Source organism: Schistocerca cancellata, chromosome 11, assembly GCF_023864275.1.
Source record: "Schistocerca cancellata isolate TAMUIC-IGC-003103 chromosome 11, iqSchCanc2.1, whole genome shotgun sequence".
NCBI classification, from domain to species: Eukaryota; Metazoa; Arthropoda; class Insecta; order Orthoptera; family Acrididae; genus Schistocerca; species Schistocerca cancellata.
The window spans coordinates 95,243,752-95,532,109 of NC_064636.1; the positions used below are offsets into that span (position 1 = coordinate 95,243,752).

The 288,358-nt window shown below is 42.4% G+C and overlaps 1 protein-coding gene across 3 annotated transcripts; it reads right to left on the minus strand.

The window, feature by feature from the left end:
- Window positions 1-5,851: 5,851 nt before the first annotated feature.
- LOC126108676 (poly [ADP-ribose] polymerase tankyrase-1-like) lies at window positions 5,852-238,512 on the minus strand. Of its 3 annotated transcripts, XM_049913985.1 has the most exons (8): window positions 238,392-238,512; window positions 224,042-224,176; window positions 223,872-223,919; window positions 206,057-206,618; window positions 201,571-201,720; window positions 21,498-21,647; window positions 19,590-19,739; window positions 5,873-6,693 (listed from the first exon to the last, which is right to left on the minus strand). In XM_049913985.1, the coding sequence occupies exons 2-8, from the start codon at window positions 224,127-224,129 to the stop codon at window positions 6,207-6,209; spliced, it is 1,635 nt and encodes a 544-aa protein (XP_049769942.1). In that variant the 5' UTR covers window positions 224,130-224,176; window positions 238,392-238,512; the 3' UTR covers window positions 5,873-6,206. The 3 variants fall into 3 exon arrangements, with proteins under 3 accessions (XP_049769943.1, XP_049769942.1, XP_049769944.1); XM_049913987.1 differs by lacking the exons at window positions 5,873-6,693; window positions 19,590-19,739; window positions 21,498-21,647; window positions 238,392-238,512 and adding exons at window positions 185,426-186,088; window positions 236,530-236,603; XM_049913986.1 differs by lacking the exons at window positions 201,571-201,720; window positions 206,057-206,618; window positions 223,872-223,919; window positions 224,042-224,176; window positions 238,392-238,512 and adding exons at window positions 40,854-41,430; window positions 102,816-102,919 and having other exon boundaries at window positions 5,852-6,693.
- Window positions 238,513-288,358: the final 49,846 nt, after the last annotated feature.

Genomic DNA, 288,358 nt, shown 5'->3' on the forward strand with positions numbered 1-288,358 from the left:
GTAAGCACATTTAAATTCTTCTTGCTAAGGAGCGTACCATTTTCGGTGTAATTTATGTTACCAATGTCAGAAACCAGATTGTCAAGGTTCCCCAGAAGTAACCATAAACCAAAGCGTTCGTCAGTTGGTGTCGTCCTCCTCCCTAATAGTTGAGGCATGTTAAGCACTTTGGAGGAATCCATGTTGACACTTTCAACTACCACAGAAGACTGATTAGATGCGGATGTCATGCATGCTTTTATACCCTACAAATCGGAGATGATAGCACTTTCGGTCACACGATTTCCGGTCTTACACTCTGCTTAGACTCTAGCCCAATTGCGCTATTTTATCGCAAGGTGACCGTAGGACGGAAGGCGACTACTCCATGTTGGAATTTCAACTTCCCGCCATTTTTCTGGGGGAGGAGGGCTTGGCACTTTCACGCCAAAATTCAAACTTCCCGCCAAAATCCGCCATCTTGGATGACGTCATCGCCGCCATCTTGGATTATGTAATCACCTCCATCTTGCATAACTGTACTTGCGAGGAAACTGTTAGTTGGAATTTGTATGATCAATGTTTTCAAGGGTTGTACAGATTAGCATGGATGAGGCCAGATGTTTGGAGATACTCAGGCGATTAGTACGTTAAACCAAAATAAATCTGTATTAGCAGTCCTAGTGACATTCCAACAGCACATAATATATACAAAACCTGAATTATCTGCAGATAACTCTGAAATATGTTTGCAATGAAATCTCTGAAATCTCCTTATTCACTGTTGAACGTGGGACAGGTGATTATATGAAAGACATAAGTTATACACGATCTAGATACTGAAGTATGAGGCACTCATTGTCTGCAGCTGATTTTGCTTGGAGCTGCATTCGGCACCATACTTTACACCAAAAATGAGAATAAATATTCTGCTTTAGCAGGGCAAGTCTATAACTGTGATTAATAAATGTATTGACCTTTCAATTAATTAATGAAACAATAAATTCCTTTGAATTATGTACTTGATTTATGGACCACAGTAGAGAACTTTATTTCAATTACTTTAATTACAAATGTAATTGCACCCTTCTGGTTGATGTGTGTGTCCAGCATCATGGACTATGTGTTGCTGTTTTGTGTTCATAGTTGGCAGTCTGCCTTCTGTCTGAAGTGCAACTTCAGTTCTTTTGACGGTTGTACTTTGATGTCGCAAAATTGACAGGATAATATCAAGAAAACACTCATTTTATTTTCCGCATACGCCGTCATTCATTCATGACTGTATTAGTGCATCTGGGCACTCCTTCATCTTTCCTTACTCTAAATCAAATTGATCTGTTGTTCATATTTTATTGAATATAACATGGTTTCCGATAGTCTCAAAGAGTATTATATTACATTGCCATTGTATCGAAGCTTGTTAGATATTACCTAGCAGTCACTGGCAGTCCTCTGTTCGAGAACAGAGTCTGTTGACTGTAATCTTCTACTGTCTGTTATGGCTGAAGGTAAACAAATACCTCTCTATGTTTGTACCCATTTTTTAAATATTATGAGTGGTTTCAGGTTTTACCTTTTGAGTGGAGTGGCTTTCACGTACTACCTGTCGTGTTAAATTTTCTGACAGAATTCCCTATACCATTTCCTAATTCAGTTGTACACTTCCCACAAGCAGTAGTTGGGCAGACTGATGCCTGAGGCAATGAAGATGCTTCCGGCAGGGGCGGCTGTCTGGCCAGGGCTGCTGTGCAGCTGGTAGCAGGGCGACCCCTGCAGAAGCGTTGTAGACGTAATGCCTGACAGAGGAGAATGCACTGAAGATGGGCAGAAGGAAAATGTGGGAAAAAGGGAAAAATTTCTGTAACTTTCTGTAATGTGATAGTGGAGATCAATGTTACATGATACGTGCCTATATGTCATTCTACAGTTCTTTCTTCATTAAAATAAACTGCTACACTTTTCAAATGATTAGCACATAACTCCGTTTAATTATTGCTAAAGATGGCACACTGCAGTTATACAGATTAATCACTGAGCTATCTGTTATGCACATACATGAGTCAATTAGTTCCAGTGTAAAGTCAAGTGTCGGCTCGCCAGTCGGGAACGTGAGAGCAGAGAGGGCTGTGAAGAAGACGTCTGCAAATAGTGCGCTGACTGACACCTCTCTAAGACGACAACGCGACAGCAGCGGCATCTGGGCGAAGAGAACATAAGGGTAGGTCCTGACTGGTCGCGGCCACCGCATCAAGATTAGGCACTTCAAGACCAGCGACTTAGGAATTGTATATACTGAAGAGATTTTTTGTTTGTGTGTCGCCCTATTCTTGCAATACTTCTGTGTTCTTGTCAAAGTTAAGTGTTGCCATTCGTTCATTTTGTAATAAAACACTTTAATACTATTTGCTTGAACTGCTGTCCAGCGATCCGAGAAGCAGGTACCCTAGGCACAATATATTGGGCATCTAGGCATGATACAACATTGGCGATGAGTATTAAGAAGAACTCAGTCCCTGACGGCCACGGATTTCGTTTTCTATTTTACTGGCGCCTTAACTCTGCGTTGGCTTTTCTTTGCAATGGTGTGTTTACTTGCTTTAACCCTGTGGTGCATAGTGTCCTCTACAGTGGACAGCTGTTAATGGTCGCTTCTTCGGCATTTTCAATCAGTCCTGATGCTGCTAATGCATCCAGTTCACTGCAGTCGGCAGTCCCTACTGGTGTTGTGCGCTGCATGCATTTGCAGCCGCATGATTGATTGAAAATCCCAGAAAATTGACCATTATAAGTTGTCCACTGCAGTGAAATTCACGCACCGCAGGGTTAATAGTATCTCTCATATTGTTTTCGCTAATCAGAGTTTCCAGGTGGGCGTTGCGCAGATTTTCTTTGCTTCTGTACTTATTTTTAATGCCTATCTTGTCTGTTTATTGCAGTTCTCTCTTCTAAATCGAACAACCCACTTCTCCCACCCCTTGGTCCAGCGGCACAGCTGCTAGCGAAATATGAAACGCAGCTGACACAGATGTTTCAGTCAGCAAATCGCAATTCTACTGAGTACAGTACAGCAGTTACTCACGGCTCAAGCCACTAATGAAACGCAAAATACCACACCTCTAGCTGTGAGTGCCATACTGCCTTTTTGCCAGTTTAATTAATTAACAACAAGACAAATGACAAGATTTTTGTGAGGTAAGTGATTTGTGAAAGGTATAGGTTAATGTTAGTCAGGGCCATTGTTTTGTAGGGATTATTGAAAGTCAGATTGCGTTGCGCTAAAAAAATATTGTGTGTCCGTTTAAGCACAGTCATGTATAATTTTTCAAAGGGGACGTTTCAAAATATTTGCGTTTGCCTAATGGCAGTGCTTCCACACATGATGTTTTCCAATGTTATTAGGAACAGCTGACTGCTCAAGTGCCAAACTGTTCAAACTATTTAGACGATATTGTTGTAGCAGGTCGTACACCTGAAGAACGCACTGCAAATTTGCGTGCTTTGTGTGTTACCTGATGCAGGACTAAAGTGTAGACTGGATAAGTGTGATTCTTTTTTAAACATGAGTTACAGTATGTTGGTCATGTCATAAACAGTCAAGGTTTACATCCTATTCAGTAGCATTTGTTAGTGATACGAGACCTGCCAGTTCCTCGCAATGTCACAGAATTGCAGTCAGTTTTAGGGAAAATGAACTATTATTCTCGGTTAACACGAAATGCTGCAGAAATTGGAGCTCTATTCGACCGCTTGCGTCGCAAGAATGTCCCCTTTGTTTGAACAGATAAGTGCCAAGTAGCTTTTCGAGAACTTTAAGATGCATTGTTCTGTTCTGTTGACTTTGATCCTGACAAATCAACTGTATTGCCAGTTGACGCTTCCTCTTATGGACTCGGTGCAGTTCTTTCACATAGATTTGGTGATAAAGACAGGCCTGTTGCATTCGCATTCGCATCGAAAGTGTTTTCCAAGGCTCAGTGTAATTTTTCACAAATAGGGAGAGGGGCACTGGCTATTGTGCATGGTGTCACCAAATTCCACCACTATTTGTATGGCATGAAATTCTTCTTAGTAACGTATCACAAGCCTTTGCAGTCATTGTACCTACTGGCCAACAAATGCAATGATGGGCTTTGTTGTTGTCTCAATATCAGTACGAGACTGTAAATCTTATGACAGATCAACATGGTAATGCGGACGTACTTTCACATCTTACGATTGACCCTGATACAGACTTTGACGCTTCTGCAGCATTTTGTTGTCACATCGATGGTCAGGATTCTGATTTGCTTCAACCTTTGCCTCTGAACAACAGGAACATTGCACAGGCCACGGAAGCTGATTCAGATTTGGAGATTCTGCTAAACTACATTTTGCCTCGCTCATAGTATAGCATTAAGAACTCCGTAGCGCGCCAATACTTTGCACGTCGGCATAGCCTCGCTATAAAGCGAGGGGTAATTCTTGTTCAAAGTGGAATGACACTGGGGGATAATTGCGAAACAGCGTGTCGAGACTGTACTTGGGAGGGTATGGATAGCCAAATAGAACAGCGTCACGCATTTGGGGAAATTCGGTCCGCTCCACCATAAAAATTCTCTACTTGGCCTAAGTCGCAATCACCTAGGAACGTGTGCACATAGATTTTGTGGGATATTTTTGGTTGCTTGTGGTATACGCTTATAGCAACGGTTTCTCACCTCCTATCGTTCGCATCCACAAGATGGACCATCGCAGGTGGACACTGCTCCACCATCCTCGATATCCGGCATCGAAGTATGGACGCAGACTGTGGGTGCGAGGCGAGATCGTTCTTCGACTTGGTACTTGCGTGTATCTCATTTCAGGCCCACACGGATTGCAGCTCTGGCATCAGGATAAAATTCGCCACTGTAATGTGCACAGTGATACTTGTGTACCTCTTCGCCCAGATTCACAGATCCCAAGGACGGTGTGGCCACAACAGCTGTCAAAGGGTGTCGTCACGACACCACCAGACGACCCCGTGGAGACGGAGGCGTCGCCTCCTCCTCTCGTCCTACCCATGGAGCTGGACCCGCCAAAGCTGCAGCAGCTTGCGGCTTCTCCATCTGGTTATGGGTCTCAGGAGTTGGATGCGTGCCCTTCTGTCCGTTTTCCGGGGGACGTTTGCACCTGAGCGCAGGCCAGATGGCGGGCTACAACTGGAAGCCTGACGTCCGCTGCAGCCACAGTTTCCAGTCCATCGCTGCATCCACGCTCCTGCCTTCGCTGCCGTTGTCGCGCTCCTTATACGACGACGGTCCGTCGTTTTGGGGGGAGGAATGTTAATGGCGTAAAGTCGAGCGCCGGCACGCCGGTCGGGAACGATAGGGCAGACAGGACTGTGGAGAAGACGTCATCCAATAGCACGCTGACCGACCTCCGTCTAAGACGACAACGTGACAACTGCGGAGAGAACATGAGCGCCACTCACAACTTGTCGCGGCCATTTCTACAGCAGAGATTAGTCACATCAAGACCAGTGACTTAGGAATTGTGTATACTGAAGAGATTTCTTTCTTGCATGTCGCCCTTTGTTTGCAACACTTCTGTGTTATTGTCAGAGTTAAGTATTGTCATTGATTCATTTCATGATAAAAGTCCTTAATACGATTTGCTTGAACTGTTGTCTAGCGATCCGAGAAGGAGATTTCCTAGGCACCCCATACTCAACAACTAGACAGGATGCAACAAAATTCAGTCTGGAATCGGAACAAATGTGTTGTAAGTACTGGTAATAATACCACTTTTTAACTGCAGACACAAATTGCTGGACTGTTAGCTCAATAGGTACAGAAGTAAATTCAGTAAAAGATCTGAAATGAAGATGTATTTTAAATACAGAGCTTATGTGTCAGCAATCTGGATACAAGGAAATACATAAAAGTTTTATAAAAGTTCCACATAGCACCAAACATGCACCTAAAAAGTATTTTTCATTAAAAAAATATTGTAGAAAACGTGTTCGTTAGTAATCGAGAATTATTCAGTTTGTTTTGAATTTTCAGCAAAAGGAGAGTCCCTCTTTGAACTTATAGTAGTCTATAAGAACTCTTGGTGTAATGGTACTTGAGTCGTTGTATGTACTATGTAAATATGGGTGCAAACCAAGGCTGCAGGATAAAATTTTCTGTATTATTTATTTTATAAGTAACAAAGGTCACATAGAAGGCCTTTTTTATTTTACTCCAGAGTCGTTTGCACTATATTTAGCTTGATCCTAGGATGTCTACGAGGCGCTGGTGGTTGTTCCGCTTGGCTAGGTCCAGCGGCGTGTCCCCATTGTCATTCCTGACTTCTCTGTCGGCCCCTGCCTCAAGTAGTGCAGTCGCCGCGTCTGGGTGGCCACGCCGTGCCGCATCGTGCAGTGGCGTGTTCCCTCTGTGATCCCTGGCGTTGCGGTCGGCAGAGGATGCTGCCAGCAGCCGCACCACGGGTGCGTGGCCTTTCCATGCAGCCTGATGCAGAGGTGTGTTCTGCCAGCGGTCCCTGGCGTTGACATTAGCTCCATCCTCCAGTAGACGCCTCGCCACCTCCACGTGTCCCTTGGCTGCTGCCCAGTGCAGTGAGTTCTGCTGGTTCTCGTCCATCGCCTCCACGTCCGCCCCCACTACCAGCAACGTTCGCACCTTGCTCACTGACCCCTCCTTAGCTGCTGCAATCAGCATCTTGCCCTTCTCTTCTCCAGAAAAATCCCTGCAACAAAAGGAGAATACTTACAAATTGCTCCAAACACACACGGCCGAGTACGAAACACTACGGCAGAAACAGAACTGTGATGAGTCCCTAAAGGTCAAGAAAGTTACCGCAATGCACTAGGGAACAAAATTAAAGCTTCTAACTGCGATTTCCCGTCCTGTGTCCAATTCACGATGTAATCATGCAAACTGTCAACAGATGTCTGCACAACCGTGTTCTACACGGAAGTTAGCATTCCAGTCAATGGACAACCACGCCCACGACGAAGTCAGTGCAGCTAGCGTTGGGGTAGTGGTTGCTGGGTACTTCCACATCTGCAATCGCTGTAGACACAGATGGTGCCGTATGGTACAGAGAAGACGCATTCCAGACTCTCCGCAGTGGAGGGCCATAGGAAGAATGGGAGGAGGACAGTCACAACTTGATGTGGCCCGATGGCTTAATGTGAATCGCACTGTTGTTTCTCAGATGTGGCGACTGTTCGTAGAGACAGAAACTGTATCTCGAAGATGAGGGCAGACCCATGTGATACGAGAAAGGGAGGACCGTTATTTCGTTGAAAGGGCATCACGGTACTGCCTTACTACTGCACGGCAACTGGCACCTCACCTCGCAGGATGCTGTGGATGTGTTGTATCTAGGCAAACGTTATACAGAAGATCTCACCAGGGTGTCACTTATTGTCAGGGGCCCGTGGTTTATGTACCTCTGACACTTCACAGAAAGAAATGTGTAGAGTGAAGTCGTCAATATCCCACCGAATGGCCCAACAGTGGGCCAATGTTATCTTCACACGTAAGTCCCAAAATGGTCTGGAGAGTGATTGTCAGCGGATTTTCATATGGAGGGAACGTGTAACAGGATTTCGTGACCCAAATGTCGTGCAAAAGAGACTGATATCATGGAGGTTCTTTAATGGTATCCTCAGCGATTACGTGGACTACCTGAACACCTCTTCATGACATTGTATGGGTGAATAGGCAAGGCTTAACTCCGGTCAGGTATCGTGACGAGATCCTGGAACCTCATATGCCGTCGTTGCGAGGTGCTGTGGCCTACCACTTCGTATTGATGGACGATAGAGGTATGCCCCATAGAGATCAGCTGATTGACGTTTTCTTGGAAATGGAAGATATTGCACACCTGGGATGCTAAGCTCGATCTCCCAATTTGAATCCCATAGAGCATATCGCGGACACACACGTCTACCAGAAAACTTCAGTGAGTTTGTTAAAGCTTTAAAATACTGTGCACAGCAGAGAACACGAGAGGATGTAGAAAATCGTACATGCAAGGCTACAGCGAAGAGACAAAAGAGAAATACGAAACGTATTGTGGTCTTTATGACGCCAGCCCATTCTCCCCATAAACAATGGAGGCAGGCGTAGAAGTCATAACAACAATGATTGAAAATAGAAGACAGAAGTGGTAACACACTGTAGAAAGCATTAACATGACTCACAGTAGTAGGAAAGCGTAGAGACTGCTCAAAACTTAGATGGTATACTTGCAGGTACACCAGGGTTTGCTGGCGGTACAGCAAACCAAATAGCCTCCCAACTGCAGAAAAACGGTAAAGCGAAACACAGACTGAAGAAAGGGCATACGAGTGGACTAAATGCTTTCCAAGAAGAAAATAATGATACACTCGATCATACATTTACAATATCAGAACTGAAAGAAGCAATCAAAAGTTTAAAGACTGGTAAGGCCGCAGGCCTAGACGATATTGAAAATGAACAGATGATACGTCTTGGTGTTCGCTCTACCCTGTTGGGGTTTATGAACTGCTATCGGGCAACTGAACGAATTCCTGAAATATAGAGACAGGCAAAAATAACTGCAATTCTTAAGCCTGGTAAGGACGCAGAAGATCCTAAGAGTTATCGGTCAATCTCTCTGTTGTCCACAACACACAAACTGTTTGATACTAAGCAGATTCAAAGAGTTTACTGAGGGCACCCTAATAAAAGAGCAAGCAGGATTTCGGCCTGGCAAATCTTGTACCAGTCAAGCTCTCAGCCTAACCCACTAAATTGGAGATGGGTTTGAGAAAAGACTTACTACGGGGATGGTGTTTATAGATTTTATGGAAGCATATGATATCATCAACCTCAGAAATCTCATTGCAAAAGTGCAAAAAACAAGAAAAAGCCCTCAATTGACTGCTGTACTCAAATCTCCCCCAGTGCAGTGTTCTTGCCCCCATGTTATTCAATATTTATACAAATGAGCAGCCTATTAGTCCCTGGTCAAGATCATTCATTTATGCTGATGATAGGGCAATAGCAGCTCAGGCATAAAACTACAAGGATATTGAGGAAATACTAACTGAGAACCTGGAAAATCTCACCAACTATTACAATGAAAATCAGTTGAAATCCAATCCAAGTAGCACCCAGACTTGCCTATTCCATCTTAACAACAGAGAGGCGAAACAAGGACTGAATGTTTGATGGAATGGCACAAGATTAACACACTGCCCTCTCCTAGTGTACTTGGGAGTTACTCTTGATAGGACACTGTCATTCAACTGGCACATTGAGAAGAGCAGGGCAGAAATCCAATCACGGAATAACTTACTTGGCAAGCTAACAACATCAAAATGTCGACCTAATCCAAAAGTTTTCTGCACCACCCCCATGACGCTCTGTTACTCTGCTGCTGAGTTTGCAAGCTGGACACTGTCCTGAACCAGATGTGTAGACATATTACTGAATGTCTTAAGCCAACAAGAGTAAAACACCTATACTGCTTGTCAGGAATTGCTCCGCCAAATGTCCGACGTACAATACAGAGCAGAATTGAACGAACAGAACAGGTTCAAAATCAAAGTCATCTCCTCCATGGGTACCAAATGGTACCAAAACGCCTTACGTCAAGAAGTAGTTTTCTCCACTGACCTGAACCGCTCACAGGTTCACCAATAACTTCTAGAAAAAGACTGTGGCAGGAACAACAAGAATATGCACACGATTCTGAACAAGTGCTGCCATCAGGTGCGGAACTTGTGTGGGAGAGATGGAAAACCCTGAACAGGCTATGTTCAGGAATGAACAGATGTAACAGAATTCTGCACAAGTGGGGAATTAGTGAAAGTGCTTTGTGTCCGTGTGGGAACATCCAGACGATGAACCACCTGCTTCAGTGTCCGTTACTAAACCATCCAAGAGCGTGCACGGCCCAAGACCTGATGGCGTGCAGCAAATTAGCGAGGGCATATGTGGACTTCTGGAAGAATGACATGTGAAACAAAGACTGTATAAAATTTTATTATACTGTATATAGTTTTCCATGAATTTTATTTTATAAATTAGTGTTGTCATACTGTAAATTGTTTGTAGTACACATACGAAATATATGTAGTAGTGAGATGGGTTGCATCACACAAGCATCCACCAACAATTCCATAAGACTTGAGAGTAGCTCTGCAGGAGGAATAGAGTTATTGCCTCCACGTGAGATTGATGACATCATTCACAGCTTGCCCTGTCGATGTCAGGGTTGTATGAGCCAGAGGTGGTCACAGCCTATGCTGAGCACATTATCCAGTTGTTGGATTGTGTCTGCAAATCTGTTAAGTTGGAAAAAACGAAGAACATTTTTTTCTACCTTTTTGAATATTGTAGTTGTTTATGTTCTTTGCTCTTAACATTTTTTCCTACTTCACTATCATCTGTTTGTACTTTTTATGGCAAAATAAACGCAACCTCGCAAAATTTCAGTTTGTTGCTTTAATTTTGGACACCAGTGTACATCGAACTTCATGCGCTTTTCACTAGGCAATCTGGATCTTGTCTGCGTGAACACACTAAAGACCTGACAGCATTTACATAAACTTTTGAGGTTCTTGCGGTCTTCAGTCCAGAGACAGCTTTGATGCAACTCTCCATGCTACTCTACCAGGTGCAAGCTTGTTGATCTCCAAGTAACAACTGCAACCTACATCCTTCTGAATCTGTTTTGTGTATTCATTTCTTGGACTCTGATTAAGATTTTTAGCCTCCACACTGCCTTCCAGTACTAAATTTGTTATCCCTTGATGCCTCAGAACATGTCCTAGCAACCAATCCCTGCTTCAATTTGTGTCACAAATTCCTCTTCTCCCCAATTCTGTTCAGTACCTTCTCATCAGTTATATTATATACCCACCTAATCCACTGCATTCTTCTGTAGCACCACATTTCGAAAGCTTCTATTCCCTTCTTGTGTAGACTGTTTATCGTCCAAGTTTCACTTCCATTCATAGCTACACGTCATACAAATACTTTCAGAAACGACTTCCTGACATTTAAATCTATACTTGCCATTACCAGATTTCTCTTCTTCAGAAACTCTTTCCTTGCGATTGCCAGTCTACAGTTTATATCATATCTGTTTCGACCATCATCAGTTATTTTGCTCCCCATATAGCAAAACTCATTTACTACTTTAATCGTTTCATTTCGTAATCTAATTCCCTCAGCATCACTTAATTTACCTTGGCTATATTCCATTATCCTCGTTTTGCTTTTGTTGATGTTCATCTTATATCCTCTTTTCAAGACACTGTCCATTCTGTTCAACTGCTCTTGTAGGTCATTTTCCATCCCTGACAGAATTACAATGTCATCAGCAAATGTCAATCTTTTTATTTCTTTTAATTCCTACTCCAAATATTTCTTTTGTTTCCTGTACCACTTGCTCAATATACAGGTTGAATAACATTGGGGACAAGCTACAAAATAGGATCAAAACTATCTAAACACCTCTATCTAATGTGTGACTGACCAAAAAATGTGATTAAAGGACGATCCGCCAGTATAAAAGGTGGCAGAGACACATGTGTTGTCAGCAGAGAACCAGAATTAGCAGAATGGGTCCATCAGGGAGGTTCAGTAATTTCGAATGTGGGCCTGAGTAACAAATGTACCAGTAATATTTTGACCCTTACACAGTAGCCCTTGTGAAGTTGAAATGCAAACGAACAACTATAGCAAAAGGTAGAAGAGGCGGATCCATGTACCGACCAATAGGTACCATGGAGCTTCATGGAGGGTCGTTGTAAAAAATCGCATGAAGCACTGCAGCCAGAACAACGACTGTGCACAGGGAGGTAAAAAGAAGGGGGTAAAATGGTCGAGTAGTCCCCACCCCCAATGAGCCACACATATCTGCAGTCAGTGCTAAGCAACACTTACGTTGGTGTAAAGCGTGACGCCTCTGGACGATGGATGAGTGGAAACGAATGGTCCAGACAGATGAACCACCTGTGGCAGTCCAATGGAAGGTTCTGTCTTTGGTTGATGACTATTACCTGCCATTTTGTGTAATGCCAAAAGTGAAGGAGAGAGGAGATGGCGTTACATTATGGGGTATATCCATGGCTATGTCATTATTTCCCTATTGAGCTTAAGAGAACACTAAATTCGACAGTATATGAATCACGTTTTCCAGCTTAATGTACTGCGTACAATACAGTATCATTGTGTGTATTAGCAAGACAGTGCTCCTTGTAATAAATCATTATCTGTCACGTGAGAGTTTGTGGACAACAACATTCCATGAATGTACTATTCTGCCATGAATTCCGAGCTGAATCCAATGTAACTGCTTTGGGATGAGTAGAAGCTGACTTCGCTGCAGATTGAAGAGTCCAACGTTGAGGAAGGATGGGTTCTAATTTTTCCACTGAAGTTCAGACCCATTACTGAAAGTTTCCTCTGCAGAGTCAAAGCCTTCATAGAGATGAACTTTGACACATCCCTTATTAATGTTCACTAATGAGTGTCCAGAAACTCACAACGTAACTGAATGTCTACTGAGTAATGGGCCATGTTATTTGCAAGTGACAGCAACACGTACATTTTGATGTTACAAACTGTGTGTTGTAGCCTCAGGAATAACATGTAAAACTTTCTTTGAGAACTAAAGACAATTAAGTACAAATAAATTCTATTAATCTGTCAAATGAAATTGTTTTAGCCAGAAGTTATCTAATTGGTTTGATGTGGCCTGCCATGAATTCCTCTCTTGCACCAACCTTCATCTCAAAATAGCAGTTACACACTACATGCTCAATTAACTGCTGGATGTAGGCCAATCTGTCTTTCTCTTCAGTTTTTACATCCCCTTCGTCTTGTCAGTCTTTTCCCATGTCACTAATTCTGCAAAGTATCCCCTCATTCCATATCCAACATGTACACCTAAATTTCAACACTTTTCTCTAGCACCACATCTCAGACGCTCGTAGTCTCCTCAGTAGCGGTGTTCAGCCACTGTCTACGATTCAGTATCATACAAAGTAGTTCTCTAAACATAGATTCTCATAAATTTCGTCCTCAAATTATGACCTCTGTTTCATAGTAGTAGATTTATGTTGGCTAGTTGTACCAATTTTGCCTTTGCTAGTATGCTTTTTATGTCCTTCTTGTTTTGTATACCATGGGTTATTTTGCTTCTAGAATTCCTTGATATCGTCTACATCATGACCACCAATTTAAATGTAAAAAATTCCAATATCTGCTACTTCTCATTAGATATTTATTTCAGTGGTTCATTCTCAATTAATATTCCTTACTCATCAGACTCTCCATTCAATTCAACAGATCCCGTAATTCTTCACTTTCTCTGATAACAGCAATGCCATCAACAAATTTTTTCTTTGGCATCCTTTCACTGTTAATCTGAATCCCACACTTGAACCTTTATTATATTTCCATCATAGCTTCTTCGATGAATAGATTGAATAGTAGGGGAAACGACTGAATCCTGTCTTACACCCTTTTAATCTGAGCACTTTGTTCTTTATTTTCCCGTAGTCTTCCCTCTTCGTTCTTGTACATATTGTAACCTACCTGTATTTCCCTGTAACTTACTTATATTTATGTAAGACTTTCGAAGATCCTGCAGAATTTTATATTATCTAATGCTTTTTCTAGGGAAAAATACTTTTGACTGTATTTTGACTTTTCGTCAGACTTGCTTCCATTATCAAGTACAACTTTCGAACTGCCTCTCTGGCGCCTTTACCTCTCCTAAAGCCAAACTGATCGTCATCTGACAGTTTCTCAATTTTCTGTTCCATTCTTATTTATATCATTCTCATCAGCAGCTCGGATGTATGAGTTCCAAAGACGATTGTGCTGTTGTTTTCACAATTATCTGCCCTTGTTACCTTTGGAAATACGTGGATGATTTTTTCTGAAAGTGTGATGGTACATTGCCAGTCTCATAGATTCTACACTCGAACTTGGATAGTCGTTGGGGTGCCACTTTCCCCTATGAACTCAGTAGTCATGATTAAATTTTATGTATCCTTTTAGCTTTATTTGTTATCAAATCGACCAGAGTTCTTTTAAATATTGCCTCTAACAGTACATCCTCTATATCTTCCACGCCAACACAGATTGCTTCCTCTTCCATGTCATCAGAAAAGTTCCTCCTTCATAGAGGCTGTCAATGTAATCTTTCCATTTATCTGCTCTCTCTTCTGACGTTGGGAATGGAATTCCCATGGTAATTATTGTTTTGACTTTTCTATATTGTGTGTCAGTCCTTACTACGACTGTTTGTTTAAAGTTTTGTCTTACTTTTTCTGCAGTTATTTAGCCTTGGATACCTAGAACATGGTACTTATGTTATTCCTAAATGACTTACATCGAGGTGACAAGTTGTGCAAAAGTGATGTGCACATACGAAGATAGCGGTAGTATCGTGTACACAAGATATTAAAGGGCAGTGCATTGGCGGAGCTATCGTATGTAATCAGGTGATTCATGTGAAAAGTTTCCGACGTGATTGTGGCCATGTGCCCACACAGCGAGAATTAACAGATTTTTCACACCGAAAGGTAGTTGAAGCTAGACGCATGAGACCGTACATTTCGGAAATCGTTAGGGAATCCAGTATTCCAAGATCCACAGTGTCAAGAGTGTGCCTAGAATACAAAATTTCAGGCATTACCTGTCACCACGGTCAATGCTGTGGCTGACAGCCTTCAGATAACGATCTAAAGCAGCGGCTTGTACATAGGTTGGTCAGTGCAAGTGACAAGCAACACTGCGTCAAATAACCGCAGAAATCAATGTAGAATGTACTACCAGCGTATCTGTTCGGAAGTGCGGCTAATTTGGCGTCAGTGGGCTGCGGCAAAAGATGACCAATGCAAGTGCATTTACTAACAGTATGTTGTCACCTGCAGCTCCTGGTCTCATGACCATATTGGTTGAATCCTACACGAGTGAAAAAGCGTGGCTTGGTGAGGTAAGTCTCGGATTGAGTTGGTGAGAGCTGACGGTAGTGTTAGAGTGTGACGTTGACCGCACGAAGCTACAGACCCAAGTTGCCAACAAGGCACTGTGCAAAATGGTGTTGGCTCCATAACGGCGTGGGCTTTGTTAACATGGAATGGGCAGGGTCCTCTGGTACACCTGAGCCTATCATTGAATGCAGACGGTTTTGTTTAGCTACTTGGAGACCATTTTCAGCCATTTGTGGACTTCATGCTCTCAAATAACGACATCATGTAAGTGGGCCAAAACTGTTCACCACCCGCCTGGGGAAGATTGTAGACCACTCGAGTAAATGATTTGGCCACCTGGATCGTTCAATATGAATTTCATCGATCATTTGTGGGATATAATCGACAGGTCAGTTCCTGTACAAAATCCTGGACCAGCAACACTTTAGCAGTTGTGGGTGGCTATAGGGGCAACATGGCATATTATTTGTACAGGGGACTTCCAACAACTTCTTGGTTCGCCGCCATGTCGAGTTGTTGTAGTAGGCTGGGCACAAGGAGGTCTGACATGATATCAGCAGGTATCCCACGACTGTTGCCACCTTAGTGAATGTAGCTGTCTTCCTGTCTTTCTCTGAATATTTTTATACTTTCTTCTTTCATCGATCAGTTGTATTTTATTTTCTTACTGAATATTTCTTCGAAGTTAGCTTCCCTATCTGTGTTCGTCTGTACACCGTCTGGGATTTTACTTTCTAGAGATGTCCTCTCCTCTTCAACTGAACAGCCCACTGTGACATTCCTTACCGCAATATCCATATCGTTGGTAAACTTTAAGTTTCATTTCTCAGTACTGCAGTATGCTACATCCTTCTACACTGATTCTTCTGATCGGCTCTCTTAAACCTCACTCTGCTCTTCATAATTATTAAATCTATGTTTACATCTGGGAACGCCTTACATTCCAATATCTGATTTCGGAATCTCTGTCTGACTATGATGTAATCCAGCTGGAATCTTCCAGTGTCTCTGGGTCAATTCCAAGTTTCTTTTTTCCTCACATGATTACTGAACAGAGTATTCGTTATTACCATCTGAATTTGATTGCAAATATCAATTAGACTTTCACCTGTCTCATCCCTATGCCAAGCCCGTATACCCCATGACCCTTTCTTCTTTTCTTTCCCCTGCAACTGCATTTCAGTTCCATATTTCCTCTCATTTCTCCTTTTCCTTGTGTCGTTGCCATGTGTATCTGACTATCGTTGTCGGCGTTCGTTTGATTTCGAATCTGGTGAGAAAAACTCTGGCATAGAGCTGTTCCCAGTAGCCCACTCTCTCTCTCCTACTTCTTATACATAACGATTCCTACACCCATGACACAATGTTCTGTTGCTGTTAATATTACCCCAATGTGTCTTATGACAAATCCTTAGCCTTCTTCTGTTTCACATCAATGACCCCCACCGTATCTAGACTGGGGCCTTTGCACCTCCGTATTTAGACCCCCTAGCTTTCCAATTACGATCAAACCTTTGAATTCAAAGCTCCAAGTCGTAGAAGGTTATCCCATTGTAAATTATTCCGTCTCGTTTTCATGGTCACTTCGACATTGGTAGTCCACTCCCAGAGATCCAAAAGGGTAACTTGTCCGGAATCTTTTCTCAATGCAGATTGCTTCAAGACAGTTTCTCTGTTAACGACGTATGTCCTATGGATACACGTTATATGGTTTTAATTTATTCGATTGCATTATCTTCTGCATCCTCGCGTCATTGATCATTACTGACTCTTCTCCCTTTTAAGGTCAGTTTCAGACCCCAAGGGCAAGGGAATGCCCTGAAGCTCTGTCATTCCTCCACCCTATTTGACAAAGCCTTTGTCAGGAAAATGGCGACTTCTTATGCTGGACGTCTTCTGCTGACACTGCTGTTAATTTTTGTTCAGAGGTTAAGCAGTGCCTGTGTTGAAAACTAGGACACTAAAAATTTTGATCACTAGTCAATGACGCACTCCTAAGCCATTGGTATATAAAAGCAAACACTGTCCCAACGTTTATTAGAGTATCGTATAAAAATGTGAAGTAAGTCGTTCAAGAACTTTTTGAGATTTTGGTATCATTGTTAACAACGTCTTTTACTTTCGAAATAGTACATACTATGAAGGATTGCAGCACCAAGAAGAAGCAGTGCGACATAAACGAAAGTTGGTAGGCGTGTTTCTGCATCTGAATGATGATGACTTTTCGCGGCAGTCACGTCGCTTAAGAGTGGCGCTAGTAGCACCACAGTGAGGGAGCAAATGAATCCTGCTTTAATTATACACTGTAACGGGCTCGAGCGTTACTTACATTTTGAGATTGGACGCAGTTAGTTGATGTAGGACAAAAATGTCTTTGAGAGGGCAAAGACGCATTTATCAACATCTCATAAGGATTAAACGAAGTCTGTAATGGGGCTACGAGATGCTGGTTGTTCCTTCCGTGATGCAGAAATATTTCACAGTAGAGCAGCCACTATACATGCCTGCTGGGAGAGGTGAATACAAGAATATTCGGTTGCAAGAAGACTGGGTTCCATACGGCTACGTGGAACTACTGAGAGGGAATACCATCGTGTTCTGCGTATTACTCTGGCGCATTGCAATACATCTCCAGCAGCAGTTTGAGCAGCAGGTGTCACCAAGTAACACAATGAAGTATTACAAATCGGTTACTTTAAAGACAGCTCCGAACCAGGTGCCCTGTAGCATGCGTTTCACTGATCCCAAACCACCAGCCTCGCTGCCGGTATTGGTCATGTTTTGATTAGGCCAGTTGGGGGCCTACAACCAGCCTTTCTGTGTGTTAACACACTGTACCTGCACCTTGAGTTATGGTCTGTGGTGCGATTTCGTATGACAACAGGAACATTCTCATGGTTATCCCACACACCGTGTCTGTTTCAATCTGGTGATTCAACCCGTTCTGCTGCCATTAACGAACAGCATTCCAGGGGGAGTTTTTCAACAGGATAACGCTCGATCACTTACCGCTCTTGTAACCCAACATGCTCTATAGAGTGTTGATAAGTCTCTTGGCATTCTCAATCATCAGGTCTGTTTCCAGTCGAGCAGATATGGGACATCATCATACAGTAACTCCAGCATCATTCATCAACAGCATTAACCGTCCCTGTACTGACCAACCAACTGCATCAGGCATCGAACTCCATTTCAAATACCAATATCTGATACTTGAGCAACACAATCCATACATGTTTGCATGCCTGCATTCGACCTTTTGGCAGTGCACCAGCATTTCACGTTTCCAGTGGCTTATCTCGCACAAATATTAACTTGCGATCCTGAAATGTTAATCAGTTAAATATGTTACCCTGGCAAATGTATTCCTTACGTGTCACTGTTCTATATTAACAAGTTTTTGGTTTTGTTATTCTTTTAAATCCGTATATTTATGACTGTAAACTATTTTTGTTTAAAGCTGTTCTCGCCTTTAGTCTTCCAAAGCCTATATTTATGTAGGACCTCTTACTAGTCACCACAGCCGTCTGATGCCGAGGAAAAAACGAAGCCTTTGCTCTCTTCGCCCCGTACATTGTTATTCACATGACTACCATGTTACAAACGATCTGCTCTCCAGGCTGGTTTTCTTAACTCACTCTCAACAAACTTTTCACTCCATTATCGAGTATTGACTTAATATGTTTCATTTCCTGCTCTTAATAGTTTATTTTCTCATGCTGATGTTTCTCTGTCGCTTTTTAGCCAGCTGTCTCCTCTTTTTATATTAGTCTTTTTATGCAGAAATATTTTTCAATTTCCATGTCTTGTCTCTTATTCAACAACAATAATTTATCTTGGGTTGTCGGGTGTAATTCAGCAGATTACTCGTATTTCCCTTTTTGTGTATTGGTGTGAAAAGAACAATTTTCCAGTCTTTAGGTGCGGATCTTTCTGTGAGCGAGCTGATGTATGTAATTGCTAAATATGGAACTTTTGTGACAGCATATTCTGATAGGAACCTGACAGTCATACAATCTGGATCGTAGGCCCTGCCTTCATTAAGTGATTTAAGCCTTCTTCGCTACACCGAGGATATCTGCTTCCATGTTTCTCACTATGAAGTTATTCTTGATAGGAATTCAGGAATATTTATTTCCTCTTATTTGGTCAAGGCGTTTCGGAAAACTATGTATAATAACTCTGCTTCAGTGGCACTGTCACCAGTGACTTCACCATCGTTATGACACAGTGAAGGTTATTGACTGCTTCTTTCCACTAGTGTGCTTAATGTATTACCAGAATATCGTAGGGCTTTCTGAGAGATTACTAGACAGAGTTTTCGCTGAAAACTGAAATTGCTCCCAACACACCAGCACAGTCGTTATTTTTGGGGAAATATTTAGTGTTATCTTACACAAGTCAGCTGTGTTAGGAGCTGAAAACGAGTCATGCAACAAACCTGTAGAATGGTGTATAGATCCCCTTATATCCTTGCCTCGTCGAACGTCACAATTAATGAAAGAAAAAACTTTATACGAGACCTACAACTTCTGCTTTGTCAAAAACGTAAAATAGCGACATTCGATTTCTTGACTTTATCACTTGGCTAACTGACCAGCATGTCGCTCTGTGATTGTGGACAGGCTACACGTAAAGTGACTGAACTCACCGCAGGAGAGAGATGGCGACGTCATCAGGCTGGGGAGTCGTCTGCGGAGAGGTGGGGGGCACAGCTGTGGCTGGCCTCTGGCCGTCGTCGCTGGGGCCACTGTGTGGCTGCGAGGAGGGGACGGTCCTGCTCTCTCCAGCGCTTGGCGTGCTGCACAGGAGGAACACTGCCTCAAAAAGGGTTTTCTCATCGAATCCAGTGGTCAGATTACCACAGACTGTACAGCTGAGGTACTGTCCACACACAGATAATAGAACACACACTGCCAACGGCAGTAGTGGCCCACGTAAGATGAATGACAGCATTCAGGTAATCATACATCTTCCTTCTCCTCATTTTTTTTTACCTGTAGCCTAGAATATTACACGATATTTGGTACAAAATAAAGTATAAATATAAGATTTGTACAAAGCTCAACAATTGTGCTTACAACAACCATTGGTCAACATAGTTTCAATAGACAACATAACGAAAAAAAATTTTTTACATGTGAAATTTCATAATTATTTCACTTACTATTGCCTGCATTTTTTGCTATAGGTACACTTTTCTTCATAAGTAAGAGAGATTCCTCGTTAAATTTTGCATAGCATACAATACATACTTAAAGGTGTATGAAATATCATCGATTAAACGTGTACTGGGAATAGCAGCGTCACTTCATGAGGAATGACCACTAGTTAGATACATGTAGTGTCGATGTAGAATCAGTGAAAGTGCTGTCCATTTATATACGGGGAAGCTAAGCTATATGTCTGACGTTGAATTAGGGAAGTCTGTGATGACCTGGACGCACATTATGAGCATTTCGGAATGCATGACTTCCTGAGTGTTCTAGGAACGCTGTGGTGAGTGCCTTCGACATGTGGCGAAACCAAGGTGAAACTATGTCCAGACGTCATGGGGTTGGGTGGCTGTCCCTCATTACATATCTCGAATGTTGTAGGCTGAGCAGATTGGTAGAACACGACAGACGGTGCAGGCTACAAGTGTGTCTGAACACACAGTGCCCTCAAGACTCCTAACAGTGTTCCCCTGCAGCTGACAACCCATACATTTGCCAATGTTAACACCATGACATCAGCAACTATGACTGAAATGGGCACTTGACCATTAGCAGCTGCTGGGCACCTATGCTGTGGGACAGAGACAAACTGGCGCTTATTCCATTGTGCTCTAGGGAAATTCACCTTGACATTCATAGGTCCAGTAGAGATTGTGCAAGGCACCATGATGGCCAACAAGTATTATACACTAGTTCCAGACCACATACTCCCCTTCATGAGGATCATGTTTCAAGATGGCAGTGACATTTTTCAACAAGGAAATGCGCCATATCTCAAGGAATGAAAATGATGGAGTATTTCGAGGAACAGAGTGGCGAGTTTCATTTAATGTGCTCGCCCCACAACTCACCAGATGGGAATGCGATCAAACAATTCTGGGATGTGCCTCGACTTGTCTTAAGAACTCATTCCCCAGCCAGGAATTATTGGGAATTAGATGCCTTGTGTGGGCAGTGTGGTGCCAATTTCCTTCCAGACTATGACATGTCACTGCTGCTATCCATTCCAAAGGTATCAGCTGTTACATAGGTGGTTATAATGTTCTGGCTGATGAGAGTTTATGTTTTAGTCTTCAGTGTTATCTTACACAAGTGAGCTGTGTCAGGAACTGAAAACAAGTCATGCTAAAAACTTGTAGAATGGTGTAGGGATCCCCTTATATCTTTGCCTCATCGAACGTAACAATTCATGAAAAGAAAAACTTTATACGAGAACTACAACTTCTGCTTCGTCAAAAACGTAAAATAGCGACATTCGATTTCTTGACTTTATCACTTGGCTAACTGCCCAACATGTCGCCCTGTGATTGTGGACAGGCTACACGTAAAGTGACTGAACTCACCGCAGGAGAGAGATGGCGACGTCATCAGGCTGGGGAGTCGTCTGCGAAGAGGTGGGAGGCACAGCTGTGGCTGGCCTCTGGCCGTTGTCACTGTGGCCACTGTGCTGCTGCGAGGAGGGGCCGGTCCTGCTCTCTCCAGCGCCTGGCGTGCTGCGCAGAAGGAACACTGCCTCAAAAACGGTTGTCACATCGAGTCCAGTGGGCAGATTACCACAGACTGTATGGCTGAGTGTCCACACACAGATAATAGAACACACACTGCCAACGGCAGTAGTGGCCCACGTAAGATGAATGACAGCATTTAGATAATCATACATCTTCCTTCTCCTCATTTTCTCATACCTGTAGCCTAGAATATTACACAATATTTGGTACAAAATGAATATAAGATGTGTACAAAGCTCAACAACTGTGGTTACAACGCCCATTGGTCAACATAATTTCAATAGACAACAGCGTAAATCACAAAGTAATTTGAATGACAGTAACCCTTAAATGCACTTAATGTGGTACTACCGTCATGAGATGGAGTTTGTAGCTCGTATATTAAGGGGGTTGGACGTCAAACGGACCGACTTGGAGCAGAAGAGGCACCACGAGATACTAAATTCTACTGTCTATATTTTTACAAATAAATTCATAGAATTTTTGTCAGCATGACCAGGAGTCACAATCATAGCAGTGGAAGTTCAAAAACATAACGAAATAATTTTTTTTACATGTGAAATTTTATAATTTTTTCACTTACTATTGGCTGCATTTTTTGCTGTAGGTACACTTTTCTTCATAAGTAAGAGAGATTCTTCGATGAATTTTGCACAGCATACAATCCATACATAAAGGTGTATGAAATTCTAGAATTTATTTAATTTTCAAGAAAATGAATGACCTGTTACATTTTAAACTTCATGTTTAGAAAAAACTCAAATTTTGTAGTTAATTTTCTCAAACTTTACCACAGTTTTTAATAGAGATGGAAAATTCTAGAGTTTTGCATTAAGGAGTTTGTGTTTAATGATACCACGTTGGAAAAGGAATGGGATATTTATTTTGGATGTTACATGTACCTGAGAACAGAAATTTGTGTTTTGCAGAAAATGGCCATTAAAGTTTCTGGCTGCATTTGGCATCTTTTAGAACTGTCCAGCACCATAAAGAGTTTTTTTTCCATTTTGTAAATCAGTTTTCGTCTTTTCCACATTCTTATCATTCACTCTTTCCGAATTTATCACTTCCAAAAACGATTTACGTGCTTTCACTACACGCTCTCTGTTTATCGCATACAAAGCTTTGATGCAGTTCACTTTGCCCTTGATTCCCATTTTCTTTAAAATATATATCCGGCTTTGCACACCATCATTAAATATGTAACTGCATCATAAACACCAACAGCAAGTGCATCTCTTCCACACAAAAATTGGTTTTTGGCAATATTTTCCATGCACATTCATTAAAGCTTTCATTGGGGTTTGAGTGCCGCCATCAAGACATATCTTCTGTGTCAATAGTCCTTTGCTAGACGTATGACCATCTCTGGCGCAAATATAAACATTCGAATTCTACACAGCGACATACACGTATGTATGACAGCAGACGTCTGTGGTCTAGCGCTTCATCTTGGTACACGTAGGACCAAATAGCGTGCCTTAAAATCACTGAAATATATACACTCCTGGAAATTGAAATAAGAACACCGTGAATTCATTGTCCCAGGAAGGGGAAACTTTATTGACACATTCCTGGGGTCAGATACATCACATGATCACACTGACAGAACCACAGGCACATAGACACAGGCAACAGAGCATGCACAATGTCGGCACTAGTACAGTGTATATCCACCTTTCGCAGCAATGCAGGCTGCTATTCTCCCATGGAGACGATCGTAGAGATGCTGGATGTAGTCCTGTGGAACGGCTTGCCATGCCATTTCCACCTGGCGCCTCAGTTGGACCACCGTTCGTGCTGGACGTGCAGACCGCGTGAGACGACGCTTCATCCAGTCCCAAACATGCTCAATGGGGGACAGATCCGGAGATCTTGCTGGCCAGGGTAGGTGACTTACACCTTCTAGAGCACGTTGGGTGGCACGGGATACATGCGGACGTGCATTGTCCTGTTGGAACAGCAAGTTCCCTTGCCGGTCTAGGAATGGTAGAACGATGGGTTCGATGACGGTTTGGATGTACCATGCACTATTCAGTGTCCCCTCGACGATCACCAGTGGTGTACGGCCAGTGTAGGAGATCGCTCCCCACACCATGATGCCGGGTGGTGGCCCTGTGTGCCTCGGTCATATGCAGTCCTGATTGTGGCGCTCACCTGCACGGCGCCAAACACGCATACGACCATCATTGGCACCAAGGCAGAAGCGACTCTCATCGCTGAAGACGACACGTCTTCATTCGTCCCTCCATTCACGCCTGTCGCGACACCACTGGAGGCGGGCTGCACGATGTTGCGGCGTGAGCGGAAGACGGCCTAACGGTGTGCGGGACCGTAGCCCAGCTTCATGGAGACGGTTGCGAATGGTCCTCGCCGATACCCCAGGAGCAACAGTGTCTCTAATTTGCTGGGAAGTGGCGGTGCGGTCCCCTACGGCACTGCGTAGGATCCTACGGTCTTGGCGTGCATCCGTGCGTCGCTGCGGTCCGGTCCCAGGTCGACGGGCACGTGCACCTTCCGCCGACCACTGGCGACAACATCGATGTACTGTGGAGACCCCACGCCCCACGTGTTGAGCAATTCGGCGGTACGTCCACCCGGCCTCCCGCATGCCCACTATACGCCCTCGCTCAATGTCCGTCAACTGCACATACGGTTCACGTCCACGCTGTCGCGGCATGCTACCAGTGTTAAAGACTGCGATGGAGCTCCGTATGCCACGGCAAACTGGCTGACACTGACGGCGGCGGTGCACAAATGCTGCGCAGCTAGCGCCATTCGACGGGCAACACCGCGGTTCCTGGTGTGTCCGCTGTGCCGTGCATGTGATCATTGCTTGTACAGCCCTCTCGCAGTGTCCGGAGCAAGTATGGTGGGTCTGACACACCGGTGTCAATGTGTTCTTTTTTCCATTTCCAGGAGTGTATGTTTTATACATCAAACTATTCAGAAAGATGTACCCTACAAAACAGATATATTTTCGAAAAGTCGATTTTTTTTAAATTTTTGACATCCTGCCGCTTAGGAGACAGGAATCGGACTATAGGGGGAAGAAATTGGAGACAGGTATCTAAAAATCTCTTTGGGCTCTTTCGTCGCTGTTGTCTGTCAGAATGATGCGAAAATAAACACAGAACACGAAGAAATGGGATATAAATCAAGAAGGGGATCAATTATGCCAGTGATATGATGTTGTGCAAGGTTGTTGGTTTGTGGGATGTCGCTTCCGAACATTATTGATGGCCCAAAACAACACAGGGACCGCAACGCTCTCGTGACGTGATAGCACATGGGGAATGGCTCCTGTTACGCCCTGGGGCCACGATTACGACAGTCTAAGTCGTCTACCGCCCCAGGCAACGCGTCGCCCCCTGGGTGAACGGCAGACAGCCTGGCGGCTGCACCGGGGGTCACCACTGGGTGAGGCGAATGCCGCGCCGAAAACTGGGGTCGACCTGCATGTCTGTGTACTGCGAGAGAAACTCGACAGCGTCGAACTGCTCCTTTGCCAAGCAGACTACCCTCACAAGGGGCGTCATTTCGGTCTCGCCGCTCACTACTCGCTATCAAAGACAACTGAGGCGTAAGGTATTTATGGTATAATGTAAAAGTTGATCTATGAATACTAGATGTAGACATGTAACATATAGGGATTAATTCTTATCACTTTACTGTTCCATCAAGTCGTTAGACTTCCACGAGTCTTAGACAGAGTGCTCGTACGCCGTTGCCGAGTAATAGCTGCTCTGCGAGTTTTTTCTGTATGTTGGTATTTTAATGTCTCACAAGGAGGTGACAAAATAGCCAAATACAGTATGTCTACAAGGCACAATGTCGTTGATAAATATTGCACAATATGAAACGAATGAGGTACGATAGAAGACAGTTACCGAATTTTCAGATGTTTATGTGAATTTCGCCCACTCATGGTGAATAGAAAGAAACGCTTGTTGCTTACTTTCATGTTCCTTGCATCAAATTGCACGATAGATCATCATGTGGACGAATCAGTCATTTTAGATGCAAATTGCCAGTTCATTTATACGTCTATTTGTACTCTAAACATCACCATACAATTACTATTCTTTTTCCCCAAAATGGTAACAAGAAATACAAATTGAGTTATCAGTTCCCACCCATAACTTTTTACACATTACTAACATAGAAAGTCTTCTACAGAGTAGAAGGAGTTCTCAAGCAGAAACTTTCTCAATTTATTTCCAAATTTTACCATACTGTCAGTTACACATTTTATATCACAGGGTAAGTGGTCAAAATTTTTTGTTCAGACCTTAATGGCAACCTAAAGAAAAACTTAATGTTCAGTAATGAATGTAATTTTTTCTTCTATTATTGTATTCATGTACCTCATGATTCCTTTTGAACTATAGTAGATTGTTTACAACAAGCTTCATGAGGGAATAAATATACTGTGAAGTGGTAGTCAGTAGGCCCAACTCCTTAATCAGATGGCTACAAGACGATCGCGCGTTAGCGCCACATATTATTGTTACAACTCGTTTTTGGGAAATGAAGACCTTCTTTCTTAAAGATGAATTACCCCAGAACATTATACCATATGACATTGCTGAATAAAAAGAAGCAAAATATGTCAACTTACTGATTTATCTCTTTTCAAAATTTGCTATGATACTGAGTGCAAATGTAGCGAAGCTAAGTTTTTTTTAGGAGTTCCCAAATTTATGTTTTTCCAATTAAAATTCTCATCAATATGGACACCGAAGAATTTGAAAATTTTCCACCTTATGTATTACTTCACCACCATGTGTTACACTTATCACTGATGCAGTACCCCCAGAGGTGCAGAACTGTATATAATGTGTCTTTGTGAAATTCAGGGTGAGACAATTTGCAGAAACCAAAAAATGATACTTTTGAGAACTTTGTTTACCATATCTTCCAGTTCAGTATTAATACTGAGAGTGATAACAATACTGTTGTCATCTGCAAAAAGAACTAATTCTGCTTGCTGTACATTAGATGGTAGATCATTAACATATATGAAAAACAGTAGTAGACCTAAGATCGAGCCTTGGGGAACCCCATATGTGATTTCCACCCAGTCAGAATTATGTCCCTGAATTCTGTTGGTTGAATTACTACTAAATACAGCTTTTTGAAACCTTTTGGTTAGATGTGATAAGATGCATTGCTTGACAACACCATCAACCCTACAAAATTTATCTAGCAGTATATTATTATTTACACCATCAAATGCCTCGGATAGGTCAGAGAAAATACCCACCGGTGCTGTTTTGTTATTTAATGCTTGTACTATCTGGTGTGTGAACATTTAAATGGCATTCTCAGTAGAGCACCCCTTCTGAAAGGCCAACTGTGATTTGGTGACAATATTATTGTTGCCAAGGTGTGATAATCTTCTACAATACATCACCTTCTCAAAAATGTCGGTAAATGATATAAACAGTGAAACAGGTCGGTAGTTGCTGATGTCTCTCTTATCTGTGAAATAAAAGGTGTCACATTCAAATTCAAAACTGAACGCTATTCAGTCTGTGAATCCAAAGAAGAGTGAAGATACCGATTGAAACAAGTTTACTGTTACAAGTCACTGGTGTAGAATTAATAATGCGATGTGTGACAGATAAAATTGAAGCATACCGAAAAAGTGGTGAGATGTCATTCTGGCTTCTTACACAAACACACCATCAGCTGCAGTGTAACTGATCAGGGTTTCAAATCTCCATAACAGGCAGACCGGACACCACAGCACGTTTATATAACGCCCGTGAACAGTGTCAGATGTTGTGTGATACTTGTGAAGGATACAGAGACACTTTCTACGCATGTGTTATCTGCAACTGACATAATTTGGAAGCTGCTCCACTTTTGATCTCCAGTTGCGTGGCTGGTCTAATTGTGCAGCAATAAGATTTTGGGGCATTTAGATGTTACAATGTAGCAGTGTTGAGTTGCACATGACCACGAGGGCAGGCATTATCGTTGTCAAGGTTACAGTCTAACACGTCTGGTCAGGACAAGGGAAGAATGCCATATTGCATACCAGGCTCACAGTGACCCCTTTGCAACTGTACCTACCATCTGAGACCAAATAACGGTCTTTTATCACCAATGTGTTATCCTGCACCATGGTTCAGGGATTCATTTATTGCTTCATTTATTTATTTATGTCATTTTCGCTATACCCTCTTGGGTGGAACAGCGATCATTGCAATTTATAAATAACAGACTCATTAGCCAGAACATTATGATCACCTGCCTATCATCGATTAAACGTGTACGGGCAATAGCAGCGTCACTTTATGAGGAATGACTGCTAGTCAGACGCATGCACAGTCGATGTAGGATCAGCAAATGTGCTGTCCATCTGTAGATGGGGAAGGTATGCTATATGTCTCAGTTTGAAGGAGGGAATTTTATGATGACCTGAACGCTCATCACGATCATTTCGGAATGCACGATTTGTTGAGTGTTCGAGGACCACTGTAGTGAGTGCCTTCGACATGTGGCGAAACCAAGGTGAAACTATGTCCAGACGTCATGGGGTTGGGTGGCCATTCCTCATTACATTCTCGAATGTTGTAGGCTGGGCACACTGGTAGAACGCGACAGACAGTGCAGGCTACAAGTGTGTCTGAACACACAGTACCCTCAAGACTCCTAACAGTGTTCCGCTGCAGCTGACAACCCATACATTTGTCAATGTTAACACCATGACATCAGCAACTATGACTGAAATGGGCACATTAGCAGCTCCTGGGAACCTATGCTGTGGGACAGAGAGAAATTGGCGCTGGTTCCTTTGTGCTCTAGGGAAATTCACCTTGACATTCATAGGTCCAGTAGAGATTGTTCAAGGCACCATGATGGCCAACAAATAATATACTCTTGTTTCAGAACACATACTCCTCTTCATGAGGATCATGTTTCACAATGGCAGTGGCGTTTTTCAACAAGGTAATGCACCATACCACAAGGAATGGAAGTGATGAAGTATTTCGAGGAACAGAGTGGCGAGTTTCAATTAATGTGCTCGCCCTACAACTCACCAGATGGGAATCTGATTGAACACATCTGGAATGTGCCTCGACGTGGCATAAGAGCTCATTCCCCCCGTGAGGAATTATTGGGAATTAGGTGCCTTGTGTGGGCAGTGTGGTGCCAGTTCCCTTCCAGACCATGATGCGTCACTACTGCTATCCATTGCAAAGGTGGACATATCAAGTATTACGTAGGTGATTATAATGTTCTGGCTGATGAGTGTTTATGTTTTAGTCCTTAGTAACTGTTTTCATTTAGCCTACTGGTTACTGGTTTTGGTACACAATACCACCTCAGGACATCCTCTGCCATGCTCTCGGGAAACTACTAAGTACCTCAAATATGTCAAGCTTGTTTTTCTTCTATTTCTTTCTTATTTTGAACATTATAATATGGTATGTCTGAAATAAAAGATTTTCTCTGTCCTTTTTCTGTCTACCAGTATGCTCCAACATTTATATGGATATCGATGTGGTGCTCTACATAGAGGCATTCGTTATTTCAAATCATCTTGCCTAATTTTACTATTTCATTTTACATATTGCTATTAACACTACAATGAGAACTGATACTGTAATTGTAGTAATAAACAATATAACTCTTACAACTATTGAAAGCCCCTATTAATACTACATCACCATGAATTTTCTCTAGAAGCTACAACTACTACTGTTACTACTATGTTACTACTGACAGTTGTTACTAATATTAACACTAATAGAAATGCTTATACTGCAGTCACAAAAGATAACGTTATATCTTACTGCCTTGAATAGCTTTGCTCTTTCCATATACAGTAGTCTAAGGTGGACGCACACACACACGCAATTTATTAGAAGGTGGGGTCAAATAAAAGCAGCCAGAGATTAGAGTTCTATAGTACAAAGCAATACAACAGAGGAAAGTAAATACAGCACTAAGATGACTATAGTAGCTGTTGAAAATGACCACCATTCATCTCTTGATGCTTTTGGGCCCTGGTCGGTAGGTTGCTGAAGACGGATCGAAGGTTGGATGCTTGAACTGCTGCAGTCTCATCTGGAGTGTTCTGCTGCAGTTCTGATAACTGTGAGGGTTGTTGTGATTGACTCTGCTCTTGAGGGCTCTCGTGCAGTGTAATAACACACTGACAGATCAGGTGACAAAGATGGCCAGGTAGGGCCCCAACTAGGCTGCCCTCTGTTAACAACTGTGAATCATGAAATTGTGTATCTGTCTCAAAGGTTCGGCTTGCTGTATGACCAGTTGCTCCATCTTCTTGGAAGTAAATGAACGCGTTTCCCTCCTCCATTAATGCTGCCACAAATAGCTCCAAAATGTTGGCAATGTGATGGGCCAAAGTCAGCAGCTGATTGAAGAATGTGAAACCAGTAATGCTGTGTACAGACATTGCACACCAAAATCCAACCTTATGATCGTGCAAAGGTGTTTCGCGGAAGTTCTGCTGACTCTCTGCTACCCAGGACCTGTGATTGTGTTAGTTGATGTAACAACTCAGCTGAAATTAGTCTCCATCAGACATAAAGAAAAGATACATGTCCAAGCCATTCATCGTTATCCCAGTGAATGGACATTCACAAATGTGGAGGTGCTTAGGAACATCTGCTGGTTTTAATGCATGACCAACAGACATGCGGTAGGGATATACAGGGTGGTCCATTGATAGTGACCAGGCCAAATATCTCACGAAATAAGCATCAAACGAAAACACTACAGAGAGAGATACTCGTCTAACTTGAACTGGGGAATCCAGATGGCGCTATGGTTGGCCCGTTAGATGGCACTGCCATAGGTCAAACGGATATCAACTGCGTATTTTTAAATAGTAACCCACATTTTTTATGACATATTAGTGTAGTACGTAAAGAAATATCAATGTTTTAGGTGGACCACTTTTTTCGTTTTGTGATAGATGGCGCTGTAATAGTCACAAACGTACAAGTACGTGGTATCACGTAACATTCCGCCAGTGCGGACGGTATTTGCTTCGTCATGCACTACCCATGTTAAAATGGACCGTTTACGAATTGCGGAAATGGTCGATATCTTGTTGACATATGGCTATTGTGATCAAAATGCCAAACGGCGTGTGCTATGAATGCTGCTCGGTGTCCTGGACGAAATTATCCAAGTGTCCGGACCGTTCGCCGGATAGTTAGCATACGTTATTTAAGGAAAGTGTTCAGCCACATGTGAAACGTCAACCACGACCTGCAAGAAATGATGATGCCCAAGTAGATGTTTTAGCTGCTGTCGCGGCTTATCGGCAAATCAGTAGCAGGCCAATTGCGCGGGAATCGGGAATCTCAAAAACGTCGGTGTTGAGAATGCTACATCAACATCGATTGCACCCGTTCCATATTTCTGTCCACCAGGAATTGCATGGCGACAACTTTGAACGTCGTGTATAGTTCTGACATTGGGCACAAGAGAAATTACGGGATGATACTACAAGATGTTTCACTGCATGACAGACTGGCGATGTACTTCCAACATTATGAATGTCCGGCACATAGCTCGCGTACGGTTGAAGCGGTATTGAATAGCATATTTCATGACAGGTGGATTGTTCGTCGAAGCACCATACCATGGCCCGCACGTTCACCGGATCTGACGTCCCCGGATTTCCTTGTGGGGAAAGTTGACGGATGTTTGCCATCTTGATCCACCGACAACGCCTGACAACATGCATCAGCGCATTGTCAATGCATATGCAAACATTAAGGAAGGCGAACTACTCGCTGTTGAGAGGAATGTCGTTACACGTATTGTCAAATGCATTGAGGTTGACGGAAATCATTTTGAGTATTTATTGCATTAATGTGGTATTTACAGGTAATCATGCTGTAACAGCATATGTTTTCAGAAATGATAAGTTCACAAACGTATATGTATCGCATTGGAGCAACCGCAATAAAATGTTTAAACGTACTTACTTTCTGTATTTTAATTTAAAATACTACCTGTTGTGAACTGTTCGTCTAAAATTGTGAGCCATATGTCTGTGACCATTACAGCGCCATCTATTACAAAGCGAGAAAAGAGGCCTAACTAAAACCTTCATATTGCTTTACGTACTACACGAATATGTAATAAAAAATGGGGGTTCCTATTTTAAAAACCGCAGTTGATATCCGTTTGACCTATGGCAGAGCCATCTAGCGGACCAACCATTGCGCCATCTGGTTTCCCCCTTCAAGCTAGACAAGTTTTTTCATTTGACGCTTATTTTGTGAGATATTTGGCCCAGTCAGTCAATGGACCACCCTGAATATGCAGGTCTGCATAATCAGTGTGATATCATGGTCTCTTGTGACAGGTGTTGGATTGATTTGGTAGGTCTCTGAAACATTTTCTGGCGCACTGCAGCCATGTTTTGTGGTGTGCAGGGGAGTTTAGGCATCTTTTTTTACTGATTCAAAACAGATCCTGTTTGACAGCACTTTCAGATTAAGTTTTGCATGGGACTCGTTGCTCACACTTTAACACCACCAAATTTTGCAGAAAACAACTGACCACACCGTTTCCATTACTTCGTTCTCACATAACTTTTCACAACGAACGCCTGCTGCTCCAATGAGAGTACCATCGCCCCCTTTGCTCTGCTCCACTCACACTGGCACAGCCCGCACTACAATCTGAACTGATGTGGATCACGTGGTGGATCACATGGCGTGCATGTCACAGGGTGTAGCTACATGCATATATTCAAGTGCAAACCTATCCAACCTCCCAAGCCACTTTAATTTGCTCCACCCTGTACTAACAGAAGTATCTAAGGTCTCTCTAGGTTTGCAGCCAGATTGGCCACGCTATCATGTCCGGCAATATTTTACTGCCTCGAGACAGCATTGCAACCGATCAAAGTGTATCACTTATATTTCACTCATTTTTCTAATCTTCTTAGATACACTCGTGGTCACCTCCCTTAACACTTTTGTTATTGGACCAGCCAATCGCAGTAATGTATTGTTTTGTTCACAGTCCCTAAGGCCATGAGCATGTCTTCCTCTTCGCTGCATTGGTGTCAGAGACTACTAGCAGATGGACTATGGAATTATTGAGTCATCATGTGTAGCTGTCATTACTAGCAACACAGAATATAATGCATAGACTACTGGCATTACAGCAATGAATCACATTTTTTACTGGCCCAGTTGAGCATCTTTAGGCACTATGGCGGCGACCTTGGTAGAGGTCGCATTCTTCCTGTTTTCTGGAGACGTGCAGCAGTGTTACTTCTGGTGTCATGGTGTGTGGAACCACTGGGTATGACGTCAGCTCAAGACTCATACTGACTGAGGACACTGTCAGCACAATGGTACGCCACTGACATCCCGTGTCCCTATTTGCTGCCTCTCTTGCAACAGTGTTGTGACATCAACAATCAACAGGAAAATGCTGACCCACACATGGGATGTATCTGCATGAATTGTCTGCATGACGTTGAAATACCCCCATGTCCCGAAAGACATCCAGATCTAACAAGTAGGATCATGTCAGGTGTCAATCCATTGCAGTCGTAGTAACCGTGATATCAAGGACTAATTGCAATGGTTATGGGCCACTTTGCCTCAAGAGAGGGTATAATGACTTTAGGATGTTCTTCCCAACAGAACCAGTGCACGTGTCCAGGTAAGTGTGGTTGCAATGCCAAATTATAAATCGGTTCATGCCACTAAGTTCTGTGTAAATTTCATTGGATTTTTCAATGACTGATATAATGTCACATACTGTCTCAACCTGTGAATTATCATTTAGTTTCGTTTGCCCTTCCAGATACTTCAGTTCTTGTTGATGTAATGTATATTCAAACATCAATTCCACATGAAGTGATGTTCATAGTCTTATGTGGAGGTTATCTTTCCAGTCTTACATGCTTCACTTTCTGCAGACTCTACCTTTCACTTTTACAGCTGGTGAAGTCCATAAATTTATGTTCATCTCATATAGCAATGCACCAGCAACCTACTTCCACATCCATTCCCTTCAAGATTAATTTGGGAGATATATAACCAACAATGAAACTAGAAACTCCATCCACTACATTAATAAATACAGACACTTTGGAAAAGAATTTTAGCTTAGGAAACAATCCCCATACTACCACACTGAATGTACATAATGCAAAGAAAGATGTTGACATCGATTAAAACAATAAGTTTACTGTTAACCATTGCCATCTCTGCTTTTTAGAAACTAAAATTCGATTTTTTCACCATAACACTTCGCTAACGCCACTCTCCTCTAATTTGTTTAAAGATATGCTTATGTAGTGACAGAACTCACGACATGCCACAGACGGGGGCTGAGTGGGGACCTGTGGTCTGCACAGCTGTGTTGAGGGTCTGGCCACAGCCGCTGTGCTCACTGTGTGGCTGTATATTGGGGGTTGGTCCTGCTGTGTCCAGTGGCTGCCCCACATTGCAGAGGTAGACTGTTTCGATACATGTATTCACACAGGGACCACAGGGCAGCTATCCATCCACAGATAATGGGACCATACAGCCAAAGGCAACAGTGGGTCGACTAATCCACTAAGATAGATGACTTACCTAGTGAGACAATCAGTTTACACATTGCCTCTCATGAGTTCCTCATACTAGCAGTTTAACATACCAAGTTACAATCACTCAGAAATTAGATTGGCATAACGTTTAAATTTACTTAATTTGCTACTATGTCCATCAGATGGTGTTTTTAGGTCATATGCTACAGACTGGGCGGTAGGGGCAACATAGAGTAAATATGGTGACAGATACTTCTGAAATGACTGGGGAAGGAAATTCAGAGAAAAATGGAGCACATTATTTATCATATTACGAAGCTACTGCAGTAAAAATTTCACTTCCATTAAAACCTTTATCACAGAATTGAAACTTCGGCCAATAGATTTATTTGATTCACACTGGCCAATGAGCACTCACACGAAACAGGTGAACATTGAATAGTACCTGACTGGGAGGCTGAACGAGTCTATGAGTATGATCAGCAAAATAAGAAGACACAGTAATTTTATATATATATATATATATATATATATGCCTAAGGGCTGATTACAGGTTGACTCCCACTGAAATCAAGAATTTGGTTTGGTTAATGGGTTCAGTGTAATGATACTGTATTAGTATATGTCATGGATACAAGAATGATTGAGTATGATTGAAAACCATGAGAAATAGGTTACATAAGGCAATGCACCAAATATATCTCAGTAAAGATTCATGAAATCATGCTTACACATAGAAAGTAGAGAAAGTCCATTGTGCCTTCTTCAAGTTAGAAGAAGATACAGGCAAATATCTGGAGACTGCAAGATAGTCACTGAAGTGTTTGAGTGTGTATGTGTGTGTGTGTTTTTTATATTAGTGCATATAATTTAAATATAAGTGAAATGCACAGACAAAGGAACTATGCTACATATGCCAGTTGATGGAAATTTGTATATAGTGTGATAACGAGTGAAAAAGTTGTGGCTGGTGTCTGGACGACGTGCAATTTACAAGTGGTGCTTATGAAGCAAGTGTTGTCATGGAAAAATACAAGCATTTCCAGAGCTCTGCAAACAATGCTACATGTAGGAGCGGTGTTCAATGGCAGTAACTGTTTGGAGATACGTGTATCAAATGAGAACTATGTTACTGAAGATGTGGCTGCTTCTACTTTTGTCACTTGTAGTTGTGAATGTGTGTGTGTTGGTTAACGTTTGTGATTTCTCACGAAGAAACAGGGCGATGGATTTACGAATGACGTAAGAAGAGAGGCTTCATGTATATGCACGTAATGTGGATGGATACTTGTGTGTGAACTGGTTGTCATGGTAAGCAGATGAATAGCTACAATGCAGTAGTGTACATAGCATGAGTCAATGAAGAAGATACTGGTTGGGTCTTGTGACATGCACGCTATTTGAGTTAAGAAGTGGATTTCCCAACGTTACTTCTAAATAATTCAGATAGAATTATATATTTAAAGTTAATGTATAAATAATAGGCATCTTGAAAACATGGCTGTGTCGATAAGCATTTTCATTCAAACATTGAATTTCGTTTAAAATTATGGAATACACTTCTGTAACAATAAAAATAAATGAGAAATGAATCATTGAGTGTAAGGATTATTATGTGAAGGATATGAATTCCAGTTTTTGAAGCAGCTCAGTAAGTGGTGCATAAATATTCAGATACATCTAAAAATAAAAGTAATTTATGATAATTACCAGCACTAGCATTGTAGTGAGTATTTATAATGTGATATGTTCATAAAAAAGAACAGAAGTACCTAAAGATCTCTTTCATTTTGACGTGGTTGGGGATGGACCAATAACTGGAACAGGTCAGAAAAGGAAAACACTAAGTTCTACCAGAAGAAAACACTGCAGGACTAATATTTACAAAAACCACAGGGAAAATTAAGCAAAGACTGGTCAGTAGATATTTGACAGACCCTCCTCTAAGAGCCAAGTACGGAGTTTTCACACAAAAAAGCGCCTTCCTTTGTGTGTTGCACAAGGGAGTGCACTGAAGTATGGCAATGTCATGGGAAAGAACAGACTAGAATCAGGAAGGAAATGTGAAGGAAGACAGAGCATTATGTGGAGCTGCCTGAAGCGGCAGAGCTATGGTGAAACCCGGTCGCCTTTCTTGTGAGGTGGTCATGTGGTGTTTAAGAATTATGTTTTTATATCATCTTCTTCAAGGGAGATGTTCCAAATATGCTACGATTGAGAATGACAACATATTCCTTAGAGATTAGTAAACTTCCAAAAAGTTTTTTCTAATTCCCCTCGAATAGTTCTTTAGAGTTAATGAATTCTGTTACAGAAATTGTCAGCGAATCCCACATATATACCTAGAAAGTAAAAGGGAGATACACAACACACAAAACTGTTGTACTGATATGGGTGTAGCGACTAATGTGACTGACCACTACAACGAAGATTTCAGGTTTTACAGAATGGAAACATCACGAATGGGGAATTTAAAATACCTTGAACTGTGCTGCAGCATTCTAAGATACACTATGTGATCAAAAGTATCCAAACACCTGGCTGATATTGAATTACAAGTTTGTGGCGCCCTCTATAGGTAATGCTAGAATACAATATGGTGTCGGCCGACCATTAGCCTTGATGACAGCTCCTACTCTCACAGGCATACGTTGAATCAGGTGCTGGAAGGTTTCTTGGGGAATGCCAGCCCATACTTCATGGAGTGGAGCACTGAGGAGAGGTATCTTTGTCAGTCGGCAAGGCCTGGCACGATGTTGGTGTTCCAAGACATCACGAGAAGTTCTTTAGGATTCAGGTCAGCACTCTGTGCAGGCCAGTCCATTACAGGAATATTACTGAGGTGTAACCACTCCGCCCCAAGCCATGCATTCAGAACAGGTGTTTGATCGGGTTGAAAGATGCAATCACCACCCACGAATTGCTCTTCATCATAACTGCCTCCGAAGTTCACTGTTGGCACTAAACACACTGGCAGATGACGTTCACTAAGCATTCGTCACACCCACTCCCTGCCATCGGATGGCAACATTGTGTACCGTGATTCGTCACTCCACACAACGTTTTTCCACGGTTCTGTCGTACAATGCGAGACATTGTTTGCATTTACTGGTATGATGTGTGGCCTATTAGCAGCCACACGACCATGAAATCCGAGTTCTGTCACCTCCCGCCTAACTGCCATACTACTTGCAGTGGATCGTGATGCAGTTTGGAATTCCTATGTGATCATATGGATAGATGTCTGCCTATCACACATTAAGACCCTCTTCAACTGTCTGCGGTCTCTGTCGGTCAACAGATGAGGTCGGCCTATATGCTTCGGTGCTGTACGTGTCCCGTCACGTTCCCACTTCACTATCACATCGGAGACAGTGACCTAGGGATGTGCAGGAGTATGGAAATCTCGCGTACACATGTATGACACAAGTGACACCCAATCACCTGACCACGTTCGAAGTCCATGAGTTCCGCGAAGCGCCCCATTGTGCTCTCTCACGATGTCTAATGACTACTGAGGTCACTGATATGGAGTACCTGGCAGAGGGTGGTAGCGCAGTGCACCTCATATGAAAAGCGTATGTTTTATGGGGAGTCCGGATACTTTTCACCACATAGTGTAGATGTTTCCCTGGTACTGGTAAGGAGCGACAGACTTGCTCCGCTTCTTCACCTTCACTTTACACAGTATAACGCCATTTATAGGTATCTCATTCCCAGAAGCAGGGGAGATAACAAACGAGAACCGAGGGTACTTTGAAGGAAGAGGTTTAAGGTAGCATGTACAGCACAGAGAACAGAGCGGGCTTTCCCTAGCTGCCAACAGCACATGTCACTGTGGTGTCTGTCTGTGATCTGAGCAGTCCATCATTGTATCCATCACTAGAACGGAACCTGCAGTGGTCACACCTAATTTTCCTTTTTCTTCAAACATTTCAGGAGCTAACGTAAATAACAGCTTGTTGTACACATGCAATTCAATAGAAATGTTGACTGCAAATAAGACCTAAATAATCCATGTAGCTATGGAAATCTTGGCTATTGCATGATTCTCTTCCTGCTAACTTATCTGCCAACAAAAGATTTGATGAAAATGTTATTAGAATTCAACGAAAGCATTGTGAGCCATCAGAAAGTGCTATTTCTATTTCCAGTGTCTGTGTTTATGGCTCTACTGTAAAATGGCCTTCAGACATCATTGCATGTTTGAAGAAACAAGTACTGCTTGAGCTACAGCTGCGTGAAGAACAAGAAACGTATTCACAATCGTGAATACGATGAGACTCCAACTGTACAGTTTACTGGTGATTAAAAAGCTTGATGTCAGACCTGGACTGGAATCTGAATTTCCCAATGTGCAAGTATGATCGCCGAACAACTTCGTCTATGCGAGGATGCTTCAATGACCGACCTAAAACTCCACATATCAACGTGAGTTTCCATGTCTTGCTGTAGAACAATCACTGTAACTCACACAGGAAGAAACTCACTTATTGTTGTCACGACCTTTGCCTGGGCATATGAATACTACTTACAGTGCCTGTGTTTAAAAACCTCCTATGGAATGTCCTTCAGACAAGGATGCATGTCTGAAGGAACAGACCCTGCTGCAGATCACACCTGTATTTAACATAAGAAATGTGTTTGCAGTTTAAAATACGATGAGATTCTCACTATACAATTTACTCATGACATTAGAAGATTTGTGCCAGACTGGGACCCGAACCTGGATTTCCCATTTTTTGCGAGCAGTGGCCTTAACAACTTCCTGGATCCAGGTTAGAGTGTCAGTATGGTAGAAATTTTACTATTTTGCCAACATATAGGGTAAATCACCTAATGCTTCCTCCAGAAATATTGCGGGTATTGAAAGTGCTATTCATCTGCTGTTTTCATACAGTGGATTGGTAGTCTGGAGCTCGTATTGTTAGTCAATCCATAGATTGTACTAATACCTAGGAGGTGTATTTGTTGTGACAAGATACACTTTTCTAAATAGACCTACTCCTATTGACATTAACAAACGAAGAGTAGCGTAGTTCAGAATGTCAGTGGTGTTTGTTGCAGGATCCAAGTACGAGTCGTTTACGAGATACCGTATTTGAAATGTTCGACATCGGCACTTGTTTGTGGCATTCAACCTGCTTAGTTGCGAAGTACAATGTCTTTATGTTTGCTTACTTCGAGCATGCATGTTCCTTGAGAGCATTTAGACAAGCTATTCAGTAGTGTGTGACAATCCAATGCAGACAACGCCGGTATTTGTATGACATACATTATGTGACCAAAGGTATCTGGACACCCCCAGAAACATTCATTTTTCATATTAGTTACATTGTGCTGATACCTACTGCGAGGTAGTCCATATTGGCGCCCTCAGTGGACATTACACACCGTGATACAGCAGAATGGGGCACTCCACGGAACTGACGGACTTCGAATGTGGTCAGGTGATTGATGTCTCACTTGTCATACGTCTGTATGCGAGATTTCTACACTCCTAAACATGCGTAGGTCCGATGTGATAGCGAAGTGGAAACGTGAAGGGACACATACAGCACAAAAGCGTACAGGCCGACCTCGTCTGTTGACTGACAGAGACTGCCGACAGTTGAAGAGGGTCGTAATCTGTAATAGGCACACATCTATCCAGAACATCACGCGGGAAATCGAAACTGCGTCGGTATCCACTACAAGTGCAATGACAGTTAGACGGGAGGTGACAATACTAGGATTTCATGGTCGAGCGGGTGTTCTTAAGCCACACATCACGATGGTAAATGTCAAATGACGCCTCGCCTGGTGTAAGAAGCGTAAGCATTGGACGATTGAACAGTGGAAAAACGTTGTGTGGAGTGACTAATCATGGTACACAATGTGCCAATCGGATGGAAAGGTGTGGGTATGGCGAATGCCCTGTGAATGCTCTCTGCCAGCATGTGTAGTGGCAACAGTAAAATTCGGAGGCGGTGGTTTTATGATATGGCCGTATTTGTCATGGAAGGTGCTTGCACCCCTTGTTGTTTTGCGTGGCACTATCACAGCACAGACCTACATTCATGTTTTAAGCGCCTTCTTGTTTCCAACTGTTCAAGAGCAGTTCGGGGATGGCGATTACATCTTTCAACATGAAAGAGCATCTTTTCATAATGCATGGGCTGTGGCCGAGTGGTTGCATGACAGTAACGTCTTTGTGAAGGGCTGGCCCGCACAGAGTCCTGACCTGAACGCTATAGAACACATCTGGGATATATTGAAACGCCAGCTTCGTGCCAGGTCTCACCGACCAACATCGATACCTCTCTTCAGTGCAGCACTCCGTGTAGAATGAGCTGCGATTCTCCAACAAACTATCCAGCACCTGATTGAACGTATGGCTGCGAGAGTGGAAGCTGAGATCAAGGCTAAGGGTGGACCAACACCAGACTGAAGTCCAACATTACTGATGGAGGGCCTCATATTCAGCCAGGTGTCTGGATACATTTGATCACATAGTGTATACAAGAAAATGGATATCAGTAGTAGTGTATTTTACTGCGCATGCACATCTAATTAAACTTTGTGGTGGACATTGTAGGCCTGGCAGTACACACACTTATCGCTGTGTAACGTGGAATTGTGACTTGTCTCACGCTTACCTGGTGTCTGTCGGTGTCTCTGCAATCAGATGAGTCAACTCCACAACAGTTTGTGGATCGTTAACTACAGCCTCAGTCCAACCCTGCGTCGCCATCACACGGAGCATGTGGGCCTTTATGAAGGCGACAGCGGCCTGCTTCAGCCTGTTGGCGGAATGCCTAATCGCGATAACACCTGCAGCTGCCGCAGTCTCGACAGACAGCTGGGCGACCACCTGTTGCTCACAGTGCGCTTTCAGTACCGACAGGCCGTATACGTCGGCGGCGACCAGCAGCTGTGGGGCCATGCTGGGCAGCTGGGGCACCTGCAGGGTGTAGAGGTATGCCAGCACCTGGCGCAGCACAGGACCCTCTGTGTCCGAGAGTACGAGCTGGCTGCTGCTGCCCTCTACAGTGACGCGACGGACCATGTCCGCAAACACGGGACTCCTGGCGGCTAAGACAGCCCTGTGAGCCACGAGCCGCGTGTCCCCAGCCAGCAGAGTAACCACAGCGCCGTCCCCAGCGTCCAGCAGAGCACCCAGATCCACGGCCGTGGCCTCCTCAGTCTCCTGAACTCGTCCCACTGTGAGGGATTCTGGAACACAGTTTCCCAAGGGACAGGTGGGAGTGGCTGCCAGTGCAGAGTTAATCATTTTATCAATTTAAAGGCATTTATAAAGCTGCCATCAGGATAAAATTCACACACAACATAGATTAAAGTGTGTAGATGAAGGAAATAATACTTTTAAAAATCTATTACATCTCCTCTTAAAACTTCCCTATTTGCTTGTAATAAATGCCATGGAAGGAATACAGGCCTCCTATCATTTGTCTCTTTGTACAATTACTTGCTCAAAGTATCAAAATGGAGATCTAGCACAAAACTAAGAGCATATTTTATTCAACACACAGTCCCAATTTCTGCACTTATTTAAGGAAACAATGATATTTTATGTCTGAAATCTGTACCCCTCTGCCCTTAACCGCTAGCCCAGCATGTTTCTCTCCAGGAACTGATACAGGGGATCAACTAACTGCTGTCACAGTCTGGAATGGCTTTCTAGAAACATGATATAGAAGTGGCGGGCTTCTCACATATTCCAATATGACAACACCCAATATTTTGTAGGGTAGTGGCATAACGGCCCCCTCCCCCCCTCCCCAGTGGATAAAATTAAATTTTATGTGGGGTACAAACAACTGTGTCCAACTGTGTTTCGCTCACAATACTAAATTATTTCTAAAAGATCATGTTTATCATTACTATTTCACAACAATGTAATAGTTATTACATAAGTTAACATTAATTAATTTTTATTTTCAAATAATAGAAGTAATGAATGACACAATGTGGTGCATGCTACAGCTTGTCAAACGAATGTATGAACTTCATCTTCCACACATAATCGTCCTGCTGCACACAATAGTTTTCACTTTGTACCATGATGGAGAAATCGAGACATATAGATCACATATGCTTCAATATCTCATAAAAATTTCTAGCAAATGACCAGAAATTTCGTCATCACTCAGTTCATAATAGTAAATGAAAAAATATTAAACTTCAACTCAACACTTACTATGTAGTGGCTACTATTGTAGTGTAAGATGTGTACAGTACTTTATTTTTATTATTGTTTGTGGCACCTAGTCAGACACAATGCGTTGACAAGTTAAAATCTTTCGATTTCTGACACTGCAGTAGTAAGGAGTCCAGCAATCAAGTGATTCAGAAACAGTAAGTAGAGTGCACGAATTTTCACTTGATTGATTTTAAGTAAAGGTGCAGGGTGAGGGTGACACAAGTTTCAATAGAGAGAGAAGTGGTGTAGAGGAAACAAGTTTTGTAGTAAGTGCATAACTTTACTGCAGACAGTTAACTTCCATTTTTGAGTAGTCTTAGACGCAATGAGAAAGGCTACATCATTACAAATCAGAAGTACCAATTGTATAATTGACACATTAGTCTGAGGTTTAATAAAACGTCTACAAAAGCTAAGTATCATTTATCTTTCATCACTTTCAAAATAAAAATGTTCGAAGGAAATATTCTTCTTAGTGGAGTTTAGTTAATTGCTAAAGATGATGACTTAGTGTGCGTGTTTGGGTGGGTAGGGGGGTGGGGTGGGGGAGGTGGAGCTCTAGCTAGTGTCTGTTTGCACTCTGGGATAATGGTCTCAGAAAGGTTGGGAGCCATTACTGTAGGGGGATATGTCAGGGCCAGTCATAGAGAATATGCCATATTTTCAACACACATTTTTTCCATCATTTGATAATTGATGACACCCTACCAAATTGTTGCAGATGGTACTGATAACTGACCTTAGTTCTAGCTGACTATGTCGAACATAGAAGAATTGGAATTAGAAATCTGTTAAATATTCCCTAGCGTAACATATAGACAAAGGGGAATTTGCCCTCAGATCCTAGAAAAACATTATACGATATTTGTCCTTAAAGGAGGAATGTCTTAAAATACGAAAATTACCGAAGTCTTAGCTTAGTTGAGAATTCCTTATCAAATAAAAGCTTCCACTGTCTTCGAACAATTGACACAGGATTATCAGAAAGTCAGTTTGGATTCGGGAAGAAGCGAAGAATCCAAGAAGGAGTAATATCATTAAACTTAATTTGAAATTGTAAATACATAGCTTTGGTACGTATACAGGAAACGTCTCATGATGTAAAATGGCCAAATAAAGTTTGAGGTACAGGAGAGAGTAGGAATATGCATAGAGAGATGTTATGTGGAAGCTGTATTATAAAAGAGAAGACTTCCATTGGAGTGCACTCTACACAGGTTCTACGCATGTTCACAAATGAGTCTGGCAGGGTGGTGTACTATAAACAATTACCTTTAATCTATTCAACGAACAGGTACTTGGGAGGGGGAGAAGTGTTACATGTAGTAATGGAGAATAGAGCAGGTATGCATGGCATAGCTGTTTTATCTGAAAGTGAATACAATCTAGTCCCATGCTAGTGGCCTCTGTCTGCATCATAACCAGAATTGTCCAAAAAGTGCACCTCCAGGGTGAATTTGGATAATCCATGAGTGGACATTGCACACCACACAGTCTCCCATTGAGGGTAAAGTGAGATCTCGATCGCCAAATAGTGACTCTCAGCCACCAACCGGGCCAATTTCACTTACTAACGAATACATACAAATAAATGTGGCAGACAACAACATGAGGTGTTCGATGGGCATTCTGATTCCCATCGTGTCCCGCGGCTGGGGCATTGGACTGGATGAAGAAGACCCATTGAGTTCCCTCCACGGTCGCCAGATCTAACACCTACGGACTTTTACTTGTGGGGAACTGGAGGAACTTCGCACACTGGAGGAAATTCGCCAGGAGATAACAGCGACATGTGCAGCGATCTACACTGTAACAGTGACTGACATAGTTGCGACGAGCCGGAAGCTGTGGCCGAGCGGTTCTAGGCCCTTCAGTCCGGAATCGCGCTCATGCTACAGTCGCAGGTTCGAATCCTGCCTCCGGTATGGATGTGTGGGATGTCCTTAGGTTAGTTAGGTTTAAGTAGTTGTAAGTCCAAGGGAGTAATGCCATCAGATGTTACGTACCATAGTGCTTAGAGAATTTTAACGACCGCTCGTCATTCTGCTATGTGTATAGCCGCCGACTGTAAACATTTTAACACTTAAAGTAACCCTATGCTGAGCTGAAAGTTGTACAACATATGTGATGAATTATTAGTTGTAAAATAAACACATAAGTAATAGTTTTCGTTCCTTATGGTGTGCATACATTTTTCTGGCTGACTGTATACAAAGAAGAAAAAAAATGTTAATTAGTTACAAAGTTCGGCGAGTTACAATTTATTCAAAATGTAAACGTCACTACATATATTCGGATTAAGGTTATGACATCTTCGATGTGCCTGCCGTCATAGGCGATGAGGTGGCGCAGATGAATAACGAAATTCTGCGTGACCCGCTGAAGTGTCGGAAAATCGATGCTGACGATGACCTCCTGAATGTCTGTTTTCAGCTCAGCAACAGTCTCTGGGCTATTGCTGTACACCTTGACCTTAATATAGCCCCACCGAAAGAAGTCGATGTATTCAGATCCAGAGAACATGGAGGCCAATCGAGGCCCATGCCTGTGCCTCCTGGGTAACTTTGGATAATCGTGATGATATCATCTTCCAAAACTTTTATGTACCATTCGGTAGTCACCAAAAGAATATTGCACTGATTATTCTGTGACTGGAGACTGCACACCACACAGTCACCCGTTAAGGGTGCAGAGACTTCTCGATCACCGAATGCGCAGTCTTAGTCCACCACAGGTGCCAATTTCGCTTAGGGGCGAAACGAAACCATATTCACTACAAAGTCCTGTTCGTCAATTCTGGAGACAAGAGTGTAGGCGAAACAAAACTGCTGTTCCATGGCCCTCGGGCTTAATGGCTGAGGAGTTTGAATTTTGTATGGGAAAAGATGCAGGTCTTCAACAACTATACGTCGCAGTGCCTCCCAGTTGATTCCCAGCTGCTGTGCAGCTCGTCTGATAGATTTCCTGCGGCTGGTTTGAAACACAGCGCTTGTCATCTTCATGTTTTCAGGCGTTTCCATCCGTTTTGGTCCACCGACATTACGAACACTGTCAGCACGAAAGCTACCCGTTCTCTCAAACTTGCGAATCATATTCTTGATTATTAGCACACACGGACCGGTTGTCTTCACCTTGATCTCGGTCGCACCACTTCCTTTGAGCCGCATTTGGGCTGTTATTGCTCGTGTAGTAGGCCTTCACAAGTGGTATATGTTCAGGTACGCTGTACCGTGACGTTTTCTCGTGCACATAGCCGACAACAACAAGGCGCACGTGCATACGCAAACTAATTCCCATCATCCCCCGCAGCCAACGGTGCAATTTGAACGTCATAAAGCAAACCGTTCAGAAGCTATGACGATTTCATTTCATGTAGGTCAATAATTGTCACCCTCAAACTTCCTGGCAGAATAAAACTGTGTGCCGGATCGAGACTCGAACTCAGGACCTTTGCCTTTTGCGGGCAACTGCTCTGTCGACTGGGCTACCCAACCACGACTCACGTCCCGTCCTCTGGGCTTCAGTTCTGCCAGTACCTCGTCTCCTACCTTCCAAACTTCACTAGCACTCCTGCTAGGAAGTTTCATATCAGCGTACACTCCGCTGCAGAGTGAAAATTTCAGTCTGCAAACATTCCCCCAGTCTGTGCCTAAGCTATGTCACCGCAATATCCTTTCTTTTTTGGAGTGCTAGCCTTGCAAGATTCGCAGAAGAGCTTATGTTAAGTTTGGAAGGTAGGAGACGAGGTACTGGTAGAGCTGAAGCCCAGAGGAGGGGACGTGAGTCCTGCTTGGGTAGCTCAGATGGTAGAGCACTTGCCCTCAAAAGGCAAAGGTCTTCAGTTCTTGTCTCGGTCCGGTACACCCTTTTAATATGCCAGGAAGTTTGATATCAGCGCACACACTGCTGCAGTGTGAAAATTTCAATCTCGAATTGTCACCCTGTATGAATAACTTTCCTTCCTGATTTCTATCGTAAACATGTTGTTGTTGTTGTTGTTGATGTGGTCTTCAGTTCAGAGACTGGTTTGATGCTGCTTTATCCTATGTAAGTTCCTTCATCTCAAAGTACCTACGGCGCTCTACTTGATGTATTCATATCTTGGTCTCCCTCCACGCTGCTCTCTAATACTGCACTGGTGATACCTTGATGCCTCAAAAAAAAAAGGCAGATCAACAGATCCCTTCTTCTAATCAATTTGTGCCACAAATTTCTCTTCTCCCCAATTCTATTCAGTACCTCCAGATTAGTTACGAGGTATACCCATTTAATCTTCAGCATCCTCCTGTCGGGTGATGCTGAGGGAATTAGATTAGGAAATGAGGCACTTAAAGTAGTAAAGGAGTTTTGCTATTTGGGGAGCAAAATAACTGATGATGGTCGAAGTAGAGAGGATATAAAATGTAGGCTGGCAATGGCAAGGAAAGCGTCTCTGAAGAAGAGAAATTTGTTAACATCCAGTATTGATTTAAGTGTCAGGAAGTCATTTCTGAAAGTATTCGTATGGAGTGTAGCCATGTATGGAAGTGAAACATGGACGATAAATAGTTTGGACAAGAAGAGAATAGAAGCTTTCGAAATGTGGTGCTATAGAAGAATGCTGAAGATTAGATGGGTAGATCACATAACTAATGAGGAAGTATTGAATAGGATTGGGGAGAAGAGAAGTTTGTGGCACAACTTGACCAGAAGAAGGGATCGGTTGGTAGGACATGCATGTCCTGAGGCATCAAGGGATCACCAATTTAGTATTGGAGGGCAGCGTGGAGGGTAAAAATCGTAGAGGGAGACCAAGAGATGAATACACTAAGCAGATTCAGAAGGATGTAGGTTGCAGTAGGTACTGGGAGATGAAAAAGCTTGCACAGGATAGAGTAGCATGGAGAGCTGCATCAAACCAGTTCAGGACTGAAGACCACAACAACAACAATCCTCCTGTAGCACCACATTTCGAAAGATTCTATTATCTTCTTGTATAAACTATTTATCGTCCATGTTTCACATCCATGCATAGCTACACTCCATGAAAATACTTTCAGAAACGACTTCCTGAGATTTAAAATTATACTTGATGTTAACAAATTTCTCTTCTTTTGAAACGCTTTGGCAGTCTACATTTCACATCCTCTCTACTTCCACCATCATCAGTTAATTTGCTCCCCAAAAATCAAAAGTCATCTACTACTTTAAGTGCCTCGTTTGCTAATCTAATCCCATCAGCCTCACCTGATTTAATTCGACTACTTCCCATTATCATCGTTTCGCTTTTGTTTAAGTTCATCTTTTATCCTCCTTTGAAGACACTGTCCGTTCCATTCGACTGCTCTTCCAGGTCCTTTGCTCTCTCTGAGGGAATTCCAATGTCATTGGCAAACCTCAGAGCTTTTATTTCTTCTTCGGATTTAAATTCCTACTCTGAACTTTTCTTTTGTTTTCTTTACTGCTTGCTCAGTACATAGACTGAATGACGTTGGGCATGGGCTACAACCATGTCTCACTCCATTATCAACCACTGTTTTCCTTTCATGCCCCTCGGCTGTTATAACTGCCATCTGGTTTCCGTACAAATTGTAAATAGCCATTCACTAGTTGTATTTGACTCCTGTCGCCTTCAGAATTTGAAAGAGAGTATTCCAGTCAACATTGTCAGAAGCTTTCTCTAAGTCTACAAATGCTAGAAACGTAGGCTTGCCTTTCCTTAATAAACCAAATAATCGTAAACATACGCCAGTGTATTGCTCTTACGTCTTTCACCTTGGGCAAATACATTTTTTTCGGCTTTGGAAGACAAGAGTCAATTATGAATGAAAAACGAGCGCAGTACTGTTATGTCGTCCATCAGTCCCTCCCGATGGGGATCGCACACCGCACAGCAATACTCCAGAATAGGACGGACAAGCCTGGTGTAAGCAGTCTCTTTAGTAAAGCTGTTGCAGCTTTTAAGCGATCTGCCAATGAACTGCAGTCTTTGGTTTGCTCTAAGCAAAAAATTATCTATGTGATCGTTCCAATTTAGGTTATTTGTAATTGTAATCCCCAAGTATTTAGTTGGATTTACAGCCTTAATATTAAGTGTGACTTATCGCGTAATCAAAATTTCTTTGGATTTCTTTTAGCACTCATGTGAATAACTTCACTCTTTTCTTTATTCAGCTTCAATTGCCACTTTTCGCACCATACAGATATCTTATCTAAATCATTTTGCTGTTCGTTTTGGTCATCTGATGACTTAACAAGACGGTAAATAACAGCATCATTTGCAAACAATCTGAGAGGGCCACTCAGGTTGTCTCCTATGTCGTTAATATTGTTCAGGAACAACGGAGGGAAAAATTAGGAAATTTGTGATAAGGTCTTATGGGACCAAACTGCTGAGGTCATCCGTCCCTAAGCTTACACGCTGTTTAATCTAACATAAAGTAACTTACACTAAGGACGACACACGGACCCATGCCCGATGGAGGACTCGAACCTCCGACGGGGGGAGTCACACGGAGCGTGACAAGACGCCCAAGATCGCGCGCCTACCCCGCTCGGACACAACAGGTGGCCCATGACACTTCCTTGGGGAACGCAGGATATTGCTTCTGTTTCACTCGATGACCTTCCGTATATTACTACGGACTGTGATCTTACTGAGAGGAAATCGCGAAGCCAGTCGCACAACTGAGGCGATTTTCCATATTCATGCAGTTTGGTTAGAAGACGCATGTCAGGAACGGTGTCGAAAGTCTTCTGGAAATCTAAAAATATGGAATCAGTTTCACATCCCCGGTCGAGAGCACTCATTACTTCATGAGTATAAAGAGCTAGTTGTGTTTCACAACAACGATGTGCTCTGCATCCGTGGTGTCTATGTGTCAATAAATCGTTTTCTTCGAGGTAATTCATAATGTTCGAACACAGTATATGTTCCAAAACCCTACTGCAAATCGACGTTAGTGGTGTGGGCCTGTAATTCAGTGGATTACTCCTACTTTCCTTCTTGAGTATTGGTAAGACTTGAGCAACTTTCCAGTATTTAGGTACGGAACTTTCTGTGAGCAGGCGGTTGTATATAATTCCTAAATATGGAGCTATAGGATCAGCATAATCGGAAGGGAACTTGAGTGGGGTACAATCTGGACCGGAAGCCTTGCCTTTATTAAGTGATTTAACCTGCTTTCCTACACCGTGGATGTCTCTACTTCTATGTTTCTCATCTAGTCAGTTGTTCTTTATCGGAATTCAGAAATATTTACTTCGTCTTCTTTGGTGAATTAGTTTCGGAAAACGTGTTTAATAATTCTGCTTTAGTGGCACTGTCATCAATGACTTCACCGTTGTTAATCGTGCAGTGGAGGTGTTGATAGCGTCTCGCCCCTGGCGTGCTTTATGTATGACCTGTCGCTGTCCTTGATCACTGTCAACTGTCTTCAGTGCGTGATTGGCCACAGACACGCACTGCCGCAGGAGGAACACCTGTTTCTGGAGCTGAGCCGTGCGCCAGGTCTAACATCATGGAAAGGGATAGCTTGGACGTCTACCTGTCGCTAAAGGGTTAATAGAGGTGGCGTTGGAACATTTAAGCTCCTGATTCAGAACAGCTTACACCATGGAATTCCCTTTCACATATAGGCAATATTGAAGCAGGTATACAGAATCACTGCATACTCACATACACATCTTTTGTGCATTGGCTGTTGGCTTTTCCTTTCACACACTTGTAACCACAAGGAAAACGTTTATATTTTGTGTTGTGTCAAACATTTCGTTGGTTATGTCCCTTTGTACATATATCCATACACAACTTACAGTGCTTACGCATTAAATGTTGTTGTCGTTGAGGCTGCTCCCTGCTGAGGACAGAGAGCTGTACCTCACCGTGGTCGTCGTATTCCGCGCCAAGACAACTTGGTGGCCAAGGAATCAGGGTTGGAAAGATGTTTTGCTCTAAATGCAAGTCCGTCTGGAGACAACACGCACTGTTCCTCGATGCTCAAAAACTCCGTGATGCTTTCACAATTCTTCTCCTACTTTCGTTTCTGCCCCTGTGTGGTCAACAGAGAACAGGCGATTGCTTCATTGTCTTTCTTTCGTCAGTGAACATTACACTGCTGTGTGCATTTTGTTAATACTCTACGGTTTATCTATAATATCTGGTCTCATTCCTGAATAACGAAAGACGTCTCTCCTGTATGCATATTACATCTGTTTGTTATCAGATTTCTGGCGCTGCAGTCCGGAACCGCGGGACTGCTACAGTCGCAGGTTCGAATCCTGCCTCGGGCATGGGTGTGTGTGATGTCCTTAGGTTAGTTAGGTTTAAGTAGTTCTAAATTCTATGGGACTTATGACCTAAGATGTTGAGTCCCATAGTGCTCAGAACCATTTGAACCATTTTTTTGTTATCAGATTTATCTGACACAAAAATTAAAGATTTTTGAGACACAAAATAAAGTTTAATAAGATTAACTTAAATTGTATAGGCACTTAAGGTTTTAGCAACCATATATACTTTTTTCAGTTTTTTTATATATCTTGTGTACTTCACCGTCGTAATTGTACGTAAAAATGGACTATGCCTGTCACTATAGACTTTCATTTTGCCTCTACGCATCCACCCTTCAGTACCTGATCTGCTGCCCATAGAAAAGTACACATTCAATGTGTTGCTTGTGCCATTTGTACTAGCAAATAATAACCCACCTAAAACGTATGAGCACTAATACCCATAATTATTAGTCTGCAAATGGCGCAAGTACTGATATAATATTGTTTAGTACACTGTTCTCAGTCACCAGTACAAATATCTACAGTTATACCCATTACACAATGTATGTCTACATGTAGGAAGGTGAACGATCTGTACGTATAACTAACTACAACACTAAGCATTTGAATGTTATATACACGGAAGAACCAAAGAAATTTCGTGTGGGGCCCCGCGAGCACGCAGAAGTGCCGCAATACGACTTGGCATGGACTCGACTAATGTCTGAAGTAGTGCTGGAGGTAACTGACACTATGAATCCTGCAGGGCTGTACATAAATCCGCAGGAGTACGAAGGGGTGGAGACTTCTTCTGAGCAGCATGTTGCAAGGAATCTCACTTATGCTCAATAATATTCGTGTCTGGGGAGTGTGGTGACCAGTGGAAGTGTTTAAACTCAGAAGAGTGTTCCTGGAGCCACTCTGTAGCAATTCTGGACACATGGGGAGTCGTATTGTCCTTCTGGAATTGCCCAAGTCCGTTGGAATGTACAATGGACATGAATGGATGCAGGTGATCAGACAGGAAGCTTATGTACGTGTCACCTGTCGAGAGTCGTGTCCAAATGTATCAGGGCAGTAGAGAACCAAGGCTGCTGTGGCCACACTTTCCATTGTGCCAGATGTATTGAGGATGGCGGCCATGACGTCATCCAAGATGGCGGCCTGAAGACTTGGCAACAGCGCATGACATCATCCAAGATGGCGGTTTTTGCGGGAAGTTTGAAGTTTGGCAGGAAGATAGGTCAATTTGGCTACCTCCACTAACCTAACCCTCCAGAAAAAAAAATTGGCACGAAATTCAAATACCAGCAGGATAATGCGTCTACCAGGAAAAATGGCGGGAAAAAGGAACTTCTCTTTATTATTTAACCACTTTCAAGCATGTGTGTTGTGCCACGAGCTCTAGAGCACAACTGGTATAGATGATATCGTTGCCACCTGAGAGCGCCATGATGACATTATCCAAGATGGCGGATTTTGGCGGGAAGAAGTTCAATTGGGCTACCTCCACTAACCCAACCACCCCTCCGCCATGAAATGGCGGGAAGTTCAAATTCCAACATGATAATGCGTCACATCTATTAAAATGGTGGGAAAAATGTACTTGTCTTTATTATTTAACCAGTTTCAAACAAGTGCGTGTGCCACTGAGTCTGGACTCCAACTGACTTAGTTCATATCGTCGCCACCAGAGATCGCCACCGTGACGTCATCCAAGATGGCGACCGTGATGTCAATCAAGATGGCTGGACCCAGAATACCCACCATATGGTGTAGGATTGTACACTTGGCCTGCCTCCACTAACCTAAACCCCTCCTCAATGGAGATTGAAACACCCACGATTAAAATTCCTTATTGGATTTTGTGTAATTTACCGAAGCCGCCAAACAGTTAATTATTACGATTATATGGCAGTGTGCTTAATGGAAGAAAGGCTATCGGTTTTCTGTTGGTTTCGGGGTATTTCAACCGAGTGCAGCTCTTCTGAGATTGAATAGTGGAAATGATAGAAAGTTTGTCTATTATTAAGGACCACATAGGTTGTGATGTACAAACTGATATACACTCCTGGAAATTGAAATAAGAACACCGTGAATTCATTGTCCCAGGAAGGGGAAACTTTATTGACACATTCCTGGGGTCAGATACATCACATGATCACACTGACAGAACCACAGGCACATAGACACAGACAACAGAGCATGCACAATGTCGGCACTAGTACAGTGTATATCCACCTTTCGCAGCAATGCAGGCTGCTATTCTCCCATGGAGACGATCGTAGAGATGCTGGATGTAGTCCTGTGGAACGGCTTGCCATGCCATTTCCACCTGGCGCCTCAGTTGGACCAGCATTCGTGCTGGACGTGCAGACCGCGTGAGACGACGCTTCATCCAGTCCCAAACATGCTCAATGGGGGACAGATCCGGAGATCTTGCTGGCCAGGGTAGTTGACTTACACCTTCTAGAGCACGTTGGGTGGCACGGGATACATGCGGACGTGCATTGTCCTGTTGGAAAGCAAGTTCCCTTGCCGGTCTAGGAATGGTAGAACGATGGGTTCGATGACGGTTTGGATGTACCGTGCACTATTCAGTGTCCCCTCGACGATCACCAGTGGTGTACGGCCAGTGTAGGAGATCGCTCCCCACACCATGATGCCGGGTGTTGGCCCTGTGTGCCTCGGTCGTATGCAGTCCTGATTGTGGTGCTCACCTGCACGGCGCCAAACACGCATACGACCATCATTGGCACCAAGGCAGAAGCGACTCTCATCGCTGAAGATGACACGTCTCCATTCGTCCCTCCATTCACGCCTGTCGCGACACCACTGGAGGCGGGCTGCACGATGTTGGGGCGTGAGCGGAAGACGGCCTAACGGTGTGCGGGACCGTAGCCCACCTTCATGGAGACGGTTGCGAATGGTCCTCGCCGATACCCCAGGAGCAACAGTGTCCCTAATTTGCTGGGAAGTGGCGGTGCGGTCCCCTACGGCACTGCGTAGGATCCTACGGTCTTGGCGTGCATCCGTGCGTCGCTGCGGTCCGGTCCCAGGTCGACGGGCACGTGCACCTTCCGCCGACCACTGGCGACAACATCGATCTACTGTGGAGACCTCACGCCCCACGTGTTGAGCAATTCGGCGGTACGTCCACCCGGCCTCCCGCATGCCCACTATACGCCCTCGCTCAAAGTCCGTCAACTGCACATACGGTTCACGCCCACTCTGTCGCGGCATGCTACCAGTGTTAAAGACTGCGATGGAGCTCCGTATGCCACGGAAAACTGGCTGACACTGACGGCGGCGGTGCACAAATGCTGCGCAGCTAGCGCCATTCGACGGCCAACACCGCGGTTCCTGGTGTGTCCGCTGTGCCGTGCGTGTGATCATTGCTTGTACAGCCCTCTCGCAGTGTCCGGAGCAAGTATGGTGGGTCTGACACACCGGTGTCAATGTGTTCTTTTTTCCATTTCCAGGAGTGTATATATTTCGTACTAACACACAAATGCTGAGGCAGTTGCTACCTTCGCCTTACACGTCTAATCACAGTTACATCTTTTTATTGGTTGTTGATTTTCAGTACTTCGTCACACGCAATGCTGATGGTCAACATTCACAACAATCCTCACTGCAATCCATGGTTGTTGCTGGCGGACGCGGTTGACGCGAAACAAGTAATTCGGCACTTGTCACTTTCTGTTTCACATCCCTCGCGAATCGGTATTAGTGAGGGTCAACCCCACGACGATCAGGGGGACGTGCTCACTCGTAATACTCTGGTGAATTTTACTCGACCACCATTCTTGTCCGTCTTTCCAGCACCACTTCTCACTCGATATTCTCCAGTACTACTCCGCACTCGACACTAGTCTCACTGCCTACTGCAGCGCTTGACAATCGACTCCTGTCTACTATCAACCTGGGCGTCGGATAATAGCATCAATGTTCGTGGGATCACAGATCCCTTACAAGATATCACAGTGACTGAACAGTCGACAGTAGTTTTGTTGCTGAATGTGATGTTTGGCCACTATCGAAAGGAGTTGCTGCAGTTCCAGATGATGCAGCTGCAAGGGTACGACTTTATTCAGACCATATGTTTTTCAAAATAAATGAAATGGCAACGTTCTGATTTGGCCTCTGCGGGCATGTAGGATATGCTATCAACGACATTGACTTCTAATTGTATGCATGGTTGTGTCATAGCCTATACGTTGTTCTGGAACCAATCCCTGAATATTCGTTTCAACAAATGTGCCAATTAGTCAACGTCATATTACTGTGAACGAAACCATTGTTTGAGGCTCGATTCGCGGCAGCCATTCCCAATAGTTTGTTAGGGACTGATAAGCATATGTCGTCCATCGAAACCATTACCTCGTTATAGAGGTTTGGCGTGAATCGAATGTTCGGATTTTGATTATTATAATGCATGGAAGTTAACCCTTGGAAGCGATATTTTATCGGACATAACTATAATCGCGGGTCCAAATGGACCCTTAAACAAAAATTCAACATAATCCCCATAAAATATACAATTCATATGAAAATACATAATGATTGTATTAAAATAAATTTTATTTCAAATATAAAGTTTTATTGAGTAAAAATTTTACATTGTATTATTTGTCTAGCTTTAAGACCTATGTTTCATGTTTTATGAGATTTTTAGTATGTTACTTTGTAATGCTATATGATTACAAAAAAGGCTTACATCAAAAAACCTGGATACAGTATGGGGTTTCTCATAACATCCCCTTAACATAAATAACGACGCTACATGCCATCAGTCAGAAACAAAAATAATGAAAACGAAACATGGAACTGTCCAAATGTTATCTATATCAGTACATGAACGAAGAATGACACTTGGTACACAACACTTCTTTTCCTGCATGCCATTTACAGATGAATTTAAAACATGTGTCACATTTTTATGGTTGTTTGCTGTCATTTTTATGACCACATAAATAATATTTTCCTCTTTTTCATGATCCACATAGATAAAAGCATTGTATAAACAATGTGTTTTAGCATCGCAAAGGCACTTAATCTTGATGCCATATTTAGCTTGATGCCATATTTAGCAGACTTCGAGTTCATATAAACTCTGAAATAACATTTCCCTCTAAAAGAGCAAAGCAGTTCATCAACTGTCAAATATTCTGAGCAACTTTTTTTTTTTTTTTTTTTTGACAGTTCAGAATGAAATTTCTACATATTTCGGAGTGAGAGTAACGCTTTCATTAGTTCTTCTTTCTTCCCTAGAATTCATATATTGATAGCTCAAAGCAGATAACAGGAACATAAATCGCTTCACTGACATCGTTATTCTGAATATATCTCGGCTTGTTCCAGCAGTTGCCCATAAACCCTGTATGTCTTCATGGCCAGATTTCAATACACCTGATAACAGTAACAACCCAAAGAACGCTTTCATTTCCATAACACTCACATGGTTAGTGGAAGTAGCATTAGTTTAATACTTTTCTGAATATTCTGTTATTTTCTGATTAGTGTGAGTGCAAATATGTGCGCTCATTTCATCTGATATCAGCAACTGCTGTGATTGAATTGGTGACATGATGCGTTTTTAAGGAACTGTGTCGACGAGACCAGGCAGGTGAGTGATGATGATGTGGCCTCTGCTCTGGACCTAGCTGGTGGATGAGTAGACCACTTTAATCGATTTTTACCTCAAAAATATGAACTACTTGAGAGCCGGCTAACTCTCTCTACTGAATCAGCAGACTATGAATTACTTGAATGAGAAGCAATTTCTTGCTGTGTATTTTCATCGCCACTTATGTCATCGTCACTTATGTTCTCTTAATCTCAAGGTTCAAAATCGCTTAAAGATTCTGTATCTGAATATTTTTCGTCTAATAACAGTTCACAGATTTCTTTTTCAGTGAGACTCTGCTGCATTCTGGGAACAAAGTGCCTCAAACCCACAAAATAATCCAATATACACTGACTAAAAGAAGCCTTTATCTGCAATCGTGGGTCACATTGGACTTTCAGTAAATTTCAAGTAGCGAGCTCCCTGTTCCTGGTGCACCTCACAATGTACTGAGACAGGAACGTACCTACAGCTTTTGCATGGATGGGGAGGGGGGGGGGGCGTAACAGTATCATTTTGGAAGGTAAACCTGTCTTCGCCCCACCACATAAAAAGATTTTACTATTAACGCCAATAGTCAATCAAGCAGAAATTTAAAAACCCATAAATATGTTAGCATCCATATTACATGTGGGTATAACTGTAGAGAAACATTAATTGATGCAAGCGTCTTTAAATAAAACATATATATTGTAGCTGTTGAGGTATTTATTTATGAAAAAGCAACTAATTCTAAGCTAACATTGGAGCTAATTATATATTTTTGAATATCATTATTAATCATTTATATTAAGCAATAATATTATTATATTAGTCTTTGTATTTAAATTGTGACACTTTGGCATTTTGCTGCAACTTCAAGTAGTAAGTTACTTTAAAAATAAACATTAATTACTTTAATTTAAAGTATTATATTCAGCCTTTTACGTCTTGCTACTAACTTACTAATAATTTCTTCACAATCTAGTTGCACCACCAGGGGTGCAAAATTTTTTTATCCGCCACTGTTTGTCACATTTACTTTTCAGCCAATGAACAGTCCACCATTTTTGCTGGCAAAGAAACTACTTCAACATGGACAAAGTTGCAACTATTATTCATTATTAAACTTCATAAATTTATATCACACTGTACAGTCTCAGTGATTGTAGTTTCAAGATTAGGTACCACAAAAAGAGAGCTCCAAAACAATCACACGCTTTCTATGTTTATATTGTCCATGGAAAACTTATTTTAGAAAAATTATAATAAACTTTCAATAAGTGATTGAAAATTCCTTAAGTTGAGAGTTACTCTGCCAATACATGTGCCTGTAACCACATGAAATTTCATTCGGATGAGTCTAACACGTTTCAAGAGTTTTGAAGTGAGTAGTTCCTAGGGAAAACGCCCATAATCCAGGCAATTGTTACTATAAATATAAGTAGAAACTAGTTATTAAACATTATAACCAAATTCTCTCATATAATAGCCTAACGCAGAATTAAACTAGAAAAAATTGGTATAACATATTTTGCGATAGGCCCATTTGTTCATTTGTAATTAAATGTTAAACTAGGAGATTCTTCTTAATTTTCGCAAAACTGCGCCTCAAAATCATATAACCCTTTTTATAATGGTAAATAGGAGACTCACCCTTCTTTGGTTGATCCTCAGTTTTCCTGGATGGTCCCGCTTCTTCATGCTGAGATTCCGCATCATGCAGTGACATGCTACTCTCTATCGAAACAAGTGCATCAGAATACTGTGTCTCTTTTTTAGAAAAAAAAAACCAGAAGGGATTTCTGTCTTGTCCGTTTCATAGTATTTTTTTTTCAAACGCGACTCTTTTAACAACTAAACACACGCACGCACAGTTTAAGCTGGCTGAACACAGTACGCCCGAAACTTCGTCACTCTAATTCTGACTGCCGAAGGGGAAGCTACAGAACACATTGGATTGATTCCGTTCAATGTTGCCAGCCAAAAATTAGTTAATTCCGCAATGAGCACATCCAAATTCCACTACAGTTTCAAATGTAATTTATGATATAGTCTACATAATTCCTGACGATATACAGGCTAAATAAGTAATTTAAGCTATAAACAAATATACTCCATATCTTTCCAGCTGGGGCATTTAACGATCAGCGACAGCTAGGACGACAGTGTCCAGTGGTGGACCTGAATATCGTGCCTCATTCAAATACTTGCTGTTAATGTAGTAATTGTAGTTTGATCCGACAGGTAATTTTCCTATTTATATGGAATCTGAACTGACTAAGGCGTAAGGAGTTAATTTATAAGGTTTTTTTTAGCATTGTGTGTGTGAAACGTTTCAATGTTTATTAAAATCACAGTGAAATGTATGAATTTGTTGATGCAGCAATATTTTGATCACCTTCATTTCTCAGATAATAATTGATACGTTTTTCAAACTTATGGGAATATCCCTCCGTAAATGTGTACGAAATATAATGATGATCAATAATGGTTCTTGGTTTGGATGTCTAGTCATACTTTCAACAAGTCACTTAAAGTTTCTGCGAGTAGGTTAGTAAGTCTTTCACTTTTAATGTCTGTCATCATGGAGAAAGTACCTGCATTCCCGTGCATATATTACATGTTTTGTTCTTGGCAGTGAAAATTTACGAGGATTTTACATTTCGCCAAAGAAAGTTGAATTCCGCTACATTTTTAACAATTTCAGAATTTCACCGCTACGCCACGAAGGCCAAAAAACTCCAATACGCGTAGCGGAATTCCGCAACAGTTGGCAAGTTTGCACTCACTTCCGTTGCACACATAGTGAGGGTGGGGGTAGACACCCCGCCGCAGGGCACAGCTATTTTGTGCAGCCTCATTTCTCCATAGCGTTCATTACGTCAACGAAGCGCAGTGCGCAACTATTTTGTGGCACAGGGTTTCAAAAGAGGGTATTCTTCTAATATTGGCGTTTTTTTGAGTAAACTAAGGAAGGGGGGGGTGGCGCATGAAGCAAACTCCATGCCTTTCCGTTGTTAGACGGTTTTATTGTTGCCGACGTGTCCAAAATGACCCACGATTCCGGTTAAGCATGACGTGAACTTTGCTGCAGATAAGGTGTGTTTTTGCTATGGTTGAGCAATATTCGCTGCATCACAGAGTGAAGTGTCCCTATGTGGCTCGTTTTAAAGGCGATTATATTCCTTAAGGGCTCCAAAATAAGTGAAACATAGCCTACCTCATCGTTTTCTCTGCTTAGTTGTAGGAAGGATATCGGTCTACGTACGCTGATTAACAGTAACCGTAAACAGAAGCATTGTGCATTGTTTAGGCGACCAGTATACAAGCGGCCTAAACCGTTGGACGACTACAAACTAGGATGGCTGCAACTGCTGTACGTTGTTGGCAATGTTGCAACTTGTTCACTGATGTTTTCTGTTACAGTCAAGCGCTGGTATACCAGTCGTGAACGATAGAGAGGAGACGACTGTGAAAGACGTCGGCCAATCGCACGCTGGCCGACGCTTTTCCAGGATGACAACGCGAGAGCGGCGGCCCCTACGCGAAGACGACATTAGCGCCGCGCCCGACTGGTCGCAGCCCAGTTAAGTGGTACCTTCAAGATCAGCGAGTTCTGTAACAGCTTCGAGGTTAGGCACTTGTATATCAGCAACTTAGGATTGTTTATACTGAAAAAAAAAATGGTTCACATGGCTCTGAGAACTATGGGACTTACATCTCAGGTAAGTCCCTTGACTTAGAACTACTTAAACCTAACTAACCTAAGGACATCGCACATATCCATCCACGAGGCAGGATTCGAACCTACGACCGTAGCAGTAGCGCGGTTCCGGACTGAAGCGCCTAGAACCATTCGTCCACAGCAGTCGGCGTTTATACTGAAGATCGTTGCTTATTTTGCATGTCGGCCTTTGCTTGCGACGCATCTGTGTAATTGACAAAGTTTTGTTATCATTTCCTATTGTAATAAAACTCACGAATATGATTTGTCTGAGTGTTGCCTAGCGATCTGAGAAAGCAGGTTTTCTACACACCCCGTATTTGACGACTAGGCTGGATTTAACATTTTCCATGTGTAGTATGTTGACACGTGAGAGTTAAACTGCGGCTTATCAAAAGTAACGGCCATGCATAGTGAGAAAAATGCAGGTAACACAGTTCGAGGTGGTGACAATGCCCCTGCGCTGCATTTTCTGTATGTAAAAGACACTCTCTGTCCATTTTGAATGTGAACTGTCAAAGGAAGAACTATGTCAATCGTGGCTTGGAGGAGAAAACAAAATGCACCATACAGCTTCACTGCTACAGGGTACCAGTTAACATTGGTCGATTTTATTGATATATGCTTTCCACTGCCCTATCACTCCTTTTGCAGCCTGGTTCGCAAATGTAAATGATCCATTTTGACAAATTCCACTACTCGCTGTTGGTGTGAGACTTGCACGTTTTCGAGGACGACGCTGGATGTGGTATATCCTAATGATTAACTACTTCACTATTATAGTTTCATAGTTTTAAAGTGATCGATTTTCTGGTATATTTAGTCAATGGTCGACGACAAAATTGGTATCCGTCATTGCCAGGTGTGGTCTCGCCGACAGTCACCTTTCGTTACTTTTCCTGCATTTCTCGACGGGCATGTAAGGAGAACCGGTGTTGCAGAAGTCATATGGACTATGAACCATTTTTTGTTGAAGACTTCCGTTAGATATGGGTCAATGTCGATTTCTGGTATTTGTGCTTCTGCTGATGAGTTTGAAGTGGTCTGGATTTTGTGATCAATAAAATCAAAATGTATTCGTATGATACTCCTATACTTTGCCGCTCAACAGGATACATCCAGCAGCGTGTCTCTCGAAAACCATGACGATCGGCAAAGAAAATTATTCCGAATTTCAATGCTTGTATTAAGTCAGGCGCAGAAAATAATATGGATTCAGTTGATGACCCTCCAGTGAACCTAAGTTGTTTTGCTTCATCCCATGAATCGTTGCATGTGAATACGTTAAAATAACCTAAGTGGCCATTGTGCAAACAAATGTCATTGTAACTTGCGTGTATCATTCATGTGCTGTGGAAAGCCTTGTCACTAATATAACTGTTTTTCCCAGCTCATTGGCATTCCGTTGACATCATTAACAACTGAGTGACGTAAATAAGGAAACTATAGTCTGTAAACTCAAGAGCGAGCAGCGCTTTTGGTGGGGGAAGTGGCCTTTCCCGGAAGAACGATGACACCGGCCTACAGGGGCCCCCAAAATCTGTTGCCCGTTACCTGTCTAGCGGTGTAGATCGGCGTGCAGTGATGTACGTCGTTTCTGTTCGTGGGATCTTAGTTGTTAGCATCAGTGTTTAGTTGACTTTGTATACTTACTGATGTACTTCGATATCCGGAAGTAATGGATAATAGTCTAGCATTGCGAGAAAATGTGCAGAATACGAAGAAGTGGAGGTATTTGTGGAGTAACGAGCGTTCGATCGTCTCTAATGTTATTACAGCGTGTATTAAAGAGGCGGCCCAAAAAGAACTGTCGGCTAACATTACCAGTCTCAATTAAAGGGCTGCAATCTATGCAAACGTCAGCCTCACCCAGTAGGACACATTAGTTAGGAACGGAAAAATAAGCTGCTTCGTTTACTGGAATCGCCACGAAGGAAAACTAATAATTTTGGGAGGAAAGCCATCGTTATAGACAGTTTCAAAATCACACAAAACCTTTGATGCTTATGGAACACTAAATCTGTATCTCGGTCACTATTCGCCTGATTCTAAGACATACTACTTAAAACACGTGAGCAATAGCTATTCTAAACCCTGCTGAAATTTCATTCGAAACATGTACACTGATTCTGGACTTCTGGGCAAAAATCTTGACATTCGAGGTGCGTTCACATATTCATTTTTATTTTTTGGTAAGAACTTCATTTGTTAATCTACAGCAATGTTATCCTCTTCAAAATATTCACCAATACATGCTATACAGTTATGCCAGTGCTTCTTCCAATTTCCAAAACACTTCAGGAGCTCTTTCTTCAGGACAGTTTATACGTCTCTTAACTGTGCATTTTTATTCTCATCCATGCTTGTAAGACCGCTGTCCTTTAAGGCCTGCTTTGAAACATTTATACCACTTGTCTGCCCTTGGTTTACTCATAACAGTCTCACCAACAGCAATATTTACCATTTCCAAAAGTTTCATACACTTTATTCCATTCTTATAACCAAATTTAATACAGATTCTCTAATTTATTTTTATACAAAACAAATAATGGTTGATGCTACCGAAACACGTGTAACCTTTCTGACAGCTGAAAATACAGTAAATACCCATTATGCTTAACATTGTACACATACTTTTGAGGCATGTTTACACAGAGAGTGACAAAAAAGTAGTGCAAGTCGGACTAATACAACATACAAAATTATAAATTTCTGCTTGCTTTTTAAACACTCTTGGTGTTGCAAGAGTTGTTAAGTTTCAATGCAGCGCTTCAAAGAAAACTTCTACCTTTTAGTAGAAACACAAAATAAGAACAAGCCTTAAATTCTACAGATTGATTGCACTATATGGGGTTCGCTTTACGAATAGCAATAGCGGAACATACATTCACATGAACTACCATTCGGTTCTATGTTTGTAGTCTAATAGTGACTTCCGTTATTATGTTAATAATATTTACACTATAATGTTGTGTTTCGGAAGAAGCTATCGTTTTTTGTATTCCTTATGGTCTTAATGCATTTGTATAAAAATGAACGCAGCCGGGACGTAATTCTGTACACGGCGTCGCCACAGATTTAAAGCGCGCGCCACGGCACGGCCGGTACTACGTTGTGGAACAGCCTGTAGAAGCGCCTCGTGACGTAGCTGGGTTGGCAGAGTGGGGACTCGCTCGCTCGCTCTTCAGTTCACCGACAGACTATATCTGGAACGCCGTTTGGTTAAATTCAATCGAATGTAGTATTGGAACAATTGTCGACATTTCAAGATCTGATATTCAGCTTTTTCACGAATCATCAATCGATGTCAATAATAATTCGTAGGTCTAATTTCCTTATTTGTTTCTTTAGCACTCTCTGAATTTCTTAGTTTAATGTTGTGAAGACATCCATGTTCTCTTCGTCAAAATACCGTCCGATACTGCGGTCCTTCGTATGAGAGATGAGATTTGGATACTCGATGAACATCGCCATATCTGCGAAGAAGAATTACGTCACGTTTGTTAAATCCTTTGCGAACACGCGATTTTAACTCTGCGCTAACGGTAACTGTCATCATTTCATTAATTGTGGGAGTTTTGTCTTCTGTTTCGCGTCGGCTGACAGGTGTACCGCCAGCTTTTGCTACAACTTTGTACGCATCGGCAGGCATTTATTCAAGGCCAGATGTGAACTATAGTTTTCATTCGTTTGTAGATCGAATAAAATTTGTAATGCAGTGACAATCTCTCCTTTAGCACCTATACTCTATACTGAACTGAACGTTAACCAACATACTCATGAGTGTTTGCCATGAAGTAAATTCGAAATTTGTATCTTTAATTGTCTACGCTAGTAGAGATGCTGTAAGATGACATATTTTCCCTTTTACTGTGAATATTGTGATAGAATTTTCACACATGATAGATGCTGCACCGGGTAATGTCATTTGGAAACTTGAGTTGTACTAATGTTTCTATAAAGTCAGGCGTAGAAAATATTATGGCATTCAGTTCATGACCCTCCAGTGCACCTAAGTTGTTTTACTTCATCCCATGAATGGCTGCATATGGGTATGTTAAAATAACCCGAGTGGCCATTTCTGCAAACAAATATTCGATAGGTTTAAGTCACCTGGTACTAACGTTGATAATGTTGAGGGTGATGAATGTAATTTCGTCTACTTCTCTTATCCAACTGCTCAGTGCATTGCTGGTGTTTCATTTTAGAGGGCACTACAAGTTTAATTATCAGTTTTTAAGATAACCCCTCCTGTGTGATGCCTCAAATCATAATTAGCGCCACAGTGTAACCCACCAAGATATACATCGGTATGCAGTGCTCGTCTGAATCGAAAAACGCGTAGTGGATCGCTTTCCAGTCTTACTTCAAGTTGCTTCTTTGTTTCTGCGGTTTCGTGACGCCTTTTTCTTCCGTGCTGGAGGTCTACAGTGACCAACAGCTCGTTGTGAAGATGGCGTAACTGATTTAAAGGAGGAAGGGAGCAAATTGAGGCTCAAACCCGTCGAGATCTAGGTCATTAGAGACGGAGCACACGGACTAAATGTTTCAATGACGGGGAACGAATCCGGCAGTTCCCTTTCAAAAGAACCTCTCCAGTATTTTCCAGGAGTGACAAGGTAATCACGAAAACTTAAATCTGGATGCACAGATTCAAACTCTTCCCGAATAAGAAACCAATTTCGTAATGACTGCATCATCTGGTTCAAAAATGGCTCTGAGCACTATGTTACTTAACTTCTTAGGTCATCAGTCCCCTAGAACTTAGAACTAATTAACTCTAACTAACCTAAGGACATGACACACATCCATGCCCGAGGCAGGATTCGAACCTGCGCCCATAGCGGTCGCGCGGTTCCAGACTGTACCGCCTATAACCGCATGGCCCCTCCAGCCGGCGCATCATCTGGTTCGCTTGATAGTGAAAGTATTGCTTCGCGGAAACAATTACAATTAGTTTGTAAAAAGCAGAGAAAATTGTGTCAGTTGTGTTATGCCGAGTTGCAGTTTGAAGTTTATAATTAACACCACCTGTTACATCTTACACGGACAGAAATGTCTATATCTATGTTTAACTCACTTCACATACTTCATACATACGGAACCGCAAAACGGCAGCTGAAGAATGTGACACACACAAATATGTTAAAAGGCCACGCGCACCACCTATTTGACAGTTAAATTTCAGTACATTTCTATGGTAATGCCTCGATGACCGAGCGAGGTGGCGCAGTGGTTAGACACTGGACTCGCATTCGGGAGGACGACGGTTCAATCCCGCGTCCGGCCATCCTGATTTAGGTTTTCCGTGATTTCCCTAAATCGCTCCAGGTAAATGCCGGGATGGTTCCTTTGAAAGGGCACGGCCGACTTCCTTCCCCGTCTTTCCCCAATCCGATGAGACCGATGACCTCGCTGTCTGGTCTCCTTCCCCAAAAACAACAACAACAACAACAACGCCTCAATGTTGACGCACCTGCACAGACGGATAGCGTTTTCGCCTTCGGCCACTAGCATTCAGTTGAAATTTGGCAACTTCCGAGATGGCTCTCAGTTACATTTCCATTGTGTGTTAACGGCTGCTAAAATATGTGTTTAATTTTTTTCATTAATTGCTCTTGTTTATTCTTGGGGTGTTTTATTCTCGACACTTCCACTTTCTAGATTTTCCTTCGACAACTTTAATGCAATTGAGAAATCTCCGTTTGTTGATACACAACAAATCAGCAAAGTTTAATAGCAAAAGATCGAGTAGTATAGAATAGAAGGAGGGACAAATAAAGAAACATTCATATATTTGTTTCCGTTCTTGTGTGGCGTTTGTTTTTGTAAGATGTGGCACCGAATCAGATGACGAATATGCGCATGAATCAGGTTTCATAAAGCTGAACTGCCGTTTTCCGGTATGGAAAGCTACTTGGGTGATTAGCCACATATGTGCACCACCTCTCCTATAATCTCGTCCCTCCAATTGCTTATTACGAAAGTGCTTTGCCATTGCCATTCTGTCAGATTTATGAATGTATCTTCTGCTCATTTTTAAGGTGTTTTGGCATGATGGAACACATAAGCCACTAATATGTCGAAGGTTGCACAACTCGAGCCACATTAAGCTACCGCATGCGAGAATAGCAAAAGAGTTCTACGTAGTGGCAGAAATTACTGGTTCTCGACGGACTTGTAGGTATCTTCCCCATTCTTCCGCCTTTGTCAGAGTGGTAACCACAGTCCACATTCTCTCTTACAGACGTTTAGCAATCCCACAAGGTTCTGCAAATTGCTGCAGATTTCAATGCTCGGCCATCAACAAGTGTCAGCATGCGAACTATTCATTGAAACATCATCGATAGGGGGTTGAGAGTAGAACGCCCACTCGTGTACCCTTGATGGCTGCCGGACACAAAGCCTTACGCATCTCTTGGACCTGTCAACACTGACATTGGTCTGTTGATGACTGGAAACATGTTGCCGTGTTTGACGAGTCTCTTTTCAAATTGTATTGAGTGGACAGACGTGTACGGGTACAGAGACAACCAGATGAGTCCATAGACCCTGCATGTGGGTGGGGGACAGTACAAGCTGGCGGATGCTCTGTAATGGTGTGTGCCATGTGCTGCTGGAGTGATATGGGACCTGCGATACGTCTAGATACGACTTTGACAGGTGACACGTACGTAAGCATCCTGTCTGATCACCTGCGTCCATTCACAACCTTTGTGCGATCCGACGGACTGGAGCAGTTCCAGCAGGACAATTCGACACCCCACACGTCCATAATTGCTACAGAGTGCCTCCAGGAACACTCTTCTAAGTTGAAACACTTCCGCTGGCCACCAAACTCCCCAGTAATGAACATTATTGAGCATATGTGAGATTCCTTGCAACATGCTGTTCAGAAGAAATCCCCACCCTCTCGTATGGACAGCCCTGCAGGTTTCATGGTGTCTGTTCCCTCCAACACTAGTTCAGACATCAGTCGAATGCCTACTCTGTCGTGTTGCGGCACTTATGCTTGCTCATGGGGGCCCTACACGATAATTGGCACGTGTACCAGTCTGTTTGGTTCTTCAGTGTCCGTCCAGAATGGGAGGGACATTCGTCGTGTTTGTACCACACTGATTGCCTGGTTTTCGGTGGAATGTGTTCCAGTATTTGCGGGCAACAGAGTGTACTTAGACGCAAATCAGTAAAACGTAGGTCTTGAGAAACACGCATCAAACGATAATGTAGCAAGAAGGCAGTTTTACTTGTTTTTTTTTTTTTTTGTTTTGTGTGTGGGTTCTTTTTTTTTTTTTTTTTTTTTGAGTTAGCGTGGAAGTTCAACTGACGATTTGTACATATTGCAAAGATTGGCTTGCCCATGGTTTAAAACGATGTTTATCTTTGAACACAATTTAGCGTAGGTACATCAGATCACTTTGCACTTTCCGTAGATGATGTTCAGAGAACTGTAACCAATCTGTTGCCATGAAGTTGATGAAGAGGATGAAAAGCGATTGAATGTAGAATTCGCTGAACACTTGTTCTTGTTAGTGACATGGTGAATGGGTGTAGATACAAATATTATCCATGTACTGAAGAACTTTGGCGTTGTGGATAAGTAGTCTTCAGGTCGGCGACAAAAAGGGTGTATAGTAGGGGACTCGGTATCGCATCCTGTGGAATGCCACAAGACATCACGCGAGGCCCATATGACACTTCCTTCTGGTCACTGATGTAAACGGTACGACAGGCTAGTAAATCATAGATAATTCGTAAAAGTGCGAGGTGCAGCAGTAGTACAGTCATAAGCTCCTGAAAAATCAAGAGATTAAGTCATATGGTACCCTCAAGTGAGTAAGATTTTCTCAGTGTCCATTGCACCGTATGTGAAGTTGTCAAAAATACTTCCACCCTTAGAAAATCCGTATTGCGTCTGGGGGAGCTTTTCCTGGTTTTTTAACCACCGTTCTAATCTGATAATATACCTTACATGCGGTGACTTCTCGCTGGGGAACGAGGGAAATGGTGCATCGATTACTGCACAGTACAATGACCAATCCGCCTTCAGGACGAGACATTTCAGAAGTGACCTGTTGACCGATACAGGGATCTGTGTGAACACTGATACAAGAACAGTGTCGTGACTCGATCCCACAGGATGAGAATAGCAATCCATGCAAGAAACGAGGGAATAGAAAACAAGGTATGCGACTGACGGTCGCTGACCCAGTAACAGGAGTAATGTGGTCGAATCGTCACTGAGAACGACAAGATTGAACTCCTCAAGAATCTTCATAATCTCGGCACCCAGTTTATCATGCAACACGCCGGTCCACAATGTGTTGCGCTCGTTAAAATCGTCACAGAGTAGGAAAGGAGGTTCCAGCTGCTGTGCAATGCATGTGACTCGTCGGTGGAAATATAACACAGCAGACAGCCACAATGGTGATTCGACCAACTGGAGACGAGAACCTGACCACTACCGCTTGAAAGCTGCGATAGCGTCGTGGTACGTCAGTACTGGTGTGTGGCACAGCACACCACTGATGAAGAGCGCAACTCCTCCTTGGTCTCCCTCTCTGTCTTTTCAGTATACCTGATATCCCCAAAGGGGGCTGCAGTGTCAGGTTGAGAACTTGTATCGGAGATGGTTGCCAGTGCTGTTTTCCACGTCCAAGGGCCTTGTGGGAGTACATCCTCGTTGGTGATCGCGGATAGTGCATTCCATTTTTGTACTCTAAATCCTGCCATAGCCACTAGGAGTTCGGAGGGGCGTTAATCATTGTCATAGAGTCAATTATTCAGAATGACAGTCACAATCGCATTATTTATTTTGCCTCCAACCGATTTCAACCCGGTTGGTGGCAGGCGACCAAATGGAGTAAACTGCCCCGAAGATGACCCCAATGCGAGTTGGCGGCAAAATAAATAATGCGATTGTAACTGTCATTTTGAATAATTGATTATATGTAAATTAATCGCTGTTTGTCTCCATACGCAGATGTTGTCTAAGAATTGTCCTATAGGCCGTATTTGTAAAGTGGCAGGTGGCTGTCTCTTTCCAACTGGGATGCCATTGGCGGTGGTGACGGTGTTGTGGAATAGTTTTGTTTAGCGATGGGCCGTTATGGAGCGAACCTTAGAGTAAGTGGTAGAATATCCGGGCATATTAGTGGAATGGTTTACCCGTGGTCTAGGGGTAGCGTCTTTGATTCATAATCGAAACATCTTCGGTCCCGGGTTCAATCCCCGCCGCTGCCTAAATTTTGATAAATAATCAGCATTGGCGGCCGAAGACTTCCGGCATAAGAAGTCAGCCTCATTCTGCCAACGGCCTTGTCAAAGAGGGCGGAGGAGCGGATAGAGGTTCAGGGCATCCTCCTGTCCTAGGGGTGGGAAATTACCCCTAAAGGTGGAAGAATCAACAATGATCAACGACATGAGGATGCAGAAGGCAATGGAAACCACTGCATTAAAGACACGTAACGTGTATCCACAGGAAATGTGGCCTGTAATTGAAGATGTGTCATGATGATCTCTCCATTGGCAAATGATTCCGGAATAGTCTCCCATTCGGATCTCCAGGAGGGGACTGCCAAGGGGGAAGTTACCATGAGAAAAAGATTGAATAATCAACGAAAGGATAACGTTCTATGAGTCGGGGCGTGGAATGTCAGAAGCTTGAACGTGGTAGGGAAACTAGAAAATCTGAAAAGGGAAATGCAAAGGCTCAATCTAGATATAGTAGGGGTCAGTGAAGTGAAGTGGAAGGAAGACAAGGATTTCTGGTCAGATGAGTATCGGGTAATATCAACAGCAGCAGAAAATGGCATAACAGGTGTAGGGTTCGTTATGAATAGGAAGGTAGGGCAGAGGGTGTGGTACTGTGAACAGTTCAGTGACTGGGTTGTCCTAATCAGAATCGACAGCAGACCAACACCGACAACGATAGTTCAGGTACACATGCCGACGTCGCAAGCTGAAGATGAACAGATAGAGAAAGTGTATGAGGATATTGAAAGGGTAATGCAGTATGTAAAGAGGGACGAAAATCTAATAGTCATGTGCGACTGGAATGCAGTTGTAGGGGAAGGAGTACAGGAGAATATGGGCTTGGGACGAGGAATGAAAGAGGAGAAAGACTAATTGAGTTCTGTAACAAGTTTCAGCTAGTAATAGCGAATACCCTGTTCAAGAATCACAAGAGGAGGAGGTATACTTGGAAAAGGCCGGGAGATATGGGAAGATTTCAATTAGAATACACCATGGTCAGACAGAGATTCCGAAATCAGATACTGGATTGTAAGGCGTACCCAGGAGCAGATATAGACTCAGATCACAATATAGTAGTGATGAAGAGTAGGCTGAAGTTCAAGACATTAGTCAGGAAGAATCAATACGCAAAGAAATGGGATACGGAAGTACTAAGGAATGACGAGATACGTTTGAAGTTCTCTAACGCTATAGATACAGCAATAAGGAATAGCCCAGTAGGCAGTACAGTTGAAGAGGAATGGACATCTTTAAAAAGGGCCATCACAGAAGTTGGGAAGGAAAACATAGTTACAAAGAAGGTAGCTGCGAAGAAACCATGGATAACTGAAGAAATACTTCAGTTGATTGATGAAAGGAAGAAGTACAGACATGTTCCTTGAAAATCAGAAATACAGAAATACAAGTTGCTGAGGAATAAAATAAATAGGAAGTGCAGGGAAGCTAAGACGAAATGGCTGCAGGAAAAATGTGAAGACATCGAAAAAGATATGATTGTCGGAAGGACAGACTCAGCATACAGGAAAGTCAAAACAACCTTTGGTGATATTAAAAGCAACGGTGGTAACATTAAGAGTGCAACGGGAATTCCACTGTTAAATGCAGAGGAGAGAGCAGATAGGTGGAAAGAATACATTGAAAGCCTCTATGAGGGTGAAAATTTGTCTGATGTGATAGAAGAAGAAACAGGAGTCGATTTAGAAGAGATAGGGGATCCAGTATTAGAATCTGAATTTAAAAGAGCTTTGGAGGACTTACGGTCAAATAAGGCAGAAGGGATAGATAACATTCCGTCAGAATTTCTAAAATCATTGGCAACAAAACGACTATTCGCGTTGGTGTGTAGAATATATGAGTCTGGCGACATACCATCTGACTTTCGGAAAAGCATCATCCACACAATTCCGAAGACAGCAAGAGCTGACAAGTGCGAGAATTATCGCACAATCAGCTTAACAGCTCATGCATCGAAGCTGCTTACAAGAATAATATACAGAAGAATGGAAAACAAAATTGAGAATGCACTACGTGACGTTCAGTTTGGCTTTAGGAAAAGTAAAGGGACGAGAGAGGCAATTCTGACGTTACGGCTAAGAATGGAAGCAAGGCTAAAGAAAAGTCAAGACACTTTCATAGGATTTGTCGACGTGGAAAAAGTGTTCGACAATATAAAATGGTGCAAGCTGTTCGAGATTCTGAAAAAAGTAGGGGTAGGCCATAGGGAGAGACGGGTCATATACAATATGTACAACAACCTAGAGGGAATAATAAGAGTGGACGATCAAGAGCGAAGTGCTCGTATTAAGAAGGATGTAAGACAAGGCTGTAGCCTTTCGCCCCTACTCTTCAATCTGTACATCGAGGAAGCAGTGATGGAAATAAAAGAAAGGCTCAGGACTGGAATTAAAATACAAGGTGAAAGGATATCAATGATACGATTCGCTGATGACATTGCTATCCTGAGTGAAAGTGAAGAAGAATTAAATGATCTGCTGAACGGAATGAACAGTCTAATGAGTACACAATATGGTTAGAGAGTAAATCGGAGAAAGACGAAGGTAATGAGAAGTAGTAGAAATGAGAACAGCGAGAAACTTAACATCAGGATTGATGGTCACGAAGTCAATGAAGTTAAGGAACTCTGCTACCTAGGCAGTAAAATAACCAATGACGCACGGAGCAAGGAGGACATCAAAAGTAGACTCGCTATGGCAAAAAAGGCATTTCTGGCCAAGAGAAGTCTACTAACATCAAATACCGACCTTAATTTGAGGAAGAAATTTCTGAGGATGTACGTCTGGAGTACAGCATTGTATGGTAGTGAAACATGGACTGTGGGAAAAACGGAACAGAATCGAAGCATTTGAGATGTGGTGCTATAGACGAATGTTGAAAATTAGGTGGACTGATAAGGTAAGGAATGAGGAGGTTCTACGCAGAATCGGAGAGGAAAGGAATATGTGGAAAACACTGATAAGGAGAAGGGACAGGATGATAGGACATCCGCTAAGACATGAGGGAATGACTTCCATGGTGCTAGAGGGAGCTGTAGTGGGCAAAATGGGAAGGGAATGGGAGGCTGTCGTACACGATCTGAGTGCGTGTACTGTGAGTTACCAGTTACCCTTCCCGACGTGGCGTAGGCGCTTGTATGTTGTAGCTCTTATTGTTGTAGAAATACCACACATCGCCTATCTGAAACTGAGCGCTGAGCAGAGCATTTTAAGCAGGGTGGAACCGTCGCCTTGCACGAATCGCCACACCTGCTTACGCACTGGCTCGCCCAGTGACGAAAACGTCAGAAATTCCTACACGCGATTATAGAGGCAACCTAAGGTTCATAACACTACCGGTTCTTTCTCAATTAGTAATATACCCTAATGTTCCTCCTGAGAAAGGATTTTAATTTCACTGTGACTGTGTCTAATGGTCAAGGTATTTCGATTCTCTAAGCATTCCTATTGAAAGGAGGCAATAACAGAATAAACGAGACTGGGATCCTGGTTCTATTAATAATAAAGTAAACTGCGATTACACGCAAGGAAACGGTCGCCAGCCTAATTAGGAAAAGTGGTACCAAGAGCGAGCACCGTTTGTAATGGGAGTTAACTATTGGGATTGACTTTGTTTGGTACTGAAATTATGTTTTGGAAATAAGACACCAAGCAGTAGCACAATTTATCAAGCAATGTTTTGCTTGAACAACACAGAAGGATACTAACCATTTTTGCAACAAGTGGCTCACAACAACACATATATATTAAGGCAGACACCGAATGATTATCACAAGTGAACAATTATTAACTGTGGAGCAATACTAACTTCTACAAGAGGTTCTTCTATCAGCTTACTTGTTGGAAAATATTGTCCTTGAAACATTTTCTATCCTTGCTCAAAAGTGAATCAGGGATTGAGAAGGGAGGGAGACAAGTTTGTAGCCTATACCCGATTTTATTCAATCTCTATTTTTGAGCAATCAATAAATGAAAAGAAAGAAAAATTTCTGTGAGCAAAGAAAGTCAAGAAAGGATATATAAAAATTTTGAGGTTTACCTATGACGCTGTAATTCTGTCAGACAAAGCAAAGGAGTAGGAAGAGCAATAGAACAGAGTGGACTGTGTCTCGAAAGAATGACATGAGATGAAAGTCACAAAAGCGAAACGAGGGTAATGGAATTTAGGCGAATTAAATCAGGTGGTACTGAGGGAATTATATTCCGAAATGAGCCACTTAAAGTAGTCGATGCGTTTTGCTATTTGCGCGGCAAAACAACTGATGATAGTCGAAACGGAGATGATGTAATATGTAGACTGGAAATGGCGAGAAGAGCATTTCTGAAGAAGAGAAATTTGTTAACAACTAGTATAGATTTAAGTGTAAGGAAGTCTTTTCTGAAAGTATTTGTATGGAGTGTAGCGATGTATGGAAGTGAAACGTGGGCGATAAAGAGTTTAAACATGAAGAGCATAGAAGCTTGTGGTGTGAGATGTGTTTCCACACCACCACATCTCATCACACAAAACACTGATTTGAGTAATGAAAGAGGCCAAGAGTCATTTATTTGCCAATGTATAATATTTACCTATGCATTGTAATGATGTATTTTTGACGATTTACAAGGAGAAATGAAGCCAGCACAACTGACGCTCCTAAGAAACCATAGAGTAACTCATCGAGCATGTAAAACATCGATATTAAAGACATACTCCGAAGACTTTTGAATATTAAAGAAAAAGAAACGCGCACGCAACCCATCGTCCACTGCCGGATGATATTAGTGTCTTTTTATCTCCTGTATAATACGGACGCACCATTACATGGGCTTCTTTATTAGACTTGTCATTTGTTAAACCCTACAGATAAATACTGTCATTTTGTTGGATGTGGGACTAGCATGTGTGAAAAACGCAGAGTGGTTAATGAATGGACATTTCTACGTGATTTGTAAACTTTTCAAACTACGCAAGTTCTGTCATTGCTATTAACGTAAGTGTTACCATGTTATGTGTACGTAAGTCCAAGTTCGTAAATATAGTGTAAATTACTCTAAATCTGTGTTTGCTTAATTATTTACTTTCTATGTGTCAAATTTATTTACAGAGCCAACCGTGTCCGACGTGTCATTGTGCAGACAGAACAGTCGAGGCCGACGTTAACATACTACTTATATTCCCCCCTTGTAATATTCCTCATACTCAGTTTTAAAGTGGCCCTTAGGTACTTTTTTAGTGCGAGTGACGTCTGGGAATTTCTTAGCAAACTTTGCTTCTCCAACCGCACAAAGCCTCACTGTTCCACAATGGTACGCGGCACTTTCTAAACGGAAACGGGAACCACACAATTATATGCTGCTTCCCCTCCTCAATCTGATGCTCAATAATAATAATAATAATAGACTCCGTGGAGGCCCGGGAAACGAATAGGCCTCTGGTATGTTCTGCCAGTCGTAAAAGGCGACGAAAAGAACAAACCACTAATAGGGCTAACCCCCCTTTTAGTGTGATTAATCGGTTCAGGACAGAACTAATGAAGCCTCGGACAAGCGCTGTCATGGTCGGGGACGACGCTTGAACCCTATGCCCATCCACAATGGTAAAGACACTGCTAGCCACACGGCAAATGATTTAAATCCAAATAGAGGTGTTTTGCGGGATACGCTTCCAGCAACCACTCTAGAAGGAAAATAAAGACAGAGGATGAGATGGTCAGATGAAGTTAGCCGACACCTCATGTTCTGTTATTACCAAGCAACAAACTTACAAACCAACACAACTGGATACAGACCACAAGTATACACAACATTTATTACCAGATACCCAGAAATAAAATTTTTAACATAACAACGACTAGCTGATCAGATCCGTGTAATAATCAAAAATAACAGGATACCACAGTCAGAATTAGAAAACATCAAACAACAAGTACAACAAATACTGGAACAAAATAATGTGCAATCATAAGAAGAAGAAAATACAGTAATGGACTCAAACATCCCAGAGCAAACAAACAAAGAAGAACACACATCAATTAAACAATAAGAGGAAAACGAAATCTTAAGACTCATGTTAGATATAGAAGAAAAATTTCAGCTGACACTTACAGAATACAAAGACACAAACACAGACATTAGACCATTCTTGCATAGACCACCAAATAACCCACAAGCCGAAACAACAATAACAACTATCAACACAATCATTCACAACAAAATGAACGAAAATACAACTATGGAAGAGTTAAAACTACTGGTTTATATGGGAGCACTCACTACACTAAATATACACACTAGGCAGAGGTCACAAACAACCAATACACAGAAGCAACCCTCAAAACCAGCATGGCAACACAGGCTTCAGATCAGAATAGAAAAACTGAGAAAAGACATTGGACAGCTAACACAATTTATAAGAAATTAAATATCAGACAAAAAACGAAAAAGGTTAGGTAAAATCTCACAACAAGAAGTGACAGAGCAATTAGATGAAAAGAAGCAGAAATTACAAGCATTGGCCAAACGACTTAGATGACACAAAAAAAGTGTAAATAGAAGGAAACAAAACAAAAAGTTCAACAGAAACCAAAAGAAATTTTACCAGACAATAGATAACACACACATTAAAATAGACAATCCACCAAACATAACAGACATGGAACACTTCTGGAGCAACTCATGGTGAAATCCGGTGCACATAACAGGCAGGCACGTTGGATACAAGCAGAAACAGACACATACAAGATGATACCACAAATGCCTGAAGTGATAATTTTGCAACATGGAGACACCCGAGCAATTAATTCTATGCACAATTGGAAAGCCCGTGGAAAAGACAAAATAGCAAATTTCTGCCTGAAGAAGTTCATCTCAACACAGTCACATCTAACTAAATTATTTAACAGTTACATTGCAGACCCATACATATTCCCTGATACACTTACACATGGAATAACTTATCTTAAACCTAAAGATCAAGCAGACACAGCAAACCCAGCTAAATATCGCCCCATAACATGCCTACCCACAATATATAAAATATTAACTTCATTCATTACACTGAAATTAATGACACATACAACACAGAACAAAATTATGAGTGAAGAACAAAAAGGGTGTTGGAAAGGGGCATGAGGATGTAAAGAGCAACTGATAATAGATCCAGAAGTGACATATCAAGCTAAAACTAAACAAAGGTTGCTACACTACGCATACATTGATTACCAAAAAGCTTTTGATAGTGTACCCCACTCATGGTTACAACAAATACTGGAAATATACAAAGTAGATCCTAAATTGATGCAGTTCCTAAACATAGTAATGAAAAATTGGAAAACCACACTTAATATGCAAACAAATTCAAATAATATCACATCACAGCCAATACAGATTAAGTGTGGAATATACCAAGGAGACTCATTAAGTCCTTTCTGGTTTCGCCTTGCTCCGAACTCACTGTCCAACATGCTAAATAATACAAATTATGGATACAATATTACTGGAACATACCAACACAAAATCACACATTTGCTATACATGGATAATCTAAAATTACTGGCAGCAACAAATCAACAACTCAACCAATTACTAAAGATAACAGACATATTCAGCAGTGATATAAATATGGCTTTTGGAACAGACAAATGTAAGAAAAATAGCATAGTCAAGGGAAAACACACTAAACAAGAAGATTAAATATTGGATAACCACAGCGACTGCATAGAAGTGATGGAAAAAAGATGCCTATAAATATCTAGGATACAGACAAAAAATAGGAATAGACAATACAAATATTAAACAACTAAAAGAAAAATATAGACAAAGACTAACAAAATTACTGAAAACGGAATTGACTGCAAGAAACAAGACAAAAGCTATAAATACTTATGCTATACAAATATTGACCTACTGATCTGGAGTAGTGAAATGGAGTAACACAGACCTAGAAGCACTCAATACACTTACACGATCACAATGCCACAAATATAGAATACATCACATACATTCAGCAACAGAAAGATTCACATCAAGCAGAAAGGAGGGAGGAAGGGGATTTATTGACATAAAAAACCTACATTATAGACAGGTAGACAGTTTAAGAAAATTCTTTATAGAATGAGCAGAAACTAGCAAAATATACACAGCAATCACTGATATAAATTCATCGGCTACACCACTGCAATTTCATAACCGCTTCTACAACTCTTTAGATCACATAACGTCAACAGATACGAAGAAACAGCCACACATCGATCAAGACGCATCCAACACATGGCTTAGAAAAGGCAATATACACAGTGAGACGGAAGGATTCATGTTTGCAATACAGGATCAAACAACAAACACCAGATATTACAGCAAGCATATTATTATAGATCCCAATACCACAACAGATAATTGTAGACTTTGCAAACAACAAATAGAAACAGTAGATTACATCACAAGCGGATGTACAATACTAGCAAATACAGAATACCCCAGAAGACATGACACTGTAGCAAAAATAATACATCAGCAACTTGCCATACAACATAAACTAATAAAACAACACGTTCCCACATACAAGTATGCACCACAAAATGTACTGGAGAATGATGAATACAAATTATACTGGAACAGAACCATTATAACAGATGAAACAACACCACATAACAAACCTGACATCATACTCAGCAATAAAAAGAAGAAATTAACGCAACTAATCGAAATATCCATACGCAATACAACAAATATACAGAAGAAAACTGGAGAAAAAATTGAAACATACATCCAACTGGCTGAGGAAGTCAAGGACATGTGGCATCAGGATAAAGTTGACATTATACCAATTATACTATCAACTACAGGAGTCATACCATACAATATCCGCCAGTACATCAACGCAATACAGCTACATCCAAATGCATATATACAACTACAGAAATCTGTAATTATTGATACATGTTCAATTACCCGGAAGTTCCTAAATGCAATGTAACATATACCGTACAGTTAAAAGGAAGTCACGCTTGATCAAGGTCCGTGTCACTTTCCATTTTTAACCAGACATAACGTCTGAGAAAGGAAAGAAATAATAATATTTCCTTACATCAGATTTGGCGCCCGAACAGGGACATGAATCAAAATCTTAGCTAGTCCTCTTGTGATATCATGTGGGACCGGAGATGGAACTTTTCTGGAAAGGACGGATGTGGATCATAATCTGGTCACTACCAACAGAACCGTAAAATACAATTGGAGCCCGTAATTGCTGTTGCAAGTCGCTGTTTCAAGACAATACAAAGTGAGAAGAATCCTTTGGGTTTGTGAAAACCCTGCTTCTGTAGTGCATTTTCTGACATTCAAGTGCTGCGCTCATTTAAAATCCAGCTTTCCCGCCAAACCCCGCTTCATTTCGAAAATTTATTCAGATTAGTTATCTTAAAAACCTTTCTTTGAAATTTTTAAAGTCAATTTTGTTGAAGTGCAAAATTTTTATTGTTTGACTGTAGTTGTCTGTATATGTTCCCTTGTTGTCATTCTTGTCATTCAAATCCAAGATGTGGAAATAGAGCGTTGGTGGGGGACACCAGCGTTGTCTTCAGTTGTTTAAATTTAGATGAATCCAAATCGTCTCTTTTGTGTCGTGCTATTCAGTTTTCATTGCCGCCAGTGACAATTGACTCAGAGATAAACACCCCGTGTGAGTAGTACAGTAGTGTATCTAAAAATATTACCAGTTGGTCTATCGCGAAATCTTTGGTTGCAAACACGGCAGAAGACAAGCGAGTGGATAATTCCACAGATGAACTTCCCGAAACAAACGCGGGTACATACCACATCCTCTCGCGTGTAATTTCTAATCGCCCGGAGTCTCGGCAAGGCGTGTTAAACATTGAGGACGAGGAGCGTCAGCTAAGATTCGGACAAACATCACAGATGAGTCAATCGGATAAATTTGACATGTGTACTGAAATGTGCCAGAGAGAAAAACGGGAACGTGATGAGAAGGAAAGGCAACGAGAAGAGAAGGAGTGGGACAAGGAACCAGCCTTGTTGTTCTCCAACTTAAAATCGGACGTGGAAACTGAATTTGATCCTATGGGAAGTAACTTAAAGGCTAATGTACGAACTAAACTTGACTCAATGAATAGTAATTTGAAGGCCCAATTAAAATCGGTTACTGGTAAACTCGGATCACAAATGGATACAGTAAGGGCAGAAATTGACTCAGTAAAGGGTATTATGAGAACCAAATTTGGTAGAGTGGAAAACAAAGTAGATTCGGTAAACGACGAACTAAAAGAAGGTCTCAAACGTGAAGTAGATGCAATTAAAACCCACTAACGTGCAAAAATAGATAGTAACATTTCCACGGTGGCAGATCAAATTGTGAAGTTGGAAAATGGCATGAAATCAATCGCCAACCAACTTCAGCTTCAAGTAACCACTTGCCAGTCTGAGGCGGCGAAGACGCTGAAAAACTACGAGGAAGTGTCAGGAAAGGTCAACAAGCTTGAAGATAATATCAAGAATGTAGGTGATAAAATGACAGAACTGTCAGATGACATGTCTAAGTTGAATAATTGAAAGTAAAATAAAGCATGGCTTAGAAACGTACACCACGGAACTGAATAAGAGATACGAAGATTGGATGGAGACCAAAGACAGAGAAATTTCCGACAAGGTAACGAACGAGCTCAAAGACACCGTAAAATCAGCCACGTTAGAAGTCTTAGTGTTCGCTGAAGTTCAGGAGACACAGTCTGTAGCGAGTTAAGACACATTCGACGTGTCTTCATGAGAGATTTACAAGAGTGGAAATGCAAACGTGAGGGTCAAATTGAGACAATGCTACACCGCTTAAATGACCACCAAAACAGTGACGCGCATGGGGCAACCGAAAGCGAATTACCAACCGTAAACAACTCGACGGAATATTTCGACTGCCAGCAACAAACTTCCGCACGATCAGTACCGCAGCAGGACTACCAGCCTTTACAGCCGGAACAAATACCTCAAGTATTGCTTCGGGAATCTATTGAAAGAAGAGAGCGTATTGAGGCATAGAGTCTTTCAAATATTCATACCAGAGAAAAGAAACATTCACCATCTCGTATTTTTAAAAGGATTTTCTGGCATATTTCCAGAAAGTTGGTCACACAGCCGAAGCACACAGTTTGTTATCGGATTCATTCAAGGAGAAAATGCGTTATGGGGAACAGAGATGGTCGATAGATGTCATACCTATGCCGTATTCGAACACCAATTTCTGGATTAGTTTTGGAGCTCAGGAATACGGCAGAGACTTCGGAAAGAAGTGAGTAATGCTGAAGCTTTTCATGCCAAATTTGTGAGTCTAAGGAGGTATTTTGAGAAGTATTTGAGGAAGATTCGCTCTTGGGATACACCAATCACCACTAAAGATGTAATGATGATTCTCAAGTAGGAATTGCCTGTATCGATAAGGGAAAGTTAGTAAACGTTCCGGATGACGACCAGGAGATGTTCTTATCCGTGTTGGACAGTTCAGACCTCATCTATAAAGACGGGCGTGTTCAGGACAACCAAAATTACGGATATCAAACGCCAAGCGCACCGGCCGCCGAAAAACACGGCAGCCAACAGGTAAACGCTAACAGGCAGGCAAGCGACGAAAAGAATAACGGCGACTACAGGAAAGGGAACCAGCGGAACAGACGTAACAACAATTACAGACACGATCCCATTTATAATGACAATCCGAAAAACCATGGCAATGGCTACAAACGAAGTTGATACGGCAACGGTTACCAACGTAACAATTACAGGGAAACAAAACAATGGAGGCTACTACAATGGGTCGCGTAATAATAACAATTTTCAACAGCAGAACCAAGTCATGAAATAGCAACAAAATGCGCCACCACAGCAAGCGACGGACGCAAAATGTCAGCAGCAGTTTAAAATCATAAGCCGCGTGAAACACACAGTCCGCCCATATTTTACACCGAAGTCAGTCCGCCGCTGAACTACAATTTTTCCAACCAACCGTAATTCGTACCAACGGAAACACGGTATTCAAGCTCTACCGTGACGATAACTGAAGACAATAGCACGAGCGCTACGTCAAACGGTAGCAGCTCAGCCCAAAGGAAAGCGGAGAACTTGAAGCAGCTGGTCCAGGCCTCCGTGGGTTGGCTGCGGAGTGCGCAGGGGCGACTTCATGTTGGAGTCAATAAATCTTGTGCGCTATGCTCAGAACTCAGATATACGTGAAGAATTAATGGGAGAAAAGGTGTCTAAACCAACAGAAGACTTATGGGAAGACCGAGTACAAGCTTTTGCGCATATATATATATATATATATATATATATATATATATATATATATATATATATATATATATATATATATATATACTCCTGGAAATTGAAATAAGAACACCGTGAATTCATTGTCCCAGGAAGGGGAAACTTTATTGACACATTCCTGGGGTCAGATACATCACATGATCACACTGACAGAACCACAGGCACATAGACACAGGCAACAGAGCATGCACAATGTCGGCACTAGTACAGTGTATATCCACCTTTCGCAGCAATGCAGGCTGCTATTCTCCCATGGAGACGATCGTAGAGATGCTGGATGTAGTCCTGTGGAACGGCTTGCCATGCCATTTCCACCTGGCGCCTCAGTTGGACCAGCGTTCGTGCTGGACGTGCAGACCGCGTGAGACGACGCTTCATCCAGTCCCAAACATGCTCAATGGGGGACAGATCCGGAGATCTTGCTGGTCAGGGTAGTTGACTTACACCTTCTAGAGCACGTTGGGTGGCACGGGATACATGCGGACGTGCATTGTCCTGTTGGAACAGCAAGTTCCCTTGCCGGTCTAGGAATGGTAGAACGATGGGTTCGATGACGGTTTGGATGTACCGTCCACTATTCAGTGTCCCCTCGACGATCACCAGTGGTGTACGGCCAGTGTAGGAGATCGCTCCCCACACCGTGATGCCGGGTGTTGGCCCTGTGTGCCTCGGTCGTATGCAGTCCTGATTGTGGCGCTCACCTGCACGGCGCCAAACACGCATACGACCATCATTGGCACCAAGGCAGAAGCGACTCTCATCGCTGAAGACGACACGTCTCCATTCGTCCCTCCATTCACGCCTGTCGCGACACCACTGGAGGCGGGCTGCACGATGTTGGGGCGTGAGCGGAAGACGGCCTAAAGGTGTGCGGGACCGTAGCCCAGCTTCATGGAGACGGTTGTGAATGGTCCTCGCCGATACCCCAGGAGCAACAGTGTCCCTAATTTGCTGGGAAGTGGCGGTGCGGTCCCCTACGGCACTGTGTAGGATCCTACAGTCTTGGCGTGCATCCGTGCGTCGCTGCGGTCCGGTCCCAGGTCGACGGGCACGTGCACCTTCCACCGACCACTGGTGACAACATCGATGTACTGTGGAGACCTCACGCCCCACGTGTTGAGCAATTCGGCGGTACGTCCACCCGGCCTCCCGCATGCCCACTATACGCCCTCGCTCAAAGTCCGTCAACTGCACATACGGTTCACATCCACGCTGTCGCGGCATGCTACCAGTGTTAAAGACTGCGATGGAGCTCCGTATGCCACGGCAAACTGGCTGACACTGACGGCGGCGGTGCACAAATGCTGCGCAGCTAGCGCCATTCGACGGCCAACACCGCGGTTCCTGGTGTGTCCGCTGTGCCGTGCGTGTGATCATTGCTTGTACAGCCCTCTCGCAGTGTCCGGAGCAAGTATGGTGGGTCTGACACACCGGTGTCAATGTGTTCTTTTTTCCATTTCCAGGAGTGTATATATACAGGGTGTTACAAAAAGGTACGGCCAAACTTTCAGGAAACATTCCTCACACAACAAATAAAGAAAAGAATATATGTGGACATGTGTCCGGAAACGCTTAATTTCCATGTTAGAGCTCATTTTAGTTTCGTTCTTCCACCTACGCTCAATGCAGCACGTTATCATGATATCATACGGGATAGTCTACCTGTGCTGCTAGAACATGTGCCTTTCCAAGTACCACACAACATGTGGTTTATGCACGATGGAGCTCCTGCACATTTCAGTCGAAGTGTTCGTAAGCTTCTCAACAACAGATTCGGTGACCGATGGATTGGTAGAGGCGGACCAATTCCATGGCCTCCACGCTCTCCTGACCTCAACCCTCTTGACTTTCATTTATGGGGCATTTGAAAACTCTTGTCTACACAACCCCGGTACCAAATGTAGAGACTCTTCGTGCTCGTATTGTGGACGGCTGTGATACAATACGCCATTCTCCAGGGCTGCATCAGCGCATCAGGGATTCCACGCGACAGAAGGTGGATGAGTGTATTCTCGCTAACGGAGGATATTTTGAACATTTCCTGTAACAAAGTATTTGAAGTCACGCTGGTATGTTCTGTTGCTGTGTGTTTCCATTCCATGATTAATGTGATTTGAAGAGAAGTAATAAAATGAGCTTTAACATGGAAAGTAAGCGTTTCCGGACACATGTCCACATAACATATTTTCTTTCTTGGTGTGTGAGGAATGTTTCCTGAAAGTTTGGCCGTACCTTTTTGTAACACCCTGTATATCGCTGATGTACCCATCATAATAATTATTGATACAGGCGCGAACGTGAATGCAATGTCAATATGTGTTTTCAGAAAAGTACCTGCCATAATCAAAGTACCCATTTTACCAGTTCAAGGCTGTACAGTCACCGGTGCTGTGGGTTCCATGACTCAAAGAGTAATCCAGTTCGAACAGAATCATCGACAATTGCATGTGTGTGCTTAATCGTGAAAAATCTATCCATTCCTTGCATATTCGGTGTGGAGTTTCTCCGCAAGACAAGAGCAGTAACTGATATTTATAACGGAACATGCAAGCTGACTGTCAACGACAAAGCAATTACGGTTCAACATTTGCGTGACAAGATAGGAGTAGCGGATCGACAATGCATGTTTTAATGCGCCGACCGTACCGAAAGGGTAAAGTACGCAGCGATCAGCTGTTGTATTTCAGCCAACACATTGCTGATTGTGAAGAATACGAGCAAATACCGGCTCAAGAAGAAAAATTCGCAAAACCATGGAATCACGTGAACTAACAGACGCCCAGCAGCAGGATTTATTCCATCTTTTAATTATTCACCCGTATTTTGTACCAAGCCAGGGATAATAAGAGGCTTAGAGTTCGACATGATCATTCCCCAAGGCACGTAATGCAAGACCACCTACGCCCCGGCCAGTGTGGCCCAGCGGTTCTAGGCGCTTCAGTCTGGAACCGCGCGACCGCTACGGTCGCAGGTTCGTATCCTGCCTCGGGCATGGATGTGTGTGATGTCCTTAGGTTAGTTAGGTTTAAGTAGTTCTAAGTTCTAGGGGACTGATGAACTCAGATGTTAAGTCCCATAGTGCTCAGAGCCATTTGAACGATCTGAACCACCTATGCAGTTTGGCAATCGAAAACTCTGATTCACCCTACTGCAACCCCTTAGTTCCTGTTATGAAGGAAGATGTCAGCGTAAGGTTGGTACTGGATGCTAGCAACATTAATAAAATAATATCACCGGTTTGTAGGAGGCCTGAACAGCTCGAAGAGCAATTCCAGAAATGTAGAGGTGTAAGGTGTCTGTCTAGTTTTGACCCAAGACGTAGCCACTGTCAGGTCTGGCTGTCACAACAATCGAGGAAGTATACATCATTTATATTCGCCGGCCGGTCGTATCAGTTCAAAGTAGTTCCGTTTGGTTTGAATGTCAGTTCTGGAATATTTATTGCGACTTTAGATTACGTTCTGGGACCAGAAATTTTAGACGAAGTGCGGTGTACGTCGATGACTTGCTAATTGCCACCACTTCATGAGAAAACTACATGCAGCTCATCGAGAAAGTGTTCAGGAGGTTCACGGACAACGGAGTTACTGCCAACCTCAGGAAGTCAAAATTCGGGAAACAAGAGATCAAATTCTTAGGCCACGTGTTAACTTCAGAAGGAATTCGACCGGATCCCAAGAAACTTTCACCTATAGAAAACTTTCCTACGCCCACCACGAAACGTCAGCTTAAAGGGTTCATTGGAATGGTGTCATTCTTTCGGCGTTTTCTATCCGGACAATGCCTTAACCACCGGTCACTACACAACCTGTTGAAAAAGAACGTTCCGTGGAATTGGACGGAAGAGTGTGAACGAGCTTTCAAGGAGATAAAAGAAGCATTACTCTCTAGTGATATCTTGAACCATCCAAAATTAGATGAAGACTTCTGTATATATTGCGACGCTTCCTTTCAGGGTCTAGGCGCTTGTCTCTTCCAAGAAGAACAAGAAAACGGAGAGAAGAAAATCAGAATTACCAGTTTCGCGAGTCGCGTATTGACGGAGTGTGAGCGAAACTACTGAGTAACGGAATTGGAGGGTTTAACCGACGTATGGGCACTTCAGAGATTTAGTTATTATATTTATGGTCGAAAAATAAAAGTTTATTCCGACAACGTCATAGCCGATGTCCTATCACGCATCCTGGAGGGAATGCCCGAAAACTATGAATTTGAGGGAAAATTACGGAACGGACAGATATCGTTAATGGAAGACCCGATTCACTGAGACTACTACCTACAGCTGTGCAGACAAATGAAGACCTTGCATGACGCCGATAGAAAATGGAATAAAGGGAATACTTAAGATAAATCCTCAACACCGGTTAGCCGGCCGTAGTGGCCGAGCGGTTCTAGGCGCTTCAGACTTGAATCGCGCGACCTTTACGGTGGCAGGTTCGAATCCTACCTCAGGCATGGATGTGTGTGATGTCCTTAGGATAGTTAGGTTTAAGTAGTTCTAGTTCTAGTGGACTTATGACCTCAGATGTTAAGTCCCATAGTGCTCAGTGCCATTTGAACCATTTGAAACTCAACACCAGTTAGCGAAATGTTACAAATTACTTGAAAGAGTATGAGTTCATCGGACAACAGAAACCGGAAGAAGGTGCGTGTGCATACCCCATGCCTACGTGGAACATTTGTTATGGTATACCCACCTGTCTTGGGGACACTTCGAACCTATAAAATGCAAGGAGGAAATATCGATGTATTGCTACGTTCCTAATATGCATGGAAAAAGGGTACACAAACTCCTAAAAAGTTGTCTAGAATGCCAGAAAGCCAAGCCATTTAATCTGTCTAATGCTTTGCCATTAAACCCCACATTAACCAAGAAACCAGGGCACGTAGTAAGTATAGACCTCGAAGAACCACTCCCGACAGTAAGAATAGGTGCGAAATACACTCCTGGAAATTGAAATAAGAACACCGTGAATTCATTGTCCCAGGAAGGGGAAACTTTATTGACACATTCCTGGGGTCAGATACATCACATGATCACACTGACAGAACCACAGGCACATAGACACAGGCAACAGAGCATGCACAATGTCGGCACTAGTACAGTGTATATCCACCTTTCGCAGCAATGCAGGCTGCTATTCTCCCATGGGGACGATCGTAGAGATGCTGGATGTAGTCCTGTGGAACGGCTTGCCATGCCATTTCCACCTGGCGCCTCAGTTGGACCAGCGTTCGTGCTGGACGTGCAGACCGCGTGAGACGACGCTTCATCCAGTCCCAAACATGCTCAATGGAGGACAGATCCGGAGATCTTGCTGGCCAGGGTAGTTGACTTACACCTTCTAGAGCACGTTGGGTGGCACGGGATACACGCGGACGTGCATTGTCCTGTTGGAACAGCAAGCTCCCTTACCGGGCTAGGAACGGTAGAACGATGGGTTCGATGACGGTTTGGATGTACCGTGCACTATTCAGTGTCCCCTCGGCGATCACCAGTGGTGTACGGCCAGTGTAGGAGATCGCTCCCCACACCATGATGACGGGTGTTGGCCCTGTGTGCCTCGGTCGTATGCAGTCCTGATTGTGGCGCTCACCTGCACGGCGCCAAACACGCATACGACCATCATTGGCACCAAGGCAGAAGCGACTCTCATCGCTGAAGACAACACGTCTCCATTCGTCCCTCCATTCACGCCTGTCGCGACACCACTGGAGGCGGGCTGCACGATGTTGGGGCGTGAGCGGAAGACGGGCTACCGGTGTGCGGGACCGTAGCCCAGCTTCATGGAGACGGTTGCGAATGGTCCTCGCCGATACCCCAGGAGCAACAGTGTCCCTAATTTGCTGGGAAGTGGCGGTGCGGTCCCCTACGGCACTGCGTAGGATCCTACGGTCTTGGCGTGCATCCGTGCGTCGCTGCGGTCCGGTCCCAGGTCGACGGGCACGTGCACCTTTCGCCGACCACTGGCGACAACATCGATGTACTGTGGAGACCTCACGCCCCACGTGTTGACCAATTCGGCGGTACGTCCACCCGGCCTCCCGCATGCCCACTATACGCCCTCGCTCAAAGTCCGTCAACTGCGCATACGGTTCACGTCCACGCTATCGCGGCATGCTACCAGTGTTAAAGACTGCGATGGAGCTCCGTATGCCACGGCAAACTGGCTGACACTGACGGCGGCGGTGCACAAATGCTGCGCAGCTAGCGCCATTCAACGGCCAACACCGCGGTTCCTGGTGTGTCCGCTGTGCCGTGCGTGTGATCATTGCTTGTACAGCCCTCTCGCAGTGTCCGGAGCAAGTATGGTGGGTCTGACACAACGGTGTCAATGTGTTCTTTTTTCCACTTCCAGGAGTGTAGCTTGTGGCACTTCTAGATCTGTTTACAAAACATATACGTACGCGACGAATTCGTCAGACACGCAGTTGACTATAAGAAGAATACAGCAGGATTACTTCCCACGTTTCGGCAAACCGGAGGCCATACTTCCAGAAAATGCCTCGAACTTTAGCGGCAAACAATGGAGAGGTTTACTCGCAAAGAACAACATCAAGAAAATTTTGATTTCGAAATTCAGACCACAGTCAAACTTGACAGAACGCGTATTTAAGGAATTCAACCGATTCATCCGCACATAAATTTCGACACGCCAAACAAAATGGGTGGAATTTGTAACCCCGTTGGAGCAGATAGTCAACAACCGGCCCCACATGTCAACCGGTTACACGCCACCAGAAATAATGTCGAATCAAAGGGAACGCAACGAGTGAATCGATCCTATACCTGAACTTCAGAGTGTTGAAGAAGAACTCGATGTAAAACTCAGACAGGCCATGATATCACATACTGTTCATGCGTTATATCAGAAAGAGAGCACACGATAAGAAGAACGGGAAGTGGTAGACTACAAACTTACATAAAAAGTACTAGTGCGGACGCATTGCCAACCTTCATTACTGTACCGTCTAAATAAAAAGTGGAGGTACTTGTACGAGGGTACGTACATAATTTTGCCCAAACGACACCATGGTTGCTATCTCATATTCGATCCCCTGTCTGGAAGAATAAAGGGTCTTTACCACCATCAGTACATTAAGAAGTAAGCTTCGAGCCAAGAAAATAATAATGACCATGGAGGAAGATTTTGCCGATTACATCTACAAAAAGACTGCTGAATGACAAGAAGAAGAATGAATCCAAGAGTCAAGACACTGCCGCACAGAAAACAAGAAAGAAGAAAAGAAAATTACTAAGGAAAGTCGCCGACCACATTTACAGGAGAAATTATGGAATTCGTTTTGAGTTTGTTATTAAGAAGATGAAGGCCTACGCGACTGCTGGCCGTGGATGACGATTTATATTGAGGTTTTATTTGAGTACAAAGAAAGGACGTAGCCGTTGAGCCGACTTCAGACATTCTACATGATGAATTTTGTAGGATGCAAGACGAAGGAACAGACGGCGCGACACGATGGAGAGGGAACAATTATTCCTAACCACCGAATGTAAAGACAGATATAGGCGTGCGGACGATAAAAGAAACTCCAGCGGCAAGTGAGATAATGAACCACGTGGACTGAGCGGTAAGAAGAAATACAAGGCGATGTATGACGTGACCCTGACGGAGACATTCACAGAATTTATCACTCATTTGCCCCTTGACACGCCCAGCTTAAATATTTGCGGATCACCGCGCGAAGCGATTACTACAGAGCGCAGGAAGACGGGATAATGCGACCACGCCTATTCAAAATGAAAGTTTCCACAGTTAAAGGTATACCTCTCTGAGAATGCTAGTTCATTGACTTTAACAGTGGCAATTCAAAATATATACACTGACATTTCCCCGAATATAGAGACCTATATAACAATAAATGCATCACAACTAAAGACTTATGTCAAGTACCAAGTGTACACTAAACACGAACAGTGGTATATGGTTCTTCAATTTCTCCACTCGTATTTTATGACGAAATAAATCTCTGGTGAACAGCCTCGTATGAACGTGCATAGGACACAATATTTCGGCAATCGACCACGTTGCCATCATTAGGTGCGCTGATGCACCCGAGATTTATTTCGTAACAGTGGTACAGTCAAAAAAATGGCTCTGAGTATTATGGGACTTAACATCTGAGGTCATCAGTCCCCTAGACTTAGAACCATTTAAACCTAACTAACCTCATCCATGCCGGAGGCAGAATTCGGGCTGCTCCGCTCTGAAGCGCCCAGAACCGCTCGGCCACAACGGTCGGCTGGTATAGTGATTTCGGAGCGGAAATAAGATATTACTGAACAATGTGTAAATGAAGTGAGCGAGTACTGACGCTACGTTTGTAAATCTGATGTTCACATCCTTATCCCTTGCCCTATTAGTGGTGTAAACTTAGTGTTAAGCATTACCTAAACCACAACTTTTTATTGTTTCATGATAGAAAATAGGCACCAAAGGGAACAGAAGTCACGGACATTTATCCACATGGATGAACATTTCACATAACGAGACTCCAGCTTCTTAATGTCCTTGTCTTGCCCACGTAACTGTAGCGGGACTTTGAATTTCGCCGCGCTACACTCGTTCCCTCAGACATAAATTATACCGTCGCAGCGGTATGAGCGCTCGCCGGCAGAGAAAATACTAAAATTGTAACTCTTTTTTTGTTTTCTATCCGTCTATTGTCTCTCGAGCGCAGAAGCTTAATGCAGACATAAAAAACTTATTAGCTAGTCTTTATCTGATTTTAATGTGTAGACATATTGAGGCAGTTATGAAATTCGGAGGATGGAAGTAGCAAAGTAAATTAAACTGCATTCAGTATCAAGATGATTTTAATTGGCATAAATTAGTGATTCCTGGCCGATTGCAAGATTTCGGAGCAGACTTTTCACGCACAAATAAAGTAGGAGATTTTTGAAGCTCTGGAAGCCGCACGAAAGAAGACATGTTAACATGGTAAAAGATGAACTCTTATCTATGCCATTTCCCCCTTTCAGTTACATTTTGTTATTCTCTGTTCTTTTGCAATAATTTTTGTAGCGGAAATTGGTTGAACGTTTGCTCAAAAACGCCACATGGACCAACCCAACAATAGCTTTTCCGAATCACGAAGTCCGATCGCTTTTTCTCAAATACGAAGTCCGATTTGCATTTCATTCTTTCCCTTTTTCACGGTCATTTACGATTTTAAAAACCCCTTTTTAATCACCATTTCTTCTTACATTTTCAACCTTTTCCTTTCTTTTCTTCTCTTCTTTTTCTTCTTTTGTATTAACCACTACATAACCATGTCAAGATGCGGTGAGACAAGACCACAAACTACCATCGTCAACCCACGGCGTTGAACGTCAAAGTGTTTTGTGTTCGTGTGCAACATGCAAATTTATTAGTGTAAATTTAAGCGATAAGTAAATACGGCGCAATTCACACAAAAAAAACCTACAAAAGAGACAAAACCCCTGAACTAACGAAAACATCGTACAAATGTACAGGCAATGATTAGTGTATAAGCAATCTACCTTTGATTTTAATGTTAGGTTATAAGTTTCTCTCTTTTCAGCAGGACTGAATTTATTAAATAATATGGAAGCTAGATCAAAGTGTTGTACAGTTACTTTTCAAGAGTGAAGGTCACCGCATGTGCATAGACAGAGGCACACAAATGACCGTGGCACCGACCACAATGAACTGAAGCATAATAGTGCGAAAACAATGGACTTTAAGTTCAAAGCCTAGACACTTCTATGCACTTATTTGATAAATATTGTGGATATTATGATATACATGTTATGTTAATTAATTTAAGAGTGTGATTTTGACAATTTAGATGAATGCATGTACTGTGTGCAACTACAACATCACTGGAATTACGTACATTCTCCACACGGGAGGCGATGAGATGTATTTTCACACTGCCACATCTCGTCACACAAAACACTGATTTGAGTAATTAGAGAGGCCTAGAGCCATTTATTTGCCAATGTATAATATATAATTACGCATTGTAATGTTGGATTTTGACGATATACAAGGAGTAATGAATCCAGCACCACTGACGCGCCTAAGAAACTATAGACAAATTCAGCGCGCATCTAAAAACATCGATATTAAAGACAAACTCTGAAGACAGTCGAATACTAAAAAACAAAACAAGCGCGCACTCATCGTCCACTGCCGGACGATATCAGTCTCTTTTTATCTCCTGTATAATACGGACGCACCATTACATAGGGGTCGTTATTAGAATTGTCACTTGTTAAACCCTACAGATAAATACTGTCATTTTGTTGCATGTGGGACTAGCAAGTGTGAAAAACGCAGATTGGTTAATGAATGGACATTTCTACGTGATTTGTAAACTTTTCAAACCACTCAACTTCTGTCATTGTTATTGACGTAAGTGTTAACATGTTATATGTACGTTAAGTCCAAGTTCGTAATTATAGTGTCAATTACCCTAAATTTGTGTTTGCTTAATCATTTACTTTCTATGTGCCAAATTTCTTTTTCACAGAACCAACCGTGTCCGACGTGTCATTGCGCGGACAGAACAGTTGAGGCCGACGTTAACATACTACTTATATTCCCCCATTGTAATATTCCTCAAACTCAGTTTTAGACTGGCCCCTAGGTACATTTTCAGTGCGAGTGACGTCCGGGACTTTCTTAGCAAACTTTACTTCTCCTACTGAACATCGCTCACACGAAGCCTCACTGTTCCACAACACATAACCAATGAGGAAGTACGAATAGAACTGGAGAGAAAATAAACTGGTGGCACAACGTAGTTAGAAGAAGGGATCTGTTAATAGGACACACACTGAGACATCAGGAGATCACGAATTTAGTACTGGAGGGAAGCGCGATGAGGGGGCGGGTGGGGGAGGGGGTTAGAGTCACACAGGGAGACCAAGTAATGAACACAGTAAACAGGTTGAGAGGGATGTAGGTTGCAGCAGTTACTTGGACACAAAGAGGCCCGCACAGCCTAGAGTATCGTGGAGAGCTGCGTGAAATCAGTCTTTGTACTTAAGACCATAATAACAACAACCTTACTATTATTTCAGTTTTCAAATAGCATTTGCTTCTTTATACTATTTATCACAAATGGGATATGTGAACCTGGATGTAATATAATTTCAATAGTTGGAGACAGTTGCTTATTATAGCACACAAATATTAGAAAACTTGCATGTGCACATACCTAATGCTGTAATTGTTACATGAAACTAAAATTTGCTTCAGCTGTTAGCATGAGGACCCTGAAACTAGTCCATCAGTAGACTCAGATGAAGGCTGTACATTTTAGTCATAACAAGATATGAGATACACTATTAACTATGTATACATGACATCATAAACACTTTAACTTCAGACCTGCACAATCATCATTAAGCTTGCCCTTCAAGCCTAACCAGTCACTGTTATGAATTTAGATTTTACACTGTACTGTACTGTGCTGTACTAAGATTTTAAGACGAACAATCTTTAAGTTCGATACTTGAAATATATCCTTGGCAATTACACTTTAATAAAAAATCTACTATCCTTGTACAAAAAAAACGTGGAGTACGTCAAAACTTGGCCTGACTGAATACTTATAGTGTCAACTACTCCACACAAGTTATTGGTTTTTTTTATGGGAGGTAATTAGTTTTCAGTTCAATGCTGGGATTATTACAGCACTTGGAATAGGACCTTGTTTAAGTAAATGATTGCGCATAAAATAAGAGTGCCCAACCCATTGTTTAGGGAACAAAAACTTATTATTCATTAATAGAACAGATAAGTGGTCTATGCAATTAGTCAGTACTCAAATGATTCTGTGAGATGCAGGTGGTTGCAGTGTCGATCTCATGTGGCTATTCAAAAAATGTGCCAAAAATATCCATGGCTCTTGCTGTATATTCTCTTCTTGGTACGGTATTTCAGTGCTAACCAGTAAATACCTTGAAAAATGAGACTACGTTATTCGACATGTGAGGCTACATAAAATAATTTTGCCGCTCTTCTTGCGTCGTTCAGTTCACAAGGTGTGAACACTTTGCGTGCTAGCCACCAATTTACTGTACGTGCAAAGGAACCTTTCTTTCAAGTTTCAGACGATTACACACCTACTTCACGCTTGCATGAACCAGTGTTTCAACTGAAGTTCTAACGTTTCAGTTCTTTCACAGACTATTAATGTTAGAATTACATCAAATTCGAGTAGCAATACACTTACATTGTACACACTAATTTCTCTCCATTAAAGCAACACGCAGAGTCCTCCCTAACAAATAAATCCTCAGTTAAGTCACAAATTTCGCACCATACCCCATATAATCTAACTTTTGGTAATAAGTGTGGTTATGGCAGTGAACCAAATGATTTTATCGAAAATCGAAATTACTGCATTTACCTTACTGCCTTCATTATAGCTTTAAGGATGTCATGAAGGAAATGTGACATGTGAGAGTTTTCGAAATCCATACTGATTGGCAATGAGGTACATCTATTCAAGGAACCTCATTACGTCTGAGCTGAGAATATGTTGAAGAATCCTATAAGAAATGGATGGCAAGGATATTGCACGGTAGTTTTGTGAATGACTCCTGCTGCTCTTCTACTAGATGGGTGCCTCCTCGAACTTCTTCCAACTACGGGGCACTGTTATTTCTACGGGAGATTTGCAATAGATTTTGGTTAAGAGAGGGGCTAAATCAGACGCAAATTTGGTGTAGGGTCTGATAGAGATTCCATCGGACTGGGAGCCTTGTTAAATCTCAGCTGTTTCTCGACACTAATGACACTAATGGTATATCTATATCTGTCATCGTCACAAATTAGAGCAATATCCCACAATACCACCTCTAAAGAAACATTTCGGGATACTAATTCAGAGTTTCTGATTTTGCTTTGCTATTCTTAATTTCTGGTCTGCGAGTGTCTGAAGACTAAATTTGGTACCAGCTTTACATAATACCGGCATTTCCTTAGTTTTGTGAGAGATCTTTCCTATTCTGTTACAGTAGTCTTAGTAGGAGTGAAATCATGAAAAATCCAGGATGGAATGTGACAATATTATGAAAAGGAAAGTTGCAACTCACCACTGACAAGAAATTCTGAGTTGCAGATAGGCACAACAAAAAAGTCTCAGAGTTAAAGCTTTTGGCCAATGACGCCTTCGTCAATAGTAGACATGCACACGCACACACACACACACGCACACGCACACACACACACAAGCACACACACACACACATGACTGAAGTCTCAGGCAACTGAAACCACATTGTGAGCAGCAGCACAAGTGCATGATGGGAGTGGCGACTGGGTGTGGGGAGAGGAGGAGACTGTGGCAGGGAGGGGAGCGACAGTATGGTGGGGTGGTGGACAGTGAAGTGCTACAGGTTAGACAGAGGGCAGCGGAGAGGTGGGGGAGGGAGGGGAAGTAGCAGAAACGCAGAGTAATAAAAGGACTGGGGGTGGTGGTGGAATGACGTCTGTGTAGCGCTGGGGTGGGAACAGGGCACCTTGCTGGATGCGTGAGGACAGTGACTAACAAAGGAGGACGCCAGGCTCCTACCCTATTCCCATTCCATCACAACATAACCGTCATTCCACCACCAAAGACAGTCTTTCTATTTCCTTTTCTGCTACTTTCCTCCCCCTCCCCACCATTCCCATTTCCAATATCTAACATGCAGCACTTCACTGTCCGCCGCCCACACATACTACCCCTACCCCTCCCCACCCCAACCTGCTCTTCACCACCAACCTATCGCCACTCCCATCATGCAGTGGTGCTGCTGCTCGCAGTGATGTTTCAATTGCCTAAGAGTGCAGTTGTGTGTGTGAGTTTCGTTTGCGTGAGTAGGTGTGTGCGTGTGTGTGTGTGTGTGTGTGCTTGTTGTCTATTGTTGACTTCGGCCTTAATGACCGAAAGGTTTAATTATGAGTCCATTTGTTGAGCCTATCTGGGACTCGGTAATCTTAGTAGGTTAGACGAAATTCTCTTTCATCAGCCAAATACATCTCATTTAGCATCTTTATACATGTAGCCCCACGTTTTGCCTAGCATTCATTGACCAGTTGTCTCTTTTTTTTTAGATGTTTCTTTAAAATGACTGCAGACTGTGGAGTGTTCCTCTTATCATGAACTGCTCTACATATGTACAAAGTGCACAGCTGACTGTTCTTATAAACCTGATTCACAATTTTTCTGCATGTTTTTCTCCAGAGCTAAATATTTCGGGTATTCAAATAGGTCACAACTGCTTCTCTATCTGTTTTTCTGAACATATATGTATTCTGCTACTTGTTTTAGTTGCCATTTGTACGTTGTAAATCATTGTTGCTTCATGGTCATTGATACTAGTTTCTGTGTGAGCTTCCTCAAAGAGTTATGGTCATTTTGAAACTATCAGATGCAATATCACAAGTGGGCTCCCAAACAGTCTGTTTTAGGTAATTCTCAGACAACTCATTTAGAGGTGTTTCACCAGACGTCTTGTCAGCCCCACCTCTTACTAAACTGTCATTTTCTCAGTCGATTGTTGCACTATTAACATCTACTTCAACAATGAGAGTGTGACTTGGAAACTTACGTAACAGTGCTTCGGCTTTCTCTATAATATTTTGTTGCATCTGGAGTAGATATAGAAGTGAACAGAGGGACCTGATTCCAAATCAATGCCCTCCGATCATACTGAGTCTTTCCCAGACAGCCTCACACGCAGTTTATGTTTCTGTTTTGGTTGGTACACTTTGTTTGTGACCTGGGACAAATGGCCTACTATCTCCATGTATATTTTCGATACACGCTGAAATTTTTATCAGTATCTCACTGCTGTCAGTTCCGCGTTTCCACCGGCCTTCTGTACCAGGTATTATGTGATCTCTACTGGGCCTGCTTCAAACCCTGGCACGTTGTTATCGGTGATTCAGAAGTTGATCACTTGAATTGTAATACTCTCGTCAGTATGTGACTCTTCTTTGGAACTATTACTGACACTTTCAGGTCCCTATCGTTATCTGGACTGGATGAAGAGTAGTCTAATCTGAAAACCGTTGTGTCCACTGCGCACCCAAACAGCTACCTGAGCAGCAGCCTCTGATGTGTACCAAAACCAAACACCTGACCCATTTAGGGTGTCCATAGAGTACTCAACCCCTTGACGCAAGTCCAAGACATTTCAGGCTGCTTTGTCACAGAACCTTCGAACTCTGTGTCAGTAGTTACATTCGATTCAGAACGTGGAGGGCACGACCAGTTTGGCACTGCAGCAAATTGTCTCACTGAAATTAGATGAGTGAGACCACCATTATCAACCTTCTCTGACAGTTGAATGATCCAAGTGTGGCCGAAGAGCGCGGCCAGATGCCGGTTGCACCACGTTCCCTCAGCAGTCGAGGGAATGTCCTCTTCAGCAGGCTGAATAAGGCTTCCAGCCATAGACAGTGAGTACACTTAGTCTTCCCTCACATCGTTTCTTGCATTTCCCTAACGGATACATTTGTGGTACCCAGCAATGTTGAAGAGGTACACACAGCAACAAGTCACATTTCTCAGTAGAAGCAGTTCATCAATGGCACCCAGCAATGTTGAGTAGGTGCAAACAGCAACAGGTGGCATCATCTCAGTAGAATCAGTCCATCAGTGGCACCCAGCAATGTTGAGTAGGTGCAGACTCCAACAGGTGATATCATTTCAGTAGAAGCAGTTCATCAGTGGCACCCAGCAATGTTGAGTAGGTGCAGACACCGACAAATGACATTAAACAACTATCACTGATCACACTGTTCCTCAGCACAAATTAAACATGTCCTAGTGGCACCAATCATGTAGAAAAAGTACAAGTAACAGTCCATAATTTCACCATCACTAATCAGACAGTTCAAGCATGAACAATAGTTTGAATGCACATACAAATACTTTTACAATGCTCTTACGCTAAACATACAAATCATAACAAACACACAAATGATATCAGATAATTGTCATATTACTATTACAAATACACAAACATCAGTAAACCTATAATATTTATGGGTGTCAGTCCAAGCCACTACAAACAAATAAAATAATATTTAGGAGATAGGTGGGTAGGATTAGGAAAGGAAAGCACACAAAACACACTCACTCATCTTTCATCCATATTAAGTACTACTGTGTAATTGAATAGTGTTAACTGTGTGAATCCACTTCTGTCAAAATTTCATGTTCATCATGTGTATCAAGTAGTAGTGACAGCAATGTATAACAGTCAATAATAGTTAAGTCAACGTCATAGTCATCATGTCAAGACCAATGTTTGCCAAGCCAGATCAAAATGTACGGTTGCTGAACAACTGTCAGTGTGCCAAGATATGCAACTTCCTCTCTCCAAAAAAAAAGTACATACTGCTTAGTGATTTAACAAAGTGTGTGTAGACAATCTTCCTTCCATTTTAGTGTTCTAGTCTGCTATCTTCATCCTCCTTGTTCCATATAGACCAACAAAAAAAAAAAAAAATGCACCTCACTTACTTTACCTCTTATCCACCAAAACTCCAATAATCATCAGCATCACATAATCTCAATACTTCAATAATACCTCTTACGTCGATACATATAAACCTTACCATTAATATCATTTACCTTACCTCTTATCCACAAAAACTCCAATAATCATCAACTTCACATAATCTCAATAATACCTCAATAATACCTCTTCAATACGCCGATACATATAAACCTTAGCACCAATATCATTTCACTTCCATAACAACTCTTTCCTCTAGTCAGTCTCCTCGAACAAGTACAGATAAAATCCTAATGCAAACCTCCACATCCCATACAATCCGAAGACACACTGTCAACACACAACCTCTGTGTAATCCATCTGACCAAAATCTTCTACTCATTATGAATTATAAACAAAGAATGCATACATGACCTATAACAGACTTAGTTCGAATATCTCTCAGTAATTAAGTACGATTACGGAGTGTGAATGATCCTAATATTTCACAGTGTGTACACCACTTCAAGAATTATGGCAAACAGAAGCAAACATGTGGAGTATTTCTTGTGTCAACTGTCACTTCCTATTTCAATTGCTCACGAAAAATGCAGTGTAATAACTGTGTTGGTATGTCATGTCGTTAGCTTCCTTCCTATTGGCATACATTTATACAGCTTTCATAAAACCTCCAGCTCATGTGAATCTATGATGTTTCTTGTACTAAAGTCGCTCGTCGAATTACTGCAGTTCATTTTCTTATGTTAAAATATAAAGCACTGAGCGTAAGCAAAACAAGCAACAGCGAGTAAATATACCAGTAGTGAACAGAATGTCAACAAGTGGATGCAGCACAATTTCTATAACGAGGCTTCGCCAAGCGAACAATCCGTAACTAATACCATAGTGTAACCTAAACTCTATGTTCATACACAGTATAACAGCATTTCTATATACAAAATTAAAGAGTCGTTGTGACAACAAACAGAAATGTATAAATATGCAATCCATACGCATAGCAGCAAACATATCTTACGTAATAAACAGGTCATCAGCATCGTATAACCGTAAGCAAATAAATGTTCATATGTAATCTTAATAAATAAACATGAAGGCGCAAGCAAATAAGTAAACATGAAGGCGCAAGCAGATAAATCACAAAGTATAACTTACATACCTAACCACATCAGCACAATTTATCAGGTGACAATTATAATTTAAATAAATAAGCACAGCAGGCACATAATAAAAAAAAATGTAACATCAGTGAAAAAGCAGTGCAGCCAAGCGATGCATAGTACACACAAGTTACAATCCAGTACATTAATAATCATTGTCAAAATCAGTTAACGTACGCAAGCACGTCGCTTCACAAGTAATTTCATTGAACATGTAATTAGCACAAAGTATGAATCACGTAATCGCGAGCAGCAAATTACGTCTAAAGTACGTACCTAAGTGGAAATATGTTACCTGAAAAATAAACTCAATTAATAATTACCTTTTTAGTTTATTACTTTCTTCTTCGAAATGACATTTTTCCTGAAATTTTCTCGATAGCAAGTCGTCTTAACGTCGGACACGCACAGAATTTACCTGAGGTTCTTAAATATTTTATAGAACCGTATCCTTAATTTATATTGACGAAAAGCACTCAGATCATTACAATATCTCCATTAGAACAACATCTGCTATCTCTCCCATCAAATAACTGCATAAACATGGAACAACACTCTCACTACCGCATCTCACTCTGACTTCAGCTACAAGCAGTGTCCACCACAACTTCTCGGCAAGAACTGCCTGCCGCTACCTCTCAATAAGCACTGCCAGTGGAGGCGGCGGAACAATACTCACTGGCGCGATTTCTGGCGCTGTGGCTCAGTGTAGCCACCTTTCACAGTAAACAAGTACCATTGTAGTAAGCCTGCAGATCCTTTCTTATGTTCTGGGCCAGTTAAGCTCCAAGTACAGCTAGTTACCGTTAAGATCTGAAGCAGTCCGTTCGCAAATCGATGTTTCCTTTATAGTGCAGTAGCATCTTCTATAAACGCTACTAATCTCGTGAAATTTTTAGAGGTTGTAGTCGAAAACCAAATGAAAATTATCGTTAGTTTACAGTAAATGCAGACAATGGGATAAATGTTACTTACAACAAGCGCTACAGAAACACTGATTTTATGCGACACCCATACTACACATCACTGGTAACTTATGAAAATTTTAAAAAATTTACGTCTCTTCACTTTGATACACAATTAAACATTGGATAAATGTTTCTTTGCATGAAGCTGCTACTCCGATAATTTTTATGGAGGATAAATGTTGATCGCAGCTGATGTTACAGCACAAAATACGTATCTGATGGTATATAGCGTACGAAAACGGAGTATATTACAACTCAAGCAGGAATTAAATACAGTTAACAGGAAAAATGTTTAAAATTGATGTGAAGTTTTAGGACGTGACTCTTAGAGGAGAATTTATCTGTCATATCTCATTTTACTTAGACACGGAGGAAATAGAGGAGGAAGTCAGTTGTTACATTTTGAACTTGCGTGTCCAAGATGAACTCTGTAACATCAGTATGTATCTAAAAAAAAAAAAGTTACGGTGTGGAACATAATACAGCTAAGTAAACCTTTGCGAAAATTCTACCGATACGTTACACAGACAGATTACTTTTATCACTGTAAGGGTCTATGGAATATACAAGATGAGTTTTTCAACCATGTACAAACTCTAGTGATTGATCAATGAGAGGATAAGGAACAAAAAATGTCTGATGGTGCCCAGAAACGCATGATCCGTATGCCAGAGATCATTTATTCAATCATACTTTGTTACAAAAGCTGCAGTGTAATACGATGCAGCTACAGTTACAGTATGCATGATATCCTCATAGAGGGTGGTACTGTTTATCGCACATCATGACCTAGGATGCAGGAAGTCGTGTAGGACGTACCCGAAACGATCAGACACTACAGTTGGAAGAAAATGTAATGATCAGTGTGGAAGGCGACCGCCATCTCAGTAGCAGCCAGTGGACGGGCCTGTACAGGGTAAGCCAGACGACCGTGTGGGACATTCTCCATGACGACTGTTACTACCCTTATCAGTTAGAGCGTGTGCAGGGCTTACTAGCGACAGACTTTCCACATATGTACCAGGTTTGTCACTGGTTTGTTCACCAGGTAACCACGATTCCGGGATATGTGTCATCCATCCTATTCACAGATCGCGCCATCCTTACGTGGAGTGGTATCTTCAACTCTCATAACAGGCATCTGTGAGATGGTACGAAGAACGCCCATGGTATGGTGACAGTGAATCATCAGCATCGGTGCAGCCGGTATGTGTGGGCCGCGATAATTGGTGGCCGTATTTTGGGACCAGTGTTCCTTCCATATCGCCTAATAGGCCTGAACTATTGGCACTTCTTGCGGGCATCTTTCTGGAAGAAGTGCTATTGATGATTCTAATGGTTATGTGGCTGCTACACTTTGCCGTTAACATCCAGACGCATCTCAATGGTGTCTTCCCTGGTTGATGGATTGGAGAAGGTGGTCCAGTTGCATGGCCTGCCCGTTCACCGCATCTCAACCCGTGCGATTTCTGGTTATGGGGCGAGCTCAAGAAGTATCGTGCACGCGTAGCCAATTCCAGATGTGGAGACACTGGAGCAGCATATTCAGCGTGCCTATGACGCTGTTCGTATGCAGCCTGGCCGGTGTGAGCGTGTGAGACAGAGCACGCTACGGCGCGTATACACGCATGGATTGAGGCACATGGAAAGCATTTCCAGTACATACTGTAACTGTAGCTGCGTGGTACAGCGACTATTAGACTGCAGTCTTCGTAACAGTGTATGATTGAATAAATGGTCTCTAGCGTGGAAATCATTCATTTCCCGACGTAAGTTCATTAGACCTTTCTTGATCCGCATGCTGTCATCGATCAATCCCTAGAGTTTGTACACGGTGGTAAAAAACACCCTGTATACGCAACATGATGACCAAATGGCATTCCAACTGGAGCTTTCTACAATACCAAAGGCAATGATACACTGATACCCAACGATGTTGCGCAGTTCCCTCGCAGTATTCCTATGACTGCCCTGTGACCCAAAGCAGTTACCCCAACACGTTCACGCTTGTGTGTACCACGGGTGGGTCACGCCCATCTCTGCCAGTTATGTTACTTGCATAGCAATAACGTCTGACGTGCGTATTGCCTATCATGCAGAGGCAACGAACTGTACTGAATACAAGTTTGTGTGACCCTTGGACAAGAGAGATTTCTGAACAATTGATGTATATTTATTTTATATCTTCTCTCGCTGTTCTAGAAATAGAACCTCGATATATTCAAGTAGGCTACTAGTCTAGTGTGTTTGAATAAGACAAGCAGGGAACAGGTGGCGCAGGCAGCTGGAGGGAAGCTCGCACACGCTCCCCTCCCGACGGCGCCGGCGAGGACGTCTCAAACCAGAAATAAGGCTACCGTGATTAAATAAACTAGCACGAAAAGGACCACTTGGACCATGAGTAACGGATGAAACGCTTACCTGAGTTGTCGGCTGTTACACTATGTCCGCTGACTTCTGTATACGATTCCGGAAAATAAATTCGTAAATATCTCAGTGCAAAACTTAAACATTTACTTCATTACTTCACAAAAAATTGCTGTCCATTATCATACCCAGCCTCATAGGAATCGAAAAAAGAAATAATTTTTACCTGTAACGGAAACTGGGTGACTGTAGCCACTACATATGACCACCGCCACAAAAATGCGGATGAACCAACAAGCGTTTCTGCGGAACATCACGGAAGGTCGCAGGTGTCGGGCCAAGTAAAAAACTTTTCCCGCAAAACAACTTCAACGAACTTGCAGTCTGCTGAACAACCTGAAATGTTACGAAAAAGTGTAATTACAAAACGCACTTTTTTTTGCAGCTACCTGTATAGTAAATAAAGAAACGTAAAATAATCTGAATTACACCATTTCACAAGATGGATGCCACTCCGTTGTTCCGAATATACAGGGTGATTCACGAAGCTATGCAAATGTTTTAATTTGTTGTTCTACAAGTAAAACTAAAGAAATAAGTTTGTGTGAACGCAGGTCCGCAAATGTTCCTCTACGGAGTTACGGCTAGTGGGAGATTTTGCCTGAAATTTACCAACTTCGGTAATATGAAGCCATCGCAAAACTGTACGAGCTTACAGTAAAGCACGATTTCCATTTATTTTGTTGTTATTCATCTGGTGAAACTAATAAGAGATGCTCCAGGCGCGTATCTGCAGTAGTTTTTCAGAACATCCAGTGAAGCAAAGAAGTAATTTCGTAAAAATTTTAATTTATTACTTGGCCCAATTTGTTTTTTTAAATTCGAGGCGACTGCACGAAGTTTTCAGCAGAAGTTGTGGAGAATTTTATTTTGAAATAATGATGCTAATAACATTAACTGAAACTGTATGAATTTGTCAGATGATCTGCTTTTATTAATACCACATCACACGTGAATTCATGTTACAGCGGATATAACAAAGCTCAGTGTTAAGGAAGTTGTACAGGGGGCACACAGTTTCACAATACACTCACAATAAATGTTCAAAAACGTGTCCACTGAGTTCAATGAATTTAGCTACACATGTATGAACTGATTTTGTTGCTCGTTTCAGTTCCACAGAGTTGTTCTTAATTTTGCCTATTGCATTCACAACGCGAACGAGTAATGCCTCACGTGTATTGACTTTGTCCTCATAAACTATGTCTTTCAGCCATCTGCATACAAAAAAATGCATTGGTGTTAAATCGGGCGATATGAGTGGCCGCAGACGTGTAGCACCTCGACCAATCCATTTATGGCGAAAATGTTCATTTAAATGTGTAGTGACGGGCTGGCGAAATGTGGAGGCGCGCCGTCCTGTTGAAAGCACATTTGCAATCGCGTAGCAAGTGGAACATCTTCGAGCAAGCGGGGTTTTGTTCTTGAAGGAATTGTAAGCATGTCTCGTCAGTCAGACGTGCTGGGAAAATATTTTATTAGATTCATCATATCAATGACGACGAAGTGAATGGAAATCATGCTTTACCTTAACCTCGTACAGTTTTGCGATGGCTTCGTACTAGTGAAGTTTCTAAATTTCAGGCAAAATCCTTTATTAGCCGTAACTTCGTAACTAAAAATTTGCGGACCGATGTTTATATGAACTTTTTCTTTAGTTTTACTTGTAGGATAACATATTAAAATATTTGAGTATGTTCAGGTACCACCATGTATACTGGCTCATCAGCTGCACTGTTTAAGGCAAATACTGTCGAAACAATTTAAGAGATCGTTATAATGTTTGCACCCTATTAATTGCGAGAAACTGCTGTATGAGCGACGTATAGTCCGTTCTAATACTCATATTAATTGCAGGAGACAGGGATCAACTTCGCTTTTTCAAATGAAACTGTGTTGTTGTTGTTGTTGTGGTCTTCAGTCCTGAGACTGGTTTGATGCAGCTTTCCATGCTACTCTATCCTGTGCAAGCTTCTTCATCTCCCAGTACCTACTGCATCCTACTTCCTTCTGAATCTGCTTAGTGTATTCATCTCTTGGTCTCCCCCTACGATTTTTACCCTCCACGCTGCCCTCCAATACTAAATTGGTGATCCCTTGATGCCTCAGAACACGTCCTACCAACCGATCCCTTCTTCTGGTCAAGTTGTGCCACAAACTTCTCTTCTCCCCAATCCTATTCAATACATCCTCATTAGTTACGTGATCTACCCATCTAATCTTCAGCATTCTTCTGTAGCACCACATTTCGAAAGCTTCTATTCTCTTCTTGTCCAAACTATTTATCGTCCATGTTTCGCTTCCATACATGGCTACACTCCATACAAATACTTTCAGAAATGACTTCCTGACACTTAAATCTATACTCGATGTTAACAAATTTCTCATCTTCAGAAACGCTTTCCTTGTCATTGCCAGTCTACATTTTATATCCTCTCTACTTCGACCATCATCAGTTATTTTGCTCCCCAAATAACAAAACTCCTTTACTACTTTAAGTGTCTCATTTCCTAATCTAATACCCTCTACATCACCTGACTTAATTCCATTATCCTCCTTTTGCTTTTGTTGATGTACATCTTATATCCTCCTTTCAAGACACTGTCCATTCCGTTCAACTGCTCTTCCAAGTCCTTTGCTGTCTCTGACAGAATTACAATGTCATCGGCGAACCTCAAAGTTTTTATTTCTTCTCCATGGATTTTAATACCTACTCCGAATTTTTCTTTTGTTTCCTTTACTGCTTGCTCAATATACAGATTGAATAACATCGGGGAGAGGCTACAACCCTGTCTTACTCCCTTCCCAATCACTGCTTCCCTTTCATGTCCCTCGACTCTTATAACTGCCATCTGGTTTCTGTACAAATTGTAAATAGCCTTTCGCTCCCTGTATTTTACCCCTGCCATCTTAAGAATTTGAAAGAGAGTATTCTAGTCAACATTGTCAAAATCTTTCTCTAAGTCTACAAATGCTAGAAACGTAGGTTTGCCTTTCCTTAATCTTTCTTCTAAGATAAGTCGTAAGGTCAGTATTGCCTCACGTGTTCCAGTATTTCTACGGAATCCAAACTGATCTTCCCCGATGTCGGCTTCTACTAGTTTTTCCATTCGTCTGTAAAGAATTCGTGTTAGTATTTTGCAGCTGTGGCTTATTAAACTGATTGTTCGGTAATTTTCACATCTGTCAACACCGGCTTTCTTTGCGATTGGAATTATTATATTCTTCGTGAAGTCTGAGGGTATTTCGCCTGTTTCATACATCTTGCTCACCAGATGGTAGAGTTTTGTCAGGACTGGCTCTCCCAAGGCCGTCAGTAGTTCCAATGGAATGTTGTCTACTCCGGGGGCCTTGTTTCGACTCAGGTCTTTCAGTGCTCTGTCAAACTCATCACGCAGTATCGTACCTCCCATTTCATCTTCATCTACATCCTCTTCCATTTCCATAATATTGTCCTCGAGTACATCGCCCTTGTATAGACCCTCTATATACTCCTTCCACCTTTCTGCCTTCCCTTCTTTGCTTAGAACTGGGTTTCCATCTGAGCTCTTGATGTTCATACAAGTGGTTCTCTTATCTCCAAAGGTCTCTTTAATTTTCCTGTAGGCAGTATCTATCTTACCCCTATGGAGATAAGCCTCTACATCCTTGCATTTGTCCTCTAGCCAACTCTGCTTAGCCATTTTGCACTTCATGTCGATCTCATTCTTGAGACGTTTGTAATCCTTTTTGCTTGCTTCATTTACTGCATTTTTATATTTTCTCCTTTCATCAATTAAATTCAATATTTCTTCTGTTACTCAAGGATTTCTACTAGCCCTCGTCTTTTTACCTACTTGATCCTCTGCTGCGTTCACTACTTCATCCCTCAAAGCTACCCATTCTTCTTCTACTGTATTTCTTTCCCCCATTCCTGTCAATTGCTCCCTTATGCTCTTCCTGAAACTGTGTACAACCTCTGGTTCTTTCAGTTTATCCAGGTCCCATCTCCTTAAATTCCCACCTTTTTGCAGTTTCTTCAGTTTCAATCTGCAGTTCATAACCAATAGATTGTGGTCAGAATCCACATCTGCCCCTGGAAATGTCTTACAATTTAAAACCTGGTTCCTAAATCTCTGTTTTACCATTATATAATCTATCTGATACCTTTTAGTATCTCCAGGGTTCTTCCATGTATACAACCTTCTATCATGATTCTTAAACCAAGTGTTAGCTATGATTAAGTTGTGCTCTGTGCTAAATTCTACCAGGTGGTTTCCTCTTTCATTTCTTAGCCCCAATCCATATTCACCTACTACGTTTCCTTCTCTCCCTTTCCTACACTCGAATTCCAGTCACCCATGACTATTAATTTTCGTTTCCCTTCACTATCTGAATAATTCCTTTTATTTCATCATTCATTTCTTCAATTTCTTCGTCATCTGCAGGGCTAGTTGGCATATAAACTTGTACTACTGTAGTAGGTGTGGGCTGCGTATCTATCTTGGCCACAATAGTGCGTTCACTATGCTGTTTGTAGTAGCTTACCCACATTCCTATTTTCCTATTCATTATTAAACCTACTCCTGCATTACCTCTATTTGACTTTGTGTTTATAACCCTGTAGTCACCTGATCAGAAGTCTTGTTCCTCCTGCCACCGAACTTCACTAATTCCCACTATATCTAACTTTAACCTATCCATTTCCCTTTTTAAATTTTCTAACCTGCCTGCCCGATTAAGTGTTCTGACATTCCATGCTCCGTTCCGTAGAACGCCAGTTCTCTTTCTTCTGATAACGATGTCCTCTTGAGTAGTCCCCGCCCGGAGATCCGAATGGGGGACTATTTTACCTTCGGAATATTTTACCCAAGAGGACGCCATCATCATTTAATCATACAGTAAAGCTGCATGCCCTCGGGAAAAATTACGGCCGTAGTTTCCCCTTGCTTTCAGCCGTTCGCAGTACCAGCACAGCAAGGCCGTTTTGGTTATTTTTACAAGGCCAGAGCAGTCAATCATCCAGACTGTTGCCCTTGCAACTACTGAAAAGGCTGCTGCCCCTCTTCAGGAACCACACGTTTGTCTGGCCTCTCAACAGATACCCCTCCGTTGTGGTTGTACCTACGGTACGGCTATCTGTATCGCTGAGGCACGCAAGCCTCCCCACCAACGGCAAGGTCCATGGTTCATGGGGGGGAAATGAAACCATAGTATATGTCAATACGTGGTGATCTGGTGTGCAGAGGGAGAGAAGGACGGGGCTGTGTCTCGCCTACAGCAGTGGCCTTAGCCAGCTAGACGAGCCTCAGGCGGCTAGGGACACGCCAGCGGGTGCTTCCGAGTGTGGTGCTGGCGGGAACTGTGCTCCAAGAAACGTAGGGTGAATCAGAATGCGTCATCCGATTTCAAAACTATCGTGACTGTTATGTTATTTGACATATGTGGAAAGAGCAGGCCCGAGTTTTACACCATTTCAGCCAGTCAGCAGCAGTGTGCGCCCGTTTCAGTTCCAGTAAAAATGGTGTCGGGACAACAGAAAGCGCTTTGTGTTCAAAGTTTTGCGCACTGCGGGTCAGTAATAACCGTTCAGCGCGATTTTCGTGTGGAATATCCTGTAGCACAGATCGTTAGACAGTGGGATGAACAATTCCAAGAAACAGGTTGTGTGTGTAAGGGCAAATCGCCGGGCCGTCCCCGAGTGTCTGACGAGGACGTCGAGCGCGTCCGCCACAGTTCCACGAGGAGTCCGCAGCGATCCGTTGGCCGCACAGCACGACAGCTCAACGTGTCCCCGATGTCCGTCCTGGCGTTTGTTGCGTAGACGTTTACACACGAAACCGTACAAAATTCTGCTACGGCAAGCTTTTCGTGAAGGTAACAAACGACAACGTGTGGAGTTCTGTAATTTCGTTCCTGGAAAGATGGAGGATGACAGTTCTCTTCCACACTTAGAGCTTAGTGCCGAGGCAAAATTCCATTTAAATTGACAATTTGGATATGATCTATGAGGACGTGCGTACGAGTGCGCGGAATAATTACAATAATGGACCACACGCTTCGCAACAGCACGTAGCAAACTGTGTCAACGGAATGTCGTACCAGCATAACAGGGGACAACCAAACGCTCAGCGTTACAGCAGTCATAATAATTTCAACCGCCGCAATGGAAAACTGTGTAGCAAATATCCAAACCAGAATAGATACAACCTGATTTATCAAAACACACAGCGACAATACGGTAACTCACCAATAAATCACAACTGTAATTACAAGCATCCGAACTACTGGAAATGTAATGGAAAGCGTCACAAGGGAAAGAAATGGAACAATAATATCGGACCACAACAGTATTGTCAGCCAAGTCACTTCACTCTCTCACTTCAAAAGAATCCTTGCAGCCTCAAAATGCGACACTTTCTCACCAACTCAACCAACAGTTCAGGAGCAATAATCAGGACAATCCGTCGCATGCTTTTCTTAACACCGCCAGTCACAATAGCCGAGGAAACCTGACAATTTTTTACATGCGGGCGAACCAAGCATCAAACGCAATGCCAAATGACACGCAATTAAGTGATGCACATTTCGTATGGTATACGAACGCAAGTTTTGAGCCTACTACTCAAGTAAAATTAACTGACATTTCAACTCCACCTAAGTCGGAAAAGTAGTAGCAGCTTCTTTATGCCTTCACAGGGAAGCTGCGGAACAAAATTACAACACCCTGAAGTAACATTAGACGACAAGTTAAGACAAGCTCTCATATCTTTAATCACTCATACCAACCTAAGAAAAAGGGCGCATGACAAACACATTACGAAAGTCTTATCGTATCATGTAAATGAACGAGTGCTTTTAAAGACCGACTTCAAACCATTTTTGACTTATCATAAGAATTGCAAGTGGCAGTACTTGTATGAAGGACCATTTATTATACTAAGAAACCCGCACATTGGTTGCTATCTGTTAGCTGACCCTGTGTCTGGATGAATAAAAGGGGAATATTGCACAGGACTAACACCCTGTCCACCTGCCTCCACAAGAGAAGTTATTTATGTGTGTGCCTGAAATAAAATAGATTTATTGTAGGAGAGCAAGATTTGCCTTAGATGTAAGTGTTAAGTTAATTGAGCCATGAACAGCCACAGCCAAAGAGCTGAAAAACAAATAATATAGGAGGGACGTGCCAAGTGCCACCTGATACCACTAGTTTTAAGTATAACAAAGCTCTCTCCTCTTGAGTGAAATAAATTAAAATGATCATTCGGACCAGAATGATATCTCGTAAATAAAAGTCGATTAAGGTCGCTTACTCTTAGGAGGGAAATGTTTTGTTATGTATAAGGAGTGTTTGATAACAATTTTTATGAGACCACCTGTGAAAAGCAGTTGATACAGACCGCAGCTTAGCATATATGTGTCAAATAAATCAATAACTATCCAGGTAGCAGGAAAGAAGTGTGCAACTCAATTACTCTTATTACAGTGCCGAGAAAACCGTATGCGCTCATAGGAATTTTACGGCAGAGTGCAGCTGAAATACTTGCAAAGATCAATTATAAGTAAAATAAATTAGTACCAGAAGTATTTTTTTATATTTTAAAAAAGATTTTGTTTTGGGAACACAATTTTACGATACCCAGAACAGTAGATAGCTAACAGACACTGTTCACTGCTAATGCATGGTATAAGTAATTTTAGATATGTATAGAGAAATGCTTGGAGAGCTGGATCGGACGATACTGAGACTACTGTATCGATTTAATTACGCTAACTACTTATCATGGAAAACTAGCGTGATGAGGCACAATTTATGTGACGCTCATCATTTCACACATCATTAAAAGTTTGTCTTAAGATCTCTTCACCCCATAAAAGTCTATTGTGTTTTCCTCTAATCAGTATCCTTATCTTCCTACCTTATCTAGTAGATAAGTGAATTTTACGGACTGACAGCAAGCTTGATACGTTCAGACTGTACATATGGATGGTCGTGACACTTTAGTTGTTGACAGAATATGCATATTCTCCGCGAACCGCGAATTCAATTGAAGTTTGTTATGTGCAACAGCACGACAGAGAACACGAAGCTTCCCAATTTCCCTAGTGGAAACTTGAACATGAGCTATTCATCCCATAAGCGAAGCCATAATGACTATGTCTTCAAACAAACGACGTAATTAACAGAGAAAAAATAAGAGCTGAACTTGAGAAAAGAGTAATTATTGTAAAAAGAGAAGAGTAAAAGTTTTCGAACAAGGTGTATGCCCTAAACCTAAAGTACTTTGGAAGCACAAACTATGAATAAGAGACACTTTTTTTCGTCAGGCCTTATAGTCATAGAGATTATTTTTCCTTTGTAAATAATATTTAGACATAATATGTATACCGTATGTTAATTCGGTAGTAGGTGACTATGGATTGGGGGTAAGAAATGAAAGAGGAAGCCGCCTGGTAGAATTTTGCACAGAGCACAACTTAATCATAGCTAACACTTGGTTCAAGAATCATAAAAGAAGGTTGTATACATGGAAGAAGCCTCGAGATACTGATCGGTTTCAGATAGATTATATAATGGTAAGACAGAGATTTAGGAACCAGGTTTCAAATTGTAAGACATTTCCAGGGCCAGATGTGGACTCTGACCACAATCTATTAGCCACGAACTGTAGATTAAAACTGAGGAAACTGCAAAAAGGTGGGACTTTAAGGAGATGGGACCTGGATAAACTGAAAGAACCAGAGGTTGTACTGAGTTACAGGGAGAGCATAAGGGAACAATTGACAGGAATGGGGGAAAGAAATACAGCAGAAGAAGAATGGGTAGCTTTGAGGGATGAAGTAATGAAGGTAGCAGAGGATCAAGTAGGTAAAAAGACGAGGGCTAGAAAAAATCCTTGGCTAACAGAAGAAATATTGAATTTAATTGATGAAAGGAGAAAATATAAAAATGCAATAAATGAAGCAGCCAAAAAGGAATACAAACGTCTAAAAAATGAGATTGACAGGAAGTACAAAATGGCTAAGCAGACATGGCTAGAGGACAACTGTAAGGATGTAGAGGCTGATCTCGCGGGGGGGGGGGGGGGGGGAGGGGTAAGATAGATACTACCTACAGGAAAAGTAAAGAGACCTTTGGAGGAAAGAGAACCCCTTGTATGAATATCAAGAGCTCAGATGGAAACCCAGTTCTAAGGATAGAAGGGAAAGCAGGAAGGTGGAAGGAGTATATAGACGGTCTATACAAGGGCGATGTACTTGAGGACAATATTATGGAAATGGAACAGGATGTAGATGAAGACGCAATGGGAGATATGATTCTACGTGAAGAGTTTGCCAGAGCACCGAAAGACCTGAGTCGAAACAAGTCCCCGGGAGTAGACAACATTCCCTTAGAACTACTGACAGCCTTGGGAGAGCCAGTCCTGACAAAACTCTACCATCTGGTGTGCAAGATATATGATGAAATACCCTCAGACTTCAAGAAGAATGTAATAATTCCAATCCCAGAGAAAGCAGGTGTTGACAGATGTGAAAATTACCGAACTATCAGATTAATAAGTCACTGCTGCAAAATACTAACGCGAGTTCTTTACAGACGAATGGAAAAACTAGTAGAAGCCGACCTCGGGGAAGATCCGTAAAAACATTGGAACACGTGAGGCAATACTGACCCTACGACTTATAAGCCAGATTAAGGAAAGGCAAACCTACGCTTCTAGGATTTGTAGACTTAGAGAAAGCTTTTGACAATGGTGACTGGAATACTCTCTTTCAAATTCTGAAGGTGGCAGGGGTAAAATACAGGGAGCGAAAGGTTATTTACAATTTGTACAGAAACCAAAAGGCAGTTATAAGAGTCGCGGGACATGAAAGGGAGGCAGTGGTTGGGAAGGAAGTGAGAAAGGTTTGTAGCATCTCCCCGATGTTATTCAATCTGTATATTGAGCAAGCAGTAAAGGAAACAAAAGAAAAATTCGGAGTAGGAATTAAAATCCATGGAGATGAAATAAAAACTTTGAGGTTCGCCGATGACATTGTAATTCTGTCAGAGACAGCAAAGGACTAGGAAGAGCAGTTGAACGGAATGGATAGTGTCTTGAAGGGAGGATATAAGATGAACATCAACAAAAGCAAAACGAGGATAATGGAATGTGGTCAAATTAAGTCGGGGGATGCTGAGGGAAATAGATTAGGAAATGAGACACTTAAAGTAGTAAAGAAGTTTTGCTATTTCGGGAGCAAAATACCTGATGATGGCCGAAGTAGAGAGGATATAAAATGTAGACTGGCAATGGCAAGGAACGCCTTTCTGAAGAAGAGAAATTTGTTAACACCGAGTGTAGATTTAAGTGTCAGGAAGTCGTTTCTGAAAGTATTTGTATGGAGTGTAGCCATGTATGGAAGTGAAATATGTACGATAAATATTTTGGACATGGAGAGAATAGAAGCTTTTGAAACATGGTGCTGCAGAAGAATGCTGAAGATTAGATGATGATGATGTTTGGTTTGTGGGGCGCTCAACTGCGTGGTTATCAGCGCCCGTACAATTACCCAATTTTTGCTCAGTCCAATTTCGCCACTTTCCTGGATGATGATGAAGTGATGGGGACAACACAAACACCCAGTCATCTCGAGGCAGGTGAAAATCCCTGACCCCGCCGGGAATCGAACCCGGGACCCCGTGCTCGGGAAGCGAGAACGCTACCGCGAGACCACGAGCGGCGGACAGAAGATTAGATAGGTAGATCACATAACTAATGAGGAGGTACTGAATTGGATTGGGGAGAAGACAAGTTTGTGGCACCATCAAGGGATCACCAATTTAGTATTGGAGGGCAGCGTGGAGGGTAAAAATCGTAGAGGGAGACCAAGAGATGAATACACCAAGCAGATTGAGAAGGATGTAGGTTGCAGTAGGTACTGGGAGATGAAGAAGCTTGCACAGGACAGAGTAGAATGGAGAACTGCATCAAACCAGCCTCAGGACTAAAGACCACAACAACAACCACTACAACTCCACTTTGTAGTAATAATGCAGTCATCAGTTAATGGACACGTATATGCTGCTGCGTGTGAAGCGACTATAGACAAGCAATAAACGGACACGTATAAAACTTATGCGTGTGGACTTTCACATGACGACCAAATACATGTGCACACGGAATAATAATAACGTCTGAACTGAAAAGGTGATAACTCCACGGACACGTGTAGAATTCCATGCGTGAAGTAATGTTATAAGTACTTGCACCACGAAACCACTATGTAGAAAACCGAACTGTGCAAGTGAACAAGTGTTGTACTTATCGCAACCGGTATTGTACGCCTTTCCACAGACACATTCTTCGACACAGCTACGGGAGTTGCCGCATCTGACTGCTTCCGTAATTCCGAGTCGATGAAAAACTGTAAAAACTCTCGACACGGCTAGTAGGCACCAAACGTTCTGCCTCTCTCGGAACACTGCTGCTAGCGTTGTGAAGCCTTCAAGTTACTATCACGTGACTATGACAAACGGACGTGACACAGAGCACGCTGCGCTCAACAATCCAGTTTCCTTTGCACAACGATCGCGGACTCCAAATGTGTTTGAAATACTTTCAATATAAAATCTGATAAAACCATGAGTTAAGCACTTATATACCTTATAAAATCACCAAGACACTAATCTGAAATGTCTCAAACTCGACTTTTACAATTGCTACCGGACTTATAGGCCAGGCCAAGTAATGACGAAAACTTGTCGACCCAAATAAAACCAGAAAAATAAATAAATACGATAAGCCCTCCTAAGAGACTGAGACCTTATGTACTCAAACATTATTGTTATCCTTACCTAATCAACTTTTCTTTTAGACTAACTTATTAGTAAATAAGGACATTCTAATACAGATTTTCTCTGTATTTTTCATGTACGAGAACATGATTGGAAGCTCGAACATGCATCAAGTGAAATAGAGACCGCCACCAAACGGCTCAACACGTTGCAGAACCAGTCTTCCAGTTCCTGATCCACGACAAATTTCCAACGCACCATCATATCCAGACAAACACTTGAACCTCCACAGTGAAACTGATGCCTTACGTTTCCTCCACTATGAAAGTGCAATCAATTTCCCTCACTCAAGTGTAGTGCTGCCATTTATACCTGAAGTTCTACCACTCCCAGTGCAAGTCATACTTACCCAAAGCGCAGTGAAACTTTTTTTTTTTTTTTTTGCATGTCATGAAAGCCATAAATCAGTAAAGTGCTAAGAGCTTAGCGCTAGAAATTTACTTCCAGACCACGACAAAAATATTCCTATAAATGGTTCAAATGGCTCTGAGCACTATGGGACTTAACTTCTGAGGTCATCAGTCCCCTAGAACTGAGAACTACTTAAACCTAACTAACCTAAAACATCACACACATCCATGCCCGAGGCAGGTTTCGAACCTGCCACTGTAGCGGTCGCGCGGTTCCAGACTGTTGCGCCTAGAACCGCTCCGCCACCCCGTCTGGCCCTGTAAATGTCACTGTATAACAAGAATGTCAGTTCTTTGTAATATATTTTTCCAAGAGTGCACACTGCTCCCAGACTTCCTGCGAAGTCAAATTATTTATTTCTTTGTAATTTTTTAATATTTATTATGCCATGTATAATGTATCTATGTATGTGTATCTTTAGCCTAATTTCATTGTCTCTTACCGAGAAATGAACACCTGTTATCCTTGTATAATACATTAGAACGAGTCCGGCTCAGCAGTCATGTAATTACTCCATGAACAATTTACCATCAATTTCAGTCGTACGAATATATTTACCTGTTATTCTTTATGTCAACCACTCTGCCTAATGTCATATATGAAATCTATTGTAAAGAATTCTAGCAAGTAATACTAATTTGATTGATGAAAGCAATAATATTACAACTACGCGTGAGTCGCGATGATCCTGACGGAGTCATCGCGCCGCCCCGAGGTGGCCGAGCGGTTCTAGGCGCTACAGTGTGGAACCGCGCAACCACTACGGTTGCAGGTTCGAATCCTGCCTCGGGCATGGATGTGTGTGATGTCGTTAGGTTAGTTAGGTTTAAGTAGTTCTAAGTTCTAGAAGACTGGTGACCTCAGAAGTTAAGTTCCATAGTGCTCAGAGGCATTTGAGCTACATTTCACATTTTTTTTTTTTTTTTTGGGAGTCATCGCTCCTCTCTCGGAAACCAATGTAATATTAATGGATTTCAGATACTTTGCAAATGATGTATTTGTCATAAAGATGCTGAGCATCACAGCGCGAGAGTCAAGAAACGAAATATTTTTGTAACGTGCGCCTATACTAAGACGCGCGTTCAGCGTTTAAATACTCTAAATAAACACTATGACCCCCTGGGCGCAGATATTTAAAATTACTGCCGCAGCGCTTGATACAAGAAGCAGCGAAACAGAAGAAAGAACAATCTACCTATTGTTAAGAAATATTCTAGAGACTTCATTACTCTGGTACTTTTGGTCGCTGACATGTTAAGACGTACTACATAGCATTGCTACCAGTTGTATTTTTATCTTATGTAGAAATTATGTGAAACAACGAAGAAACGTCTCGGTAACTCGGGTGAAGAAGGAACGGACTTATAAAGTAGCAATTATTGGACTTCGCCATGTACAAAATAAATATCAGCTGTAACCCATATACTTATTCTGTACTTGTCAGTGTCTAGAAGTTTAAAGCCAATTTGTTCAAGATATATTAATATTTTACGATGGAGTAATTTTCTTCTTATTTTTTTCTTTCACTAACCAGAAATGATGTTCAAATTGTATATTTGCTTTGTACAGGTTCGCTCTTTATCGCAGTGTCTCGATTGTATTTGGGAGACCAGTAATGTGTTCAACTTCCGATCTGTTAATCTTTCTCTTACGAAATTCGACTAATTTGCTTTCATTTCTATTTTTATATTCACATAGGTTCCTTAGGTATTTTCATCGAAGATTCTGATAGCGTGAAGGCAATCCAGGTCAAAAGGTCAATTAAGAAAACCCCTTGGCGTAATCAATCAGTACGTCTCCTGAACACAATCGAGAACCGACGCATCGGTGATCAATTAATAATCCTTCTCTCTTTCTAAGTCGTACTGAAAAACGGCCACACAGGATAGCTGTAAGTACGCAATCTAGTGTTAGGTTTTATTTTGCCAGTAAATGTTACCAATTAACAGTGACAGAATCACTATTATTATTTACTACTATTTCTTATACAGAATAAGCAAGTTACTAACGCCAGAACAGGAAGTGAAAAATGGCTAAGCAGTGATGGCTACAGGACAAATGTGAGGATTTAGAGGTATACATTACTAGGGGTAAGATAGATACCGCCTACAGGAAAATTAAAGAGACCTTTGGAGAAAAGGTGAATCTGAATGAATATCAAGAGCTCAAATCGACATAAATTCTAAGCAAAGAAGGCAAGGTCGAGAGGTGGCGAGACTATGTAGAGGGTCTCCACAAGGGCGATGTACTTGAGGGCATTATTACGGATATGGAAGAGGACGTAAATGGATATGAAATGGGAGATATGATACTGCATGAAGAACTTGACAGAGCACTGAAAAACCTACGTCGAATCAAGGCCCCTGGAGTAGACAACATGCCATTAGAACTACTGACAGCCTTGGGTGAGCCAGCCCTGACAAAACTCTACCATCTGGTGAGCAAGATGTATGAGACACGTCAAGAACCCTCAGACTTCAAAAGGAATTTAATAATTCCATTACAATCCCAAAGAAAGCAGGTGTTGACACGTGTCAAAATAACGGAACTATCAGTTTAATATTTCACGGCTGCAAAATACTGACACGAACTCTTTACAGACGAACGGAAAAACTGGTTAAGTCGACCTCGGGGAAAATCAGTTAGGATTCCGTAGAAATGCTGGAACACGTGAGGCAATTCTGACCCAACGATTTATCTTAGACTAAGGAAAGGCAAACCTACGTTCCTAGCATTTGTAGACTTAGAGAAAGCTTTTGACAATGTTGACTGGAAGTCTCTTTCAAATTCTGATGGTAGCAGTTGTCAAATACTGGGAGCGAAAGGCTATTTACAATTTTTGCCGAAACCAGTTAGCAGTTATAAGAGTTGAGGGGCATGAAAGGCAAGGAGTGGTTGGGAATGAAGTGAGACAGGGTTGTCGCCTATCCCCAATGTTCCATTGAGCAAACAGTAAAGAAAACGAAAGATAAATTTGGAGTAGGAATTAAAAACCATGGAGAAGAAATAAAAACTTTGACGTTTGCTGATGACATTGTAATTCTGTGTGAGTCAGCAGAGGTCCTGCAAGAGCAGTTGGACTGAATGGACAGTGTCCTCAAAGGATGATATAGGATGAACATCAAGAAAAGCAAAACGAGGATAATGGAATGTAGTTGAATTAAATGACGTGATGCTGAGGGAATTATAGTAGGAAATGAGACACTTAAAGTAGTAAAGGAGTTTTGCTATTTCGGGAGCAAAATAACTGATGATGGCTGAAGTAGAGAGGATATAAAATGTAGACAGGCAATGGCACGGAAAGCCTTTGTGAAGAAGAGAAATCTGTTAACATCAAGTATAAATTTAAGTGTCAGGAAGACTTTTCTGAAAGTATTTGTATGAAATGTAGCGATGTATGGAAGCGAAACATGGACGATAAATAGTTTACGCAAACAGAGAATAGAAGCTTTCGAAATGCGGTCCTACAGAAGAATGCTGAAGATTAGATGCGTACATCATGTAACTAATGAGGAAATACTGAATACAATTGGGGAGAAGAGGAATTTGTGGCATAACTAGATTAGCAGAAGGGATCGATGGTAGGACATCTTCAGAGGCATCAAGGGATCACGAATTTAGTATTGGAGTGCAGCGTGGAGGGTAAAAATCGTAGAGGGAGACCAACAGATGAATACACTAAGCAGATTCGGAGGATGTTAGATGCAGTAGATACTTGGAGATGAACAACCTTGCACGGGATAGAGTAGCATGGAGAGCTGCATCAAACCAGTCTGTGGACTGAAGACCACAACAAAAACACGTTTCAGTTACGACGAAGTTGTTTTAAAAGGACCAAGGTAGACCATTACCTTGGAGCGGATGTTTGGTCACCTAAGTTCCTGAATCCGAGAGAGCGTAAAAATTTGTTCCATACAGTGCTGGTGCGTGTGACAACAGGTATAATTGTTGGTCCACTATCTTAATCTCTACATTAGCACACTGTTTCGTTGTGTTCTGAGTGCAAGATTAATTACTGTAGGGACTAGGCGCCTTTTAGCGTGCCCGTTTGATGTGTTAAATAATAGATTGAGCCAATAGGTCACCGGTTAGAACTGAGTGGCTTATCATGATTTTCGGTACTGATTTGTAACTTCAAACTGTCTCTCAGAGCGAGGACTGTAAATTTTAAATCATGTCAGATTTCTTGGACAATTGTGTTGGAAAACCTGATGAGTATAAGCAGCTCTTATTTCAGATTTTGCTTGTATAGAGCGTCTCCATATTGTTCATGAAGATATTTTGTTTTTTTTCTCTATGTAACTAGTAAACCTTTTGCCATTGGTTAGTGTACTAAGAATTTATTTGACTACAAGCCTGATATACATTATTGATTCTTTCATTTTTTGACCTATTATTTCATTCTGTTTGAATTTAACTGAATGCGTCGCTCGGTGTTAGGTTCGAAGCAACCGCTGTTGTTGATCTGTGAAGTGTGAGTAGTGTTGCTAGGCGGCCTTAGAGTAAAAATACAGTTAAATTTAGTTAACGTTTCATAGGCTGTGGCTCATATAACATGCAAAATTCATTAATCACGGACCTCTGTAATTTTTCAAGTTATCGAGTTTGTTTGATGAATTCGTATTGTGTAATAGACTGTTTCATTTGGGCACCAGCACCTTACCCCTCCAACCCAGCTCCCTGCCACTTGAAGTATTGTACGCAAGAGATAAACCGAATGAGTTAGCACTGTCATAAAAAGACTGGCCTTGTATTCGGGAGGGTGGATGCTCTACTCTTGACCTACTCATCTAATTTAGATTTTCGTGGTATCCGTAAATCATATCCGGTAAATGCTAGGTTTATTCATACTATAAGGTCACAGCTAACTATTTGTCGCACTCTTGCCATTCTAGACCTACAAGCCTGCAAATGTCTCTTTATGTCACTTACAGTAATTTATCGTTCCTAAATTGTAATATCAAGACGTGTCCAGTATGCCTGTAAAAAGTGATCTACTAATTAAAGACTAATACTATTACTAATACTACTACTACTACTACTACTAACGTCATTACTACAACAACAACACACAAGTGCTAAGTATTCTTACATACCTGTTCAACACAGGCATGGCAGGGTGATCAGGAATGTTCTGGACATAGTGCAACACAATCATGTGGGCATATTACCACATTCGTTCCTCAGTTTATCAACATTCAGAGGTACAGTTTTCAGTCCTTCCTTGCCTTCTACCGATAATGGTCGATCTATCGTAGTCGCTAAGTAGCATGCCATGCAGCTATAACTGCTGTTACCAAGATCGTACCCGGTACCTGAGCTAAGGGCCAATTTCTACTAATTTTGTGGATGGGGAATGTGTGGAGAAAACGAAAACCTGGTTAACACGTGTGATCGACGTACTATCATGTCAATCTCTGCCCTAGCAAGGCTGGTTACTTACGCAAAGTGGTAACAAACCCAAGAAAGCAGCAATAGGTTTATTTCTGGAACGAACTTGCAGATTAAAACTGTGTGCTGGACCGAGACTCGAACTCGGACCTTTGACTTTCAAGTGCTCTACCGACTGAGCTACCTAAACACGACTCACGACCCCTCCTTACAGCTTCACTTCCGTCAGTACCTCGTCTCCTACCTTCCTACTTGCCCGCGGAAGGCAAAGGTACCGAGTTCGAGTCTCGGTTAAGCAGACAGTTTTGATCTCCCAGGAAGTTTCATATCGGCGCACACTCCGCTGTAGAGTGAGAGTTTCATTCCGGAACTCTCGCCTGCTTCAGTTGTCATTTGGATCCGACAAGTTTACATAAAAGCAACTTTCGTTCAAGAACCACTGCTAGTAGCACCAATACATAAATTGTGCTGTAAGAAGCAATAGTAAGTAACTTTCAAAGCTAACGTTAGCCAATACGGGAGTTCTTAATAAGAACTGTCACGCAACAGGTCGCGGAAAGTAATTTAGAAAAGAGAGAAACATCTCAGTCTCACTTTAGTTTTCCCCATTTTCATAGCCGGAACTTTTCATTGTGGACAACACTGAGAACACGAGAATGTCAAATAGAGGGAAGTTAGACGCACAGTATATACCTACTGTACGTTGATGGAGGGAGTAGGTGGAGACTCACCAGACAGGTCGGGCGCCGCGGCAGCCAGTGCAGTGGTGGTCGGCAGCGAGACTCGCCTCTTGTACTGGACTGGGCTGCCGCCTCCCACCCACTGTGTCTGCAGTTTTCCTCGAGACCCCCTCTCTCCCCACACTCCTTCCCCCTCCCCCCTCCGTACCGACAACGATAACACTTGCATAGGTCTGACGTTCGAAGTATTTCTGCCATCTGATCTTACCCGAAGCACTAAGAAATCTTGCTCTTACGCAAACCCAGTGGGTGAATTCAAGTCACATATCGTGTCACCCAGTAGCCACACTGGCACCGTAATGGAAGATGATGCACTCTGTCTTTCTAAAATGTTTCACCGGAAATACGGTCGCTCCTTCCAATCACTGCATGAACACTGAAATTGCAGAGACTGAGATAAGCGATCGCGGAACAGGGAACCTGGAATCGCTTACTAGTAAAAGCCCGGTGCGCCACATCAGATGCTGCTCATTCCCAGGCTCAGTCCGCTCCATTCTCACTGCGACGTACTTTGCCAGCAGGAGGTGTTCATTTCCGTTGCCTTCCTCTCTCCTGCTCCGGGATACGCAAGCCGGACAGAAAATTGTTCCCTCTCAGGAGGCGCCCCGCACTTGCCGTCAGCACTAAGTCCATAAATTATATGAAACAATTCGTGAGATGATACCATATTTTAAGGGTATTTTTCTTTGCATAATTAGAGAAAAAATAGTGAAAATCGAAGTAAATTGTTCCAACGCCTGCAGACAATTTAATTTTCATTATTTTCACTTGCGTTGAGGTTCATATTCTTAGAAAATAAGTTATTAAAGTAAAATCAAAACCTTTCTGATTTCATATGAAAATTGGAATGGCTATGCTACACACAATTCACTACTCACAACCTTCAGCGTACATCACAGCATAACTCTGTTATTTTTGGCTGAAATCATTCAAAATATTCACAGAAACTATTCGAAACATGAATGAAAATTGTCAAAATTTGATTAAATTGTAATTAATTCCTTGCACCCAAAACAAAATCCCAAAAAATCTGTCAAACAACATCTTAATGTGGTTTCCCCCAATAACCCGAAGAAAAGGTATCAAGGAATGGTATGAAATATAAACTCAAAACATTACAGCCATTAGTGTTGAATGCTCTAATGGCGCAATTAGGCGGGCGTTCTGTCTGCTATCTGTGGAGGATGCATTTCACGCTAGAGATTGTTGTGTGGTGCTTTGGGATTCTACATCCTACTCCACACATCAAAAACAATTTTGCATCAGCCCGGTTCCCAGAACTCCTGAAAACAGACGTTGACTGTGGGTAGTGTATCACAGACACAGTCCCTTTGACTGGTCAGAGCTGTCACTAAACCCCACAAAGATGTAAGCAACCATGAATGACCAGCGCCTAATAGATGGAGGCGTCCGACAGCCGATCAGTTCCAGTCATTCCTCCAGGAAGGAGGTATACAGCTAGTTTTGTCTGTAGTTAAACCATGCCTAGACGGTCAATACAGGGTTCGATCACGTGTGCATTGTTACTTTGTACCAGCAAGGGCTCTCAACAAGAGAAATGTCCAGACATCTTGGAGTGAACCAAAGCGATGTTGTTCGGACAGGGAGGAGATACAGAGAGAGATAGGAACTGTCGATGACATGCCTCACTCAGGCCGCCGAAGGCCTGCTACTGCAGAGGATTACCGCTAATTTCGGAATTTGGCTCGGAGGTACCCTGACAGTAGCGCCACCATGTTGAATATGCTTTTCGTGCAGCCACAGGACGTCGCGTTAGGCTGCATGATGGGCAACTTGACTCCTGATGTCCTTGGCGAGGTCCATCGTTGTAACGGCGACGCCATGCAGCGCGTTTCAGATGGGCCCAACAACTAGCTGAATGGACCGCTCGGGACTGGCACCACGTTCTCTTTCCCGATGAGTGTCGTATACGCCATTAAACAGACACCTGTAAGAGACGTGTTTGGAGGCAACCCCGTCAGAATGAACGCGATACATACACTGTCCAGTGAGTGCAGCAAGGTGGAGGGTCACTACTGCTTTGGGGTGGCATTATGTGGGGCTGACGTACGCCGCTGGTGGTCATGGAAGGAGCCGTAATGGCTGTACAATACGTGAATGCCATCCTCCGACCGATAGCACAACCATATCGGCCACATACGGGCGAGGCATTCGTCTCCATGGATGATAATTCGCGCACCCATCCTGCACATCTTCTAATTGACTTCCTTCAGGATAACGACTTCTCTCGATTGGAGTGGTCAGCATGTTCTCCAGACCTGAACCCTATCGAATATGCCTGGGCTGGATTGAAAAGGGCTGTTTATAGACGACATGACCTACTACCTACTCTGAGGGATCTACGCCGAATCTCTGTTGAGGAGTGAAGCAATCTGGACCAACAGTGCCTTGATCTTGTGGATAGTATGCCAAGACGAATACAGGCATGCATCAACGCAAGAGGACGTGCTACTGGGTATTAGCAGTACTGGTGTGTGCAGCAATCTTGACCACCACCTCCTGAAGGTCTCATGCAATATGTGGTCTTAACAAGCAATAAAAATGGGCAGAAATGATGTGTATGTTGATCTATATTCCAATTTTCGGTACACGTTGCGGAACTCTCGGAACTGAGGTGACACAATTTTTTTTTTATATGTCTATATCATGGGCCCAGTAATGCTTTTTAATGTGAACAAAAACCACAGTGTTTATTCCAACGCAGTGTTGTCCTCTCTTCTGCATCCTCCACACGTTGCGCCGTCGGTTGACTGGATGGACATTACGCATCGTTTGACAAGAGGCCAAACGGCGAGACGCCTGAGCACACTGCACGGCCCCAGGCAGCTGCTGCCCATTCGCTGTGGTCGCTGGCCAACAGGTGGTGTCCAGTCGTGAGTGATGCTGGGGGAAACGTCTTTACTGCGAAGGGTCAGATTCCAAGTGTGTGCAGTCCGCTTCTCTATGTTCTCTGGGAAACTTTTTGATAATGGTACGTTTTTTTTGGTCATCAGTCTACTGACTGGTTTGATGCGGCCCGCCACGAATTCGTTTCCTGTGCTAACCTCTTCATCTCAGAGTAGCACTTGCAACCTACGTCCTCAATTATTTGCTTGACGTATTCCAATCTCTGTCTTCCTCTACAGTTTTTTGCCTCTACAGCTCCCTCTAGTACCATGGAAGTCATTCCCTCATGTCTTAGCAGATGTCCTATCATCCTGTCCCTTCTCCTTATCAGTGTTTTCCACATATTCCTTTCCTCTCCGAGTCTTCGTAGAACCTCCTCATTCCTTACCTTATCAGTCCACCTAATTTTCAACATTCGTCTATAGCACCACATCTCAAATGCTTCGATTCTCTTCTGTTCCGGTTTTGCCACAGTCCATGTTATACCATACAATACAGTACTCCAGACGTACATCCTCAGAAATTTCTTCCTCAAATTAAGGCCGGTATTTGATATTAGTAGACTTCTCTTGGCCAGAAATGCCTTTTTTGCCATAGCGAGTCTGCTTTTGATGTCATCCTTGCTCCTTCCGTCATTGGTTATTTTACTGCCTAGGTAGCAGAATTCCTTAACTTCATTGACTTCGTGACCATCAATCCTGATGTTAAGTTTCTCGCTGTTCTCATTTCTACTACTTCTCATTACCTTCGTCTTTCTCCGATTTACTCTCAAACCATACTGTGTACTCTTTAGACTGTTCATTCCGTTCAGCAGATCATTTAATTCTTCTTCACTTTCACTCAGGATAGCAATGTCATCAGCGAATCGTATCATTGATATCCTTTCACCTTGTATTTTAATTCCACTCCTGAACCTTTCTTTTATTTCCGTCATTGCTTCCTCGATGTACAGATCGAAGAGTAGGGGCGAAAGGCTACAGCCTTGTCTTACACCCTTATTAATGCGAGCACTTCGTTCCTGATCGTCCACTCTTATTATTCCCTCTTGGTTGTTGTACTTATTGTATATGACCCGTCCCTCCCTATAGCTTAACCCTACTTTTTTCAGAATCTCGAACAGCTTGCACCATTTTATATTGTCGAACGCTTTTTCCAGTTCGACAAATCCTATGAAAGTGTCTTGATTTTTCTTTAGCCTTGCTTCCATTATTAGCCGTAACGTCAGAATTGCCTCTCTCGTCCCTTTACTTTTCCTAAAGCCAAACTGATCGTCACTAATGCATTCTCAATTTTCTTTTGCATTCTTCTGTATATTATTCTTGTAAGCAGCTTCGATGCATGAGCTGTTAAGCTGATTGTGCGATAATTCTCGCACTTGTCAGCTCTTGCCGTCTTCGGAATGGTGTGGATGATACTTTTCCGAAAGTCAGATGGTATATCGCCAGACTCATATATTCTACACACCAACGTCAATAGTCGTTTTGTTGCCACTTCCCCCAATGATTTTAGAAATTCTGATGGAGTGTTATCAATTCCTTCTGCCTTATTTGACCGTAAGTCCTCCAAAGCTCTTTTAAATTCCGATTCTAATACTGGATCCCCTATCTCTTCTAAATCGACTCCTGTTTCTTCTTCTATCACATCAGACAAATCTTCACCCTCATAGAGGCTTTCAATGTATTCTTTCCACCTATCAGCTCTCTCCTCTGCATTTAACAGTGGAATTCCCGTTGCACTCTTAATGTTACCACCGTTGCTTTTAATGTCACAAAAGGTAGTTTTGACTTTCCTGTATGCTGAGTCTGTCCTTCCGACAATGATATCTTTTTCGATGTCTTCACATTTTTCCTGCAGCCATTTCGTCTTAGCTTAACTGCACTTCCTATTTATTTCCTTCCTCAGCGACTTGTATTTCTGTATTCCTGATTTACCCGGAACATGTTCGTACTTCCTACTTCATCAATCAACTGAAGTATTTCTTCTGTTACCCATGGTTTCTTCGCAGCTACCTTCTTTGTACCTATGTTTTCCTTCCCAACTTCTGTGATGGCCCTTTTTAGAGATGTCCATTCCTCTTCAACTGTACTGCCTACTGGGCTATTCCTTATTGCTGTATCTATAGCGTTAGAGAACTTCAAACTTATCTCGTCATTCCTTAGGACCTCCGTTTCCCACTTCTATGTGTATTGATTCTTCCTGACTAATGTCTTGAACTTCAGCCTACTCTTCAACACTACGATATTGTGATCTGAGTCTATATCTGCTCCTGGGTACGCCTTACAATCCAGTATCTGATTTCGGAATCTCTGTCTGACCATGATGTAATCTAACTGAAATCTTCCCGTATCTCCCGGCCTTTTCCAAGTATACCTCCTCCTCTTGTGATTCTTGAACAGGGTATTCGCTATTACTAGCTGAAACTTGTTACAGAACTCAATTAGTCTTTCTCCTCTTTCATTCCTTGTCCCAAGCCCATATTCTCCTGTAACCTTTTCTTCTACTCCTTCCCCTACAACTGCTTTCCAGTCGCCCATGACTATTAGATTTTCGTCCCCCTTTACATACTGCAATACCCTTTCAATATCATCATACACTTTCTCTATCTGTTCATCTTCAGCTTGCGACGTCGGCATGTATACCTTAAGTTTCGCTGTCGGTGTTGGTCTGCTGTCGATTCTGATTAGAACAACCCGGTCACTGAACTGTTCGCAGTAACACACCCTCTGCCCTACCTTCCTATTCATCACGAATCCTACACCTGTTATACCATTTTCTGCTGCTGTTGATATTACCCGATACTCTTCTGACCAGAAATCCTTGTCTTCCTTCCACTTCACTTCACTGACCCCTACTATATCTAGATTGAGCCTTTGAATTTCCCTTTTCAGATTTTCTAGTTTCCCTACCATGTTCAAGCTTCTGACATTCCACGCCCCGTCTCGTAGACCGTTATCCTTTCGTTGATTATTCAATCTTTTTCTCATGGTAACCTCCCCCTTGGCAGTCCCCTCCCAGAGATCCGAATGGGGGACTATTCCGGAATCTTTTGCCAATGGAGAGATCATCATGACACTTCTTCAATTACAGGCCACATGTCCTGTGGATACAAGTTACTTGTCTTTAATGCAGTGGTTTCCATTGCCATCTGCATCCTCATGTCGTTGATCATTGCTGATTATTCCGCCTTTAGGGGCAATTTCCCACCCCTAGGACAAGAGAGTGCCCTGAACCTGTATCCGCTCCTCCGCCCTCTTTGACAAGGCCGTTGGCAGAGTGAGGCTGACTTCTTATGCCGGAAGTCTCAACTGACAATAGCACCCCCTGTCGGCTTTGAAACCGACTGCCATTGACAACGTGTGGCCCTCTTATTGGGTTCCTGTCAGTTAGGATCTTGTTACGATCACTGTCCTTGCACCGCAATGCGTGGCTGCGTGTAACGTACCATTCCTCTTTGATACCTATGTACAAATGAACCAGCTTCAGACAACGTACGGACAGAGGCAAGTACAAACACGATAGGATCTTTTTGCCAATTTATCACGTCCCGACATCGACCTACCGTCTTGTGCTCATTGAATACAAAACGGCCGGCACTTTCAAATCGATTCGCTGCCTCTACTGAAGTTACGTTTTCCAGCATTTCTCAGGACTCCAGACTGATATTTCCCCAGGTGGCCTTCTCTTCAGAAGATAATTCATGTCATATCTTGCAGCCATGCTGATGGTTCAATAGTATTCACACCATCACCTTCTTTCTTTAGTATTGCATTTATTGCATTATTTCCGATGTCTGAGGATATTTTGCCTGTCTCATTTGTCCTGCTCACCACATGGAATAATTTGGTCATATCTGGCTCTCCCACGCGCCTCAATAATTCAGAAGTAATGTAGGTCTACGCTAGGTTCATTGTTTTGAGTTTAGGACTTCCACAGATCTGTGAAATTGTTATCCCAGTGTAGTATCTCTTATCACACCTCCTCCTACTTCTCCTAGTCTTTCTGTAATGGTGTCCTCAAGATTTTTTTCCCGTTATATTCATTTGCTTATCCGCCATCTGTTTACCAAGCTACGTGTTCAATCCACCTCCATTACAAACTCAGTGCAGTCGTAATTCCACCTTCGACGTACGCCTGTACTCAGGTACATTTATAAACTGAGGTTTTCGCGGCCATGGTCGCATTCAACAACATTTTTGTGGGTTTGCGACCGCATTGTCAATATATATAAAACTACCGACGGTTCCTTTCCTGTTGTAAGCCACACCTTCTTCAGGGTATTTTTGTTTACTGCTGAATCAGAAAACATTGTTTCTTATATACCTGCAGACATGGCTGTTATCTACTTCTGATAGACTCTCCGGTTTCCACCAATGAAAAGAAATAATAAAAACTCCCACAGTGACTTCTAACATCCCTCCCCTTCATCCTCAACAGTCTCAAACTCTGGGAAAAGGAAGTTCTGAATCATATCGAGATATGTGCTTGAGTGAACAGTGTTCTCGGCAAAGAAAAATGGACTGTACACCTTTTCCTGTGAAACTACACAAAACACATCAAATTTTGGAGAATTCCTGTCATGTTGTACAACTTCATGTGGTTGTTCCGTGCCCCACATTCAGACGACTTCATTTACCAACAGGATGGGGCACTGCCACGCTGGCGTCTTGAAGGGTGGGGATTTTTAAATCAAAGAATCACCGAACGATGGATTGGTCGCGATGGACCGTATGATTCAGCCCTAAATTACGACCCTACGTGGTCACCGAACTTGATTGAATGTGATATTTCTTGTGGGGGTTTATAAAAGACTCTATCTGCCTCGGTTATCAACATCAATGAATGAGCTGAGGCATGGCATAACACCAGCTGTGGAAGCTGAAACTCATGACTTTCTCGCTGTAGTGTGGAAAAATTTCAATACCAGATTGACATATGCCATTCACCTAAAGGGTGAAAAGGTATGAAAAAAAGACTTTCTGAGTTTCCCGTTAATTAAAAAAGAATATTCATTGTAACAGTGTTGTTCAGTAAGTGATGCCCACATTTTTTTAAAAAGCCATTCATATACATAAACAAACGTCCTTGTTGCTGCACCACATTTTATTTTTGTTCTGTGTGCCGATGAAGTTGAGAAGATATCACAGCCTCAGTACAGCGTCTAAATGGCGTCTACATACGATTCACGTTACAAGTGGCATGCTTTTATTGAATTATTGTGTGCAGAAAAAGAAACCGTTGTGAACATCCATAAACGCTTGTGTGCAGTGTATGGCGATGCTGCAGTTCATAGGAGTACAGCTGGGCGATGGGTAAAGAAAGTTACAGCCCCAGGAAAAGCAGAAACAGAGCTCTATGGTCAGCCACGCTCGAGACGTGCTGCCACAGCTGAATCGTGAGGATGCCATTATTCGTGCCGACCGGCGCATCACAACTCGACAATTGGCTCTACAGTTGTCGGTCAGCAATGGAAGTGCGTCTGCAGTGATCGAGACTCTGGGATATTGCAAGAGGCGCTCACGATGGGTTCCACGAGTGCTCACAGCGGACCACAAGATTCAAAGAAAGGCCACTTCATCTGAATTGTTGGAGCGTTTTGAGACCCATAGAGAGGCCTTTCTGTCACGGATCGTTACTGCGGACGAAGGCTGGGTCCGCCACTTTGCGCCGCAAACAAAAAGGCAGTCCATAGAGTGGCATCATCCTCGTTCACCACAAAAGAAGAAATTCAGGACAATGCCCTCTGCCAGAATAGTCATGGTTACAGTCTTCTGGGATTGTAATGGCGTCATTCTCAGGAATGTGATGCTTAGAGGGTCAACCATCAACTCAGAGGCATACGTAAAGACTCTGAATAAACTCAAGAACCGTTTCAGACGTGTTCGATCGGACAAGAATCCAGGAGAAACCTTGCACCAACGCAACAATGCACATCAGCACAAAAGGCAGAGAACCCGGGAACACATGGCCAAATTAGGTTGGACATCCAATCTTAAGTTTTCCCGGCGTATTTCCAGTTTGAACAGATCTCGGGTATCCGACCGGGTGGCGTCGTAATTTCTCCTCAATATTTCGGCAGACGTACACGCTGCCATCTTCAGGTGGTTCCTGATGAATGCTGTGCTGTTCCTCTCGGCGCCGAGAGGAACAGCACAGCATTCGTCAGGAGCCACCTGAAGATGACAGCGTGTACGTCTGCCTAAATACTGTGGAGAAATTACGACGCTACCCGGTCGTACACACGATCACTGTTCAAATAGGTTGGAAACCATTGCATCATCCATACTACACTCTAGGCGTGGTACCCTCGGCTTTCCATCTCTTTGAGCCACTTGAAGATTCTCTATGGGGAACACACTTTGAAGATGACGAGAGTGTCAATGGTGCAGTGAAAACATGGCTACGCCTACAGGGAATAAATGCTCTTCCACAACATTCGCGCATGGCCATTGGTCGTGATGGAGTCTGTGTAGAAACATAGGACATGAACAAGACATGTTGATGTATATTGTTACCAAACTCTCACTCTAAACAATGAATATGTTCTGAGACAAATAACGTGGGGCATTACTTATTGAACGACCCTCGTATATGTATATTAGTTTCAAAAATGTTGTTCTTGTTGTGGTCTTCAGAGACTGGTTGGATGCAGCCCTCCATTCTGCTCTATACTGCACAAGCTTCTTCAGGTAACAACTGCAAAATACATCCTTATGAATCTGTTTAGTGTATTCATGTCTTGGTTATCCTCTATGGTTTTTGCCCTCCACGCTGCCCTCCAACGCTAAACTGGTGATCCCTTGATGCCTCAGAACAAGTCCTACCGACCGATCTCTTCTTCTAGTCAAGTTGTGCCACAAATTCCCAATTGTCTTCAGTACCTCCTCATTAGTTTAATTGATCTACCCATCTAATCTTCAGCATTCTTCTGTAGTACCACATTTCCAAAGCTTCTATTCTCTCCTTCTCTAAACTAATTATCGCCCATGTTTCACTACCATACATGGCTACACTCCACATAAACACTTTCATAAAAGACTTCGTGACGCTCAAATCTATACTCGATGTTAACAAATTTCTCTTCTTCAGAAACCCTTTCCTTGCCACAGGCAGTCTACATTTTACATACTCTCGACTTCTACCATCATGAGTAATTTTACTTCCCAAATAGCAATACACATCTAGTACTTTGTGTCTCATTCCTAATCTAATTCCCTCAACATCATCTGATTCAATTCGACAACATTCAATTATCCTCGTTTTGCTTTTCCTCCTTTCAAGACACTGTCCATTCCGTTAAACTACTCTTCCATGTCCTTTACTGTCTCTGACAGGATTGCAATGTCATTGGCAAACCGCAAAGTTTTTATCTCTGCTCCATGAATTTTAATTCCAACTCCAAATTTTTATTTTCTCTCCTTTACTACTTGCTCAATATACAGATTGAACAATATCAGGGACAGGCTACAACCCTGTCTCACTCCCTTCCCAAACTATTGCTTTCCTTTTATGCCCCTTAACTCTTATAACTGCCATCTGCTTTCTGTAAAAATTGAAAATAGCCTTTCGCTCCCTGTATTTGGCCTCTGCCACCTTCAAAATTTGAAGGAGAGAATTCCAGCAACACTGTCTAAAGGTTTCTCTAAGTCTACAAATGCTAGAAACGTAGATTTATCTGTCCTTGACCTACCTTCTAAGGTAAGTCATAGGGTCAGTATTCAAAAATGTAGACTTGCCAAATCGGATTATTCTTTCAGATACAGCATGTATAAGTAAAACGGTGAAATAATTTTACGTGAACCTGTGCATTGAACATTTCATAAATTATGCAAACAGAAGGCCTCTGTACATCCTTTTCCTCCTCCGCAGACCCGTTCTCGGAAGAACAGTCAACAAATCATTGGGCCACAGTTACGCTGTTTGTTTGTTGCTCAACTGCACTGGTGGGTAATTACTTCTCACGAAAAAATAAATAAATAAACGTTGATAGCGACTGTTAGCGGTCTGGGGCAGTGGTTCGCTAGCGATATGGGGCGCCTCGCCTTCCTTAAATCGACTTCTTCCTACGTCACTCCGATAAGGCGGACGCGTGCGCAGTGCACCGGAGAGGCAGTTCCAGTTCGCAGCGTAGCAACATGACGAGAGCTGCGAGGACGTAGCGGCTCATTCGTCTCGTACTGCACTCGTTTCTTCTTTTTGTTTGCCAGACCCAGGTCGAAGATATTTCCCAACTGGAGCAAAAACTTGATAGTGGCGTCTACTCTCCCCCCAACCCATAGTCTGTTTGCGATAGGACACAAAAAATTAAAAAAAAATCGATTTTTGAAACATTGTAAGACGTGTGTATTTCTATTGTCTATTGTCAAATCACAGTTTATGAAATATGTTTATATTTTATTAACAGGATTAAGTAGGAATAATTAATATTTGTCATGTTGGAAATAATTGTGGTAGCAGGGAATATCTGCGTCAAAGTATTGTTGATATAATTTTAAAAAGGGCGGGAGAAACCGCGTATGGATACATTTTAAGAAAAGAGCGGGAAAGACCGCGCATTGATACATTTTGTAGTGGTAGCAGGGATTGTCTGCACCAGAAAGCATTGTTGGAGGGAGAGACCGCACTTTAGCGTACGTAGGAAGTCAGTAGTAAGCGAGAAGTGAAGCGAGTCGGTAGCAGGTCTGAAGCGAGAGGTTGAGAGGAGCGGTGTGCCTGCCAGCCACCAGCTATGATTTACAAGAAATTATAAACAGATGTACAGAGACATCAGCTAATTATTATAATAAGAGGAACTAATATTATTGAATTAATTCTTTGCGAAACTAAAGACTACTGAAGGTATGATTGCGCAATGCTAGTTGTAAGAGTATTGTTGAAAGTAAGCCCCATTTGAACGTTTGTAAAATCATTTCATTACCAACAGTAAATATTTGAAGCGTTTCCCGAATATAATTAATTTTTGCCAGCAATGTTGCATTACTGATTACAATCCATCCCCAAAACTATCAACATAAAACTTTGCAAAAATTTTATTGTTGTCAAGGAAAAGTGTAACTATGAATTACGTAACTTCAGTCAAATTAATTATAGAATAACGTCGGCTTTGCTATTAAAGAATAACGTCAGCTTTGGTAATAAATACAGCCACTTATTATGACAGACCACCAACAGCTAATACAGTATAGTAAAACGGAGTAAGTATATTCATGTCGCAGTTCGATGTAGCAGTCAGAAGTCGATCCAGTAACAGTAAAAAAGGTAAGGAACAGTTTTGGGTTATTGCGGGTAATGACTGAGGGCCACGACGACGACACATGTTTCGTCGAAATAATCAGAAAATCACTTTTAATGAGCAGCAATTAAATTTGTATGCGAAGATTGAGAAAGAGATTAAATTTCAAAGGGAAGATTTCATTTGTTATTGTTAAGCAAGAGGTAGAAATCCTAAGGGAAGGTTACATAGTTTATTGTAAAAGGAAAGGTTATCATTAACAAAAGAGGCATAGAGGAGACGGGAAGGTTTCAACATGTGTTCATTTTTCAGCGCGCATCTTTCTGATGAGTTCGAAATATGAAACATATACGTTCGAAGATATGTAAGGCTTGTTATTCGGTCTTAAGTCTGCCAAAGTGCAGTGCCACGCCTCTTCACACAGCAGTCTTCTCTCGTGCGACGCTGTATTCCGCTCTGTGCTATTCAAATTTGTATATTTTGTATTGAAAGCCATAAAGCGTATATTCAGGACAGTGGAAGTTGAAAAGTCCTGTGGTGCCTCTCCTGCTCACAGTCGACCGATTTGACATCCTAACCCTCTTAAAAAAAATCTCACAGTCAATACTTGGTTGCGTTATTTGTGACATGGAGAATAAGAACTCTTCAGAAAATTTTCACTCTTTATTGCCTAAATCTACATCTTCGTGGTTACTCTGCTAATCGCACTACATTGCCTGGCAGAGGGTGCAATGGGCCACCTTCAAGCTGTCTCTCTACCGTTCCACTCTCGAATGGCGCGCGGGGAAAACGAGAACTTAAAGTTTTCTGTGCGAGTCCTGATGTATCTTATTTTATCGTGATGATCAGTTCTACCTATGTAGGTGGGTGCTAAAAGAATGCTTTCGCAATCGGAGGAGAAAACTGGTGATAGAAATTTCATGAGAAGATCTCCTTTGTTTAAATGTTTAATACTCCAATTCACGTATCATGTCTGTGGGACTATCTCCCCTATTTCACGGTAATACAAAACGAGCTGCCCTTCTTTGTACTTTTTAGATGTCATCTGTCAGTGCCACCTGATGCGGATCCCACATCGCACAACAATACTCCAGAATAGGGCGGACAAGCGTGGTGTAAGCAGTCTCTTTAGTAGACCTGTTGCACCTTCTAAGTGTTCTGCCGATGAATCGCAGTCTTTGGTTTGCTCTACCGACAATATTATCTACGTCATCGTTCCAATTTAGGTTATTTGTTATTGTAATCCCTCGGTATTTAGTTGAATTTACAGCCTTCAGATTTCAGTGATTTAATGACCCCCGAAATTTAACTGATTTCTCTTAGTACTCATGTGAGTTACTTCACACTTTTCTTTAATCAGGGTCAACTGCCACTTTTCGCACCATACAGATATCTTATCTGAATCATTTTACAATTCGTTTTGGTCCTCTGATGACTTTACAAGACGGAAAATGAGAGCATTCATCTGCAGACAATCTACTTGTTAATAACTTTCTCATTAATGTGACACAAAGTTAAATATAGGAAACATAAAACCAGTAAAAACAAGAGACAATCAAGACAGTACACATTTCTTCAATCCGAATGTCCTGGCACTTTTTTTTTCACTAATCTCGCTACAGCTTTACACTCCGTGATTGCATATTTGTGAAACAATCCATTACCACATCAAAGTCCGTGAAAGGTTTTGCTACATGAAAAGTGAAGGTATTGCTGTCTGATACTGAAAAAGCTGTGTTAATACTTATATTACCCAAGACCGGTGTGGTTTCTCGATTTCATTACATCTATTTCCCCACTGTCTGCTAAATAAATGGAAATGTGCCTTTCTTATATTGCAGCATTTGTAACACACCTGATAAGTGACACTGTTTTTGTAAATGGTCATTTCTGTGTACTTCATTTAAATAAATAACACAGCAGAAGATAACTCATGAAGTACTAATATCAAATGGCTACTATGGCCTACTACAAGCAAAAAGTCTTATATTAAGAAATAGTTTCACATTTCGTCCATATGCTCATATATCGACAAGTAGTTAGTACCAAATTTTTCATACAGTTTTGGAATCGTCAAATTCTTCCTTATAAGTTGTGTGGTGTCCCAGTTTCTTCTCCTTACTCGTTCTAACACATAATCTTTTCATCACATCTGTCGCTGCCACTGTCTAAACTTAATCTCTGGTTAATTTCAGTAACCCTGCCAGCAGCACAGGTTCAGTTATCCCGCTTTTATTCGCCGGTTAGGTGTCATTGCTTGTTCGTACGACGCGTTTCCCGCACTTTGTCGAGAACAGAACTTAATGCGGCTACTAACCGGCAGTAACAACTGGTAATGTAGCGATTTGGCAAACACTTTCTGTCAAAATTTCCTTTTCTTGGATACACCCAGAACATAATATGTGATCTTTCCAACCTGGTAGTCTGACTTTATGAATTTCGCTGGTAATAATAACAACGCTGATCATTCGCACACCCAGTCAACCACATAAACAAACAGGGATCGGCATTCATCCGTTCGGGTTTATTCGGCTCAGCTCGTATAGCACCAACCCCTTTTTTTTATTTCTACACGCGAAGGGATTTCCCTGGCAGACACACCACGTAAACTATGCATGCATTAGAAAAAACTTATTATTTGTTCAGAAATCAACGAAGAATTTGTTCAAAAATGTTCAAGAAACAACTCGTATGCGTTTCAAAATCATATGAATGATCGATAAACAACATGCAGCGGATGACTTTTTTCTTCAAGAATGTGGCTGGGCGCCCAGTGAAATTGCGGTCTCCCCTGGATCCGGGCCTGAAACTTTCTCGTCCAGCCGTTTTAAACTGCGTGCAACATTATGTTGATAATTTTCACGTTAGATCGATCATATTCAAGTGAATAAACGAGTTTTATCAGGTCATACGCCATTATCCTGTTTTAGACGGCGTTGTCATTGGTAGGGTTTGGGGAAGATGTTCCAAATGTTTTCATGTTCTGGATTTAGATATGTTCTTCTCCTTCCTTACATTCGAATTTTTTCGTTAGATCAGAACTGACTACCTGAAGGTTCCCTTGCCTCATGTTATCTTTTGAAGATAACACGGAGCAAACGAGTGTTCATACTGTCAGTGGCGTGCTGTTGAAAGTTCCAATGGCAGGAAGATGAAGAACAGCGCTGAAACCTGAACAAGGACGAGCTGTTTATCGTAGGTCGCATGGAGCAACCAAGAGTAGCTAGCGACTGAAAAGAAGCGCAGGGCATTTTCATTTCGAAGAAGGACCATAAGACCGAGATAAATATGGTACGCCTGTATCGCTGACATCAACCAAGAATTATGGAATATGTATTACGCTCACAGAAACCTGCTATATAAAAATCAACATGGATTCCATATATAGAGATCCTGCAGTACTCAGCTCGCTGTGTTCTTCCGTGAGGCCCAGGACGGTGTATACACCGGTGGCCAGGTGGCTGACGTTTTCCTTGACTTCAGGGAGGCATCCGACACAGCCCACACTGCCGTCAGTGGAAAAGCAAAATAGAGGCTGTTATGGTGGGAGACCAAAGACTTCCTATTTGAAACTCTGCACGATCGTCTTCATAGCAGCTGCAGTGTGCTGATGAGCATTCTCATGAAAAGGAACATTGCCTAAAAGACAGCGTTCCTCTTCGCTTGTTCTGAACTCTCCCTTACGGTCAATTGTCTCGAATCGCCTTATCCAATCAGTGAACAAGAACATCAGCTGACATTCGCTTCTTTCCCTGACTACCTGCATCATGAACATCCTGCTTCAAATACCTCGCATGACTGCCACTCCTTGATATCACACGTCACGGCTGTTTCTCCTGGGCCTCATGAAATCAGGCTGAATACCTCAGCATAATGAAATCAAATTACAGCACACACTCCTCACTTGGAGCGTGTGTCTGTTGTTTTAGCCATCAGTACGTGTTCGTTTTGTGCTCAGAACTGGAAAGTGCGACGAGGCGCGATATATCGGGATACGAGAGACACTGCACAACACGTCTGAGCAAAGTTGTCTGAAGTCCATTTGACGATAAAATCCAAGAAATCACCACCATTTCTCCGGAAATATGCGCAACCACCGGCTGTGCAGCGAACGATAAAAAGGATAAAAAGAAGCAAGTGCAGAAAAATCGTCCAAATCAAAGTGATTGTGCCCAAGCTTCAGTTAATACTGTTTACATTGATCAAAATTATGTGCATTTAAAAGTTGCACAAGTAACAGAACGCAAGTACAGAATCTGATATCTGTCCCATCACTATGTCCAGATATTACCAATAGATTCTTGCAACCTTTGCTTCTAGATTTACGGCAGCATAAGGCCTAGAATGTCTGGTTGCTGTTTCGTCCGCACATTGGCCGTGAAACACGCTCTCCCACATTCGTTCACACTTGTCACATTTCTTTTCAATACATCTTGGAACGCACAAATTGTTATTATACTTTTGCCAGTGTGACCAAATCTGGCTCAGTTGCGCTTTCAGTGAGGGAGAAAATATCTGCGAAAGTACATGCAACGAGGCAAACTGGTATCTTGAATCCTGATTTCAAATTCATGAGCAGAAGTACAGGGCTGTTCGTCCCACGCATCTGCTGCTATTCTGTCCTTGAAAAGTGAAACCAACTGACTACCATATGAGGATTCCACCAAAGGATATGCCGACTGTACGACGTGGCTGATGCTCGAGGCAGTCGTTTGTTTGCTTTCTCCTGTAGAGCCCATGTGATTTTGGCTCAGGTGGAACGAAAGTAACAAGATGATTTAGTGTAACGATTAGTAAAAAAATTGATCCTGTTGTCACTTATATTGGTGTAATGAGCTGTTTTCAATCACACTAAACTTGTAGCTTATAATTTGTTTGTATGAAATTATATTTGTAGAAATGAAGCCTATCATAAGTCTGCAGGACAAAAGTGTGTATTTTGTAACATGGAGACAATTCCACGGAAAATATTCCAAATCGCTGTAAAATAACAGATTTGTGTAATATAAATTTAAGTATTAAAAATTGAATGGACTTAATAAAATGAAAGCGGCGAGAATTGCTAGCCTTGTAATACAGATGCTGGAGAAGTGATTTCTTTAAAGATTTTCTCCTCGTTCAGGGATTCTTTGCTTTTCGTAGAAGAAGGAAAATCTTTCACCCGCAGATGCAGAGTCTGAGTCAAAGCAATTCGCGAACTGCATTGGTGAGTGACTTCCTCTGAGGATAAAATAAAGACGCTGATTTTCCGGGTCACGGATCGGAGACTCTGGGTCGCCAGTGGTAGGACGCGTGAAGTAAGCGGTGGCTCTGGAAGGCAGCCTCAGCCCGCGAGCGCAGCAGGGGTGTCTGGCGACAGGCGGCTGCCCTGTGCGTCCTGCACTGATCTCGTTTTCTCTTTAATTTCAGATGCTATGTTTCCCTCATTGGCGTGTGATATTATGTTGGCAATTTTCACATTACGGAACCGAGTAAAACTAATTTTACCAAGACATTTCCCCGTTACAGGGTGTTTCAAAAAGAATATATTTACTTCGAGTGCATATATTTATTAAACCTGACGAAATACAAATATGAAATTTACACTCATATTTACAAACCTCTCAAGTTCAGATTAAAGAAGTTCTATATGTCCTCCATCAGTGACACGAACAGTAGCACATCGATACTCACATTCCTCCCATATTTGGGCAAGCATGTCCTTCGTCACTGATGTTACAGTAGTACGGATCCGGTTCTTCAACTTTTCCGTGTTCTGTTGGAGTGGTCGTACATACACGTTGTCTTTAACGAAACCCCACAGGAAGAAGTCAGAGGGTGTCAAATGCAGTCACCGTGGAGCCCAGCTGAGACATGCTAAGTCTCCAGCTCCTTGATGTCCAATCCAACGGTTCGGTAGAATTTCATTCAGATATTCACGTACTTGGCGACTACAGCCAGTGGGTGCCCTGTGTTGTTGAAAAGTGAAGATGCCTTCGTGCAGTCTCAGAAACAATCAGTGACATACTACTGACCGTTAACCGTGTTTCCATCACAGAAGAACTGGCCGTAAACAGATGATCGGCATGTCGCACAAAACACATTGACTGCGGGCGAATCTCGTTCAGTGGCTGTTCGAAATTGCGGCCATAGAACCCGCATACATTCTCTTTGTTGACCTGACCACTAACGTGGAAGGTCGCTTAATCACTGAACACGATTCGTTGTGCGAAATGTTATCATTGTCAATAGTGTCGAGAATCTCGTTACAAAATGCCACACGTTTGCGTTAGTCAACAGGACGCAGAGCTTGTAACAGCTGTAACTTGTACTGCTTCATAACCAACTGACGTCTCAAAACACGCCAAATTGTTGTTGTAGGCAGTTGTAACTCCCGACTGGCACGACGAGATGATTTTGAGAGACTGTGTTTGAAAGCAGTTTGAATTCGTGCAACATTTACTTAGAGAACACGAGGACGGCCAGGACTCTTTCCTTTACACACACCGCCTGTGTCTAGAAACTGTCGATACCGTCTGCATCAATTTGTTACCTCAGCCTGAAACGTCTTTGCACTGTAACCACGGAACTGCACTTCGCAAACTCTAGAACTCAAAATGATTTCAGCTGTGGAGTAGCCATTTTAAACATATCAAGCTTACCAAAGAAAACAGGAGACCACTGACACGTAGCGGCTATTAATATGAACTAGACTATGTATTCGTTTCTCCAATAGCTGAACCAAGGCGCAGCGATCGATAGTTTGGATTAAATAATACTTTGTAATACATATATTCTTTTCGAAACATCCTGTATTTTTCAAAACGCTTCGTCAGTGGTGAGGTTTATGGATGCTGCCATTCTTGTGTTCCATGCTTAGGGCAGAATTGCTGTGTGCCATTCGAATTTTGAGTAGCAAAGGACTGATAATATGAACACTCATTCACTACGTGCTATGCTTCCAAACAGGGTAACTCTCGTTTCACTACACTTTCCGCAAACGTGACGTCATCTTGATGTCACACGCAATATCGACGACCTCATCATCGGCTATCAGCTTTCGGTAGCCTTCGATACGGGCCACTGACAAGAGTCAATGCCCACGCATTGAAGATTTTCACAGCCACGTCATTCTTGGATAGATTTATTATAATTACTGCAATCATAAAATGTTACATAATGATTTACCGATGGTTAATGTCTTCATATAAAAGTGCTCTCTCAGTGACTTATTATCGTCAATAATTTCCAGATTAAGCATGGAACACGTTTGTTTTATAATTTGTAGTATGTCGTTCTAAGCTAGCAGAGCACTGAAAATTTTTTACAGACACGTTGTCATTATCGTATAATGCAACTTAAGAACGGACCAATGATGTATACATTCAGAAGAAAATATGAGACAAACTTCACACGGTTACCTGATAGAGTAACAGATAACGACGGCGTTTCTGGAGTCGGAAATTGTGGGTTTCCATCCCATGATATGCAAATAATTTTGTCATGTTATCGCTGGTAGCACATTCTGCGACTCTCTTGTCAATGTAATACAAGTAACTTGTGCAATAAAAGATGTTATTTACATTTTGTGTGAGGATGAAATAAATAGAAATTTCCGAGTGCGCGCCTATGCAGGAATTTATGACAACTTAAATTGCTGCGAGTGAAACAAGTAACCATAACATCCATATTCCTCCATCTCGTAAATATTTCACTCTCTATTTCCGAATAAGTGCCGTGTTCGAGTGTGAGGTTAGGCTGGAACCTAAGAGCAAACTTTAAACTTCTGCGAGTGAATCGACGTGCAATAACATTCATATCCTCCCTTGTCACAAAATCGATAGCCGATGATGCGGTCGTCCATATTGTGACTCACGTCAAAATGAAGTCACGTTTGCGGGAAATTCATGAAATGAGATTTACCATTTCAAACATCCACATGAAGCACACACAAATCTTGCCACCGATTATTCCTTTCAAAAAATAAAAGCGAAATGTGTATAGCCCCACAAAGTGCATTTCTTCTTGTTTCTATCAACCGTTACCTAATGCTCCATTTGGAAATCTCCACGACCAATTTATCAAACACCCATTTGCGAAAATCCACACCTTCTCGGAATTTCTTCGGTATTAGTAAGTGTTACCAACGATTAAACTATGCTCACTGCAAAATCCCATCAGGCCAGTCCACGTTCTCCTACCGTTTTTCTTTCGCTTCCTCTAATAGAATTCCACTCCTGCATCACAATTAAATTTTCGTCGCCATTAACCACTTGATTAATTTATCTCAACATACACTGTCTCACTCTCTCCACCAATTGCTGAGCTAGCAGGCGTATGTTACATTCGTACATACCTTGTCCCCGATAATTCATTTGCTATGCTGTTGGTAGTAGGTAACTCACATTCAAATCTTCTCATTTATTATTAGACCTGTTCTTGCATTAGCTCTATTTCATTTAGTGCTGTAATCTCATACTGACCTGACTTGATCTTCATGTTACCGCATTTCACTTCTACACTACATCCAACTTGAACGTATTCACCTCTCTTTTTAAATTTTCTAACCTATCTACCTACTTAACGGCACTAACACCTTACACTCCGACCTGTAGAATGCCACTTTCGTTCATCTGATTACGTGCCATTTTTGAGTAGTCGCAGCCTGGAGATCGGTTTCTGCTATTATTTTACGTCCGTAATGTTTTGTGTGAGACTGTACCATCACCATTTAACGATGCAGCAGAGGTACATCTTCTTGGAAAAAAAATAGCAGTTGTAGTTTCCTCTCGTTTTGAGACATTCGCAGTAGCAAGACAGCATGGCCATGTTGGCTGATGTTACAAGGCCACACCAGTCAGTCATTCACACTGGTGTTACAAGACCAGTCAATCGTCCAGACTGTTGCCTCTGCAGCTGCTGAGAAGCCCTCCGCTGCTTGTCAGAAGCCATATGTTGGTCTGGCCGCTTCACATATACCACCAGAATGTGGTTCCACGTACAGTAAAGCTATGCTAGATGCAGGCAAGACATTCCACCTTGGGAATTCGACGGTCCATATCACCTACAGATTTTATCATTTATTTTTCGGGCCATACTGTATACGGACAAAAAGTAATAGTTTGGTAACTGCCGTTCTTCGAGGTGTTTCCATTTTAGTGGACAGCAGAATATTTACCATAGGAGCAGCCGCCTGAGATGTGACGAACCTTGTTAGGTAGGGGTGCATCTTACTGCTATGCCTCGAGCATGTGTTCCAATTAAAAGAATTTAGGCTAAAAATACACTGCAGCAGGAACAAGATACTGATAAAACCTAGAGCTAAGGAGCGAGCTCTATCTAATTCCGTGGGCAGGCTGCAGAGCAGAAACCCCGTAATGTGCAGGGCAGCAAAATCCTCCAGTCTCCAAGAACAAGTCGAACGACGCACGAGTATCAGATCATACACAGTTTACGCCATCGACAGTCATTCGTAGAAAAATCACTGCGTTCGTTTAATAGGCGAGGTTAATTTTTCTGAAATACTGTAGAATTTTTCAGATGGTAAACGTGATTCTTGTGGTAGTCGTAACGAAGTTTGAACTGGATGCGTCAGGCAGTTAATTGATGACTGTAATCTGAAGATGACACTGTATCAGTTGATTCTGTAAATGAGTAGTAAAAATGTCGCACTGTTATTAAACATTTTAGTTTGAAGGATTGGGCAGCCGAACAGATAAAATCTGAATGACGTCAAGTCCGAGGGACTCTGCACAGCGTGTACTGCCAGGAGCAGAGCTGCAGGCGGAGCGCGCTTTGGACACTTAGAGACTTCAGCAGAGCAGGAGACGGCGACGACACCCTTCATGTCGCAACACATAGTGGCTGACACGGGGTGATTTTCCACTGAGAATACAAAGCAGTGTCGGGGAATGTTTAATATCGATGTGCAGGGAATTTTACTCCAAATCAGAGATGAAAAAGGAGACAAAACATCGGACATGGACCTTTGAAGTGTGCAAGTGGAGGCTGAAACCATTGTGTTAGCTGATACTCCGTTGAGCAGTATGCGTACAAAACAATGGCAAATAAATTCCATTACGAGTCATGGTTTTCTCTTTTCAGTGATTTTACTGGGCGCTAAGGGTTAATCTTTTGGTAAATGGAATTATGATTCGTTACGCTTAAACATTTGAAACAGAGTCACATACATCATCAAAATATTTAAGCGCAACGGAATATAATTTCATATACCGGAAGACTAATCGGTAAGGCCCAATAAAAGCAAGCAGAAAGAGATGAATATAGTTCGCATTAAAATTACTTTAACACATTGTAACCACAAGTGCATATTGCACAATGATTCGGATCGGACATATGAAACAAACTAAGACTACGACCACTATATGAAATACAAGAAATTCAGGAACATGTCTGATAACAAATAAGAAAATTAGAATGTGGGTAAGCTGCTACCAGCAGCACTGCGAATTAATCACTATGGATAAGGTAACACTCACCAAAAGTGAACAACTTCATAAGCCTGATGTCTCAACACTTGGTGAAGAGACTTAGACGGTGTATGTTGAGATACATTATTCAAGTGGTTAATGGGGACCAAAATTTAATTGTCATGCATTCTATTAGAGGAAGAGAAAGAAAAATATTAGGAGAACATGGACTGGCCTGGTGGGTTTTTCCTGTGAGCATAGTTAAATCGTTGGTAACACTTACTAATACTGAAGAAATTGTAGGAAGGTGTGGATTTTGACATATGGGTGTTTGATAAATTTTAAGTACCATTGGTCGTGGAAATTTTTAAATGGAGCGTTAGGTAACGGTTGACTGAAACGAGGAGAAATGAACTTTTATTTTCTGAAACGAATAATCGGTGGCAAGATTTGAGGATGGTGCATGTGATGTTTGAAAGGGTAAATCTCGTTCACGAACTTCTTGCAATCGTGACGTCATTTTGACGTTCCTCTCGATAGCAACGGCTACATGATCGGCTATCGATTTGGTGACAAGGGAGGATATGAATGTCATAGCACCTAGATTCACTAGCAGCAGTTTAAGCTGTCTTTTTGCAAAGATTCCAGCTTCGCCTAGTACTCGAAACACGGCACTTATTCGAAAATAGAGAGTCAAATATTTACGAGAAGGAAGAATATGGATTTTATTGTTAGTTGCTTCAGTCGCTGAAATTTAAGCCGTCCTCTTATTTTCCGACCTAACCACGCACTTGGAAATCGCTATTTAATCCATCCTCCGTTCAAAAACCTGACACTATGTAAATAACATCGATTATTGCGCAACGTACTTGTATTACATTGATAAGATGGTCGTAGAATGTGTTAGCAACTATAACATGAAACAATTATTTGCATGTCATGGGATGGGATGGAAACCCACAACTTTCTACTCGACAAACTCCACCGTTACCTATTACGCTAACACTTAATCATGTGAAGTTCGTCTCGTGCCCCGATCTTCATAGTGTCTCTTGAATGTGTACATGTGTAAGGGTCTACGGGCTGCACGCAGCTGTACGGTACGTAACACGCGCTCGCCAGCCGACCTGTCTGGAGTGCCGACAGTCTGCTCGGCCAGTGCACTTGAGTCCGGCCGCATTGCGACGCAGGGAGTAGGCCACTGGCCGCCGTCTGCAGCGCGCCGTATTAACTAGCGGGGCCTCGGGTGTAAATATGTCTCTCTGTCTTAGCTCACCATGAAGCCTTGCAATACAACCATAATTATGTCAGACACAATGATGTGGTGCGCCTAGAGTGCGCGTTTTATAATCAGCCTTTGTTAATAAAACTGTTTCAACTTACTTCTCGGCGTACGCGTATTGCTGCATCTCCGGGACCCACTGCTCACAAACCTTGACAAATATTTAGTCTAATTATCATCTGGAACAACAACACAAACAGCCCCCTTATGGAAGTGGTGTCAGAAGTGGGATTATTACGGAAAATCCACTGTCCTGAAGAGGTGCAGCACAACGTGAACTTCGACCACCAGCAGCAGCAGGAACATATTCCGACTATGCGGGCACATCCAACGCTGGAATTCAGGTTGGTCTACTCCAGTTTGGCTACAATACGAAAGGCAGTGATAGATTTTTATTTTATGTTTTTGTGACTCATTGGCGTTAAATTAGCCGATATGTCGCAATCCAGTCAGAGTAACGTCGTCGATCTACAAACTTATTAATGAACTGCAAGAAGAGATACGGCAGTTAAAAGCAGAAAAAAGCGAGCGTAACATTCTGAGAGACTTGTCAAATAATAGTTCATGCAGTACAAGTACAACTACAATAAAGAATTTTTGATTATTGCCGTCAGTACCAGTTTTTACCGGGAAACCCGAAGACGATGTGAAAGTGTTTTTTCGTAAATTTGAAGGTGCCGCCCTGTTAGGATCATGGGAAGAATGCGACAAGCTAGTGGTTGCCAAATTAAGAATTCAGGGAGCAGCACAAGATTTAATTAGTGCAGAGCCTACTTGCGTGGAAACAGAAGATTACAATGAGTTTAGAACGATTGTTGTTCAGAGACTTAAATGTAAAAACGCGACCGGATTTAACAGACAGCAGCTTTACAGTTTGCGAATGTGACGAGGCGAATCTATCGAGCAGTTTGCCGAAAGAATTCGAAACATCAACGCTCAAACGTACAAGTTAGTAGAAGATGAAAATGAAAATCGCGTTCAGTTGTTCAAAGCCGACCAGAGAGCCATGGACACATTCATTCATGGGTTGCACAGAGAGGAAGTAAGCAAAGCTGTTAGATTGGCACGATGTAAAACGTTTCAGGAAGCAGTGGAATCAGCTGTTGGTTTAGTTGAAGCACTAAGACGACCGAATGGGATGCAGAAACAAGAACGCAGAGTTTACAACACAACAGTACAATGCTGCAAAATCACGGTCACAAGCGTTAAGGATTGTAAAAAGAATCGAATCTGCTATCATTGCGGTATGCAGGATCATGTTTCGAGAGATTGTCGCAACAAGAGGAAACGCAATGCGAACAACAGACCATCGGGCAGATCTTTAAACGAGTATGTGGACTAGGGGCCACCACTCTGTTCGCCCCCCTACTAGAGGCAGTGATTCCTGTTAGTTCCAGCGAAAATCAGACCGAAAATGACTTCGTGATAGGTGCCGTATATCGTGGAAGAAACATCAAACTACTTATTGACACAGGAGCACAGACCTCATTAATGTGGTGTGACATAGATAAAGAGGGTAAATTGAAACCACCGCTATTAAAAGTGCGAGGGTTAAACAGAGGAAAACTACGTAACTATGGAGAAGTTGGCGTAGAATTAATTCTAGGCCAAGGCCAAGATGAAGGTGAAAATAAAGATAAAGATAATTACACAGCAATGGTGCAAGTAGTTTCAGATAACGAAACGCGTTACGACGGTGATTTTCTGTCCGCTAACGAGGCAGAGATATTTGTCACAGAAAGAAAGATCAGACAAGGCGGTAACAACTACAATCTAGGAAATCGTTCTTCAGATCTTACTCAAATTAGCAGCTATACTGACGCTTTGGTAATGCACCGCCCAAACGATGAATCATTTCAAACCGTCCAAGTCAATGTTCAAACAGATCAGCCTCAGCTAATTCCCAAGGGAACAGGAAAGACAATCTACGTTGATCTACGTTGAAGTTAAGTCACTCTGAGGCAAGGAAGGAACTTTGTAATTTATTGAGCGATCCAAGAAAAGTGAGTTACTGGATAAAATACACTGTTATGTTGCTAGAAGTGTAGGTGTCGGTACTATGTTGAGACAGGATGTCGCAAAAGTCCCTGTTGCAATAACGAATATGAGCAATGGGGATGTTGTTTTGCCGCGAGGAACAAAAGTTGCTGAAGTGTCGAGTGTAAGGAAAAGTGACGTAATACAGATTCCAGATGAGGTAACAAGGGCTGCAGTTATAAACATAGATGTTTGTAGCAGTACCGTAAAATTATAATAAGGAGGCAAAGTTAATAATGAACTGAAGCCCAAGATTTGGAAGAAGATAGAACATTTGACACCTGATAAAGAGAATATTTTAGCGCCTGTTTTGTTGGAGTATGCAGATTTATCCCGAGAACGTGCAAATTTACCTGTCACTCATTCAGTTCAGCATCGTATTCATACAGGGAATGCAGCCCCAATCACACAGAAACCTTACCGAATACCATTCAGTCAATGAGAGTCGGTAGAAGACATGGTTAAAGAACAATTAGAAGCTGGAATTATAAAACCACGAGATCACCCACTGTAGTGTTCACCTGTTGTAATTGTAAATAAGAAATCAATATCTGGAGAACCAAAGTTCCGTTTTTCTGTTGATTACCGATCTTTGAATGCTGTGACCACAACCGATATTTACCCCTTACCAAATTTAGTGGAAACTTTGAATTACTTGGGCAGATGTCAAATTTTTTCAGTATGTGATTTGACAAATGGTTATCACCGATTAACAGTGCATCCAGATGTTCACACAAATACTTCATTTGTAACAGCAATAGGAGTATGCAAGTATCTTCATCTGACATTTCGACTTCGTAATGCTCCAGCTAAATTTCAACGCTTGATATATTCAATTTTACCAGGGCTCACCCCAACACAAGCATTTGTTTACTGTGATGATGTAATAATTTTTGGTGAAAACATGAAGCAGTGTACTCAGAGACTACAAGCTGTTTTGAGCCTATAAGAATCGCAAACCTGTCTTTATCAGTAGATAAATGGCATTTTGCACAAAGTAAAGTTAACTATCTTGGTCATGTTATAACCAGTGAAAGTGTTCAATCTGATGAAAAATTAATTGAAGATGTAAAGAAATTTCCTGACTCACAGAATTTGAGAGAACTACAATCATTCTTGGGATTGTCAAATTTCTACAGACAATTTATTGCCAGTTATGCGAATACAGCACATCCAATGACACAGCTCCTGAAGAAAAGAGCCATATTTAATTGGTCATCAGAGTGCAAAAAGTCAATGGAAGAACTTAAAATTGCTCTAACCACAGCCCCAGTGTTATCCTATCAAGATATCAGTAAACCTTATATTCTTTTAACTGATGCATCCAATTTTGTCCTAGGTGCAATTTTGTCTCAAGAAGCTGATGGTCATGAACATCCAACAAAGCAGAATGTAATTATACTACTACTGAGAATGAGCTATGTGCTTTGTTTTTTGGTACAACACATAACAGATGTTTCTTAACAGGAAGAGAATTTACAGTTATTGCAGATCATGCCGCACTTAAATGGTTATTGACTTTAAAGGGTCCAAGTTCCAAATTAACAAGATGAGCATTAACACAAAGTGAGTACCAATTTAAGGTTATATGCCAACCTGTGAATGCTGATGCAATGAGTGGAAAAGTCAATGTTTGTGTTACAATAAGTCGAGAAGAAGAGTTAAAGGCAGCTCAAGAATTTTGTCGAAATAGATAGATTATTGTAGAATATCACTAGTCAAGAAAACCTCCTAGATATTCCAGAAAGCATTAAAGAGCAAATCATGAGAGAACAACATGATTCTTTATTACCGCGACATTGTGGTAAAAAAGCAACAAACATTAAAATAGTTCAAATGTTTTGGTAGCTGAGCCGCAAAAGCTGACTTTTCAAGTTAGTTTCACAATGTGAATCCTGTAACAGACGGAATAATGTAGGAAAAAGTAGAGCACCGTGCAAGAAGTGCGAAAGACAAGCAAACCATTTGAATGAGTAGGACTAGACGTCATAGGACCGTTGCCTATGACTAAATATGGAAACAAATACTTATTGTCAATGTTAGATCATTTCTGTAGATACCTTCTCACAATACCAATACCTCATCAGAGCGCTGAGACTATAGCTACAGTTTTTGTAAGCAAATGGATTCTTAACTTTGGATCACCATTAAGTAAATCTAGTGATCAAGGAACGAATTTTATGAGTGGATTACTTAACTCAGTTATTTGCATGAGCTTACAAATCTGTTTAAGGACTACACCAGCACAGCCTGAAGGAAATGGAAGAGTTGAGCGAGTCCACAGAACAATCATTAAAATGGTTAGCCATTGTGTGATCAGCAAACACTACAACTGGCATGTCTGTTTACCTTACTTGATAAGTTGTTATAATGGCAAAATACACAGCTCAACTGGTCTAAGTCCATGTGAGATCGTCTGTGGAATAAGAATGTATCCACCCTTGGACTTTGCGAGATAGACTGCCGGAATCAGCAATGAACATGTAAGGGATCTAGCATGCAAGTTAAAGAAGCATGGAGGGGAGTGAAACAGCGAAATCATCAATCCTTTCTTCAGCAAGCAAGACAACGACCACCAAGCAGCAGTGCCACAGTATCGAGTTGGAGATCTTGTGTATCTGAGCAATGTGGTGTTAAAGAAGAGTCAAATAAAAAAGTTAAGAAGTTTTGGAAAGGACCATATCCAATCTTGGAGGTGTTGTTGCCAGTCACTCTTAAGCCCCAACGGCCCTTTCGTTCGATTGTCGTTCATGTCAGTTGTGTAAAGCAATTTCTGGGTAGACTCCCTGTAGTATTCCAAGATGACGAGGACAGACCGAGAGGCAGATCTGCTGTTCTTAAACCCAGGAAACGAGAATCGCGATGTAACGGTCTAGAATTCGAGACCGAGGCATCACCAAGTCTGCAATCTGCATAAACGTGTGTAGGTGTGAGAGTGCAATGCATATGTTTATTTCAGCCATGTGCTTACGTGAATATGTTGTGAAAATATTGTACTCAAGCTATTACAACAGTGCACAAGTGAAACTAAACTTTTTATTCCACCGGTTACCACAAGAAACTCATTTAATTTATGTTCATTGTTAGCTCTAGTATTTAGACTTAATTAACCAATGTTCATTGTTATTCTAATGTTTCCTATGATAGCGTATTCTACTTATGCTGTAGTCGTAGTACCACAGAGTGCAGGTGTTTTGTTTGAAGCACTATCAAACATGGTAGTTTCAACAAGTAATTCAAAACTTGTCCTCAAGTACAGTCTGAGTGAAATCCAGCAACAGTTCAGTTCTGTAAAGAAGCAAATTGATCTAATTCGTTCTGTTATGGGTAATAATACAATTTTGGAAATGGGTACATCTTCGTATAATAACTGGGTCACAGCCAGAATGCAGGCAGAGTCTACATTTACTAATTATGAACAAGAGTTTTACTGTTTTTTAAAGCCTTTGCCACCCAAAACTTTAATTAGATATAAACGTGTCTGGTTTGACTTTGAAGGGAGTATCCTTCATACAGCATTTGATCGAGATCTACTGGAAGCTAAAAGCAAAGTATTAGCTCTTGCACATCAGACCAGTACAAATTCAGCTAACATCTCTAATGAAATTACCGTATTAAAGAATATGCAAAGAACTATTACTAACTACACAGTTTTCATTGAACAGATTGTAAAGCATTTTATCTCACATTTGCACGTAATTCCTAATGAAATGAAAGCAAAAATCCTAGAACTATTCCAAGGATTACATTCTGTGAGTGCACACTTAAATTTAAAAGCACTTTTGTTAAGGACTACAGATAGTTTATCAAATGCTAGAATTGATGCCCTTAACTTAAGAACAGCCTTAGAAAGTAGTTGAAATGATTGTTTGAGCAGTGTACTACTGCATCCGGAACAATTTTTACGGATCCTACTATCAATTGAGCGAGAGGTAGATGCAACCTGTACTATGATTTACCCTGTTTACTATAAGTAAACCAGCACACACTCTTTAAAGATTGAATATGAATGAACTGTTATTGCTTCTATACCCACTGCTAGATCAAAGAATAATTTTGAAATGTATAAGATTTATACTTGCCTTGTGAAATGTAGACAGGCAGGGATTCAAGTAAGATATGTACTGAATAAATTATCTACTGATCAGCGTGCGTCGAAGATATTTTGTCAGTAAATGAAAATGATTTGCGTATGTGTAAACGTAGTCATAAGTTAATTTGCGCTGAATCAGATTCCAAGACAGTAGTGTATAGCTGTTAGAAAGATGTGTTTATGAATCATTCTCCAAGAGGTGATTGACCTAGATTTTTAACGCATCTTTATCATCCATTTCTTAAATGATGTTTGGAAGGTGTAACTGTCTCATTTAACTCCAACCTTGATGTCACATTTACATGTAAAAATTATGATACAAGTGAGCTACCCTTTACACTCAAATTGAGTAATAGTGGATTAATCTTGAATGCGACACATTGTGATTTATCATGTGAACTATTTTATATGCCTAGTATATTGCCTACTACATTTCATTCAACTGGGCATTTGCCATTAATAAGAATGTTATCCGCTTATTACAATGATTCATACATATTAACATATGGAAAGCATTTCTTATCAAGGTTTTGCAATTGCAGTAATTTAATTAAGGATATCCATGGAAATGTGATTTCTTCCAATAATGAGTTAAGCTTCATTGAAGAAGCAGACAGAATTAAGTCTTTCGATTCATTCAGTAATGTTAATGCATACTTGCTTGTCAGTATTGTGTTTTTATTGCTTTTAATAAATTGTTTTTTTTGTCAACAGCATTTGTCATGTATGAAATTGTCAACCTGAAGGCACGCTTCTCTGTACCGAACGTTGCTGTGTCTGCAAATGAAATACATGCTGCAATGCCTTCTGATGCCACAAATGGCGAAATAGATTCATAACGCCCAGGAAGTCGTTTTGAGCCACCTATGGTTGCTCTTCTGCTGTGGGGAGAGTGATGTATGGGTCAACCGGTTGCACACAGACATACGGTATGTAACACGCGCTCGCCAGCCGACCTATCTGTAGTGCTGACAATCTGCTCGGTTAGTACACGTGCATCCGGCCGCAGTGCGATGCAGGGAGTAAGCCACTGGACGCCATCCGCAACGTGGCCTCAGGTGTAAATATGTCTCTTTTTCTTAGCTCACCATGGGAACTTTCGATACGACCATAATTACGATGTCTGACACAGTGGTGATGTGTGCACGTAGGATGCATGTTTTATGATCAGCCTTTGTCAATAAAACTGTTTAAACTTACTTCTCGGCGTTCACATAGTGCCACACCTAAAGGACCCACTGGTAACAAATCCTGACAAATATTTCGTCTAATTATCACCCAGGGCAACAAGTCAAACAAACCCTTACACATTGTTGATGCGTTACTAAGTGACATTTAACAATAATGATCACATTTCTGTAATAAATTTTCAGTACTCTGATGGCTTGAAACGGCATACTAATAATTATAAAACAAACGTGTTTAATGTATAATTTGCAAATTATTGTTGATAATAACTGACTTCTGAGAGAGCACTGTTATATGAAGCCATTAACCATTGATAAATCATTATGTAACATTTTATTATTGCAGTAAATATAATATATCATTCCAAGAACGTCGTTTTTTTGTAAATATCCAGTGTGTGCGCATTAAGTCTTGTCAGGGGTCTGTATCGAAAGCTAACGAAAGTCGATAGCCGATCATGCGGTCGTAGATGTTGCATGTGACGTCAAGATGACGTCACGTTTGTGGAAAGTGTGGTGAAACGAGCGTTAACCTGTTTGGAAACATAGCCATAGCAAATGAATGTTCATATCCTCAGTGCTTTGCTACTGAAAATTCGACTGGCTATTAGCAAAACTACTCTAGCAGCATTCCTAAACCTTGTCACTGGCGGAGCGTTTTAAAAAATAATAGCGAATTGAGAATGGCTTGGTAAAATTAGTTGCAATGGGTTCCGTAATGTGAAAATTACCAACATAATATTACACGCAACTGAGGAAAACAGGCCATCTAAAACTTAATAAGAAAGGAGATCAGTCACAGACGCCGATTGCCTCGTGGGAGGCAATCACCTGTCGTTAAACCCTCCTGCTGTGCTCGCTACGTTGCACTTCTGCTGGCTGAGACTGCCTTTCAAATGCATCGCTTACTTCACGCGATGCTGTATTTCAAAACACGCCGCTTCAACGTAGCCAAAGCCGGCCTTATCACTGGCGACCCAGCGTCCACGATCCGTGACCCGGAAAATCAGCGCCTTAATTTTTTCCTCAGAGTAAATCACTCACCAATGGAGTTCGGGAATGATTTTGATACAGACCCTGCGTCTGCGGGTGCAAGATTAGTCGTTCTTCTTCGAAAGAAAAGAACCTCTGAACGAGGATAAAATCGTAAGAAAAGCACATCTCCTGTATATGTATTACAATGGTATCAATTCTCGCCTCTTTCATTCTACGAAGGTCACTCCAAAAGAAATGAACACTATTTTTCTAAAAATACTGTTTTCATTCTGTATGCGTGAAAGTTTTACAGTGTGTATAAACATCCTTCCCGCTTGTGTTCAAACTTAGTTCCACCTGTTCCAGTGCGTAGCACCGTCACAGCATGTCTTCAAGATGGCTGCTACACTTGACGTTCGTCAGAAGTGACGTGCTGTCATAGAATTCCTGTGCTGCGAAAACGAGACAGTGGGAAACATCCACAAGAGGTTGAAAAGGGTGAATGGAGATGTTGCTGTCGATCGCAGTACAGTTAGTCGGTTGGCAAGCAGGTTACGTGATGAAAGCGGGCACAGCAATATTGAGAATTGTCCTCACAGCGGAAGGCCTCGTACTGCACACACTCCAGACAATGTGCAGAGAGTTAACAAATTGGTGACTGCTGACAGACGCATTACAGTGAACCAATTGTCATGCTACGTTCGGATAGTGGAAGGAAGTGTTTGCAGAATACTGAAAGTGTTGGCGTTAAAAAAGGTTTGTGCCAGGTGGCTTCCCAAGATGTTGACAGTGGCTCACAAAGAAAGAAGGAAAACCGTATGCAGCGAACTTTTGGAACAGTATGAGAATGGTGGAGATGAATTTTTTGGGTGAATTGTGACAGGTGATGAAACATGGCTCCATGACATGGAGAGGAAATCAATGGAGTGGTATCATGCAAATTCACCCAAGGAAAAAAAAACAAAAAAAAAACGACACCTTATACTGAAAAAGTTACGGCTACGGTGTTTATCGATTCCGAAGGACTCTTGCTTGTGCACATCATGCCAAGTGGAACCACCATAGATTATGATGTATATGTGACGACACTGAAGAAACTTCAAGCTCGACTGAGTCATGTTCGACCACATGGCAAAAGCAGGGTGTTTTGCTGTTCCACGACAATGCACAGCCACGTGTCAGTCGAAAAAACCATGGAAGCGATCAGAAAACTCGGATGAACAATACTGAAACACCCGCTTTACAGTCCTGACCTGGCCCCATGTGATTATCATCTATTTGGGAAACTGAAAGACTCTCTTCGTGGAACAAGGTTTGAAGATGATGACTCCCTTGTGCACGCTGCCAAACAGTGGCTGCAACAGGTTGGTCCAGAATTTTACCGTGCGGGTATACAGGCGCTGGTTCCAAGATGGCGTAAGGCAGTTGAGAGGGATGGAAGTTATGTGGAGAAATGAAAATATTGTTCCTAAAGGATGTATCTATACACTGTAAAACTTTGAAACATGTAGTATAAAAGATGGATTAAAAAAAAAGTCTGCATTTCTTTTGGATTAACCCTCGTATTAAGTCCATTCATTTCGTAAAAATTAAATTCATATTACTTAAGAGTGGTATATTACAGTGATTTTGCATATTGTCTCTCGAACTTTCTCCATATATTGGAATGTTCAGCTTTTCATGTTACTAAATATACAATTCCTGCAAAATTATGAAAATCTTAATTTCCACAAGTATAATTTCATACAAACGAATTATGAGCGTGATTGGAAACTAATGATTATATGGATATAAGCGACAAGAGAGTCAAATTTTTAATAATGATTATATAACATATACTGAACTATTTAACAAACGTACATAAGCGAGCATACAGTGTTGAGTCCTGCCTAGACGTCTAAGAAACCTGCTTTCTCGTATCGCCAGGCAATAATTACAGCAAATCGTATTACTGTGTTTTATTAAAAAAGGAAAAAAATACAATACTTAACTTTATTTTACACAGATGTGTGGCATGCAAACGGTGGCATGCAAAATAAGCAATGTTCTTTGGTATAACAGTTCCCATGTCCGTGTTACATAGACTGCTCGTGGAAAGTAACTAGCGTCGATGCTGCTACAGACGCCGCTTACCTTGAAGCTGCTGTCCAGCTGGGCCGTGGCCAGTCGGGCGTGGCGTGCATAGTGGCCGCTGCTGTCGCGTTGTCGTCCTGGAGAGGGGTCGGCCAGCCTGCGGTTCGCTGACGTCTTCCTCACAAAGCTCTCTGCTCTGTCGTTCCCGACTGTCGTGCCGGCGCTTGACTTCAAGTCGACGAGCGATCTCGCCTCACGCCCACCGTCTGCTGCCGCTAAAGAAACCCTGATAAACACAGGCTGCACCGTGTGGCGTGAAGCGCTACCTGCGGCTTCCTGCAGCGCCGGCTGCCGAGGAGGGAGGAGCAGGTGGAGGACGTGGCAAGCAGTGCCATTAGGAGCGGTGTCGCTCACACATGATCTGCAAACTAAATCTGATGATCATAGAACAACATTAAGTGTATTTAAGTAATTTGATTAGTTTAAGTAATATTTGAACAAACAGTGAGAAATCAGTTACACGTAGGGCAGAACGTGGCAAACAGGTTGTGAAAAGCAGCTAAAAATGACACCATTAGCTGACAGTAAGCCATTAATCGAGCTTCTCTGACTGAAACCTGCGTGGAACGGAAAGAAACTTCTTAGCATAGCAGGGGTCCACATGGCCGCTCTGAGAGGACCAATACACGGAATTTGCATTTGCAGGAAATATTAATTCGCAAAAATAAAGTGAAGAGTGGGGCACAGACGAAGGGAGAACACACATGGAAAGACCACACCAGAGGCCTCGGAAAGCTTCTCGGAAAGGAATGCTTTCAGAAAGACAACGGGAAGTCTTTGACAAGCACGAAAACGTTGTCCCTGTGTTTCTTTTTTTTCGTTATGGAAAACAGACCGGTTGAGAGCACCGCTATTTTTAACAAATACTCGCATATCACGTGATGAAGGAGTGGACAACACGAGGTTCTATGTGAACAGCTCGTGTATGGGCGGACTCTGAGAGGACAGAAAGGAAACATGAATGCTATAGGCCAGAAGGAAAGTAGTTTCCACCCTCCAATACGCTTCTCAAGCTTCATTCCGCCAAGAAACGACGCAAGTCGGCACCACAGGCAGCACTGGCCGCTACTACCTGTGTTAGGGGATGAACACAGGGTACACAGGCAGAGAACGAAGCAGGTATACAGAGCGGGACCCTGGGTAGGAGGAGGGGGCTCTTCAGGCCAGGGCCACGTGTAGACGGAACACTTACTGTTCTGTAAGCCTAAAAGAGTTTTTTAGTGAACACTTGTGATCACAGGGTTCGAAACTCTCGTAACATGTCCGGAGTCGAGATTATAGACTTCGACCCGAGTTAGTCACGTTCTGCGGAACAATTAGGAGGGCAGAGCTGTACACGCCGCTCTGTCAGGGCGAGTGGACATTGCCATTGGTTTAGCCTGACGAAAACTCGGGGTAGGTTTCCGACTGCCGACACAGCTGAGGCCAGAACAGTGTCGAGGTTCATTCGTCCGCACAGCGTCGGCGCGCCGCCGCCACCAGACGCCACTGCCGGCCACAGCGGCCGCCGACAGAGCGCGCTGGATGTCGTCTTTCTCAGGCGCTCAGTAAGGCAGTCACTAACGTGTGCGTGCACGGCAGTTCTACTGGAGATTCGAGTTGTGTTACGTATTTTCCTTCCATTCACTTGTGTCCAAGCTAGCCACGTATCGTGTCTGTGTTCTTAGGGCTTAAAAGTCGAGAAAGGTATCGGTAAATATACGTTATTGCCCAGCTAAAATAGCATAGACAATAGCGCAATAATGAAGTGCTGTGAGTGTAATACTTTGAAGGGTAAATTGTTTTGTGATCCTTGTATTTTAAGTTACGCTAGGGGTTCTTTTCTCATGTAGAAACGCTTTTGAAAGATGGCTATGTGTTCATGTATCACGATTAATTTCATTCGTGAATTCGTTGTCGGAATCTTCGTAATTATGGAGGATTTACCAATGCCACCAAGTACATACCTGAACCCAATGTTTATGCTGATTCTATAATAAAAAGATTTAGTGAAGGTAACAGTTGTTTGTGTGTTCTACAGTAGAGAGTAACCCTTCCTCACTGAAATATTTTAGGACATGTATGATGTCTGTTATTCTGATGTTTAATCGCGATCCACATCTCCTTACCTTTCAGGGCCTGAGTTCACAGTCACATTAGTTCTGTCAGATATCTCCGTGTGTAGCAAGTGACGAGGACCGGGGAAGTACGTTACAACACAAGACGTTTCCAGGCACTCTAGCACACTCTATGTGAATGTGTACAAGTAGGGCATCAAGAGGCTATCGTTGTAGGCGGAATTACTGTGGAAGGTGACAGGGTAGTAGCAGCTTTCCCAAAACCAACAAATATGTTAGATCATCAAACATTCTACAGAAGTAGAGAAGCTACCGTTGATGGTATATCTCCGGATGCTTTTGAACAGTTATTAGGAATTATTGGCAGAGTTCGCTATGTACATACTATGAAATACTCGGATGAATATTTCCTACAGATTATATCGGCATTGTGGCAGTTTTTATCCCAAAGTACTACAACAGCTACTGCAAGATTGTAGGTTGACAATATGACTTAATACTGATTGTAAATGCTGTCACAAAAGATTCAGTGTATGTTGACTCTGTTGCTATACATTATGCTTCACTTGCTGCACTTGCGATGACGTTGAGCACAGTGCTACAGTTCATGTCACCACACCAAATACCTCGTGGAAGGAAATAGAACGACGACAGAGCGTGCTCTGTAATAATGCATCATACATAATAAAGATAGTTCTATAGAAATGATCATTTTGCTCAACTTTACCACAGCACACAACTACGTATGCTTCTTAATTTATACACCAAGCTAGTATGGAATTTTCTTATTAATCAGATGGTTTTCTTGTCTGAAATCCATAAAATAGCGGAAATCAATAAAATAGCGCAAAATCTCGTAACCTTTCAATCCCTATCGCCAAAACATTATACAGAATTACACGAGGTCCACGTCACCCTATATAGCGTGTTTTCGTAAGAGTGTGAAAAAAATATAACAGCGCATAGAGAAGGTTACACTGAACAATTTGAGGTATGGAACCTGGGCTCGGAGAAGGCAACTTAAGGACGTATGGAAGTAAACATGTCCACCGCTTTCTCCAGCATTACTGTCTTCCAGGTTATTTACAACTGACATGAGTACTTGTCTACACGTACTGTACTGCTCATTTACATGTACAGTCCTTATCTCCTGCAAGGAAACAAGGACATCGAGACTGATTACTAGGAAGTCATGATGCAGGTTTTGTTTTCTTTACCTGTCCATAAGGTGGCTCTGTTGCACCGTACTTACATTGTCCCATGACAGAACGTGCTATGAATCAACGACAGAACCATTCATTATTCAATGCTATTCAGAGACGTACTGACGTGCACCTCGTGTATGGGAAGTAGGTTGCAATGCTCTCGCTGCTGAATGATTGTGCAGGGAACGATATCCCAACGGGCATCATCCGTCACGACAAGTTTTTATTTCTCTCGATCGACGAATGCAGGAGGCACGTTCATTGGAAAGCAGAGACGAGGAACCTGGCGACATGAGGATCACAGCAGGGATATTTGCCAGGGTGCGTCATAAGTTCGTTCCCCGATGTCATGCCTGTGTTGATGTTGACGGCCGTCAGTTTCAGATTTTGTAAGGTACAGTAGAAATGGTACGTTCATTCTGTCAACAACGGAATTTGCAGTTAACAGTAACTAAAATAAATAAAAAAATACGCAGTAATGTGATTTTATTCATATTATCTCCTTAAGCTGGCTTTCCCGATCCCAGCTTCGCTACCTCTAATTGTTCTGTGGAGCATTCTCTATGTCCTGTTAAATTTTTGCACGCTTGTACGGAAACACGCAGCATAATAGACTTAATACTTTGTGGAGCTTCTGTCACTAAAGCAAAATAAATATACAAAGAATTGAAGCACATTGTTCAACTGGTTTGGACTGGTCATTCTAATAGTAAGTCACTATTTTAAGAGACAGGAAGAATAATGACATTCGTACTTCAGAAATAAAGAACTCCTTTAATTACCTCCCAAAGTGAATGATTCAACAAAAGGGTTAAGGTAACTGCTGACCACAATCAGGAAATCTGGATTTGAGTCGTGTTGTGGCACAAATTTAAAGCTGTCACCAAGTTGACATTACAGTGCCAGGTCAGTATACATGACCGGTTAGCACTAATATCATTTCATTTCAGTCCATCTTCAGTTTTTTAAATAGTGCCTGACATAAATTTCTTTTCAGAGCCTTCTTTCAATCTCAGCTGAACGATGTTTTGGCATTAGCTTCTGGTTCCTGCTAATTAATATTTTACACCAGTAGAGAGAGAAAAATTTGAGCAACAAAGCAATGGAGAAAATCGTTTCATGAATTATAACCGTGCAATATACAGGGTGGACCTAAAGTCTTTGTGAAATTATCAATATTTATTTTTTAAAAGACTATTTAAGTTGCAAATTTACAGTTTGTTACGAAAGAAAAAAATACATCACGAAAATTTTGTAATGAGGTCCAAAATCTTCAACTTGTGCGCTGTTTTTTGCACGAAGAATGTCTAATAGATATTCTGTTTCACGCCATACAGTTGCCGACATTCCTAGTGTAACAAGATGAACAGCAACCGTTATCCTTCTGCTTAATGTAGACATCTAAAGGCGTTATGTCTAGTGACCTTGCAGGGCAGGCAGGTGGATCATCTCGCTAAATTCACCTGTCAGGAAATGTCTCGCTAAGAAAATTTCTAAAACCCCATCCTCAATGCCATGGTGCCCCATATTGTTGGACAAACTCAGGGGTAAGTCTCTGAGACGCGGGTTAGTAAACTGTTCGCGCATTTCGACATAGATGGTAGCTGTTACTTACGTTTCGACAAAGTAGATAGGGCCAGTGACTCTGTTGTGGATTAAACCACGCCAAACACTCATTTTAATGGAATTCCTTACACGATCTAAGGCAAAATGTTTACTTTCAGAACTCCATATCCTCACATATTCACCTAACAGTCTCATCCGAAAAAAAAGGATTCATTGAAGATTTTCATTGCTGGTGTCGCTTTGGTCCAAATTCTTAGTTGCAAATGTTTCGCGACAAGTTCCATCATCTGATGTAATGCGTGTGTAATCTGGACCTTATACGGATGCAGCTGTAATTTGTTGTACAGAATTGTTCGCACTCTGGTGCTAGGAAAGTCTAATACATGACATATACATCGAGTCGATCTGGAAGGACTTTGTAAGAAACATTTCTCACTGACAGAAGGCTGCCCTGTTCACATAAGATCCAATACGTTGCTGATCTGTTTAAACTTAATGTACCATTCAACAATACTCGTTCCATCCGGTGCTTTTCTTTCCTATTGTTTTCAAAAATATTGCTTCTCGTTAATTGGATATTTCTTCTCGTGATACCACAGAATGCACTGTACCCTCTTTTCACGTGCGCCATTTTACTACAATAGCGGTTCAAGAAGGGACGTCGACAGGTGTGCAGAACTAAATACCTATATCTCTAACGTCTATCAGTTGTAGAATTTTGGAACACGTATTATGTTAGAGTATAATGACCTTTCTGGAGACTAGAAATCTACTCTGTAGGAATCAGCATGGGTTTCGAAAAAGACGGTCATGTGAAACCCAGCTCGCGCTATTCGTCCACGAGACTCAGAGGGCCATAGACACGGGTTCACAGGTGGATGCCGTGTTTCTTGACTTCCGCAAGGCGTTCGATACAGTTCCCCACAGTCGTTTAATGAGCATATGGACAATCAGAGCAATTGTGTGATTGGATTGAAGAGTTCCTAGATAGCAGAACGCAGCATGTCATTCTCAATGGAGAGAAGTCTTCCGAAGTAAGAGTGATTTCAGGTGTGCCGCAGGGGAGTGTCGTAGGACCGTTGCTATTCACAATATACACTCCTGGAAATTGAAATAAGAACACCGTGAATTCATTGTCCCAGGAAGGGGAAACTTTATTGACACATTCCTCGGGTCAGATCCATCACATAATCACACTGACAGAACCACAGGCACATAGACACAGGCAACAGAGCACGCACAATGTCGGCACTAGTACAGTGTATATCCACCTTTCGCAGCAATGCAGGCTGCTATTCTCCCATGGAGACGATCGTAGAGATGCTGGATGTAGTCCTGTGGAACGGCTTGCCATTCCATTTCCACCTGGCGCCTCAGTTGGACCAGCGTTCGTGCTGGACGTGCAGACCGCGTGAGACGACGCTTCATCCAGTCCCAAACATGCTCAATGGGGGAGATCTTGCTGGCCAGGGTAGTTGACTTACACCTTCTAGAGCACGTTGGGTGGCACGGGATACATGCGGGCGTGCATTGTCCTGTTGGAACAGCAAGTTCCCTTGCCGGTCTAGGAATGGTAGAACGATGGGTTCGATGACGGTTTGGATGTACCGTGCACTATTCAGTGTCCCCTCGACGATCACCAGTGGTGTACGGCCAGTGTAGGAGATCGCTCCCCACACCATGATGCCGGGTGTTGGCCCTGTGTGCCTCGGTCGTATGCAGTCCTGATTGTGGCGCTCACCTGCACGGCGCCAAACACGCATACGACCATCATTGGCACCAAGGCAAAAGCGACTCTCATCGCTGAAGACGACACGTCTCCATTCGTCCCTCCATTCACGCCTGTCGCGACACCACTGGAGGCGGGCTTCACGATGTTGGGGCGTGAGCGGAAGACGGCCTAACGGTGTGCGGGACCGTAGCCCAGCTTCATGGAGACGGTTGCGAATGGTCCTCGCCGATACCCCAGGAGCAACAGTGTCCCTAATTTGCTGGGAAGTGGCGGTGCGGTCCCCTACGGCACTGCGTAGGATCCTACGGTCTTGGCGTGCATCCGTGCGTCGCTGCGGTCCGGTCCCAGGTCGACGGGCACGTGCACCTTCCGCCGACCACTGGCGACAACATCGATGTACTGTGGAGACCTTACGCCCCACGTGTTGAGCAATTCGGCGGTACGACCACCCGGCCTCCCGCATGCCCACTATACGCCCTCGCTCAAAGTCCGTCAACTGCACATACGGTTCATGTCCACGCTGTCGCGGCATGCTACCAGTGTTAAAGACTGCGATGGAGCTCCGTATGCCACGGCAAACTGGCTGACAGTGACGGCGGCGGTGCACAAATGCTGCGCAGCTAGCGCCATTCGACGGCCAACACCGCGGTTCCTGGTGTGTCCGCTGTGCCGTGCGTGTGATCATTGCTTGTACAGCCCTCTCGCAGTGTCCGGAGCAAGTATGGTGGGTCTGACACATCGGTGTCAGTGTGTTCTTTTTTCCATTTCCAGGAGTGTACATAAATGACCTTGTGGATGACATCGGATGTTCACTGAGGCTTTTTGCGGATGATGCTGTGGTATATCGAGAGGTCGTAACAATGGAAAATTGTACTGAAATGCAGGAGGATCTGCAGCGAATTGACGCATGGTGTAGGGAATGGCAATTCAGTCTCAATGTAAACAAGTGTAATGTGCTGCGAATACATAGAAAGAAACATCCCTTATCATTTAGCTACAATACAGCAGGTCAGCAACTGGAAGCAGTTAATTCCATAAATTATCTGGGAGTACGCATTAGGAGTGATTTAAAATGGAATGATCATATAAAGTTGATTGTCGGGAGAGCAGATGCCAGACTGAGATTCATTGCAAGAATCCTAAAGAAATGAAATACGAAAACAAAGGAAGTAGGTTACAGTACGCTTGTTCGCCCACTGCCTGAATACTACTCAGCAGTGTGGGTTCCTTACCAGATAGGGTTGATAGAAGAGATAGAGAAGATCCAACGGAGAGCAGCGCGCTTCGTTACAGGATCATTTCGTAATCACGAAAGCGTTACGGAGATGATAGGTAAACTCCAGTGGAAGACTCTACAGGAGAGACGCTCAGTAGCTCGGTAAGGGCTTTTGTTGAAATTTCGAGAACATACCTTCACCGAGGAGTCAAGCAGTGTATTGCTCCCTGCTACGTATATCTCGCGAACCATGAAGATAAAATCAGAGAGGCATGCAGCTTTACTGTATGATTAAATGATGATGGCGTCCTCTTGGGCAAAATATTCCGGAGGTAAAATAGTCCCCCATTCGGATCTCCGGGCGGGGACTACTCAAGAGGATGTCGTTATCAGGAGAAAGAAAACTGGCGTTCTACGGATCGGAGCGTGGAATGTCAGGTCCCAGGTTAGAAAATTTGAAAAGGGAAATGGATAGGTTAAAGTTAGATATAGTGGGAATTAGTGGAGTTCGGTGGCGGGAGGAACAAGACTTCTGGTCAGGTGACTACAGGGTTATAAACACAAAGTCAAATAGGGGTAATGCAGGAGTAGGTTTAATAATGAATAGGAAAATAGGAGCGCGCGTAAGCTACTACAAACAGCATAGTGAACGCATTATTGTGGCCAAGATAGATACGAAGCCCACACCTACTACAGTAGTACAAGTTTATATGCCAACTAGCTCTGCAGATGACGAAGAAATTGAAGAAATGTATGATGAAATAAAAGAAATTATTCAGGTAGTGAAGGGAGACGAAAATTTAACAGTCATGGGTGACTGGAATTCGAGTGTAGGAAAAGGGAGAGAAGGAAACGTAGTAGGTGAATATGGATTGGGGCTAAGAAATGAAAGAGGAAGCCGCCTGGTAGAATTTTGCACAGAGCACAACTTAGTCATAGCTAACACTTGGTTTAAGAATCATGATAGAAGGTTGTATACATGGAAGAACCCTGGAGATACTAAAAGGTATCAGATAGATTATATAATGGTAAGACAGAGATTTAGGAACCAGGTTTTAAATTGTAAGACATTTCCAGGGGCAGATGTGGACTCTGACCACAATCTATTGGTTATGACCTGTAGATTAAAACTGAAGAAACTGCAAAAGGGTGGGTATTTAAGGAGATGGGACCTGGATAAACTGAAAGAACCAGAGGTTGTACAGAGTTTCGTGGAGAGCATAAGGGAAAAATTGACAGGAATGGGGTAAATAAATACAGTAGAAGAAGAATGGGTAGCTTTGAGGGATGAAGTAGTGAAGGCAGCAGAGGATCAAGTAGGTAAAAAGACGAGGGCTAGTAGAAATCCTTGGGTAACAGAAGAAATATTGCATTTAATTGATGAAAGGAGAAAATATAAAAATGCAGTACATGAAGCAGGCAAAAAGAAATACAAACGTCTCAAAAATGAGATCGACAGGAAGTGCAAAATGGCTAAGCAGGGATGGCTAGAGGACAAATGTAAGGATGTAGAGGCTTATCTCACGAGCGGTAAGATAGATACTGCCTACAGGAAAATTAAAGAGACCTTTGGAGATAAGAGAACCACTTGTATGAACATCAAGAGCTCACACGGACACCCAGTTCTAAGCAAAGAAGGGAAAGCAGAAAGGTGGAAGGAGTATATAGAGGGTCTATACAAGGGCGATGTACTTGAGGACAATATTATGGAAATGGAACAGGATGTAGATGAAGACGAAATGGGAGATAAGATACTGCGTGAAGAGTTTGACAGAGCACTGAAAGACCTGAGTCGAAATAAGGCCCCCGGAGTAGACAACATTCCATTAGAACTACTGATGGCCTTGGGAGAGCCAGTCCTGACAAAACTCTACCATCTGGTGAGCAAGATGTATGAAACAGGCGAAATACCCTCAGACTTCAAAAAGAATATAATAATTCCAATCCCAAAGAAAGCAGGTGTTGACAGATGTGAGAATTACCGAACAATCAGTTTAATAAGCCACAGCTGCAAAATACTAACACGAATTCTTTACAGACGAATGGAAAAACTAGTAGAAGCCGACCTCGGGGAAGATCAGTTTGGATTCCGTAGAAATACTGGAACACGTGAGGCAATATTGACCTTACGACGTATCTTAGAAGAAAGATTAAGGAGAGGCTAACCTACGTTTCTAGCATTTGTAGACTTAGAGAAAGCTTTTGACAATGTTGACTGGAATACTCTCTTTCAAATTCTAAAGGTGGCAGGGGTAAAATACAGGGAGCGAAAGGCTATTTACAATTTGTACAGAAACCAGATGGCAGTTATAAGAGTCGAGGGACATGAAAGGGGAGCAGTGGTTGGGAAGGGAGTGAGACAGGTTTGTAGTCTCTCCCCGATGTTATTCAATCTGTATATTGAGCAAACAGTAAAGGAAACAAAAGAAAAATTCGGAGTAGGTATTAAAATCCATGGAGAAGAAATAAAAACTTTGAGGTTCGCCGATGACATTGTAATTCTGTCAGAGACAGAAAAGGACTTGGAAGAGCAGTTGAACGGAATGGATGGTGTCTTGAAAGGAGGATATAAGATGAACATCAACAAAAGCAAAACGAGGATAATGGAATGTAGTCGAATTAAGTCAGGTGATGTTGAGGGTATTAGATTAGGAAATGAGACACTTAAAGTAGTAGAGGAGTTTTGCTATTTGGGGAGCAAAATAACTGATGATGTTCGAAGTAGAGAGGATATAAAATGTAGACTGGCAATGGCAAGGAAATCGTTTCTGAAGAAGAGAAATTTGTTAACATCGAGTATAGATTTAAGTGTCAGGAAGTCATTTCTGAAAGTATTTGTATGGAGTGTAGCCATGTATGGAAGTGAAACATGGACGGTAAATAGTTTGGACAAGAAGAGAATAGAAGCTTTCGAAATGTGGTGCTACAGAAGAATGCTGAAGATAAGGTGGGTATATCACATAACTAATGAGGAAGTATTGAATAGGATTGGGGAGAAGAGGAGTTTGTGGCACAACTTGACCAGAAGAAGGGATCGGTTGGTAGGACATGTTCTGAGGCATCAAGGGATCACCAATTTAGTATTGGAGGGCAGCGTGGAGGCTAAAAATCGTAGGGGGAGACCAAGAGATGAATACACTAAGCAAATTCAGAAGGATGTAGGTTGCAGTAGGTACTGGGAGATGAAGAAGCTTGCACAGGATAGAGTAGCATGGAGAGCTGCATCAAACCAGTCTCAGGACTGAAGACCACAACAACAACAGAGCCCACACAGAGGCACACCGACAGTCCTTCTTTCCACGAACAATACGAGGCTGGAATAGAAGGGAGAACCGATAGAGGTACTCAAGGTACCCTCCGCCACACACCGTCAGATGGCTTTCGGAGCATGGATGTGGATGTAGTACTCTCCACTCAGTTCCTGGCTGCAGTAAAGCTATGCGAACAACGTGATGTATTCTTTCACCACATGCTACAAATTTCTAAGTTCTATATTTTTCTAAAATAGATGTTGATAATTGCACAAAGATTTCTGACGAAGTGTCTGTGTTAAATATAACAAATTTGTTTGTCGCTTTGGCATTTCTGTATTAAAACCGTAAGTTTCACGTGTCACCTGTTAGTATTCGTACATACATTAATGCAAATACGTCAGTGCAACGTGTAATATGTGCAGGCAGGTCGCTCACATCAGCCGTTCGATACGCACAGTTCATGACAGGTGCGTGGAACATCGCCGTCATACGGGGCTAGAACTGTCGGGAAAATCGGCCGTAGCATAACATTGCATAAACGAGGGACAATGCATGAAATCTGACGAAACAGTGATGGTTGCCAAAGCTTTTATTGGTTTTTGGAGCAGCGTCTATAAGGAGGCAATTGAAATTAGGCCGGCGGATAATTTGATTAATAGAGGCAATGTGTTTCTTCCTAGCAGTACGTGGAACCCTGTAATATCTCATTTACATCTACGCGATTACTCTGCTAATCACAATAAAGTATCTGGCAGAGGGTTCAATGAACCACCTTAAGCTGTCTCTCTACTATTCCACTCTCGAACGGCACGCGAGGAAAACGAGCACTAAAATATTTCCTGTGCGAGCCCTGATTTCTCTTATTTTATGATCATTTCTCCCTATCTAGGTGAGTGCCAACAGAATGTTTTCGAAAATGGAGGAGAAAATTTGTGATTGAAATTTCATTAGAAGGTGCCGTCGCAGCGAAGAACCACTTTGTTTTAGTCATTGCCACTCCAGATCACATAACGTATCTGTGGCACTATCTCCACTATTTCACGATAATACAAAAGCTGCCCTTCTTTGAACCTTTTCGATGTCATCCGTCAGTCCCACCTGATGCGGATCCCACACCACACAGAAATACTCCACAAAAGGGCGGACAAGCGTAGTGTAAGCAGTCTCTTTAGTAGACCTGTTGCACCTTGTAAGTGTTCTGCCAATGAATCACACAGTCTTTGGTTTACTCTACCTACATTATCCACGTAATCGTTCCAGTATAGGTTATTTGTAATTGTAATCCTTGAGTATTTAGTTGAATTTACAGCATTCAGATTTGTGTGTCCTATAGCGCAATCGAAATTTAGTAGATTTCTTTTTGTACTCATGTGAATAACTTCACACATTTCTTTATTTAGGGTTAATTGACACTTTTCGCACCATACAGATATATTATCGAAATCATTTTGGAATTCGTTTTGGTCATCTGCTGACTATACAAGACGATAAATGACAGCATCATCTGCAAATAATCTAATAGGGCTAGAGGGCTACACTCAGATTGACTCCTGTGTCGTTAATACAGATCAGGAACTACAGGGGGCCTATAAAACTTCCTTGGGGAACGATGGGTATTATTTCTGTTTTACTCGTTAACTTTCCGTCTACTACTACGAACTGGAAGGAAAAAACGAATACAGTCACACAACTGAGGCGTTGTTCCATGGGCACCCAGTTTGGTTAGAAGACGCTTGTGAGGAAATGTGTCGAAAACCTTCTGAAAATCTAAAAATATGTCGATATCATCCATTACTTCATGAGTATAAAGAGCTAGTGGGGTTTCAGAAGGCGTATTTTTTGAATCCGTGCCGACTATGTGTCAATAAAGCGGTTTCTTCGAGGTAATTCATAATGTTCGAACACAGTACACGTTCAAAAACCCTACTGCAAATCGACGTTAGTAATATGGGCCTGTAATTCATCGGATTACTCGTATTTCCCTTTTTGGGTATTGGTGTGACACATCAAAACAGCACGTTCTTCGGTGCGGCCAGTCCGAATGTTCGAAAATCGTCTCTGAGTGCGATATATCGTCGCCACCTGCCCAGCTTTCTAGGGCAGGAACTATGATGGGTGGCGCATGCGCCGTGTACGGTATGGATACTCCCAGCACTCAGCCCTGCAGTGTTTATTCGAATATGTATAATTTCCTGCCACTCTCTACTCACGAGATAGCTGTCACTTCAGTTTCCCGTGATTATTTCTACACGTGAAGATGTTTTTAATTACCGATTCTTCGCAGCGTTAATGATTTCCCGTCTATTTACACGCGTGTATTTTGTGTAAAGTGGTGTTAGTTCACTTTTCCGTGATTATTTATATCTGTGTGACGATGGTTCTTACTATCTGATTTTTCAAGATATGTATGAGGGTCATTAATTAATTAAAGAGACAAATTGGTCAGGGGAAAAAGCTGCTAGTATGGCCAGTTTGGTACTTTTATAGCTTTAAGTTGGCATCACTGGGATGAGCCCTGATCAGCTATGTCTCAGCATTGTTTTGTTTATAACCTCAAAAATACATTCTAAGATGACTAGTCTGCTTGAAACGTCCACATATGTTGAACAAAGTTCTGTTTTTCGTTTTTTACTTGCTAAAGGCGAGAAACAAGTCACTATACTGTAGAATGTGTAAAGTTTAAGCCGGATGTATGTGATGTCCTTAGTTTAGTTAGGTTTAAGTAGTTCTAAGTTCTAGTGGACTGATGACCTATCTAAGTTCCATAGTGCTCAGAGCCATCTGAGCCATTTGTATAGCTTAAGATGAAGGTTGTAAGAATCGTACAAAATTTTACAAGTTGGCAGAGAAGTTAAAAAATGGTCACGACTCGGTGACTGACGAACACTGTCTCAACTCCCTCACTTGAAAGTCGAATCGAAGACATTATTCGTGCCGACCGCCGTGTGACTGTGTTAACTATAGTCGATAAGGTTCCAGTTACTACTGGTACAGTTCATAATATTATCGGTAACAAGCTGAAGTACCGTAAAACATGTGCAAGATGGGCCCCAGAGGAGTTGACGCGGCTACACAAGAAAACAAGGTTGACAGTGTGGACAGAGCTAAAGGAACGTTATGAAAGAGAAGGTGAGCACTTCCTCAACAAAGTTTTAACTTGTGATGAAACTTGGGTTCACTGTTGTGAGCCAGAATCAAAAAGACAAAGCACGGATTGGAAGAACATCAACTCACCTGTCAAGAAAAAATTCAAAACCAAAGCATCAGTAGGAAAAGTCGTGTTGACGGAGTTTTGGGATGCTGAAGGTCCAGTTTTTTGTGATTATCTCAACGATTAGCGTACAATCAACAGCTAATACTACTCGGATTTGCTTTTAAATGAGGTGAAGCCAGCCATGAGAGAGAGACGTCGTGGCTCTCAAAGGAGAGGTGTGATTCTCCAGTAAGACAACGCACGTCCTCATATTGCTCAACTAACACATGAAACCATCGACAAAACAGGCTGGGAAGTACAGCCTCACCCCCCTTACAGTTCTGATTTAGGACCTAGTGGTTAGTGATTTCCATTTGTTGGGTGCACTGAATCAGGCATTACATGGGAAGATGTTCGAGGACAACGAGGACATGAAAAAGTTTTTGGGAGATTGGTTGAAAGATGAAGGTAAATAGTTCTTGGGAGCCGGCATGAAAAATCTTGTAGCCCAATGGCACATGTGCGTAGATTTTCAAGGGAATTATGTTTGAAAAGTAGAAAAAGTATTGTTGCGAAAAAATAAACGTTATTTTCTCCAGACCAATTTGTCTCTATAATTATTGAATGACCCTCGTTTAATGCGTCGTCAAAAGAAACTGTTGTTTTATCACATATGGCTGGACTGACTATATTTAGTGCTAGATTGGGATTGCGATCTATAGCAGTGTAGCTACATGTGGTGATTTATGTTGATGTTTGTGGCGGTACTGCGCACACGATAGGAAAATCCGATCAATTTGCGTATTTAATTACGTCTCGACAGATCGATAACATTCTCGAAGTATTTTACTACACTTGCACCTTCCAAAACTGAAGAAAATGCAGAGTATGACGAGCTATTCCTGCCAAATAAAGAGACTCAAGCACAGCAAATTGTTATGAAAATTGAATTTTGTAAATAAAAACTATAGCCTCTGCACTGTAACTGACACGGATACGGAAAGTCATCCTGCTGCATGACCATTATTACTGAACGGTATTCTCCTTCTTATTCTCGTCCATTATCTATCCTTTCCAATCGCCATGTAGGGCACTATGAAGATAGTCTTCAGTTGAATGGCGGGTTAGAGCGTAAGGACTGATTGCCTTAAACTAACGTTGACATTTGTAACAAGTACTGTGCATTGCGTGTTACAAGCTTGGTGACTGTTTTTGTGACTTTATGCCAACACATGAAACATATGTTTTTCAAAGTGCTTACTTCAGTTACTTAGTGAATCTAAATCCCACATGTGAAACAAACCTACAGCAGAACAATACTTAATATTATACAGTTTTGTGACACGAATGCTTCAGTCGATTTTTCTACATCTTTTCTTGACCGAATTAATGTTCGTCGCCCTAGACGAGAGACTGTATTTGTGGAACGTACAGGCCTAAATGAGCACAGTTACAGGAAGCTTAATACAGCCACCATGCCACAGGTTACCATCCACATGTCTAAAGTGGTCCTATTGCTTCAGTTGTTTCTTTCATATAATCAGGAACATTTTTTTTATGGGGGGGGGGGGGGGTGCCCTCAGTCTTCTGACTGCTTTGATGCGGCCGCCACGAATTCCTCTCTCCTCTGCAACCGTTTTATCTCAGAGTAGCACTTGCAACCTACGTCTGGGCGTATTCCAGTCTCTGGCTTCCTCTACAGTTTTTGCTCTTTACAGTACCATGGAAGTCATTTCTTCATGTCTTAACGGATGTCCTATAATGCCGTCCTCTCTTTTTGTCAGTGTTTTCTACCTATTCCTTTCCTCTCCGATTTTGCGCAGAACCTCCTCTTTTCTTACCCTATCAGTCTACCTAATTTTCAACATTCGTCTGTAGCACCACATCGGAAATGCTTCGATTCTCTTCTGTTCCGGTTATCCCAAAGTCCATCTTTCAGTACCATACAGTGCTGTGCTTCAGACATACATTCTCAGAAATTTCTTCCTCAAATGAAGGCATATGCTTGATACCAGTAGACTTCTCTTAGCCAGGAATGCCCCTTTTGCCAGTGCTGGTCTACTTTTGATGTCCTCCTTGATAGAGCCATCATTGGTTATTTTGCTGCCTAGCTAACAGATTTCCTTAACTTCATCACTCCTGATGTTAAGTTTCACGCTGTTCCCATTTCTAATGTTTGTCATTACTTTCGTCTTTCTTCGATTTACTCTCAGTCTATATTCTGTACTCATCGGATTGTTCATTGCATTCAGCATACCTTGCAATTCTTCATCACTTTCACTGAGGGTAGTAGTGTCGACAGCGATTCGTGTCGTCGATATCCTTTCACACTGAATTTTTATTCCACTCCTCAACCCTTCTTTTATTTTCATTATTGCTTCTTCGGTGTACAGATTGAACAGTCGTGGGGAAAGTCTACATCCCTGTCTTACATCCGTTTGGGTTAGAACGCTTCGTTCTTGTTCGTCCACTCTTATTTTTCCCTCTTGGCTCTTTTATATATTGTATATTACCCGTTTTCCCTATACCTTACCCCAATTTTTCTCAGAATTTCGAACATCTTGCACCATTTTACATTGTCGAACGCTTTTTATAGGTCGACAAATCCTATGAATGTGTCTTGATATTCCTTTAATCTTCCTTCCAGAACCAATCGCAATGTCAGAATTACCTGTCATTTACCTTTACATTTTCCAAGGCCAAATAGATCGTCATTTAGCACATGCTCAATTTTCTTTTCCATTCTTCTATGTACTATCCTTGTTATCAACTTGGATGCATGAGCTGTTAGGCTGATCGTACGATAATTCTCACACTTGTCAGCTCTTGCTGTCTTCGAAATTATGTGGATGATGTTTTTCCGAAAGCCAGATGGCATGTCCCCACACTCATACATTCTGCACACCAACGTCAACAGTCGTTTTGTTGATGGTGATTTTAGAAATTCTGATGGAATGTTATCTACCCTTTCTACCTTAGCTCTCTTAAATTCTTTTTCTGGTACTGGATCCCCTATCTCTTCTAAATCGACTCCTGATTCTTCTTCTATCACATCAGACGAATCTTCCCCCTCTGCATTTAACAGTGGAATTCTCATTGCACTCTTTATGCTATCACCTTTGCTTTTAAGGTAACTGAAAGTTGTTTTGACGTCCAACAACCATTTCTTTTTCGATTTCTTCGCATTTTTCATGCATCCATTTCGTCTTAACTTTCCTGGACTTTCTGTTTATTTCATTCCTCAGCAACTTGTATTTCTGTATTCTTGAATTTTTCTGAACATTTTTGTACTTCCTTCTTTCATGAAGTATTTTTTCTGTTACCCATGGTTTCCTCGCACTTACCTTCTTTGAATCTACATTTTTCATTCCAACTTCTGTGATTATCCGTTTTAGAGACGTGCATCCGTGTTCAACTGTACTGCCTACTGAGCTATTCCTTATTGCTGTATCTGTAGTCTTCAAGAGTGTTTCGTCATCCCTTAGTACTTCCGTATCTCACTTCTTGGTGTATTGGTTCTTCCTTACTAATCTCTTGAACTTCAGCTTCCTCTTAATCATTAGTATACTGTGATCTAGTCTATATCTGCGCCTGGGTACGCCTTACAATCCAGTATCTGACTTCGGAATCTCTGTCTATGATGCAATCTAGCTGAAATATTCCTGTATCACCCATTCTTTTCCAAGTACACTGCCTCCTCCTGTGGTTATTGGACATAGTATTCGCTATTACTAGCTGAAATTTAATACAGAACTCAGTTAGTCTTCCCACCCCCTCATTATTTGTCCCAAGTTCCTATTCTCCTGTAACCTTTTCTTCTACTCCTTCCCCTACAACTGAATTCCAGTCCCCAATGACTATTATATTTTCATCTCCGTGTATGTACTGCATTACACTTTCAGAATCTTCATATATTACTGTATCTTCATCTTCAACTTGCGATGTCGGCATGTATACCTCAACTATCGTTGTCAATGTTCGTTTCCTATCGATTCTGATAAGAACAGCCCTATCACTGATATGTTGATTGTAACACACTCTTTCCCATACCTTCCTACTCATAACGGATCCTACTCCCGTCATACCATTTGCTGCTGGTGATATTGCTCTATACCCATCTGACCAGAAATCCTTGTCTTCTTTCCATTTAACTGATACCATCTATATCTAGATTGAGACTTTATATTTCCCTTTTCTGATTTTCTAGCTTTCTACCACATTAAAGCTCCTGACATTCCTTTCCCACCCTCGTGGAACGTTATCGTTTACTTGCCTATTCAGTATTTCCCTCATAGTCACCTCCCCCTTGGCAGTCCGCCTCCGCCCCCCCTCCCTCCTAGAGATCCAAATGGGGGACTATTATGAATTATTTTGCCAATGGAGAGATCATCACGGCACTTTTTCAATTACAGTTCACAAGTTCTATACCTTCTGCATCCTCATGCCGTTGATCATTGCTGATTGTTCCGCCTTTAGGGGCGGTTTCCCACATCAAGGACAAGAGAGTACCATGAACCTCTGTCCACTCCTGCGCCCTCTTTGACAAGGCCATTGGCAGAATGAGCTTGACTTCTTATGCCAGAAGTCTTCGGCCGCCAATGCTGATTATTAATCAAAACTAGAGTGATGGCTTGTTTCCAACCAGGGACCGAGGACGTTTTGATTACTAATCATAGATGCTATCCCAAGAGCACGGGTGCATCAGTATAAATACTGAATCTCTTTCCGTAACTTGTCTGATATCCTCATCATATGGTCTGTTCTCTTTTTCTGTCGACAGCAACACCTCATCAAATATATCATTTGTACTCAGTGGACCCTTTCTTTTATTCACATTGTCAGTGTCCATTCTTCTGCCTCGTGTGTCACAATATTTTGTACAAATAACTGGTACTGCCACTTCCTTGGAATTTTGGATGTATTTTCACTCCCCACCTTTCAAATTTTTACAGTCATCAAAACTGTGACACTACTGTGGGCTGCAAATTAATGTCACACTATCTGTTATCAACTTTGTCATTCTATACACACCATGGGGCGTGGATCGATTACATTTGTTTGGAAGGTTCCTTCAAAGTATTGTGCATATCAATAATAATTCGCATACAACATACTATTGCAACCTAGCCGGCCGATGTGGCCGAGCGGTTCTAGGCGCTTCAGTGTGGAACCGCACTGCTGCTATGGTCGCAGGTTCGAATCCTGCGTCGGGCATGGATGTGTGACGTCCTTAGGTTAGTTAGATTCAAGTAGTTCTAAGTCTAGGGGACTTGTAACCTCAGATGTTAAGTCCCATAGTGCTTAGAGCCATTTGAACTATTTGAACTGCAACTTACTCGTATTCTAGGGCAGTGACCCACTGTTTGCGGTCATTATCAGGCAGACGTGTCGGTAGGCAGGAAACGAGTTGTAGGTAAGTCGGTGGGACTATTTGTAAAAACATCCCCAGTTCTTGGTGTTGACATTGCTGTCTTTGGATCACGGAGTCTTGGGTTCGATTCCCAGCGAGGTCGGAGATCTTCTTTGGCTCAGGACTGGGTGTTTGTGTTGTCCTCATCATTTCATCATCATCCGGGAAATGGCGAGACCAGACAGTGAAAAGATTGGGCTCTGATAGCCATGCGGTTGAGAACCCCACAAGACAAATTTTCCATGAACCCTATTTGGATACATATAAATGTATTTATGGTAAATTATGCTACACTTCATATGGCTGCTTTGTTTATCAGTGCAAAGACCTCTGGAATACTGATAATGAGACCATTTTTTCCCTGTACACTCATGATACCAGTAGTAAAGACTACTGCAGTTACAGCATGACAAACAAAACTGATTGTAACCATAAAATAACGCTGGTACGCCTGCTAAATATGCTGTCAGATAATTGTTACTCAGAAGAAATGGAAGACAATCTGAAAATTACATCAGATAATAATTCATATCTAGTAAAACCAACCGGTATTACTCCAAGAGCACTAATGGAATGAAATAAAAACGAAGAGACAGTGATAGAACCACGATAACTTATGGTTGTCAAACCCATCTGACGTATGCAGAAAAAAAATTATAATCATGTTTTCCAATCAAAATTTACCTCTAATTGTAGGAGCATTGTACCAAATGATGTACCAAGTACTTGCAGATAACCTGACGATAGCTATTTATCATAGCAGGCCTATTGTAACGAATAAAACTATCTGCTGCAGCATGGCTTTTAGAAATGTAATTACGTGTTGTCGTTGATAGACATACCCAACGCAGCAGGCATAAAAGACAATAAATTGAATCAGTAGTTGCATGTAGTATACTCTGTGTTTTACTGTGCATTGTGCACTTGGGCTTATGAACATTTCTGCAGCAATATCCCCACTCTAAAAACCGCTGAGCTTCGTGGCAGTATGTGCTTCCCACTGTACAACATAAAAGAGCTCCTCCTGTTCAAATCATATATGTGGTGCTGGCAGAATGACTGCTCAACTGAATCCGTGCTTGCTGTAATTAGTCTATCTCCACTTCACTGTCCCTCATGTAGAGGATTGTAGGATATTCCTAGTATTCTCAAGCAGGAGTACGTCTGTAGGCTTTCGGGTTAGCTTTCAAGACAGAGTTTGCGTCCATTTTCAAGCATCTGCCAGTTCCAGTTTTTCAGGATTTCTGTGGCATGGATGAAAAAATCTGTGATCACTTCTGCAGCCGTTTCTCTAAATTTCTAATATCTCCCTTTTGTTCTTTTTGCTATGGATCCTTGATACTAGAACAATATCCAAGTACAGATTGTAAGTGAGGTACAAGCAATCACCATTGTAGAATCACTGAGTGTTCCTGGTATCCTGCCAATCAACCAAAGACTGTCATTTGCTGAACTTCTGACTGAGTCCCTGTTATCGTTATGCTGGTAGCTCTATAAACTGTTACCCCACATAATACTGTAAGTCGACTGAATACCTTTTTCAATTATTCGTACTGAAATCAAACAGTACTATTTTCTTCCAGTTTTTGAGATGCATATTTTTGTTCATTTACAGAAAGCTGCTAACTTATGTACCACTATTAAATCTTTTCAAAATCTGAGATTTGCGCAATTTTTCTATCGTATTGCACCTCATTGTAGATAACTGTATCATCTTCAAAACCTGAAACTTTGTATAGGTCATGCCTTTTCACCGATAAACACAGTGAAGGGTACACATGCCCTTGGCACACCTGAAATTATTCCTACTTACCTCGAATAATTTTCATCCAAGATGAGATGCTTCGTCTTCCCTACCAATAAATTCTGAGTCCTGTCACAAATTTCATTTGATATCTCATATGATTTTATTTCAGTTAAGAAATTTTGGTGTAGTACCGAATCAAAATATTTTCGGGTGTGAAGACATACTGCATGCATCTGCGGCCGTTAATCTATTGCTGTCGGGGTATTCTGGTAGAAAAGCGTGATCGAAATCGTTTCAACCTGCCATATACGAGGTCATTCTTTGTTGATAATCATTCAGTGAACATACACTGAGGCGACAAGCGTCATTGGGTAGCGATATGCACATATACAGGTGGCGGTAGTATCAAGTACACAAGGTACACTATCTGATCAAAAGTATCCGCACACCTGGCTTAAACTGACTTACTAGTTCGTGGCGCCCTCCATCGGTAATGCTGGATTCAATATGGTGTTAGCCCACCCTTAGCCTTGATGACATTTTTTACTCTCGCAGGCATACGTTCAAGCAGCTGCTGGAAGGTCTTTTGGGGAATGGCAGTGCATTCTTCACGGAGAGCTGCTCTGAGGAGAGGTGTCGTTGTCGGTCAGTGAGACCTGGCACCAAGTCGGAGCTATCAACAGGTGCTATATCGTGATGAAAAAAAATGGTTCAAATGGCTCTGAGCACTATGGGACTCAACAGCTGAGGTCATAAGTCCCCTAGAACTTAGAACTGCTCGCATCTCGTGGTCGTGCGGTAGCGTTCTCGCTTCCCACGCCCGGGTTCACGGGTTCGATTCCCGGCGGGGTCAGGGATTTTCTCTGCCTCGTGATGGCTGGGTGTTGTGTGCTGTCCTTAGGTTAGTTAGGTTTAAGTAGTTCTAAGTTCTAGGGGACTGATGACCACAGTGCTCAGAGCCAACTTAGAACTAATTAAACCTAACTAACCTAAGGACATCACACACACCCATGCCCGAGGCAGGATTCGAACCTGCGACCGTAGCGGTCGCTCGATTCCAGACTGTAGCGCCTAGAACCGCTAGGCCACCTCGGCTGGCCTATCGTGATCAAAGATGCAATCAATCTCTCCGAATAACTCGTCAACAGTGGGATGCAAGAAGGTGCTTAAAACATCAATATAGGTCTGTGCTGTGATAGTTCCACGCAAAAGAACAAGGGGTGCGAGCCTCCTCCATGAAAAACCACAACATCCCACCACAGCCTCCGAATTTTACCGTTGCCACTATACACGCTAGCAGATGATGTTCACCGGTCATTTGCCATACAAACACCCTGCCATCGGGCCGCCACATTTTTGTACCGTGAATCGTCACTCCACACAACGCTTTTTCCACTGTTGAATCGTCCAATGTTTACGGTCCTTACAGCAAGCAAGGCGTCATATGGCATTTACCGGCGTGGTGTGAGGCTTACGAGCAGCCGCTCCACCGTGAAGTCCAAGTTTCCTCACCTCCCGCCGAACTGTTATTGTACTTGCAGTGAGTCATCATGCAGTTAGGAATTTCCGTGTGATGGTCTGGATAGATGTCTGATTATTACAGATTACGACCCCCATCAACTGTCGGCGGTTTCTGTCAGTCAACAGAAGAGGTCAGCCTGTACGCTTTTGTGTTGTACGTGATCCTTCACGTTTACACTTCACCGTCACATCGGAAACAGCGGACCTAGGGATGTTTCGGAGTGTGGAAATCTCGCGTACAGACGTATGACACGAGTGACATACAATCACCTGACCACCTTCGAAGCCTGTGAATTTCACGGAGCACCCCACGATTTCTAATGACTACTGATATGGATTACCTGGCAGTAGGTGGCAGCACAATGCACGTAATATGAGAGACGAGTGGTTTTGGAGGTGTCCGGACACATATGATCACATAGTGTATGAAAGCGCCGTGCACTGTGAGAGCTGTCTTTTATACTCAGTTCATTCGTGTGAAAAGGTTCTCGTCGTGATTGGCCGCATGGCTGTAATTAACGGACTTCGAACGCGGAATAGTAGTTGCAGCTAGAGGCATGAGACATTATATTTGGGAAGTAGAATTCAATGTGGCGAGCTCGAAAGTGTCAAGACTGAACCGAGAATACCAAATTTTAGGCATTATCTCTCACCACGGGCAACGCAGTGGTCGCAACCTTCACTTAACGACCAAGAACAACAGCGTTTGCGGAGAGTTGTCAGTATTCTCAGACAAGCTAACCTACGTTAAACGACTGCAGAAATCATTGTGAGACGTACGATGAACTTATCTGATAGGACAGTGGTGGAGAATTTAGCCTTTTGCCAATAACACGACATCGCATGCACCACCTCTCTTGTGACCTTAGACTTCTGGAAAACCGCGACCAGGTCAGATGAGTCCAGATTTCAGTTGTTAAGAGCGAACCCCACGAAACCACGGACCCAGGTTGACAGCAAGGCGCTGTGCAAGTTGGGGATGGCTCCACAATGTTACAGGCTGTGTTTGTATAGAGTGGATTGTGTCCTGCCGTCCAACTGAACCGACCATTGCCTGGATATGATCTTGTTCGGCTACTTGGAGACCATTTGTCGCCATTCACGGACTTCATGTTCCCAAACTTCAGTGGAATTTTTATGGATGACGATGCCCCATGTCAGGGGGCCACAAATGTTAACGATTGGTTTGGCGAACGTTCTGGACAGTTTGAGCGAGTGATTTGCCCATCCATATTGCCCGACATGAAAGGGAAAATATGGGAATTACAATTACGAGCAACTTATATAAGAAGAAACACACCGAAAATGTTGTGGGGAAGGCTAACCAAAGACTGTGTTTTATTGGCAGGACACTTAGAAAATGTAACAGATCTACTAAGGAGACTGCGTACACTACGCTTGTCCAACCTCTTTCAGAATACTGCTGAGTGGTGTGGCATCCTTACCAGATAGGATTGAAAGAGTACGTCGAACATATTCAAAGAAGGGCAGCACGTTTTGTATTATCACGAAATATGGGAGAGAGTGTCACTGAAATGATACAGGATTTGGGCAGGACATTATTAACACAAAGGGGTTTTTCTTTGCGACGGAATCTTCTCACGAATTTCCAATCACCAACTTTCTCCTCCGAATGCGAAAATATTTTCTTGACACAGACCTACATAGGGAGAAACGATCATCACGACAAAACAAGGGAACTGAGAGCTCGTGCAGAAAGATACAGGTGCTGGTTCTTGGCACGTTATACGAGATTGCAACCATAGAGAATTGTGAAGGTCGTTCGATGAACCCTCTGCCAGGCACTTAAATTTGATTTGCAGAGTATCCATGTAAATGTAGATGTGGTTGATACTTCCAAACTGAAGGTCAACAGCTGTACAACTGAAGTATGAAAGCCTCATTATCAGTAGGTAATGATAGCTTAATTTTTACAAACGTTTGGGAGACATATTACGCTTTACCATTCACTGAGAGTCACAGAAGCTTTTCAGTTTCCATCAGTATGGTTATCAGCAACTCAGCTGACGTATGACTAACGTAATCAGAATTATTTACTTCATTTATGGAAAAAGTAGCACATTATTTCCTGTACTTCTGTTATTTAAATTACCGCCTCCGTTGCACCATTCTGCCTAGGGTGGGTCCCATTTAATGTGTATCTTTGTGAAATTTGTGTCTTGTGTTCATAGGTCGCAATTTCACTTTTGCCTTAATGGGAACTTCTATCCTTTTGACAACTTTATTTGGATGGTAAAATGTGTGCATGATGAAGTGAAGATGCTATCAATTTCATTTTTAATGTGTAATATATTCCATTTCCCACCCATGAACCGTGGACCTTGCCATTGGCGAGGAGGCTTGCATGCCTCAGCGATACAGATAGCTGTACTGTAGATGCCACGACAATGGAGGGGTACCTGTTGAGAGGCCAGACAAACGTGTAGTTCCTGAAGATGGACAGCAGCCTTTTCAGTAGTTGCAGGGGCAACAGTCTGGATGATTGACTGACCTGGCCTTGTAACATTAACCACAACGGCCTTGTTGCTGCGAACGGCTGGAAGCAAAGGGAAACTACAGCCGTAATTGTTCCGAGGGCACCGCTTTACTGCATGGTTAAATGATTACGGCGCCCTCTTGGGTAAAATATTCTTCAGGTAAAAAAGTCTCCCGTTCGGATCTCTAGACAGGAACTACTTAGGAGGACATAATTATCAGGAGAAAGAAAACTGGCGTTCTGCAGATCGGAGCGTGGAATGTCAGATCCCATTAATCGGGCTGGTAGGTTAGAAAATTTAGAAAGGGAAATGGACAGGTTAAAACTGGATATAGTGGGAATTAGCGACGTTCTTTGGCAGGAGAAACAAAACTTCTGGTAAGGTGAATACAGGGTTATAGAGGTAATGCAGCAGTAGGATTAACGATGATTTAAAAAATAGGAGTGCGGGTAAGCAACTACGAAAAGCATATTGAATTAATTATTGTAGCCAAGATATACACAAAGCCCTCGCAGTGGTTGAGAAGGGAGTGAGACAGGGTTGTAGCCTATCCCAAATGTTATTCAATCTGCATATTGAACAAGTGGTACATTTTCTGCAGTTCATCACACTGCTAACTAGGGCACCCGCCCTGTCAGAGTTGCGGCACCTGCAGGCGCTCTGCCGCTGTGACGCCTGGTGCAGGGAGATGCACAGACGACGGATGGAAGGCAAAAATTGAAAAAGGGAAAATATGCTGCAGCACCCTGCAATGTCACCGTGAAGGTCTATTTCACCCCACACATCGTAATGTGTTGTGGAACTACAGTTTTACAGCTCTGTTGGGACACGTGTTACTAACGGTTTTCTACAATTCGTTGTAAATAAACATAAACCTATTATATTATTTCATATTATGCGCAAACGATATGGTGCAAATATTGGTACTAACGCCGTGCTATGAATACACTAGCTTTCAAACCATCTCTACTGCTGACACATGAGTAAATTTAGTCTGGGATCAGAACTAAGTGGTGTAAATATTGCTATTAATGTAAATTATAACAGAGGTCGCCAATTAATGCATCGTCTGCACACACAGAAGTAGTCTTAGATTTGAAGTGAAAATGCATTCTAACCATAAAGTTCATATGCCAGTAATATGGATGTGCCACACACGTGTTCTGTTTTCTTGGCACCAGTGTGTATCAGTAGCTGACGCGCACTCTTTTTGTTCCAGCTAAGCTAAGAGTTCCTAGCTCCGCTGGTCAGCTGTAGGTGCCCGAGCACAGGGTATTTTGGGCACATGAAGGACAATTTTACATGGCCAATGGAGAATTTCGTAGTCAGAGTCACGGACGCTGAGGGGGTCCTATTATTGCTGTGTTTGCGGTTATTGGACTTTGCAGAGTCTTGGATTGTAGGTGACCAATGGAGCTGTGTGATTAATACATCAGGCCTTAGGCGGAAGGAAAATGCTTTGGACTGCCCGATACTGCGATTCTTCTAATTAACTGTGACACTTGATATGTCTCACCAAGTGCTGGTTTCACATCGGAGTAATCCATCACATTCTGGTTCCACCTCTGTCTTTGTTCAGTTAATGTTCTCCTCTATGATTTTGCTGGCGCCTTTACCTGGTCAATTTGTACAAAGTTTAGCAGTTATATATTGCATGCAGTGGTGGAACTTCAGATACATTTCTGTGTGGTCAATTCATGGGCTGTGAGAGTAACTGATCTTCGGTGTTAACTGCAGATTTCGTTAGTTGTGATTGATTTGTGTTAGTATTCCGCGCTTCTCTTACAGACCTATGCTCTGGTTTACAATATGTTTTAGTGTGAGCCAACTGATGGACTGTTCTGAGAAAACTACTGATTTGGCTGCTTGTTATTTATTTTTGTTGTTGTGTACTAATTCCTACTATTCTTTCCAGTGACTTAAGATCTAGTATAAATGCCCATTATTAAATAAAAATACGAATAGTACAGGCCTAAGCCAGGTTTTGTGACCAAGGTCATTACTTGTCTTAAAGAGGAGTCTGGCTAACTTCAAAATTGTACTAATCCACCTAACACTGTTTATCCACCGTCACTCATTCTTTGTTCGTATCGTAATTGAGGTATTTGGATATGTTACGTTTCCTTTAATAGTAACCGTAGGCCAGTGTGTATTAATTGCATAGTGAGCTTATTTACTCTTCCTCGTGAGCCTCCTACAGGTATCCAGCGTAGTGTTAACTTTACTCTGTTTGTAACCTGTGGAACGCTGTTGACTGTTGGGCACTACTCTGCCCAACAAGACTTCTGCTAAGTCGTTCCAGTTAGAGCAATTGGTTACTTAAGTTTATTTTCGTCTTCTTTTTATATACTAGTTTCACACAATAGGTAGAAGTTTATGTCAAATTATATGTATGGTCACATTTGACCGACATATATGAAGTTCCTTTTCATACATTCATTTATTTACAGAGAGAAGTTAAGCAAGAGCGCCTTATCTGATGCCTCTTGACCAGCTAAAACGCACACATCAAGGAAAGCTTTGCATCAACTCGGTTTCGGAGAGTTTCGGAATATGTACAGAATCTGGAATAGAGCTCAACATAAACATCACTTCCTCCCTTTTTATTGCCCATAAAAACCACACACTGCATGTTGAACCACCATAGAGCGAGATGTTCAGAGATGGTGATCCAGATTGCTGTACACACCGGTACCTCTCATACCCAGTAGCACGTCCTCTTGCATTGATGCGTGCCTGTATTCGTCATGGCACACTACCCACAAGTTCATCAAGGCACTGTTGCTCCAGATTGTCCCACTCCTCAATGGCGATTCGGCGTAGATGCCTCAGAATGGTTCAAGGGTCACGTCGTCCATAAACCGCACTACCTATCCCAGGCATGAGCGATTGGGTTCATGTCTAGAGAACATGCTGGCCACTCGGTCAAGCGATGTCGTTATGCTGAAGGAAATCGGTACAAGATGTGCACAATGGGAGCGCAAATTATGATCCATGAAGACGAACGCCTCGAAAATATGCTGCCAATATAGTTGCACTATCGATTGGAGGATGGAATTCACGTATCATGCTGCCATTATGGCCCCTTCCAAGACCACCAGTGGTGTACGTCGGCCCCACATAATACCACCCCAAAAGAGCAGGGAACTTCCATCTTGCTGCACTCGCTGGGCAGTGTATCTAATGCATTCATCCTGACTGTGTCACCTCCAAACACATCTCTGACACTTGTCTGACTGAAGGCATATACGACTGTTATCGGTGAAGAGAACGTGATGCCACTCCTGAGGGATGCATTCACATATTGTTGGGCCAAACTGTACCGCACTGCATGGTGTCGTGGTTGCAAAGATGGACCTCACCATCGACATCTGGAGTGAAGTTGTGCATCATGCAGCCTATTCCATACAGTTTGAGTTGTAACACGACGTCATGTGGCTGCACGAAAAGCATTATGCAACATGGTGGCGTTGCTGTCAGGGTTACTCCGAGCCATAATCCGTAGGAAGCGCTCATCCACTGCAATACTAGCCCTTGGGCAGCCTGAGCGAGGGATGTCATCGACAGTTCCTCTCTCTCTTTATATCCTCCATGTCTGAACAACATCACTTTCATTCACTCTGAGACGCATGGACACTTCCCTTCTTGAGAGCCCTTCGTGACACAAAGAAAAATTGCGAACGCAATCAGACCGCAGTACTGACCGTCTAGGCAGGGTTGAACTACAGACAACACTAGCCATGTACCTCCTTCTTGGTGGAATGACTGGAACTGATCAGCTGTCGGACTCCGTCCGTCTAATAGGCGCTGCTCATACATGGTTGTTTACATCTTTGGGCGGGTATAGACAACTCTGAACAGTAAAATAGACTGTGTCTGTGATACAGTAGCCAAAGTCAACATCTATCTTCAGGAGTTCTGGAAACTGGGGTGATGCAAAACTGTTTTTCATGTATGTAATTGGCTTAGAATAACATGTAAACATAATCTTAAATTACTCTAGATGGGATACAGCTCTGAGCATTGCTTGATATATTGTTACATTGTCTCTTAAGGTCAGATTAATAATATTTTACCTTTTATTTCTTACGGTTTGCACTTTGTGCAGCATACTACATGGAAGAACCAATCAGTAATTGTTTTACCAAAGATGATTTATTTTCATGATGTGGACTCCTTCAATGAAAATTTCTGTGGGTGTATGCCTTATCATGAATTTTGGAAATTGTTGCATTGTGAACACATTTTCATCTCCGCAAGACATGGATATAATTAGTGAGTGTGTGTTTCTCTTGTAAATGCTTGTCTTGGCAAATAAGAAAATTCTTGATGTTTTTAAGAAGTGCTGTAATATATATATGGTATTGTAAGAGGAATGGTTTGTTTTGAGTAATCATTGTTATTTTTTCGGCAGCAACTGTGATACTGTATTACAGTATGCTGAGGCACAAACTAAGCCTCTGGGGTTTCCTTGGGGATGACTGATGTTCCTGCTCAATACAACATGCTCTTTTTCTGTTCAGACAACTGTCTTTGGACTTTCATCATAACTGTTTACTTAAAGTCATACTTGGCCGACCTGCACTGGCAGTGTTTACAAACTGCACAGTTGGCTCAATAAATGAATTGTTCTTGATTAAATTAAAGATTTATTGTTACTGTGGTCCAACAACTTACCGCAACAGTACAGCGCCTTACTGCCACACAGGAGGTGGTGTTATTTGTAATAGCATATTCTTACCAATTACTTTACAATAATGAATTTAGTTAAAAACATGTTTATTATTAATGATATACGTTTCGATTATTGTTGAGTTTTCATGGAAGGAAACTCGCTTCTTGCTACACACATTAGTTTATATGAATCTCACATTGTCGCTACTGTTGTGATTTTGGTAGACTAGCGTTGTTTTTACTTCAGAGGTGTGTATTGTACTGCTAGTCTCGTCTTATCCTGTCTATCCAGTGTTGGTGGTTGAACTGCCTGGCGCGGTCCACTGCGGTTTTCCCCTTGTGATTCCTGTTCCCACTGTCAGCCCCTGCATCGAGTAGTGCAATCGCCTCCTCCGTGCGGCCATGCTCTGCCGCGAAGTGCAGCGGCGTGTCCCCGTCCACATTCCTGGCATTGGGGTCTGCAGAGGCCGCCGCCAGCAGCCTCACCACGGCCGGCCGGCCGCCCCATGCAGCCCAGTGCAGCGGCGTGTTCTGGACCCAGTTCCCGGCGCCCACCTCCGCGCCAGCCCCCACCAGACAGCTCGCCGCTTCCACGTGACCCTGCCAGGCTGCCCAGTGCAGCGCAGTATTCTTGTTCCCATCCGTCGCACCCACATCAGCCCCAGCTGCCAGCAGCATCTGCAGCTCTTGCACTGCCCCATCGCTAGCTGCCTTCATCAGCCTCCTTCCTTTCTCCGCTGCCGAGAGGGTCCTACACAAAACACAGAAATTCTCGTACTTTTGTTCAAACACACACTTCTGATGAAGAAACGTATCAGAGTGGTACAACTGTAACCAATTCTATAACTCATCTCTCTGACAACTGATAAATCTCCCTTCTGTGATACAAAACACTGAGAAAGTTGTTTTATACTAACGTACAGATGCACAGTTACGTCATCCTCTCAAATTCTTCATGCACTCTCCACAAAAAATTCCTACACTCCAACTCTCAAGATACAAAGTTATCACATTTTGTCACTTTAATTCGTGATCGTTAGATTTTTGACCTTAGAATTCAGTCGTTATAGAAGTTGTTGCCTTCCACTTTGTTCAGCCATTACTACGTCTCTGTGTGCAGCAGTCCTCTCTGACACTTGCAAATGTGACAAATAATGCTAATGACGTCTCCTGCTATTTAAAGAGAAGTTTCTGTTATTACAGGAACAAAAGTAAACCCAATTATCAACAAGTTTCTTGACACAAACTCGTCAAACAGAGAAAGCTACTGTTAACCAGGAAACCATTTAGTAGTTACGTTTCGGATACAGCAATAATACCAAACTGGACTCCTCTACCACTACACACAATCACACTCATTGACAGATGCACATACACACAGGAACTAACACAAACAAACAAACAAACAAACAAACACACACACACACACACACACACACAGAAACATACACATAGAGAGAGAAAGAGAGAGAGAGAGACAAAGAGAGAGAGAGAGAGAGAAAGAGAGAGAGAAACTTTCGTCTTATATTCCTCTGGCTGTGATGCGCCTTAAGGCGACAGCGAGATCATGAGAGTAAATTAAAGTTTAATGAACTTGTCTCGATATGACAACCGTTGGAAAGTAAATCTTGTTTCCTGGAAAGTGCTGAAGTATGTAATTTACATGCGACAATCTCGCTAGGACGGGTCTAAACGAAAATACCTACATGCTGATACAACGCACTGTGCGGCATGTGCTCAGGGGAAGAATTTAGTAACATTTTTTGAAACTAAAGTCAATTAAGAAGTAATTATTTCCATTATTCTGGTAAATGACGTATTAAAATAATGAATCCAATATCCGCTGATCGATAAAATACATAATTCCTTTTTCTAGAAATATTTTGGGCAGACAGATTTGCAAATGTTGCTGATTCTATTGAAAATCATACAGTTGACATACTCAAAACTCATTTTATAGTTCTGATAACTGCATCAGATAATAATGGATGTTTTCTATATAGAGAGAAACAGACGTGAATCCTGAATGACTGTACAGGAACCAACAGCTCTGAAGCCCTTTTGACTCCCACAGCGCTTAACTTGGTGTGGTCCTGGTGAAGGCAGTGTATTTATGTTTGCCTCGCACACATGTTTGAATGTGTGTGTGTGTGTTTTGTGTGTGTGTGCGTGTGTGTGTGTGTGTGTGTGTGTGTGTGTGTGTAGTCTGGTGAAGGTGTACCCACGGTGTGACACTGAATGTTTGAAGTAGTGCTACTTTGTTTTTAAATGCACAAATCACTGACAGACGTCAAAGTCACATCTCCAGATTCAAAAAACTCCTACAGATGAGAGCCAGACTGAGCTGTTTGGGCAATTTAATACGGAGCTGTGGAAGCTGCTTCACAAACAGGCGTTAATCTATCATTACTGGTACTTTAATGGTAATCATTTATAACCTGACCAGAAGCAGTGACGATTTAAGACACTTAATCTACTACGGTTTCTCATTACTACTGAATATGTTATGGAATCCCCACTTTAATTACAGCTCGTTGCCTCATGAGTACACCCAGTGCATGATCCCCTCTCCTCCAATCCAACAGATTTTCTGGGTGGACAAGATGCTGTAATTCTATATTCTGTTAGATCAGTCGTATGTGGGCTTCTGTGCCACAAAGTTTTTCGCTGTTAAAAAATGATCCGCTACTCTGTACTCTAAATCTGTTGCTGAAGCAGCCACACACAACTTCTACAGAGCGATGAGTCTTTGCCTTTCATATGTGTGGTTATTGGGGCTGGTAGTGGTACCACGCCGCATGGGCGTGCCTCAGCTGTGAACCGATGATAGCCACCTATACTCGAGTGATCTCTGATGGGGTGTGGTGTAGCAGTCAATTTGTTGAATGGTGTTTCTAGCACTGATGTACAATGGATATGGTGGAGACCTGCCAACCATGCCCAAAATTGCATGCATGAAACTGAAAACTACACGTCATAAGCTTTCCTAGCATTTTCTCTCATATTTTTGACAAATATTACATACATATAAACTTTGTTAGTAATAATGAGTCACTCCCAATTCTTTCAGTATTTGGCAGCGGTCCTTCCACTGCCCAAAAAATTTCCTAACAGAACACAGCCAGTGGTGTGTCACTTTCTATGTAATGACAGCATCTTCAAGACTGCCTTTAGTGTCACAATGCTACAGTACATGCAGATGTAGGATCTCAAACCATGGGACTGACTGTGCTCCCATAAATTAAAAGTTTGCTCTCTGCATATGGATTACTGTACGTAGAATACTAACAGGAAATGGGGTAACTTATGATTCACTCTGAAATGTAACAATGACTTTATAAAATATTTGTTATACTTAACAGACTTTTTGCCGAATGATTCTCAAAACAGTGGTTTTCATTTATAATTTTGGCACACAATTTTTCCTCTCTAGTGATGAAAAATAATGTTTCACCTCATGAAAGTAGCAGGAACACAAACCTACTATAAAAATATAATTCAGTTATAGTAAGTAGTTTTGAGAGGCACCCGGCTGGGGCGGCCGAGCGGTTCTAGGCGTTACAGTCTGGAACCGCGCGACCACTACTGTCGCAGGTTCGAATCCTGCCACGGGCATGGATATGTGTGATGTCCTTAGGTTAGATTGGTTTAAGTAGTTCTAAGTTATAGGGGACTGATGACCTTAGAAGTTAAGTCCCATAGTGCTCCAAGCCACTTGAACCATTTGAGAGACAGTATGTGCCATAAGCAATAATTGAAGTGAAATTAATCTAATGCACTAAGAAAGAAGAAGCCAATCACACTGAAAACAATGAACATGCACTGAAGTGAAATGATATCCTGGAAAACCACTCAGAAAAGGTGAACTTGCAAAGTAATGTAATGAACATTAGTGACAGTTTAAATTTTGTTTCACATCACGACCGCAAGTTAGATTTCCTGCTTAGCATGAACAGACACTTTAACAGATTTTTTAATCTTTCACTTTGAGAGACAGTTAATAGGATTTCTTTTCTTTTAGTGCATTAGTGATCAGTATATTTCGGTTTAGGAATGCACTTGAATTCCGTGTGTTTGTAAGTTGCTCTGTTGGTGAACATGTTTTTTCCACCATGCAGCTCCATTCATCGTTTGTCTACTATTCAGAATTGCAGGCAAAGTAAACTTGGAGGGGTAGGAAACTGTATAATTTATCTGTGACGGGAACATTATCACAAATTACCTCCTACCTGCTGGCTCTGAGTTTTGTGGTCAGCAAGGGATTATTTAGATTATTCCCTGAAAAAAAAACTGTGTCCAACTAATACTCAGAAACAGAATCTAGCTTGTGATTTATTAGATCTACATTGATCGAAGTGTATCTGCTAGATGCTTCATATGGAATGAGAATGCATTTGGACATAGCAATAATTTCTTGTCTTTCGTGACGTTCAGTTCCATGGATTGAGATCCAACATTTGCATGTCCTGTAGCATTGTGACACTAAAGATGGTCTTGAAGGTGCTGTCATTACACATGAAGGAATACACCACTGCCTTTGTTCTGTTTGGAAATGTTGTGGACAGTAGAAATACTACTGCTAAATACTTTTACCAATGGTATAAGTCTTCATGAAAGTTACCACTTGTATCTTATAAGTAATTTTTGTGTCACAGACGTCTACCCTTTCAAGCACTGACATACGGTTATGTTCCTAACTAACTCAAAGCGTATTGTGGGAAAATACATAAGATCCGCAAGCATCCTCTCGTCTGTTACATTTATGGAGATGATATTTAGGCTAGTTTTATGAGCTGGAACTGTTTCGTAGTCAATTACTGGTCTTGCTGTTCAAATGTGTGCAGTTTTCTGCAAATTTTAGTTCCTGTTGAACTGCAAACTGATTTATGAGCATTTTCCTTACATATCTTCTTCATCTTGGAAACCTGAAGTCCTTGTCATATTACGAGATGTGATTTAAAATCAGTAGCATGTGATGTTGCTGGCAGCAGACATCCCATAATAATCTGGGTATAGTGGTGTCATAAGATGCTGACTAAGGATGACTGTGGATGCCTCGTTAATTATAACACTGTATATCATGTTAGTCACTCATCCGTTAAATCGCATTTTGCTCACAGTCATATTAAAAATTGTTTTTCACTCAGTCATATGCATTGTCAAACCCAACTATCATTCTCGCTGGATGTGATTTACAAGCTGAGGTCTGATATAAAATATATCTGTACATTCTGGCAATAGATCTGACATGTTCCTAGCTATAGTACTACGAAAACTGCATTGAGTTCGATTCTTTATGAGAGCAGTTTTAATTGGTTGGTTGGTGTGGTGAGTAAAGGGATCAAACTACGCTGTCATCTGTCCATTACCCAACATTCAAACAGCTCTCAGGTTGAAAACATTACCAAAACGATTTCGGGAAAGTAAAAGGTGAAAGACTGACTCGAAACCACACTGAAGAAGAAAACAAAAAAGGCTAACAAAAGTGGAAAACGTAAACTAAAAGAAAAAAACAGTGGATGGTATCAGAACAATGCAGCAGATGGCCAGGACTGGGTGATCACAACAGGAATAAAGGATGAGCGAGCCACTCTGCAACACACTAAAACCTCCAGCCTTAAAGACAAGGCTAGACGAACTTGGACAGGGAAAATACGAACACCAAGGCTAAAAAAACAGCAAAGAAAGAGTGAGGAAGAGTTAAAATAAAGATAGAAAAAGCCAGATGCTCACCATTAGATTGTGTGATAAAAATTACCCTCACAAATAAAACGTAAAACGATGTCAACTGTTAAGACTGACTCCCAACACCGTTAACAGTGTGATGGGAAGGTTAAAAGTCCACTGCAGAGCAACTAAACTAGGGGAGTCCAGTGAGATGAGGACGACAGTCAAGTGGGACCTACAGCAACACTGAGGTACGTCCTAGCGACGGAGGAGGTGTCTATGAGTTAGCCAGGTGCGGCCGATGTGGGGTTAGCAAAGGACAACAGACTCCCTTCGAGTAGCTTGCATGGATGATTATCACAGATTCGTATTCTCCTTGACAACACATAGTTTATTTGGTGTACTGACCGTGTGACATTCAGCATCCCAGATCCTGAAAACTTAACAGCATAAGACCAACTGGAGATCAGTCTCCAGTGGGAAGATCTCTAGAGTTGGTTTACTGGTAACATGTTTGATCAACCTGACAGCAAGTTCACTGCCCAGGATCCCAGCATGTCCTGGGGTCCTATTGTAGGTCACTGAATGTCCGCTGTCGCCGAGGGCACAAAGAGACTGCTGGATAGTTAACAGCAGAGGGTGGTGAGGGAAGCACTGATTGAGAGCTTGTATGCTACTTAAAGAGTCACTAGAGATGACGAAGGACTCACCTGCGCAGGAATGGATATGCTGAAGAGTGCAAGAGATAGCTACCAACTGTGCAGTGAAAACACTGAAGCAAACCAGCTAGGAGCTCTGTTCAGCATGTCCAACGTGAGCATAAGCGAAGCCAACAAGAGCCATTGAGCCATGTGTGTAGACTGTTTCTGAGTCCTGGAACTCACCAAGAATAGAGAAAAACTGCCATGGAGGCCACAGGTGGAACTGAGCCTTTTGGGCTTTGCGATAGGTCCAGAAGAACCAGTGGCTGTGGTATGGACCACGAAGTGAACACATAGAAAAGTGATAGAAGGAAAGTGTCGAGATCAGTAAGAAGCAAACACAAACTGCAATTGGCATCCCCAATCTGCGCTGCTGTTGTCAGGGATGAGTAGCCATATTAGGGAAAGGAGATCATAATTTGAATGGTAAGGCGAATAATGAATATGGGCAGTATAGTTCGCAAGTAACTGCTGTCACCTAATTCGCAATGGAGGAACACCAGCCTTTATTAGGACGCTGGTTTAGGAAGCTCCTGTCGCACAGTGGTGTATAGAGTCCAGCAGTTGGAATACTGAGGGCAAAGCAGAACCACACACCAGGCATCCATAGGAAAGAAGGGACTGCAAAGTGCTTTGCACAGCTGCAGCAGTGTAGGGCGATCAGCACCCAATTCGTTGAGGTGCAGGCATTGAATAACATTAACATGCTGCCAGCACATTTTCTTAAGCTGACGAAGATGGGGAAGCCAAGTTAAAAAAAGTATCAAAGACCATTCCCAAAAAGCAGAATGTCTCCACTACATTAAGTAGTTGGGCATCAAGGTAAAGTTCCAGATGGAGATGGCAGTACAACAAAAACAGAAGGGCATGACACAAGTCTTGACAGCTGAAAACTGAAACCTGTGAGTGAGGACCCACTGCTGCACCTTTTGTATGACTTCCAGCAGTCGACGTTCAGCCACCAACAGAAGAGGAGCAAAGGGAAATACAAAAATCATCAGCATATAGGTGGTGAGATATTGAGGACCATTAACGATGATTAAAAAGATTGGAACGCTCAGGACAGAGCCATTTGGGACCCCATTCTCTTGGATGTGAGGCGGACAGTGTGAGGCACCAGCTCGAGCTCTGAAATGCGTAGTGACAAAAAGTTCCGTATAAAAATCGGGAGCGGGCCCCAAAGACACCACTCATGCAGAGTAGAGAGGATGTGGTGTCGCCAAGTGATATTGTAGGCTTTCGTCAGACCAAAAAAGGCGGAAATCAGGTGCTGACGCCAGGAGAAGGCCAATCAGATGGCAGTCTCCGGGTAGAGTAAGTTGTCAGTGGTGGAGCGAACTCGCCAAAAACCTCCCTGGGAGGGAGCCAGAAGACGCTGAGACTTGAGGAGCCAACACAATGGCCAGCTCACCATACATTCAAGCAGCTTGCACAGAACGTTGGTGAGGCTGATAGGACGATAACAGCCCAAATCTAGCAGGTTCTTACCAGGCTTTAGCACTGGGATGATCATACTTAACTGGTACTGCGATGGGGACTCGCCATCGCTCAAGATTCAGTTGATAATGGCAAGGAAGTGACACTGATAATCCACTGACAGACGTTTAAGCTTTTGGGAATGGATGTGGTCTGCCCCAGGGGTTGAGTCAGGAGAATTGGCAAGGGCACTGAGCAATTCCCACTCACTGAAGGGTGCACTATATGGCTCGGATTGGTGTGGAGCGAGAGATAGGAATTGTCGTTTCACCACTGTTTAATTCTCAGATGCAGAGGTGCAAAGATAATGATCCACAAGACATTCTGTAATTATGTGTGGATCGGCATATACAGTTCCATCTAGAATTTCCATGTATACCTGCAGGACTCTCATATCCATAAAGGCATCTGAGCTTGGTCCAGACCTGGGAAGGAGAGGTTTTTGTGCAATGGTGGAGATGTATCGTTCCCAATACTCCCATCATTCAATGAGCTGACAGACCTGAACACGATGCTGTTTCAAGGTAATGAGGTGCTGTAGAAATCCATGGCACTTATGATGTTGAAGGGCCCACCTACAGTCTCTAATGGCCACAGCGATTCTGATTGACCACCAAGGCACTGACTTCCACTGGGGCAACCTGAGGAACAAGGGATTCAAGATTCAGATTGGGCAACAATGGTAGTAATGGTGGTCCCATTCAAAGGAGATTCAACAGTTGTAGTGCACTTGAAAGCATCCCATTCAGCATTGGTAAGAGCCCATATGGGCAAGTGTCCAGGCGATGCTGGGGTAGGGACTGAAAGAGTGGAAAGTGGTCACTACCAGTGGATATAAAGGAGCAGACCACGACTGCAAACCAAGGGATCAATGGCTCAGTGTGTGTCATATGCCACACTAAAGTGAATGGGGGCACCTGTAATGAGGAGGCAAAAGCTGAGGTGAGTTAGTAGATCATTGAAAGCCTTACCACAGCAGCAATCTTGGTTCCACCCCAAACAAGGTTAGATGCATTAAAATCACCCAGAAGTAGGAAAAATGGGGGTGGGGGTGGGACTTGAGAAGTAAGTGCAGCTAATACGTGGTGCAAAACTTCATCGTCTGGAGGGACGTATATATTGCTGATGGTAACTTCCTGCATTGTCCTCACAGTTCCCAAAAGTGTTTCAAGGGGCATAGGTTCGCTACAGACATAGACATAGATGCAGACTCCACCTTGCAGTCTGTCACAGTCAGTGCAATTTTTGTAGTACCCATGTCTGGCACAAAGGGCTGGGGTCCACATCACAGGAAACCACGTTTCCTGAAAAGCAATGCAAAACGCAAATGTAATGCTTAAAAGTTGTCATAATTCAGCGAGGTGGGAGAAAAAACCGCCGCAGTTCCACAGGAGCAATAGGTAGTCAGTCATTTAGGAATGCATGAAGGGATGAAGGAGACAGTTTATGCCTCAGTGTCACCATGAGTGCTGGTATCCAGGACTGTTGCATCTGAAGCGTCAGCAAGATCTAGGACCTTGAGGGATTCTACGATCTCCACCTCGTCCTCAGACCTGGAACTGCTAGGGACTGGTGGTGTTGGGACCACTGGTGAGCCATAGTAAGGTCAGTTTGAAAAGCACGCCACAGCACGTAGCGTGAAGCAGTCGCTCTCCTTTCTCTGGCGGTGGTGCTTTTGTCGCAATTGAAGGCTTCGGTGTCTCCCTCTAGAGGGAAAGGGGAAAAGTGGGCTGTTCGCGTGGGTTTATGATGTGGCTGTATGGGCTCTTGTGGAGAGTTTGCAGTTGTGGCATGAAGAAGCGACTTCTCTGCTGGTGCCAGAGGGACAGCGCGCAGACCGCGGCACCAGCGTAAGCGACGCGAACAGCGGCTCCATGGTATGCGGCGTTAACTGCTCGTCGCGAAAGGAATCTTACTGAGCGTGGGTCGCGAGGGGCCTACTTTGCAGTTCGGCCGTATGCTGTCGACCGGCAAGGAGGTTCTGAAAATCGGCGCGCCTTCCTGCGTCCGTTGAAATGGCTGGCAGCGGGCGGCTCGGCAGAGGTTTTGCGTTGGTTCATCCTGGGAGTCGTAACGCACCAGAAGTTGAGTATTGATTGTTACTAGATTTTATGAAGTTTAATTGAATTCAATTTACTTATTCTTGTTAATTATATCAACCGTATATTTTGTGGGTTTCCCGCCATTCATTCTCGTCTGCCCACCTGCGGGAAGGTGGTAATATTAAAAAGGGTGGTCCGTTTGTCCCCTTTTGAGGACGAAAGCGGGGGTGGTGGTCAGATTAAATTTGTGGTTCGGATTGCTTCTTTCCTCTCCCAGCTTACCTACAGGTTTGGTTCAAATGGCTCTGAGCACTATGAGACTTAACATCTGAGGTCATCAGTCCACTAGAACATATAACTCCTTAAACCTAACTAACCTAAGGACATCACACATCCATGGCCGAGGCAGGATTCAAACCTGCGACTATAGCAGTCACACGGTTCCGGACTGAAGCGCCTAGAACCGCTCGGCCACCGTGCCCGGCCACCTACGGGTTTATTCGACTGTTAGCCTCTACTATATCTGTGAAAGTCTAATGCACCAATGGTTGTACTGTTTAAGATGCAAGGCACTAAGAGTGATCCATTCTCTCGCCTGCCATAACTGGTATTACTAGACTCACATGTAAAAGGTTCTCCTAGAAAGAAAAAAAAATTCCTTTTTCCTCGTAGTAAGAACTAGTCAATTGCATAAGGAATTCCTGCTCATCTGGAAGCTCTAACTTATGTAAATTTGTGTTTATGTATATATGGCTATAATCAAGCAAGGTTGTTAATGTATGCCGTAGTGGATTATTTTATATTGTTTATAGTCAGCAAGAACTGTTGTGTGTTTTTTCAGTTCAATACCTTTTAAGGCTTTTACTCAAAGTGCTTACGTGTTTTATACAGTAAGTTGGTTATGAGTGTCTTTTCTTGCCATGCAAAAGTTTGCCATTTCATTACGGGTAGAAATGGTTGCCTTGAAAGGAGAATGTTGTAACGGTTCGCAAGTCTCAACATGTGGTGCTGGAATTGCTGTGGGAAAAGATATGCCCAAATTACCAGCAGTTAAAGCACCATATAGGGGGTAGGACGTATCACATCGATATACCATCACCTTGATTTTTTGGGAAGTGAACCACCCACAAAGGGCAAGATGTAGGCATCAGTAGCAACCCTATTGTTTTTCAGTCCTGTGTAGATATGCCGAATGAAGTGAACATCCCACTGCTCTAAATTGGTGTGGTGCTTGTCGTCAGATTGCAAGAGAAGGTCCTGGTGGAAAATAATCCCCTCGACCATGTTGTGGGGACCATGTTGATGGGGGATGACAGAAAGAGGAATATGATTGAGCAGGTCACAGGCGAGCAATGCCCAGGGCTGGGCTGAGGATACTGTCTAATTTAGGACTGCCACATTTCTCATTTTCGATAATACAGCCACTTCGACAAACTCGTCTTCCAGGTTCTTGATAAAGAAAATAGAGGCTTTATAGCCAGAAAGCAGTGCCCATCTATTCTGCTGCAGACTAAATACCTTGGCGAACAAGGTTCTCTCTTTTCCATACTCCTTTGTTCCTCCCATGGTGCAACTACGGAGGCCAACAATTCAGGATCATATCTGTCAACATTGTAGTTTACCCTGCCCTTCTTAGAGATTGCTGGCGCCAGTCCCCAACAAGAGATGACCTGGTGCACTTTATTGCAGGTCGTGCGCCCTGATGCCACGCACTCTGATGAGAGGCTCTCTCCACAGGGCCACCCAGCCACAGCAAGCCACCTGGCACGATGGCTGTGGCCGGGAGTCTTGATTCCCCAAGAAGATGGGCATGTACTCCTTGGCAAATGTGGGGAGTTTGCAGCTCAGGCATCAGCAGTGCGATCCCTGTGTTGCTAGGGGGCAAGTATCAAGAGGGTACCTGACAGCTGCCCAAGATGGATGGCTACCATGCTGGATAGTAGATGCAGAGAAATCCTCTATGGTGAGTGGGATGAAGGAGGACAGTGGAGAATGGGATGTACCCTGGAAAGTGACATCACCCAAACAGCTGAATTGTTGGCGGAGTTGAACAGCTGTGACAATAAGAGGTGGTGAAGATCTAAATGTATAATGGATGTCTGGTGCACCATGTAAGGTGTCCTTACCAAAATCGTCTGTATGTCTGTAGAATTTGGGAAGTTCGAGGTCAAACCTTAAAAGGGGACCAGAACTTATTAGGCTGAAAAGTGGGATACTCCATTCCATCGCCTCTTCCAATAAGCAGGAATACCTTGGGTCTAGTCTAACCCCCAAATCGACAGGGGGTGCAGGTGATTGCGTCTCTCAAGTTTTCATAACTCTATAAATTGGTATAATTCCTTTTCTGTTCTGTTACGTACTTTACCGAGATTCCACTAATATATGGAAATAAAACTGACAGCTGAAAGTTTGAGCCAAGTGAGGTCGTTTGATAGGATGACCTATTAGTTAAGGCTACTGCTTGTTGCAAATGTTAAAGAAGTATTTTACACCAATTATGGCGCAAATTTTCAGTTGTTACTAAATACTGAAACGTCAAAAACTAATTTGAAGGAAAAATGCAGGAAATCACATAAAAATTAAACTTCACTCTACAACATTCCATAACCTTATTCTGCTGATGGATATTATTTTTACGTCGTTCCCTTCATAATGACCCATCATCATTTCCTTTTGACGACCATAACGAACTGGTACATAATTATTTATTCGCATTAAAGTAATATTTTAGTTACAATAATATACTACATACAATATATTTTAAAGTTTTTCCTCGACAGTATGTACACTGTGTTTAACAATATCGTATGTTTTGTGGTGTGCATGTTTGTTTGTCACCTCAAGCAGAGAGGTACCTGGCATTTCTACAGATTCTCGCTGTGGTCTGTCGCTTTAATAATTTTTTGGATACTTTCTTCTCGTTGGCTGTTTGTATGCACCTCTTCTTGTGTTACATCACCTGCATTACTTTTATGCAAGACATTTGGCAAATGCTTGTCAGTTTCCAGTTCGTGATGTAACTTAAGAATAAGTGTTCTGTCTTCCATGATTATGTATTACTGTGTGTGAATTGTATTGTATGGCGTACGAGACTTTTAAATGTAACTTGGGTCCACAGTTCATGCATGCCCATGGCTGACTATCCTGGTTCACCAAAGCACACAGTGCTGGAATCTCTGTGGAGCAGGCGTTGTGTTTCCTTAAATTCACTTATGGACTTTGTACCAAAATATAAACTTTGCAGTACTTCTTTCACTCCCATATATTCCCTTGAATAATAACGAAATTCTTATGTCACACAATACCTTACTGTATAACGCCTTAATTATATTAAGAAGGCACGTTGAATACGGTCATTGTTGCTAATTGTGGGCATGCATACGCATTGTTCACGTGCAAAATACATTGTCTTTGACTTTAACAGTAAGTGCATTAGCAATGAAATCAGTATATGGCCCTGTCCATGCGCTACTAACATATGACACAGCTCTCTTGGAAGCCTTACTACGCTTCGCAGTAGGTGCATAAACACACTGCCTGTGTCCACTGGCCTATGGAGGCACAGTGAGGCTAGGACAGAGGAGCATGCTACTCAGAATGCTGCGTGCTTTTGGCACCTCGTCAGTAGAAGCCTTGTGTGTGATTCTGGGGTCTTGCCGCATTGACATCATTATCCACCACAGAGCGGCGGTGTGCTGGGTCATGAGGGGTACACATGACTAGATTCCAGTGATAACAGGGGAAAACATTGTAGACATGAGTCAATTAAATAACTGCCACCTTGACACCTGAAAAATGGACTGGGAGATGACCGACAAAGGCCATCGTGTTTTCTCCTTCTTCCACTATTTACAAGTACAGCTTCATCACAAGCATACGAATCCAAGCCGTGCCGTTGTTCACATTGCGACTGGGCTTGAACGGAGTGGTCCTTAGCTAGAGTACTACACGCACATGTGGGGCATATGGGTTTCCTGAACATGTGACATTACATTCAACACCCTCACACATATAAGATCTGTAACAGAGCATAACGACATCAAAGAAATGCTACGAGACCCAGACAAATAGTGTTCTCTAAGCAACGCAACTGTTAAGGTTTCAAGAACACTGCACGAAATCTACAGATGAGGGAACTCACATGGCAGATCTCAGACAAGCACATAACAACCACAACAACACGATCCTTGGAAGGACACAAACTGAGGCACACCACAGACATTGATGTAGGTGCAGGCACAGAAAATGACACAAGCACAGCAACAACATCAGACAAAGACTCATATTATAAGAGGTTCAATACCTAAAACAGACAAAAAAAGATAACTATAAGAAAGGAGGCATCACATGTGATTTTTTCATTTACCTGATATGCATTTTCAATACAACAGTTAAAAATGGGAAGGAAAACGACTAATTGAAGAACTGAGACACTCATTACATCTAAGGATTATGCTATATGGTGAGGCGAATCTTAAAGTTCTGTGGTTCCACTCCAGCCCATGACATTGCTTAAAGATAAAAACATCATGCTCAGAGACATACAAAATAACAGCACACATACGACATGTTTATGGGTAACTACATCTAGCCATGGCAACACAAATAGTGCAATAGTATGCCCTAAATAAGATCTAATAAGTGTCACTACTCCATAGACAGTATAAACAAATACACTCACAGTCATTCATGATGTATTTCATTTAGTAAGGTTTCTGCCAAGGCCCTCCCACATGGAATGGCCACCACACAAATCTTAATTTATATGTCATATTTTGTTTTAACAGTAATATTAGGAGATCATTCCTTTCCTATGTTTCTACTTTCTGTTCTAAATTACTATCATTAATTAATAATCTATTTCCTACAACTGATTTAATTTACTTTGTAATTCATTGTTATTACCCTCCGTTTATAGCTCAAAACTAATTTTACTAGTGATGTAGAACAATGCAGAATTATATGTAAAATTGCATAATGCACGACATGCTTTTTAAAATGTCAGGTAACAGGTCTTTAAATATGCAACAAATGTAATGCAATGTGCACTCACAGTTTTTCGTGAAGTCAACTACCATTATCTGCTACCATCGACAATCGATTTGCATAAATATAAGTCGATAGCACGATCCATTTACGCAGAAATTTCCCCATGCTGAGTCAAGATCTCTACCCACAACACCTGTGACACACAGTTAATTGCAGGGATTTGTTTACAAAAGACGTCGTACACCACAACACACGACTCGACCTGACCACACGTGCAGCAGGATTGCTTGATTAACATGAGCAGCCATATTGACCATTATGTAGTGACCACCGAAAATTTGTCCCATACTGGCTGTCGAATACGGATTTCTCGCTCATCACAAGCAGTGGCCTTTACTACTAGGCTGCCTCACCACGCGACTGCACGTGTGACTTCCAGTTTCGTTGAGTCTGATGTTCCAACAAATGATTTCCAAGAACTACTGCCAGACGACCTCATATTCGGCTCTCGTGGCAGACGGAACCTCCGTCTCTTACAGACGCCATTCATCCAATGGTGCTATTCCGGCTCATTCTGTGAAACGCAATTATAGTGTCTGCAAAACAAACATGGAAATAAAACTGACAGCTTAAAGTTTGAGCCAAGTGAGGTCGTTTGATAGGATGACCTACTAGTTAAGGCTACTGCTTGTGGCAAATGTTAAACAGGTATTTTACACCCAGTATGGCGCAAATTTGCAGTTGTTACTAAATACTGACACGTCAAAAAATAATTTGAAGGAAAAAATACAGGAAATCACATAAAAATTAAACTTCATTCTGCAACAGTCCATAACTTTATTCTGCTAATGGATATTATTTTTACGTCTTTTCCTTCATAATGACCCATCATCATTTCCTTTTGACGACCATAACGAACTTGCAGATAATTATTTATTCTCATTAAAGTAATATTTTTAGTTACAATGCATAAATTTAGCTGTAACACCAATTTTATACAACATTACTTTAGGGGATGGGAAACCACCAGTGAAACGATAACTTTCACCCGACACACCTATTCATTCACTACATTTGGAGAGTAAAAGTTGTTTATAGTACCTTTGTCAAATAACTGTGGTCTGAACGGGTTGTAATTCACACTCTGTTCCCAGAGAAATATCTCGAGATACACTATGATACATGCTTCCACAAACATCAAAAATTAACAAATAAAATGCCGTTTCTTGACAATTATAACTTCTATTTTATCGAAAAATACAATAAAGTGAAATTCTGTTTTTGGAAAAGATCACTTGGCTAACGCCCTCATAAGTGGTATGGTGAATGTGGAAATGGTGCATAGCGACAGTACTCACCGCAGGAAAGAGACGGAAGCGTCGTCAAATGTGGGAGTGGGGCAGGTAGCTGTGTGCTTTGCAGCTGGAACAGGAGCCCTGCTGCAGTTTTTGTGGCCCATGTGCAGCTGACTGGTCGGGGTGCCCTCGCTGTCTCCAGTGGCTGGAGTGCTGTGCAGAGACACAGGGTGTGGCCACTCTGTACACACGGAGGACAGAGGGCAGCCCACTGCAGACAATGCTGCTGAGAGTTTGTCCAGACACAACTAATAGAACACACACTTTCAACATCAGTAGTGGGTCCTCTGAGGGGAAGGACTTACCCCTGTGCTAATCGGTTCAGCCCCCACACTAGTAGCATCGCTTAGCAAACAACAGGCTGAATAAATTAAAGTACAAATAAAAGGTACATGCTAAGGTCAACATTTAGGTTGAACTGATATGACAACTAGTCATCAGCGTAGTTTAAATACATAAAAACAACATTCCCACAGAAATAAAAATGGAAATAATCTTTACATGTACAACTTGTACCATTATCATCAGATTGTATCGGTAGCTGTTAGGGACTTGGCTGTAGGATGCACAGCTGGTAAATTACAGAAGAGCAGATTCTGAACTGTGCACCAAAAGAAATTTAGAGAAGCAAGGGATACAGATGTGTGATACTGTGCAGCTATTCCCTTAATACGTTTAACTGTCACCAAAAGAGGCAAGTAAATATATTTGTTTCACATTGGCCAACGAGCACTCTCAATAAACTAGAGAACATTGAGGAATGAGTAAGATAAAAAAGGCAAACAGAAGCATTCTATACATACACTTATGCATGATATGTAGTCAGCAGTTGCTATTCGAATGAAAATTTTTTTATTCTATATATACAGTTCTATCAGACTGTGATAAGAAGATTTCCTGTAGAACGAAGGAAAGAGTTGGATTTAAATTAAGGAGACATGGGTTACATAACACAGGAGACAATTCAATGTTGTGTAAATACGCATTAAATCATTATCAGTCATTAAATGTGACTAAAGTAAGCTGTGGTTGCTACAAGTGAGGAGAAGATACAGGTCGATGAGTGGAAACTCTATCAGTGATCTCTTTACAAACTACTAGGACTTGTAGAGGGGGGAGAGAACGTAATATGTTGAACAGGAACTCCGTCTGGAAATGTACTGTATGCATTCTACGACAGTTTGAGTTCACATGTTTAAATCATTCACTTCTGCTTCAAGAAGTGAATTAGGCATGATGTAATACAGTTATTAGGTAACAGTCCGAAAGTAAACACAGCTAAGCATCCATTTATCAGTTCCACACATCTGTTTCCATTAACACTTAAACATTACCTTCTGCATGTACTGTTTGCCAGCTTGATCTTTTGTTTTGGAGTAATGTGAACACGTAATATTTAAGTGATAATACAAACAAGGAGGCTTATCTGATAAAGGGATCTTTCGCTGTGTTTCTTTCGAATTGTTATCTAGTAACTGTACTGCATCACACCTAACTCAGCTGCTCAAGCAGAAGTGGATGAGTTAAACATCTGAACTGAGACCGTCGTAGGAGGGAAACAGTTTGTTTCTGGACATGGATTCCAGCTCTCACTCCCCTCTACAAATCATGTAAGACTCTAAAGGAAATTTCTGAACCTACTGTACACACACACACACACACACACACACACACACACACACACACACAGACACAGACACAAAACATCTGCAAAAAGCAAATATGTGTGAACTATTGGGCATTAGGATTTTATGGTGCATTTGTTAAGTGATACAGCATATAGAAAATGATAACGAGACAAAAGGTCTTATGTATACTCATATTGTGGGAGATGTATCAGTAACTGCAGTGTATGGGGTAGGGAATGTCCTAACACTGTGAAGTTCTTTGGGTAGCCTTTAGAAACAGCATAGAGAACTACAAGCAAGGCTGCCAGGTTGGTAGACAACTGACAGATGTTCCACCAAGAAACACATACAGTGTTTTGACAATAAAACCACCTCTGCTAATGTGCTAGAGAATGGGAATGTCCAAATTACAGCACATATCCTTTGGAACAACGGAACACAAGGCGAAAGGAAATGGGAAGCGTTGTGTGGATCTGCGCATTTTGTGGATCTTTCTGGGTTGCGGAGACTGGTCTGTTGTCTCCTGAAGTGGCCACCGGCTGTTTGAGGAGTAAGTACCTACAGCTTCCTGGAGACGTACTTGTGTCACGTCCTGCAACGGATGTCTTCCTCATGATTCGATTCAGCACCGCACCCTTCTTCTTGGATTCTAGCACACATCTTAAGACCTGTATCTAATAACACTCTACTACTTGGGGAGAATAAACAAAGTTTGTTCTGTGAACCGTAGGTATATTTCAGAAATGAACATAGAAAGTGAAGGAGAAACATAGAAATCAAACTGCAGTAGTGATGTGGAAATAGCGATCAGTCTGACAGTCTTCTGCACAGCACCTATTTTTTTCCAAGGTTTCATTTTTATGTCATGACAACATCAGAGATGGAAAGTTTTAAATTCTTTTCTGATCTCTTTGAACTGCGCTGCAGAGTTCCTGGTGTTAACGCCGGACTACACGCTTGTTGATCATCGCCATCCTTCCTTTATGCAGCATATGTCGGTTGTAAGTATCTCATTGTGAACACCAGAAGAGACAGCAGACAACAATATATGTAGTATTGAGTAAAGAGATTTTGGTGAATTGCACAGCACACAGAATAAACCCTGCAGGTCGCTGCCATGGCTGCTGACACTACACATCGTTGTGTCTGGTGTAGATCTGTTGTGAGCAGCACATCACTATGTCCACCCCACTGCTGATACAGCTCCTACCCTCTTCACAGCAATATACCGCTTATTCAGATACTTTACACCAGAACCTATAAGGCTGTTGCACATATGCAGTTCAGCACATCTAATGGCCGCAAATAATGATAAAACCATTTATAAATCTACGAATAATTAAGTTCTCCAATGATTTTTTTAACCAAACCTATCCGGTAATAAACCCAGTTGGATCTAGTACTTCTTTAATTCTAACAGGTGTGAATATTACTGAACTATCAGTTTAACAAGTAACAGCAGAATAATAATAAACACGAATTCTCTACAGACGAATGGAAATGGTAGAAAGCGAGCATGGGGAAGACCAGTTTGGATTCAATAGAAATGTTGCAACATGTGAGGCAATACTGACCCTACAACTTATACGATAGATTAACGGTAGGTAAACCTACGTTTGTAACATTAGCGGACATAGAGAAAGCTTTTGAAAATGTTGACTGGAATACTCTTTTTCAAATTTTGAAGGTGGCAGGGGTCAAATAGAGGGAGCGAAAGGCTATTTACAATTAGTACAGAAACCAGATGGCAGCTATAACAATAGACAGGCTTGACAGGAAAGCAGTGTTTGGGAAGGGACTGAGACAGGGCCGTAGCGTATCCCTGATGTTATTCCATCTATATATAGAGCAAGCAGTAAAGGAAAAAAAAAGAAAAATTAAGAGTAGGAATTAAAATCCCTGGAGATGAAATAAAGACTCTGAGGTTTGGCGACGACATTGCAATTCTGTCACAGACAGCAAAGGACCTGGAAGAGCAGTTGAAAGAAAAGGACAGTGTCTTGAAAGGAGGATATAAGATGGACATCAACAAAAGCAAAAGGCGGATAATGAAATATAGTTCAATGATGCTGAGGGAATTAGATCAGGAAATGACAAACTTAAAGTAGTAGATGAGGTTTGCTATTTGGGGAGCAAAGTAGCTGATGATGGTCGAAGTAGAGGGCACATAAAATGTAGACCAGCAGTGGCAAGAAAAGCGTTTCTGAAGAAGAGATATTTGTTAACATCGAGTATAGATTCAAGCGTCAGGAAGCCTTTTCTGAACGTATTTGTATGGAGTGTAGCCATGTATGGAAGTGAAAGATGGGTGATAAATAGTTTAGACAAGAAAAGAATAGAAGCTTTCGAAATGTGGTGCTACAGAAAAATCCTGGAGATTAGATTGGTAGATCACAGAAATAATGAGGATGCATTGAATAGAATTGGGGAGAAGAGGAATTTGTAGCACTTGACTGAAGGAAGGGATCCGTTGATTGGACATATTCTGAGGCATCAAGGGATCACTGATTTAGTATTGCAGGGCAGCGTGGGGGGGTTAAAACTGTGGAGGGAGACCCAGACATGAATATATTAAGCTGGTTCAGAAGGATGTTGGTTGCAGTAGGTACTGGGAGATGAAAAAGCTTGCACAGGATAGAGTAGCATGGAGAGCTCCTTCGAACCAGTCTCTGGACTGAAGACCACAACAACAACATTAAACTAACATAAATGAATGAAAGCATCGCGAGATATCAGAAAATGTCTGTCAGTGATGGTGTATTTTGCTGCACAGATACACGTAAAGGAGCTGGAAGTACACGCACACACACAGAACTACACAGGACTGGACAAGGTAGACATGTAGCTTCTCTTGTATTTACCTGGTTTCTGCTGGTGGCTCAGACAGCAGCTTGAGCACTTCAATTAAATCTTCAGGCTGACAATGTAGCGCATCTGCCCAACCCTTCGTGGCCATCACGTACAAAATATGAGTCTTTATAAAGGCGGCGGCGGCCTTCTTAAGGCTGCTACAGGAGTTCCGAATAGCGAGCACAGCTGTGGCCACCGCAGTCTCAACAGACAGCTGTGCAGCCAACTGCTGCTCGCACTGAGCCTTCAGGCCTGACAAGCCGTACTTATCAGCCGCGGCCAGCAGCTGGGGGGCCATTCTGGCCAACTGTGGGGCCTGCAGGGTATACATGTAGGCCACGAGGTGGCGCAGTAACTGGCCCCCCACGTCTGGGACTGTGGCCTCCAGCGTGCCGTGGCTGAAAATAGAGGCGAACACGGGACTCCTGGCGGCCAGGACGGCCCTGTGCGCTGCCAGACGGGTGTCGCCCGCCACCAGAGTCACCACGGCGCTGCCTCCAGCGTCCAGCAGGGTGCCCAGGTCCACAGTGGGAGCCTCTTTCCCCTCCTGGACCTGTCCTGCTGTGGGCGATTCTGAAACACAGCGTCACTGAGTGGACCCTTCCCCCTTGCACAGCACCCTCCATGTGAGAACTTGCTTGAGCCACAACTGGATCTGCTTCAACCATCACTTCCTAACACTAAAAGAACCAGACTTCGCCATACCCCTGGTAGTACCATGTGGGTCATTTTTGACCCGCAGTACAAAACCACCATTTTGTTCGTATTTGGGTGGTATTTTAAGCGTCTTCATGTTGACAATACGTCTCTAAAATGAACAGTACGTGGTCAAATATAAATTTTCTCTAAGTAAACATTTTTTATTTTAAATGTTACAGAAGAAATTCCACAATCTTTCGTAAATTTGGTAAAGCAATGTTGTAATGTTTTTCTTTATAAAAAGATTGAAACAGAATCAAAACATATTGTTTATGTGAGTATTAATAGTATTTTTCCTTTTATAGAAGAATAAGATAAGTACCAAATATTTGTGAAACATTCTAAAAAGCAGTAGGTGACTAAAATGCTCTGCATTTTTTGTGGTTATTGCAATGAAGGAAATAAAACATAAGAATAAATAACTTCAGCCTATAATTATAGATATTTAAGTATATTTAAGAAAAAGGACGTGACAGAATTGCCTACTCAGCGATTCAAAAAGCCGACAACAGTTTTTGCTCGGCATCTTTTGCACATGTACTTGTTGCACTTGACGTTTTATTTCCCTTTGTTGTTTTGTTGTCTCCAGGAAACCTGAATTTGAGAAGACCTTCTAATTCCTTATTGGCCACTGGCAGTATCAAGTGCCTGTAAGGGGAGATTGACTTTTGTCTGCAGTGTGTAAGAGGCAGCGAGGTCATCTGCTACTCTGAGGATAAGGTCCCGACGTGAAATCTTCTCAGAGGTACCTGACTTAAAAATTGTGCGAGCGTTAATCATGGCGAGGTCAAGGAAAAGACACTTACAGGGCATCGTTGTGTAACAACTCTGAGACTGTAGTATCTAGCGATTTGGTCAAAAACATCGACTCCATCCTTAGTGTCATTATAAAACTTCACTGTTTCTGGACGTAACTTCTCAGTATTCTCATTTTTCTGACATCCAGCATGCATGTCACTCAGGATACGGATATCTTTTACGTTTTACCATCGTAATCTGTGAGGAGATGGTCGCCTGACTTGTGAGTGTGTTGCATACAGTGTGTCGTCTCCACTTCAGCGCTCATCTGCCGGTTTAATGCAGGTGAGGAAGCTGTCAGTCGTGACGTTCCATAAGGGCGACGCGACTGACATCTGCTGTAGTGTAAGAGAACTGTTAGCAGTGCTCCAGACAGTGTAGGAGGGGCGTTGGGATTCTGCACTGTATAATATGTTGTCTCGAATGAAAAACAGCCCACAGTTGCACTAAATTTTGTTTCTTTTAAATCTGGACCATGGTTTCTGCTATAATAATATAGCCTTCTTCAGAACTCATACACACAAATAAATGAATAATCTCTTAGACCAGCAGCTGTGTCAAGACCAATAAAATAGTTTCAAGAGACATAAGCCTGTTTCGAACATAAATAAAATTACATATGGCAACGTATGTCCTCCGCCACTACCTCTGTTATACTGTCACTGCCACGATGAAAATAATGAAGTATAATATGTCACATGTTATTCTGTAGTTTTGCAGAGTTACTTCGCGTAGGTCTGCATGTCGCCAGTCCATAGAAAACGGAAAGCCTCGCTGATATAAAGTATCATTCGACAACCGAATAATTTGTATTTAACGTTCTTTTTGGCCCAAAGTATAATGTACCCTAACAGCTCGCGAATAACGTCGAGGCGTGCCCAGATCATATTTAGTGACAGAAAACCGGTATTACTGATATCAAACTGTGGAGCTCATAATTTCTGCAAAATCCATCTGTTTTTCGTTATTGAGTATCCCAGTTGAAGCAAAAAATTTTCTTAGTTCCATTATTGTCCGTTCGAAAGGCAAATTAACTGTTTGTCACAATTTATAATTACAGTCTGACTATACCTCCTCTGCGTTTCCGAACAAAATACAATTCTGTGGATTTGGCTCCACCTAAATCCCTGGAGCCGGAACTAAACATTGAAATGACCAACACTCGGTGAGAGCTGTTTTCCAAATCAGAAGCCTACTTCTCGCCGCTGCATTGTCGTCATCGATGGCGTATAGACAATAGCATGAATCAGCCAACTCTCGTCGATGGGAACTGTCCACAGTGATCCCTGGGTTCCCTTAAATAGTTATTCTCCAGGAAGAACCGTGCTGTCCCGTTCTAACTCGTGACCGGATACGGGCACGGTCCTGCGATAAGGCCAGCGACCTCTTACTTTTGCCTGTCGAGATATCTATTGGTCTGTAGTTCTTAGTGCGCCTTCTGAAAATCTTGCGTGGCAGCTACGGACTGTATGAGCGTTACATTCTGTGACATACATGGTACAACCGTAATTCATGTTGCCGCTGCCCGCCCTTCTCCCCCAAAAGTGCATCTAGGCCACAGCAGGCCCTGGAGGCCTCGACCGTGTTGGAGCATTCACCATTCTGGGGGGGGGGGGGCTGGATCCACTTCTATTCATATGGGATGAGAGAGTGACGAATTGTGGCTGGCCACAGGAGGTCTTGGGTTGGAGGAAATGGTAGACGGCGCAAAGAGAGTCGCATTACTGGCATCTGGAGTGCAAGAAGGAGTTATGGCACCCATCAGTGGTTTGGATCCATGATGGGCCCATACTTCATGGATATGCCAGCAGCAACAGCCTCTTCGCAGCAACTGAAATTCAAACAATGCCTGCCCAATCAAATGGAGAATAAAGGGAGGGTGTCCACAGCTGCACTGGATCCTGCAAAGAAAACCTACACCATCCATTGATCCAAGAAGGTAGGGGGCTGTTCTGATTCTAGGGAAAATGGTGATTTATGAGGTTGACCATGTGGACTGATGAAACTAAATTGAACAGCAAGAATCAGAATTCTGCTGATGATAAATGGGGCCATTGTCAGTTACCAAGGCTTGTGGGACACCTTTAAGGGCGAACAACCATGCAACAATTTGGATCGTCTTCACTGAGGTTGTGAATGGCATGAAAAACACAAAGGACCACCCACTGCTCACATTCAAAATCAGACGCCACACAGATCCAAGGAATGGGCCAGCAAAGTCCAAATGAAGACAGGACCAATGAGTCACCATAGGAAGCGATGGAAAATACTGACAGGGGGGCACAGCTTGCTAGTTTTGACATGTGAGGCACTCTTTCACCATTCTCGCATTAAGTGTCTCCATACCCTTCCAGTGGATGTATTGCTAGGAGAGTCAAAATGACTTCCCAATGCCATAGGGTTCTGGGAATGAGGACCTGAGCGTGGCCCATCGCGACCTTTATCAGCGCAATGTGATGCAAGGATAAAGACTTTTGCTGCGTGCTACAGAAGGCTTGGAGGTCTGGGTAGATGAGAGATTACTTAGTCTGCAGGCCATCTTTCTCTTGTATAATGCAAAACCTCCTGGAGGACATGGCTTGTCACTGTGTGTTATCCCACAATTGGAAGATAGGTCTTTGGTGATGGCAGTCTCACTGTCCTCATGAAAACAGACTTCTGGACCCTCATGAAATTCTGGGTTCTGGCTGACATGAAATCGCGATAGGATATTGGCATTGGCGGCATTACGGTGATATTGGATACCATAGGCATATCCTGAGAGAAACAGAGCCCACAGTGGCAAGTTGCTGAATACTTGAAGAGTCGCATTAGAGGCTTATGATCTGTCATGAGTGTGAAACGGCGGCTATAGATGTAGGCATGGAAGCGTTTGCTGCCAAAGATGATGACCAAAGCCCCTTTTTCTATGTGGTTCCTCTGTCCTGCTGTAAGTGTCTTGGATACAAATGCAGTGGGTCGCTCCACGCCATTCTCAATATGGGACAAAAGTGTGCCAGTCAGCATCAGCCACTAATACCAATGGTTTCGTTGGATTGTATGCCATGAGACATGTCGGTCGAAGAGGGCCTTCTTCGGGTTTTGGAACACCTTATTACATTAGGATGGCCACTTCCAGGGAACTCTGTTACAGAGCGAGTGGTGCCAGAATCGCTGAAGCATGAGGCATGAATGGTCTCTAGCAGTTTGGCTGACTTCGGCTGGAATGCATCTATCGAGGCCAGTAATTTTTGGATGGCAAACAAACAATGTGGTGTAAGAAATATGCCTGATGTCCTGAAGATGTGTCCTAAATATTCGACCTGGTCGATGGAAAAAGAACATTTGCCAAGATAACAACGAAGGTAAGCTTCTGTGAATGGGGAGAAGAGCAACATCAGCTGTATACTTTCCAACAACCAGAAAATTGTCAAGGTAGCTCACGGTCCCTGAGACGTCCTTTAAGTGTTGCTCATTCCCCCCCCCCCCCTGTAAAGCATGGACCTTGCTGTTGGTGGGGAGGCTTGCAGGCCTCAGCAATACAGATGGCCGTACCATAGGTGCAAACGCAATGGCGGAGTATCTGTTGCGAGGCCAGACAAATGTGTAGTTCCTGAAGAGGGGCAGCAGCCTTTTCAGTACTTGCAGGGGCAACAGTCTGGATGACTGACTGATCTGGCCTTGTAACATTAACCAAAACGGCCTTGCTGTGCTGGTGCCGTGAACAGCTGAAAGCAATGGGAAACTAGAGCCATAATTTTGCCCGAGGGCATGCAGCTTTACTGTATGGTTAACTGATGATGGCGTCCTCTTGGGTAAAATATTCCAGAGGTAAAATAGTCCCCCATTCAGATCTCCGAGCGGGGACTACTCAAGAGGATGTCGTTATCAGAAGAAAGAAAATTGGCGTTCTACAGATCAGAGTGCGGAATGTCAGATCCCTTAATAGGGCAGGTTGATTAGAGAATTTAAACAGGGAAATGGATAGGTTAAAGTTAGATATAGTGGGAATTAGTGAAGTTCGGTGGCAGGAGGATCAAGACTTTTGGTCAGGTGAATTCAGGGTTATAAATACAAAATCAAAGAGGGGTAATGCAGGAGTTTGTTTAATAATGAATTAAAAAAATAGGAGTGCAGGTAAGCTACTACAAACAGCGTAGTGAACGCATTATTGTGGCAAAGATAGACATGCAGCCCATGCCTACTACAGTATTACAAGTTTATATGCCAACTAGCTCTGCAGATGATGGAGATATTGATGAAATGTATGATGAGATAAAAGAAATTATTCAGGTAGTGAAGGGAGACTAAAATTTAATAGTCACAGGTGAATGGAATTCGAGAATAGGAAAAGGGAGAGAAGGTAACATAGAAGGTGAATGTGGATTGGGGATTAGAAATGAAAGAGGAAGCTGTCTGGTAGAAATTTGCACAGTGCATAACTTAATCATAGCTAACACTTGGTTCAAGAATCATAAAATAAGGTTAGATACGTGGAATAATCCTGGAGATACTAGGAGGTATCAGATAGGTTATATAAATGCAAGACATTGATTTAGGAACCAGGTTTTAAATTGTAATACATTTCCAGGGGCGGATATGGACTCTGACCACAATCTATAGGTTATAAACTGTAGATTGAAACTGAATAAACTGCAAAAAGGAGATGGGACCTGGATAAACCGACTAAACCATTGTACAGAGCTTCAGGGACGGCATAAGGGAATAATTGACGGGAATGGGGGAAAGAAATACAGTAGAAGAAGAATGGGCAGCTCTGAGGGACGAAGTAGTGAAGCCAGCAGAGAATCAAGTAGGTAAAAAGACGAGAGCTAGTAGAAATCCTTGGGCAACAGAACACATATTCAATTTAATAGATGAAAGGAGAAAATATAAAAATGCAGTAAATGCAGCAGGCAAAAAGGAATACAAACGTCTCAAAAATGAGATCGACAGGAAGCGCAAAATGGCTAAGTAGGGATGGCTAGAGGACAAATGTAAGGATGTTGAGGCTTATCTCACTAGGGGTAAGACAGATACTGCCTACAGGAAAATTAAAGAGACCTTTGGAGAAAAGAGAGCCACTTGTATGAATATCAAGAGCTCAGATGGAAATCCAGTTCTAGGCAAAGAAGGGAAAGCAGAAAGGTGGAAGGAGTATATAGAGGGTCTATACAAGGGCGATGTACTTGAGGACAATATTATGGAAATGGAAGAGGATGTAGATGAAGATGAAATGAGAGGCACGATACTGCGTGAAGAGTTTGACAGAGCACTGAAAGACCTGGGGTCGAAACAAGGCCCCAGGAGTAGACAACATTCCATTAGAACTACTGACGGCCTTCGGAGAGCCAGTCCTTACAAAACTCTACCATCTGGTGAGCAAGATGTATGAGACAGGCTAAATACCCTCAGACATCAAGAGGAATATAATAATTCCAATCCCAAAGAAAGTAGGTGTTGACAGATGTGAAAATTACCGAACTATCAGTTTAATAAGTCACAGCTGCAAAATACTAACACGAATTCTTTACAGGCGAATGGGAAAACTGGTAGAAGCCGATCTCGGGGAAGATCAGTTGGGATTCCATAGAAATGTTGGAACATGTGAGGCAATACTGACCTTATGACTTATCTTAGAAGAAAGGCAAACCTACGTTTCAAGCATTTGTGGACTTAGAGAAAGCTTTTGACAGTGTTATTTGGAATACTCTCTATCAAATTCTAAAGGTGGCAGGGGTAAAATACAGGGAGCGAAAGGCTATTTACAATTTGTACAGAAGCTAGATGACAGTTATAAGAGTTGAGGGACATGAAAGGGAAGCAGTGGTTGGGAAGGGAGTGAGACAGGGTTGTAGCCTCTCCCCAATGTTATTCAATCTGTATTTTGAGCAAGCAGTAAAGAAAACAAAAGAAAACTTCGGAGTAGGTATTAAAATCCATGGAGAAGAAATAAAAACTTTGAGGTTCGCCGATAACATTGTAATTCTGTCAGAGACAACAAGGGACTCGGAAGAGCAGTTGAACGGAATAGACAGTGTCTTGAAAGGAGGATATAAGATGAACATCAACAAAAGCAAATCGAGGATAATGGAATTTAGTCGAATTAAGTCGGGTGATGCTGAGGAAATTAGAATAGGAAATGAGACGCTTAAAGTAGTAAAGGAGTTTTGCTGTTTGGGGAGCAAAATAACTGATGATGGTCGAAGTAGAGAGGATATAAAATGTAGACTGGCAATGGCAAGGAAAGCGTTTGTGAAGAAGAGAAATTTGTTAACATCGAGAAATGATATAAGTGTCAGGAAGTCGTTTCTGAAAGTATTTGTATGGAGTGTAACATGGACGATAAATAGTTTGGACAAGAAGAGAATAGAAGTTTTCGAAATGTAGTGCTACAGAAGAATGCTGAACATGGGTAAATCACATAACTAATGAGGAAGTATTGAACAGAATTGGGGAGAAGAGGAGTTTGTGGCACAACTTGACAAGAAGAGAGGACCGGTTGTAGGACATGTTCTGTGGCATCAGGGGATCACAAATTTAGCATTGGAGGGCAGTGTGGAGGGTGAAAAGCGTACAGGGAGACCAAGAGATGAATACACGAAGCAGATTCAGAAGGATGGAGGTTGCAGTAAGTACTGGGAGATGAAGAAGCTTGCACAGGGTGGAGTAGCATGGAGAGATGCATCAAACCAGTCTCAGGACTGAAGACCACAACAACATAGTACCTCCAAAAAACTGATGTAACTTCGGCGATGTCAAACGGAAGCTATGTGTATTGGAGCAATCCAAAAGGAGTGGCTATGATGGTTATGATTGCAGTCTCCTGGGATCTGTTACGCAGTGTGAGGTGGAGATAAGCATCATGAAGGTAATTTTTGGCAAATAAGCATAATGAAGGTCATTTTTGGCAAATACCATAGATCCCACGAGATGTAAACAGTGTCCCGAAGCATGGGAGTGGTATACCTGACGACTACAGACTGGGCATTCACAGTGTCCTGGAAGTCACCATACATGCAGCCAGCGCCTGATGGTTTCCCCACAGTGAAATTGGAAGGGCCCATTGGCTGTGTGTTACTGGGATGAAGACGCCCTCATCCTGATGATGTTGCAAGTCCTGTTGATGCTTATCCTGGTATGCAAACTCGACGCTACAGACCTTAAATAATTTTGGAGCTGCAGTAGGTTAAAGGTATATATGGAATCCCAGGATGCTCACTGACAGAACACTGGTCCTAATTTAACCAAGATGTAGGTGGTGTAGGAAGAGGCCCATGGCTTGGACTGCATCAGAGGTGGCGCAGAACTCAATCCCCAAGGCATGGAATAAGTCTATGCTGGATAGGTTTGAGATATAAGGGGCCACAACCTTCAGAATCCAAGCTGGAGCAACTGAGGCGCCACAGTAGCGTTTGCTATAGAAAAGGCCTCTAACAGATATGTCCTGTAACAGAAATGGTGTTGTTACTAAAACTACATAACTTTGTTGTGAAGCGGTGCCTGGAGGAGACTTAATGGCTTGTGTAGCCCAGTCGATTACTGTAGCTGATGATCCAGTGTCAGTCTGGAATCTGACTGGCTTGCATTACAACTTAGCTTGTATAGAAAGCAACTGAGTAGACTGCAAGAGTATAGCCTGTACCTGTATCGCTTCTGTAAAATATGGCTGGGAAGAATATTCCTTGGTGTCGCCCAGTCACCAGTCCACAGACATAGTGGTGGAGGTGTGGCAAATTTCAGCTTTGGGGGCACACTAACACCTAGTAACACAATTCACCTTGTGGAAATGGCATTGAGGACTTTTCCAGACTTGGGCTACAACCAATGTTGCATAGCTTCCAATTTGGGTTATGTGGCAAATACCAGAGTTGGGTCTTCGATAAAAGCTGCTGCTGTGGCAGCCTGCTCAGAAGCTTGAATGATACGAAGTCATGAGATGAGCAATGGATCTTTGAGGTTCAGAAGAGTCTATTGGAGGTTTTCATCAGGAATGTCAGTTAAAATCTTGTCACAGATGAGAGCTGATGCACAAGGGATGCATTGTGGCACATGGGGACCAGCATTCCTGGGAGAGACCCCGGACCGTAGCTATTGATTTAGGAATGTAGATTCTGACAGCTAAAGAACTTGCATTGAGCCGCAGCAATGTGTATCTGAGCATTGAAGTTTTATACAGCTTTCATGCGTTCATGGCTGGACTAAGGGTGCATGGTTTATGCATTAGCGCGGCCTTTCGATTTGAATTGACACTGTCCACCTTGAGGGGCTCCAGTTGGCCACAGGTCGCTATAGGGCCAGTCCCATACCCAGCCTATGTGCTGATGCTGGGGGGTCACCAGCAGCTCCACCTAGTGCATCAGGCATGCAAGTTCCTCACAGCTCCAACTTCATCCACACTCTATAATGTTGTTCATCCCCCTTATTTCGAACTGTTGAAGAGCCACAATGCCATTTGCAATCCACGTGCACCATGTGCTGGAGTCCCTCAGTGCAGAGCCAGTACTGCCCCAAATCTAGGATTTTAACTGCCTGCTGCCTTGGTTACTGGAGAGACCCAGAGTGATTTTAGAGTTGGGGCGCTACAAGAGAGATTACACTCCTGCTTCCGCTTTTAATGACATATTTTCTGACATTTTACCTGGGCACCACAACAATATAGCTGTTTTTATGCATGTATCGCTACAGGGGGATCCTGTTGGTTGCTCTGTTTTTTTGACAGATCTTGTCCTCAAGATCATACTGCCTTAAGCGTTTACTGTCTTTTAAGCAGAATTTTATGCGATCTTGCGGTTTATTGGAGTAGGTGAGACGTTCTTCCAGTGATAAATATCTTGTCTCATCCGATTTTCTAAGTTCCCTTCACTCTGTGAAACGTTTGTACTCAGCAGGGAAGCTAGTCCCTCCTCCATCTACAACGACTGGGGATTTAGGTGTCCTTTTGCTGGGTACCAGGATACATCGGAATTGCGAGGAACGAAAGGACAGATCTGGCAGCCAAGAGGATTGTCTTGATTCTCAAGTATTACGGTGTGCCATCCTCCTGTATGCTATCACCTCGATGTTGAGCTTAAGAGTCTTGCATCTGTGGGAGGGTGAGTGGCTGGAGGAGACTTTGGTCCACAAAGAAAGCTCTGTTCTGGAGAACAGATGTAGTGTAGGTGCATAGGAAACACGACAGAACCCAAAAGACAAGTGCTGCATTCCACTTGGTAATGTATGCAAGAGTTAAGAAGAATCAGGATACTTGTATAGAATTCTTCGACCTAGGAAAAGCGTTCTACAGCGTGATATGTCTAGAAATACTCGGAAATTTGGGTATACAATAATATGTATAGGAACACATAAGAAGCTATAAGAACGGAAGACTATGAGAAAAGAGATGTGCTTAATGAGTGTGTAAGTTAGTAAAACGGTGTTTCTCCCCCACTGTCTGATCTGTACATTTAGGAAACCGTAATGAAAATAAAAGACAAATGTAGGAGTTGGATTAACAGTCATGGTTATAAAGTGCCATGGGGAAGATTCGCTTAAAACATTACTGTCAGTGAAGATCAGGAAGAATTATAAGGTCTGTTGTATGGAATGGGGAGTCAAATGAATGCAAATATGTACTTAGTGTGAACAAAAGAAAGATTAACGTAATGAAGAATACCAGAAATGAGATTAGCGTTAAATTTAACGTCAAAGTCTGGGATCACAAAATAGATGAAGGAATTTTGCTTCCTTGAAAGCAAAATTACAGATGAAGGACAAAGTAAGGCGGATTTGAGAGGCAGACATGCAGAGGGAAAGATGGCTTTCCTCCGTCGAAGGTGTCTACTACAACCAAACATAAGGAAAATGTTTCTAAGATTTTACGTCCTGGTATGAATTTTCAACATGGAACGTGAGATAACCAGTTCTACTCTGAAGGTAAGAGGTTGGCACAGGGAGGAAGTCACGACAGTGCATCACACTAGGCGAAAGCACATGAAACACACTGACCAGGTACATGAGATGCTCAAATGTCACTGACATTAGACTTGCAGTGTATATTCTACAACAATTAACTCCCAATATTTTACATGAAAGTTATGAGTCACCTGTCTGTAACCACTGGGTAACTCAACCAAACCATCCTGCCTTCAGAAATAAGCATCACATGATGTGGCAGTACATCATGTAAACAGCTGAAAACCTACTCTGGGGAAATAGATGGAATACATAGATTTCACTCATGTTTTAACGCAACACTTCACCACAGTATTTGTTTCACCAAAATGAAATACACCATCATATGAACTCTTTAGAAAAAGGTGCCCTACACAAAATTCCAGGGAACTCTAATTGGATGTTACAAATGTGGAGAACCTCAAATTATTAAAATAATTAATTCATACAATCAACAGCACCGACATCCAGTCTCTTAAAAAGTCCCTGGCCGCACAAGAGAAAAAAAGCCGCCGACCTAGAAGCTAAACTGTCTGCGGCCACCGATGAAATCGAGCAGTATCAGCGAAGGAACTGCTTGCGCTTGTTGGGGGTAGCTGAAAACGATCGCGAAAACACCGACGACCTGGCCATTAGCTTCGTGCGTGAAAAACTTGGCGTGCGGATCGACGTGACCGATATTGACAGAAGCCACCGTGTTGGGCGCACGATACCAGGTGCCATGAAACCCAGGCCCATAATAATTAAATTTGTGTCATACCAGAAAAGAGCTGAAGTGTTTGCTCAGAAAAGAAAACTCGCCAAGAGTGGGGTTACCCTGAGGGAAGATCTGACGCGCGAAAGACGAAAAGTTTTGAACACTGCGATCACACAGTTCGGCCTTCAAAATGTATGGACCCAGGATGGCAGGATCGTAGTCAAGACGGAAGGAGGGAGGAAAACGGTGACGAACATGTCCGAACTGAAAGACTGAGCGAAATCTCGCGAGACACAAAGTCTCATATTGTACTCTGTCTAATATAAGTTAATTTTTATTCTTTCTTTTCTTTTTTTTACGTAAATATTACTTCGTTATTTCTATAAGTACCATAAGTACTCTATTTAAAATCAGTCAATTGTTTCACATAGATATTGCTTCTTTATTTGTGTATCATAAGTGCTCATGTATATTCATATTGTCAATCAAACGGGAATTAACATTCACCATTAACAGGAATCTCCTTAAAACCGCCTTTCTATATCTGTTATATTCATCCTCGTCACTACCACTACTACTACTATTATCTTTTTCGTAAGCACCACTGCCACTTTCCATCTTTCTTTACCCTCCCTTCTCCGATACCTCCAGCTTGTCTTTCACCCTTAGACCACAGACGCTTGAGTCAGTCACGACCTTGGACACACCTGTAAATATGTCTTCCCCCGCGAAATCCAGCTTTTGTCCCTCTTCCGGCCAGCAGGTAAACGGAGCACGCTCGGTCCTACAGGCGGCCACAATGGGACGGACCGGTTCCGGCGGCGGGCTCTTTGTGGCCCACGCAAACGCTCAGTCGCTAACGGCTCACTTCGACGAGTTCTGTAACCTGTTCTGCCAATCGCTGTTCCATATTATCCTCGTCTCTGAAACTTGGTTGAAACCAAACATTTCTTCCGACACTATCCGAATCACTGGTTACACTCTCCTAAGGGCAGATCGTGAAACACGATGCGGGGGTGGTGTGGGTGCCTATGTTCGCTCTGATCTGAGACCTACTATACTATGCACATCGGATGCAAAGGGCGAAGGAGAAGCAGAGTTCTTGTTTTTCGAAATAAATACATCAAATCAGAAACTGCTAATTGGAGTAATCTATAAACCTCCAAACGTCGGTGCTATGTCCTCCTTTCAGTCTGCCCTGTCCTCGCTCGTGACACTGTATGAACACATAATCATTATGGGCGACACAAACACCGACTTACAGTTAAAATCTCCCTCTGCAGAAAAACTAAGGAGACTGTTCCACTCCAATGATATGAGTTTAACACCGCTGGACCCAACTCATCACACGCCACACAGCCATACACTCATTGATATAATAGCAACAAAGCGACCAGATAAAATAATTCGCGCCAATCAGACATCCGCTCCGGGGCTCTCTGCTCATGACGTGATATTCTTAAATTACTCAGTGCATACTACCAAAGAAAAATCTCACTTGGTAACCTATAGAAACCTAAAAAATGTTAACCATGACGCTCTTCAAAAGGATTGCTCAGACATCCCTTGGCATGATATAAGCAATGAACCGACTTTAGACGGAAAAATTCGGGAATTATGTCGCAAAATCATTGAACTGTATGATAAACATGCTCCTCAACGCACTGTCAAGGTAAAGAGAGCTCCCGCTCCGTGGCTCACCACTGCATTACGCCAGTTAATGAATAAACGTGATGCTGCACATAGGGCCTTCAAGCGTAACCCAACTCCCGAGGTGTACGAAGCTTATAGGAAACTCCGAAATAGAACCAAACAGAGCGTGAGGAATGCCAAAATCAGACATGCCCGTCTGTCGTATGCGGCATATCAAAACCTGCTGCACTGTGGAAAAAGCTGCGCAGTTTCGGTATAGGGAAGCGAAGATCTGACGCTGTTTATCAAGCGTCTGCAGAAGAATTAAACGATTTCTTCTCAACAGCTGTAAACTGCCATGCAGCGACAAATTACCAGCCCCAAGATATCAATCTCTCGAGAGACAAGTTTTTCCTAAAACATGTCACTACCGGCACAGTACACAAGGCAATTATGAGAATCTCTTCCGAGGCAGTAGGAAATGATGGAGTGAGCATTGGCATGATTAAGAACGTCGTAGACACTATTACTCCAGTTATCACAGACATCTTCAACCTGTCTCTTGTCAGTAGTACATATCCTACTGAGTGGAAGCAAAGTTTAATTCAACCTATACCCAAGACTGACAACCCTAAGTCGCCAGGTGACTACAGGCCGATCAGCATACTACCTGCAATATCTAAAGCCCTAGAATACATCGTCCATGAACAGCTGACGGATTACCTCAAAACTCATAACATCCATGACAAATATCAGTCAGGCTTTCGAAAGCACCATAGTACAGCAACTGCATTAATCAAAGTAACTGATGACATTAAACATGCTATGGACAGACGTGAAGCTACCATCCTAACACTGCTTGACTTTAGCAAGGCTTTTGATACAGTTGACTTTGATATATTACTAATTAAAATGAAGCAGCTGAATTTCTCAAACAGCGCAATACACTGGTTCGACAGCTACCTCAAAAACAGAAGTCAACAAGTCATTTGTGGGTCGGAAAAGTCATCATGGAAAAACGTGCACTCTGGAGTTCCCCAAGGCTCCGCCCTTGGTCCATTACTCTTCTCACTGTACATTAATGATATTTCTGCACTGATTCACTCCTGCAACTACCATCTATATGCCGACGACATCCAACTGTACGTAAGTGCAAGCCCCAAGAAGATTGCTGACGCAGTAGCGAGTATGAACGCAGATCTTTGCTCTGTTTCTCGATGGGCACAGAACCTAGGTCTGAAACTAAACCCCAAGAAATCCCAGGTCATATTTATATTTCATCCAAAGTTAATCAGTCGGTACTTTCACGAAACAGTCCCTCAAATACACCTCAATGGTACCCGACTACCATACCAAAAAACAGTAAAAGACCTTGGAATAATCTTGGATGAACGCCTAAACTGGGAAGAACAAAGTCACAGCTTGTCGTAAAACGCTCTCCTCCCTACATGCAATTCAGAAATTTAGAAAAATATTTCCAACCCATGTTAAACAAAAATTAGTCCAAACACTAGTCTTGCCTAATGTTTACTACTGTGATGTAGTTCAACACGGAACAAATAGTGAAAATTCGAGACGCCTCCAGCTAGTGATGAATGCTTGCGTTAGATACGCATGCAATATACGGTTTTATGATCATATCAGTCCTTCATACTCCCAGCTAGGTTGGTAACGCCCACATAAGGCACGCGATCTCCACACGATGTGCTTACTTCATCGATTTCTTAGCCACTGGTGCCCCCAATACTTATCTTCTCACATTAAACACCTATCATCATTCCACAACCGCAATACCAGATCGGATACGTCTAGCATCTTGGTTGTACCTTTACATAACACAAAATCTTTCTCCATGTCATTCTCCATCTCAGCCATACGACTATGGAACGCGCTCCCCTGTGATCTGCGTCTTATCTCGAACCACTCAACATTCAAGAGTGAACTCAAGACTTACATATTAGGGATGGTATAGCCACCATTGTTGTACCCCTCTCATCTCTTTCTTTCTCCTCTCCATCATAGCTTCGAATTTTACCATTCTATTTCTCTTCCTCTAACCTATCTACCTCTTCTGTATCTCTTTCACCCCATTCTATTGTCTTATGTCTCTGCTTGATGAGAATAACTCACAAGCTGCAAGAATATAACGAGAAAATTCCCAACTAGCAATAGGACTGACATTCATAAAAGAAAAATATGTTTACTTTCATATACATAGTCATTATTATTATTATTATTATTATTATTATTATTATTATTATTATTATTCTTGATTGTTACAATTAATTTTTGATTGTTATAATTATCATTGTACTACGTTTATAATCTCTATTTTTTCTTAACATTAATACTGTATAACATGTTATATGTCCTTAATGTTCTGTAGAAACTGAAATTTGTTGAATCTGAGTATGCCTGGTTAGGTGTAAGAGAGGGCCTGAAGGCCCTAATCTTGCCAGGTAAAATAAATGCATAAATAAATAAATAAATAATTGTATTGAATGCTTTACAATTAGGAATAAAAATAATTTGGCTTTCAGAGGAATATTCCTATCTTTGTATTTGTGTATACCTTAGAGCGTTGACACAGAAATTGTTTTTCTGTAAATACCTTGTGTGATTTGACTAAAGCCTTTGTGCTGTTCAGCCTGCTATTAGCAATTATAAAATCAGTAACTCATCAGTTAACCGGCTAAAACCTTGTCCCATCACAGGCAGTTTCTGTGGCATCGGACCAGGAGTTACATTTTTGTATAGCCTAGCTTCCCCTTATGCTTCGAATTTCTGGTAACAATCTGCACACAGCAGGCATTAATTAGGTGTGAAATTAAATTAATGCTTACAGACGACACCAACGTGGTTACTTAAAATTTATGATCTACAGACATCAATTACGTCCCATTCTTGAATGACATTTTGTTTACCATGTGGTTCCTTTGAAACAGTGTACATATCAACTACATACTGCTACGAAAATGTAGACCAACTTGTAGTTACTTTCTGTAACGTACTGTTACAGAAAGTAAATAGCAATAATTTGATGGACATTCACTCAGATGACAATCGTAATAGGGAACATTACATATCTCACACTGTGAAGAGGTAACTCGACGGGTTTTGGTTTATTATTGATTTAGTAATGTTACTAACAAGAGAATCATAATGCTACTGGTATAGTTGTAGCATGTGCCACGTAACTGGTTCTTACAGGCATACCTGTCTTCCTAAAATAACCATTATTTCCAAGAAAAGAGAAACTAGTATGTTATTCAAAATAAATTGAAGAAGTAAGTGCTACAAGTCATCTATATAGATGGGAATACTTAACACTCCTTTAAAATTTACTGTTTGTGCCCATGTGAAGGTTCTATGGAACTCTGTTTTACATGAAAGCAAATGTTCAGCTGAACCACAATGATGACATCCACTATTAATTTAAAAATTCTGCCACTGATGAAGGGACACGTTGGAAGCAAACGTACCATAATTTTGAACCCATACCTCAATGAATTTAAACAGGTAAGAAACAGGGATATAACGTAGACAGCACAAGCATTACAGTTTCTGATGGATACCTCCTGAGATGATTACCATTGTCAGATTCCTGTTTTTAATTGGTTACATAAATATTGTGAACGTGAGAAGGTTTTTCTGTAGTCAATATAAATTTATGGAAGGTGGTGTACAATGTACTACCGTAATCCTGGAAGACATGTCAAATACCTGTATACCACGACTACTTATGTGAAGTGATACTGTTTAGCTTCGTCTATTGTGTTATATTGATCTAGTTGGGACCACTAAACCTTTATGAAAATAATTCAGAAAAAGGCTATGATTACCACTCTCAAGGTCTACCAACACGTATGTAACACATATGTAAACTGTATTCCAACTCATACCGACTATAAAAGCAAAAGTAATAATATAGAAACACAGTGAAGTTAGAGATTTTACACATAATAATCAAATGATCCAAATCAGTTATTAAATCATCAAATAAGCCTAGCAATGAGATAAGTTTGCACTGCATGAATTTCTTGAACCATGAAAAGTTTCTGGAAGTAATGGAAAATAATGACACTTACCCTGATTGTCAGTTCCAAAGTGGTAGACTGTGAGTTCAGGATGGAATCCTGAAAAACAAATATATGAAATACATAATGAAAATATTGAATATGTTTTTCATTACCTACTAAAACTGGTTATTCATTATCATATACAGACTTACGTCAATTTACACAAGTAAAATCTTTACCTGTACTGGGATGAGAGTCGCTATAGTCGGCAGCTGTGAGTACTCCGACAAAAATGCAGATGAACCAACTAACGCTTCTGCAGAACATGATGTAAGGACAATGCTGTCAGGCCAAATAAACAACTGCTGGAGAATCTGTAAATTTATGAGTAAATATATCTCCACAATTCATTTACTTTCAACAAACTGGATTGAAAATCTAAATTAATATAATAACCTAATTTGGATTACGATGGTTAATGGGGAAACCACACTAGGAGGTTCGAAAAATCCAGTTTTTATAGTATAAATGGTTAAGCTAACTATCCAAGAATACTCTGTCAAAATTTCAAAGCAAAATTCGCATTCTTACAGAAGGAAATTCTTCCGATATAAGATTTATCAGGGGATGAATTACTGGAGAAATGTGTAGATGGCCACACACAAAATGCTAATGAAACTTTTAATTCCACTATTTGGTGATTAGCTCCCAAACACTTGCACTCCGGATTATAAGTGGTTGATTTGGCGTCGTATTTAGCAGCTGGCTTATTCAATGAAGGAAATTCATCCCTTCTGATGGCCATGAACGAGGCAGGAATTGTAGGAGACACGTAAAGCTTCAGTTATGCCAAACAAATGGGTAACCAGCGCGTATGCCGGCAGAATCGACGTAGTTCATTGAATCGAAGGAAAGTCGGAAAGCTAGGAAAGCACTGCAGCAAGCGCAAAATGAAGCCTGTGAGGAAGAAGAATGATTACGATATGGCGCTGGAATCGCAGATCAATTGGTAAGCATTTTACACTATTGTTGACTTCCATGAATTTCCAGTTTCCAAGAATTGATTTCTCAAACGCGTTCATCTCCAAATGACTTTTTTCACATTTGCGTGCAGTCTAACTCAAAAAGTATTCAATCGATCATTATTAAATGTGATAGTATGATTGTGTATAAAACTACTAATTATATGAACCAACTTATGAGGAGATGTCATGATTTCACGGGTATTTTTCTTCGCCTAAATGGAGAAAAAACGTGAAAATCACAGTAAATTGTTCCAACGCCTACACAGTTTTTAATTTTCATTATTTTCACCTGCATTGAGGCTCATATTCTTAGAAAATAACTTAGTAATGTAAAATCAAATCCTTTCTGATTTCAGATAAAAATCGGAATGGCTACACTGCACGTAATTGCAGAACTATACTCACAATCTTCAGCAGATATCACAGAGCAACTTTGTTATTTTGGCTGAAATTAATCAAAAAATTCACAAAAACTCACGGACTTCGAACATCGTCTGGCGATTAGACGTCACTTTTATAATACGACTGTATGCGAGATTTCCACACTCCTACACATCCCTAGGTCCACTATTTGACATGTGATAGTGAGGTGGAAACGTGAAGCGCCAAATACAGCACAAACGCGTACAGGCCGACCTCGTCTGTTGACTGACAGAGACTGCCGACAGTTGGAGAAGGTCGTAATGTATAACAGGCAGACATCTATCCAGACGATCACACAGGAATTCCGAACTGCATCAGGATCCACTGTAACTACTATGACAGTTAGGCAGGACGTGAGAAAACTTGGATTTCACGGTCGAGCGGCTGCTCGTAAGCCACACATCACGCAGGTAAATGTCAAACAAAGCCGCGCTTGCTGTAAGGGGCATAAACATTGGACGACTGAACAGTGGAAAAACGTTGCGTGGAGTGACGAATCACGGTACACAATGTGGCGAGCCGATGGCAGGTGTGGTTATCGAGAATGTCCAGTGATCGTCATCTGCCAGCGTGTGTAGTGGCAACAGTAAAATTCGGAGGCGGTGGTGTTATGGTGTGGTCGTGTTTTTCATGGAGGGAGCTTGCACCCCTTGTTTTTTGCGTGTTACTATCACAGCACAGGCCTATATTGATATTTTAAGCATCTCATTGCTTCTCACTGTTGGAGAGCAATTCGGGGATGGCTATTGCATCTTTCAAAACGATCGAGCACCTGTTCATAATGAAGAGTCTAAGGCGGCAGTAGAAGACAATAACATCCCTGTAACGGACTGTCCTGCACAGAGTCCTGATATGAGTCCTATGGAACACCTTCGGGATGTTTTGGAACACCGGCATCATGCCAGGTATCACCGAAAAACCGATATCTCCCTTCAGTGCAGCACTCCATGAAGAATGTGCTGCCATTCCCCAAGAAACCTTCCACCACCTGATTGAACGTATGGCTGCGAGTGTCGAAGCTGTCATCAAGGCAAAGGGTGAGCCAACACCATATTACATTCCAGCATTAGTGATGGAGAGGCCACGAACTTGTAAGTTATTTTCAGCCAGGTGTCCGAATACTTTTGATCACATTGTGTATTTTCAAGGTCAAAATCTTATATATGAGTCATGTCGCATATATTAAGAGAAAATCAGGCACTCCCTCATACATTACTCACTCACTGTCTTTGTGTACAACAAAGCATTTGCACAGCATTACACAGAATGTTACCAGTTTCCAGTATAGTGGTAAAGTCAAAACCAGTTCACAACGATTGTACAAATCGCACCAGTTGTGGAAGTGGACTGTGTCAAGAATTCGAGAAAAGAGCACTGGCAGAGAAACCAACATTCTGCTACATTTTGAAAACTACGGAGTACACGAGGTCTTGTCCAGGCTGGAGTTTAGGGACGTTCATCAGTCTGTTAGTGAAGTACTGGTGCAGGAAAGAGAGAAGAAGGTAGCGCGCGTTTAGAGAAAGTTGGTTTCTGGTACCAGAGAGCAGAGAAGGTAACAGTCGGCAAAGTGCGGTCAGCTACGACAGAAGGCTGAAAATACAGGAGCGTCTGCTCTGCATGGCGACTGCGTCACAAGAGGGCGACACTTCAGTGTCCTCTGCTCCACAGGACGCGCCCAGTGGCAACATGTGACCCCTTTCTCAAGCTTCCCAAATGGCTGTGGGGTACATTCAGCAGAGGAATGAAATCGTACCCTGTCAGCGGATTTTTCTAGATAGAGCCCCATATGCTATGCAGGGTTCTACATCTACATCTACATCTACGTGATTACTCAGCTACTCACAATAAAGTGCCTGGCAGAGGGTTCAATGAATCACCTTCAAGATGTCTCTCTACCGTTCCACTCTCGAATGGTGCGCGGGAAAAACCAGTACTTAAATTTTTCTGTGTGATCCCTAATTTCTCTTGTTTTATAGTGATGATCATTTCTCCCTATGTAGGTGGGAGCCAACAGAATGTTTTCGTAATCGGAGGAAAAAACTGATGATTGAAATTTCATAAGAAGATCCCACTGCGACGAAAAACGCTTTTGTTTTAATGATTCCCACTCCAATTCACATATCATTTCTGTTGCACTATCTCCCCTATTTCGCGATAATATAAAACGAGCAGCCCTTCTTTGAACTTTTCAGGTGTCATCCGTCAGTACCACATGATGGGGATCCCACACCGCACACCAATACTCCAGAATAGGGCGGACAAGCGTGGTGTAAGCAGTCTCTTTAGAAGACCTGTTGCGCCTTCTAAGTGTTCTGCCAACGAATCGCAGTCTTTGGTTTGCTCTACCCACAACTTTATCTACACTGTTGGAAATTGAAATAAGAACACCGTGAATTCATTGTCCCAGGAAGGGGAAACTTTATTGACACATTCCTGGGGTCAGATACATCACATGATCACACTGACAGAACCACAGGCACATAGACACAGGCAACACAGCATGCACAATGTCGGCACTAGTACAGTGTATATCCACCTTTCGCAGCAATGCAGGCTGCTATTCTCCCATGGAGACGATCGTAGAGATGCTGGATGTAGTCCTGTGGAACGGCTTGCCATGCCATTTCCACCTGGCGCCTCAGTTGGACCAGCGTTCGTGCTGGACGTGCAGACCGCGTGAGACGACGCTTCATCCAGTCCCAAACATGCTCAATGGGGGACAGATCCGGAGATCTTGCAGGCCAGGGTAGTTGACTTACACCTTCTAGAGCACGTCGGGTGGCACGGGATACATGCGGACGTGGATTGTCCTGTTGGAACAGCAAGTTCCCTTGCCGGTCTAGGAATGGTAGAACGATGGGTTCGATGACGGTTTGGCTGTACCGTGCACTATTCAGTGTCCCCTCGACGATCACCAGTGGTGTACGGCCAGTGTAGGAGATCGCTCCCCACACCATGATGCCGGGTGTTGGCCCTGTGTGCCTCGGTCGTATGCAGTCCTGATTGTGGCGCTCACCTGCACGGCGCCAAACACGCATACGACCATCATTGGCACCAAGGCAGAAGCGACTCTCATCGCTGAAGACGACACGTCTCCATTCGTCCCTCCATTCACGCCTGTCGCGACACCACTGGAGGCGGGCTGCACGAAGTTGGGGCGTGAGCGGAAGACGGCCTAACGGTGTGCGGGACCGTAGCCCAGCTTCATGGAGACGGCTGCGAATGGTCCTCGCCGATACCCCAGGAGCAACAGTGTCCCTAATTTGCTGGGAAGTGGCGGTGCGGTCCCCTACGGCACTGCGTAGGATCCTACGGTCTTGGCGTGCATCCGTGCGTCGCTGCGGTCCGGTCCCAGGTCGACGGGCACGTGCACCTTCCGCCGACCACTGGCGACAACATCGATGTACTGTGGAGACCTCACGCCCCACGTGTTGAGCAATTCGGCGGTACGTCCACCCGGCCTCCCGCATGCCCACTATACGCCCTCGCTCAAAGTCCGTCAACTGCACATACGGTTCACGTCCACGCTGTCGCGGCATGCTACCAGTGTTAAAGACTGCGATGGAGCTCCGTATGCCACGGCAAACTGGCTGACACTGACGGCGGCGGTGCACAAATGCTGCGCAGCTAGCGCCATTCGACGGCCAACACCGCGGTTCCTGGTGTGTCCGCTGTGCCGTGCGTGTGATCATTGCTTGTACAGCCCTCTCGCAGTGTCCGGAGCAAGTATGGTGGGTCTGACACACCGGTGTCAATGTGTTCTTTTTTCCATTTCCAGGAGTGTATGTGCTCGTTCCAATTTAAGTTATTTGTAATTGTAATCCCTAAGTATTTAATTGAATTTGCAGCCTTCAGATTTGTGTGAGTCATCGCGTAATCGAAATTTAGCGGATTTCTTTTAGCACTCATGAGAATAACTTCACAGTTTTGTTTATTCAGTGTTGATTCCCATTTTCCGCACCACACAGATATCTTATCTAAATCATTTTGCAATTCGGTATGGTCATCTGATGACATTGTAAGACAATAAATGACAGCATCTTCTGCAAAGATCCTAAGACGGCTACTCAATTTGTCTCCTATGTCGTTAATACAGATCCGATACAATAGAGGGCCTATAACCCTTTGGGAACGCCGGATATTACTTCTGTTTTACTCGATGACTTTCCGTCTGTTACGACAAACTGTGACCTTTCTGACAGGAAATCACGAATCGAGTCGCACAACTCAGGAGATATTCCATAGGTATGGTTGGAAGAAGCTTGTGAGGAACGGTGTCGAAAGCCTTCTGGAAATCTAAAAATAGGAATCCCCCGTCGACAGCACTTATTACTTCGTGAGTAAAAACTCCTAGTTGTGTTTTAAAAGAACGATATTTTCTGAGTCCTTGCTGATTATGTGTCAATAGATAGTTTTCTTCTCTGTGCTTCATAATGTTCGGATGTACTGGTTGGTCACATAGGAACTGCAAGAACTCATGCTAGTTTCCAGGACAGCAGCTTGGATGCAGCTATATGCGTAACAGAAAATGTAAAGTATACATGAAGGGTGACTAACATAAAATTTGCACTGAAAATATTGCGGATATGGAATGTGCTATTGATGCGCAGTTATTACAGAACGTGCAGGTAGTCAGGGCTCTGTATTGTTGGCCAATAAACAGTTTGTAATAATATTTGTAAAGTGTATTTTTTGTGCAAAGGTACACTTATTGAATGGAACAATGCTTACTGTCATTAAGAAACTAAAAATAGCGTAAATTATAATGTTGGTTGGTTTGTTGCAGGATTCTAGTGCAAGCTGCTTACAATATAAATACTTTGTAAAGTTGCCACACTGTCACTTGTACAATACCTGTGGTAGTACACACTAAAGGACAACGTAAATGCATGCACTAGTTATGTGCATTCTGGGCCGTAACGAGGTAACTGACCATCACAGGTTGTGTTCACAATGACCACCAGCAGCGGCAGCACACGTTTCCTATCTGATATGGAGCGACTGCTGCACACATGCTAGCATTTCGTCGAACATCTCCGAGCAGGCTGCAGTTATGACTCGTTGCGTATCATCAAGTGTAGTCGGTATGTCCTTGCAGACAGCGTCATTCAGCTTTCCCCACAGAAAAAGTCTACAGGCATCAAATCTGGAAAATGGGGCAGCTAACGTACTGGTCCTCGCCATCCAATCCAACGTTTTGGAAACAATTTGTGAAGACACGCCGTAATACTCCACCCACTATGTAGTGCACAGCGGTCATATTGGCAACACAGGTTCCTCCTTGTGCGCAGAGGAAAGCCTTCCAGTATCTGTGGGAGATGGTTTGTTAGGAGGCTGTGATAGTTGTATGCATTCATTGTTCTATCTATGAAACTAATGCCTATGATTTGATGGTTTACTATCCCACAGCAAATGTTTACACTCCATGGGCACTGATGTTCCACCCAAGGAAGCCAATGGGGATTGTCAACATACCAATAGTGCACGTTTTCACCGTTTACCTGGCTTCACCACGAAAGAAGACACATGAAACATCTGGAGTACTAGTCGTAATGCTTATGTACAGAAGTTAACACGATTCTTATAATTGTTTCGACGGAGCTCTTGACTGAGGATGGGGATGGAATTTACGCTGACGAAGAATGTGTAGGGCACTTGCCTGACTCATGCCACTTCCACAATCGATTACACAGGAGGTACTGTGTTGATCAACTGCAACAACAGCAAGAAAGTTAATTTCCCCCCATCTGTCATCACTTCTTTCATTCTGTTGCGTTCCATAGTTGTTACACTATCATTTTCACACAACTGATTGAGAAGATGGCCGAGATTGGGCTCTGCCGCATGCACTGCATTCTTCCTACACTCTCCATACACCATGAACATGTCAGCTTTTTCTGCACCGATAAATCCCATTGTACACACATGAGATACTGCTTAGACTGTCACTTAGTAACTCATAGCAGTGCACTCAAGGAACACACAAGCACACTGTAAACCAACGTAACAACATCGCTCTAACAACTATGCAGGTTGAATGGCACAAAGAAGTGTCAATGTGGAAACTTTTCACAATGTGATATCCCATAACTGGCTCGCACTAGACTTCTGCAGCAAACAGCACTGAAATTCTAGTTTACCCCATTTTTAGTTTGTTACTGGCAATATGATTTGTTTCATTTGAAAAATTGCAGGTACAGAAAATACAGTTTCTAAGTATTATTACAATCTGTGTATTGACTAACAGTACGAGACTCTGGCTTCCAATTCATTCTGTGAAAACTGCACGTCAATATCACATCCCATTTCCATAATATTTGCAGTGCAAGTTTGAGATGGTTCACCCTGCAGTCGCCATACAGAGCACCACAACATATAAATCAAGAGAAGAAAATGGTTTCAAGCCCTTGACATGTAGGCCACACAGTATTATAGGTGTGTTGTGGGAGTATTATCAGCTTGTTTTGTCATCACGTTTAATAGTGGCTACATGTCTGGGAAGGTTGAAATACATAGAGAAGGGAATGCTAGAGAAAGGAGCAGATGGGGATGGATGGGGATAAAGAGGGATGGAAAGAGAGATGGAGCACCAAGAGATGAATAATGAGAGCTTTATAGCGTAAACTCACGAATCCAGTCACAGATGATACTCCACAGGTATGTAATTTTATTAGAAGCTGGTTGTGAGGAACGGTGTCAGAAGCTATCTGTAGGGCTAGAATTATGGAATCAACTACAGGTCCTCTGTCGATAACAGTAATTACTTTGTGTGGACAAAAAGCCAGTAGGGTTCCATAAGAAAGATATTTCCTGAGTCAGTGTTGTCCATGTGCCGATGATTCAAGGTACTTTATAAAGTTGGATCAGCCTGTATATTCCAAAATCTTACTGACTATAATGTCCGTGATATGGGTGTACAGTTTAGAGTACCAGTTGTATGTCACTGTTCCCACAATTTCACTTGCAAACCTGTATGGCACATATATTGCATACATCTCTGCCTGCACACTGTCTTCATCCATCTCCTCCTCACCCCTCTGTCTGTCTGTCCAGTCCTATGCCCTCATCATTTTCCATCTTACAACTACTCACCTACACTATCCATCTGGCTCCTGCAACCCCTGTCTCAGTTCATCTCATTCTCCCTGTACCTCTGATCTCTATTTTCTCTCTCTACATCTCCTCCTCCTCCCTCTCACTCTGTCCATCTTCTCCACCCCCTCTCTCCATTTTCTCCTTTCCCTTTTCTCACTGCCCACATCCTCCTCCCCACTTTGTCCATAGCCTTTCCATCACTCTCCTTCTCCATCTCTTCCTGCCTCCAATATGTTATTCCATCTAAATCTGCCCCCTCTATATATCCATTTCCTCTTGCACCCTCTCCCTTTGCATCTCCCATCCTTCCCTATCCACTTCCTCCTGGCCTCTTTCTCTTATCCATCTCCTTCTGCCACCGTTTCTCTTTCCATTATCTCCTACACCTCTCTACCTTTCTGTCCTCCTCTTCTCCAAACCCATCTCTTCTTCCCTGGCCACTGTGGCCGAGCGGTTCTAGGCGCTTCAGTCTGGAACCATGCAGCTGATACAGTCGCAGGTTCGAATCATGCCTTGGGCGTTGATGTGTATTATGTTCTTAGGTTAGTTAGGTTTAAGTAGTGCTAAGTCTATAGGACTGATAACCTCAGATATTAAGTCCCATATTGCTTAGAGCTATTTTGAACCATCTCTTCTTCCCTACATTTTTTCCTCTCCTCCTGCCCATCTCTCCTACCCATCTCCTCCTATCCCCCACTCATCTACCCCAGCCGCCTCTCCTCATTCATCTTCTACTCCCGGCCACTCAGTGTTCACCCTTTCCCACTCCCATCTCTGTTTATGTCTTCTCCTGCTCCTTCTCTCTCGGTCCACCGCCTCCTATCATCTCCCCCTGCCTCCACTTACCCAGTCCATCATTTCCTGGTCCCTCCCTCAGTCCATCCCCTCCTCTATCCATTTAGAAATTCCCCAGCCATGCCCACCCACATATGTAGCCATTACTAAACATGTCGATAAAGCAGGCTGATAATATTCCCACAACAAACATATTGTGGATTGCAGCTTACACATCAGGGACTTGAAACCAATCAGTGCCCCTGATGTCATGCAAAGAAAATCGATAAACCAGGTCAGTTCTACTTGATCCCAACACACTGCTGTTCAGTACAGCCTACCCACTGTAAAACCATTTTTTACAGTCGATTAGTAGGCATCACAGCAAAGCAGGTTCCTAAGACCAGCCACCTCACAACATGCCTATTATACGGAGCAGCTGATATGGCATGAGCTGTCAAAATACGATATGGTCCATATTCCCACTCCTATCGACCTGGAAGGCTACAAGACAAGCAGTGATGATGCTCATACAGTCATGTAGTTTGTTTGTTTATTTCGGTGAAATGGGTCCAGGGGTTTAATGGGAGGTCATAGGCAAACACTACGAGAACAAAAGCATCCGGACACCCCCACAACAAAAGCATCCGGACACCCCCATAAACATAAGTTTTTCATAATAGGTGCATTGTTTGCTACCTACTGCCAGGAACTCCATATGACCGACATCTGCAGTCATTCGTCACCGTGAGACAGCAGAATGGGGCGCTCTGCGAAACTCACAGACTTCGAATGTGGCCAGGTCATTAGGTGTCACTTGTGTCATACGTCTGCACGCGAGATTTCCACAATCCTAAATATCACTAGGTCCACTATTTCCAATGTGATACAGCACAAAAACGTACAGGCCGATCTCGTCTGTTGATTGACAGAGAGCGCCTACAGTTGAAGAGGGTCGTAATGTGTTATAAACAGACATCTGCCCAGACCATCATACAGGAATTCCAAACTGCAATAGGATCCACGGCAAGTACTATGACTTAGGTGGGCGGTGAGAAAACTTGGGTCTCGTGGTCGAGCGGCTGCTCATAAGCCAAGCATCACGCTCGCAAAACTGTACGAGGTTAAATTAAAGCACGATTACTATTTATCTTTTTGTTACTGGTCTGTTGAATCTAATAAAACATGACCCAGACGTCTATCTGCAGTAGAACGTCCAGAGAAGGCAAGGTTGTTATACAAGTAAATTTGTTTACTTTTCATTAAGTTGTAGAAACGTATATGTCATTGTTGGTTACCATTAATGAGTTGTTTCAGTCGTTCCCTAACCTTTACACGAGTTAGTTTTCTGTACTGTTCAATCAAAGAACACAATAAGAACAGTGTATTTAAGTAAAACCATACAGTAACTGTTGTGGTTTGTAGATTATTTCTGAAATAGGGATGCCTTTGAAATTTACGACGTATGAATACGCCGATATAGTGTTTATTTATGGAAAATGTGATGGCAATGCTACGGCTGACATTAACGAATATCGCGGACGTTATCCATCTCGGAGGATTCCGAATGGACGAATCATTAGTGGAGTATTTCGAATGTTACAGGAGACAGGTTCTCTACCTAGCGTTCATAATCAGTACGAGAGCTCGACACGTGAAGACGATGATGAAGATATTATGGATGCTGTTCAAGGTAGCCTGTGTACGGTACACGGCGTATCTCTCAACTATTAGGCATTTCACAATGTAAGGTATGATGTACACTGAAGTACAATAATGTGTGTCTCTACCATAAACAAAAAGTGCATCATTTACACCTGGGAGATCCTGCCCTTCGCTTGGAGTTTTGCAACTGGTTAAAAACTAATCGACAGTTACACAAATACGTTTTATTTATTGATGAGGCACTGTTTACTCGAGATAGTATAAACAATTTTTTTAACGAGTACGTATGGTCTGAAGGAAACCCACAAGCAACAGTGCAGCGCAATTTCCAGCAGCGATTTAGCATAGATATGTTGTCTGGTATAATCAACACTCACTTTATTGGACCATTCATTTTCCCAGGACGTCTAACTGGCATGTCGTATTTACAATTCCTTCAAGAAGAAATGCCCCACTTGCCCGAAGATATTCCGCTTGCTACGCGACTGCAAATGTATTTTCAATATGACGGCGCGCCTCCACATTTCACCAGCGCAGATACTGCACATTTAAATGAACATTTTCCCGAGGAATGGGTTGGTCGTGGTGCTACACGTCGGTGGCCACCCAGATTGCCCGATTTAACACCAATGGATTTCCGTTTATGGGGATGGATGAAAGGCATAGATTATGATGACAATGTCAATAATCGTGAGGCGCTACTTGGTTGCGTTATGAATGCAACAGACGAAATTATGAACAAGTCTGTGAAACTGAAAGGAGCAACAAAATCTGTTCATACACGTGCAGCTAAATGCACTGAACTCGGTGGAGACGTTTTTGAACATTTATTGTGATTGTATTGCGAAATTTTATGTACTTTGTACAAGTTTCTTAACAGTGAGCTTCGTTTTTTTTCGGTTTAACACGAATTCACGTGTGCTGTGGTATAAATAAAAGCAGATTATGTGACACATTCATGCAGTTAACGCTTTTACCACAATTTTTCCAAAATTAAATTCTCTACAACTTCTGTTGAAAACTTTCTGCAATTGTCTGGAATTTAAAAAACAAATTAGGCCAAGTAGTTAATAAATTTAAAATTTCACGAAATTACGCCTTTGCTTCTCTGGATATTCCGGAAAACTATTGTAGATACACGCCTGGGACACGTTTTATTAGATTCATCAGACCAATAACAACAAAATAAATGGGAATCGTGCTTTACTTTAATCTCATCCAGTTTTGCGATATCTTCATATTAGCGAAGTTGCTAAATTTCAGGCAAAATTTTTACTAGCCATAACTCTGTAACTAAACATTTGCATATCTTCGTGCATCACCCTGTATATGAGGACTGTACGGCAGTATTCCAGCAGATCTGTACTCCTTCAGTTGTCGGATCTGACAAGTTTGCATCGAAAGTAGCATGCGCTCGGGAACCTGTTTCTGGTGCACACAACATGTAACAATAGTTAGTGTGACCAGTGGCGCCATTACGTCGACTGTGCCGTAGGAATCAGTAGCTGCTGAAATGTGTAGATGACGGGAATCGATACCGGAATGCATATCAAGAGTTGTTGCGCTAGAGGTCGTAGAAACATTTGAGAAAATTGTGTTAAAACTCGGTACCACCTCTAGCTAGTCTCGTTTTCACAGATACCGATATTAAGGAGGATAACATTGAGAACAGGAGACCGTCAAGTTGAGGAAAGTGATACGCACAGCACGTCGCACAGTGCTGGAAGAAACACACAGAGACTTACCGGATGTGTGAGTTCTGTTCTGTGCCGCTGCAGCCACTGTAGTGGGCTGTCGCGAAGACCGCCTTTTATCCTTATCTTGGGCACTGCCGGACTACTCTGTCCGCAGTCTACCCTCTGCTCCAGAACCCCTCCCCCTCTCATCCCTTGCCCCCCCCCCTCCACCAGCGCTTCCTGGTCAAACTTTCTCGGCGTCCGACGTTGGAAGTATTCTTGCGCAACGCCTCGCAGCAGCGACCTCAAGGGCACGTGATAATTATGGCAACCGCCCTGCTGCTCATTCTGACCTCGCGGCGTCTTCCAGTACGACTCCACGGTAGCCAGGTACCTGCTCACCGCGGGGTGCTCACATCAGAGCCTGTTCCAGTCCATCCGCTGACAAGCACGCCATGAGGATGCAAATACCGTCAACACTGCGTGTACCCTTGACAGTGGCCTCCATTCGGCTACGAAGGAAATACACGGATTTCGTATGATATGCACCAAATGATGACTACATCTGTAGAGCTACTAGTCGGGGGTGAGCTGCGATCACACGCTGTTCCAGGAACTCGCAGACTCGCATTTCTATGGGACTAAGATCTATAGATTTAGTGGGGCTATTAAGATGTGATCGGGTTCCTGAGCGTTTGTCAAGAGGGGAACGTATCCATTCAGTCCTGTGAATGTGGCTGTTGTAATCTATCGAAATGGGAGTGTCTACAGCATGCTCATCAGGAAGTGCAGAAGTGAGTGGTAAGGTGGTAGAACAGTAAGCAGGGCACATGGGCTTCTGGAGTGGAATGTTGGCCTCATTTGTGGACACAAAAATTTATTCTCACGACGTTAATTAAAACAGAGCACTGTTAACAACACAATGCTTAATTAGCATTTGCAAATTGGGATGATCTACACCGGTTATTCAATTGAATAAAAGCAATGAGAATAATTCAGAACATAATTTTAAAGAGAAACAGCCTCATGGCCACAACTTTAAATTAATAAAAAATTACTTTACACAAATGTAACCGTATCATAACTACAGATCTGAGCTCACTAATCACTTGTGAATATGAAAAATTACAATTTGTAAAAGCTATTTGCTTTCAAAACAAATACTCAAATGGCAAGGTCTCATAAACACGCGAATTAACTATTATGGAAAACATTCGCCAATATGATGTCACGGTAGCCTGAAAGATTTATACAGCAATCAGCACCCTCTCGACGTTTGGCGTTCACATCGGCCGCGCGTCTGAATTCCGTGCTCGAGAGCTAAAGTGACACCAACAGGCAGGAGGGCCTGCACAAATCAATAACGGCTTCTAGATCACACAAACCCAGTATTAATACACAGTTCACTAAAATCCTAAAACCAACAGCCAAACGCTGGACGAGATGTTAAACGTTATAGTGTGCCAGTCCCAGTTACTGTTAAAGCAATAGTTCATTACACAGTCTCCAATGACGTCAAATTTCACTTGATAAATTTATAAACCACAACTAGTTCAAGGTGATAATGATCAGACATTCCGCACACATCGTTAAAAAGCAAAGCGCCATTTGAAGATGCAAAGTTGTTACTATTACAGTTGCCAACGACAATAAAGTTGGCAATTCCAATTTAAATTGGCGGCTCGAATTTTATACAGAGAATAAGCTTTGAGTCATAAAATTGACGACTTAACGTATTAACAATAATAGTAATAAAAGGAATCGACGAATATCGGTCACACTTGTAAAGCAACAGAACCAGTGCACAGTGCAGTTAGACGGACTTGCAATACCAAGTAACCCACATCCAGGTGGTTGAAGGAATGACTAGCGGAAATCAAAGAGGCCACACGGAGCAATGACATCCAAAAGTTCTACAACAAATGGCTCACCATTTACAGTTAGTCCAGGAGATCGCCGTTAACTTGCACGCCAGGGTAAGCTCCGGCGCTCTGCTCGGGATTCCAGACAGACCCGGCCCTTTCAACAGAGCCCGTGTTGGCCGGTGACTGCTTCCGCCAGACCCAGGCGCCGGAGTGTCAACACGGTGCGTCCCCGCAGTACACGGAGCGCGCTGCCTCCTTCCCCCTCTCACTGCCGCCTCTTCTCGCGAGCCGCGGCCGTCCTAATTAGAGGGTGTTGGCCAACCTGGACGCCGCAAAGAGCGTAACTTCGACAGAGAAACTACCCTGCCAAGAGCATCGCAGGCAGCAAATCACGGCTCAGTAACGGGAACAACTGGACACCGAGAATCTACCAAAGTACACACGGTGGTCCACGTTCACAGTAACCTGAATGAGTGGGCCTGAGTAACAGTACACGAAACACCGCGAAAGCTGACTCAGCCGCTTCCAGCGTGAACTACAGCCTCCACACGTACCGGGCAGAACGCCTCGTTGCTTCTTCGGTGCTCTCAGGGCCTCGCGTCATCTGACGAGGGAGCAGACCTGTGATACGTCGGGCCAAACGGCACACCTCCAGCCGGCTACCGCCCAGTTTCCCGTGCTGTCTGGCACAGCTGAAGACCAGCAGTCTCGTGTGCTGCTGGCTACCAACGCTAAATGTCCAGTGTATACGGTTCTCTTAGCAAAGTTCACTCGCAAACTTGTCGAAATGGCCATACATACAGTGACAGCAGCAATCAATAATAGGTTTGATGCCTGCTGTCATTAACGGGGTGTGACACTCGTCTCGCTTTTTACGATCACTGTCCCCACGTCGCATTACGTGGAGGTGAGCGTTAAGACATTTTGGGCAGTCCGCTTTGGTATACACTCAGATCAGCCACCTTTATTCAAGTTATAGTTCTACCTCATTATACAACTTCCCTTGATTGTTTCTGATAAGGTCGTCAGTCTTTTAATTTCTGTATAACTACAGCAATCTATAGCCATTTGAACGTAATTACTTTATTCAAGCGTCGTTCTCCTCCCACAACTCTTACCCTCATTGTCCACGTATCTTTCCACAATGAAATTGACAATTCATTATTGCGTCAAGACGTTTCCTATCAACCAGTTTCTTCCTTTAGTCAAGTTGCGTCATAAATTTCCTTTCCCCCAAGTCAGTTAAGTACTCCCTCACTTAATCAAATGAAAGTATATGGTTCCAGAGATCTCTTCAAGTCTGAAACACCTGTGATACATATATATGAGCGATGAATGAAAATTCGTACCAAGGCCAGGATTTGAACCTGTGTGTCGTGCACTCTAGGCAGATGTGCTGGTTCGCACGCCACCCTGCTATAGTGTGTTTGCAGAACAGTGTGCACTATCACTGCATGCCTCCCTGTTCAACTCAAATTCTCGTTCCTACCAAGCGGCCTGAGGTGTGAATATGGATTTGGTGTGGGGAGGCAGGTGCTCTAGGATAGTCTGTGCAGTTGTGCAAAGCCATTGTGCCAGACTGGCGTAGTGGTTACTGCTTTTCCATAGTGCGAGGGAACCTCATCTCAAATCCCTGCCTTGGTACAAATTTTCATCTGTCTCTACTGTCTTCATCATTTGTTATTCAGTCCATCATATATTCAACATTTTTTTTAATAGAACCGTGATGTACAAGTTTATATTCACTTTTGGCTGATCTGCTAATCATCCACGATTTACTGCCAAACAAATACCTACATGTCATACTCCCTAACACTTAAACTGATATTACACCTTTACAAACATCTCTTTTTCAGTATTACTTTTCTTGCTATTGTCAGTCTACACTCTATTCCCCTGAACTACAGTCTTCATCAGTTATTTTGCTATCCAAATAGTAAACATCATCCACTACTTCTAGTGTCTCATTTCCTAATCTAATTACCATGGCACTGCCTCATGTAATTCTGTCACACTTAATTGTCATTGTTTACTAATCTCGATGTTCACCTTATAATATATTATGAAGTCGCTATCCATTTAGTCCAAGTGCTCTTCCAAGTCTTTCGCAACCCTGATAACATTAGGATGTCGTAAACATAGTTTAAAGTTTTTATTTTTTCATCCTGATCTTTAATTACCTTCCAAAATATCTCTTGATTTATCTTCAAATCTTGCTCGACGTTCATACTCAATAGAAGCGGCGATGGTTTACAATCCTGTCTCTCTCCATTCTCGACACTTATAACCGCCTTCTTGTTTCTGTACTCAATGTGAATAACCTTACACTGCGTGCAGTATCTGATCAAAACTATCCAGACACAGTGGCTGAAAACGACGTACAAGTTCGTGGTGCCCTCCATCGGTAATGCTGAAATTCATTGTGGTGTTGGCCCACCCCTAGCCTTGATGACAGCTTACACTCTCGCAGGCAAACCTTCAATCAGGTACTGGAAGGTTTCTTGGGGAACAGCAGTTCATCCTTCACAGAGTGCTGCACCGAGAAGAGGGGTCGATGTCGGTCGCTGAGGCCTGGTACGAAGTCAGCGTTCCAAAACATCTCGACGGAGTTCTATACGATTCAGGTCAGGACTCTGTGCAAGACATTTAATCCCGGTTATTGTCGTGTAACCACTCCGTCACAGGCCGTCCATTATGAACGGGTACTCGATCGTGTTGAACGATGCAATCACCATCCCCGAATTGGTCTTCAACAGTGGGAAGCAAGAAGGTCCTTAAAACGTGTAGTCCTGTGCTTTGATAGTGCCACGCAAAACAACAAGGGGTGCAAGTCCCCCTCCATGAAAAACACGACCACACCGTAACACCACCGCACTACACGTGCTGGCAGATGTCGTTCGCTGAGCATTCGCCATTCCCACACCCTGCCATCGGATCGCCACATTGTGTTCCGTGATTCGTCACTCCACACAACGTTTCTCCACTATTCAATGTTTACGCTTATTACACCAAGCGAGGCGTCGTTTGGCATTTACCGTCGTGATGTGTGTGTTATGAGCAGCCGCTCGACCCTGAAATGCAAGTTTTCTCACCTCCTAGCTAATTGTCATAGTACTTGTAGTGGATCCTGATGCAGTTTTCAATCCCTGTGTGATGGTCTGTATAGATGTGTGCCTATTACACATTACGACTGTCTTCAACTGTCGTCAGTCTCTGTCAGTCAACAGACGAGGTCGGCCTGTAGGCTTTTGTGCTGTATTTGTCCCTTCGCGTTTCCACTTCAGTATCACATCGGAAACAGTAGACCTAGGGATGTTTAGGAGTGTGGAAATCTCGCGTACAGACATATGACGCAAGTGACACGCAATCGCCTGAGCACATTCGAAGTTCGTGAGTTCCGCGGAGCCCCCCATTCTGCTCTCTCGTGATTTCTAATGACTATTGAGGTCGAAGGTATTGAGTACCTGGCAGTAGGTGACAGCACAATGCACCTAACATGAAAAACGCACGTTTTTGGGGGCGTCCGGATACATTGGGTCACATTGTGTATATTTCATCTCAGTGTCTTTGAGAACTGGAAAAGGTATTTCAATCAACATTGTAAAAAAATTTCCCTAAATCTACAAACGCTATAACAATGTTTGCATTTCTTTTCTAGAGAAAGTCGCAAGGTAACTACATACTGGTGTATACCTGTATTTCCTTGGAACAGATGCTTGTCTCCCCTGACATGGGTTTTGTCACTTTTTCCATTCTTCCATAAATAATTCGTGTGAACATATGGTGACTGTGCCTAACTAAATTTGTGGATCTGTAGAATTTTCACTTGTCAGCACCTGCATTATGTGGAATAGGAACTCTCACATTCTTCCAGTAGTCTGAGGATATTTCGCCTGGGTCCGTCAACACTGATATTGACTGTTGATGACTGGGAACACGTTGACTGGTCGGACAAGTCTCGTTTCAAACTGCATCTGGCGTCTTGACGCCGCCTCATGAATCCATGAGCCCTGCATGTCAGCAGAGGTCTGTTCAAGCTGGTGGAGACTATAATGATTCAAATGGCTCTGCGCACTATAGGACTTAACTGCTGAGGTCATCAGTCCTCTAGAAGTTAGAACTACTTCAAACCTAACTATCCTAAGGACATCACACACATCCATGCCCGAGGCAGGATTCGAACTTGCGACCATAGCCGTCGCGCCGTTCCAGACTGTAGCGCCTATAACCGCTCGGCTGACTCTATAATGGTGTAGGTCGTGTGCAGTTGGAGTGATATGGGACTCCTGATACGTATAGATACGACTCTGACAAGTGACACGTATGTGAGCATCCTGTACGATCACCTGCATCCATTCACGTCCATTGTGCATTCCGACACACTTCGGTAATTCTAGCAGTACAGTGCTACACCACCACACATCGAGAATTGCGACAGAGCGGCTGCAGGAACGCTCTTCTGAGTTTAAACACTTTCGCTGGCCACAAAACTCCCCAGACATGAACATTACTGAGCATATGTGGGATGCCTTGCAGTGTGCTGTTCAGAAAAAATTTCCACCCGTTTGTACTCTTACGGATTTATGGACAGCCCTGCAGGATTCATTGGGGTCAGTTCCCTCCAGCACTACTTCAGACAATAGTCGAGCCCATGCCACGTCGAGTTGCGGCACTTCTGCGTGCTCGCGGGGGCCCTCCACGAAAATGGGCAGGTGTACCAGTATCTTTGGCTCATTCAGTATATATGATGCAATTAAGACTTTTTGTAATTTTGCTGTAACGGCTGTAGATATGGTAATGTTAATAGCTGATCTTCCCAAAACCTATATATATATCCAACTGAGAAAAAACAAATATAATATATCATATTTGAGTAAAATAAATTATCTGAAATGAATGGACTTAATAGAATGAGAGTGATTAAATGTAACAACGTGAAAATCATACCAGTGTAATAAACACATCATCAGACATGTGGAACTCCTTTCGTAGAGGAATGACAATCGAATCGTTTAGTTGTGGTTTCGCAGCTTGCTTGAAAACCACTGGCCAGCTGCACTGATGAGTGACTGTCCACCAGGAAAACACTCAGGCGCTCCCTGGACGCGTCGCGGGTCAAGAGCAGAAGGGTCGCCAGCGATAGCGCGGGCCTCACCTTCACCAGAGCGTGCTGTTTTGCGTCGAGATAACACGAAGTAAAGGAGAGATCATTTCTTATTGCCGTTCTAATGAAAATTCGAATGGCAAAAACCAAAAGAACAGCTTTAGAATAAGAACAAGTGGAGCAACGAAGCAAATGAAAAAAAGGAAAAGTTATGACATTTTCCAAGAAGGAAATTAGAGGCCATCATTGCTGACGTCAAGCTGCTGTTGAGTTATGGAACACGTTATAGGCTCGCATATCGCGTACTTTCCTTGAGTTTCACAGCGCTGTAGACATCGGCGGCCAGCTTGATTCCTCCTAGTTCAGTGACTTCAGGAAGTCACTTGCGACAGTGCCGGCACTCCGTTTGCTGAGGAAACAAGACGTCGCCGGTCAGGGGACCAGGCTCAAGCCTTCCCTGCGGACAGAATTCAGCACACTGCTCTTAAAGGAACAACATCGTCAGGTGGAAAGGTGATTTCAGCCGCACCTGAAGGAGGTGTGAAAGAACTGACACTGTTAACATTACATACAGGGTGTTTCCTTAAGGGAGAGCAAAAATTCAACAGGATATACAGAATCCTCCACTGAACAATTTGAGGTATGGAACATGGGGTCTCAGAAGCCAGCTTAACGAGATGTGGGAGTATACTCGTCCACCGCTCTGTCTGGTGTTACTGTTTTCCAGCTTATTTACAACTAACAAGCGTAGAAGTTTACTGTTGGCACTCCGAATTTTACTGTTGGCACGACACACGCTGGCAAAAGACGTTCACTTCGCATTCGACATACCACACCCTGCCATCGGATCGCCACACTGTGTACCGTGATTCCTCACTCCACACAGCGTTTTTCCATTGTTCAATCGTCGAGTGTTTACGCTCCTTACAGGAAGCGAGGCGTCGTTTGGTATTTACCGGCTTGGTGTGTGGCTTATGAGCAGCCGCTAGACCACGAAATCCAAATTTCACTCACCTCTCACATACCTGCCGTTGTACTTTCAGTCGATCTTCACATTACGACCCTCTTCAACTGTTGGCGGTCTCTGTCAGCCATAGACGAGGTCGGCCTGTGCGCTCTTGTGCTGTACGTCTTCCTCCACGTTTCCACTTCCCTATCACATCTGTAACAGTGAACCTAGGGATGTTTAGGTATGGGGAAATCTAGCGTACAGACGTGTGACACAAGTGACACCCCAGTCACCTGACCACATTCGTAGTCTGTGAGTTCTGCAGAGCGCCCCATTCTGCTCTCTCACGATGGTTAACGACTACTGTGGTCACTGGTATGGAGGACCTGGCAGTAGCTGGCAGCGCAATGCACGTAATACCAAAAACGTATGTTTTTACTGGTGTCCGGATACTTTTGATAACATTGTGTATTTTTTATTCTCTTCCTTTTGCTACACTCCAATACCAGTCCTCTACCAAAATTAAATTTTGCTTTCCCTTAGCTTATGAATAATTTCTTTTATTTCATATTGTTTGATTTTATGTATCATTTGCGAAGTTGATTGACGTATAAAACTGGTACTGTTTTCGTTGTTTTTAGCTTCCTGTCTATCTTCGCCATGATAATACATTCTCTGCGCTGTTTACAGTGCGTTAGCCACGATTTTGTTTTCTTCTTCATTGTTAGACCTGCATCTACATTACCCCATTTGACTTTATGTTGGTAAACCTATACTGACTTCGCCAGAAGTCCTGTCCTTCGTCCTACCACATAACACTACTCCTACTGTTCATTTTCTTTTTAAATTCTCTAACTTACATTACCGGCTAAGATATTCCCTTCTCTGACCTCTAGAACGCCAGTTTCGTTTCTCTTCTGTTGATAACATCCTCTCGAGTATCCCTCGCCCAGAGATCCTCATGGAAGACCTCCATACCTCCATAACATCTTATCTGAGAGTGTGCCCTCATTATCTGACCATACAGCAGAGCTGCAGGCGCTCATAAAAGTGAAGACAACTGGTAATATTTTGTTAGTAGCTTTTCTTCCTGATCCTGCAGCGTCAAAGGATGGCAGAATATTTAACGAAGTAATGTATGTGGCGGACATGGGCTCATAGTACTGCTGTGCCTCGAACTTAACTTTCACATAAAGGTGGTGGACTCTGCAGAGCGTGTGCTTCCAGGTGGAATGTGCTCTAGACACCTAGCGACGTCATTGTAAAGAGAGTGGCGAAGGAGCCCATAAAGCCGTGATCCGAAGTGGCTGACGAATCCCCTGAGTGCCAAGTCGTAAAAGATCAGTGAGGTCTACGGCATTTGGCGGCCCACGTATGACCAACCACGCCCCCACAACATCGGCTCCTGATGGGAACAGAGGGCAGCGCTGGAGGTACCCAGTGGCGAGCCCAGCGTGCGGCTACAGAGCGCAGTTGAGCTGCTTAGTCGACGAGTGACTCACAACAGTGCTACAGTGAAAGTGATGTTGATACAAAGCAGAGCGATGGCAACGATAAACAAAGCTAATATCACTCATTTCACTACGGTTTGAGCTCCTCTGGATGTTCTACCGTGCTGGCTATTTAAAACTGGGTTCTTTTGAAAATCAGCCTTATGCAAACACAATTAGTTTTTTGTATTTACCCAGGCATGTTTTGACACCTATGTGTCACCTTCTGTGGGTCAAATTTTTATTTCTGTAAATTTGTTTTAGAGTAAAATGAATATCTCAAAGCCAAACGAAGAATTTCCCACGAAGCTCTACAAAACTAATTGTGATTGCATAAATCTGATTTTCAAAACAACCCAAAGCCAATATTGCATTATATCAACAAGAACAATTACCGGAGTTGACATTTTGCCAGAAAGGGAGCCAAGGAATTTTGCAGAGAGAGAACCAAGAGGCAGAAGAAATATTGGCATTTCTGCAAGATGAGTCACTGGAACGCGTGGTATCGTAAACAGTCGACTGTGCGGAGAAACAGGTGGTGTGCCACGTAGTTCATTGTCCTTGTAGGACTGAGAGCCAGAAATCCCGTCTCCAGTGACAAGTAGTGAAATAGTAAAGCGTAGTAAAAGAACTATTATGAACAAAATCCGAGTAAGTCTGCAATAATATAACCCCGTAGTGCATATGAATAACTACAGATATTGAAGGGGAGATACGGTATACTTGTTACAAATACTGGTGTTTTCACGTTTCAAGGATGCTCGGTACAATTTACAGGATGTGTATGACAGTGACCTACTACTTTACGCACATCAAGTTGCGCGTGACACAGGTTCAAAGAATCCCCATGCCATCAGACTAGTCGTAGCACCTGTGTGAAGCACAACAAGGTCAAATATTTTGGCGTTAATAGTAGCTTGTACTTGTCCTCTGTCAAGTTTTTCTGCGTACTCTCATTACCTCGATACAGATCATCTCTCACATCACTGCCATGATCGTATCTGATGAAGCGAGTGTTGATCAGGCTCGTGCCCCCCCCCCCTCTCCAAGGTCACAGAACGGGGGTGTACTGTGACCGGTTCAAATTTTCTGGCATCGCGGTGGCATCGGTCTCTGACTTAGGCGTATGTGGACTGTTGGTGTCTGATTACGCCAATCAGTAGCCTGTGAGGCTCTCGACTGAAATTTTATTTGCGCATTGCTCTCCATATGTGCGTTACTTTACCGGCCGCATTCCGCTGTCTGTGGGTTATTTGGTTGTCTGGTATTGTTTTGCGTTTGCCAAGCGTTCAGCCAGTTATTGTCGGTAGCTTGTGTCTGTACATATTGTACAGGCTGGCCATACGCTACTCGTCTGTTGTAGTGGGTTCAAAACGGCTCTGAGCACTAGGAGACTTAACATCTGAGGTCATCACTACCCTAGAACTTACAACTACTGAAACGTCCCCTTAGAACAATTTATACACGACTGTGCTTAAACTGACACACAATAATTTTAGCGCAACGCAATCTGACTTTCAAAAATCCCTACAAAAGAATGGCCCTGACTAACATTAAACTATACCTCTCAGAAATCACTTACCTCACAAAAATCTTCATTACTCGAACTACTGCAATACAGCGAGCACCACTACTGCCAGCTAAATAAAAGATTCAAACTACGGAAGGCACTAACTACTGATAGGGATAGTTAGCAAATGAAAGATATTAATAGAGAACAAACAATGTATTTACCTTAATAGTCATAATATATATAGCAGTTCATGGCAAATTACAAAACTCCGCCATCTCTCTCCCCACATCCACCACTTCTGGCGGCTCACCTCCAACTGCACAACGCTACGCGCTGTTCACATCCAGCTGCCGCTGCCCAATACTACAATGGCAGACAACAATGCAAACTAGACACAGACTGCACACAGCACAGCCAGTGATTTTTATACAGAGGTGGCGTTACCAATAGAAAAACCTAAACAGCCTACTTACATAGCCCCCATGCTCCTCACAAAAAATTTTACAAATTGTTTGGGCAGTGGCCAATAATGATTTGAAAAAATTTTTCATAATTACAATATCAAAGATATCAAATGCACACACTTATTAATACAATGTTGGTCAAAAGCTAAAATTTTCTCACAATCCATAAAGACAGTCCTGATTCATCACAGTAAAATTACAGTGTTTTTCTTTTTTTTTCAAAGTCTGAACAGTAAAAGAGAATGCACACAGAAGTAGTGGATTTCCATGTAGTCTTGAAGAAGTAGTGTCCTTCCATCGGAAAGACAGTGCTGACTCTTGACATGCTGACAGGTAATGGGCCACAACATAGCAAACCCACAGCAGAGTCATTCGACGTTTTGAAGAATATTGGTAGGTAGGTCGTCACAGAGCAGACCCATTGTAGTCCTGGTAGAGATTATGGTATTGGTGGGCCACCAGAGGTGCAGACCCACTGTAGTCCTTGTAGAGATAATGGTATTGGTGGGCTATCAAAGATGCAGCCCCAATGTAGTCCTTGTAGAGACGGCTAGCAGCCATCTGTTGCGACTGTGCAGGTGCACAATCACCATCGAAGAGTCTTGCAGAGAATATAGCAAGTCCATAAACCACCACTTGTGCACTCACAAAGTTTCGCAATGATAAAAAATACAAAAGGCAAAGCAAGAAGCATAAATTACAACTAATATAAGGCAATGAGCAGCAAACAAGAAAAATAAATCAGTAGTAAACTGGCTTAACAGAGTAATGCAGCGTGAAATTTAGTAGCACTATGCCTGGCAAATAGCAGCAGCATCTAAACATGACAAAGCTCAAGGAGAAAAAAATAGTACACTAAAAATGGCCATGTCTAATACCTATGTCACATCTTAACACTAGAGTGATGCATAACAATTTATTCTACAAAAGAAATTACCAAGTACTTGAAAAGAAAATTATGAATGCAGTTCCTTTGATGGTAAATGTCTTTTTGTGCTCCCTCATTTTTTTTTGAAAAAAATATTATTTACTCAATCTGTAGACAGAAAATATTTATATTAGTACATCTATAAAATTTTATTTTAACCAATGCTGCAGTGCAGTTAGAAACTAGATATTAAACAAAATGAGTAAATAAATACATAAAGGCAAGCCATATGGCATTTCTCTCAATTAGCAAGACAATAGCCGTGAAATGTTTCTCCGTTTCATTAGGCATTTTAGTAAATCTCATAAATTAAGAGCTCCACAGTGTAATCATGTTCAAGTTTGAGGGTGTCGTATTTACGATGCTTTCTACAAAGGAATGTCGATAGCGAGAATAATGGCCTCCCCTTTTTTTTTTTTTTTTCACCTGTGCCTCTGGAAGGCACACGCTAATGGCTTTTTTCAAGGCGACTGTCGCCCAGCTGGGTGCCCACGACGCATTACGTGCAGGTGGTCACTTAACTTTCTTACCTAAATATTTACGACACCAGTTTCCGCTACAGTGACGGTCTCATATGAAAATTTCACAGGTCGAGAATTTGGGTTACAAATCTGTAGAAACAAAATCCTATTGATATAACAGTGTCCAAAAAATTTTCATCGGCATTGTGATACATTCACGCATTTACATACATTTCAAACTCTTAAAGTACGATTCTTGGTTTACAACATCCTTTTTCGCAAGTCAGAGTCCCTAACCACTATTCATTTCTCCTTACCTTATTACACATATACATATTCGTCGTCGTAAAAATAACATCAAAACACCTCAGTCAACTCTCAAAATCGTCGTAGCTTCCTCCAATAATTTCAAAACCTAAAAAAATTCTCTGCTCATGTCAAAAGTGTCATCTGCCTCAATCGCACTTTAAAAATCATGATCCCATACCAAATACATCATTCAAAGCTCTCATAGTATGACAGTGGTTCTGAAAAAATATGAACAGTTCACAAAGTACAAACAACATACAATTTTGTAAGTGTGAAGTTATCCAACGGTGTAATTACGTAAACGTCTGTCACTGATGTAGTAAAATAAATGTTTGTCTCTCTCAGGTAAATAATCAGATAGCTGTGTAATTCTGTGTTAGAGAAATATGGTATAAGCAAATACCATATTAGCTAGGGCTCCTTGTGCTTGCCAAACACATGGTACACAAAGTAGGCTTGTACCCCCCTGACGATTAATGGAATTATACCCTCAGGTATTACAGATTACAGCAATGGAATGAAATGTGTCACGGAAAACCTTTGTATCATTGTGCTTCAAATATCTTTAAAAATACATGTTTTAAGTGCGAAATTAATGACTCAAATACGTGTCCTGTAGCGCTAAATGAGCGTCTTGCTGTAAGATAATCTCTGTAGAAGTGTCGTAGTTATCGTCCTCCAAAAGCTAAGTTCTGCAGAAGCCAATGTACTTACCTCATGATAAACAAAAGCGAAATGCTTTGTGCATAGATATCTTAGTTATTACGCTTATTACCGTGATGAAGAAAGTACTGTGCTGTAACGTATTGTTGTGCTACAGAAAAGGCAGTCTCATTGTAGCTATACCACAAAAGTTACTACTAAAACATATTTTACTTTCCAGAAGAATTCAAAAAAACTGTGCAGATATAAAACAGAAACACTGCAAAAGCAACATTGTAAATTGTCACTCATTAGTAGCGTCGTGATAAAATCGTGTAGCTGTCACATAAACTAACCACTGTGTCATCTGGTATCTCACAGAAAGTACTTTAAATCCAGAATGTATTTTCAAGTAAACCAAAATGTTGCATTAAAATCTCATTGGCAGTACTGGTAAATGTTCTAAGTATGTGAGCCTTATAGTCGTTACGTAATCATGCAACTAACAAGCAAGAATGTACACACACAATAACACTGTGTCGTCTGTTCGCAATAACAATGCATTCGTAAATTCTGTTTAAATAAGTTCTCTTGGTTCTTGACTGGATATTTAACTACAAACATTGTTGCATGGTAACAGATTCTAAGTCTGACAAAGCATATTAGCAATGTAAAGTGAAAAGTTATATGGCAAAGACAAAGTTAAAAAGCAGATTATCTTTCAATAAACGGTTTTACATGTGAAATGTGGAGTAAACCTTTACTCTTCCTAGTACGCAGAGTTTCAACTTCAACGCAATTATCATGTGGTATACGTCGGTAAAGAATACTGGAATTTTTCTCAAGGTTAGCGTCTATGTAATTTTTCTCTGAGCCAGCTGGCGCACGCGGCTGCCTGCTGTGCGAGTCGTTGTCTGTCTCTTTGTTGGCTCACGTCGTTATTGGGATTAGGAGACCTAGCTTCTATAAATTCACGTTGTCGAAAGTGCCCTGCTCTGTTTGAATCCCGCCAGTTCTGATGAAATTCAGGTCTGTCGTTACGATCATATCGTCTGTCGTCATGTCGGTAGATGCCATAGTTTCTTTCTCGTCGGTCACGTGGTGGAGAATTTCTCCCTGAATCGTAACTGCGCGCTGGACTGTTGCGTCTAAAGTTATTCTGTCTCCCTTGATAATAATTACTTTGGTTCCCAAATTGTCTGTTTCTCTGATTGTCTCTGTGATAGTCACTACCGCATAGAGGTGATCGTTCCCTGTAATTATTACTACTCTGCCAATGGTTGTCATACGGGTGGTGTCTGTTTTGGTCACGATATGTGTTGTGAGAATAGCCTTGTCGTGTCCAGTTCTTATTTCTGTCATCGCGGAATTGTGACGGATGTGACCTGTAATTGCTGTGCTCCTGTTTCCGTGTTCCCCGATTGTCAGTGTCAATTTCCAGTTCTTGTAACAGTCCCTGAAAAGCCTCAATGTCTTCTTTGCAACGTCCTGCTAAAATAATATGTCGTAAATGTTCAGGTAATTTGATTAAGCAAATGCGGATGAGTTCTGAGGGGCTGTATGGGTTTGACAGGTACTGATTCTTGTGCAACATGTCTTCAAAATATTTCACAAGACTGGAGAATTCTGATTGTTCGAAATGTTTCATCATTATGATGCCATGTTTTACTCGGTCTTGTGTGGCTTGAGACCAATATACTGAGAGGAAGGCATGATAAAAATCTCCTTCACTTTGACAATCGTGAATGACCAATCGCATTCTTACAGCTGGTTCATTCTCTAAGTAGCCACACATAAATTCTAATCTGTGTTCTAACGACCAGTTGGGAGGAAAACAATGAGAGAATTGATGGAGCCATGCTTGTGGATGAATGTCGTTGCCAGAATTCTTAAATGTTTTGAATTTACGTGTAGTAATGAACAGCTTATAGTCAAAATCATCATGTCGGCGAGTCGCATATCGGTCATTGTTAGGTCGTGTCGGCCGTTCCATCTCAAAATTCGGTGCACATTGCCAATTTCCTTCATAACTTCCGAAATGCCCTGTGTTATTATTTTGCGGCTTTTCCGTATTTCTAAGTCCCTCTTCCCGTGTTGGAGCGCGAGTGTCCTCTGAAATTTGTAATTTTTGTATTACTTGTGCCAACTGATCTTGTACTTCCCGGATTTCTCTTTTGTACTGTATATTGATTTGATTTTCATTGAATTTCCTAATTTGTTCGCACTCTTCTGTGTCATTAAAGACTACCGGTTTTGTGTCATTCAGATTATCATCTACCTTTGTAGATAAATTAGTGAATTGATCCGAAAGTTCGGCTACTTTCTCCGATAGTGTACTTATTTCCTCAGTGTGTTTTTCTGAACCAAGTTTCAAAGTATCTACTGTGTCCTTTAAGTTTTCCTGAGTTTTTGCAAGTTGCGTAACCGAATCGGTAGATGCAACTGAGTCAGATTTAGCTTGCAAGGTCTCATGATTTTCATGAACAATAGTTTGCAGTTCTTTTATGGCTGCTTCGTGATTCTGTAATGTATTTTCATGCCGCGAAAAAATAGGTTGAAAATGCTCGCAAATTTGAGTTTTTACGTCATTACAGACTTTTTGACATTTTGATTCAATGTTATGTAACTCAGTAGTTAAATCTTCACGTGTTTGTTCAAGAGTTTGTTCCAGTGAATCTAACTTTTGAAGCTGTTGCTGTGTTTGTCTCTGATTTTGTTCCATCGTGTCTAACTTTTGAAGATTTTGTTCCATTGTGTCTAACTGTTGCTGTGTTAGTCTCTGATTTTGTTCCATTGTGTCTAACTTTTGAAGAATTTGTTCCATTGTGTCTAATTTTTGTAGCCTTTGTCCCATTTGTTGCATTAACTGTAATAACAATGCACTGGCGTCTGAAACATGTTCCTCAGTGCTTTCCGGCAGTGAAGTTGCACCGGCAACATTCACATTTTGACAAGCAGAAAGTGTTTCTTGACTCATTTGAGAAAACGGTGAGAACCCAAAACCTAAGTCTACAGTATTTGCAAAATTGTGTTCTGTCATTCCCGATTCCTGAGGCAAGCTGTTGCCGACCGATCGATCGATAATGCTTCCCTGTTCACTACCTGTTTCACTCTCTACATCATTATTTGACGCCCGCTCCATTTCCCTATGCACAGTTACCAAATTACTACTTTGAATGTCTGTTAATTCATTACACAGCGGTGCTGGTAAGCTACACTCGTCGTCACTATTATTTCTCAGTTTACTTTGGAGCCCAGTGTTACGTTTTTCACACGCCATTATTGTCACAATATTTCACACGATAACACGGAAAAGCACAATTTGAAGAGCAAAAATAAGAGAACCCATTAACATAGCACTGAAAATAATATGTAGTTAATTGCAAGCGCAGCAGCGAAATACTTGGTGCAAAACTACATTCATGCCACAACTATTTTACTGTACAATAATGAAAGGCTGCAACTATAAAGGAGATTCTCTCTACAATTACGTGCTAGCAATAAACAATAGCTACACTAATTACACAAACTACAAGAAAAACATCAGAAAATTCCAGTGAGTTATCCTGGCAGGGTCGCCATATGAAACGTCCCCTTAGAACAATTTATACACGACTGTGCTTAAACTGACACACAATATTTTTAGCGCAACGCAATCTGACTTTCAAAAATCCCTACAAAAGAATGGCCCTGACTAACATTAAACTATACCTTTCAGAAATCACTTACCTCACAAAAATCTTCATTACTCGAACTACTGCAATACAGCGAGCGCCACTACTGCCAGCTAAATAAAAGATTCAAACTACGGAAGGCACTAACTACTGATAGGGATAGTTAGCAAATGAAAGATATTAATAGAGAACAAACAATGTATTTACCTTAATAGTCATAATATATATAGCAGTTCATGGCAAATTACAAAACTCCGCCATCTCTCTCCCCACATCCACCACTTCTGGCGGCTCACCTCCAACTGTGAAACGCTACGCGCTGTTCACATCCAGCTGCCGCTGCCCAACACTACAATGGCAGACAACAATGCAAACTAGACACAGACTGCACACAGCACAGCCAGTGATTTTTATACAGAGGTGGCGTTACCAATAGAAAAACCTAAACAGCCTACTTACACTACTTAAACCTAACTAACCTAAGGACGTCACACACTTTCATGCCCGAAGCAGGATCTGAACCTGCGACGGTAGCGGTCACGCGGTTCCAGACTGATGCGCCTAGAACCGCTCGGCCTCCCCGGCCGGCTGTTGTAGTGGTTTTTGCTAAATATTTGCCCATTTGTTTTATATCCGCCTCTGAATATCTCCATTGCCGTTGTGATTACCGTTACGATTACCACAGATCTGTGTGGGCAAGTTTGCCATCCCTGTTGTAGTACGCACCCATTGTTTACTTGTTCCTCCGTACATTGACATATTAACTGGCTTGGGTTGTTCTCGCCTCTCTTCGTATATTAAATCTATGGCGTCCAGTACTGAGAGAAAATATTCGGTATCGTGTTCTGGAATGGTACTGAGTTTTTCCCTAATGAGGGCACGCTCTTTAAATTTTTCAGCGCTTCTACCAAAGAAACCAGGCTCGTCGAGTATCTGGTATTACTCATTATTTTTCAGAATAGCCCCTTAAGCTTCCATGTCTGCTATTGAATGGAGCTAGGTTGAATACTTCACGTCTGAACCTCTCTTGTACGGTCTCAGACCAATGTTTATCCCGAAAGGCTCTCTCAAACTGTTCATAGTAGTGGCAACGTTCCGCCATGCCCGTAGCCCACTGCAGAACGCCACCCTGTGTGCATCCAACAACAAATCTAATTTTCTAGGCTTCTGTCCACGTACGTGGCAAAACATTTAGAAATGCTCTGATAAAAACCACAGGGTGTGTTCTTTTCTCTTCAGAAGTAAATTCCGGGAACCCGTTGATCGCTAAGTAATCCCTCATCTGCCAGTAATGTTGACAAACACAGTGACAGGTGTGTTCATGTTCGCTCGTGTTGCACCGCATGGCAACTGCGCTTGCTCGACAGGTGCAAGTGCCGGCAGGTGGTTTTTGCACTGTGCAACCTTCACTGTTTTCCTTCGACGGACAAGCCCCGTATTGTGGGTAACCAGTGAAGGCATCTAACTTCTCTAAAATCATGGATTTATTTTCTGTCGTACGCTGTTTTGGAATATCAGTAATTTTAGCCACACTGCCTCGTAACCTTTCCTCTGCTTCCTTTAAACCTGAAACTATTTTGGCTGTAAGTTGACTTTCTTTCAGAGCTTCTTCGACAGTATCTACACAAAGTTTGCACTCTGACACTAACTTTTCAGTAAGGATGCGGCCCCATTGAGCATCCCGGCTTTTTCTGTTATTTCCTTTACATCTGCACATAACTTATCTCTGTTTTTAGGCAATTTCTGACTCTAAACTTAACTGGTCTACTCTTAAACTCAACTTGTGTACTTCTGTAGGTAGGTTTTTGCATACGTCTTGCAGCTCGTTGACTGTGTTTGTAACATTTTTTACCGAAGCATTCACTTTCATGGGGTCTCTGGAATTTGAGGATATGTTTCACTAAGGTTTTGTACCTCACCTCCAAGTTGTTCCTGTTTATAATATACGGAAGTTACTTCTTCCGTTAACGTATTTAAATTGCGAGACATGTCGGTAGTTATTTCTCGTTGTAGTTCTTTGTCCGGCCGGTGTGACCGAGCGGTTCTAGGCGCTTCAGTCCGGAACCGCGCTGCTGCTACGGTCGCAGGTTCGAATCCTGCCTCGGGCATGGATATGTATGATGTCCTTAGGTTAGGTTAGGTTTAAGTAGTTGTGAGTCTAGCGGACTGATGACCTCAGATGTTAAGTCCCATAGTGCTCAGAGCCATTTGAACCATTTAGTTGTTTACCGAGCTCTGTTAACTTCCCGGATAGTTCGTCAGATAATATTCAGTGCGTATACTTTTGCTCACCTCACTGATCTTTTGACTAATACTATTCTTGAAATCGTTTAATACCTGATTTTGCTGTGTAAGCTGTGTCCTATATTTTCCTGGTGTCTTGGGAACTGCTGTGTAAACTGCTGTGTTATTAGTTGCATGAGTTGCGTCAAACTGTGTGTCTCGAGTATTTACGTTGCCATTATGAACTGTTTCCTGTTCTTGCGTTCGCGTCATCGTGAGCAAATAAAGGAATTTTGCTTTCACGCGCTTAAGTTTCACTATTTGAAAATTGTTCCACGGTAACGATAAAATGGATCATTTACCTCAAAAGCCAGCCGGAGTGGCCGAGAGGTTCTAGACGCTACAGTCTGGAACCGCGCGACCGCTACGGTCGCAGGTTCGGATCCTGCCTCGGGCATGGATGTGTGTGATGTCCTTAGGTTAGTTAGGTTTATGTAGTTCTAAGTTCTAGGGGACTGATGACCTCAGAAGTTTAGTCCCATAGTGCTCAGAGCTATTTGAACCATTTTTACCTCAAAAAATTTTTTATCTCAACAAGTCAAAGGTCTGTTCATATTCCGCTCGGCTCCGTCCTGTCATGGTCGCCATTGAATAGTGGCAGAACAGGGGAGCAGGCAAAAAATATAATGTATAATGGAAACTGATTAATAATCGCTGCTTGAATAGTTAAAAGGAGTTGGAAAAAATAATTAAAACCAATTGGAAGGTACACATATCTTGAGTGAACTTTAACTGGCACAAATATAAACTGACGTTCAATATTCAATATGTTTAACATCCTGATTCATCATTTACATATTCGTACTTCTCGTCCTCGCCATTGTGCATAGAGCTGGTTATGACAATGCTGTTTCCGAATCTCCCCTCCTCTGCTCACGAAAACTGCTCTTGTCTGCTTCGATCCTCTTGATGCAGGATTCTCAGTGCGGGCGAAACAGTGAACAGGTGGATTTATTAATATGATTAGTCATATGAAAACCAAGCCTGCATAATAAGTTTTACAACACTTCCTCAAAGTAGAGTTAGAATACAAATTTCTGATCAATACTAAAATGGTGGAACTTGTCATACATCCGCCCGCTACCACTTGTAGACACAAACAGAAATTAATCAATTGAATAGCTTATATCTACTTGTTTTGTTTTGTATTCCAACATTATCGGGGATACAAAATAACTTATTACATTACCATTGGTTATGTTATAGCCTACATGTATAAAAAGAAATGAACGAAAAAAATTAGTAATATGATCAACTGCACTGTTTAGAAATGAGTGGGAAAGGGACTCAGTGTATGGTTGAGAGGAAGGACCTCATGATATGAAATTGAAGTCACTGTCAATTACGTAGCAAAGCTTATACTGTTTATTTTTAAATTTCAATTTTCAGTGGTTAGGTCATCATTCTCTGTTGTTATGGAAGATGCATAGAAAAGAACTCATCCAACCGATATTTTTTCTCTCATCCTACTAGGAATAAAATCACAAATGGTTCAAATGGCTCTGAGTACTATGCGATTTAACTTCTGAGGTCATCAGTCGCCCAAAACTTAGAACTAATTAAACCTAACTAACCTAAGGACATCACACACATCCATGCCCGAGGCAGGATTCGAACCTGCGACCGTAGCAGTGGCTTGGCTCCAGACTGCAGCGCCTAGAGCCGCACGGCCACTCACAAAATCGATGTCAATATAGTTCGCTGCACATAATTACAATGTTAAAATCCTCCCGATCCCAATCTTCACGCTGACCGCAGGGTGGACACAACAGCCACTTTGTGTATTCCTGAGCGTGCAGGTCGGGAGAGAAGCCACACGACAGCCACTCGGGCCCACGACCGCTGTCGGCTGGCACACCGCCAAACGCCTCACACATTACCGTACATACAGCACCGGCTCACATGGCGTACAGACCAGAAGTTGCGCTAGCTAATCACCGAGCAAAGTCTCAGCTGATGGGAGCGTTTTGATTTTGATAGCTGAGAAATTCCTGTCGAAACACAAGCTCTCTCTCTGTCTCTCTCTCTCTCTCTCTCTCTCTCTCTCTCTCTCTCTCTCTCTCAAGTGGTCACTTCCTGTTTGTGAATGCATGAACCGACCTACTGGAAGCTGCCAAGCAAGCTATCCCTGAATTCTGCAATCCAGTTGGTTCCCCGCCAACTTAGTGGGCACAGCTTGAGTCTATAAAAGCCCATCTCTGCCATCTTAGGTCGTCTTCTTGCTGGTGTGCATGGTACCAGTTTTTATTCGGAAAAATTAAGCATGGCAATAACAACAGCAGCAATGCCAGTGGCGGCAAACGCCCAAGGCAGTGAGAATATTCAAATTGGCAATCGCAAGTTATTTTTCCACTAAGAACTTCAGAGTGTCGCTATTAAATGAATTTCCTTTTACTTTTTCAGCATATGTCTGCCAAATTGTGGATGAAATGAATGCTCAGTTGCATCAAAGGCAGCGGCAGCATCAACGGCATCATAAGTAGTATGTATATTTTTCTTCATATACGTAATATGTGGCTGTTATTTAGTGGTCAGTCAGTGATTCTTTGTTGTTGTACACGATTTTGCAAATCAAAATCGATAACTATAACTTTTTCATTAGAATTTTCATAGTATTGATGGCATGTTGCCTTATTGTTTTGGTAGATGTCCGACATATAACAGGTGAACTGGCTGCTGAAAGCCAGCAAAAGCAGCAGCATCAGCGTTGTAAGTAGTATATATAAATATATAGTAGTATATATAAATTATATTTTTATTATGTGGTTTCAGGTGATTCCAGTTCAGGCAACAAAGAAATGTCTCAGGGGAGGGAGGAGATGGACGAAGACGTTCATCGGTGTGAGGAGATGCTGGATGATGTAAGGGAGATGCCAAGGGACCAGACCGAAGTAGCTAATACAAACTGCTTATAAAGAATAGTAGTAATAACCATCAGTGTCCTTTCTTTCCTTACAGCAGCAGCTGGTGCTGACTGTAATGTTGAACTTAATTTTCGCTATGCGCTCCCTCTTCTACAGCGGCCGTATCTGGGGAACAATTTCCACATTACATCGTGGCGCGGGTACCAGGGGAAGCGAATCTTCCTTCGCCAAAGGGTTGTGTGGGCAATGAGGCAAGCTCTACTGGCACGGGTGCCGCCAGTCACCACGCAGGGAGCCTCGGCCGCCGACGCTCCCACGCTCGCTGCTGCCCCCCCCCCCCCGGCAGCTCTGCTCCTCCGGCGTCCACGGGCCACCCTCCCCCTGGCGGGCGTGTCAGGGCTGCAGCGGCAGCAGCCACAGCCGGGCTCCTGGCACTGGCCTCATACTGCAGCGTCTTCCCCTCCCCTGCCTTCTCATCCTCGGTGATCCCTCAAGGTACAGCACATTCCCCTCAACACCACATCACAAGCAGGTCTGCATCTAATTGTAGTTACACTATTAGTAATTGTGATGATACTGCGCCTAATGGCAGCTCTGTCTCCAATCCTTTTAGTGAAGGACGTCAGGTCAGTGACACAGTATCGGAGTGATTGCAGACACCTTCGAGAAGTGAATCTCATTCACTAGACTCGAGAATCTGGCAGGAGCGTTCCCTCCTGTGATGGAAATGGAGCTCCGCAGTCGTTAATGATCCATGGTATACTGCCACTAAATGCGGTGTGGTGCTGTGCATCGAACTGTGGTACCCCTCCCAAAGTTATCCCTGGTGCTGAAGAGACAAATCTTCAATACCTTTGGGAGAATAATGGCGTGATAACGCAGACGGCATTAGCCACCAAGTGGTTTCGTGAATCCATCCTGAGAGCTATACTGGGCCAATCTTCCGAGATGAAAGTTGGAGGCTCAGCCAAAGTACTCATCCGATTACTACCATAAATTTGAGCAGACATGCACGTGTTTACGATCCAGTAAATGGTGGGTCCAGCTATATCAAGCTCCCTATGGCTATAGATGATAAGAAGGTATGTATCAGTGCCCAAAATAAAACAGACCAGGTCTGTTTTGCATAGTCAAAGCTGCCTTGTGCAAAAAATTACAACCATAAGGATATCCACAGTGCACATCTCAATAGAGCATAGATACTGACGTTCGTAAGTGTTTGACATCGTCGACTTTCCCTTCAAGATCCAGGACATAACTTGATTTGAGGTCCAGAATACTAGACTATTGGTTCATGTTTATGGTCTCGACACTCGCAAGTCAGATGAACATAACAAGCATATAGTCATTGACCCCCTCCATTTCTCAAAATATGCCAGTGAGCCGATGAGAAAAATGAGGAGAAAAGCAATTATTATTATGTAAGCGTAGGCTTCCGCGGCCGTTGCCTTCTTCAATAAAATTCTTCAGGGTATCAGACCGCATCGTCATAATTTAAAATGCGCCAACGTTTCGGCCAGCGTTGCAGCTAGCCTTCATCAGGGCCTTACGTTAACTGTAAATGAACACACTTGGTTCCTTAAATAGCTGCACGAGAAAACCGTGTCGTTACTTGATTGGCTGTAAAAGGAGGAGGAGGAGGGGTGAAAGGTATGCTTTATTGGTGTTTCCTTTATTATCTGTCATTGGCTGAAATAGCTGTTTTCTATTGGTCTTTATATTAATCCACCCCATTGGAGGAGACGGACGAATAGCGAACAGGTGATGGCTGTGACGTCACACTGTTTCCATGCTGTCCAGAAACCGGCTGCGGCGTGCCATTGCTTTGTGTGCTCGCGACCACTACTGCGGCTCTCCGCGTGTCTGCATGGGCCGCCACGGCTCTGCCGCCGCTCCGTAGCCCTGCTATTGCAGGCAGCCAAGACCTCGGAAGCTTGTACCCGTCCTCTCTATTCATGTTGGCGGGTCTTTTGACTATTTCTATCGCCTCTCTAATCTTTCTTTTGAAAGAGAGAGGCTGTTTCGCCAGGACGCGGGCTTCTTGAAAAAATATTGGTTGCCCGCACTCGTCTCGGTGTTCCGCCACTGCTGACTTAGTGTGTTGTTTCAGGCGGATATATCTTTCATGTTCCGAGAGCCTTGTGCTAATCGGACGTCCCGTCTCACCTATGTAGACTAATCCACACGCACAACAAATTTCATACACGCCAGCTGTGTGTAGTTTGTCAACTGCATCCTTGGTAGAACCGAGCATGTCTGATATTTTGTTTCTGCTTCGGAAAATTGGTTTGATGTCGGCTTTTCGTAGAATTTTTCCAATACGTTCGGTGACCCCTTGTACATATGGTAACATAGCAATGCTCTGTGCCTCCTTCTCCTCTTCCGTATTAGTCTTCTCCCTTGTCGACATGGTGCTGTCTATCATCTGCTTCCCATAGCCATTAGTTCCGAAGATGGACCTGAGGCGTTCAAGTTCTGTCTTCAGATGTTCTTCGTCGCTTATCCTGTACGCTCTCTTCGTTAGCGTGTGCAGGGCGGACTTCTTCTGCGTGGGGTGATGGTGGGAGGAGGCGTGAAGGTACCTGTCCGTATTGGTTGGTTTCCTGTACACTGTGTGGCCAAGTTTACCATCAGGTTTTCGGTAAACTTCCACGTCGAGAAAAGGCAGCACCCCATTCTTCTCTGTTTCCATTGTAAACTGAATTTTCCTATGCTGTTGGTTAAGGTGCTTGTGGAAGTTCTGTAACTCCTCTTCTCCGTGGGGCCAGATGACGAAAGTATCATCGACATAGCGAAGCCAACAATTTGGACGTAATGGTGCGGACTTGAGGGCTGTTTCCTCAAATGCCTCCATGAAAATTTCTGCTGCGATAGGCGATAGGGGTGAGCCCATAGCTACACCGTCAGTTTGTTCATAAAATTGACCTCTCCACTTGAAATAGGTGGTCGTCAGACAGTGGCGCACAAGCTCAAATATGTCAGGTGCCACGCGTTCTTCTAGGATGTTCACAGTATCTGACACTGGGACATTCGTGAATAGGGATTTGACGTCGAAACTAACCATCAGATCTTGGTCCGTAACACGCATTTCCTTTAGGAGGGACACGAAGTGAGTGGAATCCTTAACGTAGGACTCGGTTTGATGCACTAGGTGTCGGAGCCTAGGTGCCAGTTCTTCGCTAGGTAGTAAGTCGGCGAATGTATGCTGTTTACTATGGGCCTTAAGGGGAAGTCGGTTTTGTGTACCTTCGGTACACCATATATCCTTGGTGCCTGTGTCACTTGCGGGATGAATCTTCTGGCCTTGTCGAAGTTGATTCTAGAGTGCTCGAGCAGTGCCTGCGTCGTTTTGATTACCTTGGCCGACGGATCTCCCTGAAGTTTCTTGTAGATAGGCTCTGCGAGAATATCTTCCATTCGTTTGTTGTAACCCCTACACCTTTTAATGGCTCTGAGCACTATGGGACTCAACTGCTGTGGTCATAAGTCCCCTAGAACTTAGAACTAGTTAAACCTAACTAACCTAAGGACAGCACACAACACCCAGCCATCACGAGGCAGAGAAAATCCCTGACCCCGCTGGGAATCGAACCCGGGAACCCGGGCGTGGGAAGCGAGAACGCTACCGCACGACCACGAGATGCGGGCATTCGTTTGTCGTAATCAGTTGTGTCCAAGACTACAGTGGCGTTGCCCTTATCTGCCTGTACCACTACTAAGTGGGGGTTGTCCCTGAGTTTCTTGATGGCATGGTATTCCTCAGCGTTGATGTTTTGCTTAGATGGCTTTGCTTTATTCAGAACTCTGACCGTTTCCTGCCGGATCTTCTCCGCCTCGGCCTGTGGCAGATGACGTACCGAAGCCTCTACGGATTCTATGATATCTTCTTTTGGAACTTGCTTAGGTGCGACTGCGAAATTCATCCCCTTGGCCAGAATTGCTGTGGTTGCTTCGCTCAAGGTGTGGCTGGAGAGGTTGACCACTCTCCGTCGCCTGTCCAGCGTCAATGTTTCGTCCGTGGCTTTCTGTTGTAGTTTGTCGTACTTTCTCATCTGGCGGTTAGTAATACTATTGCTGGTACTTGATGCTTGCTGAAAGGTTAACCTGTCGACTTTATCCCAGTCTTCCATCTGAAGTTTTCCAGCCAGAAATAGGTGCAGATCACACAAATTCCTGTTGTGAGCATCGAGACTTATGCGGATGTGGCGGATCCTTTCCCGTAGCAATGCTTTACTGGCTTTAACACAGATATTCCTCGCCTTGTTCATTTTTATGTGAGACGTCAACCGCAAAGAATACGGCACAACACTCGTGTCTCTGCATCTCTTCCAAAAAGCAAGGTCATTCAGCAGTTTACATCTTTTTAAACGCAGTGCTTCTAACTTCTTGATGTTTCCGTGGATTTCCTGCCCATACAGGTTGGTTAAATGTAAGCGTAGGCTTCCGCGGCCGTTGTCTTCTTCAATAAAACTCTTCAGGGTATCAGACCGCATCGTCATAATTTTATTGAAGAAGACAACGGCCGCGGAAGCCTACGCTTGCATTTAACCAATCTACCGTATCTTCCTTCGCCGCCGGCGTTGTCGTTGTTACCGTGAGACACCGATATACCAAGAGGAAAGGCGCGTCGATGTTAGAGCATGAGATATGATGACCTTAAACCATTGACAACACACAACGGTCACGGCAGCACCTGATTCCAGAATAGCTGCAGTAGTTAAGATCTACGAACTATCCCTTGTTGACCAGGTCCCCAAAACTTAACTCGTAACGAGATCCTTTCAAAGCAAATTGTCATAACGATCGTCTATAAAGGCTTCGTACAACGAGAAGAAATGTTACGGTTGATGGAATAATAACAGATACGACCAAACTGTCTCGTCTCTTCTGCTTTATTTAACATAACTTCGTTCACAGTTTCATTTCGCATTCACCACTCATTCACCGAAACCCTTTGATGAACAGTTTTGGTTGCTTAACACCAACAGTCAATGATAATGATACAGCTTTTCTCCTTTTTATAAATTGAAGCCAGCTCTCCGTGATATAATAAGAAAAAATCCGGTCTCAATACCGCGTCCCTCGTGAGATGCGAATAGACTTATCCCGGAATTGACCGCCCTGTAGGTGTACTCAATTTAATGACCACACTTCGCTGTCCGCTATTTCGCGTAACTGAATGTCCATTTGTTTGTCTGATTATACACTGTAGCTATTTAAAATTCGCCCCTATATTTTTCACAACGCACAATTAGCACTTCGTTACTTATTTTTTTTTTTTTTTCTAAGAGTAAACGGAAAAAAAGACGCCGTATCATGGGCTTAGTCGACATAAAGCAAAACACCTTAATATGCCCAATTTCACCTCTTCTTATAGGATCGGCTACCTTACTCATTAATTTACTACATATTGTTTCCAATAACACTAAACAGGTATCACTGTTGTATTTTAATTGTACTCAAAAGCATGTTACTACTATGATGACCAAACAAATCGTCACAAATCGCGCGGCGTGCGTTTTTAATGATAACTTTACGCTATTCAATTTCCGTTACAGCTATCTTGACTCGTAATGTTACACGGCACCCCAGACTGTGATGTCTTGAAGAGGGTTCCAGACAGAACAGGCTTATTCTTTTTGTGTACTGTGACAGGAGAGGGTATTTGTTTCGGCGAATACACTCACTCTCAGATTCACTCAACAAGTCAGTACATACATTCTACAATATTTAAGTTGAGTTAATGGGCCTAGACAAAATGCCCTTAACTAAATTCCACATTTGTTTATAGGTTGTCTTAGAAACACTTCGCACTAATCACTTCATATTCACACCACATTTTTTTTTTCTTGGATGAAGCCCTCAGTTCTTCAACCGACTGTGCAAGGCAGGGATCACAGCCGGTTTCGACGATTGGCATCCTAGGCCAAAACCCATATTAGGCCACTTGTTTAACCAGAAAGGATTTGGTCCTTTTCTGTTCCTCTTAATTCCACTTTTAACTCATCCATCCTCGCTGTTCGGTGAGAGGATAAATCGTATTTCAGCGTCGACATTGTTGCTGATACCAAGAAGGTATCTCATGGAAATCGTCGGTACATTCTTTAATTTTCTTTGTAAGTTAGTATAAGTACGTATTTATCCACTGGTGCTTTTATTTAGTCCACTGAGTGTAGTCTTGGTATCATTCAGTGTTTCTTGAATCTATATTTTGCTCCTTATTGATAATACTTCTTCAGGTCTATGTGAGGGAACAAGCCTTTAATTACATCAGTATCACAATCTGCCAGGAGGTAGCTCCCTTCATGAGGTATTTTCATTATTTTGTATGGACCTGTATATAAATATTGCCATTTCTTATTCAGTCTTTTCCTGGTTGATGCTTTTGGGTGATTTCTCAATAAAATTTCTTCCCCTACATCATATGTGACTACTTTCTTCACATTTTTATCAAAACGGGTTTTTCTCAATTGTGCTTGATGCTTCAGGTTTTCGTAGACCTTCTTCACCATATCTTCTTTCTTGGTGATCTTTTGTTCTATCGCAGGTAATTTCTTCATCCATTCTGGCACAATACTTTCACCAAATATTATTTGGTTAGGTGAATAACCTGTCGATAAGTGTGGTAAGTCATTATACATTTTCTCAAATTCATAAATCCAATCGATCCATTTATAATGTTGTTTGGGCATGTATGTCCATAAAATCGGTTCAACTCTCGGAAGATTCTCTCAACCAGATTTCCACAAGGGTAAAATCTTGAGATGTAAATGTGCTGGATTCCTTGTTCTTTCATAGTGTCTCTCCATACTTTGCTTGTATAATAAGCAGCGTTGTCTGTCAAGACCATTATAGGTTTGCCAAGCTCAGTTATATAGTTGTTGATAAATTTGCGTAACATGGGTCGAACGTGGAGATTTTTCAAAGGATATAATTTTACATATTTTGAAAAGAGATCATAGAAAGCCAATACATATTTGAACCGTCCACGTGTCATGGGACATGGTCCACAGACAGCACATGACACCAACATTAAAGGTTGTTGTGGGATGATAGGATGTAATTCTATCTTCCGACAATAGTTTATGGGTTTCGCCTTCTGACATATTTTGCACTTCTTAAGAATATTTATAGCTATACGTCCCAAATTTGGATGATAGCAGTATTGTGCTATTTTGGCTGTACATTTAGCGGCACCAAAATGACCCCAATTCAAGTGAGTGTACCATACTAGTGATTCTAAATATTTATTTGGAACACGAACTTTCCAAACATCTTCTTCATCCTTCTTCCGATACAATACTCCGGATTTTAATTGATACCGTTCTTGAGAGTGACTTAGCGTTTTGCTTTCAACAGCATGCCTAATGGCTTTCCAGAACTTATCATCTTCTTGCAGTTGTGGAAGACTTCGACATAGCTGTGAAATCTGCCTCTCACAATATTGCCTTGATAAATTCATGACTTTAAAGTCAATAGTCCGTTCTTCACACTCGTCGTCATTCTTTCTTTTCGGTAGTCTTGAAAGAGCATCGGCTATGATGTTGTCTTTCCCTCTGATGTTATTGAGCGTAATATCATATTCTTGCAGTAGCAAGGCCCACCGGGTTAAACGTGAATGGAACATCCTTCCTGTTAAAATAAAAGATAAAGCTTTGTGGTCACAGAATACAATGATCTTCTTTCCATATACAAAACAGCGAAACTTTCTAAGGGACCAGACCACGGCCAGTACTTCCAATTCAGTAGTACAATATGCACGTTCACAGCTGGAGAGTGTTCTGCTGGTAAACCCAATTATTTTGATGGTACTGATATCTTCTGGATTGTCCATTTGGAAAAGAGTGGCACCCAATCCTGTTTCAGAAGCATCCGCAGCAATATAAAAATCTTGATCAAGTCTCGGATGATGTAACAGTGGAGCATTAGTCAAAGCATTGCGGATGTTATCAAAAGCTTGCGTGCATTCGGAGTTCCACTCCCACATGACATTTTTTCTTAACAGCCATAACAAACAGTCTTGGCTTCCTAACTGATTGGGTAAAAATCGTCGAAAAAATGAAACTAAGCCGATAAATGACTTTAATTCCGTCCTATTTTTTGGATAAGCACATCTGTTAATCGCATCCATCTTTTTAGGATTTGGTTTTATCCCTTCAGGACTGATTATATGTCCAAGAAATTTCAATTGGTTATGAGCAAACTTGGATTTGCTCAAATTTACAGTAACTCCGTATTCCAAAAATTTCGCAAAAACTCTTCTTAATAAGTCCAAATGTTCCTCCCAATTTTCAGAAGCCATTAGCAAATCATCCACATATAACGTAACTTCATTCAAAAGGTCTCTGCCCAGTATGGTATCTAATGCCGATATGAAAACACCACCGCTTATTTTCAACCCAAATGGCATGACGGTAAACTGGTAACTTCGGCCCAGAAAAATGAATGCAGTATATTTTCTAGATTCTTTCGATATTCTAGTTTGCCAATATGAACTACGCATATCCAAAGAAGTTAAGAAGCGGGCACCATAAAACTTTTGTACTAACTCTTCTAGGTTCTCCGGTCGCGTTTGTACAGGTATAATGATCTTATTGATCTCTCTGGCATCCAACACCAATCTGATGTCACCATTTGGTTTAATTACCGCCACAAGAGGGTTACAATATTCGGAATCTGAGGGCTCAATAATACCCCATTCTAACATTTTATTGATTTCCTTTCTGACTACTTCTTTCTTTGTCCATGGGATAGAATAGGAAGTATGACAAAAGGGTTTATGTGCATACGTCTTTATATGGAATTCAAAGTATTTTATTATACCTGGACGTTTACTAAAAATCGACTGATATGCTTGCAACAGGTAGTACAGTTCGTCCCTTTGGATAACAGATAAATATTCTGATTCTAACACCTTTTCCTGCAATGACATTTTATCAATCATTTCTTCAGAACATTCAATAAGGCATATATAATACACATTTTCATCATCAATACTGACATATTTTACCATTATATTCATACACAACTGATTTGGAATTACACGGCCCTTTCTCAGGGTGGCTGTCAAAACATTACCATTGGAATTAAACATACATTCACCTTTCTCTAAATTAATGATTGCACCAGTCTCACATAAAAAATCCAAACCCCAGATACATGGTACTGTCATTTTTGGAACAACCAGGAATGTATTTTCTATTTGAGCCCCCCGTATTGTAAGGAAGAAGGAAGGCAGACATCAATTTGAACTGAGAGTATTAAGGTACAATAATGATCAGGATATAATGAATGAATTAATTGAAGAAAAACCTGAAGTTTCTAATAAATGTGGACAAATGTGGACAAATCACTTTGCCCATTGGTATAACTCCTTGTGCTGGATGAGGACTCGAGGCATTGGTACCATCCTGCCGATGAACATTATGCTTCGAATTATCTTCCCAAGGTCGAATACAATTGGGATCATCACTTGGGTACCTGTTACTCTTATTAATATCACTACTATGCACATTCGCGTCACCATATCGAGGTTTACCTCTAGCACAGTAAGTATCTCTTCTATATTTATTATAATCATTGTTTTTATTGCAACCATAGGATGAAGATTGTCCACGCTCCGGTGATGCGGGTTTGACCTGGTTTTCGGTATTATTATTATCATACGTTAAATTATTATTATTATTATTATTATTCGTATTACTATGAGTGTGAGTCGACATTTGATTACTACTCATTTGTCTTGCGTCTTCCATAATCATATCTATAGAGTCAATCACCGACAAGAACTGTTCTACATCGTGGTCAGGAACATTTATTAACTTTTCACGTATATTTATGGGCAACCTTCCCTTCTAAATTCTGATCACTTCCTTGTGAGAAATTGGATCACTCCAATAACGTGTCTTATTTATGTACTTTTCAAAATATTACCTTAAAGTACTCCTTTTACTGTTAAAATACTCAGGTTGGTAAACCTCTTTTCTTAATTTCTCTTGTTTACTTGACGACCAGTATTTAGCCAAAAAAAGTTGTTCAAACTCAGCGCAAGTATGGCAACTTTCACTTACTTCAGCGGCCCATAATGCGGCTTCTCCGGTAATTTTGGATACTATAAATTGAAGTCGGTCGTGTTCTGACCAGCTACGTGGAAATATTCTTTTGAAATTATTGATAAAGATTTTCGGATGCAGGTTGTTCTTTTCAGTGGAGAATGTTGGGAATTGTCTACTTTTAAACATGCTGTTCTCCACCTTTAAAGAAGACAAATATCCTCGCTGACCAAAAGAATCATCATCTTTACCAACCGAATCATCAACTTCCCAATGCAAATTTTCACCACAATTGTACTTCGTATTTTCACATGTTCGGTTGTTTTTCGACCTATTCTCCGAACGTTCAGCCTCTGTCAACAAATTTTGTGATGACTTTCGTTCTAACTCCGCCAATTTATGATTGGTTTCCTTTTGCCATTTAAGTAACTCATCAACTATTTTCTCTTTTATTTTCTGAATTTCGCTAGTGAAGAGGTTAATTAATTCATCATTTCTACTTAGGTGCTCATTGATATTTTCATTTGGCTGGGATCCAATAGTAATCTTAACCTTGTCTACAATTTCATTTTCTTTTATTTCTATCCATTCAGATAGATCTTCGTCAAGTCTTTTAGTTTGATCTACTAAATACTTGTCAATCCCCTTACGAGCATCGGTCTCAAACTCGACTATTTGTTTCGAAAGCTCTTCTATCTGTGCACTAGCCTTGAAACAGCTGCTTTCACACTTAACCTTCCTATTGGACACGCCATCATAACTCTTCGAAACTACCTCATATTTCTTTTCTAGGTCATGAAGTTTTCCCATTAAATTATTATATCGTCTTTCTAAGGTGTTAGAAAACTCTACATCTAGTTCTCCAAATTTCGCATTTAATTGAGTCTCCCAGTCCGCCTTTAATTCTTTCTTAGTATTTTCCAGTTTATTATCAAAGGTGTTCAGTTTGCTTTCCAAAGAATCCATTTTAACTTCTAATGAACCAAATTTGGCCTCAAATTTTTCGTTTAACTTTTGATTGTCCTCTTTTAATTGCTTATTATCTTTTTCTAGTGAACCAAGTCTTCCATTCATTACACCCATTTGAGTGTTTATTGATACCAGCATATCAAATATTTTTTGTTTAATATTTCCATTTTGAGGATCAACTTGCTGATCTACTTCCGAAACCTCAAGATCTTTATGTTCTCCCACGCTGCTTACCTTACTTATCATTGTATTTGAATCTCCTAACGGCTCTAAATCAATAACTGTATTATTATCTGTACATGTCTCCTGTCCCAGATTGAGCTCATGGGATGCATCAACCATATCCTCTTCACCTTCCTCTCTCTCTCTACTCATTACTCTACTCAACTGCACATTATCATGTATTCTTTTCGTTCGTTTTGACATGATTATTCACTACCAAGACATACACTTATTTTCACTATGTATTTATAGATATTTATCTACCGAAATCACAAGTCACAACTTATTTTTTTATATATAATTATACAGTTATTTTAATCATACCTGGTAGTATCTCTCACTTTTAGCGATTATTGAAGAATACCTCTTTCATTGGACAGACTCACTGGCTGCTACAATATTTTCCAACTCTAGGGTTCGTGAATCCGGATGACACTCGACTCGATGCAGCAATCCTCGATCGATCGAGCCGCACGTTGTGGCGCCACTTCTACCGTATCTTCTTTCGCTGCCGGCTTTGTCGTTGTTACTGTGAGACACCGATATACCAAGAGGAATGGCGCGTCGATGTTAGAGCATGAGATATGATGACCTTAAGCCATTGACAACACACAACGGTCACGGCAGCACCTGATTCCAGAATAGCTGCAGTAGTTAAGATCAACGAACTATCCCTTGTTGACCAGGTCCCCAAAACTTAACTCGTAACGAGATCCTTTCAAAGCAAATTGTCATAACGATCGTCTATAAAGGCTTCGACAACGAGAAGAAATGTTACGGTTGATGGAATAATAACAGATACGACCAAACTGTCTTGTCTCTTCTGCTTTATTTAACATAACTTCGTTCACAGTTTCATTTCGCATTCACTACTCATTCACCGAAACCCTTTGATGAACAGTTTTGGTTGCTTAACACCAACAGTCAATGATAATGATACAGCTTTTCTCCTTTTTATAAACTGAAGCCCGCTCTCCGTGATATAATAAGAAAAAATCCGGTCTCAATACCGCGTCCCTCGTGAGATGCGAATGGACTTATCCGCCCTGTAGGTGTACTCAATTTAATGACCACACTTCGCTGTCCGCTATTTCGCGTAACTGAATGTCCATTTGTTAGTCTGGTTATACACTGTAGCTATTTAAAATTCGCCCCTATATTTTTCACAACGCACATTTAGCACTTCGTTACTTACTTGTTTTTTTTTCTAAGAGTAAACGGAAAAAAAGACGCCGTATCATGGGCTTAGTAGACATAATGCAAAACACCTTAATATGCCCAATTTCACCTCTTCTTATAGGATCGGCTACCTTACTCATTAATTTACTACATATTGTTTCCAATAACACTAAACAGGTATCGCTGTTATATTTTAATTGTACTCAAAAGCATGTTACTACTATGATGACCAATCAAATCGTCACAAATCGCGCAGCGTGCGTTTTTAATGATAACTTTACGCTATTCAATTAAATCGCGCGGCGTGCGTTTTTAATGATAACTTTACGCTATTCAATTTCCATTACAGCTATCTTGACTCGTAATGTTACACAAACCTGTATGGGCAGGAAATCCACGGAAACATCAAGAAGTTAGAAGCACTGCGTTTAAAAAGATGTAAACTGCTGAATGACCTTGCTTTTTTGAAGAGATGCAGAGACACGAGTGTTGTGCCGTATTCTTTGCGGTTGACGTCTCACATAAAAACGAACAAGGCGATGAATATCTGTGTTAAAGCCAGTAAAGCATTGCTACGGGAAAGGATCCGCCACATCCGCATAAGTCTCGATGCTCACAACAGGAATTTGTGTGATCTGCACCTATTTCTGGCTGGAAAACATCAGATGGAAGACTGGGATAAAGTCGACAGGTTAACCTTTCAGCAAGCATCAAGTACCAGCAATAGTATTACTAACCGCCAGATGAGAAAGTACGACAAACTACAACAGAAAGCCACGGACGAAACATTGACGCTGGACAGGCGGCGGACAGTGGTCAACCTCTCCAGCCACACCTTGAGCGAAGCAACCACAGCAATTCTGGCCAAGGGGATGAATTTCGCAGTCGCACCTAAGCGAGTTCCAAAAGAAGATATCATAGAATCCGTAGAGGCTTCGGTACGTCATCTGCCACAGGCCGAGGCGGAGAAGATCCGGCAGGAAACGGTCAGAGTTCTGAATAAAGCAAGCCACCGAAGCAAAACATCAACGCTAAGGAATACCATGCCATCAAGGAACTCAGGGACAACCCCCACTTATTAGTGGTACAGGCAGATAAGGGCAACGCCACTGTAGTCTTGGACACAACTGATTACAACGTAAGAATGGAAGATATTCTCGCAGAACCTATCTACAAGAAACTTCAGGGATATCCGACGGCCAAGGTAATCAAAACGACGCAGGCACTGCTCAAGCACTCTAGAATCAACTTCGACAAGGCCAGAAGATTCATCCCGCAAGTGACACAGGCACCAAGGATATATGGTGTACCGAAGGTACACAAAACCGACTTCCCCTTAAGGCCCATAGTAAACAGTATAAATTCGCCGACTTACTACCGAGCGAAAGAACTGGCACCTAGGCTCCGACACTTAGTGCATCAAACCGAGTCCTACGTTAAGGATTCCACTCACTTCGTGTCCCTCCTAAAGGAAATGCGTGTTACGGACCAAGATCTGATGGTTAGTTTCGACGTCAAATCCCTATTCACGAATGTCCCAGTGTCAGATACTGTGAACATCCTAGAAGAACGCGTGGCACCTGACATATTTGAGCTTGTGCGCCACTGTCTGACGACCACCTATTTCAAGTGGAGAGGTCAATTTTATGAACAAACTGACGGTGTAGCTATGGGCTCACCCCTATCGCCTATCGCAGCAGAAATTTTCATGGAGGCATTTGAGGAAACAGCCCTCAAGTCCGCACCATTACGTCCAAATTGTTGGCTTCGCTATGTCGATGATACTTTCGTCATCTGGCCCCACGGAGAAGAGGAGTTACAGAACTTCCACAAGCACCTTAACCAACAGCATAGGAAAATTCAGTTTACAATGGAAACAGAGAAGAATGGGGTGCTGCCTTTTCTCGACGTGGAAGTTTACCGAAAACCTGATGGTAAACTTGGCCACACAGTGTACAGGAAACCAACCAATACGGACAGGTACCTTCACGCCTCCTCCCACCATCACCCCACGCAGAAGAAGTCCGCCCTGCACACGCTAACGAAGAGAGCGTACAGGATAAGCGACGAAGAACATCTGAAGACAGAACTTGAACGCCTCAAGTCCATCTTCGGAACTAATGGCTATGGGAAGCAGACGATAGGCAGCACCATGTCGACAAGGGAGAAGACTAATACGGAAGAGGAGAAGGAGGCACAGAGCATTGCTATGTTACCATATGTACAAGGGGTCACCGAACGTATTGGCAAAATTCTACGAAAAGCCGACATCAAACCAATTTTCCGAAGCAGAAACAAAATATCAGACATGCTCGGTTCTACCAAGGATGCAGTTGACAAACTACACACAGCTGGCGTGTATGAAATTTGTTGTGCGTGTGGATTAGTCTACATAGGTGAGACGGGACGTCCGATTAGCACAAGGCTCTCGGAACATGAAAGATATATCCGCCTGAAACAACACACTAAGTCAGCAGTGGCGGAACACCGAGACGAGTGCGGGAAACCAATATTATTTCAAGAAGCCCGCGTCCTGGCGAAACAGCCTCTCACTTTCAAAAGAAAGATTAGAGAGGCGATAGAAATAGCCAAAAGACCCGCCAACATGAATAGAGAGGACGGGTACAAGCTTCCGAGGTCTTGGCTGCCTGCAATAGCAGGGCTACGGAGCGGCGGCAGAGCCGTGGCGGCCCATGCAGACACGAAGAGAGCCGCAGTAGTGGTCGCGAGCACACAAAGCAATGGCACGCCGCAGCCGGTTTCTGGACAGCATGGAAACAGTGTGACGTCACAGCCATCACCTGTTCGCTATTCGTCCGTCTCCTCCAATGGGGTGGATTAATATAAAGACCAATAGAAAACAGCTATTTCAGCCAATGACAGATAATAAAGGAAACACCAATAAAGCATACCTTTCACCCCTCCTCCTCCTCCTTTTACAGCCAATCAAGTAACGACACGGTTTTCTCGTGCAGCTATTTAAGGAACCAAGTGTGTTCATTTACAGTTAACGTAAGGCCCTGATGAAGGCTAGCTGCAACGCTGGCCGAAACGTTGGCGCATTTTAAATTATGACGATGCGGTCTGATACCCTGAAGAATTTTATTGAAGAATTATAATTATGTTTCGATCAAAAACATATTCCAAGCATTTTCCTCCCTTTTGTTAATTGATCATTGAATTATTTTTCCTCAGAAGTTATTATCAGTGGATATAGCAGAAAGAGCTTCCAAGGACCCAGTATGTGTTACTATGCCTGCTGAGGAAAAACGGTACCCAAAGTTTTAAAATGCCCACCATCAGCAGAGATACCCATTTGTGGTGTATGCCCACTCTGACTGCCTCCTCACTCCTGTGACCCACTGTGAAGGTAACCCCACAGCCTCACCGTCTTTGAACGTTATGCTACCTCCAACGAGAAACATGTAGCATATGTGGGAGTGTACCAAATGATATCGTCCTAAGGTTCAAGTCGCAACTACTATAAATCTTATGTCGGGGAAATCCTATGACTTGACTTCTCACTGAACTGAAAAATCTTTCACGAGAGGTTGACAAGCTTTACAGCAGCAACGTCTCATGACCAAATCGAAGGAGCATGAAGATTCGTAGAATAAAGCTGTTGACTCTCAAATTTGTGAGCTGCCACTAGAAAAGTGGAAACTCCTCATACGTGCTGCTGTCATCTTACAGGGAGCTTCTGTGGCACAGCTCACAATACGCGCAATTTTAAGTGCCAGTTACCGAGACAGATACTCGTTTTCTTCCACAATTTAAGTGGGTGCGACCCTCACTTTCTTTTTGAGCAATTGGCTGGTTTCTGGATGGAAAAAGATCAAGTCAGCGTCCTACCTGAATGTGTTGAGAAATATATCTCATTCTCCAAACGAATAATGCTGAGAATTGAGCTCTGATTCCCTGACATTTTAAGCAGTTACCACCCCAGAAACTCGTTGAAACTCTATCTTGGAAAGATATGCACATTAATCGAGCTGCATTTCCCAGAGATGGAAAGTTTCAACTATGAAAGGGGTTTCCTGTCCAAACATCTGGATTGTACGGCAAAACTCAACGAAATCAGGCTACCTGACATAATTGCACTCTGTAGCAACTTTACAGGTAAAAGTGGAAATGAGCGTTTGGCGTCATTGGCTGGGAGGCTCCTTACAGGGCAGGTCTGGCCGCCTTGGTGCTCGTCTTATTACCGCCGACGCAACTTTGGGCGACCTGCGCGCGGGATGGGGATGAAATGATGATGAAGACAACACAACACCCAGTCCCTCAGGGGAGAAAATTCCAGCTGGGAATCGAAGCAGGGTTCATAGGACAGCAATCCGTCACGCTGACCACTCAGCTGTCGGGGCGGACAACCTTACAGGTGACGCCATAACAGATGCGGAGCATGAGCATGTCATGAATGTCTGGCGGGAATTTGTCATTTCTGATTTAGGAGAGTACTCGCGGTTTTACGTAGACACAGACGTGCGCTTGCTTTCAGATGTTTTTGACAAATTCCAGAACTGGCTGGAATCTTCACAATCCTGTGTACAAAAAATTTGAAAATTTGTGGTAAGATTCTGTGGGACCAAACTGCTGAGCTCATCTGTCTCTAGGCTTACACACTAATTAAACTAACTTAAAATAACTTACGCTAAGAACAACGCACACACCCACGCCCAAGGTAGGAGTGAGTCTCCGACAGGGCGAGCCGCGTGAACCGTGACTAGGCGCCTAACACCGTGCGGATACTCCACGAAGCAATCCTGCGCAGCCTCCACAACTAATAGGGGATACATTAAGTAACAGCTCAGCACAAAGTTAGTCCCAGAGTTAATCCTGCTCATCACTATCAGTTAGTAAAAGTTGGTTTCGTGGTCTGATTAAGTTGTATAAAGAGCAGTACTCCTGGTGAAAGATTTTGTGCCAGTGACTATGCAAAACATTCTGCAGGTATTGTCAGCTGTATTCTCTACACGTCTGTGATCCCTACGTAGAGGTTACAGTTCAGCACATCCTGATTATTGAATATGGTAGAGTTCTTCATCTCTAGCAGTTGAAGAGCGTCTGGTATTGTAAACTGTGTGATGCACTACACTATAAGGGGAGTTCTGCTAATAGAAGATATAATCCCAGTGCAAGAAACGTTGCATATGCTGTCAGCTGCATTCTCCACATTTCTGTGTTTCTAGAGGTTATTTTAGATTGCAGTTCAGCACAACATAATACCATAAGCTGGTACTGTTCATCACTACCTGTTACCTAAAGAACATCTGAGATAGTGGCCTTCGTGACTCTATAATGAGTAAAGGATTGTTTTCTCTCTGGGAGATTCCGTCCCATTGATTTTGCCTTGCAAGAAACGCTACAGGAAAAACACAGATGCATTTTTCACAGTTCAGCGTTCCATCAGCAGGCAATGAAGTTATTTTAGACTACATTACACATCAGTGTACTCAAATTTTGCACGATATATCTCTACCAATAAACTGAAGAACGTCTGGGAGTTTGGACAATGTGGACCAGTAATGAGTAAGGGAACATTGTTCTCCAGACGATTAAGTCCCATTGTTCATGGAGAAACACTGTAGGATTGGCTGGCTGTATTCTCCAAAATTATCTTAACAAACACTATATATTACCACAAGCTACAGCTGAGCACAGCATAATACACAAAATTGATATTCTTCGTCACTATTTGTTAGTAAATTGGAAGTCTGTGATTGTAGACTGTGTGATGTAATAAAATAGAGGGGAGTTGTTCTGGTAGAACATTTTGTTCTAGTGATGTTTCACAAAATGCTGCAGATGTTGCAGCTGTATTTTCTGTATTTCTGAATTCCCTCAACAAAAGATAGGGGCTACATTAGGTTACTGTTGTAGTATCTTGGTTTAATACTGTTCATCAGTACCAGTTAGTTAACAAATATTTTTTTTGATTCTGAGCTCTACTAAAGTAAAGAGTAGTTCTTCTGATAGAAGATTTTGTCACTGTGATTTTGCAAAAAGCTCTGCATTTATTTCCAGTCGTATTCTCCAAGTTTCTGCTGCCCCTCAAAAAACACTAGTCGTTACTGTAGGTTACAGGTCAGCATAACATGAGACAAAAATTTGCTACTGTTCACCACAAGCAGTTGGCTAAAATACATTAAAGATTGTGAGCTGTGTGACCTAGTTGTGGGTAAAAGAGTGCTGTCATTCTGCACGTCTGAGTCCCACCTTTGGATGCTAAAGAACCAGTTTGCTCCATTCTCCACATTTCTGTTTTCTTGAACACACAGTAGGTGTTATCCAGGGTTACAGCTCAGCACGACGTGATTCTGTTCATCACTACCAGTTAGCTGCAGAAAATCTGGGGCTGACGCCTGTGCAATCCAACTGTGAGTTTATGTTTCATTGATTTTAGCACAAACGATGCGCAAAGGGCCAACTGTATATTCGAAACTTCCAATGTCCCCAAGAAACATTAAAGGTTACTTTCAGCACAATACCAAACATATAGTTTACACCATACATCACTACTGGCCACTTGAAGAGCATGCGAGGTTGTGGAATATGCAGGGGTTGTACTTCTGGAAGATTGTGAGTCATTGCTTCTGCAAGAAGTGCAACAGGAGGTATTGTATGTATTATCCACACATCTTTGTTCCCTCGACACACATTAGGGATTGTTATAAACTAAAGCTGTACATCGTCCGAACAGGCCTTGGAAGGGCCAACGGTACCGAACGTCCACATTGTCATCCTAAGCCCACAGGCGTCACTGAATACGGATATGGAGGGGCACGTGGTCAGCACACCGCTCTCCAGGCCGCATGTCAGTTTACGAGACCGGAGCCGCTACTTCTCAGTCAAGTAGCTCCTCAGTTTGCCTCACAAGGGCTGAGAGCTCCCCGCTTGCCGACAGCGCTCGGCAGGCTGAATGGTCACCTATCCAAGTGCTAGCCCAGCTCGACAGTGCTTAACTTCGGTCATCTGACGGGAACCGGTGTCACCACTGCGGCAAGGCCGTTGGCACTATGTGTGGTGTCACCGCCAGACACCACACTTGCTAGGTGGTACCCTTTATATCGGCCGCGGTCCGTTAGTACACGTCGGACCCGTCTGTCGCCACTATCAGTGATTGCAGACCGAGAGCCGCCACACTGCAGGTCTAGAGAGACTTCCTAGCGCTCGCCCCAGTTGGACAGCCGACTTTGCTAGCGATAGTTCACTGTCTACATACGCTCTCATTTGCAGAGACGACAGTTTTGCATAGCCTTCGTCATTTGCTACGACCTAGCAAGGCGCCATATTCAGTTACTAAGAATGTATTCTGACCAGATAATATTGTGAACCATGTACTGTCATGAGCGACGTTCATCATTAATGGATTAAAGTTAAGTATCAATCTAATTACGTCCGCTTTCTGAATTCTAATTCCTTGTCATGTTTCAGACCTCACGTCAGTATAGTTCTTCCCTCCTCACGCCAACCTGCGTGAGCTAAAACGCGTGCGTTTCGGCCCCCACTAGTAAAACGGTGTTGGCTCTTCTGCCAACACAACACTATGGTCTATAATAGGTCGTTGTTAATTACAGCTCTAAAGCCTGCCTATTGAATTACATAGGGTCCTCTCTCCCTGAAGCAGGAGACATTAAACCCCAGTGTTGGCAAAGCTTATTATGGCTAACTTGTTTTAGGTGAAAACTATACTCAATGCACAGTAGTCATGTTTTCCCTTGCCCAGATGCAAGGCAATTTCTGCTTCGGTATATACACTGCAGTCCTCTAAAATCGCTACACCAGGAAGAATAGCAATTAACAAAATATTGTTTGTTGTGGGTATGCAATATGATATGGAACATACATGATTAAATCAGTGAGTGCCATAAGGTATGGACATTGGCGAAGTCGCCGCGCGGGGTAGCCGCGCGGTCTCGGGCGCCTTGCCACGGTCCGCGCGGCTCCCAGCGTCGGAGGTTCGAGTCTTCCCTCGGGCATGGGTGTGTGTGTTGCCCATAGCGTAAGTTAGTTTAAGTTATATTAAGTAGTGCGTAAGCTTAGGGAACGATGACCTAAGTAGTTTGGCCCCATTACATCTTACCACGATATCTATCAACCTTGGCGAGGTGGAATGACTTGCGTAGCTTTGATGAACATAACTGTTGGTGCAAGGCCGTCTGATATGAGGCGTCGTGCATGCAAGGGAGCCGAGGCAAGCACTGTTTATCTACAAGGGAAACCCCCATCGCACAACCCCCCCCCCCCCCCCCTTGATTTAGAGGTAAGAGGGACCAGTGGACAGCCGCTTAAGAACTGAAAACAGGCATGAAAACAGGAAGAAAGTATACTGAACTGTGAAGAGACAAAAAGAAAAACAGAAATAGTGAACGGAAGCGCAACATACAGCAATCTGGGATAGCCAAGGCGTCGTAGTGAAGCTATCACAGTGTTACATTCCAAAGCGGGCGAGCCGTGTTCGATTCCTCGCGTCAAGGCTTTTTTTTCTGCTGTTCGCTGTTTTGACGTGTGTGGCTGTGTTTGCAACGTATGTTTGCAACAGTGAGGTGTAAGATAGGGACCTCTAACGAAAGTTGATTTTGCATAATTGAATCGCTCCATGCAGAAAGGGCTTCAGTCACAAAATTGTGAAAATGAGATTATGATGGAAATCGTATCTTTATAGCTGTTACCATCATTCTGAGCAAAAATGCAATCTGTCCAGTGCTTAGAAATACACAAACTGTAGCTTCTTGTTTTGAGTTACATGCAGAAAGGAATTCAGTCCAGGACTGAAGCCCTTCTTGCTAAGCAACTGCATTTCAGCCAAGAAGTTGGACACCTCACACGGAAATGTTAACTTCAATGTGCGGAGCATATTGGCTAATCTGCACAACTTATTCAGTGGAGGGAAACAGCTGAGAGTATACGTTGTTAACTTACACATTCGTTTGTTGACAATATTTCCAGTTTTATTTCCGAAAGCAATGGAAAGCTCCATTGTATCACGACAAGAAGAAAGTAGACAAAGGAAGAAAAGGAAAAGGAATTCTTCAACATGGAAGAGGAATATTTCAAAAACAACAAAGCTAAAAGGCGAAGAATATATTAACTACAAAGGACAACGCATACCAGCTAAAATTACCGGATGTGACTGCAGGTCACTTTTAATTATATTGGATGTTACTGACAGTTTTTTGAAGACTGTAAATAGTAATTAGGGCTAAACTTTATTATGGATCATCCATGACTCTGCTCTTGTTCACCACGCACATCTTGGCATCGCCTCTGCTAGTGTGGCAGTCAATTGAGAGTATGATTCTATATAAGATTCTTCTATGTTTTCAGGTGCAAGAGGTTCTAATGCTTTCAAGACATCAGTGCAGATGAAAAGGAATCTTTTTTACTACTGCTTCATAACTTGCCTTCTAAGGATAAACAAGATGTTTATATTGAGTCACTTATAGACATACATAACGTCCAGCGACGTCGACCCAGAAAAGACGATTCAATTCGACAAGTCGACAAAGTATTTACTTACCATGTAACTGTGGGTAACACCAAAAGGAGGGTATGTTACAACGCATTTCTGGCTCTTCTAACTTTAAGTGACAAGAGAGTGAAACGACTAAGAAATGTCTATACCACATCAGAGTCCACATGATGAAACAGGGAAAACTCCAGTAAGAGAAAGCCGCTACAGTGGGAGAACAACTAAATATTTAGACGCAAGACTCAATATTAAGTTGATATATAAAATGTTCAAGGGGAAACACACTGACGTTAAATGTAGCTACCAGACGTTTGCTTTGTTTTTCAATGAAAACTACTCCGTCATTTGGGCGACCTCAGATAGATGCATGCTGCTTGTGTGAATAATTAAAAGTTAAGATTCGAAATCCCTTTACTAATGATGCGACAAAAGTGTGTGCAGTGCTGAGTTGATGGTGCACAAGAGACGAGGCAAAAATTTTTATAATAAACTTGAAGCGGCAACTGAAATGAAAGATAAACGCCATCATGTATTATCTCTGGCAATAGATTTTATGCGGAACAATCAGTTACCAGTGACCCCTGTCCAGGAAACTTTTTACATGCGCCAGCTGACTACTCATGTGTTTTGCATTCATGATATAGAGAAAAATAATGCTAAAATATACGTTTATCAGGAGGGATTTGCCAGGATTTCTTGTATAATTATCTGCAGGACATTCCTGCTCAAATTACAGAGCCACATATGTATTGCGATAACTGTGCAGGGCAGAATAAGAACCATAATTTAGTAATGCTTCTTCTATTTTTAACACACGCTGGCCGATTTAAACAAATCAAGCAATTCTTTCCAGTCAGAGGTCATTCTTTTCTGGCCTGTGACAGGGTTTTTGCTGCAACAAACGCACCATTAGAAGGCATGATCGACTATATTGTGTGCATGAAATAACCAAACTGATCATAGAAAGCAGCACATCTGTGAAATTTGAAATATGTGAAGTGAAAACAGAGGATATCTTAGATTTCAAGCACTGGTGGCCAATTCTTTATAAACGAAACTGCACATCAGAAGAAACTATACCGTAGTCAGTACCACGAGACCAGAAAGTACATTTCGGAATCAGTACAATGATGTACTTTTCATACAGTAACAACTCTGTGGATGTATAATAACATCCCAGTGTATTGATGGTATTGTGAAACATACATTCCGTCTCTCTCATCCTGGCCATATGTCACATTCTACTTTTCCACCCAACTTTGCGTATCCCATGGGGAAATTTGCAATAAAAGTAGCAAAAATATAGGACGTTGCTAGATTACTACGTTATATACCGAATGAGCATGGGGAATTATATCCACAAGTGACGTTGTTAACAGAGAAGAGCAAGATGACTAAAGAAACTCAAAATGATTTGCTTATCTAACGCTCATGGTCCTTTCACTTTACTAAACTATAATCATATCCTTAAAGTAATAAAGGAATCATCATATTTTCCTCAAGAAACTACTGAAAGCGTGAAAATCTATTTTGGTCCATGCAGAAAGGACTTCAGTCCATCACCAAATACATTTTTTTTCTAAATTAAAACACTTTCAATACCTGTAAACTCTGTAAGGACCTTGATACTCGGCCGATAAACAAGATATATTTTTTCTCTTAGCTTTGATCTCATAGTCTAGTGTCTGGATCGTTTTTTTTTTTTTTTTTTTTTTTTTTTTTAGTTTTCCCGAAACTAGGTATAATGGACTGAGGCCCATACTGCATGGCGCGATTCAATTACGCTATCAGCAGCTGAGCTATCAGCAGCTGAAAGGAAGTGACTTTAGAAATGGAACCGCAAACGTGTGATGACCAGGTGACAAGTCAACCGAATCCTCCGCCGGAGAAAACGTCTGGTGTGTCACACACGGCATTAGTGACAGTACGTGCGTCGTGTGATAGGAATCAGTTATCGACGAAGCTAATTTGTAGCCTGGTAAGTGAGTGAGATATGCCTCCTTCCCCGATTTAGGTGATCGTATGAATGTGCATTGATCAATCCTAAGTCAATGATGAAAACATAATAGTTTGTCACATAAGCTGCTACAAATAAACGCAACAGCTTCACAATCACAGAGTTTGCCAGTGCTCTGTCAAAATAGGTGTTCTTATTGTTATTGTAGTTGCGTTCTGTTTTGGACGTTGTGACTCTTGAGTTCCTCTGTTGTGACATAGTTCACCTCTGTTTATTTATTGTTTTCATTTCTGTGAGGCGCCTGTGTGATACCTCGCCTGCTTTCACCCTTTATCACATTTACTGGCGACGGTAATGCATTCTTACCACGTGACTCATACTCTATAGCCAATTTATATTCTGACAATTGCCAAGACTATAGGAAGAGACCAAACATTTCAATGACCAGACGGACAGTTCATAGTGTTCTGGAAAAAAATGAAAATAAATAGCATGAAAGAGCGTTGAGCACGGCTCGTCTGCTTTGTAGCCCAACACCGCGCCCACCTGACCACGACACGGCAGCTGCCGCATTGCGTTCGCTCTCCCACTTTTAAAGGCCGGAGTGTTCATCTTGCTTCTTCTTTCGCAGTTCAGTACACCTTCGTCCTGTTCTCATGCGCCGGCCGCGGTGGTCTAGCGGTTCTAGGCGCACAGTCCATGCCTCGGGCATGGATGTGTGTGATGTCCTTAGGTTAGTTAGGTTTAAGTAGTTCTAAGTTGTAGGGGACATGACCATGGATGTTAAGTCCCATAGTGCTCAGAGCCATTTGACCCTTTTTTTTTTTTTTTTTTTTTTTGTTCTCATGCTTCTGTGTTGATTTTTGACAGGCTGACCACTGGGCCAGCTTACTAACAAATCTGAATGGGGTACGATGGGGAGTTCCTCTTATTAGTATAACCTCTCAGCCGTGTGGGGTAGCCGCGCGCTGTGAGGTGTCTTGTCACGGTTCGCACGGCTCCGCCCGTAGGAGGTTCGAGTGATTCCACGGTCCCACCTATAAACTCTGAACAAACGTGAAGCCAAAACCAGCATTAGAATTTAATATCGCTCCTTTGATAGTTTAACAAATTCAGTATTGTTGTTGTTGTTGTTACCTTCAGTCCAGTGACTGGGTAGATGCAGGAAGCTCTCCATGCTACTCTGTCCTGTACAAGCTTCTTCATCTCCGAGTAACTATCACAACCTACATCCTTCTGAATCTGCTTAATGTATTCATCTCCTGGTCTCCCTCTACAATTTTGACCCTCCACGCTACCCTCCAGTACTAAATTGGTGGTCCCTTGACGCCTCAGAACATGTACTACCAGTCAATCCCTTCCTTTACTCAAGGTGTACCACAAATTCCTACATTCACCAATTCTTTTCAGTACCTCCTCATTAGTTACGTGATCCACCCATCTAATCTTCAGCATTCTTCTGTAACACCACATTTCGAAAGCTTCTATTCTCTTCTTGTCTAAACTATGTACCGTCCATGTTTCACTTCCATACATGCCTACACACCATACAAATACCTTCAGAAAAGACTTCACGACACTTAAATATATACTCGATGTTAACAAATTTCTCTTGTTCAGAAACGCTTTCCTTGCCATTGAAAATCTACATTTTATTTCCTTTCTACTTTGACCATCATCAGTTAATTTGCTTCCCAAATAGAAAAACTCATGTACTACTTTAAGTGCCTCATTTCTTAATCTAATTCCCTCAGTATCACCTGATGTAATTCGACTACATTCCATTATCTACGTTTTGCTTTTGTTGATGTTCATCTTACATCTTCCTTTCAAGACACTGTTCATTCCGCTGAACTGCTCTTCCTGGTACTTTGCTTTCTCTGACAGAATTATATTGTCATCGGCAAATCTCAATGTTTTATTTTTTCTCCACAGATTTTAATTCCTACTCCTAATTTGTTTTCTGTACTGGTTGCACACTATACAGACTGAATAACATAACATTCGATGTAAATCTAAATGTCATGTGACTAGGGCCTCCAGTGGGGAAGACCATTCGCCGGATACAGGTGTTTCGAACTGACGCCACTTCGGCGACCTGCGCGTCGATGTGGATGAAATGATGATGATTCGGACGACACAACACGCAGTCCCCGAGCGGAGAAAAATCTCCGACCCCGCCGGGAATCGAACTTGTGCCCTTAGCATCGACATTCAGTCGATCTGATTACTCAGCTACCGGGGGCCGACATCATTCGATAAATTATACAATAGATTTCGGTAAATGCTGTTGTTTTCCTCATGATTCTTAGCAAAAATAGTAACCAACCACCGATCCAGGGGAGGACAGGCAAGCGGTGGTAGGCACCTATGGGAGCAAACAGCTGAGGTCATCGGTCCCTAGGCTTACGCACTACTTATCCTAACTTAAAGTAATTCACGCTAAGAACACACACCCATGCCCGTGAGAGGACTCGAACCTCCGACGGGGGAAGCCGCGCGAACCGTAGAAACGCGCCCAGACCGCGCCGCTACCCCGCGCAGCCACAACTAGGCGGTGAAACCTTGGAACCTCAAGTAGGGCTGCACTAGCGTGTGCGGGGGATTCTGCGACACAGTTTTTGTGCCCACAGTTTCCAACAGGAGTAGAACATAACACTGAGTAACCTGCACCTGAATTTGTTCACCGTGAATGGAAGGTATTGTAAGTAGGCTGTTTAGATTTTTATATTGGTAATGCCACGTAGCGCTCTCTATGAAAATCACTGGCTGTGCTATGTGCAGTCTGTGGCTAGTTTGCATTGTTGTCTGACTCTTGCTGTGTTTGTCTCTGGTGTTGTTCCATTGTGTCTAACTTTTGAAGATTTTGTCCCATTGTGTCTAACTGTTGCTGTGTTTGTTTCTGATTTTGTTCCATTTTTTGCATTAATTGCAATAATAATGTATTAGTGTCTGGAATCTGTTTCTCTGTGCTTTTTGGCAGTGCGTTTTCACCGGCAGCATTCACATTTTGACAAGCAGAAAATGTGTCTTGACTCATTTGAGAAACCGGTGAGGACCCAAAACCTAAGTCTACAGTATTTGCAATATTGTGTTCTGTCATTTCGGATTCCTGAGGCGAGCTGTTGCCGACCGATCGATCGATAATGCTTCCCTGTTCACTACCTGTTTGACTGCCTACACCATTATTTGCCGCCCGCTCCATATCCCTATTCACAGTTACCAAATTACTACTTCGAATGTCTGTTAATTCACTACCCAGTGGTGCTGATAAGCTACGCTCGTCGTCACTATTATTTCTCAGTTTACTTTGGAGCCGAGTGTTACGTTTTTCACACGCCATTATTGTCACAATATTTCACACGATAACACAGAAAAGCACAATTTGAATAGCAAAAATAAGAGAACACATTAACATAGCACTGAAAATAATATGTAGTTAATTACAAGCGCAGCTGCGAAATACTTGGTGCAAACTTACATGCATGCCACAACTGTTTTACAGTACAACAATGAAAAACCACAACTACCAAGGAAATTCTCTCTATAATTACGCGCTAGCAATAAACAAAAGCTACACTAAATACACAAACTACAAGAAAAAATCAGAAGATTCCAGTGAGGTATCCTAGGCTAAGGGTCGACATATGAAACGTCCCCTTAAAACAAATTATACAAGACTGTGCTTTACCTGACACACAATAATGAAACGTCCCCTTAGAACAATTTATACAAGACTGTGCTTAACCTGACACACAATAATTTTAGCACAACGCAATCTGACTATCAAAAATCCCTGCAAAAGAATGGCCCTGAGTAACATTAAACTATACCTTTCAGAAATCACTTACCTCACAAAAATCTTCGTTACTCGAACTACTGCAATACAGCGAGCGCCACTACTGCCAGCTAAATAAAAGATTCAAACTACAGAAGGCACTAACTACTGATAGGGATAGTTAGCAAATGAAAGATATTAATAGAGAACAAACAATGTATTTACCTTAATATTCATAATTGACATCCAGTATTACAAATTATCAAAACTCCGCCATCTCTCTCCCCACATCCACCACTGCTGGTGGCTCACCTCCAACTGCGCAACGCTATGCGCTGTTCACATCCAGCTGCCGCTCTACAATGGCAGACAACAATGCAAACTAGCCACAGACTGCACACAGCACAGCCAGTGATTTTCATACATAGCGCTACGTGGCATTACCAATATAAAAATCTAAACAGCCTACTTACAGTATAAACAGCTTAAGCAAAATTTAGAAGGTTTTTGCTGTGCTTACAGGAGTGTAAAATGAAATACAGAATAACTTGACTACTTCTGTTTCAAAGACACTCACGCATAAAATACGAAAAGGGATACGTGAACCAAATTTTGCCTCAGTTCGTACGTCTTCCCAATACTTCGCTATGTCACAGCTGTTGCTCAAATCGAACAGATTTTTTTAAAAATAATGAACATTCTCAGAGCTATGACGGAGATGCATTATTGTGGATAATTTGTGTGGACACGTTTTCTAATGCAACGTTGGGTCACCGTTTCGCTCATCAGCTGAATTCAGTGCTATTGCTAGTCTTGTCAAAGGTAAAAGCAGAAATAGTTTCCTCACTTTAAATGATCTTGTTCCTTTCATTCCACCTAACTGATTTGAGCTCTATAGGAGAAATTAAACAAACTACTGCCTCGAGCATCAGCTGCGTGGTGCAGTTCGGCATATCGTTTGGTGAAATCCTCATATCGCAGTCAGTTTGTTTCACTTTTCAGCGACAATATATCTCCAGATGAAGCCTGTACTTCTGCTAATGGATTTGAAATCACGATTCAAGATCTCAGTTTGCCTCGTTCGGCATATTTTCCCTCTCACTGAAACCGTACCTGATATATTGTAAGGCAGAGTTTATCACACTGACAAAACTGTAACAACAATTTGTGCGTTGAAAACCAAATGTGGGAGAGTGTCTTTAACGGCCAATGTACGGACGAAACAGCAACTATACATCCTAGGCCTGATGCTGCCGTAAATCTAGAAGCAAACATAATTCTGATCAATGTGAGCAGTAATAAGTGGAGCTTCTACAAAATCGCTTTAAGATTTCTTTAAACGATTTTTCTGCACTTGGTTTTATTTTTCCTTTTTTTCGTTCGCTGCTGTTTAGGATCACAACGGTGGTTGCGCATATTTCCGGAGAAATGCTGGTTATTTGTTGGATTTCACTGTCATATGGACTCCAGGCAACTTTGCTGTGCTGTGCAGTGCCTCTGGTCGCACCCCGTCGCACTTTCCAGCTCTGAGCACAAAATGAGCAGCTGCTGGTGGCGTAAGCAATAGAGACACGCTCCAGGTGAGAAGTGTGTGCTGCAGTTCGATCTCTTTATGCTGAGGGATTCCGCCTGATTCATGCGGCCCATGTAACACAACCCTCACGTGTGATAGCAAGGAGTGGCAGTCACGCAAGATCTTTGAAGCAGTATGTCCATGATTCAG

Bases quoted from the DNA above. Each gene is read 5' to 3' on its own strand.
- LOC126108676 (XM_049913985.1), bottom strand. From the start codon at position 224,129: ATGTTCTGCAGAAGCGTTAGTTGGTTCATCTGCATTTTTGTCGGAGTA. The intron at 223,920-224,041 runs GTAAAGATTTTA...TTTGTTTTTCAG, and splicing joins CGACTCTCATCCCAGTACAG to GATTCCATCCTGAACTCACA. The intron at 21,648-201,570 runs GTGAGTACTGTC...CCTTCTGCGCAG, and splicing joins GCTTCCGTCTCTTTCCTGCG to CACGCCAGGCGCTGGAGAGA.